The sequence below is a fragment of the Gymnogyps californianus genome, chromosome 4, assembly GCF_018139145.2.
Source record: "Gymnogyps californianus isolate 813 chromosome 4, ASM1813914v2, whole genome shotgun sequence".
In the NCBI taxonomy this organism is placed as follows: domain Eukaryota; kingdom Metazoa; phylum Chordata; class Aves; order Accipitriformes; family Cathartidae; genus Gymnogyps; species Gymnogyps californianus.
This window is the reverse complement of record NC_059474.1, coordinates 40,360,924-40,649,281: the sequence shown is the minus strand read 5'-3', so window position 1 is coordinate 40,649,281 and position 288,358 is coordinate 40,360,924. Positions and strand designations below refer to the sequence as shown.

The window sequence follows — 288,358 nt, the reverse complement described above, 5'->3', positions numbered from 1 at the left end:
CATTCAAGGTCAGGATGGACAGGGCTCTGAGCAACCTCATCTAGTTGAAGATGTCCCTGCTCATTGCAGGGGGTTTCGACTAAATGACCTTTAAAGGTCCCTTCCAACCCAAACTATTCTATGATTCTATGATTCCAAAGTTTGAAAACGTATCATTTTAAGTTAAGTCTGTACTTTAACATCCTCATGAGTGCCATGTTCAGTTTACAAACTCTCAGTAATTCATACTGGTCTTGACAACTTAATCATTTTATCACCATCTCATTTCCAGTTGGCTCACTTGTTTATATATGTACCATTTTGATTTCCTCCAATCCCACTTCTGAAAATTTATACCTTCTTTTACAAGACACCTTAAACTGCAAATTAGATTATTAGGTATATTTAGGTATCTACATACTATGAATTATGAACCATTCCAAAGAATTTTGCAGCAATTATCTATGAGAATTGACTCTCAAGAATGCAATTTGACATCACATTTTTTTTTCAACAGCAAAGCTAATCTAAGATATTAACAATCTCTCATCTCCAAAATAGTTGTTTCTACTTCTCAGTTATGGCACTGCTGTAAACAGATTACTAAGATAAAAAGTGTTTTTTTCTAAAGTTAATTATTTCAAGGTTTTTCCTAATAGTAATCTTTTTTCACCAGCTACTGTAGTTATTAGCTGCAAAGAAAACACCAGGATAATAAATGGAATCCAGATAGGCATGTCATTTTAAATAATCCCTTTGATATTTTATGGCTACTTCCATGTTTTGTAAAACACCAGTAACATTGGTAACAGGGCTTATCTTCACAGGTGATATTCAGGTAAGATACCACTTCTGTGAAGGAGTCACTTCTGGTGTGGCACTGATTCCCCAAATCCTCCACAACCAAGCCAATGTCTTCATACAGTAAAAAATTAGTATTTGAATAGGCAGTATAGGGAATGCTTCTTCATACTCTGTTGGTTTATCTCCTAAAACTTAAAGCATAGATTAAAACATGAATCTAGGGACAAATATGTACCCAAAACATCTCTTTTCTTATTCCAGATAATACATAAGCCTCTGTAATCTTGTTTAAAAATATACTGCATGGCAAATCTGTACTTAATACACCTCTGTTAAAGACTTGATAGGATACTGAGGATTAATTTAGCCTAGCATCACCACCTTATTTGTAAATTATCTGTAAGTAATTATGAATATAAATACAGACTTAAGAGAAACAGGCAGCAAAGATCAATGATTTTAGCAGATTCCTTCACAATGTTTCATTTACTGCAATAAAATAACCCTGAGAAAGACATGACTTTCCAAAACTGCAAATCAAAAGGTTGAGTACTAAGATAAGAAGTGGCACAGTAGCCAAGAGGTTAAATAATCTAATGAAAGTTCCTTATTGGATTAGCTTGGTTTGTTATTTAAATTCATTCATAAGCAAACTAAAACTTTTACATATTCTGTGCAACTAATGCTATATTCTATACAGAGGACATGACAATTTTAGAATTAAGGTTGCTTAAGTGCATTTTACCTCAAGATAATCACACATACACACAAAAATCAAGAAAACAGTCATTTACACCACTCCCATTCTTGGTCCTTCCCTGCCTCACCATTCAAAATATTCAGCCATGGCTGTTCCATAATTCTTTTTCAGTTCTTGGATGTAATTCTAGTACTCATTGCTTACAGTCATGATCAAACATAATATTTCATATCCGATCTAGATTAAGATTAATTTTCTGCTAATTCACTAATTCTACATAACACAGTATGAAGCCAAATTACTCATTTGAAGACAGTCCTTGGAGAACTTGGCGCACTACCAGTAAATACTTTGCCAATGGAGAATTTGCTAAGGAGCAGGGAAGTTAATGAGTGAATTTGTCATGGTATTTGATGTATTAAGACACATCCAAATGAGATTGGCATGATGTTAATATTCTCTTAACCAGAATTTTTCTATATTGCAATTTATTACACTGACAGATACTACACTTCAGCATTTTTCGTAACAAGTCAATTATGTGGGAATTGCATGGGAGAAGGTTTGGTTTGGTTTGTTTTTTCCTCCTCCAACAGGTTGTTCTCCTCTGTCTCTGTTTTCTTTCCTGTTTTTCTCTGTGTTTTCTGGGTATCCTTAAAATGAGCCCCTTGTTTTCCATCTTTTATTCCCTATTCCACTGCTGAAATTGGACTGCTTATTTTGAACCTAAATATTAACTTAGTGATCTTGGTCTTATCTTGGTCTACATTCCTTAGCCACCATCTAATCAAAAGCAGGGCCAGGGAGTTCTCAATTTTGCAGTTATCTGTTTGGATCAAGCAGTAGTATATACTCCATCCGAATCATCAGCACAGGAACAATTTCTCAACTGACTTAGCATCTCAGCTGACCTGTGCTCTTCTCCCTCAACCACACTCATTGACAGAAACTAGTTTACAAAAGTTAGATACTAGGAGGCTCTTTATGTATTATATTATCATAACATTTTTCTTTAAGTCCTTCATTCTGAATATGGTTTATTGCTAAATCGAATCAGTGAATCGGTTGCTTTTTAGTCCCGTTAGTTGTTAACACAGATTAAAGACCTTATGGAAATAGGCTATTACTGAACAGACATCCCTGTCCCCAAGGGCAGCAGAGCACATTTGATTAATTCCAGTGTGTTTTAGAGAGCATGAATAGCCCAATTATATGTGATGCTTCAACCACAGAGCATTTCTACAGTCATTGCTTAATTAAGGAGAGCACTTGCACATTCAGTGCAAGACAGCATGAAAGATTTATTTTTGAGGATCTAATCACACTTGGAATTAATGCTGACTCAGCTGAAGGATTTACAGTCTAGAAACTTGAATGAAATTTTTGGGTCTTTGTGCTTCCTACCACCGTAAAACACAATACTCATTCCCACACCCTGTTGGAGCTCACATGCAAAGTCAAAGTTAAGAAATGAAGTTGCAAAAGTAAAGTGGCAGAACAGAGCCATTTTCTTCACCATCTGTATTACTTAGCTCCCTGTCGCCAAGATTTGTGTCAGGGGATGATATAAGCAGCTGCCCAAATGCAAGATTTCCGCTGTGAACAGCACAGTCACATTTTCTAAAGTGCAGCCAGATACAGGGAGCTTGCTTACTACCCCACATGCTCATGATAACTTACTTTCTCTGTCATTCTCTTAATAAATATGTAATAGCCAAAAAGATGCAAGTGATTAGTGGCAACTTAGGAAAACAATATTGGTTAAGAATTGAGATTCCTTTTCAACACAGCGCCTAATGCTCTATTACAGCCCATTAAAGCACACAGATTACTCAGGTTGTGGAGTTTTTTGGTTTCTTTTTCGAGGCGTTTTGGGAGAGGTTTTTTTAGATGCCCATGTGAACAGTTTTCTTCAGCACTGGCTGTTTCTCATAGTGTGTAGGCTGTGACAGTGGCTTTTAAAATAGTCCAACAAATCACAGCAGTGCCAAGATAAACTGATACCAGTAGTAACAATTCCCTGTAAATAATGACATGTAAGAAATGAACCCCACTGTTTGAATATGCCCACTGCAATAGAAGACAAGATTATTCTGCATCTCAGAAATGAGAGTGATGAGCATTCATTCAGAATATTCAGTGATGCTGTGAATGCTTAGTGAATGCTTAGCCAGTGTTGATCCTTTTGACAAACATGAAAAATTAGGCTAAGCTTAATTTTTAAGGAATATAATGGCAAATAGCAGAGAAAATATATCTGGTAATACCATCAACTGGTATGGTTTTTGGGTTAGTAGTATGTGTACTGTACCATACCAGAGACTTTGAAGGTAAGTTAAATGAATGATGCAATAATATTTCAACTTCAACTGCATTTTCTGCAGCCAGAACATCATCACACAAGCAGTACGGTTGTTGAGGGCAATTAAGACATTTCCTGAAAAGCATTACAAAATTTAGATGCATCTTCAGTATTATGACACTACGTGTATTCTTCCATGATATTTGTACAAAAAGGGTAAAAAGAAAGAAATTAAGTCAAAACAATATCCTTTTCCTAAACTAAGTTTTATATTAAAATCCAAGTTTTGGTGTATTTAGAAGCAGCCACAATTAAATTGCCATAGTCCATGTCAGCCAGACACAAGCCAGCTCCGCTTCAAAAGCTGTACAGCTACAAGCAATACATGACAAACCATGATGAAAAGCAGGGTATATTAACCCAAGTAAAATCAGTATGCAAGTATACATATTCAAGTTTCCAAAGAGATCATATCTGTCCAAAGTAATTCCAATTTTTTTCTGTTCATCTGAGGAGAATGTCCATGATAAATGGGGCTCTCTTGAAACTTAAATATTTTTTGAAGCACAGCGAGAACAATATGTGCTACGTAGTGTAGAGTAGCATGTTACACATTTTTTTCCATTAACTTTTTTACAGACTCTAAGTTCTCAATGAATGGGAGCATATCGTGACATTACCTAGCATCTTGTCAAACATCTACATGTTTTTTCTTCCTGAGTGGTTTTGATCTTAACACTATTCACAAAAATTGAGTCACACAATCATAATTAATTTGTAATAAGATTGAGCTCTATAACATCTGCAAAAATGTAAAGCAGAACACAAAGAATTCTTTTTCAAAATTGTGGTTACTTATGCATAGTCATATCAACATATTCTGAAACTATAGTCCCTTTACACTGTCAAGCTTTATTCTAAAGTTCATTTATACAGAACAAGGTATGTGATTGTGCTTCTCCACAATGATGTGTCTTTTCCACACACAATGCTGCTGCTTATATTTTAGAATTAATGATATAACTAGGTAGAAAGTATGGTGGGGTTTTTTTTTGGGGGGAGGGTGTTTCTTTCTACATATTTATCTGTTTCTCTATGAAAAAGAAGAATTTCAGGAAATCAGAAGCCAGCCTTCCACATGCACGCACACACACACACATATTATGCTCACAAATACCAATTAGTAATATCAGTCAGTTCTGCTCCTGTTGGGCGGAACATAGTCTGTGCGAGGTGGGAGCCCTTATTCCCTCCCCACCTCTCACCCCTAAATGGAAGTTGAAGGTTGCTGCAGTTCACTACTTCAGACATAGAGACCCACTGCTTGTGCCTTACACATGCACTTGCAAGCAAGGAAGCTGTGCATAAAACACTGTAGGTGACTTTGTGCAGTTGTAAGTGATTGGGGGCACTTGAGCTTATCTAGAGGTAAAAATCTCTTTCTACATCATTTACCATTATACAGTTACTTCAGAATTTATGACAGATATTCAAGACAGAGATATTCACACCCTCTTAAATCCCAAGCCCAAACATTAATATCAGGCCCCTTCAAGAACACAAAACATAAAGGTCAAATCAGAAACTCAGTATAAAACATCTTTAATCTTGTGTCCATCTGTGTCTGCTACCAGATGTTTCAGAAGCACACACACAAAATCCAGAAGTGGATTAATCTGTCACCTCATATTAAAAGCCAAATATTAATTCCCAAATGTAACTTCTTTGAGCCCTGACACGTGCAGGTTTCTATCTCTTCTACAGTGCTATTAATAGATGACAGTCATCATTCTGGATACTTCCTGTTTTCTGGACAGAAGTTTAATATCTTAATAAATATTCTTGGATTCTTGTATTCTGAGGTTACGCAGATTTCAGGCATGTAAGGCAGAGATGAATAGAGACTACTATTCCCATGTACAGTTTGGGAGCATATAAAAATATATTTGAATTCTTTATATACTTAGAAACAGAAAAAGGCATTTTTGCACTGAGTATTCGGCTAGTTAAGGTGCTGCATCAAGAAGTACTAGTCTTAACTTCTAGATCCTCTCAGCCCAAGCAAGTTAAAACCTCTCTCTTCTACTTTCTATCACATCAGCTAACCCTAGCCTCACATTCTTGATAGCGCTAGTCACCAGTTTTTCTGCTGAGGCTGAAACATTATTCAAATAAAAAAATACTTATTCATGTGAACAGAAAAGCCTACAAAGAAGAAAATTGATTCAGGCATCAGAAAAGATAGGATTGTCTTGAGAAGAATGACTCTCAAATTCCGAACCAAGAAATACACTTGTTCAGTGTGTTTTGTGCAAAAGAATACCTGGGTAGAGTACAGAAAAAACAGGTAAGTACCCTCACACTGTCATGATGGGCAAAGTCATCAAACCTCCGTATTAGGTAGAGCCTATACTTTTGATAGATGGGTCTGAACAACACAGCTGAAATCAGAATTGAAGCCATTGGAAAGCTTAAACTGGAAGCCTGAGTACATGCTCCAAATATGACCTGCACAGTTCAGTATGGCAGATAAAAATACTGCTAGGTTATATGACAACTATACATTGTTTGGGTTGTCAATCCTTTGTGAATAACACTGACTTGCACATATTCTTAGAAAATATACAGTCTCTTACATTCAGAGGGAAGGGAGTGTTAAGTTTTTACAGCTTCATCTAAATATAGATGCATGCCTAGCTGCATCAAATTTAATATCCGTCAAAGAAGAATGAGTCAATTTTGGAAATGACATGAACCACCGTGCTAGTATACAGTGATGAAGCAAGAAGACACATTGCTTGTAAGGAAGAGATGTGCATCAGAATGCACATAAAACTAAGAAACATGCTAAGAAATTTGTGTTTTTCAGGTATGAGCCAGTCTTGGTTTGTATTTTTAACATACTGAAGTCCCTCTTGAAGACTGGCTTTTTTCTTCTATTTTACTCGCTACACTACAAGTGCTGTTTTCAAGAGCTGTTGTACTGGAGACAGTTCAAAATAGAAATTTATAACAATTAACTGTATCCTTTGGATGACAGAGAACATTCATGAATCCCTAATTGTATTGAATAACTATAAAACTTTTAAGAGAACTTCAAACAACTCATGGAGTCAGGGAAATGACAGCTTTCAGCAAAGTATCCGTAGAATTCATTTGTTTCTGGCCCACAGAGACATTCACCTTAAGGTACCGCCTCAGGCTTTTGGATTTCTTAAGCCTACCTCCTTGAGATTATTTACACTGCTTTTTACTTCCCACTAAATAAACGTATCTTAACAATATTTCAGCATCCTAGTGCAGTTCTGTGTTCTAAATTCAGTAAATGTCTTTCTAGAAACAAAATTTATAGAAAAAATAACTGTAGTAACCCACCTTTAAACCATATTGAGAGAGAATAAAAAATAAGGTAAGTGATCAGTTATGTTTCTACATATCTATTTACAAACAAAAATAAAGTATGTTCTGGGTAGAACAAAGGCATTGGTCTACTCTACAAATCTCTGCTCACAGGGATAACTTGGCACAGGCTTTTGCTGGTGTAACAATCATCAGTGATGTGGTTTTTACAAGTCCTGTAAGTAGAGTTGTTTTTTACTGACTTATTTTATGCAATTTAAGAGGTAAAATGTTATGGAAGCAGAATGAATTCCTTCAGCAAATACAGAGGTTTCACACAGGGGCCCTGCCAGTACAGAGAGAGTAGCAGAGGTAGGCAGTGTCATACACAGGGATCTGCAGATGAAGAACAATTTATTTGAAAGCTACAGGCTTCTAGAAACTGTTAACAACTCTGAATTCTATGGCAAATTATTTTACACATTAGCCGCTAGTGCTGCAGCACCTACTCACAGATGTAATTGGGAACAATCACAATATCAGGCATTTTCATTTTCAAGAAGTTAGAAGTTGAAATTCATGCAACATTCATATGCTGCTCTAAACTCTTCTGTAAAATGGCACTCATACTATTTTTTCCATATTTCAAATGCCCACTATGTATTTGATACTTCCTAGTTGATGCTTTTGAGGTGAAATCAGAGGTGAAATTTTTGTTTTCTTATATTTAGTTATAATAAATAATATTCTCACAAGCTATTGTGAGGTAGGACTAAGGTACAGAAAACTAGGCACATCCTGATAAATCCATTTCCTAGTGTTAGAGACATTAAGGCAGATTACCAGCACTAGCTATAATAAAAGGACATATTGAGTGCTTCTAGTTGTGAAAAAACCTAAGAAATCTGAGAATGAAGAAAGCAATCCAATGGTAATCTAAGAAGAGATAACTTCCTTAGTCTGCAGTCAAACTCAAATGGTAGCACTGAGAAAAGCCTATGACATTTAATGTGGAATTAATCTCAAGATTCCCTGGAATTGACATGACAGAACCAGAAAAACACACGTGATTTAGCTTACTTGGGACATGCAACCCAGCCAACATATGCTGTACTAGCAAGCTGCTTCTTGTGCTTGCTTTCCCAAAGCAGACTCCTACCATGCCCCTGAGAATGTAACAGGAACCAGAGATACTCCTCTTAACTTCTATGCAAAATCATTGTCATGATGTGATGGCTGCATTGAATCACCTTGCCCTAACCCAGTTTCTAGCTGTGTTTACATGAATGCAAATTAAGGCACCATGAAGCAAAAGAACAGGCTTCTCAAACTGACAGTGACAGAGGTTGAACAAGGCGGCATGAGGAACTCCAACTGCTCTTTGTTTTAGCCATGTTAGTCCTAGACAGGGACCAGGCAATGTGAATAAGTTAGAAAAAGTCCTCTATGCATGGTTTTGTTTTGTTTTCTTTTTCTGTTTTTAATTTGTATACAAACCCATTTATCAAATTCCAGATGTCTTTGACAAACCTTCTAACAGCACACAGAGTTAAGGAAAATAAAGACAAAAGGAGCACTGGAGTGTCCTCTTTTTGTGCCATGTAATATTGGGCAGACAGATTTTCAGGACCTTATAGATTTCTCTGGGTTTGTCGGTATCTACTCATGTGCTACAGTAATTTTTGAAACTCCTGGATATGTAGCCATCTGAACACTGAATGTAATACAGGCAGGCACAGAAAAAGTTCATCTTTTTTCAGCAAATATCATATTTACTACTCTTGAGCTGCCCAGTTGCTGTGCATTTAAATTGTATTCTGATCAGGCTGTCAAACATCTACAAGTCTCAGATAAAACAAAGTAAATACAAGGAGTACACATGCAGATACCAAAAAAAATTGAAAAAATTTGTTGGCTTAAGTAGGTGAGCATTAAGTCTAATGCTTCAAGAAGAGGCCACACACAAAATGGCTGTCCGGCACCCACGCTGTTATCAGATACAGTACATTTGTGCTATAACAGTAAAGGAACATCTGGGAAGCTGTAAGTATAACAAAATATGCAAATACCAACAGTTCTCTGAAGACAGTATTACAAGTTCAATCAAAAACTTAAAAGTCCAACTAACAAAGTTACCACAGGCATCTACCTCTCTAATTTTACCCATCAATTGTGCAACTTTAATGCCTCTGGAACCCTTTAAGAAGAAATATGTTGTTTGTAATTTTAAAATAGTTTCTCTCTTACATTTTCTGTACACTCACAACATTAAATGTCATGCATATCATTGCGAAGACATAGAATGGAAATAGTTTTTTTAGAAAACTCTACCACACACTAACCTCTTTTTCCTACGTCCAAAGCTAAAATAGAACACAAAAGCCATCTGAATATTCTGCACATCAGTCTTATTTTCTCTTTTGCTTCTCACGAGATAAAAGACAGATTGTCTTTTAAAGTACATAATTGGTCATTATGTACTACATCTTTGTCAAATAATGCTATGTGAGTGGAAGACTGAATTTAAACAGCAATTTTCTACTGCAGAAATTCTACAAAATAGTAGAAGAATGCCATTCATTTCACTAGGAAGCTGAAGTAGAAGAACAAGTGACACAACAGAGCAAAGAAGCATATATGTAATTTTCTAACAAAGCTATGTGTATCAACTGTGATATTGATTTTATCCTGAAGCTTTTATCTGAGTTTAAGAATAATATGCCTGTTAATCAGGATTTTTATTTACTTGCAATTACCTTCAGAATAAATTGCCTAGAAATGCATTCTCCTATTTTTATATAAAGGGAGAATTTTAGAACAGGATGGTTATATGTAAAGGCCATGTAATTTTCAAACCCTCTCAACTGGTAAACTGATTGATAGTTTTTCCAATCAGATTAAATAAAAAGTCAGTAAGTTTCATGATTTTCACTCAGTTTACAAGTGCCTGACCTGTTTTTTTAGTTTAGTGGTGCTTATCAAAATTTTATAATAAGGATTCAATACTTTGATATGGTATTACAGCTTGTATGTGAAAACAATACATACAAATTGAAAAATTCATGTAAAAATTCCCAATATAAAGTTGATTTATTGATATTTACAGAAAAAATATATAGAAACAAAATATGTTCACCACTGACATTCACAGTAGAATTACTGTATGAAAATAAAAGGAAATTCTAAAGTCTAAGGTTACTTCTCCAGTATTACACATTAAATTATGCATAAATGAATATCAATCCCTAAGTCAGATGACATAGTAGTTTCATGTCTGAGGAAAAGGAAAGAAAGAAGTCTTTTAAAACAAAGAAGGTTTTGAATATGGTGCAGCAAAATATTCAAAATAATTTGCATGATTACATTATTTGTTTTCCTGTAGTTTTGATATGAGCTTCACAGAAAATGTTTCCTACATAGTAATTAGCCTTCCTTGAACATCAGACACTTCTTCTCTTACACTAATTTAATTCTTGGCTTCATTCTACTACTTCGACATATGCTAGATCTACCTGCAAATATTCAGATTTAAAAACACTCTAAAATCTAAAAAAAATATCTAATTTTTGCTGACCAGTGATTAATCTGAACTAACATCAATGATGGATGGAGAAATGTAGGGAGAGACAAGTAGAGATGACAAAAGAACAGACAAATGAGGACCAAAAAATAGATGGAGTTGCAGTCAAAGTTCAAGAGAGTTACTCCTTATACACTGCTTCTCAACATAGTCCTCCTTTTTTTTGCTTTTATTAAATTTTATTTTAGATTAAAGCAGTCCCTGAATGTTACCTGTTTAGCCTGAGTTCTTAGATCTCTCTGCCACTGTAGAACCTTTCCAATGTAATGGTTTGAAATCCTTATTTTTTTTCCCCTGATTGGCACAGAATTTCCCATCATAAACAGTGAAATCCGTTGGGAAAAAAAATGCTTAAACACATTAGTAACATAATGCAAAGTTCCTTCACCTACAACAAGTTGAATCCCTTGTTACTCATACCACTTCAAACCTCTAGATGTGCTTCCAGTCCTGAAGCTAAATTCTCAACAATATTAAAAATTGGAGCACAGAATTTTGCTATAAGCAAGTAAGTGCCACCAAATATAAGGCTTACTGCTCTAATTTCAGAAAATATACTTGCCTTAAGAGCTTTAAAGATTAATTCAACCCATAGTTTTTTCATTTTTCTGGTAGCTTAACACCTTAATGCCATTGTAATTAACCAGGATATTAAACAGAATGAAAATACAATTGACACTTGGGAAACTAATGAGGAGCGTTAACTCACAGCTATTATGACACTACAGAAGGCAAAAGTTCTAGTTCACTACATGCATTTGCTGTACTGCTCACAAAGGATAGAAAAACTACTGCCTATACTGCACTGTAAGAAGACCTCCACAGGTGTCTAAGACATAGTATTTTTCTACTGAACTTCTTTTAATCCCAGAGCACATTGAGAGGCTGCCTGGATGTGGCCCAGGTAGACAAACTTGTGAAAAAACCTTAAATCCGTCTGAGTGTTTCACAGCCTTTCACTCCTGTCTGGTGCTGCCTCCCTCCACCAACGTGTATCCATGACCAGCATAATAAAGCCAACACTAAAATACCTTGAGGGCAAGCACCACCATCCTTAGAAATGCCAGGGCAAGCACAGGGCCAGTCCTCCATTACACACCTTTTTCATCCTGTCATAGGAGCTCTAGATTGTACTATCACTTAATAAAAGTCTAGTCTGTCTCCACAGCCAGAACCAGAACCTGTGTAACCCTTTCAATGACAAACAAAAGTAACAGATAAACTTGAAAACCTAGTGCAGCTGTTTTCGTTTCTCTCAGCTCACTGACACCGAAAGACAACATGCCTTCTCTCCTGGACTCTGCTCCAACATCAGCCTCAAGACATGTACATGTCTATGTTCTTTTCATTATCACCACTGTATGCCAGGAGTCAAGCAAGCCAAGCATTAGCGCCAGTTTTCTTGGCACCTGTTGGAATGGCATTGCAAATACTCCTGTCCAGGGTTTTCAAGAACAGTTGACAGGCAAAGTATCTACATACCAGCTTTTCTATCCTAGCCCTGATAATACACAGTAAGAGGTATGGCAGATGGGGGCAGCCTAGAAAATGCAGTTCTTCCTGGGTGAGAACCAGTGGCTAGAAAATACTCTCATCCAGAACGTTCACCACACACATGCTGAACCCACTACATATGCGGCAAGACAGGGATTATTTTTTCTTAGAGAATCAATACATCAAGATACCCTTTCAGTGGCTGCAGAGACTACAAATAAAAAGAGAAGTCCGTATCCAATAACTAGATTTATTTTCCACCCTAAAGCTTATGTTCACCATTCCTATCCTTGCTTCTGCTCTACTAAAAATCAGGGTGATGTCTCTCAGGATGGCTATTAATGATAATTTACTTGCAAACTCCCTCTTGACCGATACCTTATATTCTGTCTGACCTATGTTCACATTTACTTTACATTCAACTGTTTTGCTACCAGGCTGGAGAGAAAGAATGACTCCTAATCATGCATTGCTGATGTAAATCTTTAAAAAGACTCCCATTTATGAGGAATAGCAAAGTACTATTACTTTTGTGAGGTGTCTTCAACATTTAGAATAATACAAATACTCTACAGATATGCCCTGTAAAGGCATTCAGAAGTGTTGAGTCTATGTGGACGAGTATTTGCTTTACAGATAAGTATTCTGGCTAATATAGGCAGCACCTGGGAGACTGATGGGGAAGAATGCTAACCCTGAGGTCCAGCTCTGCTTCATTTTCCTGGTATGGTAGATGATGGTGAAAATCAGGCCTTTTCCATCATACTGTGTGGGGATGGAAGGGAGAATAGGGAGGAAGAGGAAGACACAGGGAGGAACTGGAATCGGTGGAACAACATGTGAGTACAGAAAGACTATGAGCTAGGTCACATGCCCACAGATGCTCTGCAATGTGCACATACCCAAGAAGGAACGGTTCCATAGTATCTACATAAATGATGAAATCTTCTCAGTGCAGTCCTCATAGGTATCATTGATTTCCGACTTCCTTCTATTTAAAAAATGTAATTTTACACAATGTTAATGTTGTTGGAATCAAAAGCAACTACTTTGCCTTATTGCTATAGGTATATTTCATCTATTCAGTTAGACTTCAAGCCAAAGAAAAAAAAAAAAAACAAAAAACAACACCAAAAGAAAACAAACAAAACTCTTCTACATTTAAAACTGTATAATAGACAGTATAAGATTACTGATTCACAGGGAGATGTATGCTGTTTGAACTATATCTAGGTTCAACAGGCAAATACCAATTTAGATTGTATAAATTATAGATTTTAAATTAATTGATGTGGTATTAATCTAGTAGTTTTCTCTACACAAAACCATTGTGTTACAGTTAAGTTGATCTTGCTCTCGTGGGAAATCTTTGTTTTCCCTGACAGATGCCTCCCACACAATCCCCTCTCACCCCACCTTCCCCCAGTAAACATCTGTACAGAGCTGCTATATTATTCTGGAAAATTTGTTTTTCTTCATGCAGCCTCCAGGCTCATTATTCATAAAAACTTCTAAACCTTATTAGAGATAACACTTAACTTATTTAGAAGATACAAGGGCTCCCTGAACAACATGTATGCCGATCTATAAAAGTTTTGGAATTTGTAACAATGATCACATAACTGTTCTCTGCAAAAACCACGTAAGTAAGCAGTTCAGTCTGAATTTGCTCACTTGTACATTTTGTGAACAAAAGTGAAATACATGCTTTTTTTTTTTTTAACAAATGTATTAGTAATAACACATCCATGCATTAGTATAAGCTCTTTCTGCCCTCTCTCGCTCTTTTGCACAGCACAGAGAAATCAGGCAAGCAGGTATAAGCAACTCTGGGAGATAAGGGAGAATAGAGGAATGGAAATATGAGTTTAACTATTGAGGACCTATGCCTCACTGGGCCCAAAAATTCATGGCAATTGGAAAGATGCAATGAATATTCCCTCCTTCTGTAATCTCCCACCCCATGTCCTTGCTTCCCTGAACAAGGCTACAGCAGGCACACTGCTCAATTCTGATGGACTCCCTCTCTTTCTGCATGTCATGTTCTCAGGCCACAGAGCAGATTTTACACAGTTATTTCCTCTTGTATCCTTGTTCCCGCTCACAACGTGAGTCTCAAAGGTTGAAGTGTGCAATGAATACCAAAGCCAGGCTCAGATGGATCAAGTTTGAACATTTAGAGTAACAGTCGTTAACAACATACTATATCCAAACAAATGACCAGATTCCCAAGTTATTAGTACTCTTGTCTCCAAAAATACAATCAATGTCAGCTTTTTGTTTGAAAATCCATTCCTTTGTGTTTTGTTAACTTGCAAATCCTAGTTATTTCCATACTAGTATTACATAACCTCACTTGCATAGTCTCCCAAGTTAATAGCTTCTGTCTCACCTTACAGTTTCCAAACTTTGGTTTACTACTGTCCAAAGACTTCTAAATAAGTTTGTAATTTATATAGAAAAATTTCATCATCAGTTACTGATAAAAATCTGGCTTAATATGATGCTGCAGTATTACCTCAACCAAGCTTCCAGTAAAAATAGAAAAAAAGAAAAAAAAAAGAAAACATTGTTTTCTTAAAAAATTCTTTTAAGGAAGAAGAGGAAAAGAAATTATAGAAGTAAATTAGAATGACATAATTTGACCTTGCAAAAAAGGCACTTGCTGTATTAAAAAGAAAAGAAAACGATGAGCTACTACTGACATTATAAGAAGTAGAAACAATGGTTCTCTAAGCTTCTGATAAGCTCATTTTTTTACTCACATGTCAGGGTAAATGATTGTTTAAGAACCAAATCTAGCATCAAAGTAATAAGTTGTCCAACTGATGAATTAGAATCTTCCTTCTTTACCATCTCCTGTAAAATTTTCAAAATATCCTTAAGCTACAGGCAGACCCATAGCCCTTTGGAACTATTCAAAGGTCAATTCAGCTGCATACTATATCATGCAGATTACTGCACTATCCAAGGGATAAGACTCATTTTAATCCAAAAGTGAAGTACATGTAATGAGACATGGCCATGGGCCTGCACACTGAACAAAGAGTTTACATTCATTCAGTCAGAAACGGATGTATTTGCCTGCTCAAGAAAAAAAAAGAGAAAAAAAAAAATCCACCACTGATTCCAAAGTAAAATGGATAGGGATTCATAATTTAATATTATTTTTTATTACACATACTGCAGTATTCTAAAAACTTTTTTTTAACCAGAATATTTATTTTTTGCTGAAGACCTAAATCTTTATCAAGCATGCCAGTCTGAGGAGCAAGGTTGACAAAAAGGCAAGTACGAAAATCTGTGTTACATACACGAAAATAAAGATGTGTAAAATATTTCACTGTATGGGAAACGAAAGACATTGAAATTTAAGCCAGTAAGGTGAGATTTTATTTGTTAAGTTTAAAAGAGTTACAAGATTAAAACTATGAAATAAAGCTTTTTTTGCTTTCAATATTTTAGGCTAATAATAATTATTTTAGTTAAAAATCAGAAAGAAATTGTTTAGCCAAAGTCTTCCTTGCTACATGATACTTGACACTTCAAACAGCAACTACAATAACAGTCACAACAAGGTATTCAGAGCAACGTTGTCAAACATGAAGACTCATGGTAGTCTTCGAATTCCGTAGTTGGTAAAATAGATACTTTAGTAAAAAGGATTACTTCATTTAGTCTTGAAAGAAAGCAAAATCTTCCAAAAAGGAGTAAAATAATAATAAATAATATATAGTCTTATAATAAAAAATGAACTCATAACTGTGAAATTCCTGTAAGATTAAAAAGCATACCAAGTTTTAGTTAAAATCCTATTTCTACTAGATACTTGGATTCCAAACAAAAAAGAAAGGGGTTGTTCAACTCTAGCTGCTTAATAATTTTTCTCTTTCCTCATTTTATTCTGAAGATTGAAGCTCAGGTTGCATTACAGGGAATAAAACAGTGCCTTGCAATGATACCCAAGCTACTTCTGGTCTCATAAGCAGCAAGCATTTTAGAACCACGCTCCCCACAGGCTAATTAGCAGCCCTGTTGTAGCAATTACATAGCATTTCAGTTAGGCTAGTTAACCTTGTTTCTAGGCATTAATGAGTATTACATTAATGCAACTATATAGAGATGCTGTACCAGCTAGTCTGTCCAGACATTGCAATGCTCAGAGCTGCAAGTTCAAGAGCAACTAGTTTGAAACAGGTTTAGTTTGATGTGAGAAAAGCATTCACTGGGACCAGGAGGGTTTGTCTTTGTTTTGTTACATGAAGAATGTGTTCAGCCACAATGACTGAGAGACATAAACCCCCATGAATCCAACAAGACAGCACAACAGTTTTGAGACTAGAGGAAAGGTAAACTGCATTTAAATAATCCCCTGACAGAGGGAAGAAACAAACCAGAATCTCTTGCACTCTGCTACACTAACCACTGAATAATCAAAGCAGATTTATATGGCTATCCCTTCTTCCTGGTCTCTTCAGCTCATATCTCTGTGATTCAGGGCTGAGGAACATGGTCAGATACTCAGATCTACAAAACGAGTGGTCCTTAAAGCCACTGTCTTTTCAGAAGTTCCTACACAGTTCTGTAGGTATGCTTGATTAAGAATTGCAGTTTCCAGAAGGTATGCAAATATTTAGCACTGTTATTAGTCTAGCTCACTTTCCTTTCTTTTCATGAGAATGCTCCCGCCAAAAAAATTAATCCTGCTAAAATGTGTGATTTTTGTTACTGACTCAAACAATAATGTTTTCCCTGGGTCCCCTAAGCCTTCCTTAAGTCTCAGAACAAAATAATCTTTGCCCAGCATTTGATTTGTCACAACTTAGATTAGTTAATGAAAGACACGTTTTTTCTTTCCCGTTCTCAACATAAAGTGTTTCCTGCAGGTAAAGTCAAGAAAGCATGGTCATTTTCAGGCATGCATTGTTTTAGGGCAAAAAATGCTATCGGCTTTACAACATCATTTAGCTTTTCATAACAAAGACTTTTTGTGGAGGATAAATCTATCATTTACAAATTAAGGTGACAAAACTCAAAAATAGCAAGGCAAATCAGAAATTATTGGCCTTTACATTTTCAGTAGAGCTCTACTTTAATTAAATACATGTTGAGGCATTTGTTATTATTACTGATATTAACTGGTAAGTTCTGCAGCTGGAAAGGTAACAATGTGAGCTATTCGTATAGCTGAAACAACCACCCTGCAGGGCAGACCTATTAAAAATACCCTTTTCTCCTATACTTCACATATTCTTGATGTCATAAGCTGAAATATGTGCTGGGAGTACACAAAAAATAAGGGTTTATTTTAGAAGTTTATATACTATTGTCAGCATTTACTTACGACCAACTTTAATTTCTTTTCCTGATATTGCTGTAGTTCAAGTTTGCATGGAAAGCAAACACTCGAGGCCAGGCCAAACTAAACACTGCTGATCATTCTTGCCAGGATAAACACTATAGATGCATCTTCTAGCTCCAAAAAAGTCTGATGCTCTTCTCCCTTCATTTGACATTCTGCACAAATAAAGTTCTGTTCATATTGCTTTCCATTCAAGACACACAAAGAATATAAAGAAAACTAACATTGATACAATTTCTTCCAAAAACAGCTGTAATCCACTCTTACTTATTATCTTCAGTGGGAAGGTTTGTTATGGCTTGTTACTGTGCTGAACCTGTATGATAACTTTGCCTGCATAGAGCCTTCTGGGATTTACTGATGACAGGATCACTTACTGGACATACTTATATCATTTATTGACAAGTTTACTGATATAAAAATACCTCATGAGTAAAATATACAGAATCAGACTATGTTACAAAAATCTACATTTACAAAATTCTACAGGGCAGAAAGCAGAGCTTATTCCATATCCAGCTCATCAGAAAAACAACAAAAAATACACACATTCCATTAAAAATAAGTTGAAAGTCCACCAATTAATAAACACCTTAACTCTAAAAAGATTAATAATGCACTTTATTAAAATCACATTACTCATATTTGTGCCTAAGCATAAACCTAATTTAAATATTTTTACTTGAAATACTTGTGCTACAACAGCTGCATAAATAGTGATGATTATTTAAAAACTCAGATTAGTCTGGTCTAATACATATAACTATTTCCACGAGCCATTTTTGAGTGATTTGGAACATACAATTGCATGCAAGGTATGGTTTCTAAAGGTTTACCATTTAAATGGTGATCTCCAAAGAAACTTTTAAAAATCTTTGAGAATTTGCTCCTAGCATATACCCAAGGCAAACAATTTGTGTTTTTAAACTGATTTTTCCCCACATAAATAATTTGCAAGATATATTCAGCTTCATTGTCATTATTGTAATAAAGCAGGGAACTGACACAAATCCAGCTGAAATTTTAAATAGGTACATAGAGACCTTAAGGAAGATGAATAAGATGAATGTCCCAAACAGCAATGGGATGTTTAGATTTGACTCAAGGATAATAAATGTGATTTACATTGTTTTCATTGAGCTTGCATCAGCCCTGTGATAATTTATATCAGCTACAATAACATTAATCACCTTGAGAGTTTGTTTACCTTCTCTATTTTATGAAAAAATGTCAGTTTATTGGTGCTTGTTAGTGAAACAGTGTATTTACCTATATATTATACTTTTTTTAATCAGTGGATAAATCAATATACTGTAGTTTTAGAGGGATACTGCTTTACAGATTGCTTTCTGTCAAGATCCTACAAGACAGTTAAAAAGCAACATACTGTGAAGTGAAGGCTTTGGCCATCATGAATATCAGTATGTCAACATTCTAATATTCTGTGAAATCTTCTCTGCACTAGAGACTAATTTTGCATTAATAAGCACTGGTCTATTTCTCTCATTTTACTAAAAACAACATGGGGAAAACAGGATAAATAAAAAGGAGAAACAAAGCAATTTCATTTAAAAAAGTAGTATTTATACACAGTTACATTATACACAAGAGAAATATTAATTGCATCAGCACTTATGAAAGAGAAGAGAAAATTTATCAATTAAAACAGGTAAAAAGGAAGGTCATTCACCATGAAATTTAAGGAAATTAAATAAACTTGTTCATTTGTCCCCAACAACATCATCTGCATAGCTAAAAATGGAAGGGAGTTAATGTTAACAGTATGCTTTACCATTTTCTCCAGTAGTATGGTAACTTTCCAGGGAGACTTGCAGTTAGGCTATAACTCCGTATTAAACATGAATAACTACCTCACTTAGGCACAAGTGAAAATCCTCACAAGAACATTCAAAGAATATTCACATCTAATAATGGCACAAGAATGAGGGTTAAGAGGTAGGTCATTGGCAGCAGCATTAGCTTTTAATGAAAAATAGTAAATCTGGACTCTTTCAGGTTCTTTCTCTCTCTCTCCTTATTCCAGGACCAACACAAGAGAGGAAATAGGCCATGAAAGCAAGATCCTTTAAAGCTTTCCCCGTAGTCTAAAAATGGCAGTGTTAAAGTCTTGAATGAGGCTGGTTCTACAAATTTAGCAACAGTTTTGGAAGGTCTAAATCTACTCTCTTACAGCCACCAGGTAGAAAAGGTGCAGAGTTTGACCCTCTCTGTACAGATTCCTATTTTAGACAAGAATAGAAACATCAAGTGATTTGCTTAATTAACCAGTGAAGTCAGACTTGCAAACAGTAATCCTAGTAAGTTTACACAATTGATCTACAGTGCAAGAATTATTTGCTGGAGAAATCAATGAATTTTTATTAATGAATAAATTTAAGGTTATTGTATTTCAGACAATTTCCAGATCGTGAAGGGGGAATACATTTATTGAACAAATTATTCATCACTCCCTAGCTACAGAGCATAACATCAGTCCTTGGATATGATATTTAGCAGCCAAATGTTAAGAAAAGCTGCTGAAATATTCTGTTAAGAGGTCAGTGTAGTTCTTTGTCCCTCAAAAAAACCACAATCTTGTTATTATTCAGTCTGTAGGCAGCTTTTTTTTTTTCCTGGAGGAGCATTAGGAAACAACTTGAGAGACATTCTGTTCTTTCATACTGCTTGGTTTCCAGGCAAAAGGCAATTTTTTTTTTCCTTTAAAGCATTATTCTGAATCATATTAGATACAAATGAAAAGAAACAATTTTTTTTCCTTATTGTGACATCCAGAGTTTGAAAACTGCTTACACACACACACATACATATGACAACTAATGCAGAAACAAGTGTGTGTTTATGCATATTTATATAGCCAAGTTGTTCAAAGGCTAAATTGCCTCTCACACTTCTACTCCACAACTCAGACATTTAATTCTTGTTTCTCTCCATTTTTTTCAAAAATATTACTCTCTTAAGTCTTTCCATAATCCTATTCCAAATGTCTGTATTGCTATGAAGTTAAGCTATTATTAGTAGTTAGGCTACTACTACAGTGTAGTATTAGAATCATCTCTGCTAAAGTTTTCCATCACAAAGGAATTAATTGAACACTGCATGAACAGTCTACATGGACTGGAAGTTATGCACGATTCTGTTAGCACTGGCGAAATCATGAGCATAGCAGCAGGTTTTTATCTGGTGTTTGTTTCCTGAACAAAATAATAAAAGCAATGATTTCAAATACTGCTCCTAAGTGACGTATATATGAACATATATTTGTAGTTTTCTTAGCAGTGCTATGCCAACCAGCAGGTAGCATTCATTGATGAGTTAATAACCAGAAAATGCATTTTCCTTTGACGTTGGAATGGAATTGGACATTATGTTAAGAGGAGACGAGGACTCTTTATCTATCATCTGGCAGCGAACCACTCTCTAAACCGAATTTCCAATTTGAATCTCAGTCTGGTGGAATACTACACCAATACTGGAAACTAGTACAAGGAAATATGTAAAACGCGAATATATTCCCTCCTGCGGACTAGAAGGGAAAAACATAAATGCATACCAGAAAGGAGGGAAAAGAAAAAGGACAGAGCAAGAAGGTGTAGGTGCCATTTCCCTGCCACCAGGAGCTGTAGGGTGAACGGCTTTGGAAGCAGACAGAACACTTCTGTTGTGGTGTGAGGGTGGAGTGTCAGGAGGAACTGAAAATATTTTCAAAGATGAAGGACTTGGGGCAAGCTAATCTTCCTATTTCCCAAGTGAGGATTTTATTTCATGACAATTTCATTTGGCCTCAGAAGTAAAAAAGTCAAACTGTTCTGTGCATCATTTGATGCACTAGAATGCTGTTGTCATTTCAGTGACAGAAATGGTTTCATTTCTTGGAAATTCATCATTCTGAAGACAGTCTTGCATACTGCTGGCATTACTGTTGAGGTCTAGAGATAAAACAGATGCAGGATTTGTAAGGATAGGCAATACATCTTAGATAGTGAGTACAGGTGAAAAAGCAGACAAGTTCTCAGATGCTATATCCCTTCCCCAGATCTGTTGAGGTATTACTTCTCCTTACAAACATGCCTTCATGAATGCTTAAGAACTAGATGCTTTTTATAAATGCCTGTTTTCTAGAGCATAAATGAAAGCAGACAGGGAGGTCACTATGCTGATTTTGTACCACTGAAATGTCCCCTCATCCCACAGAACTTTCCTGAAGCAGAAAAGGTTACTTTGTATATGAAAATAGAACAAGACACAGGATGGAAAAATAAGTTCTTTTTCAAATTAAAAGAATGTTATGAAGTTCAAAGCCTACTTTCTCCTGTTCATGTCTATCTTTCTCATATTTCCCTGCAGCTGAGTTCTGGTATATGCTTTTTACAGTTAAAATCTTGCTTTCTGCTTAAACTCTCTCTGCCACATTCCTCCCAACAAGTGTTTTGTTTTCAACTGTGTTTATGTAATAAAAGCCAAATTTTCAGCTACAAAAGTTATGAAGTATCTTCAAAGAATAGCAGCCATCACCAACATGGAAAGCGATTAGATTTGTGACTGCAGAACTTTGCATGACTGGACTCAGCAATCTTAAAACACTTAAAGATTGTATGCTTTCTAGGGTAACAAAGACAGATGTGGATATAATTCACCAGTTCTCAGTTGCAGTAAGTACTTTACAAGTCAGCATTAGTAAAATATTCAGTCATAGAACAAAAATGCCTAAGCTGGTTGTTAATAAAAGTGTATATGCAAATTGTGCAAGACGCCAAAAAGGTCTGCCATTCCTGAGGTAAAATTACCACTCCAATGGAGTGATTAAGAGACACTTTCAAGTGGAAAGAAGTTGCGGGTTTTGTGGTTGGCTTTTGTTGGACTTCTTCCAACCTCTGAAGAGATTAAAGGTACCATAGGGACGTTTTTATTCAATTTCATAACTAGCATATGATATCAAAGAAGCTGTGTGAGTTTCTTATTTTCCAGAACTCATTTTAAACCAACTTGGCTGTCATGTTTACTATTATAGACATTCAGCAGATATTGGGGCACTGATCTAACTCTGCACCTTTCAAAAGCATTTCATCATTACCTTCCTATTTCTCCAAATATCGTTCAAAACTCCAGAGGCTGGAAAGACAGTAAATATGATGAAATAATATTAAAGTTTGATTTGCATCTTTTTACATAAGTAAGAGTTTCAATTAACATCTGGTGAACTGTGAAACAAATAAATTTAAGCACTGTTTCAGAACTTCAGTATTTCACAGTACCACTTTGAATTCTACTGGCAAAACGCAGAATCTGGAAAGATTTGTCCAACAGAACTGTCCCCCACACTGCTGATAATCTTATTTAATATTTAATTTACAAAATGTGCTTTTATAACTGAATTCCAGAGTGTTTCTTTCACTTTTACCACAGATCTCTCATGGTAATTATCTCAAAAATTTGCAGAGCATTGCTTTAAATAGACTATCTATTCCAAAGTATGAGGTTGTAACTCTACTTTTTGACTACCAACAGGAAAGGAGAGCACAGGGCTGTATTTTTTTCTTCCTGAATTTGACAGATTTGGGTTGGAACAGAAAGTAAAGGATTATTTCATGCTGAAATGAGAATGATTGGGAAGAAAAAAAAAGAGTAAAATATGAGGAATCAGTAGGAGAAGTCTAAGAAGATGAATATACTAAAGCAGACTAGAAAACTCAAAATTATTTTTTAATTTCAATGGCAGTTCTTAGAAATTGAAAATTTTCTGGATTTTAGAGAATATATCCATTGAATTTTTACCCTCTAAAATAATTAAAAAAAAAAAATCTGAACTGGAAAGTCATTTCAAAACACAAAAGATATCAAAAGATTAATTTAGAAATTACCAACATGTTTTTACTCTTTTTATTTTGTTTCTTTTTAATTTTGGAAGTCTTTTCCCAAAGTTGGTACCTGACAATAATTCACAGACTAGTTTGTTGCTGCTGAAAATCCTTCTCCTCTAGGAAGGAATTTTCATAAAAAGGTTTTCACCAGTTCTAGTTATTTTGTGAGGCACCTAGCATCTTCAGAATATTTAAACACATCCCAGGGTAAAACCTTTTCATACTGAATTGATTTTACAGACTAAACACATCACAGACCATTTGTTCCCTGATTCTTGGGAAATAAGCAGAGGCAACTTCAATCATTAAGGAATTTCTCTGAAAAAAATAAAACAGAAAATGGACTTAGATTACTACCAGTTCTATTATAATTAAACTGCTGCACACAAGCACGCAAGACATTCTGCTGGCAACCTGAAACTTTTTTAATGGATAATGCACCTGAGAATATAAGAACACTATTAAGCTTTTTAAAGCTTACTTGGTGCCCACTTCTGTAGTTATCGTCATTCTGTACCAGACTTGGTGAAATCTTAAACACATCAACCTAAGTGAAGCCAGAGTCTGTATTCTCCTGCTGCCTCTAGCTTGACCCAATTAATTTGAAAAGCTTGGCCAAAACTCCTCCCTTGACATTTTGGAATCAAAAGCTGCTGCCACCATCACTGTATATGTACTCAAAAAGGCTGTTTGTTTTAAAAGACTCCAAAATGCCATGATAAGCAGTTGTCCTGCCATTTTTTCTCCTTCAGGGAAACCGAAGACAGAAGACAGTACAGTAGATGTACTGCCTACATGACAGAATACAATTAACTTGCTAGTTTATAGGCCTAGGGCTTGTCTAGACAGAATACAGCTGTATAAATCCTTAATCTTTTCATCTATAGCCTTTGAAAATTTTTGCATATCTGAAGGAAAAATGAAGCTGGCCATCCAGTCTCAAATAGCAGAGAAGTGAGAAGACAGTGGTAAGAAGACAAACAAAAGTAACAGCAGTCCAGAATAAGAATTTGTGCAGAACAAGATCTCATTTTCTGAAGTATTCATGAAACAGTGCAGTTAAAAATGTATCTTAAGTATGTGGAATATTTGCAAGACTATATGCAAACATACCATGTAAACACTATTTTCCTTTTACCACTACTTCATAATAAAGTTCATCTCCACTTACGTCCTGTATTTTCTTTCTATATCCCATCTTTCCCCTAAAGCTTCCCATGATTCACGTTATAGGAATTGTATTTTGCCAGAGGGCTGGGACAGAGACACCGACGTTAGAGGTGTTAGGATTGACTTCTTCAATGTCACAGAAAACTGACAGAAAATGTTAATAGTAGCCACATAAACAATTTGTCCCCAAATGTTCTGATGTAGTTATTTTCAGCTATAGGATTTACCATGTGGGAAAGGGTTTTGAGGGACATGAGAGACAGTCTGCTTAGACTTTGTCTTTAATGTTTGTTGGCTTTCCTTAGTGGGCTCTCCCTCCTCCCTCTCCCCCCACTTTTTGGAGCTATACTGACGTCTTGTCAATAAGCAACAGCAGTTAACTAATTGCTCAATGCATCCACCAATAAATATTACATTTTTCACATTTTGCAGAACTTTGCCTTATCAGCTGCTTCTAAATTTTCAGTAAGTGATTTTAGAATTGTGTCAGGTTATAAATAACATGGTAAATTGATCATTTTGCCTATCCAGTGCATGAAGAGAACAGAAATGTCCCTCAGTTCTGCTACTTCTCAATGCACTATTTCATTTTGGCGCAGGCAGAAGAGAGCCTGCTAAGTCAGTCTAAACAAAGTCTGTTTTAAAACAATGAAGAGGTATCCTACTTCAGTTAACTCCTGTATATAAACAAGCACAAAGATTGTTAAATGCTTTGGAAACCAAGAAGACAATTCCTCATAATTTGAAAGAGATGAGAATCAACCCTCCCCAAAAAACCTAAACACAGTAGGAAGGAATCTGCTGAGACACCAGACAAATAAATCACCTCTCTCTTCTCAGTAAATACAAGGAAAAATCCATAGCAACACAGATTGCAGAGGAACCTGTTTTATAAACTGCAAGAGCAAACAGTACTACTGCAAGTAACAGAATTAAACTCAGATTCTCTCCTGGGGTGCCCACTTAAGCCATGCTGATATTAACAAGAATGATATATGATTAGTCAGAAAAAGATCCCTGTGGCACACAGTAACTCCTGAAATGCACTAACTTGGGAAATAAAACACATACCACTGCTAAGAGAAAAGCCTTTTGCTAATTGGTTTACCCCCCAGAATGACTGATTTACAGCATTGCTTTTTTCAAAATCTACCTGGGTTACGGAAGAAGCAGCCCCTCCTCTCACCTGATACAGAATTATGCAGGATCATACCCAGAGCCTGTTGAAAACAGGCAACAAGAACTCCTCAACTCTGAATTAACCACCAGTCTTCAGTTCTGCCCAAAACAAAACACACACCCTTTCCCCACTCTCCTAGACTGACAGTTTATATGAGCTGGACTGGCATGATGCTTTGTTTTTGTACATCCCACAACATGGGAACACTGGTTTTAGCTGCATCTAAGTCCTAAAAACAAGCCTCTCTGCTAATACTGAGATAGGACTCTTTGGGATCCATATGGCTTTGAGGGTAAAATGCTACACAAAGAAAAGGGAGAATATAATCTAAGGAGACCACAGGTCACCCTGCAATGATCTCCCTCTCCATGTCTCTAAAGACTTGAGTATTTTCAGGAGTTTGATAGAAACATTTTAAATTGCCAAGCAACCAGAGCTGTGGAAGCAAAATATTGGATATCACTTATTATCATGTTATTGTAAGTAACATTTATTATTGTATATAAATCATTATTTCACCTTCCACCAAAACTGTGAATCTGCTTAAATCCAATATAAGGTTGAAATACCAGCAATTCTTAACCAGCTGAGCTCAGTGGATAGGAACAAAAACATCATTACATATTTCCTCCTCTCCAAGTCTCTCTCTCTCTAATATGAGCGCAGACTTGCTACAAGTTACAGGTTCAATCTGTATAGAGATTTTAAAATGAAGCTAATGTATTGATACAGATATTGTAAAAGTAACTGTCTAAATATAGATTCTGCCCTAGTTTAAGAGAGCTTAATACTTCAATTGACATAATGTTTTCTGGATAAGCTAAACTAAGAGTAGCGAAAAGATCTAGATGACTTCTGAAGAATGAGTTTGTGGTAGGAAAGAGTTGATCAATAAATGTATACACATGTATTTGTATATATAGGTAGGTAGATGATGTGTGTGTGCATGTAGTATATACATTGTACATGAACACACACCATCAAGATACTGGTTCTACTGAAAACAGTGGTAACACAGCTACAGGATGCAGATATGTAAATGTCAGACAAAAGGAAATATAGGAGAAATGTAGCTATTCTTTTTAAGATATAATTTGCTCTCAACAGACAGCAACTTTAGCAGGTGTAGCTGTTTTGACTTTGCTTAAATCAGCGCTTTTAGAAAGACAACTCTTTCTGTAGCTTTTGAAAGGCTTATCCTTTTCCTTTGTTCTTCAAAGAAATATGCTATGAAGGAATTACACAGGCACAACATAATCCAAATGATTATATGCATGTTGTATACAACATGTACACATTTCTGTTTCAGAAGTTTAAAACAACAACAGAAAACCCACACAGGATTGTTCCTTGCTTCAAAAAACAACTGGAAGAGGCTTAAAAGAATCCTATTCAATTCTCAGACGTCTGGTTAGTTTGGACTAAAACAGGTTAAATTAGTCAAACCAGGTTCATATTAACTCTAGAATTACTACATTCAGCAAGCTCAGATAAGAAGTAGATATTTCAATAACTATATTAGAATCTAATATTTTTCACTAAAATTAAGCAAAACGAACTGGATTTGTGCATTTGTGGCTGCAAGCTGCCATGGAAGACACCTTCCACGCTAAGAAGAGCAACACTCTCCTGAAATAATATAGGCACTGTCCTTTACTTAGTTTTAGCAAGTTAAGATTGGTTTAGTTAGAATTAAAAAAAAAAAAAAAAAAAGAAATCCTATTCTTAAACTTAAAATCCTTTATGACCAGGCATACAGGAACTACAGGGGAAAAAGGATTGCCAAGAGAAACATCAGAACCTAGTATATACATTTGAATATGACAAATTAGTTAATAACTCAATAATCCATGAACATGACACCCACCCCACCCCCACTCCCGGCTCAGCCCAAACATAAAAGCCCAGAGAACAATACAAAACATTAGCCCTGACACCACCCGCGCTAAGGCCCCACTCACCTGTGAAACGACTCTTGGCAGAAGCTGGCGGCCCAGGAGGCGAGGGAGGCAGGGGGTGAGGTAGGCAGCCTGCACCAGCCTTCAAGGCCTGCACGGTCACTTGTACCGCCGGCGTCCAGCTCCTCCAGGCTGAGATACCCAAATTCACTGTGCAGGGCCTTCCTGGCCTGTTCACAAGTCGTGGCCAGCAGTGGGGTCAGGTGTGCTCCTCAGCTGCTACCACCAGAGGGCCTTTAAGTTGAGGGAATTGTCTGGACCAAAATAGACAAAAAGAGCTCCTTTTCTGGGTGGGTGGGAGGAAGAAAGTCAAAGGCTTTTGCTTACACGAAGCTTCACCATCCACCCAAAGCCCATCGGTTCCTGCCAGGAGAGAATGTGGAGAGCAGCCATTTCTGTGTGAAGTACTTGGGGGGGGGGGGGGAGGGGGCAACAAACCCTTTACTCCCCCGCAGGCTTATACCGGTGCTTTTCCTCCTTGGACAAGAACAGCTACTGGAGTCGTACTCGATAACTTTAAGAGTTAATAAGCAACTTGGGTTCTCAGTTTTTTCCAATTCAGGTGTCAAATGGTACCCAGCTCCCCATCCACTCCCAGAGAAGCCCCTTCACTACCTGTGGCTCAAGGCCCAACCCAGGCCGGAGCACACCAGGAGAGACATGGGATGTGGCAAGACAGGGACGGAAATGGGGGAGAGGAGAAAGCTAGAAGCAGGGCAAGGAAACTCCTGACATGAAGAAGGACCGAAGACCTGGGAGCTCACTAGGGAGAAGGCAGATGAGCGAGGGAGCGGCCATGGGGCCCGTGGGGCCTTTCCCCACCTCCCGCTCCCCCATGGCTGCCCCCTGGGGAGCCATCTTCCCCGGCTCTCCCTCTGGCCTAAACCAGGACCCTGTGTAACCAACACTCCCCTTCACCAGGCAGCTGGGTCTTGCCTGAAAGGCAGGCCCAAACCTCACCCCCGGCAATCCTTGCTCCTGCCCCACTGCCTTCTGCCCGCCCCGTTCCTCTGGTGAGGGCCCACAACCACCACGGCTGCTGCCCGCCCATCCTCTTCCAGGGGGACTCGGGCTGAGGAGATGGAGCAGGCTGAAAGGGAAAAGGAAGATCCAGAGAGCCCCAAAATGCAGGTGAAAAGGAGCTGCTAGAAATACCTGGGGTACCCCAGGGGAAGGAGCAGGTGGCAGGGAGGTGGTATAAGAGGGGCTGCGAGAGCAAGCCCCATGGGAAGCAGGGAGGTCCCGCGGCTCTGCTGTGTGCTCACCCAAACACCCACCGCTGCTTCACACAACACACCCACACACAGACCCGACTGCTCTTAGATCATTTATTCATATATTCCCCTGAATGCCACCGAATCGTATTAACTTGTTGCTCTCCTCATATTGGAAAGAAGGGGAGAGAAGAGGTGAGACTTTTAAAATGCATTTCCTTCTGCTCCCATCTTCCCAGCTGCCTTTGAAGCCAGGCATGAAATGATTTAGTCGTTTGAAGGAAAACAAATAAAAATGGTTTCCTAGCAACAGGAGTTGTGGTATTGGTCTCTGAGGAATCTCTCCTTGGTGTTTTCAAGGCTTTGCCCGTTTACTAATATTGGAATAAAAGTACTCACATCATATTAGTGTGATTTGTTCAAACAAGGACAAGCCTATATTGCCTTTCGGCAATGTAGATGTGGCAAAGCATGGTGTTAAAAGAACTCATATTCCTGAAAAAAGGCAAGGAGTTTCAAAACTGAAAAGCAAACACCTAGCATACTTTCAGCAGGTGCAAACAGCTTTATTTCATTGACTCATACAGCGTATTATAGCCCACCTGCAAATCTACCAAGCCCTATTTCAAAACACAAACCTAGCAGTACCTTGAATTGCAGAACAGTTAATTTTTCTAATATATGAAACTGCATTCCAGAGGTATCAATCCGGACATACCATTCAAGTTATGTGGCAAAAAAATTTAGGTGCTGTCAGAATTGGACTGTCTAATGGCTGATAACATATTCAGTGGGAGAAGGAAAGTTAATTAAATACCAATATTTGACCTGTCTGAGATGCTTTAGGGCCTTCTGAATACAACAGATGTAAACACATCAGGGGGATACATAATTCTTATTTTTGGAAAATAGTACTGTCTTCAGGAATTAACTGCCAGGAGATGCCACAAAAATTAAGTGCTTAGTAGCATTAAAATAAGATGAAGAGAACATGTACAGTTATATTAATCAAAGTAATAGAAAGAGATATGGTCCTAGGACACTTGCTATCAGAAGTTGCAAAGAACATTTCAGAAATGGCCATTGCAGGATTTAGTTACACACCCTACTGAAAAACCTATCGATTATAGGAGCAAGTTAACAAACTATAGTGACCATTAATTTGCTCCAGCATGGAAATACCTGTGGTTTTATTATTGGAATTAACTCACAGACTGAGAATAGCTGTATTATTTTGGAAAAGTAATTTCTTTCATTCTGATATTACTCTGAGAATGACTTTTAATGTTTGCAAAGGGTCAGGAAGAATAATGAAACGTAACGTGCACAAAGAAATAACTATTTATACACCTGGCATTTTAAGGCTGTCTTTGTTTCTCCAGGTTTTGATTATTTAATATCACTATAAAGCAAACGAGTGCATAACTTTCATAGATGGGAAGCAACTCCTTTTATGCTAATGCCATTTCTATTGGCTCTATATGAAAAAATAAGTACAAACTGATGAAAAGTTATCTGTAAGAAAATGCATTACCAAAATAAAATAATTGTACAAGTAAGCAAATATGGAAGATAAGAAGAAAAAACAGATGCATGCTTCCTGCTGGTGCAAATCAGTCTTAAAATAGTTAAGAATTAAAATGTCCCACAAATAAAGTGGGAACAGGGCAGATGAGGAAACCATAACCTTCTATCTATCTGCCCTAGACCCCCTCCACAAGCTGCTGTTCTGGCTCATGTTAGAACAAAGGTTTGCCTGGCTGTGCTAGCAATCAGGCTGGGGAACTGATCTAACTTTGACTAGAGGAAAGGGTTTGCTTTTCCCTTTCCCCTTTTTTGGGGAGTGTGGAGGGAGGGGGATCCAGTGAAATAGATTTGGTCACCCAAACTCAAGAGCACACTTACAAAAGGAGTGAGAACAAGCAATAGATAGTGCTTGTTGCCAAATACATTTTTATTGTGAAATTATCATGTAAGACACTAACCTATGTAGGAGACATTCCCAAAAGTCCCTCTGTAAATTTCATGTGTCTTCAAACAAGCACATCTACCAGGCAGTTTATTTTATAAGGCTTCTCTTGATATCAGAGCACCTTTGCACATGGCAATAAAAGCATTCCAAGCAGATATGAATTCTTGTGTCTTGCCCAAACTAAAAATATAGAAATCTGCCCCTGTAAAAAAAAAAAAAAAAGCATTATAGGGTACAGCTATTCTGAGGAAAAGACAGTTTATAATTTCCTTTTAAAAATCTGCCTAGATTTATAAAAAGCCATTATTCCTTAGTAGTAAAAGTGAAATGATCTTATCAAAAAAGGATAGCAATACTGCTTAGAAGGGTGATTGAATTTGTGAATCACCTTAGAAGGGTGATTCTATGTTTTCAAAGAGAAAGAAAGAAAAAAAAAAGAGAAGATGGTGATGTTTCTCTTTGGAGGAAGTACTCTGTTTTATCCAGATATAGTGCTAGTTGAGACCCTGAGCACTCTAGTTCTCCTCCTTAGACCCATGGCTACAAGTGAAGCTGAATGATCTGCTACAGGTCATTCCTTCTGAGATTGCAGAAGTTGATGGATGCAGCTGGAAAATGCAGTGGACATGCTGGATATTGGTCTCCTGGGTTAAAGGCACAATACTAAACTAAAGGAAAAAAAAGACGAAGAATCAAAGGAAAAAAAATGTTTTGATACAGGAGGACAGTACTTACCTGTTTTTAAGCACTTTTTGTTGCCATGAGCTCTAAGTAATGTAAACTTTATTTAAAGAACACCAGGGAATATAACCTATCTTCTTGTTCATCAATAGAGTGTCTTAATACTGAAGAGCGTAGCAATGGCTCTACCTAAGAAGGCAGCCCTGGTACTTCTCATAGCTAATCTGCTTCAGAAAAAGATAATATATCATCAGTGTGATGAGACTAAAAACCATCATCTGTTTTGGGTCTGTAGTTGTGTAATTGTGACTTAGATCAAAGGAGTAATTCTGTTTGCTTGGATTTTCATGTGATGTGAAATTAAGCAGCTCGCTCATCAGTATTAATGTAGACAGATGCACTGTGTACTGACTGGATTCTGGGGAAGAAGGTACAAGCACCACTGATACATTAAAAAGAAGAGAGGGAAAAAGAAAGAAAAGATACTTGCACAGCTAGGAGACACTGGCAGAAAAGTGTGATCTTGTCTAGATTTCTAATAGGAAATATAAAATTTCATTTCATCATTTAACATATCTGTAACTTTCTGAGGGGATGCATCAGTCCCGAGCTCTTATAAAACTAATTATACCATATGCTGTTCTGAGACAAACAGTGCCTTCAGCTGCAGTTGTGACTAAAGGGGAAAGCCATTTGAAATCCAGGGCCGGGCAAACATACTGCATGAGGGCTGCATGTACTTCTGTTAGAGATGAGAGACATACATACAGTAGTACCATAGATTTTATTTTTTCCACAGAAGCTGGCATACTACATCTTTTTAGCAGCCTGCCTAATTTGTTATCTTGTGTTTAGTACTATCTGACTCTTAGCCCAATATCATGGCTTCAATTCTCCTGTGATACTCTGCACATGTATAAGTTTTTTGTGATGCAGCAGTGTGTCACATTACCCATATCACTATCTGCTTTTAGTAAAAAGTCCAAATGCTAAAAGTCTTTACGGTATTTTCTAATCCTTAAAAAAAGTCACAATATTTCGCTTGAAAACCTCCTGTAGCAACTAACTGTGTGGAAACACTACATATTGCATTTAAAATGTTGGCTTGTTAATAAATCCAGTAGTCCAAACCACTTGTATTCTACAGCAGCAGGAAAGCTGGTGGGAATAAAGTAATGTGACATAATAGCTTCTTCTTGTATAAACAAATACACCGAAATGGCATGCTTTCTGGTCTATGTGCATCCATTGAAAAGCTCCAATGTTATTTGGATTTTATAAATAATACAACTAACAAACAGTATATTACTACTATTATTTATATACCTTGTTAACAGTAGCAATGTCAGCAGCAGCAGCAACATACAATATAATAAAACAGAGATATCAAAGCACTGTCGTTCCAAAAATAAACTATTCCCACTTCATCCAGAACCAATTTACTGTAGTATGAACTGAAATACTACAATAGCCAATTCATTATATAACTCTTGAAAATCTGGTGCTGCTAAACCATTTTAGTGTGGGCATTGTGGTCAAAACTCAAATGGGTTATAAATTAGACATATCTTTTTATATTAGAAGAGGCTACACAAAAGTTTGTTTCACTTCTTCAGCATCAAAACAGCAAGAAAAAAAATCTTAGCAATCATAGGGAAAGAAACAGACAACAGAAATAAAAGCATGCAAACATATAAACCCATGGTGCAATTGCATGTTGAGTGTAAAGGTTTGGTCCCCTATTTCAAGAGAACATGTTACAGGAGTAGAATCATAGAATCATTTAGGTTGGAAAAGACCCTTAAGATCATTGAGTCCCACCATAAACCTAACACTGCCAAGTCCACCACTAAACCACGTCCCTAAGTGCCACATCCACACATCTTTTAAATACCTCCAGGGATGGTGACTCAACCACTTCCCTGGGCAGCCTGTTCCAGAGCTTGATAACCCTTTTGGTGAAGAAATTTTTCCTAATATCCAATCTAAACCTCCCCTGGCACAGCTTGAGGCTGTTTCCTTTCGTCCTATCACTTGTTACTTGGGAAAAGAGACTGACACCCACCTCACTACAACCTCCTTTCAGGGAGTTGTAGAGAGCGATAAGGTCTCCCCTGAGCCTCCTTTTCTCCAGACTAAACAACCCCAGTTCCCTCAGCCGCTCCTCATAAGACTTGTTCTTTAGATCCTTCACCAGCTTCATTGCCCTTCTTTGGACACGTTCCAGCACCTCAATGTCTTTCTTGTAGTGAGGGGCCCAAAACTGAACAGAATATTTGAGGTGTGGCCTCACCAGTGCTGAGTACAGGGGGATGATCACTTCCCTAGTCCTGCTGGCCACGCTATTTCTGATACAAGCCAGGATGCTATCGGCCTTCTTGGCCACCTGGGCACACTGCCGGCTCACATTCAGCCAGCTGTCAACCAACACCCCCAGGTCCTTTTCTGCCGGGCAGATTTCCAGCCACGCTTCCCCAAGCCTGTAGTGTTGCATGGGGTTAAAAATAGACAAGAAGAATAATCAAAGGTATAAAGCGATTTTCATACAAACAGCAAGTAAGAAGATTCATCTTCCAACATACACCACTTCAGGAAGTCTGTAAGGAAATGACAGGCTGTGTATTCTACATAACAAATTGGAAAGGCCAGCTTATCCTTCATGTTAAAACTGGGGGTTGCAAAAGTGTCTCTCACAGCTCTTATCATTCATGCCAGCTTGAAGGCTGGAAGGCTTTCCTGGGTACTCAGGTGAAATCCATCCACCAGGAGGATTGCTCTGCTCACCTTATAAAATATGAGCATCTGAGACCCTTCTTCCTTGCACCAATCTCTGAGCCATCTGTTAATCTTCCTTGACTTGCTCTACAATTGCCCTATAACAGCAGAGTGTTATAGACTTTTACAATCTAAGTTAAAGTAGTTAAGAGTGTGTTGGGGGATCCCAAGCTGTTTTCAATTAGCCATTGTCAGTTATGAAGTCATTTAACCCAAATAAGCGCTGCCAGAAGTAAGTATTTACCACCTGGCTGTGGCTGAACGTAATACCAAATCTGAAGCTTGAAAAGGAAAAAATCTTAGAGAGTATGATGCTTAGCCATTCCCACCATCAACTCATCTAGAGGAATTGCTCTCATGCTTATGTTTTTCTAAATTACTGCTATAGTTTTGTATATAACTTGATAGAGTTTTAATTGCCCTGATTCAGCACACAAAATGCTTTGCAGCTAGTACGTGGATCACATCTGCTTGGTTGCTCACCCTCTAATTAGTAAACTGTAAGTGGGAGGGAGGTCCCAGAGTTTCTGTCTTTATTTTATGACTAAGAAACATGTCTGGCAAAGTCCAATGTTTTGTAAGACTGGGCCTGATCCAACTACTAAAAGCTTATTAAATGAAGTAAAAAGGGTTTGCCACTGGCAGCTATACCAGTCTGGCTGCTTTTCTAAAAAATCACAGTACTGTAGGCTGCCTTTAATTATGTATTCACACGTCTTACCATTTGTTGTACAGGGAAGAACATTTTCTTGCTGACCACAGTTAAACTGGCCATAAATTTTTGTTCATGAGTCATTGAAATAACGGATTTTTATCTGAAATGCTGCACATTAAAAATTCATGATGCAAATATGGCACATTTCTGTAGTTAGCTAAGTCCCTGTTCAGAGTCACTCTGTTGCATTTTCCAGGGAACGGAAATTTCCCGTCATTACATCTCAGTGGCTTAGCTGCCGGCAATGAAACAAAACCAGCTTTGTTTAAACAGCATTAGTACCATACTGGCAAATTGACACCTGGCATAGAAGGGTGCTAGGCAAAAAGCTGACATTTCACTGATCAAGTGGAAAATTGACTCAAAATGAAGAGAATTGCTTCTATGATCTTCTCCAAAAAAAAACCCCAAACCAAAAAACAAACCAATTTGGGATAGACCAGAAGTTGCCTCTCATCCAAAACAATGTTTCATTTCCTTTTTGATTTTTTTTAAATGTCTTTACATGAAATGTAGATTTCTTTCTTCTTTTAAAAAATTCATAATGGAAAACTGATATCTTGCATTTTGTAAATGTGTAAATAGAATACTATTTCAATAAAATTGTTGCCTTAGGGAAGGAAGGGAGGGAGAGCTCGCCCAAAAAAGTTCGACAGTTTGGACTCAAATTTGCAAATACTCCCGGTCAACATGAAAACACAGGGTTTGGCTAATGTTTTGAACAAAAACATTTCACGTGGCGTTGGGTATCATCACAGTAGCAAATTCTTAGACTATGTCTGTTGATTATGTAACTGACTTATTTTCCTGCATGTGCAGCAAAGATTTGAGCATCATCATTCATAGTTACTCAACTCTAAAATAGTCTGATGTCATTTTAATGAAATAAGGAAATAGAGTAATTTCTTAGAAAGTTGATGCTGTTTTCCTTTCTTATTGTTGTAGCACATAGATACCTGTGAGAAAATGGAGCCTGGTTAAGTCAGGAGCAACACACATAAACAAGAAGAGTAAATGTCAATAAGAAACACAGAGAATGGTTAAATAAGGAAAGCCATACAATATCCTCATTTTACAGACAGCAAACTGTGCCCCATAGGTTGAGAGACTTGAGACTCAGTCTGTGTCTGAGCTGTTAGGTGAATAAAATGAATGCAATAAAGGCGCAAATAGGTAAAATATATTATGGCATTCTGAAAGCAAGACTAGTGATGTAGAATTATATGCCCGATGTTGTGCTGTTATGCATATTTTATGCTTGCAATTTGATTGTTTAAAGCACCGTAGTGCACTGTTTTTCAGTATCTTTTTGAGGAGCAGCAATCATTAATATTTTTTCAGAATACTATACATCAACAATATTGCTGCCTCTGAAGTCCCGCGCATTGGTTATGCTTGCTAAATGGAATTTTAAACTCAAAGGGACATGACGTGAATGCTGATAGCAGCTCAGCTAATCAAAAGAAAAGAGTTGCTTCCACTCATATAAACTCCTGCAAACCTTTGCTATATTTGAGTTGAAAAAATATTTGCTACAGTTCTGAAGACTTGCATCTGTAACTACTTCTATAACTACTGCTGTGAGAACAGCAATCTGACACTATGGTTAGAGCTGCAGAGGAAGCCCTACTCTATTCAAGACCAGGCTTAAACTGTTACACATTTTCAGATTTCTTATTATGCATTAATGAACATGTCATGGAAAGGCCACACAAAGCGAGAAAAAACCCACAGTAGTTCTAAAACAAGAAACAACATAAATTGTTGTAAATGTAAAATATTACATTAAAACAGCAAGAATTTCAAATTATCCACTACAAATTTTGAACTTACCATTTTGAGTGGTTTAGAAAGTAGGCAAAATGCATTCATTCCAATACACAAATTTCTGTAATATATGTTTACTCATAATATATTTGGTTTATATTCATAGGAATAGATGCAACCTGAAAGAAGTAAACATTAAAAAATGATGCTTTAGACACAAAAGCACATAGTATGGCACCTACTTCCCACCGTACCTTATTCTTTAGTGCTAAAAGATAAAATGACATTACAATGGACTTCAAAACCAAACAGTCTGAAAAAACCTCTGGACAAGTATTTGTACTGCTGGAAAAGGTGGTAAGTGTTAAAGATGTGGGGTTTTGTTATCATGTTTTTTATTAATTTTCTTTATAAATTCATAATTCTTTATATGTACATGTGCCTGGTAATATACTGATATATTTAACTAAGAATATTATCATTTGTTTACATCAGTTACAGCTTATTATCACTGACTGTATAAAATGATTCAATATTTATAAACAGGCTGCCTTGCAGTAAGTCCCAGCAGTAATATTCCCACGCATGATATTTGGAACAAAGTAATTGCATAACAACAACCTACGCATTGTATGAGCAAGTGTGCTTTCCCAGTGATTAATCTTGTTTCTGTACCTCATGACTTTCCAGGATGAGGAGTGGATAGTCCCTCTATAAAGGGGGAAAAAAGTAAGGGATCTTTCTATGACACTGATTACTGTATATATCCTCATAATAAATATTTGTTAAAATACTTATCAAAGCAGTTCCTGCAGAAGCTGTGATTTATAAATGAATGCTCAACAGAAGAAAGGACTAACAGAGTCAGAAGGATGGTACAGGATGCACAGTCCTGCAGAAGTAAGAAAGAGAAGTTCATCGACTATAAGGTGGCCCAGCCCCCTGTGACAGGAATGAAATGTGAACATCAAAGCTGGGATACAAATGTAATTTACTGTATCATTAATTTTGATCCCTATTTAAAAGCTGAGACAGAAACCATAAAAGTTTTATATTGTCCCGTGGGACATGATTTTGTGCTAGTGCCTTGTTAGAGGCACAGACTTAAACACCTTATCAAAGGAAGCCTGTTAGAGACATAACTTGAAGACCATAAACCTCGTCAGGTCTTTGCCATGAACCAAGACTGGGATTATGCTTCATACAGTGCAGTTACTGCTGGAGTGTGGCAAGCACCAAGCTGTCTGACATTACAGCACTGATAACACTGATGGTTTTACTCCTCTAATTTTAGAGGGAATTCATTTGGAGTTCATGAAATCTGCCATAAGTTTCAGTGGCTATTGAGATCAAGACTGAGCACTTCTGGGAAGCCCACCACTCTTGGGTGGCAAATGAATACTTTCAAAACACCACCTTTCCTGCCCTTTTGTTTAGCACGGCTTGACAATGAATATAACAGTAAATTCATAGTTGTCAGCCTGTATTACATATTGCATTGCCACGTTCAGTAATTCAGCTTGAAACTGCACCTCTGAGGTGTTCAACTCATATACCCATTTTGAGATGACTAAGCTATACTTACATGAAAAGGGTTATGTGCACTAATTAACACATAGAGAGAAGAGTATAACAGCAGGCCTGCTAAAATATCGCTACATAAAAGCATGTTACCATGACAGTGAACAATTTTGACATCTGTATAGTAGCCTGTCTTTTAAGAAAACATATAAAATCAAATGAAAAAGCACAAGTTGAGGGCAAGTATTAATACATATAGCTGGTAAAAATGAGCAACTCTTTATCAGCTACATTTTTCTAAATCATTCTTATTGCATAGCTTTAATCTTGTGAATAATCCACTGTCCAATATCCCATAAGATCACGGAAAAAGAAGGAAGATCATAGACTTCAGAGCTAATTATATTATCAGTTAATTTCAGAATTGCTGTATACAACATTTAATTATGCTTTTTAACTACATAAAGCTTTAGAATTAGCATCACTTTACATAAGGATTTTAAATGTATTCCTGTAGTGACCATTTGCAGTCTTTCAGAAAGCAAGACTTTAAAGAAAGAACAAGAATTTATCTCATACGTTGTAAATCTTTTCTTAATAAATTGATTTCAGTTATATTGTGCTGCTTCTCTTTATGCTGTTGAAAGTAATCACTTAAGGAAAAGTTAATACTAGTGCACATACATGTGTGCGTGTATATATACATATATGTCATTATTTCATACCTAGTCCAAATAAACTACTTATGTAATCATAATAGTTTTAATGTATAATAATTAAGTTATATAAAATTTATTATACTATATTATAGTAATATAATATAAAAATTTACATTAGTGTATATAATCAACCATCCAATACTAACTCTAAGCTACTGATGAAATTTTCTCATGTCTTCTGTTGATAATTGATCACTTACTAGGCAACCACTTAGCTTTTCATGGGGAACAGTAGCTCATGACATACTTTTAGGAACTGCGGTTTAAATGTTATTTATGAAAAGCATGCTCAATAAATTTCGTTATGCAAGGAGAAAGTATATAAAGCCAACATATTATATAGTGCTGTGATTTGGCCTCAGACATATTCCTTTTCATTTTAACTGCTCATAGAGCAGAACTTCTCTTTATAGAATTCTAAGTACCAAATAGGTTATTCAACTATCAAGAAGAATATATACGTCTTCCCAATGCTAGCTGAAATTTTCTTCCTCTGGCTATTTTTTAGTAAATGCAGAAAAAATACATTTCATTTTAATCCTCTCTTTTTCCCATATATACATAGCTGTAGTAAATATGATATCTCTGTATTGCACACACATATATGTAAATACCAACTTATTATTTTAGCATTTTCTAAATGGTAACTGCAGCCTGAAAAGCTCCTACTGAGGAGCAATGCATTTACCTTGTCTTGATAAAAGACGAGTTAAACTGAGTTAAGCTATCCATTTCTGAAAGTCATGTACAAAGCCCTGAATGGTTCTGGAGCAACCTGGACCACTTCCAGCATATATAGGAACTGATGCTTGAGTGCTTCATTTCAGTGTGTCTCCTGTCCCTTCCTCCGTAGAAGCCATATTTCTCCCCAGCATAGAAGTGTAGACCTGAAAACAAATGAATATAATTTCTAAGTCCTATTTTTCCTTTGATGATCATTTTCTGTATTCTAAATACCTTGTGCTACCCACAGAGTAGGAAAATACACTGTATACACTATGTGAAGAAAATTAGTCACAGAACAGTTATTTTTTTAATAAAGAGCAAAAGGGTAATTTTCAAATTAAAAAAAATTAAACTTATTTGAACAGCTCTACAATTGGAATAACTGATTCTGCCTGAAGCTATTACTGAAGACAAATGCTGGAACAGTCCTTTAATGTCATTGCCACAGAATCTTTCTTACAATCAATTACAATAACTCTGTATTTTTCTGTTAGCCATAAGCAGCTAATGTTTTTTTAATCTCGAAATGAATGGCTGTGTTGCATTAAAATTAGTGCTTTTTTTTTAATGATCATTTGGAAAATGGATTCTGACCATTTACTATTATTTTTCTATACTGAAGTAAATGCAATTAAGGAAGGATGGTAAGGTCGATTTTTGCACAGCTAGTTTAACTAAATTTCACATAGAAATGATGATCCAGGAAATGACTCCTTCTAAAGTAAGAAACTTAGCAACTTTCTGGACCCAAGGCTCTGCAATAATGTTTGTCATAACCCCAGATATTATATGACTGTAGAGCTGACAAAAGCAGTTGAAGTTGTATAAGAACTGGACTCCTTCCTAGGCACTTTAGCAAAGACATTACTGTGGGCAGAATATTCTGTGCGTTGACAAACCAAGCAATCACCAAATATCTTCAAATCAATTGCAGTACAAAGTAAACTTTTTAAAATGTGCAGAGACGGAGTGTAGAGACTGGGTTACAAAGCAGTGTTTACTTTTGAGCCCTTTGGAGTTGAAAGGGTGCTTCTAAATGAAATAATCTGGATTTTTTTTCTGTCTCTTTATTCAAATACTATAAGTCTGACCCTGAGCTCATCCCTAGCAATTTCAGCAGATTTATTTCTGCTGTACATTGATCTAATTGGTAGCAGAATCAGATCATGCAAAGCAGTACACTTACAAGAAGAAAAAGAGGACATAAAGTATGGCTTTTGAGCATTTAACAGTTCTGGTTTATCACTCATTTAGCGTAGATTTCTGATGTCATTTCAAGGCACTGCATGCTTGCTTCTTACTATGTTAGTTACAAAATCAAAACAAGTAATAATTTTTATATTAAAGTACCTGACATCCAGTTCTGCTAATTCACTCAGAGTCAGTATTTGTGCCAATCCCACACAAGCAGGTAGTCTTTCAGCCTTCTAGACCATTCAGTAATTATGCTAATATTTTCAGAAATCTTTACAGAATAATTGATATTATAGATTGCATTCCCTCCTCTACTGCTATATGACACACATATGCAATGAAGTCACTGAAGAGCCTTCAGCTCTTTAAAGATGAATAAGAGTCTTCACATTAAGCTCAACAGACATATTGATTCTTCTTAATTTTACTTTCCTGACACTTTGTTATTTTGCCAGGAATGCATGCCATCCATGCATTCCAGACAAAATTACAAGTGTCAAATGTAATATGCAACAATGGATACACTCAAGCAAAGTCTGCCCTGATTTGAAAGTTAATGAAGAAAAAAAGACAAAGGAAAAAAAATGCACAAAGTAAATATTCCATGTCCTTGTATTGCTGGTGGGTAGCATACTGAAATTAGCTTTTAGTGGCATATTATGACATCTTGTCATTCATCTTTTTACTGCAATATAGAAAGAAGAAAATATATTGATCTAGTGAGGTGCAAACTGCTTTTTTTTAACATAGGAAATGTATTTTTAATGCAGCATCTTCAGACAGAAAACAAGTGATAGAATAACTGGAAACTAAGAGAACAAATAAGCTGCTTTTTACTTTTGTTAGGGTTGATACTATTTTGTTTGATAATAAGGTATCTAGCATTTTTTTTCTTGTTGTTCTTTTCAGGCAGGTGAATTGTAACCCCCTTCAAAGTTTTCATTAGATAGCCTATTATTCCCTTGAAAGAAATCATACTCTATGCATTATTCATTAGGGACAGCAAATCTTCACAGCAGCCACACAGGCTGCAGTATCACAGAACTACTTAAAATTCTATGGCTTCTTTCTCCATTTCTGCTGAATTCAGTTCTGGTCTAATCTCCATGTATAATGCAGTATCTCTGGCTAATTCAGATATTGCAATGCTAAAGGAAATATGTATTCTTTATTAGGGCTGAATAAAATACCCTCACTTTTATTTATCAAATGCTTGTAGTTCACTCTGTGTATGATAGTTTCCTTTTTTTTTTTTTTTTTTGGATGGTGGTATATACATGTATACATCCATATGCAGTGGAAGTCTAAATACAATATTTTATTGACGCTCTCCCCTGCTTGCCTCCTAGAGTTCTTTTTTTCCAGGAGACGCTTTACGTGTACCTTGATAGCTTTCTGTACTTGTTAAGACTATTACTGTGTGCTTTCCTCACAGTTTCCTACCAGCTGATATATTAAACTTTATGAGGAAAAACAATCAATCCTTCTTTCACATGCATCAGATGATGCCCATTTGACAAGCTGTATTGAAAATGGTGTAGGCAGTGAACTAATAAAATAATTCAACTAGTTTTCTTGGGTCGTCTGTTTTCTCTCTCTATCCTCTACATATTTCTTCTAAGCAAGGTAATGTAAAACTAGGCAAACTGTGTAGTTCGGCAGAAAGGCCACTGCACAGAGGCACAGACCTTCATCCCGTTCATGACTGGGCCATTGGCCTTCCATGAGTCACTTCTATTTTCTGTTTTTCTCCCTCCACCCAGTGCTTTTGCATGTCATTTCTGCTTAGCACATAACTAAGAACACCAGGGCTGTCATTTGCTATGTACATACTCAAACACTGGCAAAATCCTCATCACACTGGGGAACTCCAGAGACTATAAAAAATTTTTTTTAAAAATCACAAGGGGTTTTTTTAGTTGCTGATTTTTACCTCATGTCAGTCACCTCACATCAGCTCAGTTACTGATTTTGTTTTTCGTTTCTCCTCTGACTTTTCCTGTCACTGTGTATTTTGTGACGACTCTCAGTTCAGCTCTTTTTAAGTGTAGAACTTTAGGAAAGAATTAGGAAGGAACTCATGCTATTACAGCCCAAATCTGCTGATTTGCACCCTTCCCGCCTTTCAAATGACTGTATCTTTGCTACATTAACTGCTGCTGGAGTGCGGTGCATTCTTCCTGCCACTTTTGAAACCAAATATGCTACCACGATGTCCCAAATGACGAAGTTCCTCTTTAGTCAGGACTAGTTTTTGCTTAAGTTATGAGATGTAGATTTTCACAATATGCCTTCTTTTAACACTATCCTTTTTATTTTTATCTCTATTTGTAGTATTTATTGCTTCTTTTTGATCTCTGAATGAATAAAAACTTCAAAAAAGAAGAGAAAATTATATCTAAGAGGCCATCTGAACTGTTTAAAGACAAAGTAAGTGATATCCTGCAAAGGATATTAAAACAAATTGTAGAGTTCCATAACCATATAAATACGAAGAAAATTAGAGAGGAAAAAGAAGTGCAAGAGAACAGTTATACAATAAGAACTAGAAGATAAGATAGGATTATCCCTCACCTCAAAAGAACAAGTGGTGATGGTTGTTTGGGGGGGGGTGTTCCCAATTTTGAACTCAAGCATGAGGTGATGGCAAAATACCTAAAGAAAATAAAACAATGAAAATACAGATTACTGTATCTAGTATGGAAGCAAATCTGAAAAAGCAGAGGAGGGACTTGGGGTCTAAATTACCTCCATGCTTAATTTCTGAATCTAGAGTAAATAAATTCCAAATCTTTTAGACCACACAATAGTTCTGAAGTTATTCAAACCACTTGCCACAAAAATATTTTCATACTTTATTACTTATCTAAGTAGGCCATACCCAAGATTTTTACAATACTTACGTAAAAACCATCCCATTAATATCAATACATACCTAAAAAAATCTATTATATCACAAACTTAAATTCATATTACAGAATTAAGAGGTTTAAATTTCACTGAATACTACCATACTTCTTACATATTATTATCTTTTTGTTTTTCATTTTTATTGGCTGATTAATCTGCTAGAACTATGAAGTGGACCACTCATATGAATTCTATACATTTCATTTAATTTTCTTCAATTATGTATTAAAATACTAACATTTTATTTTTCATCAGCCACATTCATTTTGGTGTAATACTGACCAATGACATTTCATCATTTGGCATGACAAAAAATGTCTTAAATGTATATACAAGTAAGATCATCTGGGAAAAGTTCAAAATGCTAGTACAGTAAACATTTTTTTTTAATTTAAATAATTCAGATTCTAACTAGTGTGAGGAAGTAAAACCAGAATATAAGATTTTCATTTTACCTATATTTTCTTCAGAGAGATGGAAGATTATCTACAGCTTTGAGTATGGGACTGGAAGGTGAGGTCTTGAACTGAGACAAATGATTAGTATTCATATTTTGCAGAAGATAAATTTTCACATTAAATGTACAGACACTTATGTATACTGCATGTCACTAGGGATTAGCATAATATTTCTATTAGTAATGCTCGCTTATCTAACTGAGCGACACAGTGTAGTCAAGAGCAAAGCACTGGAATGGTGAAAATTAGCTTTAAGTGTTTCTAGAATGGGTTAAGGAGGGAAAGTGACCACTTCCACGGGCAATTATTTAACCTTAACTAATGTATTTCCAACAAAAAGTCTCTGTCCTTACATAACTGATTGCCCTCCTTTCCTTCCATGTTCCACTAATTTCTTCCTTTCTCCATCATGCTGCTCACTCCAGACTCTTTACCAAATGAAATACAAGAAACTAAAATTCTACCATGGAATCAAGGAAAACTGAAATTGTTGCCTTGATATTTGATTGTAAAGATAGCTCTTGTATATGTCAGTTATACCTTTTTCAAAGCTATGTAAATCCCAAAAAATAAATACAGTATTTTATGTTATTATTATTACTATGTGCTATTGCTACTGCAACTGATCAGTTAAGGAAAAATTCCTTTCTTAAATGCTATATTATTCATTCCATATCCATCTTTTCCACGGTTGTTATAAATATGGTGTTTCCACTCCACATGGAGGGATTTAACACAGAGTATCCCTGCTCCTTACATAAACATATGGATGTTATACGAACAGTGCAGATTAAGTTTACACAATGGATCACAGAAGGAGACTATCCCTGATGTTCTCTCCCAGAAGAGAGTGTTCAGGAAGATGCTGTGACTTTGATAGAAAGTATAAAGAACAATGACAAGGTTTTATTTGTAAGCAATGGGGTTTCCTTTGGAAAGATCTTTCCACAGGGAAGACCTGGTATTGCTTGCATATTTTTAAATAAAGATACTAGGCTGAAAATTTGGGTTTGAGTCAATCATCATTCCTATTACAAAAGCACATTAACCTGAGAAAGGCTGAGACTGATCAGTTTAATACAGGAGGGAAACCAAAAGAAACAAAGCAAGGCAAGGAGCCAGGACACAAATTGATCGATCTTTAAAAACTGGCTCTGAGGTGAAAAATCCTGTTTGATATCTGACTCAATTTTTTTGAGTCAAATCTTATCTGATTCAATTTTATTTTTTCTAAATTATATAGAGAAAAACCTAGGGTCTTCATACTGCTCTGTACCCCTAGCTGAAAACAATTGAAGCAGAATGGAGAACAGTGCCACATATGTTAAAATACTGACAATAATTATTTCACTATTTGGATACATAATGCATATGCATATACATAGAACTATATCACTATAGATATATTTTTCAAATAAAGTTATTAACTCATGCTTTGAGGACAGAAAGTAAAAAAAACACTTTCTGCACAAAAGGAAAGAAGAAGAAACATACTGGGATGAAATTTGTTTCAGATAAATGTAATACTAATTAACTTAGTTAAATAATGACAGAGAAAACCAAAATATGATAATTTAGATGTCAGCAGTACCCATGACAAAACAATACTTAGTGACAAAACATAATGCATTGATTCAACATATAGGTCCCATCATGCTCCCTGCCCTATACATGCTTTTGTGTCAAATCAAATCAAATCAAATCAGAAAGAGGGTGAACTGAAACAATTTTTTAAATCATTCCCTCAAATTCTGTGAACAATTCAGGGATACAGATTTAAATTGTTGTGCCAGTCCACTGCAGCATGATATATCCAAAGTGGTCTTCCTTGCTCGAGCAGCAATTTGTGATTAGAGCTGACAGAATATCAGAATTTCCATTCTGCAGGAACTTGATGGGAAGGGCGGGGGGGGGGGGGGAAGTGTTCAATTTGGTGGCAGAAAAAAAGTTGGAAATGTCCTAACAATCAGGAATTTCATTTTACATAACTGAGCTTCATTTGCAAAGTATTCAAATAAAATTGAGCTTGGGTATACCTGGGCTCCTAGTTCCTTACATGCTTTTAGCAGACTGATGAGGAGCCAGAAGTCTAGCAGATAGAGCTTCCAAACGCCCAGCTCTGCAACGGGGAGTATAAGGAGGATGACTGATCCAGGCAGTGGATGCGAATGTGCATCATGGAAATCCTCACCAAGGAACAGAAAGCATCTTATTTCCATCAGAAGGTTAGTAAACATTTGCACTGAATCAATGTTTTATGTGTTATCATGAGCTTGGTCATGCGATGTCAGGCTAATGTTTTTCTACCCTCTAGCTTCCCCTTCCCTGTTTTTATTTATTATTTCATGAAGACCTTGCCCAACTAATGTATCTCATGTCTCACCATAATCCAGGCATTTCAGCCAAAAGCTTTCATCTTTTCCACAATGGGAATAACCCAAAACATGATTTATTGCATGGCCTACCAAATCTTACCCTATTCAGCATTCAAAAGAATATTCTCATTTTGGTAGCAGAAGGTCATTATCAAACCTCCTCAACAATTAATATTCCTATCCCTGTGTGATAGATGACCAGTCATAATCACCTGACATATTTTTCCCGGAGAAAATTCCATTTCTGTTTCTTCCAATATTGATCTTCACATTACCTGATGCATAGATTTTCACTTGGCATCACCTTATCAGACAGATAAAACCCATCTCCATTACTTGCTTTCCTTACTTTATCAGTGATTCAGGTTCTCATAAAGCCTTTTTCTGGTAATTCCCTTTCCCCATTCCTTCATATGAATTATTACTAAGCAATCACTAGCTTTATGTATATTATCTTCACATTGAAAGATAGTTCAAAGACACTATCTGCCTTTTTCATTCACTGCATGTTTTTCTAGTGGAGAGGATTATGTTGAGACAGTCTGTCATCACAACAAATTCTCTCAACACCGCTGCTTTAAACATCTCAACTGGAACAACATCAGTGTCTGCCACCATCCCATGTCTCGTCATCTTAGCAACAGGAGTTCCTACTGCAACAACAGACCCTTTGAGGCTGTTATTTGAACATTCCTCCCCTACAGTTTTCTCAGATATTTTTACTGAATAATTTTCCATAAAATCACTGCTGTCTGCCGATGACTTCATTATTCTTCTATCTATTACATTCTGAACGTGCACAGGTTTACAAATCCTATCATCTAGCCCAAAACTTAACAAGGATTTGGCTATAAGACCCTAGCTGTGCTCCCACTGAAGTACAAACTTTCTGTTGATACATTTAGACATAAGGATAGCAATAAAATAAAAGAATAAAAGAAGTAAGAATCGATTTTTCCTCTAGAGTCTAAAAGATGTCTAGGCAAAATTTAATAAAAATATCCAATGGCTACTTTCTGTTCCACACATCGCTGTAAAAATATACCTGTATTTTGCATTCTAACTGTAAATCTTTATTAAGTGCCCTATGGCTATAGCTTTGATCCACATTCTTTCTAATTTTTTTTTTTGTCTTATTGCCAGATTACTATAAATTAAACAAGAAAAGTGAAATCTGTCATACCTGAGAATCATTAGCTGTTGCAAAATATTTGTCCAAAAAGCATAAAACAACTCCTTATAGTGAAAACAGAGATATTCCTTATTATAATGCTAAAACCATTTGTTGCTCTCTGGATAGCATTTCTATGTTCAGGAAGGAACAACAATAACAACATCTTAATCCTATCAGTGCCAAGGGAATTGTGTTACTGCAAGTAACAAAAACATTACTTGCATTTTTCCTTTTACAATAATATTTCTTTTTCACATAGCCAAACTGATTCTGTTTGAAGTTCATAAAATGTCTAAGAGGTGCTGAACAAATGTGTAACTATTTAATCAGAAAAAAAGGCTTATATTTAATGATAAGGGTACTCGTTGAATTTTTTCCTAATTATTGTACTGGGAGTCAGATCACAGAATCTGAGGATCATTCAATTACTGCAAATACCTTTAAGATGTAACAGAAGGCCAGGTCATTAATTAACGGAACATGGGCTAACTTAGGAAAAACACCAAATCCATCCAGGTCATGTACAGTAATTAGATCAGAAATGTCTGTGATACCAGAACAAAAAGACAGCCTTACACTGCCTTCATTTTTGAATAGGAAAGGTTGTATTTTTCATTTTTGAGTAGGAAATTCTGAAATGTCATAAGTTTTCATAGAATCAAAATTCTCAGAAGAGCAATAATGCAACCTCTCCAAAGAATTGTCTGTTCCCCTATACATCCCAGTTGTGAATTTTGAGCAGAGATCACTATAGGTCAATGTGTTGTCCAGGTTCCTTTTCTAAACAAATATACTAAATGTAGACCCTGTAAGATGTTTTTGGTTTGGTTTGGTTTTGGGGTTTGCCTCCAGCATTAATTACATTGCATTTCTCAGTAGTGAACTTCATTATAATACTTCGGAGAATACTAACCCACACTAATAGCTAACTGTGAGTTTCAGAAGAGTGAAGATACCTTTCTGAGTCATGGAATGGGGCACTTTACTCTCTGCAAGGCGCAGGATTAATTCAAACTTCCTTATTGGCATTTTATATGTGTTTGAGTGATTCACCACTTAGTGTGAATCCCTGAATCCCTACATACCTCACATTCCCAATCACTGTATGGGGTTCTTGGAAATTTTCTAACTGGTAAGACACCTAAATGTTAAATTTAAATATCATAACATCTAAATTATTGTATGACCTGTTCAATATCCATCAAAGAGTCTAAGCTTCCCTGCAAATCTTTTGGCTCATAATTAAACTGATCTTGGGAGCTCAACTAAAAGCAATCAGGTCTGAAAATTCTATCTTGTTGTACCGAAAGTAATCTCCATTATATTTCTTAATCTTCATATTTTGGGAGAAAATCATACAGCAGTCATAAAAATTTGTCTTTATTCCATCCTCATATTCACGAGGAATTCCTGAGGAATGTAAACCTCTGCTTTCAAGAACTGTGTACAATATAAAACGTATCTTTATTTTCTATGTGTGGGAATCCTTCCAGAAGGAATAATTAAAATTCAAGACTGCATGAAAATAATGTTTTAAAACTCCTAAGAATTCATAGCATTTCTTTGATTTTCTTATGCTTTTCTTCCAGTGTTTTATTTATTTATTGGTTTTACCTCATATAAGCATATGTTTCATCTCATCTAGAATAGTTCTTGCCCCAGCAGCGAATGCCTTCCAGAAGGCTGGCAGTGTTGAAGTGCTGATATAAAGAACCTGCATATTTAAATTTTCTGTATTCCAAAGTGACCAGATAAAAACTATGGAAAATGTTCCAAAATATTTTTTTTAATATATGATAAAATAGTTCTTTGTATTTTTATTGTAGATTAATTTATGAAATAGAAAATTAGCTGTGATTTCTAATTTATGTTATTTATTTATATTTTTACAACCCTAACAGTGGTTATCTTAGTAGGCCCACAATGACATCTTGTGGCTACGCTGGGCTGATCTTTCAGTGATTAATATGATGAAAATTTCTACTGACTTTCCTAGAAATCTTTCGTGCATGAACAGAAAAGTTAACCTTGGTGAAGAGTCTGTGTAAGACGGGTGCCTGTGAAGTGGCACCTGGTCTTTCTAAGACACGAGCAACCATTCCAGCTGCTCCATTTTTCTGTTAGTGGAAGATTAACTAATTAACTTCTCATATAAGCCATCTTCTGTGAAAGTGGCTACACTACACTGACAGCTGAAAGACTTCAAGCTTTGAAAAGCTGATAGATGAGTTTACATCTGCAACATTGGGAGGATGGAAACTAAACCTGAGTGATTTAGAGACTCAGGTCCAAAATAAACCCTTTGGCACAATCTTCAGAGGGTTCTTGTTCTATTTTGTTCTTTCTATTGTTTGGGATGGATGGTTGTTATGTTGGTTGGCTAGTTGCACTTTTGTTTTCCATCAGTCCTCAAATATTTTGATCAGGTATCCATTCTCATTCACTTCCCTTTCTGCAAATATGAATTGCAATAAACTTCTTGGGATATGTATGTATACCTAGAGCTATGTAGCAAATGTTAATGTTACTATGACTGTTACGTTATCTGTCTACAAATTTCTCTGACTTCTTATACGCTTTTGACTCCTTGACTATTTCTTCAGTGGCTTCTTAATTTCAGGTGAACTCTTTTTGACAGTTTTGGTTTTTTTTCCTTAGATATTTGCTTTTTAATAATTTGGGAAAAGCACAGTGGCCATGTCCCCTCCCCTCCTTTGCTACTTCATAGCTTCTGAACTGAAAAAGCCTGATAAAAGTTGAGGATTCATTGCAAATGTTTATTTTAATATTTCGTCAGATCTTAGATAGGTATTTACATATTTGCAAGGCAGTTGTCTGCTTTTGGGTAGAACAGTAACTTTCTAATTTCACATTTTGCAGAGCTATATGCCTTCATAAAAATAATAATATCATTTTCTCCATGGTTCACTAAGGAATTGTCAGCAGCATAACTTGGTGTATTATTTGATTTCAAAGATTCTTTTTTTTTTACTTTTGGAAGACTATTGCATGAAAGTACCATGACAATTTCATAAAGGTAATGCAGTGCTCAAACCTTTTCCCTTTGAGCTAGGTCACAGTGAACTATAAATACACTTTTATATATATGCACATATATGTATGTATCTCCATATGTACATTTGAAGTCTGTATTCTGGGGGGATTGGCAGGGAATTTATTGAAGACAAGAGCATTGCCCATCCTTTATTAAATCTAAAATTTGTACGGCTGTGCTTGATTTTCCTGAACTTTATGTGTGGTAAATCTGATTAAATGCTTATTTATTGCTCTTCATTGAACACAGATAGTGTTATACAAGGTCTCGGCTGAAGTATGGGGTATATAAAACACAACATTTTGGCTCGGGGGGTACATTGGGGGAGCCATCGGTTGGCTGAGGGGTAGGAAATGGCATTATACCCCTTCCAGCAGTACAATGGGAGGTTCAGGGAAAGAGTTGGCAGGATGGATATGAGCTGGTGAGCTCAGATTTGCCAGTGGCTGAAAACTCTCGCTGAAGAAGGACTCAACATCAGACTGACTATACGATCATCAGTTGTATCAAGAATCAACAGCAGCATGAGGTGAAGGCTGAGGCAGCAAAAGGGTTTTGGCAAAAGGACGCTGCTGGAAGGCTGCAGGACAGCAGTGAACAGAAAAAAAGTGGAGGCACAATGAGAACACAATTCCTTCAATGATTTCCAGTCAAGGTGGCCAAATATACCTGTTACATACAAATGAGTGGGAATGAGAGGGAAGAATGGTGAACTCTCAATAGCTGAGCTTCCCCTCCAAATTATTGTAAGTGAGATTCAAGCTCTAGCTCTAACATGGAATTGAACCTCATTCTTGGTAGGAAGTTGCAGTTTTTCAACTATTACTAGTGTGCAGTTGATGGACTAAAAATTGCCAGTGTTAAGAATGACTTGCTACTGCCAACAGTATTACACTGCCTACTGGTATGCTTTAAACTGTAAAGTACAGGCTTGAAAACCTTTGGCAAAAAATAACTGCCTGTATTTTTTATGAATAATCTCATTTCTCTTAGCTGCTTACTTGAGCTGATCAGTAGCATATGCAACAATGCTAGCAAATAGCAGCAAATCATAGAAAGAGATTCAAATGTGTTGGAAGGGACCTCTGGAGCTCTTCTAGTCCAAACTCCTGATCAAAGAAGGTCAAGTTGAAGCAGGTTGCTCAGAAAATCTCCAAGGATGGAGATTCTACAGCCTCTCTGGGTAATCTGTTCCAGTGTTTGACAGTGTTTCTCCAGAGTAAAAAAATCTCCCTGCCCTTGCAGTTCACTTAAATTTCTCCATTTACTCTATTTCTGCCAAAATCTGGCAGCTCACAAGTTAATAAATAAACAGTCATACATGTTTTTCACCAAGCTACAACTACAGTATTGTTTGTTGATTTACTTAAACTGGCATCCGAATCAGAATGAAGATAGAGGAAAATTCATCTAACTCTACATCTGCTGGCACTCTTAACTAAGGCGTATGGCAGAAGGTGCCACTCTCCTGGCAGAGGTACGAATCCAGTTGCCTCAGGCACTTTGAAATTCAGGAAATGAACAGTGTTGCACCTTGGTTCCCTAAAGACACTGATCCAACATGCACTGACAGACAAAAAGGAATTCATTTGGAATTGCCTGATTAGGCAGAAAAAGGCCACCTTTTGCAGAACAGTCTTAGGCAGGGATTTCAAACCACCCGCATGCAGTCAGCCTCTTGACATACATGAACAGGCACAAGCACAGGGAGGTCTTGTTTGACAGTAATTGTGCATATGTTGTTTTGGTTTGCCAGACGATAGATTGTCACTGTCAGTTGACTGGCAGCTAACATCAATCGACTCATTAGAAGCTCTTGGCTTTCCCATCCAAGCTACTCACAAGGTCTGGTCAAAGAACGCTGGCAGTCCTGGGCTTGCATTCCCCCTCAGGGTACCAGAATAGGACCAAGGGAGTAATGTGTTGGTGAGGTGGCAAAAGTTAGAAGCAAGATTTAGATGAAGGCATGGTTTGGGGTCCCACTGCAGTCATGAATAACAGGAGTGAGGAGGCAGGAAAGAGTATGGAACTGGATTACTGCTACTGTGAAAGAGGGGGACTAGCAGCATGTATACAAACCCCAAGGTAAACTGCATTTGGGTACACCTCATCCAACCCTTTCCTCACTAATGAGTGAGCGAAAGGCTCAAGTTCACTTCCCATACTTAAAAAAAAAAGAATAAGGGGGAAAAAAAAGGGAAGAAAAAGAAAGAGGAAAAGAAAAAAAAAAGAAAAAAGGGGGAAAAGAAGGGTGAAAAAGGGGAGGAAAAGGGGGGGGAAGGCGGGGGGGAAGGGGGAGAAAAGGGGGGGAAAAGGGGGGAAAAAAAGGAAGCATGGGATTGTCCTAGCCACCAGGTCATTTGTGTAGCTTTCTACAGTGTAACGCATTCTTCCTGTGCTTCCTGTTGAATCTAGTCAAGAGTGTAGCCACGAATATGAGCACCATAGGCCTCGGCATGGTGCTATATACTGCTGCAGCACATACCTGAGAAGGTAGGGCCCATTTCTGACATTCGTCTGTTGTGGATGGATTTTTTGTTTTGTTTTTTATTTTAGTTAAATAAAAAAAAAGGTATAATCTCAAGATTACAAACAGAGCACAGCTTCAAGCCACCTCAGTCTCCTCCCGAACCCACGAGGAGGTTTCTTACAAAACACACAAATTGCTAAGAGATTTCCAAAATTACTGCACCCTCCACAGGAGGATTCCCCATATTCTAGAACTCAAAGCCTCTCTCCAAGCTTAAAATTGACAAGTCCTTGGGAAGCAGTCCTATATCTATTCACTGTAATGCAGGTCCTAACCAGGTCCCACCACTTTGTGTTACTCTAACCTTTTGCTGAAATCTTATTCAGCACACAAAGTTCCAAAAGGACTGTGATAAGCCATGGGTGGGTGCAAACCTGATTGGAACAGTGTGCTTTCATAGCCACAGCAACATTTCTTGTGACAAGGGAATCTGTGCCAGGCCTAATGCCAATGCATACAGAGGGAAAACGAAGCTGCCTGCCCATCTTGGATAAATCCACAATTTCTTTTTTGTGCTCCTCTTCATATAAACCTAAAAACCCAGCAGTGGGATCTCATACTGTAAAAACAGTCAAAGTAAAATCTAGCTGAGGTTAATCTTGCTGACTCACAATCATGCTGAAGAATAGGTTTCCTCTGAGACTCAAAATATTATCACAGAATCACACCTACATCACCCATGGGAATCTGCTTATTTTCTATACCTTAATTCTAATCTCTTGAGTGCAAACTGTAAATGCCATATTAGGACGGAATGCCCCCTTTCTTATCTGCTTCACTCCCCAGATGTTTGATATCATAATCTAAACTCAACCTTTAAAAAGAAAGAGTGAATAATAGAATTCATTAGAACCTATTGCTATTGTAAATTGTCCTGTGGTGCACAAACTACCCTTTTATTACTTTCTTGATTACAACAAAATTGCACTTGTCTGTTGTATCAAAGTTAATGACCCAATAGCGTTAACGGAATTGCTAACAGCTTCTAAAAGTGTTATTAAGTAATGTATGCAATTAAATATCTTCAATTAATATATTTATGTCTTACTGACAATAAAAGTATTCTGCCATCTACAATGAACTTCCATCATGAGTAAGAATTACAGAAATTGTATACTAATGCATCTTTTTAGTAATAGAATAGTCCAGTATAGACATGATTCAGAAGATCAAGAGCAATACTTTTAAAATCAAACATGTAAGATACAGCAATGATACACAGGCCTGAAAAATGTGAATACTACTTACTAGAGCCACGTTATGAATTCAGTCTTGAACAAGCAATTTGTAAGCAGCTTCAGAAATGACTACTAAAAAGGATGTTTATGGGCTTAAAAAACAATGAAAATTATTCAGTGGACACTTGCAGTGTTATAGGGAAAAGTATATAGAAACAAACGTACTATGTAAATCTATGTGCCCTGAATTAAACGTATGGTGTTGCTTATGACTGGAACTTGAGTGTGTCCCTAGCAACCAGATAAAAGAATAAAACCAATAGAAATGGCATGATGAAGACATAATACATAATTAATAGATGCAGGATGAATAGATGAAAAGTCACTGATTTAGGATCCACAGCTCAGATGCAGGCTGCTGTGTGGCTGTAACTCATTGTCACTTAATTGGTCACCTGCACACGTACCAGTCAGTACACTTCCCACCTACTCTGTTATCCTAGTGCAAAATAGTGGATGGTAACTCTGGTGTCAAGTTGAGTTTTGCTGATGAACCAGTCTGATCACACCAAAAGAGGTGTGAATGCCTTCCTGAGCTAGCCAGACCCTCAGGGGGAAGTGTATAGTGGCTCAGCCCAGCACAGAGTATAAAGTCTGTGCAACCAACAAAATGACCTTACAAGAACGTAGAGGACTTGAGCAAGCTTCAACTTATGTCTTCCTCCCAGCAGCTGGGGAGGCCCAACGTTGTGACAGTGAGCATATAGACACTGGTAATGGGAATCACATTTGTATTGTGATCCAACTGTATATTGCAACTGCTATATTGTGCTTATGTTGTGATTTCAATACATTGCTGTATCACGCTGCTAAATCAAAATCCTGTGTGGAGTCAAACATCTTCGAATAAGTAAATTTGGTATTAAAACATTAAAATTTTCCCGTGTGGAATATCTAAAAGAATCTGTTCAGCGAGTATTGGACCCTGACATAACCTGTCACAAATACGCAGAATTAATCTAAAATGGAAATTCGTGTGCTTAGTTTGCAAACAGGCAAATGTATGCAAGTCTCTTCTTGATTTGATTGCGGCACATGCCTCCTCTTCTTGATTTAAGTCATTATATGCAGTATTTCTTCCATGTCTAGATGGTGTGTAACACAACACACAGTTAAATTAACATGGTTGATTAGCACTCTGGTTCTAATACCATGAGTATTCTGTTTTCTGTAGCTCTTGATCAAGCCAATGCTTAACTTCCTCCTTAATAACCAAAAGCTTTTAAAATCTCTTTCAAACAAGCAAGTGGCCGAGCTCTGAAATCATTCGTGTCTCTTCTGAAATAAGAGTACTAGCCAAACTAGGCAAAACATTCTAGTAAAATAATTCATTAATACCATGAAGATGTAAACCCTTTTATTCCTATTATACTTAGTTCATAATTTCCTTAGATCTATGTGTATTATAATTTTTTGCATTTAGTTTTCTCTTATAGTATGCTGCAACAACCATTCTTATTTGGATTCAGCATTACAAGATGAACTTCTGCTTTTATAAACCAGCATATTTTTCCATAGTTCTAAAATTAGAATGTTGAAGTTTAAATCCAGGATAATAAAACATTAGGCAAATGAAGCATAAGGTCAATTTTAAATCAAACAAAGTGAAAAATATTGAATTGAACTCTCTCAGGACCAGTGCTTAATAACCCTTAGGATGATACTGTTCAAGTTATTAAAACAAGCCTATATTGTAACGTACATCGCTCTGTGAAAAGCTATTGTGTTTTCATGAATATTTTATTTGAATCCCTGACTTGTAAGACGAAATTTTACTTCCGTAAACTTTGTAAAGGAGTACAAACTATAAACTAAGTCCTGTACAAAGCAAACTTCTTGATATGAAACATCACTTCATCCCCACCTTGTGGAAATTTTCTGCATACACTATTACTTAGTTCAAAAATAAATTTGTTGGTATGATCTGAACCATTCCAGTAATGTAGCTGTAGTATGTAATGTATCCATAGAGATCCTCTTAAAGTCACCTTGTCATGGAGTTTATAGCCCCAAAATTAGGTTTTCATTTAGATGAGCCTGAGCTGAATCTGTTTATCAGAATCATCAGGAGAGGGGATGAGAGGGGAAGAGAGGAGAGGAGATCACAGTATCAGAGCAGGTAAAAAGTCAGATTCAGGTTTTGTTCCAAAGATTATTGATTCCAAACTTCAATCTGAAACATAGATACTAAGGGATGAACTGAGATGACCTGATATTGTAGGATACTGCTATATTTTTGAGCATTAATCCTATCTATCCTCAAAACAATTCACTGAAGCATTGAATAGTTCATTTATACAAAAAGAAACTGGGAACATGGAGAAATGATATAAAAAAAAAAAATTTTCTTACCTTGATCTGGAGGTAAGTCCCGCAGTGTAAGACTTGTTTAACTGACAGCTACCCTGTGAAGCTCTCTTCTCCCAGTTCTCCTCTGGCACTGAAAATACATTTTCCTCTGGCATTTAATGGTTTGGAAATGAGGGCAGAAATGCAGACCTGGAGTGATTCCTGGGATCATGGCATTTCGTTTTTTGCTATTGTAAAAAAATACCATAGAATTATTTCAAAATCACTATTAAGTTCTGTTTAAAAAGGTACTAATTTTTTCCTGCTATTTTCCCATTAGAAGGTTGTTACCGAACATCTTTACATTAAAGGTTTGGAATCTTTTTTTTCAGTTTCCAGCCTAAAACCATGATGGTTAACTTTTACCTGTTTATTCTTTTACCAGTGTTAGCTAATAGATTGAATAACTATTTCTTCTTCCCTGTTGTTCACTGTCATACAAGTCTTCTGTTATAGACAAGAACCATATCTCCTCAGTTTTTGCTTTGCTTGACTGAATATGTCAGTCTCTTCATGCCCTCTTTTCCATTTGCCTGGTCGTCTTTGAAACATTTCCATGCATTTTTGCTGGAGTCAACTCCTTTGAACTACACACAGTGTTTTAGCTAAGACCTTACACAAGGTACTTCTGATATCATATTAAAGCTTTTATTCTCAGTTAGCATGACACAGCATATCACAGTTCTGCAGAAACTCTGTCCACTCTGCCTGCGTTTGACATGTTCAGAAGAGATAATTTTTTTCTTGAATTCTTCTGTTTTCCCTTACTCTGTTGGCAAAACTCATTTGTTGATGTGGGACAGAAGAGAAACAACCAGCAGTAGAATGAGAGAAGGCGGTTTCACATTAATTTTCAGCTAATAAAATACCATATTTTAAATGTTTTTTTTCTAATCTTTGTTTAGCATGGTTTCAAATCCAATATATGTAGTCAATATGGTATTGTTTATTTCCAAGTCTACAAAAGAGGAGCAATTTTGCTAGTCAGGTAAAAAAAAAAACCAAACCCTAGACTGAAATAGTAGTCTTAATATTTTTATAACCAGTATATTTCTTTCTGCTATTCTTTACATGCTATTTTTCATTTCAACTTAGACACATAAGAAAAAAAATGGGTGGTTGTTTTCTGACTTTAGTGAGAGACAGTGTTTTACTTCCTGTATAAAGCCTTCCAGAAGATTTTAAATCTCCTGCTCCAAGCTATATCTTAATGGAAGAATGTCAAACCTTTCAAAAGCACTACTGAGAACAGAAATTACTGACACCATAAATGTTAACAAAAGGAAGATTATGTAAACAAATAAACAAATAGAACAAGGCAAGGGACCACTACCTCAATGTGAGCCTAAGTAGTACAGACTGGCCGCATCTGCACTGCATAGCTCTTGACTGTGTCTCTTCTCCAGCCTGTATATGGTATCTTTACAGCTCTATAACATAATTGTTATTTTCTTTAATTATTTAAAGTTCAGAGTGACAGATATAAAATGATGGACATATTGTAATCCATCAGAATGTTTTTACATGGGAAACTGAGGATGGGTGTTATAGACTTTATATGCAAGCATGGAAAAATAACGGCAACAAACTTGCTGGGTTACTGGTAAGGGACTTGGTAAGGTGACAGGCCAAACCTGGCACAATCTCATCCATTTTGCCTAGTGCACACCATCCCAAGAACTGTACCTTGGCATTGTCTGAAAATGTATCTGTTGACAAACCGAATTAGCAATTAAGCAAAATGAACAACCAGACATTCAGTGCTGAAGTTCACCTTTCACCTTAATCAGAATGTGATCTTAAGGGCAAAACATATAAACTGGCTTCCTGTGGGATATTGTAATTATATTTTCAGATATGGAAAGTAAGTACTTCATTAATGCACTGCTATGAGCTTGACAAAGCATCAGTGTTGGGTTCAGGGCTGGTGGCAGAGGACATTAGAAGCTTGGGCCTTAGGCTTGTAATAATTCTCTGATGCATCAGAATATCAGTGATCTTTCTTTTGGTTTTTGTTTGGTTTTTTAGTTATGTAACAGTGAACACCTAGGTTTTCTTTTCTCTTTTTCTGCAATAAACCTCTAAAAACATATCTTATCTGCCTAAATCTGCAAAAAATCCGAAAGGAGCTCCGAGAAGCCTTTCTCAAACCATATACAACCACCAGGACCAGTGATCTGGAGGGATCCACCTTCCAGGCACCAAGTCATTGTTGCTTGGGAGACAGGGAAATGCTGTTGCCACTCTTCTCTGTCTTACAGAGTTGAATAGAAGCCCCTTGTTTTTATTCCTCAGTTACTAATTTTTCATTCACCTCATGAGAGATTTGCAGCCTTTTGATATCCTGCTAGGGAGAGATCCCTGCTTCCATCTCTTTTTGGCTGCGGAAATATGCCATCTTCAGTCTGGTTAAAGCAGCATTTTGGCAGTTGTCTTTTTTTTTTTTAATACTGCAGCTGTGTGCATTCTTTTATGTGGGTACGTAAGCAAGAGATTTGGAGAGTGGCAGATATGTAAGCATATGTAGAGCAGAGACCTAAACAGACCTCCAGCTGACATTCTGGCACAGCATCTAACCCCATAAATTTTTTTCTCATATGAGTATTTGCACAAGTAAAAGGACAATACCATTAGCATATCGTTGCCATTTTCATATCACTATTAAATTAGTCAGAAGGTTAGGGTTTGGCATCCTCTTTCAATCTCACAAAAAAAAATCTCCTGTACTTGCTTAGAAACTGTATCAGATACTAAATACTTTCTCCTTGTTTAAAGGCTGTTTAGAAAGTAAAATATTGCAAAACTGACACAATCCTGTGGGTAACTATTCCAGCCACTCTGTGTGATAACAGCAGGTGGCAGCAAGAGATCTGGTTTTAGCCGTCAGAAAAAAAACAGTGATTACAAAGCATTAATACAGTAGGTGACCAGTTATTTTCTACTGGAGTGACTCCTCTCATGAAAATAGTTTCCTCCAATCCAAACTGTTATTTGGGAAAATGTTCCCCAAATGTTGTTGGTTGAAACTGAAATAAAATAGTTTGGTTCGGTTTAGTTCTACCTAACCCAAAGCTACCTGACATGTTTCATTTCAAACTGATCTTAAAAATCCTAAGACATTAAACTGTTTCCTTAGGGTAGCACTTTGGGGAAGAGGTAAGGTGAGCCTTCACAGTCTGCTCAGCTAAGCTCCCTCATGCTCTGAAAGCTGCGTGAACATCCGCTTTATGGGCCTACCAGCTCTGATGGCCAAGTCTGCATTGCACCATGCCAGTCCTGCAAGGAGATACTGGCAGCTTGAATTATCATTCATGTGAGGAAAAGCAAAATAATTTAATGACTGAATAAAATATTTCAATTTCAGAAATTCTGAATTAGAACGTAATAAAAATATGGAAAGACACATTCACACAATGCAGAAGTCCATGTATTTTTAGGGTTTTCTCTTTTTTGACAATTTTTGAAATTTAAATGATTCTATTTACACACGCTGAAACAGCAATGTTTCTGAATTTCACTAATTTCTGGCTACCACTTCCCTCTGCCTATTTTAGTATCCTCGAAGTAATCTGAACAGACCCTTACCAGAATAGACCAGAAGCACTTGTAAGGCACTAGGCAATCTTTCATAACTTTCGTTTGTTATGTATGTAATATTTGTATTGCATAGCATCCTCAGGCCAGTACATTCTTGCACTTATTGCTAGACAAACATAGGATAAAAAAGGCACTCCTGAGAGCTGGAAAACTGTATAGAAAAGAAGATGCAGCAGACAAAAGGAAACTAGGAGATAACACCAGCCAACATGAAATGCTGTGTGCACATCATCATCTATCAGGAGCCAGAGAACACCCCCCCTTTGAATGAAACGCTCCACAGACAAGTAACACAGCGGACAATTCTTATCACCCAAAACAAAAGGACAAAACAGAGAGGCTGATGATAAGGACAACTGGGATGATTACATAACAACACGAGCAGATACTAGAAGAAAAGTATTGGTGTTGCCTTGTCCTTCACCTCATATCAGAGGGACTCCTAAGATGGATCTGGGAGGCTTTGGCATGAGCATCTGCTCCCAGGAGCTGTGTGCTTCCCAGGAGACCGTTAGTTTCCTCCTGGCTGGGCAGCCGTGTAGACAAATTCATTTTCCTTAAAGGATATGTCACGCCACAAATATGAAAGTGTAACACCTTCTGAACCTAAAAGCAGACATTTGCACTATACTTAATTTCCTTGGTTTTGTTAGGTTTATCTTTTTCATTACTATTGCTATCTTCATAATTAAAAAAAAAAAACCAGTTACCAGCAAGTGGTACCAGCCTAATCACACAGGCTAGAAATCCCTTTGTGGTGTTCAGTGGTACATTAATAGGTTTTGGCAATGTGAAAACTCAGTCTCAATATAGTAAGACATTTTCCATTTCCAAAGTCATGGAGTAGAAAAGCAAACTACAGAAGACAGGGTAAACAGCAGTATAAAGTACATTTACATTTTTATGGAAAGAAATTACCTTTGGGAATGCTTGTTTTATTTCCTGTAATTACATGCTGTATAAATTCTTAATACTCTACACAACTTTTCTAAAACATGGCAGAGAAATCCCATCAGATGTTTAAAATCTTTTTGCTGCTTGCTATAATTCTGATGTTACAAATAAATTCAAAAGGAAATACTCTTATTTCATTCTGCTCTCTGTTCTTATGTGATCTTCTTCCTCAGTCTCAATGACTGAGTCACTTTGCAGTGACTCACAGACTTACAGAGGAAGATCTTTTATCTTTCTTTTTGCTTTGTATTTCAGCCTTATTACAGGTGTTCCCAGATGTCTTACTGTCAAGGGGCACTCACTATGAGTGTCTCTTGACAGCTCTTTTTTTTATTATTTCAAGGTCCCACTGAGTCTGTAAATTGTCCACAACCACTTTCTCTCTGGACTCATGTCCAGGATCTCCAAATACTGCTAAATAGTTTTACATATTTCATCTCAATATCTATTTGTGTGCTTTTTTTCCAATTCTTTCCTGATCATTCAAATCTGCCCTCTAGTCTCGTATCAGATTGGTGATTATCTCCCCGCTTCAATGAGTTTCCCACCCTGTCCCTTGTTCTGGGCATGACCCGTCCCTGCTCTGTTTCCACTTTCAGGGCTCCCTGCTACATTGCATCAAGTTCTGATTCGTTCCCACCCCCTTAAGGCCCTTAGCTGTTGTTACCCTCTCATCTCTCATTTTGTCTTGTCTCTTCTTTTTCTTATCACATCCGCTTTACCTTACTAGCAATACCCATTTACCCGTTTTTCCATCAATTGCTGTGTGTGTCCATCCGTTTCATTGCCTGCATCAGTTCATCGGAATAGTTTGCTCTCCTCTCTCAACACCAGCTCTGAGATAGGTGTACACAAATGAGCAAAATGTTTAACAGCGTATGTGTAGCACAGGTGGTTACGTGGCGGTTAAGGAGAGACACTGTCATCATAAGCATAATTACTAATATGTGGAAAATGTAGTGCACCAAATAAAATGATCAGATAAGTATATTTTAAAACTACGTGCTGACAGTCCCTTTACCTGCATTTAGTGCCAGAAGCCAAGTTCCAGGGCTCTTTCCAGACTGCAGAGGCTGCATAAGTAACGACAAGTGGAGTGCCAGAAGATACTGCACACGTGTAGGGGATTGGGAGGGGGGAAGGACAGCAAAGTCAGGCTTTGACAGATAACGTGCTTTTAAACTCTGCCAACATCTCCACTTGAACTAGAAATTTGACTACAGATATTCTGTCTTTGAATTTGTCTAGTCACTTATTTTGGTGCCTTGTTCTGGACTTAGAGCCTGACTTTCTGTGCAGCCAGTTTTGAATTACTTTTAAGAGCAAAGGTTTGTGAAGAAGCCTATGTCACAGTAACTTCAGAAAGGAAGTCTAGGGTTCAGGAACCCAGTGAGGATCCCTTCTCATCCCAGATTCACTGGTTACCTCTCTCTAGCCATTTTTTCTGCTTGAACTGTACAGACCCAAGTCCTGTATTGCAGGCCTCCTGCTCTGCTTCGTACGCTCACACCTCAGCAACCTCTTTCCTCTATTAGAGTACAGAGCTTCAGCTCCTTTGCCTCTCCCTTTTCACTTGTAGTCCTTGTTTCTTTGTCATTTACTACTCTTCCCTGTGCTCTGTGCTTGAAAAGCTTGTGGTGGTGTTTATCTTGAGTTCCGTGTATTTCATAGCGTACCTTTCATTTCACCTCTAGCCTTTAGGCTTCATTTGAAAACCTTAAAAATACAGCCCAGTCATATCTGCTAGATGAATGTCTGCCTGGGTCTGCAGGAAGGCAAAACAGGACTTCCAAGAGGGAAAACAGCTCCAGGCATTTCAGTAAGACATTACCTCTGGCAGTTAGGATTTGTGTGCAGAAGGAAGCAAACAGCATAGCAGACCCAGCTCTGATATCCAAGCAGATACAGCTCAGCCATGGGATAATGTCTTGCTGTATATCAAACCCCAACGGCAAGGAGAGAGGAGACCTGTGCCCCAAGTCTTCTTGGTTATTAGATTTGTATTCTAATTAGCTTGAGTTCATAAGGTTGTACTTCTTGGCTAGATTGGGCTTATCACAAAAAAATCCTGAAGTACTTATAGCGCCCTTTTATTAGTCCTGGACCTGTGAACATTTTGATCATGTGTTTATTTCTCAAGTAACACTCCTACTTCTGGAAATTTCTGAAGTATCAGCATGCTTGAACAGCTGAGTTGAGGTGTTTGTATGTGAGCAAAATGTGTAAGATCTCATTATAGCCAGTTTAGATCTGAGGTTCAACTCAGCCACCTGAATGCACGTAGTGCCTTCTGAGCTGATGCCCTAGCATACCTGCGATATGTGCGTGGAGCTGGCAGTTGTCTCAATGGATCTGTCATAAGAATTACAGGAGACTTACACCTTTCTGTACTGGCAACTGGAGGTCAAGTGGGACAGCCTACAACATCTCAGTAAATACCTGCGGTTAGGCAATCGAATCAAGCAATATCGATAGTCAACGGAGCTTGCAGTGATAGAGCTGGCAAGATCCTGGGCATCACCTTTTGCTGGTCTGAATTGCTTTCTAGACTCCATGTGCTAGAAGAGGAGCTTAGAGACTAAGACTAGATCACAGACATACCTCACGTATGTGCATGCTTCAGGTTCTCTTATTGTGGAGCTGAATCCCCCTCTATTGTTCCACTCAATGGCAACACTCATCTGTGACCCCACACAGATCAGAGAAGGATCTTGCATCTTTTTCAGGAACACAGCACTCAAATCATACATTCAGCCTGCTAATATATAAAAAAAGAGAACTGCAACTTGTTTTCAATCATTACTACTGAAAAACGATTCTACTGTTTTTGAATCTGTGATGGGAACTTTCCAAAGCCATTTCTCTGAAATAAAACTATATTCCAAAGTGGTCCAAATGGCTAATAGTCTAAATAGTATTTTTTTTGTGTTTGAAAAACCTTTAACAAATATGCTTTTATGATTTTTTAGTCATATTTACAGTTACTCTTATGTATATGATCCCTAAACAGTAATGATCCCCATGATTCCCAAAATAATCATTTTAATGTGAATAGTCTTTAAGGAAGACATTGCCTCTTCTTCCTAATAATCTTTAAGAGAATGTCCTTTTTGATTTTAGCAAGAAACATTTGTTGACAGGTAAGTAATTAATGCCTCAATTAAAATCAATATTTTATACTCAAATGACTTTTTACATTAGTATACCAGTTATAATAAGGTCGTTCTCTATCATATTGCTGCATTAACAATCTATATTTTCATATAGTAATGGCATCAAATAATTAATCTGTTAGACCTTTACTTTTGGTACAACAAGATTTTGTATTACCATATTAACTCTTGCTGGAAAATATAATGTTAAAAGTGATCAAAATGTCAAATTCTGCATTCTCTTTGATGTTAAATAAAAGAAGACTTTACAGTAAAAGAAAGTAATTTTCAATACCAGTCCGAGCATCTCTGGCAAGAGGTAGTTGACGTTTTTCTCATGTACACTAGACTGAGTAAAAATTGTGGTAGCAGTTACTGACCTTTCTTTCAGGATGTTGATAAATCATATGCAATACATCTCTTCTTTTTACGAATCTCAAAAAAACAAACAAACAAACAAAAAACCTACTAAAGCGAAGAACGTTGCTCTTTGAAACAACAGTTCCCCTAAAACTCAGAGAAGCAAGGGCTTACCTAAAAAGTTTTATAGAATACTTCATTAAAGACAAAAGTACAATATCCTAAATTCAAATAAAATTAGTCTGGATATCTGGAAAGTCTTAATGCAGTGGGCTCCAGAAGTGATAAATACATATTTATGACCAACAAGGAAGTTCTTTATGCTTGTTATTTTGGGGAGAAAATAAGTTTTTCTGAGGAGTGTCTCCAATTCAGCTTAACAATTGATTCAATTAAACAAGAAACCAACATGTAATTATGCCAGCTATTGTCATCTGGACAAGATCTATATGCAAGTAAACTTAAGTATCTCCTAAAATTAAGCAGTGGCAAAGGCACATTTGCCATACTTAAAAATATCACAATACGTTCTGACAATTTTGTTTAGATCACTATTTTTGTGCTAGCCTGGAAGTTTCTTCCTGGGAAGGGACTATTCATTGTTAAACTGAACTAAGGAAGAACTAAGAAAATTACATGTTTGGCAAAGCATTTAGCTCAATTGTTTTGGTTTTTTTTTCAAAGGTTTCACTCCTCTTGCTAAAATCTTGTTTTGATAATGACTTAATTCCTGACAAGGTTTCCATCATTTGAAAAAACACACAGCTGAATTGAAATTAATGCATTTTTAAAAATATTTTTCTTAACATTAAATATAATTATTATTTTCCATTTCAGTCACCAAGTAAGTCTGCTTTCTGAAGGCACCAAAACGTGAAGGGTTAAGGTTCTCATCTGCCCTAAGGCATAATCCTTCCTATTTTTCTTATTAAATCAGATCTGTATGTTAATTATCTGTTAAGGGGAAATGCTATATCAAGAGCAGGGCTACATGTGTGATGTATGTACATGTTGTTCCTCCAGCTGGGATCCTGTGAGAGCCAGAAGAGCCACAGATGGATTTGCCTGTGCTGTCTTCTTGCCAAGGAGCCCAGACTGGAGGGCTGAGCCAGAGACAGCAGCAGCAGGGTTGGCTCTACTGACTTCCCTGTGCTGAGAAGCCCCAGCCAAAACACTGGAGATCAAGAGATGTAAGACTCACTTACCTAAGTCTAGTAACTTAGCGTCATTTTGCATTTTTTAGGGTGTTTGATACCCTTTCACAGGGCTAACAGATGCGAGACGTTGTGTTTGACACCCCTTCTGGAGTAATAGCTGAAGACCAGGAGAGATACCCTAAGGCATCTAAAATGACCCTAAGTGTCATCCAGTCTATCCCCTTCTATGTTTTAGGCTCTAGCGATAACACAACTTGGTTTTGAACAGCTGTTTGGCGAGCTAGATATCAAGGCAGCTTAACATGCAACTTCCATGTCTACAGAGGTAACACCACTTACTGCAATCCTTACCAAGCTGAGTTGTCTCGTGGTTGTCTCATGATCCCATGGCTTCTGAACCAAGCACAGCTCTGCTCCAGGTGAATCTAGAACGGTGCTTGTTGTTTTAATGCCAAATAAGGTTTAGATATAGCTGGAAGCTGCTGCTATTACCACTCATTAGTTTAATTAAATGCATGTTTATTCTAGAAAGTGATAAAGTATTTCTAAAAGGCTAGCAGCCTTGTTTTCCCATCAGGTAAGGTAAGCAAGCATCACAAATAGTATTTTTATAAATTGTACCTGTAATATAAAAAAAAGCCCCATACTATACAAATAAGTAGTATTTGGGGGGGCTGATTCAGAGTATTATCTTGGAACAATGATTATATACAAATGCCATTTCTAAAGTAGGTGGCAAATACTGCTAAAAGTTAAAAAATCCTTTTAGAATAATAAGTAATGCCAAGAAGTCAGGTTCACCACTGAAATCCTTTAATTATTCACTTCCTGTCAATTTACCACTTATGACTGACATTTAAGGGATGTATCTACCTGTATATTTATATAAAGACAGAATATTTGGATGTTTTTAAGCTATGTTACGGAATAATTTCTAAATATACAGAACTAGAAAACAAACAGATTGGAATAATCTACTGAAAGCGATTATTTGAAATCATACTCTCTCAAAGCGACTAAGAAATTAGCCACATCTTTCTGTTTTAATTTGTTTTACCACCAGATGTCAGCATTCTACAAATTTCAGTATGAGATTTACCACAGTCTTCCCCTTCAACCATTTTCCTCATTGTCATTAAAAGCTACAAAATAATACCTTACATGGATAATCTTGTGCTGTGGTTTTGTTTTTTTTTTTAATATGTAAAGATAATTAAATGTAATGAGGAATAAGCATGAAGATCAACATGCTTTCAATTTACCCACAATAGTGTCTTATACAGTTATGATTAGAACACTGAGCTCTGTCATATGGGCAGAAAAAAAATATGAATTCTGTAATAGTTTCACTTCTGTTAGGGTTTTCACTGATGTTTATTTAACTTACATCAAACAGGTCTGATGTATCTGATCATCAAGAAACAAACTGCCTGAATTTCAAAGGAAGATTGTTTAACCAGCACAGCACTCCACAGGCTATTTGCGGCACATGCTGACATGTAGTTCAGGACAGAAAAATATGTCTAATCTCCAATTTCAGTGTCACCACAGAACTTTTACTTGATTACATGCAGTTTTTTGTGAATTAAATCATTTAGGTAGAAGAAAGATTCACTTTGAACTTCAGAGACCTTTTGAAAATTATAATGCTTTAAAAAGAAAGGATAAGTACATTTAGTTAGTTTAGTTAGATTTCTCAGTCAGAACAAATTCCTGGAAAGAAGTAGACCTGAGATTATTGCACTTTCAAAAATTCATACAGAAAAGATGTATTATAAAAATAATAAAAAATGTTTTTAAAATGACCAAAAACTTCAACATCAAACAAATGGAATGTTATTGACAAAGTCTTTCTACTTACAACACAGAAGAAATTAAATTAGGTCAGCTGTAAGTATGTGAAGTCAGGACTGCAGCTGCCAAAATAAAAATATAGAACAAGTAAGTGTACCTTTCTGCAGGAAAATGAGGATTTTGACACCAGATTTTCAAGGCAATACAGTCTGTTATACTGGTTGACCATGGTTTATGCTTCATAATGGAGAAGAAAAGAATAATCTCCGCAACATTTATCAAATTGAAGTGTAACACTAGATTATATATTTGTTGTCCTTGTCTAGCATCGAACCAAAAACTCACAACCAGTAGCTAAAACAATGCTGGATCAAACACAGAGTTTTTTTCACTCAGAAGGTTCTCTATAATTTTTTCTTTCATTTTTTTTTAGTCGGATAAAAGAAAACAAAACAATAGAATTATTAGAATGACTATGACCCTAAAAAGAGTCACAAATTATGCAGTGTTCTCAGCCTCCTGGGAAAACCTGTGACACAGACTTTAACTGTAGTCTTCTGGAACATAGTCAAATTGTCTGCACGTCTATTCATAGATACCTGTTCCACAGATCCGGCCTCTATACTAGTCCAGGAACTGAGTGGATTTTGTTCTCAAGAATTTAATCCAGTTAAAGAGATTAATGCAGATAACAAACTCTTGCTGCTCCTCATGGCACACAGGGAAACCCTTGGTAAGAGGAGACAACTTCCACAGTTTGATGGCTCTTTCAATGCACGTAGCTCTCTATTATATTTTGATGAAATTAAATACAAATTGATATATGAATCTGTGTGTTTATTGTCAAAATGCAAAAATATCACATCGTACACAAATTACCAAAACATTAAAATGCATGTCATTCCTGAATACTGTTAGCCAGTCTCGTATTTTAAATAAGGAGATTTTTTTATTCTCTTTTTTTAATAAATTTTTTTTCCTTAGGAAAAACAATTAACCCCTCCTATAGTTCACTTAAGTATATCATATAAATTATGGTATGAACTCACATTATTACTTTCAATGTTTTTTTATGAACTTAGTGGATTTGGGTTTTTTTATCGTCAGCTGCGTTGTCCCAGATGAACACCCCTCCCCAGATTTAGGAAAACATTCTTTTGTCTAATATTATTATTTATGATTTTGTTTTATTTTAAAGAACAACAACAATAAATCTTGAATATCAGTTGAAAAGTACTGCATAGCACAGATTTGCGTAGGATTTACGGTAACATGATACTGTATGTATAAAGATTCCCCCACTTCCTGGTTTTCCCTTATTTTTACACTAAGAATATTGAAGGATGATATAGAAATTTCTTTAAGGAGCTCAGATTTTTCTCCTTAGTTAATATCTTCTCCATAGTCTTCGCAGGGTACCCGCATTACCGCTTATTGCTCAGATTTGGATAAGCAGGCTGAGAACATGCCAGGAGAAGCAGGATGAATACCTGTGGCAGGGACTTAACTGGGCACAGCTTCACGTTTGCTCAGGGTCAGGTAAGATGAATCCCAATGCCATTCTCAGCCGCTTGCAGCTGGAGCAGACCTGACTTGCAGAGATGAAAGTGGAAGCCGGGCCCAGCAATGGTTTGCCCAGAGGCAGCGAGGTGTTGGTGAAGGGGGTACCAGGAAAAGGGTTAGGGGGAAGCAAGCATGAAGTTACAGCACCTGAGGTTATGCTCTGGAGACTGTACAGGGAGGGAAAGAACGGTATTTGGCTTGTTAAAGAAAGACGGGGCGGGGGGGAATCTGCTCACGCATATACTTGCATATGTTAAATTCTGAGAGAAATCCTAAGTACTATGATGCTTAACATTTCTGTCAGGATGTTTGGAAGATCTGAAGGGAAAAAAAATAACACCATGAAGGCCCAGAGGCCTGCTATTAGCAGAAATCAAAATAAGCTGAATGGGCTCATAAAGAAGAGTCAAAGCTGCTATTATTTTCATAGATTATCTTATCATTTGCACAAGTATCTGATGAATATGCTAGAGTAAAATAAATACCATTTTTGTATGAAAAAAAGTTCACCTGATCATTGAATTTCCTATTTTCCTTTAAGGGTGGCATTAATATTAGTGTAGCATGGAGGTTTATTCTCTGACTATACAGCTGTTAGAAACTTCTCAGGAGGAGGGGATGCATATGGATGTGTTCAGTATAGAGGAAGCCAACTAGCTAAAGAGAAGTATTGGGGCAATAGAAGTGGCAGCTCTTCACTGAGGAAACTGGTTGCTGCTCACTACCTGCAACAGAAACATTTTCCCCTGGGTCAAGAATGACTAAAGTAAGATGAATTCAAACTAGGAATGAGGAAAAGAGAGCTGTGTGCCCCAAAAGACAGAGAAGTCCAAAACAACCATCCTCGTAAAACACAGAAATGACCAGATACTCTGCCTGAGAGTGATGGAGGTGTCTGTACAGAATCAGGATCAACCATCATCAAAGATGAGCTAGTCTAGAACCCGGAGTCCAAAAATTACCTTCCTCCAGTGTAAGAATTGTCTTACTTATTATCTGTTAACCAATTATTTACCCATACAAGGACTTGCCTATGGCTGATTAGTCTTAAAATACTTTGACAAGAAACTATGTCAAAAGCCTTTTGGATGTCTAAATAAATTGGAAATGAAAGAGACTGCTGATAACCACATGGCTGCTGACACCCTCAAAAGATTCCAGTAGGTTTGTTAATAGACTTCGATTTATAAAAGTCATGCTGTGTCTTCTCAAGTATATTGGATTTATCCAGGTACCCATTAATTGTATTTTTAACTGTAGATTCTAAAAAAACCCTGTTGAATAAAGATAATGGGCTCACAGGCCCACAGGATATCAGAATACTATAAAAGTCTGCAGGATCTCAGCTGACTCTTCTATAACTGGAACAGTACAATTTCAGACAACAGAGCACTGATTAACCGTATATTAAAAAAACCAAACCTGGTTTATCAGACTATATATTGTATGAGTGTGTGTGTATACTTGAAAGATATGAAAAATGCAATCACTTAACTTTAACTATTACATTGCAAAAAATCCTAACATGTCTCACTTGGTTTTAAGCAAATGATACAAACACCAGATTTTCCAGACTGCTCAACCTCAAATCCTGACTTTGTTCCCTTCTGTTAGTGAAATACAACCATGCTTCCATGGGGCCAGGATTATGTCTGCAGCGGTGGTCGTCTTCTGCATCATCCCCTGAGCTGCTTTAAATGACACAACTCTACCTGAGTGTTCCATGGAGCTGCATATGTGACACATCTGCTCTGCCATCGTGTTACTCATGCTGGGAAGGGAAACCGAGAACACATGGCCAGACCACCAGCGACTTGGTCCTACTGTGACAATTAAAGGTGACTTGCAGCTACAGGTTTCTCTCAGCCATCTGCTCCTTTAAGGAGAAACATGGCTTCAGACTGCCCAAAATCAGCATCTTCCAGGCAGTACTTGCCCTTTGTACCTTGTCAGAAACTCTCACTACTCCTTGAGCCCATGAGTCCTATGAGGCATACCTGTATATAATTCTTTAATTGAGGCACAGGTCCTAAGCCCAGCTTATTAGCTTGCAGCTAGGGCTTACTAGGAAGGGAAAATCTTACATTTCCTTGTCTCTGTCTTGCTCTTTTCACTGTCCTCATCCCTGCTTCCAGCCATGTGGTACACCACTCAGTCGCATTGGTGAGATCTCCCCTTCTCAGTAGCAGCAAGTTTTATGTTGCTTAAAATTACGGCACAAGGAAGAGCATGTCAAGGAGAAAAAGCAAATTGTGAAAGGATAACACAGACGTGAATTAAATACCTTAATAAGGTATTCCTGCCTAACATGTTATTTCATGTTTCAAAAGATGGCATCGATATGAGGGGTTCAACATTGCCTTCTTGAGAAAGGTTTCAGTCTGCTTAATCAGCTCAAACCGGCCAGCTGATGAACCTGACAGTTTGCCTCTGTGTCTAACCATGTGATTTAGTTTATTTTTCCAAGAGACCGAACTTGTGAGGGTGTGATTGTACATGCAAACTAAACTAGCTGAATTATAAAATTCCAGGAATTGATTTGCATGTTTTAACTGGGACATGAACTTAAATAAATTTGTTCCCTGGTGAGATTCGTTCTTAAATTAATATTTATCCTTAAGAAGAAATACAGGTGACTAAACCTCCTTAAAAAAATGCAGGACTTATGGTCTCCAAGACGAAAATATTCTCTATTAACCGTAAGAAAGTGATTCATGCATAAGTATCATTTTTCCTGGACAGCTAAGAAGAAAAAATATTTAGACACTTTGGAAAACCTAGCTCTTATCATCATTTTTCTGGCCTATGCAGCACTTCTGGCTTGAGTCACTCTACATGCAGAACCATAGGATATTCATGCAAGCCTCATTATTTTTTCAAATCTTTTTTTTTTTTAGTGTGATTGGGATCTAGTGGGAAAATTTCAGTTGTTGCTGTGTTGTTGCTATAGCTGTGGCAGCTTGTGTTTGACATTACCTCACCACTTCTAGAGGAGATATACCTGCCCCCAAATCATCCCTTTCAGCCACAGGAAGTTCAGCAACGCCAATTCAAAGAGCAACTAAAATGATCGTCCCTAGGGCTCACATTTATCTGGCCAGACTCCACCTGACATGGGGAGAGAGTCCACAGCAGCTTGTACAGCGTGGGTAGAACCATTTTCTCAGGACAAATTTCTCCCTGCAGAATAGCTGCAAGTGTCCTGGCTGATCCTTAGACTACTGTAAGCCAAAGATGATCCACTTCTCTACTAGTAACCAGCTCTCTCACTGTACCAGCAGAATCACTTACCTGTCACCATCATTGCTAATAACTGTTAAATACAGAAGTAACCCTCTGAAGTGGTGGAATCCTCCACAGGTATCTGAAAGAACAAGAAACTATAGTTGAAAATCTCAAAATTCAGAAACTGCTGGAGTTCCTCCCTTGTAGAAAATACAAGTCACAAGAATTCATGCGGGACAGAAAAAGCTGTTAAATATATTAAGTTCTTTGAGTTTGTTCTCTTCAATTGATATCTACCCGAAATGGAGGCAGTGCCGAAATGTGATATCACCTGGAGACATAAATTGGTTTGCTGCCTAACAATATCTATTTGCAAGGTTTCTGTGCAACCCAATGGAAATAAAATGTTGCTTTTTTTAAGAGAGAGCTTGTATAAACACCACCTTTCCCCTCCTGGGATGAAATGCATTATAGTCTGCTCTTTTATGGTTTAGCTGAATTGAGCTGTGTTCCTCAGAAAACCAGCTATATTAATACTTGTGGTAACCCAGAACTGAATAATTTAAAAATGCATTGGATCTTAACGTTGGAAAGAACTCGATAAACTTTTGCCATTGGTTATTATAGGAAATACAGTATAGAAATATTCTGTCCTAAAATCTGCTATACCAGCTGAAGGTGAATTGCAACCATAGTCATGTTCAACAAATACTTATGATCAACGCCTACATATTACAATTTAAATAACTGCACTAAGTCAAGATTAATAATTGCATATATTATTAAAAACAATGAATTTATAGATATATTTCCAATTATAGCAGAAATCCTCTTGTTTTATTTTAGCTCCTGTGACAAAAAAAATAGTATCATTAACTATTTAGAAACATGAAATTAGCAAACCATTTCAGTGCTTCCTGCTTTTAACTATACCACCCAACTATATGATACATTGGCCTCGTTCCTGAGGCTGGCTTAAAAATTCCCTTTCTCTACACCCCTGCTGTAGACACTCATCCCCACGTCTGCGGTACATTGCACTATTGCCTAAATCACACTGATTGAATGGTTTGTGTGGTTGTGCTGACAACAGGAACGCTGATACAATCCTGCTGAGGGACAAAATAACCTTGTGCAAAAAAAATGAGGTGATGTGGGTAGGGGAAAACGGGTGGGAAGGATTTCTAACAACTCAAGCAATTTTTGGATCTGTTTTGTAACATGCTATTAGCACTATTGATGGGGAACTGTGAAGAAAATGCAAAACTGAGGATCTAGGGCTGGAAACTTCTTAAATTGGAATTTTCATTTAACTATACCCTTTTGCGCAGCAAAAAACTGCACCAAATGGATTGATCTACAATTGGTTTTCTTGTTTCTGAAAAGCATAACAGTCACAGTTTTAGACTAAGCACAGAAAAGTCTATAGAAATGAAGACCCATGCAACCTACCCCAGGAAAAATCAGCTTAGGCTGTCAACAAACAGAGGAGAGTCTGGAATAAACCAAATATGCGCAGACTTTGAAGTGAGTCAGTTATAACTGATGTGCCGTGCTATGGGAAGCTCCTCTACTCCCTTGGCTTGTGCTGCTGATGAAAAATTGTTTGCCATTATGGCACGTGTTCCCATCAAGAGCAGACAAAGAGCTATATAACAGCTAGCTAACTGAGAAACAAACACATTGTGGAATGGTATTTTAATTCATTTTCCTTACTGATATCATGTTAATTGGCACAGCTATAGATTTCTCTTAACCATTTAAATTACTTTACATGCACATAAGTAATGTAGTGTTGTTATCAAGGTTTTAAAGTATTAGCTACTGTAACATCCAGGTATCAGTATCCTCAGCAACATTCAAACTGATGTGAGATCAGCTTCTGTTGAGCTGTTCCAAATGACACTGCAGTAATGTGAATCTTGCCCAGTTGTTGTCTTGACTGCTATGTTAAAAATATAACAAGTATGGCTCATGCTACCTGGCTCTTCCTAGACTATGAAATTCTGCTCTTAGAAATTATTTTACTCTCTTGTTCTTAGGATATATCATTTCTGACACTAAATGCTGATTAAGAGACATATTTGAAGCAATCTGTGCATGGGCAATGACCAGGAGTTTTAATTCAGTGGAACAAACTACCCAAAACTGAGACACAACTTCTAACCATGGAAAGGCTGCACATCGTACTTTTACCTATGTCTGATTTGTAAAGGTACAGGCCAGAGGGAATTGCATCATGAAAGGGGATAACGATATCACTCTCTACAGTTTGGATTTTTTTTTTTTAATTATTCATTGCAATAAAAATTTTTTGTCACAGATTTGACAAAGACATATTTTCTAATTAATGTAACATTTCCAGAGTATTATTTTTTAAATTTTACTCTTTGCTCTCATAATTTCTGCTAAAGGAACTATCTCCTTGAACATCTAAAAGTAGGTTGTACAAAAAATGCATAATGCTGAGAACAATCCTCCAATAGCAAGGACAATAGAAGGAACAAGCTTCTTCCATTTCTGGTTACAATGATTTGTCCAGTATAGGCAAAGAAAAAACTATGCGACACAAACAATTAATAAGTACACAAAGTACACAAGTGTGTTTATTACATTTTTGCAAGCACTTTGTTCTACATTTCAAAAACGCCACCATCAAGCTGTTGGCACATTTATGTACAAAACAGATTAATTGTAATGCCTGCTACAAAGCATTCTTTGTGAAAATACAAACTCTAATACCAGAGAAGAGCCAAAAGCATTAACATCATTACATGAGTTTAAAAGACATAGTTTTAAAAATCAGCACAAACGTTTTAAGACACAAAACTGAAACACTACAATATAGAATCCAAAAGAGGTTCCTAATACTTTTTGCAGAACTGTAATACCGGTACTGCACATTATCAGAAAACTGTTGACCCCGTAGGACAGCCTAAGTGTAAAAAAAAAACGAAAACAAAACAAAATCAAAACCCCAAATCAAAAACACAACCAAAAAACCCCCAAAACAAGCAAAAGAAAAGAAAAAGAAAAAAAATTCAATCAATACTACTTAATGCATTATCATGCCACAAGTAACTATAGTATTACCCTCTACTTACTACAAGAATTGTTAAAAATTACTGATGATGCATGACTAGTAATAGTACAAATAAGAGTTTTACTCAAGAAGTTTTATTAGAAATGCACTTACACTGAGAGAGAATTCACAATGGTCCAATAAGTGCACAAAACTACCTAAGATTTTTAACACTGACAAAAATGTCTTGTCAGGCTACATCACTTTAAAAGACACTTTACAGCATTCTTGTAGCATTAGAAATAGGCAAAAAAAAAAAAAATCCACCAAATTTGGTCCAATAATACTGACTTTTCTTAAATAGGGTTTTTTGTTTTGTTTTTGATACAGGTAATTCTTTCAAATTAAGATGACCTATCTTTCTGATAACATTTTCCTATCAAAATAAAGGTTCAAATATATTACTACACTTTCAAATAATAAGCTCTGTAGTGGTCTTTCACCTTACTTTAACGTAATACAGGTAAACCAATATGTGTAGGAAAGCTAGAAGCCAAGCTATAACATTTATGGAAGTCTCCTTTAATATATCTTTTACAGTTCAGACAGGTGCAATCCATTTAAATTTTTAAAGCAGGTAAAAAGACATCTGACTCCTACGGTCACTGTATTTTTGATATATTACTTTCATAAATGTAGCTAAGCAGTAATTTCTTACATCATCACATGAACAGCTCCAATTTAGCATAACCATCATTGAATTAAAGAGAGATCATTCTGTAAAAAACTATGGATAACTATATCACTTAATTAACAATTGTCTATATACCATAACTCTTTAACAGGTAGCCGTGGTATTGAATTCCTTCAAAAGGCAAGTGGCCATGCATTGTTAGCACCACGGTCTGCATGCTCACAATACAAACAGGAATTATCACCCATGGAACTTGGAACAAGAGAATATTCTTTAAAAACATCAATAATAATACAATGTTAACAAAGATAAGAAGCACTTTTTTCTTTTTTTTTCTTTTTTTCTTTTTCTCTTTTTTTTTTCTTTTTATTTTTACCCACTATTACAAATTTAGAAATTGCACCTTTGATTGTTTAAAACGTTCTTAGGACCTTCATTCAAGTTGCTCAGGGTCCATCTGGCAAGTTTTCCAAATATAAAGGAAAGTAATCAGAATGTTTTCTTTATATATTGTACATCATGTACAATGGTCCCTTTGAAGTATACCTGTAGTTAAAGTAGTTATTGAACTCAAAACTAAAAAGTATAAAAAGCTACTTTTTTTCCAAAAACATATAAGAAACAATGCAAAAGGTGTTATGCATAACACATACAAAGTGATTAAAAAAATCAAACACATATTTGTATTTGACAATAGTTTAGTATCCTTGATCTAGCAGAACTAATTAGCTTTAAAGGATTCAGGAAAGGCTATTTAGGAGCTTTGTGGTAGAGAATGGTCACACAAAGTAAGAACTAATTAAGAAACCAAGTGCTAGACAACCAAGAATCGTACATGGGTGATATGTAAGTCACCCAAACTATCTTTTGTGAGAAGCACTTTCAATTGTTTTTAAAATGGTTGGATGGCCTTTAGTTAAACAACAAAGCATTCACATGTTAGAAAGTAAGACAAGGTTTCTTTTATGTGTAAGCGTTGAGCCGCTCTTTAGAGCGAGTAGAATGAATATCATGAAGCTCTTGTTCCTCCTTTGATTTAATATCCTCATATTTTTGCATTCTGCAAGCATCTTTCACATAGGCCCAGTTGGCAGACAAGACCATGAGATAATGGACCTGTAAGAGAGGTAACATGGAGTTAGGAACCAACAGAGCTAGTCAGAATAGAGCAAGTTCAAACTTGAAAGCTATAGGATAGAGATTAGGTTTTCATCAGAAGGAACTAAGCATTGTTAAGTCAAGAAGTAGTACAGCAACACGATGTGAAGTTCAAGCTTGAGCTTCATTAATCCTCAGAGTACTCAGCTGTTACTGTTACTGTGACTAGGAGTTGGTAGCAATGGTTATAAAAAAAATTAACTGAAAAATCAACAAATCATCCCTGCTTTACTATTTCAGCTACTCTGCAAATCTACATGGAAAAATGCCTTCTGGTTACTTCTTGCAGAGTTTTCCCAATTGAATCACTATTTATTAAAGTAGTTGCTTAAGCTAGAAATATGCTGTAGACAGATCTCGAGTCTTACGATTATGTATCTAATACAATTACAGAAAGATTTGCTTTTTCTTTCTTGCTAAAGTTAGCATTAGCTTTCCATTTAGCCATGACTTCTTTCTTTCATCTACAACTCTAGCTATTTCACCAAAGCCAGCTAATTTGGGAAAAATTTGTCAAAAATTGAAAAATATGTTCAGCTAGGCAAAATGTGACACAATACAGTTACAAATAAACTTGAGGTCTTAAAAGGGCACACACCAGTCACCATTTAATTTAGTAATTTTATTTCACTGTTATATTAGTTATACCACAATTTATTTATGTAATTCTTTAAAATGTATAGAAAACAAAAACAGTAATTTGTATGATTTTAAAAGACAACTTCTGTATACATCTTGAATGGAGCAGAAACAATGTTCACGTTCCATGTAAATTTTTGAATATGTAAAAATACTTTTTTTTTTTTTAAGAAAACAAAATTAAGAGCTTTCCAAGTGTTCCATCCAAAAACAAAATAAAAAATTATCTCAAAAGAAGGGGAAAAAAAACCCACAGCCTGTGATTATTGTACAACTTACTGGTGAGTATTGGAGATTGGACCTGACTCATCTGTAGCCAACACAAATCAGTGGATGAGCTATGATGATATACTCCCAAAGAGCTTGGTTTATTTATGTTAGCAAATGGGGAGGACAGAATGTCTATGAATACATCTGAGGATTAAACACCAGTTAAAGGATATTGGCAATATTGTCACATGAACAAATGTTTTTCACATGGCTTTGAATAAATTTAACCTGAAAGTCAGTGAAAGGTATCTTACCAGTAGAAAAATTACATTCTGCAAATGTTTTCCATTATAAATACAGGATGCAAAACACCCCAATTGCCTTTGAGATGGAGCTTAGTAGCTTTTAAAAATCACATGGTATGGCTGCCAGTGACTGAGCTTAACAACAGGTAGATGTCCAGTCTTCTGAATGGTGGCAATGAATGGTCAAACAAGTGATAAATTTTAACATAACGCCAATACAAGGAATGAAGCTGAGGCCTCCAAAGAACTGCTGCCAAAACCACTTTATCCAAAACTCCTCCTTCAGGGGCAGTCACATGCTATCTGCCTTCAGTCCCTTTTGGAGTTAGTTTGCTTAGTCTTCACGCTTGTGGCAATCTATGGTGTAAAGTCTACTTCGGCTGCCTGTTAGAGCAACAAACTGCTTTCCTGTCCACTTCAGCTTCCCAGGCCTGGGCCTTTCAGGACACTTGCAGCCTTTGAAAGCTTTCCTTTTGAAGGTGGACCTCAAATGTCCTACCTTCAGTCTCCTGGATCTGCTTGCAAGGAGCCTCTGACCGTCTCAAAACTTGTCTCCCTCTCACCTTAGGACATGCTCTGTTGGCTCTGTATTCAGCCAGAAAATAAAAATGTTCAGTAACAGTATTCAACTGCTTTATTCTAGGACTCTCTGGACATTTATTCGTCCCCTAGCAGGCTTTCAGATACTTTCTGATGAGAGCACCTCTTAAATTTATGTTAATCAACTGCCTCAGAGGCCACAGATAATTTCCTGAAATTAAAAAGATTCCACCCCTCCCTAAGAAATCAAGAAACTAAACTGGGATTCAGTTAGTGGAAAATGGAATAGAGTAACCATAAAAACACCTTGAGATTATGCAAATTCTCCTGTTCATATTGGACTGTTGTAGACATATGAGTATCTTAGATTCATACTAAATGAACAGAACCAATTCAGTATGTTCTTTCTTTTTTGGAAATGCCAGTGTTGGCTTTTTCCACAAATGTTTGGTGGCAACTGTTGCCGATTAGTGCAGGCTAATGTACATTTCTTAATATGGATAATTAAGATCAAGGAAAGCATTCTGAAACCCTTCAAAGGACCAAATATTTTTGGTGTCTTTTTTTGTCCTGGTGGTTTATGGCAAGCACACAGTACACATGTACTGTGTTACTCTGAGACACTTTCTGGTCATAATTTAGCACATAGGAAAAAGAAACGCCTTGTATCTAGCTCAGCTATTCCAAAAGCTTTCACCATGAGTAGTCTCTGGATCAGGCATTTCTAGATCAACTGAGAGACACTAACGCTGAATCCCCATTCTGCTGAATGAAATGTCTTAAATTTCCTCCACAGTAAAACTCTTGAGAAAAATCAAAAGAAACAGGCTGGTAATATTAATAATTCTGTCATCTCAGACAATTACAATTTGCATCCAATGAAAACACCAGTGCTGGTCCTTTGAGGGTAAGATTTCAATTAAAAAATACAATCTGAACCTTGAACAGATTGTAGACATGAGAATCCTAGAAGTGGGGGGTATCTGAGCAGTGTACTCACATCTTCCTGACCTTTTAAAACACATCTGCCAGAAAACCTTGCAACTGAAGAATATGTGATGAAAATGGGACCATGCAGGCACATTTCTTATCCTCACAAAACATTTGGTAACGACCCAGTAAGAGACAAATTTAAACCTAATGTCTTGCAGTTTCACTTGGCATTTTTCTTCTACTAAAAGAATAGACAAAGTATTCTGAAGGTACAGTAGCCACAGCCTGACCTTCATTAAACTCCCATTCTTTGCCCATCCCTTCCTTAAAAAGTTACAGAACCAAACTTCTGGAATAACTGTTGAAAACTCTTGGAGTTCACATGCACTATAAGTAGGATGACTTTCCTGGAAACAACTACTTTTGCTTATATAATGAATATAATCTCAAATACATAGCCATATTATATAATGGCATATACGCTTAACAGTCCCATCGCCTTTGTTTTTTTGTTTAACACCAAGTTCCTAGATAACATTGTCACACTAAGGAGGTCATCTCTAAGTGGCTGTCTAATTGCATTTCACAATTCCGTGACCTGAATAGCCTGAAGCCAGTGGGGCCCTATCAAGGCTTGTTCAAATTGAAGCAGGGCAGCTTCCACAGTCTGCCTCAGGATGTTTCAATTACAGACATATGCAAGACAGCGCAGGGTCTTTCCATACCTATGAAACATTCCTGCTTAGATTTCTTCATAAGGTGAAAGTATGCTTCCACCTTTCAAAACTGTGGAATTGCATCTAGGCTAGGAAGGGTTTTGATTTGGTTTTGTTTTTCCTTTCCTTTCGGGACACGTCATTATCTCAGCAGGGTAGAAGTCTAAATAACTTTTTTCCTCCCCTTACATGCATCTAATATCCTGCAGAAGAGCACAATCATGCTGGAGGAGAGGGACTAGACCACTTATACATTTCCCTTGTTCTTGTTTCAGGAGAATTGATTGCATCTGCATCTTACAGGACATAACTTCTGTGGAAGTTCAGGCAGAAAAGTACTGCTTACATGGTAACTTTTGAGAAGGGAAACTGTGTATCTCATAATTCAGTTTTGCTGTAGTGGTTTTGGGAAAACATGACAGGCAGGATGCTTACTAGCTTTACAATCAACCCTTTGGGGTGGTAGAGTTTACATTTAAACAACTTCATGTCTTCTGTTTCTATCTGACAGAACATTGACAACAGTAAAACTAATATGTATTACTTCAGTGATCATTGCTGTATCCGTTTATTATCCATTCAGACATAAGAAAGAACAGTAATGTTCAGAATCATACATAGTCCAAATTAAGTATGATTCAAAATCCTGGCTATTTTTTCTGTGCTCAAGACTCACAGAAAGCATTTACCACATAAATAATTCTATCAGGTTTTTTTCATCTTGGGCTGAAATCTAAAAATTATAAATTTTCAAAACAAACTATTTGACATTTTCCTTCTCTGCAAAATAAAGCTTTCCCTGACATATACCGTAAAAAATATGAGTTTTTCTGTACATCAATCCTGACTCATAGGCCAATTCTCTTTTTGAACCCCAAAACAGCATTCTCCTTTGGAGACTAAAGAGGCAGCTAGTGAATTGTGAAAAAATGCTAACATTCATATGCAAATCTGAGACCAAGAGAGAGATTAAAGTAGTAGATATGGGGAAATTGTGACTTGTGACCAAATGGTTTTGCAAGTGTTAACAAATTTTTTTTGTGGTTTTTGCAATAAAAGACTACATTTTTTTAAAATACAGTTTCATGAAAAGTATCTTGGTGAGAGATGGTCTTAATATTTATGAACAAGCTGATTTCTTTGGTGAATTTCATGACAAATATTGACATTAAAAGAGTTAAAGAATTCTGCACATATTAAATAATCTGGCATTTGCAAATGTCCACAAATCCAGAAGTGAGGATGTAGTGGAGTATATCAATGTCATGACTTAAAAAGTTATTTAAAAGAGCAGATTTTAGCAATTCAGTTATTCAGCAGTCTCATTGTTGATACACTACTATTACTGGCTGGTAACAAATACAAAATACTTACTACTTTAGTCAGATGGACTATTCTAGTTTAAAGTAACTGTTTGCAAGAAATGTTTTAAAAGTGCAATAAATTCATAAGCTTTCTCTTTTGTAAAGGACTGGTATTTTAATCTCTTTTTTCTGTTAAGAAGTCCTGTTAAATTTCACATACATGGAGATCTGCTACTGTTGTGGATATATACAAAGACTAACTTCATTAAATCATATTTATGATTATTCTTGCAACAGCAAGTATAGGGAAGGGCAGTGGTTCTCCAGTGTCTTAAATGGCTTCTGCACACTTTGTTCCTCACCCTAGCCCAATGCTGATACCTTACCACCTTCTACTAATTTGAGCGTAGGATCTGGGGAAAAAAGATGTTTTCTTCTTCCAATATGAGACGTTTAGGACCCAAAATTCATTTTACCTCCCCTAAATTACTTCTTCCTTGGGAAAGCAAACTTCCCTTAAAGGAAGAGAACCTGTTAATATCTGCGTGTCCAATGACAAAATTCTGAACTTTCACTGATGTCCTGTCCCCAGTCTTTGGGCTACTGTGTCAAGTGTGAAGCACACTGCTCAACCTATAAATGTGTTCTAGTATGCCGGTTTTAGAAATTACCACCATCAAAGAGTGGAATGTGCTAGTCTTCACCAGGTACCTAACAGATCACAATGGTAGGTTAAAAAATTTGATTACAAAATTGAAATATATACAACACAGTTGCAAACATTTCATAAAACACATTTACCAGCATTTGGATGCTACACAATTTACTAGCACTTAGATTCTTAACTTATATTTCTGTTCAAACAGTCAGTGTTATCATGCCTGCTCTGTGCAGTCACAGAATCCAGTAAAAAGCATACTTGGGTATGGGTAACCCTTCAAAAATATGTAAATAAATGTGAGCCATCAAAGTGAATTCCCAGTGGATTAGTGCTTGGTGTAACGTATCTATGGCATCTTTGATATGGTACTGTGAGCTTTGAAGGTTTTTTTTTAAACTTCATTGAAAATATCATGTATTTAAACTACGTGACTGAATGTACCTACTTAATTTCCTTCCACTGAAGATATGTTTGTTTTCACTGAAAATCTTTTGGTGGCTATTCTGATTCAAAACTTGTTTGAAATGCAGAATTGTTATCTGAACAAATTAGCATTTGATAATTACTACTGAATATACTTCAAAACAGTAATGCACTGGAGAACTAATGGTCTCTTGGATATACTTTCCTAACACTAACATATGTATTATAACAATTACTATATGGTCACCATTTTTTCAGCTGGAAGCAGAAAAGTCTCAGTTTGGAAAATCAATTAAATTATTAACATAAATTATATTCTACTATTATACTTATTATTTGTGGTCCTGAAACAAAAATTACATTGAAAATATGTATTTTTCATTTAGCTATCTCTGCTGTGTTGGCAGGGTGTCATGTAATACGGAAAAAATGGCAGAGAAGAACAAAAAAAAAATCACTAATGCAACAGGAATACTAGCTTCATTGACTATTCTCTGATTTTCCTTTTTTATAAATGTAATTCTAAGGAGAATGAAAAATTTATGGCCCTAGGATTCAGTGAAAAATTACGAGTAGCAGTAGTAATATTAATCACCATCACCAACATTTTTCTCATGGAATGCATCAGTACCAAGTAACAGTCATTTTTCATTTCCCATTCCAGTGTGTATTATACAAACCTACACTGGTACAGAATCCCCATTCTAAAAATATCTTTATGTTTAAGCAGACATGGCAGACAAAAGATAGAAGAGCAGGGCACTAGCTCATACACTTTTTTCTCCGTGGAACATTCTCATTGGCAAAATGTCATCAAATTCAAAGTCATCTTCATTATAAAAAAAAGCAAAAATCAGTCCTGACAGAAAAACGAACACGTTCACTTATATGCACAGAACTGACAAAGAGACTCTGCTCCTAAAATAGCAGCATGACAAGCCGGTGAATACCCAGAAAGGCATAGATCATAAAAGTATATTACTATGGTCATGAGACAGACACGTGAGTTCAGACACTTGTCTGAACACAGCAAGAGAATAGTAAAAATTCTTAGCATATACTTAAAGGTGTTTTTTAATTAAAAAAAGTAATCATGATATTCTACTTCAAAGGGAATTCATCAATATATTTTAAAAAAAGATAAGAGAGAGTATTGAATTACAGAATTATATTTTGGTAATAGCATTAAGTGATAGGGTGGAAATTGAATAACTGATACTAAATAACAACCAGAATGTATTAGCAATTCAGATGTCGATGGAACTACAGAGTGTTGGGTAGCTTACCATAGCAATGACTGCTGCTCCAGCTCCAGCAAGCGCCACAATGAACAAGTGGAATGTCATGTTTAGCTGCAAAGGGGGACAAAGAAAGGGACTTTCATGGTGGTACACTAAACAGAAACTGAACAAAAAGTCAGAATAACGTAGAGCAAATAATTACCTTCCTGGTGCCACCCTTCTACAAAAGGCATGATTACTAATACTTTTTCCAAAAGATTGACATCACTATATGACATTGTGCTTGTGCTTGTTTGGTTACAATACTCATATCAGGGATAAAACATACTTCTATTTAAAAATATTGTATTTAAATCATAAAATATTAAGAAAACTAATTATTTAAAAATAAACAGTTCAGCACTTTTTTTCTTTTTTTTCTTTTTTTTTTTTTTTAGTTACAATACTACCTTACCAGATCTACAAATGTTTGTGGTGGTTTCTCTAGTGGCAGAGACAGCCTAAGAAAACCCCATTTCCCTTCATTACCTGTAGGTTTCCATCCTCATATATTGATTTACTTCCCTCCCAAATTTGCCAATAAAATTTGTTCATATTGATATAATATAAACCAGGTTACTTAAATAATCCAAGTTAACCTGCTTCCTCACCACAGCCCAAACCAAATGATTACATTCGTTTTTAATTTCAGTGATCTGGTTTACACAGCAGCCACTGAGAGTTGACTGCACAGCAAGGATTGCATTTTCTTAGATGGTTTTGGTATAAAGGCAGATTGTGTACCTTCACTCTAAGAAGATTTATTCAAACATATTAAGACCCAGTGAAATATTTAGCAAAGCACCCTCTGACTTCAGAGGGATCAAGATTTTAGCCTCTCTTTTTGTTTTAGATAGATATAATTTTGTTTGTCCTATCTTCATCCCTGATCATTTAAAAACAAAACCAGAAACCTCAGCTGCACTGAAATAAGTGGCCTTTGCCTAAGGGAAAAACTACAAAGAAAAATGTACTAGGAGTTATTATCCTAACACACTGCAAGATTTGGTCAAATCCATTTGAAATCTTTACTCTCCTGTCACAACAGTAATCATAAGGTCTTCAAACAGTGATTCATTATATAGACCCATTCATTGTGCAGCAGGTGCATTAGCTTTCAAAAACATCTCAGTAAAAATATACATGACAATGGAATTCTTAAAAAAAATTACAAGTGTATTTAGAAAATAAATGGCTGGAGAAATTGCACTGACTAAATTTGGTACATGGTAAAAGACTAGGAAAAGTACTTGCTGACTGTATTTTCCACTAGGATTTTATTTCATCACCATAGCTAGGATTAGAACATTAAGAGTAAGAAGAAAACACACATCAGTTACTTTGTAATATAACATATATTATGGATTTGCCAAAAATACTATCACATTTATTCACCTCATTAGAGTCACACATCTTGATGAAACTTTCTGATGTGGTGCAAACCTTCTTTTCCTCTCCAATAGTTACAATACCTGGAGCAGAATAAAGATTCACAGTATTCAGTATTCCTAGTACATAGCAGCTTACTTCATATGAGCCAAAAAAGCTAAGAAATACAAATTCTTGGCTGCTTTGAAGAATTTTTTTAACAACAAAATCAGTTTTTTCTTGATGATCAGGGGGCTGGAGCACCTCCTGTATGAGGACAGGATGAGAGAGCTGGGGCTGTTCAGCCTGGAGAAGAGAATGCTCCAGGAAGACCTTATAGCAGCCTTCCAGTACTTAAATGGGGCCTGCAGGAAAGATGGGGAGGGACACTTTATCAGGGAGTGTAGTGACAGGGTGAGGGGTAACAGTTTTAAACAGAAAGAGGGCAGATTTAGATTGGATGTTAGGAAGAAATTCTTTACTGTGATGGTGGTGAGGCACTGGAACAGGTTGCCCAGAGAAGTTGTGGATGCCCCATCCCTGGAAGCGTTCAAGGCCAGGCTGGATGAGGCTTTGAGCAACCTGATCTAGTGGAAGGTGTCCCTGCCGATGGCAGGGGGGGTGGAACTAGATGATTAACATCCGTTCCAACCCAAACAATTCTATGATTCTATGATAATTTCAGCCATCACAAAACTAACACATCATCTATTTAGTAAAAAGCCCTAGTAGGAAACATGCAGGTAATAATTTTTCAGCCATTTTTGAAAATATCTTCATTCCAGATTTTGATCAGCACAATAATCAAAACACCAGAAAATTATCTGCAACCAGTATATACACTTACCATGTTGTTCACAAACATTCTCTACCCTCATGTGGAGAAATGTGCTGTGTATTGTTTTCAGACATGTTGATCTGGTACAAAGCTTCTTTCGCAAGTTATAAAAAAGCATTACCCAAACATATACTTTATTGTAATAATAGTTTCTCTATCTGCAAGAATAACTAGAATCTGCTACATTGTTTCCTTTAGCTAATGTCCGGATACTAAATCAAAGACTAGCTTGAAGAAAACTGCTATAACTCGGTTATCACGAAAAATGGTACTGTTCTTCCCTATTAATAATCAGTGGTTTTTACACTGAATTTACAGGAAACAGGTACATTCGCAGAATACACATTTTATATGTTAGTGTTCTATCCACATTTTAAATAGAATCAATAATAAAAAATAGGCATGAATATTAGCAAAATAAAAGGTCATAGAAAGAAGAATTAATACTCCTGATGAGATCTGTACAGATAATTGCTTTCTCAACTCACCTGTCATGCTGGAGGGGAAAAAAAAAAAAAAATCAGTAAATTAAAAAAAAGATTTTTTTTTTCCCCCCTTGTGAAAAGAATAACGTGAAATATTTTATTTCGGGTTAAGTGAAATGTTTAATATGAACCAAACTGTTTCATTCCCATGCAATACAGCATTTTTCTATATCTCAAAATAACAATTAAAAATATACTGCGATTTTATCTTAGGCCAAGGCAACAAAAGGAAAGACTCAAGGAACTGCCTGATGAGAGTATGATTACCCAAAGCTCTGTTGGCTGAGAAACCATCAAGGCCAGAACATCTAGATTCAAGTCAGTCTTGTGGCAGAAAGGAATTAAATTATCATCACCAACACAAGAATTCTCAGACTTTTTAAGATTCCAACCCCCTTTTGTCCAAATTTCCCATCTCCTCAAAACACACATGTGTATATCCCCACTTTATTCTAACCTCCACAGTTCAGGCTTTAGCCCCGCTCTCTCTCTCCACCAGCCTCTTACAGTGTCACTATTTGTATTGTCTCTCTTCATCCAAATTTTTGCAAGCAATGAATCTTGTCCTGTCCCAATTCACGTCTGCAGAGACAGATGATAACCTAGGATCTCACATCTCCAAATCAGTGTCCTACCACAAGATTAAAGAGTCATTCTCCAGATAAATGACTAATTAAGCATTTTAGACAAGTTCCAGCAATTCCAAAAGAAGAGACTAAACAGAAGCCCCAAGACAAATTTTCAGTACTCTGGGAAGATGGACAATGTTGATTCAATTTTGTCAGGCCTGGAAATGCAGTGCATCTTCAATATACTGCCTTGACTAGTGGGTAAAAGGATAGAAAGAGATGCTTAACAACTGTTTCAGAAACACTGAAACAGTTCATTTCAGATACATGGAGGCAAAGCAACGTGATGCCTTCTTTTGTGAAATCTTGCTTTATATTTAGTGCTCTTCATTCACATACCATACTGGCGAAGATCCAAGCAGAGATTAGCTCCGTCCACTACGGTGGCATTTCGGCAAATGGTCCACAGATTGAAGTACATGTAAACAGGCAGAGAAGTGAAAGCTGTAACGCCAAGCCAGGCCAACATAAAGATGTATGTCAGCATAATAAACTGCAGTAAAAAAGGGAAAAACAAAACCAGTGGTAAGTCAGAACTTAACTGATACTCCATTGCAAAAAAAGGAACCACAGAGAAGTAACAAATGCATTTCTGACTGTTTTTGTCTGTTTCTGTCCTTATTTAAATTACGGTTTTGGTCTGATAATCAATTCATGATCTGGTCAAAGTGAGAGACGGAGCACTAACAATGATGTTTCTGAAGAACAAGTAGTTATGCTTCCAGAAGTGCAAGCTTACTCTACATTCCTGTCACTCTTGGGCCTATGATTGATGCAAAGCACCTCATCTGAAGTACAGACAGCTGCATGCTTTGTGAAGCATGTCTCTCCCTCTCTCCCATCACCACTACTCCATAGTTAAGACAAGAGGTCACGTGGTTGTTTTTTCCACTATCAATCATGATGCAAAAAATTAGAATGAAATACTATAGGCTTTGCTTGCTTTTGCTTTTAAAATCTGGGTCTTAATAAAAATGAGTCATTATCCATGGCTGCCACAGAATCTCACTGGCAAATCCATTTTGCATTGAACAAATGAGACAACATATTTGTCATTTTGTTACTGTATTTAGACATATTTGGGGTCTACATATAAGGGAATTCGTCATTCTGAACAAACTGGGGTGCTTACCTCTGTTAATAAGAAACGCATTAAATTACATGCTTTGCAACATGTGTTCTCCAAAGGCTACATATTTTCTTTTTTTAGCAATGAGCCTCAAGAGTATTGCAATCTGCTTGTAGGAGGCATTGAACTCTACTTGCCTTCAGGGCCGGTAGTTATGCTGGCACATCCAGCTTCTGTAAATATGTAAGCATGCCACATTACTACTCTGCTGCTAACCTGAGACAACTAGCAGACACGTTCATCAGTAACAAATTACCTTTGCATTTTATGCTGTGGAAAGGATATGAAGATGCTACATGGTTAAATGTGGAAGGTAAGTCAGCCTCTAAATGTTGAATTCAAATAGCCCCAAGATTTGATGGCTTCAGAAATGCTGATGAATCTAAACACATTACTGAAAGAAAAACATTTCAGCACACTAACATTTCCCTAGCTGCTTACCACAGAAAAACATTGACTCTGAGAATAAGAAATAAGAGCTATTTTTGAAAGCTGAATAAGCTGGTCCACAATCTGCTTAAAATTAAACCTTAAAGAGTAAATAAGGGGAAAATGGAAGACATTTTCTAGTTCTTTTTTAACGTAAGATCTCTCACATCAGATGATAAAGGAAAAAGCCTAATATAAATACAGATTTTAGTTATGGAAATCAAATAAGTCAGACTCAAAAGGGTTGTAAATAGTAGTAAAAGTTGTTAGAGGAGTGGCTTGTCCATGTGGACCTGATCAGGAAAAGCAATCCAAACCAACAAAAGGTTTGAATTTTAAGTGAGGCAGTTTTATTACTTTGAAGTTATGGGATGGACATTCTCAAGCAATATTAAAGAGACCTTAATTTAATTTACTTTAACTCACTTCCAAAGAATATTAAAAAAAAAAAAAAAGCCATTTTAATTCCGAGGAAGTGTATTTACATAAGGATTTAATGTAGTTTAATTAATCCAGTTTAAAATTCAATTCAGATTAATTTTCCTGATTGTCCCTAGGTAGATGAGTCTTTCAGCAGTAGCTTGAAAAGCTGGAGAATTTATAGCACTAAAAATAATTATCAGAAGGATGCAGGAAAATAAAAGATAAAGTAGAACAAAGAATAGAAGTATTCTGTTTAGTACTTTAAGTATCTGCTTTCTATCCTTTTCTTTATTTAGTACTCAACACTTCAGCTTTACATGCCAGTTTGTAAGTTATGAACCATTTTAACTTTTCCCATAACCTCAAACTAGTTTAAAAGGGAAACTGATGTGCCTAATTTATGTTTAAAGATTTTTGAAAATGTATTAATACAGATAATGGCTGTCTTCCTTTCCAACTTTTCCCAAAAACACACTTACTGGAAAACCAACTGATAAAATAGAGGAAGTGATAGCAAAGTCTATAATAAATATACACCCTTGACTGTTACAGTAGACTTTTCTGTGTGTCAGTTGCTTTATATAATGGAAATTCTATTCCATCTATTGCAGAGAAAATAGTCAATACAAGTAAATACTGTTCTGTACACACTCCATTTATTTTTTCGTTATTGCTCCTTTATTGTCTTTTTTTTTCTCTCCATATTACAGTGTTAAATCTAATGAGACAACATCTGGTTCAACCTTAGGCACTCATTTACGAATAATTACTTGGAAACGTAGATTCACTTCAGGGCTATGAATTCCCAACTAAAATGCTATGTCTGAACTTAATTTATTATCAAGCTAAAGAGTTGTGCTCAATTTTTCTAAAGTAGGAGCAAGAAATAAGAAAGAAGGCTCTCTGTGTGTTCTCAGAACGGCCTTTAAATTCTCGGTTTGCTATATTCTAGAAGTATTTTAAAAGTAAAATCATCCTCCTAGCTTATATTCTATGAGTTTGCCAAAAACAGGTAAGTCTGAGGCCTTACTTTTGAGCCGCCTTCTAGAACTTCTGAACTAAATAATATTTAAAAAGTTTAGTACATCTCTCAGTGTAGTACATGCATAATAATTTAATGGAGAACTAAATATTTGATATTAGTTATATTACTGAACTGTAGTAACTGTTTTTAAGACTGGGCTCCACACAGATTCGGGAATCTTCCTATTCTGTGATTATCACCAAATGGAAGAAGATGATCAGCCTTACTATGAGTATTACAATTCCTATTTAATATCTTTTTATTTTCTGATCTGTAGTAGGGATGAAACACACTGTAGCCTTGCTTGCTTAAGAAGCTTGCTTAAAAATCTGTACTGAGATAATACAAAGCATTGGTACAGCAAAGAGGGGAAAAACTAGAGTCTATTAGCCTCTAAAAAAATCTGCCTTGGGCATAGAATAAGAGCAGGAGAAATCTGTCAGATGATAGCTGCTGGGAGTCACAAGAGCTGCCTTCTTAGAGAGCATTGCCTCTTGTTTATGGAAGGGATTTTCTTTTAAAAACATGAATCTGTTTGGTTGAGTATCTCAGAAAAAGTGAATCAAATGCTGATTTCATTTAAAAAACATATTTCAGAAAAGGAAGAACTTTATTTTTCCTCTTTCAGTCACTTTCAACTGAAGAGCCAGTGGCCAATGATATGCCAAAATTCATGTCATAACACCAAGAAGACAGGGTGAAAAAATAGAGAAATTTCATTTGTTTCATGTAAGAAAAATGCAAAACTTCACGTTAAATCACTTGGTCGCTATGAATTATCCCTGGAAGCTGCTATCACTGATAACAGTGAAACAAACCACAAAAATGTGATCTGGGCAATAATACACTTTCTGCTGTAAAGGCAGTAAAAAGCAAAAGGTTAACCTTGCACAACAAGTTACTAGTTTCTAGCAACAGGAAGTGTTAGCTTATAAATTCTTGTTATAATGGAATGAAATTGTGAAATTATTTTTTTTTAAACCACAGGTGAAGCACTAAAGTATTTTTTTAGATAATTTTCTCTGCTATTACAATCTTCCCTCTTTGCTCTAGAGACCTTACAAGAAATGCTTAAGGAGCCTATTCACTCCAGGAATTAAATTCAGAACTCAATCTCCTGAGATTCAAAGGGATCTTTCTCCTTTGAAGTAGCATTCTGCTACGTGACAAGCCAAAGATTTATGAAATAGCAGTACAGCATCTTAAAGAGGTATCACAGTTTGTTCTTTAGTATGCTGTGTATTGCATTGGTAGTGAAAATTACTTTCTCTGATCAGTTCAATTTTCACTGTAAGAAGCCAAACACATAAACCCAAAACAAACTGGAATTGATAGTGAAATTTGTCTACCAAATCATGAAGATAAAATTTCACTAATCGATACTCAGTTCACATTGGGAAAGAATAGCTAAAGTAAACAATGATTTGAACAAAACAAATCTTTAACCTTTGTAGGGGTTAATTTCTTGTACCAACACCCTGGCTAGTAAAACCCTCTTGCCAGATTTTATAAGCTTTTCATTGCCAGTAATGGCTTTCCTGAATCATAAACTATCAAAGTAAGCAAATCTGATGCACAGATCAATGTTAGGAAGTAGAGATTTCAGAGCATGTTCTGCAATGGTATGTATACAGCACAACAGCTTTCATGTTGTTTCACAACAACCAAGTCATAGCTGGTTGAAATCCTGTTTCCACTGAAAAGATTACCCAAATCCTATCTATTTTAAGAAGATCAAGATTTCAGTTACTGCTTTCTTTTTAAAATTTATGGGTACTTGTCCCATGAAAAGCACATTCATTGAATTTCAAACACTGTTCTTGTTTTAGTTTTGTTATAAATATTTTAATACCCCTGAAGAAACATTGTATGATTGCTTCGGTGACCCTAGGGACAGAGACAGTGAAATCATATCTAAAAGGCACTGTTACTACAGAGAGATGGATTGAAATGGAAACAAAGTAAACTCCAGTCGTTTTATTGTATAAGGACACTGCTGCTTACTACAAAAAAATAACATAGAAACATAGCAACAAATTCAGAAGTGCCTGAATAAAACTTAACTCCAGAAACCTCATGTTGCCATGTAATTTTATCTTTGTTCCAAACCACTCAGTACTTACACTTATACTTCCTCTCAATCTAATCATATACTTATTTTATATGAACTCCCTGACATGAGCTCTCAACCCAGAGAGTTGTAAGAAGACGTACACCTTGCTGTGTTTATATCTCATTGAGATTTATTACCCTGTGACACACACAAAACTTCATTGTTTACTTTCAGCTTGATGATCTTAGAGGTTCCTTCCAAACCTCTTCACAGGCTCAAAAATTCTCTGTGACATTTTTTGCCAGAGATCAAAACTGCATCTACAGAGATCACGTACCTCCATCCTGCCAAAAGCCTATTATGCTTCACTATGAAACCCTGTCAGTGCAGGACATCACCTGAAGATGAGCCCAGGGTTAGCCTGGCTGTCTCTAACTGGAATACTGGGAGGCATCTGACCTCCACAGTGCGTTGTTGTTGATGGCAGCTCAGAAGCATGAACAGGAAGATCTTTCCAATTTCTTCCTGAATTGCCCTGTCTCTCTAATGTCACATTCACTTTTAATCATCTATAGATTTGATTTCAATACTAATAACAACTTATTTAGTTTTAGCACTTTGCCCAGCTTTAAATTAATAAATGACCTTTGGCTTTCAGGCCTTCTGCTGCAGTCTCATGCATTTTTCCTAGGAGAAATTCCTCTGAGTTAATGCTACCATCTCCTTACCCTGTGCACATTCTGCATAAACACATTTACATACTCTTTTTAAATTATTCATTGCAGTTGCCACATATTTTCTCAAATGCTGAACTTCATCTTGATGACATTGTACTGATAGAGTGCATAGTTCTTTCTGCAGTTTACAAAAGTCAGACTTAAAAGTACTACATGTGTTCCTACCTCAGACATGTTGTTTATTTGCATTCATTTTTCTATAATGGAGGGTTCTGCCTACTACCTACAGTCCAGACTCAGTAATCTCCTTTGATCAATAAACTTTTATCATAGATTAGTGTAAATATTAGATATTTTGTTCCTGTTCACAATCTGTATTCTTATACTACAGGTGTTTAGTTCTTTTTACTTTGGGGTGGTTCAGAATTCATCCAACAGAATTTTGCAACTTTTGCACTTTTAAAGCAGAATCTCTATATACATACTTCAACCTCTTCCCAATGTTTTTTGCAACAGCATCTTAAATGTTTAGTTCCCCATATGCAAATACAAGAGAGAGCAAGTAGAAAACTTGCTGAGTTCCTCTGGAAAGGATTTTAACATTGCAGAAGCTAAAACAGCCTTTGCTGCTTAATTAAAAATGTTAGGTTGTCTAGAATCAGCGATACTATTCTTATTTATTTAAATCTAAATAAATCAGAAATTGAAAAAATTATACAGATGTCTTTAAACTCATCGATATATCAATGCTTAATATGTTACAGATCATCCTTTGCCACCCTAGCCAACCTCTCTTGGTATTCATACACCCTCTTCTTACACACAGTATGAAATCTAAATATGTTCTAAGAAGGACTGTTAAGTAGCTCACAACCAAATGGCCTCCTCTAACATTCTTGTTTTTGCGCTAACCAGCATCTCCTACATTCATGCCTCATTCCTGAACAGAAGTAAAAGATGAAGCCAAAAGTATTTCAACTCATCTCATTTTACATATAATGCTGCTGGAAGAAAGAGACTGACGTTCTGATATTATCACTAAATGCACTATAAATCACAGAAAATACACACTTACAAAGTCTTTTCTGCTTGGTCTAAAATATCACTCTCATTGCTAACAGTCACTTGTTGGACATTTATTATTGCCTCTACAAAACACATTCATCCTATCTCTCTCTCTGACATATTATATTCCCAGGCACAGGTCCAAGAGTCTTGTTGAAACATGGATACATTTCATGCTATGATATTACTGTCATGTGGTTGATTCTTCTTGGCTTGCATTCAAGTCAACTGCTTCAAGAGAGGGGGAAAAAAAAAGACAATATTGGTCCAAATTTCTCTTCGTAGCGGGACAGACTCCTCAGGTTTGCCTAATTGCAATTCATCCATATACTAAATACTAGCTAATGTGACATTCCTTAGATTGTTAAAATCTATTACCAGAAAATGATTAAATCCCTGAAATTTTAAGTTTTGAAGCATCCATTTTATGGAACTGTTTTGTTTGGGTTTTTTTAAACATTTTTCTTCTACAGACATTTTAGATGGATGAAAAACTGATTTTGACAAAATTAAAACCAATTCTCACTGTTACTTTCTACTTTTCATCTGCACATACATTTTTCTAGAATTTCCTTTAAATGTGTATTTCTATGCATGATGTCTATTGCTTTGTAACTATGTAGATGCCTATAAAATCTGGTTTACTTTCTGATTTACTCTGAATTGATTTACTGGTAGCAGTGGAGGAGGAGGTTTCCATAGCTGCATCAGAAATACAAAAAGAAGATTCTCTAACAAATTGATTCTTTTTTTGAAACTTTGCTTTGTAAACAAATCCACTAACTATCAGAACATACTCAGTTCGAAGAAGATGGCTTCGCATTGATGCAAGACTAGGTGTTCCCTGAAGATTTTACAATTTATCTTTTCGGTACTTCCTTATAAACCAATTATATTAGATTTTTTTATTTCTGAATCTTCTTTAGAATGTTCATGGTTTTGTAGCATCGTGCTGCTTAAAGTTGTTAGCATTAGTTATTTTATATGTCCCTCAGGCAAGACTATAATTTTTGTAGTCCAACAGGCTTCTGAAGTCCTACAGAGAGTATTGGATCTTATCTGCCATTTAACAGCAGCAGAATTTCCTATTTAATTTTACAATCTTCCAGATAAGAATTACTTTTTCTCAAAATGTATATGCTTATATTTTCACATTCTCAAAGTTTTCCTTCTCCTTTTGTTTTTCTTTTTGGTGGTGTTTCTAACACTTTGAGGTACTCTCTGGGAATATAGCTAAGCTATTGGTTTTGTATTTAAACATGATTACAGATAAATAATCTGGGTTTAAAACTGCTTTTTTAAAACATGGAGTAGATATCTTCATTAAATACTGCTGCTTCATGGGTTCTTCAGACTGTGTTCATGCCACATAACTATTCAATTCAAAGACATAAAATATGAAAAACAATCAGTTCCACCATGACCCACTCCCTGCCAGTGTAGGCAGGTCCTAGTAGTAAATTTTCCAGGTATTTTGCTTCCAAATTGCTGATAACCTAGTTATAAAATCTTGATCCATACTCCAATGGTTTTCAGTGATGACAAGTTTTCTATACACAGAAAAAGATAACATCCAGCTGGGAAAAGACTGCATTATACAGATTGTTTACATTTTTTGCATTGCCAAGACGGCAATTTTTCAGGAAGTTTGCATGGTCTATACTTGGGAACAAGACAGTGAAGCTTAAACTAGAAAGCAGAAATAATACTCTTATAACTTCTCTAAACAGATGTGTCACTCAAAGTGAATGCTTGGCTGTCAAAAATAAGAATATGTGTTCTTTCCTGATTTGTTCTTGATGGGGCGTGAGAAGCCTATGAGAGAATCGAGGGGTAGGGACCTTCCTTTCTTGTTTGCTGTCTTGCCAAGCAGTGAAAGTCAACAACATGGCTTTTAATCAGCCAGGGGATTCTAAAAATGTGACGTTAAATGTTAAAGCCCTTCAGCTGAAAGAAGTATTGATAAAAATACTCTAGTTTGCTAAGCCTAACCAGCTTAACTTCAATGCTAATCATCATATGTGAATAAAAGGACACAAGCAGTGAGGGGATAAATTTACAAGTTTCCCTCCTTCTTCCTGGGCAAGCGATACCAAAAAACATTTACAATGGTAACTATGAATTTACAAGACATCAGTAGGAAGATGCAGTTGATATGAAGAACAAAAAGCTGTATATGGTTTCTGTGGATTTTGGGGATAGTAACTTTAAATGGGAGGACTGAAAAACAAGCAGGCTAGAAACCATTGGGAGTGGATAAAGGACACATCTTTGACCATAAAATTGTGAATTTAGGATAATGCCACTGACATTCATAGGTTTAAATAACTATAAAAAGAGTAAGACGTCTAGAGGCAGTGAAAAAGAATAACGCAGCCAGGTGAGAACAAGGTTCAGGGAAAACTGTGATCATCTGATGACGCATTCAAGTCAAAACTGAGGATTATGTGAACCCAGGGGAAATAGAGCTATCATCTTGAACAATTTATGATGGTTCATAATAGAAAGGTAAAGCCCATGGAGGAAGTGTAATGGCTTTCACAGTCAAGCACACTTTGGAAATGTATGACAGCACATTTTCAGAAAAAAGTGTCATTAAAAAAACTACTTATTGACTGACCTTACGTGCCAAGGAAAAATTCTGTCCTCGATGTGAAAGACACACAGCACAAGCTGAAGCAAAAACATTTTGTCCAGTTTATCACCAACAATAAAAATTCTGTCAGTGAGCAGCAAGACCAAGAGAAGCTGAGAAGCTACTGGCAAGGCATATTACAATGTCTGGCACACTCCTCTATTAAAGGCAGCAATGAACACTGCAGTCAACAAAAGGGCTGTGTATAAAACATATGGTAAGTTATGTGAGAAGAGGAATGACCAAATGAAAGAATGATTTTATAAGTGTGATATCCCTGAGTGAGAAAATCTGGAAGTATAAAATAAAGAAAAACAAAACCACCTGGCCAGATTACAGAAATAAGACAGACCAAAAGTACAGTCAGCATCTAGAAATATATAACAAAATAACTTCTGAGCTCACCGCAAAAGATTTCTAAAAGTATAACAAATAGGAAAAAAAAGTGATAACTTGCATTCTTCTTTCTTTTTAAGAAACCATATGTATATTAACAATGTAGTTGGGAGAGTAATGGCATAAAGATAGAGATTCTCTTCACCACTTAGCTGCGTTCTGAAGTACTGCTAGGGCTTGTCCTTCCTATTTCAAGAACAAGCACAGAAGATTACAAGGAACTCAGTCCTCTCAAAAAATTCCAACACTGGTCTAGTATCCAGAGATAAGATGACTTCCAGAAACCTATAAAATCATTAATATGTTTTATTTTATTTACTAACTCCAGCAGTATTTAGATAGCAAATGTTATTCACCTAAACTCCAATTAAAGTGGCCAAGCAGGATCATTCAACTATCTAAATTTAGTAGGATGTAAGTGCTTAATATAAAAGACCTAACTTAGAAGACTTGAGGATTATTCTTTTTGCAGAAAATAGGACAGTCACTTGCAGAAAAATTCAGCTCATCTGAGAAAGTCTCTCTAACCATCTCTCTCCTTTAACTACTGAAGGAGTGTAGGCCCTTCTCTTGGCAACCTTAGCAACATTCCTCGTTAGGTGGGATACATCTGTGTCACAGTATATTCCCTCTGAAATTAACTTCTGCATCAGCTTCTGGGTCATTTGTGCCAATAATTCATGATTCTGGTTTTTAACTATGCAGCCTGAAAGGTCAGACCACCATATGAAGCTCACCTTCCCCATTTCCCATGTCAGTGTCTGAAACTACTTACAGCATTTGCTACTTAACATGTATGGGGACAAGAGTTTTGTTAGATGCTTTCCTTATTTAAGATTGGATTAAGGGATTCTAAACCCATAAATACATCTGCTGTCTTGGAGAAAAGGTCCTTTACTTCTCATAAATGAAGAAGCAGTGGTATGAAGCATTCTGCATTCCTCAGATACAGCAGTATTCAACCAGAAGGAAGGCCTCTCTGTCTGTCAGCTCAGCATTTTGCCACCAGAATATCCAGATATGGTATCTGATTTTCAGAAATGAGAGCTTCATTTCTAGCATTCAGAAATGATGCATCTGTTCTGGGTGGGAAAGCCAGCTGAGCCTGCACTGAACTCTGTTCCTCCTGTTACACAAAGAATCAAATGTCAATATGATGCAGTTTCACTGCCTCTAGAATAACTGGTCTGGTAAGGGCAAAATGGAGTGACAAGTTCACAACCCTTACAGATGGTTTTTCAAAATATTTGCGAAGCTACCATGTTTTTTCTTGCAAAATAAAATCTGGAAATATTTTGGAAAGTTCAAGTTTTAGTTTAAGCACTCAAGAAGCATGACTCACATAGCACATAGGTATTCAGGTAGCCAAAATAATTTTCAAAGGTAGAAAAATCCCTTTTGCTCATTAAAATAAAAGGTTCCTAAATACTAAAGATACAGAAGATATATTAGTCAGTGCAACTTAGAATATAAAACGTCTTTCTCTAGACCCTTAACAAGTTTCTTGTAAAAGGTAAGATACAAAGCAATAGAAATACAACTGCCAGGATGAAATCTTTATCCAATGTTTTCTGATTAAATAAAAAGAACTGCTTTCCCATTTCATAGCATATATTGAGGAAAAAAGCCTCGTTTGTGTTTCTTTCTTCATTTTTTTAACTGTCTCTGTAAGCAGACATTCTAAAACAAGGTGTAAATAAGGCTTTCCATGATCAAGCCAGCTGAATATAAATAGGAAGGGTATTAAATCGCAAATATACAAACAATGTCACAGTTGGCTTCAGGCCTGTCTCCCATTCTTTACTAATCATGCTGCAGCACAATTATATATAACTGTTCATTTAATTCTCTAAACGCATGTTCAGGCCTTGAAAAATGAAGACTAAAACCACAGCCATCCCTCCTCGAATGTGACTGGCATTGTTATACTGCTTTTGTTTTACTTTTCACAGTAAATTAATTCTGAAAACGCTGCCAATGAGACTCTTCACTGTCACTTTCACAGGCCCTCTCAGATCTGAGAGAGTACACTCCACAGCAGCACTGGCATGACTTGGATGCTAAGCCTCTGAATGCTCATATAGGCTGATTAATCAACTATACAATCACTGGAAAGGTTAGGTTGAGCTATTTCTTTTTCCATTACTTCAGGCAAAAAACAATTCCTTTTGCCCATGTAGAGCTAGGAAGTGAGTTAGTCACAGGGAAGGAGGGAAGCCAGGAAGGGCACATGAAAAGTTTCTGTAGGTGTCGGCTTTCGGTGTTCTTAAAAGCCTGTTTTTCAAAGAATATTTTGATAAGAAAGAAAAAAAGATGTTACTTTTCAGATTTCCAGTGAGAAATATAGATTGTCCACACAAAGTTAAAACAAGCTTTTCCTCCTTGAAATTTTTTGTTGATTTTTTTTTTATTCCATTTTCCTAATAGGTTTAGTCACAGACATAATAAATATGCTCATGCAAAATACTAATGAGAAGTAATTGGTGACAATGGTAAAGCGGAAGGACTTCATTTTCAGACTTTCACATGCTAAACTGGTATTTAGAAAGACATCAGCAAATTTGATGTGAAATCATAGTCACAATTGCATTTTTACAAAGGTGTTTTTGATGTGGAGCCATTTTTGTCATTTTAATTCTTCAAAACAACAAATATCCTGTGTGTACATTTCTGTTAGTATTAAGGTATTGCTAAAAGAAACCAACTGTTTAGTCTTTGACAGCTTAGATTTTAACATTTACAAAATCACTATCTCAAAATTTTATACAAGGAAGCTTTCTTGCAACACGTAGTATCTGCCAATCCTCTTCAATAGCATTATCTCATTTTGGCAACTGTACATAACAAAATTTATTACAGCAAATTTGCATAGCAATAGAAGAATCTGGGCTTGACACACAAGGGTACTGATTAGGTTCAACTTACCTCTCCAGTCATCTTTTTGTTGTTCTTAGAACTTATTTCTTCATATCATTGCATGATTTAAGGAGCTGAATAAATTCTAAACATATCACTGCTGGACTGAAATATTTTCTAATTCCAAATGTTTTTTTAAATGTAAACTGTTATTTGCCACTTAAGAATTTTAAATGAGATAATCAAAATAAACCTAGTCAAAGAGTGTATCAAGTTTTAATTGACAAAAATGTTGTATATACTGTCTTACTCTCAAACCTCTAGAGCACAGAAGCAAAAGCCAGAATAATAACCTGAAATAGCTCCAGACATTTGTACAGCAATCTTACCGATACATCATAAGAATAAGACAAGCAACCAAACTGCAGATTCTTTTTCTTTTCCAGGGAAAAGAAAAAGCTTCCACTAACTTCAAGAATAACAACAACAATGTATTTAACTCAAAATAATTGATGGCTTATTTTAATTGTGATCATAAACAGTATACAGCCTTAACCTTAGCTGCACAAAGTATATCAACGCAAGGTTTCTTAAAGTAAAACACAGACATTACAAACTACTGATGAGGAAAGTAAAATGCTGAAGGAATTAATTTAATGAATCATTAATAATAACAGTGATATTAACCATAGAATAGATGCCTAACTGTTCATTTCCTCTAGACACGTACTACAGAATTACAGTTTATACTGCAAGGGCATCAAAACTGTGAGAGGACGCAGCATCGCTCTGCTGCAATACTGAGGAGAGGCATTTATGGGAGATGTGAAGAAAAAAGAACGTTCTGAAAAATTTGCTACTCTGTACAGAATTTGAACTAGCTTAGTACGTTCTCAGTGAATATAGATTAGAGATTTCTTTCCAGGAGATGAAAGCAGTGTTGGTATAAGCAATGATTGCTCTTTATTTAAAATGTTTCCAGTCTTTATTTACATATTTATTTAAAGGCTTTAAAACAATTCTTAGTCAAAATGCCAAAAATCATACAATGACACTTGACAGGAACAAAAGAAAAAAAATGAAAAAGCAGCACTACTGTGGAGCATGTTACATCTATGTAGGGATGGCATACATGCCATATTCCCCAATTTCCAATGTGTAGATTATCTGTGTTCAGTTTAAGCTTAAATGTCAGGATATCCAAAATACTAGTTTTGATAGTCTTCAGTGTGACTGGAAGATATTCTCTATTGCCTATATTTGTTCTTAGTCTGTATTCCAGTTTAATAAATGTTGAAATTTGTAGCAGGGTACAATGGGAAACCCTCCTCTAGCTATTATTTATATATCAATTATTGTAAATATAGTATAACATTAAGTGTACCTTAACACCCAGATCTACTTGGCTGTATTTAATCATTTATTTTCCATCAGAAAATATGATTTGTTGATACTGATGGTGTTTGCAGAAATATCCAACTCCAACAGCTACCAAGTGTCCAGGCCTCTTACCTTAGATGCAGAAGAGTCAAATGCCTAAGAAGTTAGTTACTTACTTGATATTGAACAGAGATCTTAAAATAACCCCAGTTCAAACAGTCAGCAATTTTAGTATGACAAACCTCCATTTAAGTCCCAGTACAAATCAGAATTTTTTGAATCTAGGTTTTCCAGGGTCATAAATGAATGGTCTCTCCAAACCAGAGATAACGTAGGAGTAAATAATGGGCTGTTTGCCATTTAGAAATAAACCAAAACCTGATGACAGGTCTCAGCTTGTCCCAAAGAGGAACAGGCAAGGTTTCTAAAATAACAGTGAAAATATCAGTAGGAAAAATATTTCTTGCCCAGTAGAGCTGAAGGCATTATACACTTCTAGTTCTCTCCCAAACAGCTTATGTTGCTGAGAGAATAAGCTTTCCCTTTCAACTGGTGGAATTAATTGCTCCTAAGTGGCAAGAGTTACTTAGTGCTTAACCAATATAGAGAACATTTCAAACACTCTATTCTCCTTTGCTATGATTTTTAACCACTAAACTGAAGTATCAGAAAATATTACAGAAACAAAAAAAATGAAAAATAAACATCACAAGGCACTACAAATATACAAACCATGTTGAAATTGTCATAAGTACAAAAGCTTTTTTAACCACTTACCCAGGCACTGACACATCTGCCGCAAGTGGTGATTTTGAAATCTCCATAGAGATCCTTGATGGCACCAGTTGTAAAGAATCCCTCCACCATCAGCAAAATGCCGTATACAAAGAATGCAGCTGCTACACCATATATCACATACTTGAAGATGTCAATCCTGTATAGGAACAGCAAAAATTATTTATCTGCATAAATATTTAAAGCTGACTCTGAAATTTCAGGGTGAGATAATCAGACCCGCTAAGCCTCAAAGTTTCTACACTGGAGTCAGCTTAAATGCTGATGTGCTATAATGACAGCTGAAGCTGAGGACAGGAGTGAACTTTGGAATAAAATAGCATTGATATAAGAAACGCTGGGCCATTTAATTTAATAAAATGTTAAAATGGATCTGTGTAGGTAAGACAGCACAATTTGTCAGAATAATTTAAGTCAGTTAATTTTCATTTTATTTTTCCTCTAAATAAAGTGGCAAAGAAAAAAAGAAAAGAAAAAGGAAACAAGAATCTGACACATCTCCTCAGTAACAAATTGTAGCCAGCACTTAGGTTATAGAAAAGATATTTTGTCACAATCTTCAATAAACCTTTCTACATGTACTAGTAGTTCTCAAGCTGCAATGCCAATCTGTGCTATATTCTCCTCATTATTATTTTTCCAGTTATTCTCCAATGGACAAAGTGTCTGACACAGAATAATAAAGTCATCAAGAGAGATCCCTAACTTCAAACCAGAAATAAGTTATTACGAAAGTAATAAAGTCAGATCATCTGGCGTTCTTCTATAATGGGGCTTTAAAAACATCATTTCACAGACCCAAAGCTCAAGATATGGAAGGATGGCTTACAGTGTAACATGCAGAGCCCTAGAAGGCTCAATTTATTACAAAGAAGATTACCTGGGTTGTGTGGTTGTCCTGCCCAGCACTGTCTAGAAGCTCAACAGTGGCTCACGGAGACTCTGCCTCCTAAATGTTCTCTCATTACCAGGGTTTGTGAAAAGATGTTTGAAAGCACCTCTCTGCTCTAAGTGTTTTGTCTAAACTTGGAAACACTCCTTGTGACCATTGCTTTGGATCAGCAGGTTTCAATGTTTCCTGCTTGGACTTCTTTAAAAAACTAGCCACAGTAAGCTTCCAGTTTATTGATATGACACATCAGGGGTGGTGCAACTCTTTAGAAAATGGTTTAAATGCAGGTTTAAGATGTTAGTAAGTTCTAGTCATATTGTCCAGGTCAAGACAGTAACAGCTCATAACAAAATAGGACAAAAAATAAGCCAGAGACCGATTAGGATCTGCAAGATGAATTTTGACATGCACCAAACAACTACCCAAACTGGCCATTTCTCAAGACATAAAGATCAATACTTTTATTGTTATGAAAAGAAATATTTAACGATAACATCACTTTAGGAACACACTTTTCATCATCACCCAAAAGACAACTGTCAATACATGTTTTACACGTACAATACAATAACAAAGCTCAAAACTCCATTAAAATATCTTCGAGTTTGGATGGTTTTCAAGAGATTCAAAGTCAGATTCAAGTTTACAGTTGATATTTCAGATGTATGACTGTGTCTACAACCTCACTGAATGTATCTTAAGCTTCCATTAGTCTTGTAAAAACACAATTAAACTTATGACCAGACTGGGGGGGTGGCGTGGGGGAAGTATTATAGATGAATGCTTTTGGCACCTATTGTAGCATTTTTTCAGAAGGCGATAACTGCAGGGTTCTGGGAATGAGACAGGATATGTTTTTCCCTGGCATTCCAATAATAAAGCCCTCTCAGCTTTTTTCTACATTGCTTTTTCTTTCATACTCAAGTGAAAACTAGGGTAAGTTGACATCTGTATGAAATAGAAACATGAACTATTCAAAATGGTGAAACAAATTTAACACTATAGACAGTATTAGATGATGCAAAGAAGAATTTTTTTTTAATACATATAATTGCTGATTACATTGTAAAAATCCCATTTCCCTAATTTTATAGCAATTCAGCCAGTGTAACACTGCTTTAACAGGAAAATGATGTTTTGAGCCTATCTTGTCATTATTGATGAAAATAAACTTACAAGAAACAGACAGCAACTTTGTGACTATTCCATAAGATCTCTTCCAATTCCTACATTATATACATTATAAAATTGTGACCTCCACCAGTGGCTGAAGTGTGGGAGTTCTGCCAGCAACAGCTCCTCACAGACCTCTGTGTGCTCAGTGCTGTAGAAATTACAAGCCATCATTGCCCTAAAGAGATTAAGGCTTTTGGGACATTCAGAGACTATTTCAGCCCGTGCAACAGCCCTTTACACCATCTGTGCTGAGCCTCCCACTGAGCTGCTTGTATCAAAAGGCGTACTAAAAGATCTCTGCTTTTTCCTCAGTCTTATGTGTAACTAAAGGAGTAATTTTCACTTAAGCCTTCCTTTCACAAGGAAAAATATATATAGCTATACCCTAGCCAAATATAGAAATCAATTTCTTCCTCATACACTCCTTATAGAGAGAAGTAGTAAAATCTCTACTGATCAGACTACATAAGATGAAATAGCCAGACTTACTCCAAGGAAAAAGGATCTTGTATAATGCAAAGAGTGAAAATACAAACAAAAATTGTGAAACAGTCATTCAACTACCTCTTTAAATGTCAGATAGAATTGTATTGCAATATAACTACATTTACTGTGTGCTGTACTTAAGGAAAACATATTACAACAGTAACATTTTATATATATACAGTTTTGAAGATAGTGTTGGTATTAAATTATTCTGCAGCATCTAATAAATTTCACATAAACTTTGATGTTCCAATGACATTATAATAGATAATAAAATATAGGCCTTGTAAAATGGAGATTGCCTTTCTTTAAAATAAAATTTGATTCTTTGTGGATGAACTCGGGGAGATTAATTGCCATCTGTGTTTCAGCAAAGTCTCAAATGCTGCAGAATATGAGAGCAACCAGAGAGGTAGAAGGGAATGGCAGAAGGGGTGATGCACATGAGCCAATGGGTGAGATGGGTAAGGACAAATTAAAAGGACAAGCAGGGCTTACACTTGCGTAGGCTGGAATGGAAGGAAAGAGGTGGGTAAGGAGCCAAGGAAGAAGAGACAAAATTATAAAGATAAATTTTATACTCCTGAGAGGATTGGAAAGATATACATTAGGTAAAGACTAAAGCTACACTAAATGAGAAGAACAAAAAAAAATCTGGAATACCTATTCGCTAAATGCAACAGTCCTATGAATATTATATAATGATATCATTAAAGTCATGAAACATTTCTATTAAAAGGCAGTTAATGAAGATTGCGAATAAACCTGATTTTAACAAATTCATGTTGATCGTGCAATCTTCACATATTAACCTATAGTGCTGGGTAGAATAAGCTGAATGATTATCTAAATATAAATTAATTGTGAAAAACATCTTGAAATTAGTAAAAGCCTTTTTTTAATAAATAATCCAAAACATATTTTGCACACTGTCTTAATCTTGTAGACGCTCCACGGGTTCCAGATCTGTTTTTACTTACAACACTGTGTTCAGAAATGTTAGAAACACAAACATCACTGTTTTCATTTTGTGATTTAAATCAAGCTGATCTTTCAATTTTTAGTTCTTTTTCTGCTGCTGGGTCATTAATTATTCCATATTAAGCAGACTTCCTAATTCATTAATCTGAATCTGGATTCTGTCCAACAAGATGAATATTAAAATAGCTCTAGAGAAAACACTTTCTTCCTGTGACAGAAGTTATTGATGGAAGCCACCAATGCTAACATCTCAATGAACAAGCTGTAGCTGAGTACAGAGTAGACTATCCCAGCAGAGACAAGTCAGAGGTGAGTGAAAACATTCTCAGTGAGTCAGATCAATGTTGCAGATTTCCCACTGTGTATTTTCATGGTGCTTTGGCAAATTCAAGGATTAAAAAATAAAATAAATCAGCAAGCAATAAGATTAATTGTTGAATGATCATGTCTATCTGTAGCAGGTTTTTGCGAAAAGTGTGTTATAACAAATTAGTTATTTTTTTGTTGTTGAGACTCCTTAAATCAATTGAGCTTATAATTATTACATCCTGTTTCGAAAGTATTTCAATATTCATAATTAGCTTCTGTTAACTGTGTCTAGAAGTAATAATGCTTTGGACTTGTGGAACAAGTTGCTTCACTGCAGTAAATCAGTACTGCTCCACCATAATAAATGGATTTACTACCCCAACAAATAAGCTAAGAAGAACTGTTAACATTGACCCTTTATATTTTACTGTGTCATAAAAGAAATTGCAAATTGTAGGAACCCTGAAGCATTTACACTATTCAGTCTAATCATGGTACACTTTCTGCCCTCAATGTTGAAGGTTGGTACCCAGCTAATGCACACCAATATATATTTTTCTATCAAAATTACTTAATATTTCTTTGGAACAATCTACATACTAGCTAGGGTTATTTTTCTTTAATTTGGTTAATATAGGAATGCATTGCAGACATTTATTTGCAATTAATAGCAACCAAAAAAACATATTAGTTTGCCCTGTGACACGTGATTCTCGTGCTGTCCAGAAAACCTTTTTATTCAAATAAAGTATGTGTACACTTCAGCCTGAACAAGTGATAAAAGCCTAATATTACAGAGGTTTTGGTTGGCCTAGCCCAACAGAGTACTAGGTATTACTGTGGAACTAGTTTTCCAGCATTTATAATTCTGCCTCACATTTCTCTTCCTGAATTTATAACGTAACTTCTCCAATATAGATAATGACGTTCAGATACTACAGGTGCTAAATAGCACATAATTGCCAGCAAACTGTACCTATACTCTCTGAATGCAAGTAGATTCAGGCAATTATACCTATCTCCAAGTTAATAAAACACAATAAGGAAAATAAGAAACCAAAGCTATCAAAGTACTAAAAAGTTAGTTAGATTATCACAGTACAATTCCTAATTAAAAATTGCCTTTTTTTATAGCTGGCATAGACAATTTAGAAAGATGAGAAATGCATGTAATCACTAACATTGGGGTTTTGCCAGGTTTGGGGTTTTTTTCATTTACTCATTTTTTTCAATCACGAGGAACTTTGAATAGTTGATGTTCACATCTAGAATGCACAATAATCTCTGTTACTCTGTAAAACAGCAATGCTGGCCTTCGTGCTGATCCTCTTGCCCCCTGAGGTACTGATCCTAAGAGGCTGTTAAGAGACTGAGATAGCAGCCTGCCCCCTCAAGCTATCTCAAGCTTGTAGAAACAGTTTTGCAAATGTGTTTTTTAAGAGAGACAAGATATAAGGAGATGTTTGCAAGCAAAAAGGTTTGTTTAGGGTATGCAGAAGCCATGCCCCATGGAAGTTTTTAAAAGAGGTGCTCACATTCTCCAGCAAACCAGCTGGGAACAATTTCTTGGCGTAAGTTCATGGCATTATTCACTTAAACAGTTTGAGCAAAGAAGATAGTTGGTACCATGAAGCACAGAGGAATTGTTAGCAAAGGGAGGAGACAAGCAAAGGCAAACTTCAGAAGGAAAACATACAGCCAGCAGGGAGAAAGAAGGATTTATTAATAATCATGTACTACCTGCAAAGTAAGACCAAAAAACTCCAGGTAACAACATAAATGAGGTAAAAGAAACAGTAATCCTCACTGTGGAGATGGGAAAAATGAAACTAGTAAGAAAATGTCAGCATAGGTCCATGAGGGATTTTTCCAAGATTAGGTTAATACAGAATCTAAACTTCTAAATTTCATGTGGAAAAAAACCAAAATTGGAGTACAGAATGCTCAATTAAAGTTTGTCAGGAAATGATAAAAGGAGAAAGGGTTAACAGTAGACAAAGTGGTGGTGCAGACCCCCTGGGCCATGTTGCGATGTCAGGACCAGCCAACATTGTGTTCTCGTTCTGGTTACGGTACAGTCAGTTAGGACGACTAGGCACTCCCTAACCATACCTGAAACTCCTGCTGCCTGGATCGTGGCCCACCCTGGAAGGTGCCAGAATTACCCGACAAAAATTGTGGCCAGAATGGAAATACACTGACCACAGTCAATCATCTCGTGATCCTGTAAATAGCGATCCTAAGTGGGACCCTTTGAACTCTCCAGGATCGCAGCAGGCTGTGACCCAGTATCTCCCCCTGAGTTGGGATGCCTCTCGGGTAGATTTCGCAAGGACTTCGAAGAGTAGATTTCGCAAGGATTTCCAAGATCGTCCGCTGATAGATGCTGACGAAGAAGAAGGGGCAAAAGATCGTCTGCCGACAAATGCTGACGAAGGATAATAGTGAGTAATTCACTACAATCAGATTTCACAAATTTTCAAAGATCATTCAGTACCAATAATTTAGTACAATTGGCAAAGAGAGAAAAATCTTGATTATAGGTTAACCTCTATAGCTGTGTGTGTGTGTTTGTGTGATTCAATTTAGGAAACTTTGTAGTGTTGATTATAGCAAATTTTATTAGATCTCTCTGATAATTGGCTGATGATTAAGTATTGTTAAAAATCAGATAACCTAATCTTGTGATTTACCATAATAGTGTTAATAAATCTTAAATTGCTGCTACCTCAAAGTTGTGTAGGACCCATAATCACTCATTCCCCAACAAATTGGCTCCTGTAACTCAACAGGAGTTTTTTCTTAACCTTTATATTAATTCCATTAGACATAAACTGTTGGCCAAGTCTGGGACTAAGTCTGGATCCAGCCGCACCTAGAGTCCTCTCTGAGGAGTTGTTTAGAAAGCAAGGGGGTCCACTCTGAACCTCGTGACTCAACGGGAGGGTCTTCCTTACCCTTTTGCGTCTCCGGTCTCTGTGTAAATCATTCTAAATCGATTCTAACTCAATTTTCCTTTGTATGTTTCTTCCATGTAGTAAGAGTGAACCTTGCCATCGAACTTTGTTAAGTCACACTTTTACAAATTCACATTAAAAAATCACTTTTGCTAATATCTTTGATGGTGATTCTTTAAGTGATCTAAATCACTCATTCGCAACAATAAGAGCAACAAATACCTAAAAGTATTTTTCATTAAAGTAGAAATAAAACATAATAAAAAGAAAAAAGAAAATTCTGATTCTGTATTTCTGGAAGAAATTTTGTATGTAATCATACAAATCATTTGCTCAAAACTAAAGCCAGACTGTTAGGATGATACGAAGAAGAGATCATCATACTATAACATGCAAGTTACATTCTGCAAGGGCCAGATTTTGTTATTCTACTCTGAACAGAATCTGATGTGACATAACATCCCATTGATTTTAACAGATTAATTTGTGGCATACAACTCTCTACAGGTATGCAGAATACAACCCTAAATCATCATCCTCTAAAAGTTTGATGATTGCTTCCTTCCCATGAATAGGACAGTTGAGCTGAGATTTCACGGAGCACCTCTAAAAGGAGTAGAGAATTCACAAGCTAATGGAAGAGGAGCAATAGCAAATGGAAGAGGAGCGATAGCAGCGCAAACCACATCTCTGCCCTATCCAGCATAAGAATTTAAATAATCATGAAATGTTTGAGCCCAAAACACAAAATTCTGACTATGAAATAGGGACAAGGCTACTTCTCAAAGTTGTTTCTGATACTCTAGGCTTGTTCTGTCTGCTCATCTCCAGCAATACTTTCTTAGAAACATTTTTAAAGATCCTAATTACAGAAGAAATCTGGAGCCCTCTCTGCCTGAAGAAGGCCAAAAAAAAGATTGGAATTAGTGCACAGTAACGTGCAGACTTATGGCAGAATTACATGATAGTGTTGTGCACTATGGATACTGAATTCCCAGGCAACTTTTTATAGCAATAAAGTGTAAAAAGATGTGGCAAAAGCATATGACAGGATTTGTATTTCATTATTACAAATGTAAACCTGGAGTCACATACAGTGCGTACTGATAGCATAAGACTGACAACTTGATACTACAACTCCAGATCAGGATGGTGATAGTTAATTTTACCCTGTTCAGATCTTCTGTGGAAAGGCCAGTTATCTTAGTTTTGCATGGCACATGAAGCAAGATTTAACAATGTGTGTATTACATAGGAATATATGCTTTCCATTTTACATGTTTATAAAGTAAACCAAGACTAAAGCGAAATAAAGGCATTTAAAAGAGAAAAAGATATTTCCTATGAAGATGAACCACCTGCTGAGAAAGGTCTATTGCAAGTGCTTCAAGTCACAGGCACACAGCGATTATAGCCAATCTAAATTTCCAGACAACCAAGAAAGAGAGCTGCTTAACACAGTATTAAATGATACAGCTGTCTGCCTATAAGTAATGGACTGTATTTGCAGAGATGAAGACCAAAAAATTCATAGAATCATAGAATGGTTTGGGTTGGAAGGGACCTTAAAGATCATCTAGTTCCAAACCCCCTGCCATGGGCAGGGACACCTTCCACTAGACCAGGTTGCTCAAAGCCCCATCCAACCTGGCCTTGAACGCTTCCAGGGATGGGGCATCCACAGCTTCTCTGGGCAACCTGTTCCAGTGCCTCACCACCCTCACAGTGAAGAATTTCTCCTTTATATCTAATCTAAATCTACCCTGTTTCAGTTTAGAGCCATTACCCCTTATCCTATCACTACGTGCCCTTGTAAAAAGTCCCTCTCCAGCTTTCTTGTAGGCTCCCTTTAGGTACGTGAAAGCTGCTATAAGGTCTCCCCAGAGCCTTCTCTTCTCCAGGCTGAACAACCCCAACTCTCTCAGCCTGTCTTCAGGTAGAATTTTATTGTAACAAAATATTTTTGCTGATATTTATAACTTTTTTCAGATACACAACTTTTTTCAGATATTTTAGAGGTATCGAATTGACATAATGCAACAATAAAATCTATTATCTAAAAACAAACATACTTCTAAGAAGGCATATGTTAAAAATAACTATTTTTATATAAAACTATAATTTTATAAGAACCTTTTAATGCTAATTTTACAGATATGAAGCTAAAAACTTTAGATCATACTCCCTAGATAATATATTAATTTGTTATATAAAGGAAAAAACTATTGTTTAAATAACTACTTGGATACTATTACATAATCAGGACTGTGAAAACAATCCTTACCAAAAGGCAGTATACACCTCCAAAAAGGCACTATATATCTCAAAGAAATGACTGTACAAGCCTGGACTTCAACCACAGGCAGTCATCCTACTAGTTTGGTACATGCAAACCATGTACATCTCCACTTCTTTCCCATCTCTTCTTCCTGTTCATAGGCTCAAACAGCTGAATTGGTGCCCAGATGAATCTTCTCCTTACACAACCAGTGGGGTCATCTGCCAGGGCTCTTTAGGATGGTTGCTGTTTCCAGACATACTGTGACACAGCCCTGCATAAGTTAGCAATTGCTTGTCCTGATACAGCGCCTTACGTGTTTTGCTTCCCATAATGCAAATAGTGTTTAAAACACAATTTAAGTTCAAATTTAAAGAATGCCAAACTTTTGTAACGGAACAAACATGCATAGGGAAAACCAGTTTAGTACTATTGCGTACTAAGTAGACGACTAAAACAGAACCATCACATGGTCTAATGCAAATATTTATAAATATCATATTTCATACCAGCTAGCCTTTACTACAGGTCTGATTGTAATACCTTTCACAGTATTCCATTAATATTAGTGTAATAATACTAATGATAACAATAATATTCTTAGTGGTGCCAATATTTAACTTGTGACAGCCGCAAAGCCAACAAAAACAAAGAACAGCAGAAGATCAGAATAACATCCATTTATCTACCTCTCAAAACACTGGTTTTATACACTAAGAGGGGGGGATATAAAAGCTTCTATGCATGCTCTTTTGTTTTCCTCAAAAGAAAACAGCTGCACATACATATGTATATTACTAAATAATATCCTTTTAATAAACAATGACTATACACTGACTAACAGAAAGGTTATCAGCAAGCATCAAACTTGGACACAACAGCACCTGAAAAACAGGCTTTCACATTTTGAAAGGAAGGAAATTTTTAGCTGTAAGAAGGTGGCTCCAGTAGAGTGTCTGTGGCACTTCCAACAGAGAAGATAGTGACAACAAATTTACAGGTTGTAACTTCATTTAGTTTACTATTTGGTTTCACACCTCTAAAAGGAAGTGAATTTACAACGACCTGAATTAGCTCTGACTGTAGTAGGAAAATGTTGTTAATGTTTCTATCAGGAAGATTTCTTCATTTTCCACTCTAAGAGTGTGATTCCCTTGTTTCGTGGCCTATATATCACAAACATGTGACAGATGGCACTAACTGGCCTTGCATACTAAAGAGAAAGAACTGTGAAAAGATGCTGTTGGGAAATACACCAAATGCACCCTGTGCTGCTGATTTCCCAAAAAACATCTTCTGGAATTTGTTCCAAACACCAGAAAAATATAAAAATCCAGCTCATACAATACGCGTTTGATAATCGTACATCTATTTCTGCTGACTTCGGAATCTTGTCAAAATCAGTAATTAAGTAATCGAATCTAGTCATACCCAGTACTTTGCAGATATAGTGTTCACTGCAGTTTATTAAGTTATTAGAAGAATGACTGAATACCACATCTGCCTCAAGCAGATTACTCAGTTTCAGTGAAGCCTACAGAGCTGTTAAACTGACAAAGTCGGCAACATAAACCATTCACCTCTTATAGTTAAAATATCATAAAGGCAGTTTTCAGGACAATTTAAACCACCATATTTATTTTCTTAAGATCCCTTTGAATCACAAGGAACTAAAATAACTACTCTACATCCACTGAAGGAATCCATATCCCAAACAACAGCTTATGATTTCTGTACATTAAATCCCCAAACAGGCATTTCTTCACTTGGCGGGGGAGGAAGCAGCTACCATTAGAGCAGTGATAATGTTGATAGTGAAGAAGTCTGGGACTATAGGGAATGAAGTTTCACAAAAGTGACTCAGAAAGCAATGTAATTAGTAGTTAGTCCAAATGAAAAGGTCACTCATTGATAATTCCAAATGTTTTTTATAACCACCCAATTTATTAAAGGTTCATGGATTTAGAAATGACTGTGTAAAGAGGGAAGAGGCTACCTCATTCAGCTTTGTGATTTTTTAAGATATGCTCTCTCCATAAGGAACACCTGTCTGTACAGTATGTGTTCTCATGAATTTGAATACATTTGTTTTATTTTAGTGTCCAAGAGTTTAGAGTATCCGTTTTACCTTCATCACCCTGAAGAAATTCAAGTCAGGCTGTAATCTAGTACTTTGAGACAAAATCCTTTTAAAAAATATCATTGTTACTTTTTAGAAACCATTGGTTTTTAGCACCCTATTACAGCCCAAATTTGGTTTGGTTTTTTTCCCCCCTCAAAACAAGCAAGCAAAAGAGCATTCTTTACTGTAAATCTTTGTTATAAAAGTACTATCTCTACCCCACCCAGCATCTCTCCAGGATGTCTCCAATACCTCAGAATTATTGACCATAATCATTCCATATTTTAACTTGGAAAGAAAACCATAAATTTGAGAAAATTGATTTAACTGCCTGGCATTTAAGGAATTTTAAAACCAGCTACAAAACTTGCTCTTCATTTTTAATATTTACTACTTATTAGTATTTCCAAAGCAGATATGAACTGCAGCTGGTACATATTATTTGAACTCAGGTAAGAGTTCAGGGAGCTGGAATCAGGGACCATGTCCATTCTGCACGGCCAGTACTCAGACTGCCTCTTCTATTCCATGGGGCTGCTGCTCTTGGCTGAATCCCCAAGGGCAGAGCCCTCTTAGGGGACTTCAAGGCCTATTGCAGGTTCTTAATTAACTCATCTCTCCTCAAGCATCAGAACACTATATGGGATGAGGGCTCCCCATGGGGCAGCCAGGGCCCATCCCAGCACCCCAGCCAAGGAGCAGGGCAGCCAGGGGACAGCCAGGGCAGCCCCAGCCCCATGGCTGGGTGAGTCCATGGTGAGGGACTGAGAGCCCCAGGCTGGGCTGAAATGGGGTCCTGGAACATGGGCAAGTTGAGGGGAGGCCAAGCAGGGACAGTTAGGGCTCTTGATGCCCTCAGGGACATTTCTGAATGGCTTTGTTGGATTTAGGTACCTTGGCTTTTATTTTAGGCACTTAAAGAGTGTTTCAGTTCTTGTTTATGCCCTACTTTCTCTACAGGGGTCTGCTCCTTCTTTCAAATTGCAATGAGTAGCTGCACTGACAAAGATAAAAGATACAGGGTGGCTTGTGAGTTGTGTTATTTGAGTTCAGAACAAACACAGTTGTGGGCACAGTTAAAAAAGCCCTTATCTCTTACCACCCACATAAGCAGCTCTCAGATAGGGACTGATTTTTATTCTGAATGACATTTGAAATCCACTGTGCTAATAAAAATATAGACAGAAACCGTAAGCATGATTAAACAGAATCTAACACACTTCACTCCACTGCAGCATCTGCCTAGCACATTTATCACAGAAGGACGGACTCCAGGTCAGCCTGAGACAATTTATAGCACTAGAAGCATTAAGAGCCAAAATGTCTTAACCTTAAAAAAGTATAATTTAGTAGGGCACACTCCTAGATTTATTTTTTTTTAATTCTTATTATTTCTAATCAGAACAACAAACAACTAGCTTTTATTTCCATTTCAGTGTGTAGAGTTTTAAGAATGTAGGCACTGCACTGTTTGTTTCTACTTACATATTCTTTCTTTTCTGCTTTTTGGCCTTTCAAAGCAATATAATTACCACAGGGCTTTTGTACCGCCAACTGTGAATCAATAGTTGTGACAAAATATCAAGCATTTCTTCTCCCTACAAAATTAATTTAAAAAGCAGAGTAATATCTACTTAGGCAGGTAGAAAATTAATGTGTGCAAATTTCTTTGAGAATCACGCAGTTTATCCAGTTAAAAGAAATGGCTCATCTGTTTTTAGTCAAAATATTTGCTCCTCCTCCCTTTAAGACATAGACTTATCTTTCACAATTGAATAAACTGAAATTTCAATTCCAGTAGGTCTGCCAAGGAAGGAACCGGGTTTAGTATATCTTTTCGTAAACAAAAAACCCAAACAAATCAAAAAGCTTCTAGCTAAGCCAAACAATTAAATGCCAAGGGGAAAAAAAAAAAATCACCTTTACAGTTCCTTAATCATTTCCAGTGAATTATATGCATTTGAGCTATGTCTCCTGACTGATGTTTTCACTTAAGTATTTGACAAACGGAAGCTGGAAAACTTGCTATGAAGAGAAAGCATCGATTTGTGGCTGTTCTGCACTAATGGCTTCCTAGGGACTAATAAAATAAGTTAGAGCCTAATAAAATGACTGATCTTTCATTTAGGATAACAATGAACCTTAGCCGCCAAGTCAAGTCAGACCCATTATTCTAAATGACAAGCCAAAAAGGCAAAGCAGAAGTCACATACTTCCCATCAACCCAATATATTATTACACAAGAACATCTAAATTCCTCGGTCCCAAGCAGAAACTTGGCTATGACATAGCAGTGACATACTTATTTGGTACATTCTCCCTTCTGGCTACTAATTCCACAAACACTACAGCTAACATTCACAGAGAAGCTTTGGAAAGGATGTTGATAATATAGCACTGCACAAGTTAAGACTTTTAAGATTCTGTTTCTAGCTATCATGAAAACAGTGGTACGAAATCAGATCAAATATATATCTTGTCCATTTTCCTATCTCAAACAATGAATATAAAAAAGTAAGAGCAGGCAAGTCAACAGGATAACCCCCAACACTATTCTAGCCTCTGGGACTTCCTGAGCTGGATAAGTCTGTATGTCATTAGAAACCATCAATGGATTTGTTTTCCAAGATTATCCAGTCTTCCCTTGAACCCGTATAAGCTTTTGGCATCCATAATATGCAACTAGCTTCACAGCCCTGTTATACAACAATTGAAGAACAATCACTTGTTCCTTCTGAACCTGGTGCCTACTAGTTTCCTCTGATACCTCAAACTTCTTGTACTGGAAGAGAAAGACAGTCTAACCTTGTGCACCTTATTCATAACATTGTGAATTTACAGACCTCTAGCCCAACAGCTCTTAATCACCCTCTTTCTACATTGAAGAGTCCTACTATACTCAATTTTTAGCCATATAGCCTCTGTTCTCTATCATCCTTTTTTGCCTTCTTTGGGGCACCAATATCATACACAGTATGAATGATGTGGATGAAAGATGGATTTATATAATGGCATAAGTATGTTCTCTGTTTTTCTATGATTTTCAGAGTAGTTCCTGGTACTTGGTCTGCTTTTTGACCACTGCTAAGCACTGAGCTGCCATTATCATGGAACTATCCATCATAAGAGGTCAATGTTTTGAAGGATGATCAAATCATTTCACTTCTCCAAAAAGCATTCATGAAAGAAAAGGTTTACCAGTTTGAGGATAGGATTCTTCAGCTTTAGTTACGACCATTAGCAGCCAGATAAGAATTTGGATTTCAAATATCTAAGAAAACCATGTTTTAAAGAGACAATTTTAAAGAGATTAGAAAATAAGTCACTTAATTTCAGGTTACAGTAAACTACTTTGTTAAATATAATTAAATTACCAAATAGAAGGAGATGCTCAACAAAACAAAGGCCTTCCAGAAATAAGTTTTCAGGAGTAGCAAAGCATGAAACCTTCAAAACAGATGAATTCTAGGAAAACCAGAGGCAATAGAGTTTTGACATGTCAAGTCTCAGGGTTCTGCACAACTCTTCAATTACTTCTTTAATGCATTTACTCCCAGAATTAATCTGTTACTTGTTACACACTCCTGCTTTATCTATTTAGAGTATAGAGTTTGGTTTTGTCGGGTTTTTTGGTTTGTTTTTTAAACTTTTCAGCAAAGAAATTATCACAGGATAAAAAGGACAAAAGCAAGCATGTATGAAACAGATTCATCAATATTATATGAAGTAATGTTTAGTAATAAATTAAATGATAACTATGGGATATTAAATAGTATTACAAATTACTTGTAAATAGTAAAAATATCAGCTCTGTCAAAACTTCATCTGCTGAGCTTATCCAAATCATTCTTTCTATGATTTTCATTACAACACATTTTCTTGAGTCAAATTTATATCCCCTGTGGAATTTTTCAGCAGTTTTAAAAGGAAACAATTAAAAGAAACTAGTAACTTACATGGTAAAGACATCAATAACATCTCCTGCAGCTCTTGTCATCTCAAAATAGGTTTGCAGAATGTTGACAGTTCCTGAAAGTGCTTCATGTCCACAACCACAGAACAGTGCAACTCCAGCATACAGCAGGATGGTAGCAATCAAAGATGCGTAGGGAATACCTCCCAGGCATTTGATGCAACACTCAAAGCACCCTACAAGAAAACAAAGTTGTGTGTTAATATATTATATCAAGAAAGCAAAAAGAAAGCTTTTACTCTCGAGAAACCCTTTCGAAAATTGAAGACTGCAGGCCAAAGACAGATTAGGTCAAGTATAACAACCCATAATGTCAGAAGATCTGTGAAAGGACACAGGTTGATTCAACTTCTGAGTTTTCTCAGTTGCTACTTGACCTATTAAATGTAGACATGCCATCTGATTAACATGAAACATTAAACAGTGAATTCCTTGTACAGCTTCATGTTTTTATTCAGAGCAGGTTACAATGACAATCCTAGGTTATACCTAGGATTCACAATTCCTGTTGCTCATCTATCAGATTACTGAGGAGGATCCTCAGTAACAGGAAAACCACAGAAAGACAACATCCACTTCAATTCCTTCCATTACCATAGGTTTATTCCATTTTTTCATCTGTACAGTGCTGACAACAGAATTGCTCCTGCCCACAGCACCAATTCTTTGTGCATCACTCAAATACCTCACAAGAATAAATGAAGACATCCACTAAAAAGGCACAGAATTAGAAACAAGTATAGAAGTTGAATTTTCTCTCAATATATTTTACCCTGTGCAATGTTTCTTAAGTGAGGGCAATTGCTCCTGAGTTATACAACACCAACCTTCTGTCCAGCCATCAGAGTATCTAAACCAATGCCCAGTTCCACAAAAAACCCTTTTCCCAGCAAGGGTGCTCAAGTTTCTGGCACTACCTCGCCTAGTTTGTCAAGTAGTTTCATGAATGCAGCATCTCTGGCTCTCCCAAATCCCACCACTCCCGTAAGGACTTTTACACCCTGTAGAGCCCTTCCTATTGCCTTCTGGAAGGACAGAGAAGGCAGGAACCACTGGCTGAGGGAAGGCAAACATGCATTGACTCAGTAGCCAGAAGTTTTACTTTCTCCTAAGCATTACCAGTTTATGCCAGGAAGGATTTGGATAGAAAACAAGGTGAGGCCTATACATTTTGAATGCCTATACAGACAATAGCCAATTAAAAATTACTTATAAGATTGACACCAACAGGTGTGAGTCAATATATTTTAACGTGCTCCAAAAGCTTTAGGCTATGCTAAATCATAGGAATACCAGAGATATTAAGGATATATAAAGATTAAAAGGAAAAAAAAAAGGGCAAAAAAAGCCATTCTTTAAAGAAAGCTTGTCTACTTTTCTCAAAGTACATATAGTCTTTACACATAGTTTCATATTTTGTCCTTTAAGTTAGTAAGTTCTTATCTCCTTTAGCCTGGATAACCAAAGTAGTAATTTCCTCTGTCTGTTCAAACATTCATTTTCTGCTTTCAATGAACAAATATCAGTCTGTCATATATATATGCTTAGCAGCTGTTTATACACAAGATTCTCTGAAGAGAACAGTTTAAGCCATTTTCAAATATAGACACATTTTAGTTAAATCGAAACCTCTACTGATATTTTGTAAATATAGGTACTACAAAAGGCAGTATTTAAACTGCTGGGTAATTCCTGTAAGAAAAGTACATTCATTTATATATGAATGTACTAAACATGTACAAGACAAATAGACTTCAAAAATTGGGGTAATTCCCAACTATGTATGCTAGTTGTATAAAAATAGAAAGAAAGATATAGCTTGAGACTACTTTGGTTTAAGGACAAATTACTATATCACAGACAATTGTAAAATACCAAATGTAAAATGTACAAATTAATATACTTAAACTGTTGCCAAAGTCTTACTAAGTAACCTGTTGTACAAGTCACACACCTCCAGCAGCCATCACACACCTGCATGGGTGTAACACCTTCCACCCTTCCAATACTTTGGTAACAGCTTTTTATTATTTTCCCCTCTCTGAGCCCATATGACACTGGTTGAAGGATATATCTTTCTTGCAATTTATGTCATCCTACTGTACTGACAGTAGGTAGCTTTCCTATTCAGCAGCACAGGGCTTTGAATGTCCAGTTATCACTTTGTGTCTTTCTTCAGTGATTGTTAGACTACGGAGGTTTATACGCAGGAAGCCTGTGGGCTTTCCGTCAGTGGGAGGTCTTAGGAACAGACTAGGAAAATGTGTAAATGCTTTTGGAGTAACTAATTCTGCATGCAGATAAATATAGGAAATCTCTTAAAATTCCTTCAGTCCTGTTTTCTAAGATTACCCTTAACAATAACTGTAGTTAATTCCTCAGTGTTTAAAAGCCTACACAAATACTAGAAGAGGATCCTTCACATGATAATCTACTGTCTAAAAGGCATAAAAATAAGAAACACGTATTGAAAATATACATTGAACAAGGACTGCAGGGAAATACATAGTTGCATGATATCAGAGTTTATCACAAAATACCCATTGCCATTTTCAGCATGGAATAAGAGCAGGAATTAACTACCTCCTGAAGCTGCTGCCCCTCACCCACTAGGTCCACTGAGAGTTCAGCACGCACTCAGACACCATAAACTACATCAAAATCCAGGGTCAGTCATATTACTTTAGCTTTATTATAGTGAAACAGTGTAATACTGTAAAATAGCATAACAGAGTAAAAACAGTGTAATACAATAAAGTGATAACAGATATAATAAGGTGCAATCCAATGAAAAATTTCATCAGAAACAAATCCCTTTTTTTTTCAATTGTTTCAAAATTTGAAAAATAACTGAAACAGATTTACAGTTTGTGAAGAAAAAGTGCTTCTGTTCCTCTCACATTAAAACTGTTCATGCTTATAAGCCTTTGAGGGAAGCTTTTAATAGTAGTATATTTTACCAATTCAAGGCTTTTTCACTCATAGAAAAATTACTGGAAAAAAATTCCTCCAACCACACGAAATTTTCAAATAATCAGGTATTTTCAAGGCCTTGCTCATTTATGCAGGTCTTCCTTAGGCCTGCTACCTGTCTCACTACTTACTTCATGAGTAACTCTAGAGTTTTCAGTGCTGTCAAATCAACTCAAAACTAAAGAAAACCAGTGAATCAGAACTAAGATTTTAAAAAGGGTATCACATCATTCATACACCACAGAAGGTAATGTGCTGTAGGTAAAACTTGCTCCAATTCTTTTCTTTCAGCTGCTCAGAATGTGAAAATAGCTGTTTAATAACAGAACAATAGAAATGCTATTTTAACTTGCACAATGATATTGAACCACCAGTACAGAATGTGACTCAGCTGTGCAATGTGTGTATACGTCTGTGTGAGATAGGCAGTCATTCGCGACTCTGAACACCATCTTCACAAGACAGTTAAAACATACAGACACAGAAATAATTACTAGGAAAGATAAAAAAGATTGTATGCTCTTTTGATGTTTGTTTTCATCTGCAAATGTAGGTTTCAGTACTTTTCAAACAGTTCACTCTGCACAATAAGCCTGCACAATAACCTTGTGCAATACAATTCAGCATTTACTGTTCTTATTTTGCTTATGTTTACAAATATTTTCCCTCAGGTAAAAACCTAGATCTGCTGGGACCATGTATTTTTACATAAACCATACGAAGTAATCCAAAACACTATTCTTCTTTGTAGCTTTCAACATGAAGAACTGTACTGTTCTTTTTTAAAATTTTATTATAAATCATTCCACAGAGAAAATGTAATAATGAAATATATAGAAGATGACAAGACAAGGAATTTTATTTTACATGGATAAAATAAAACTCCAAATACTGGCTATATTCAGCTATCAAAATAGTGCACATTAATGTTGCATTACATACGTCCACTTTCCAGTCAGCAAAGATCTCATAGACAGCTACTTAATTGCCTGCTCCTCTTAGTACAATTATTACTGTCTATATCAGAAATACTCTTGATATAGGTATATAAACTTCTGCTTTAAAAGGCTTGTAAAGTGTTCCTCATACCGGCAAATCTGTGCACACCTCTTGTAGTTCATGCTGCTTTTTGGGTGCAGGTTTTCTAACATATCTCCAAATACACCAGCCAAACAGGAGTTGACCTCGTCTGTTTATACAATCTCTTCTCCACATTAAGAAGGCAAGATAGTCAGATCTTGAGCAGAAGCAGAAATTGTCCTTGTGATTTACATGTTAATTACGCACACAAATTGCACTGCCACAATCATTTCTTTGTTTGTGTGTTACTGATATGTGAACTCTTTCTCCTCAGTGCAGATCAGGACATATAACTGACAAATAAAACACACAATCCATTTCTGGCAAGTGCATTTAAAAAAAAAAAAGAAAGAAAGAAAAAAGAGAGAGATTCAGGACCTACATCTCTTGCCACATAAGTCTGTGAAAGCGAAGTTTAAACCAATGATATCAGAACCAGTTTCAGAATGTAATTATGCTACTGTCTTTTACATAAACTGTTCAGAAAACCCATCCACCACAGATTTCTATGGAAAAATTAACATGGAGAAAATAAGTATTAAAAAGAAAAGAAAGAATAAATAAAAAATAGAGAGTACAGAATGCTTTTCTCCTTTACAATGCATTTGCAGCTAGAACATCTAGGATGATTAATCACAGATAACTATATCTCCAATGCATTACTGATTAATCACAGATAATTACATCTCCAATGGGAACTAGCACCTCTGAAGATCATATAACATTTTAATGACACTTTTTCTTAACTTATTTTTCTTTAAGATTTTTCTAATATTAGGAGACAGGACAGCAGAGCCCAAGTAAAATGCAAGAGAACTACATAAACTTGAAATGGAAAACAAAATAAGAAAATCTTCTGTGCCTTCCATGCCTGGCTAGGCATGCATTTTTTCATATCTAAATTTGTGCCACTTGTCACACAGCTTTCATAGCCAATCAACTCAAATACAGTTTCACAGACCATCATGAAACATGCAGATTTAGTTCTGAATTTTATTAAGCTAGCCTTAATCTCATGAAGTCAAGCTACTGTTATGTAATATTTTAATTGATAAATACATCCATCAAAACACATAGTACTGAACAAAAAGCAACACGTTTTACTTAGATCTAGTACCAAAAAACCCCAAATTATTCAACATGTGGCATAACTTCCTGATCTGCAACTGTTCTCCAAGGCATCACAGCAGAGCAACAGGCAGAAGCAATCCAGGTCCCTTGATACTGTCCCAAGTACAGAAGACAGACAAGACATTTGAGATGTAGTTTAACAAAGCTTCCAATAAGCGGAAGTAACATTTGGGAATTAATCAGCAAAGATCATCCTTGTACTGTGATCTGGAAAACCTGTTCAAGAAGTGCAGCATACACATCCCACATGATTGCGCTCTAACTGTGTCCCAGGGTCATTCATGGGATATATCCCCACTCTGCTCCCACCCTTTACCATTATACAAGATCTACTGGAATTTAGAAGAAAAGTTTATTACCCTGCTATATCAAATACTAACAACTAAAGTACCTTTCTTAGTCTTGTTCAGGAGATGACTTCTCCTTTAAATTAGCTTTCTATGAGAATGTTTACTATTACAGAACTACCTATCAAGCAACAAAAATTAATTTTACCACAAAATTAATTCTGAGATCCTGGCTGCTAAGACTACAGTGGAAAAATAAATAAATAACATGTATTTTGATTAAACTGTTATAAGCAACATGATATGTAGAAGAGCAAGAATAATGCCCACAGAAAATCTCAAAAGGATTTTCAGGAAAAAGGCCAACTAATTGCAAGAAAATACAAAACAAATAGGCAGGTATCCTCTTACGCATTATTATCTGTATCATTACTGGATCTACTTTGACTTGTTATCTTCCTAGTGTGACTGGATGTTAGCTAATCAGAAATGAGCTAATACCGAAAATAAAAATGTTATTCTTTAGGCCTTTACAGTCATTCTGCAGTTAATAATTGCATCAGTTGCTGCACTCAACATGGGACCAAGGCTAAGAGGAATTGTAAAAAGATTTTTGCTTATTTAGATGCAGAATTTCTTGAACTAAATTGAAATACCTAAGATTGTGCATTCTCACAATTACTGTAATACATGTTTGCTAGTAAGAATCCCACTGGCCAAAATGACAACTTTAAGCAGTGGGGATACAGTCTGGTTATGCTGGACCTTGAAAGGCAGCTCCCACAAACTCAGCCCTTCATCAGACAGCTGCCTTTATATTGTCTTGCATGAAAAAATTCCCAGAAACCACCTTTGTGCACTGGTTAGGATAACTTTGTTACCCAGGGGAATTATATGAAGGATCAACATCTCAGCAACCTGCAACCAGAAGCCGCTCTGTAAGGTCTCAGGCCTCCAAAATGCTCCCTCTGTAGAAATATAACTTCACACAACTCATCCAATAACAAAAAAGGAACAAAAGATTTACCTTTGCAAGACTCATCCCAACTGACTGTGCTCTGATTCTCTAACTTATAGAAAGCTTCAGTCATCAAAAGAATATGACTTATTTGAGTGATATTGGGATTATCTCACCATGGACATGGGAAGTCCCTATGTAGATAGGCCCCCCACACAGGCCAACAATAATAGCAACAATATTGCAGCATAAAACCCCACATTTTTCCATCATATTTACTACTACATTTTGCCTTCAGGTTAAACACAGAACTTTCAGCAACATAAAAAAATTATAAAATCCTTAAAAGACGTTTCAAAACAAAAATGAAAAGAAAAATTACATAAGTATAATAAAGTGGTCTGAAAATGTAGCCTTAAGAGACTGCACAAACTGAATGTGTATGTGAGGAATCCTTTAGTGACAAAAAAGATGCACAATTTTATTGCCATCTTTAAGAGCTGATGTTTTCTTATGTGGCTAAATGCTGAAATAGTTGAAATTGAAGCAGTAAAGGTGAAATATTTGGTCCTTCAGCATAATTTGAATTCCAGAAAATATTTGGAAACTTGTCTGCAGTCATTAAAGCAAAAGGAATAGAGTGGTCAAAAGGAAAGCAACCTAGCTTAGTTCAGCTCAGCTCTATCTAGCATTTTTTTCTTTGTAGGCTCACAGAAATAAAACTGAAATAATCAACTGCTTATTTACACTATATCAATACAAGATTGTTCTGCACTTGTACTAGGAAAGTACAGACTTACAGATACATTGTTGTAAACAGCCTTTTTCTAAACTAATTTAAGTCGATTCTTTGAGAAATTTATTTAGAAATTTTAGAATTATAATACCAGCTTAGGTCAGTAGTCCAATGTGAATTCAAATGTCTCATGGAATGCAAGTTTTTTTTAAGTTTGCAAAACCTCCTTGTAGCAGCACCAATATTTGTTAAAATAGAAAATTGCACAGTAAAGCATTTTTTCAATGGGAAAACTACTATGACCTTTAAAGACCTGCTTTACAAATTCATTTATGAATACCTTTTTTATTCTTAGTGCATATACAAATTGTGAAGTTCTTTCTGTTCATGATTATTTTCATTTGAAGTATGGGGATCTGTAGATTACATGGCATTGTAATAAATATAGTACATGACACAAAATCCCTCCCTCCCTTACTCATATTGATACTCTCTTGTTCTGAGTAACGGATAACAATAAGAATTAAACCTGAACAAGGACAACAGAATTTGTAATTTTTGTACACTGCTCAAAAATTAGTTATAAATTCATCCAGAATTGTCCCTTATTTTTATTAAGCACTCAAAACTCCAGTTCAAATTGTAATTTAAAAAAAACTGCATTCACTAGAGAAAAAATTTAATTCAGCAAGTTCACTAATAATCCATCATGGTACCTTCTGTATCAGAAATATAATTTAGATTTGCATTTTCATCATATGCATTGAACATATTTCTTCAGTTATATTCAAGGTAATTAAATCTCAAATTGATTGCTTAAATGGGTTCCAAATAATTCACATTTTTAATGCACAGTGGTAGTAATATCAAATATGCTACTTAGTCAAAGAGAAGAAATACTATTTCAAGAAGCCTACAATAGAATAACACTGAGCTAGTCAAACAATTATATTTTGCAAATCCACCTGGCAGAGAGATCTATAATTTCTGTGTTACCATCACCTGGTATAATAGATTTTCAAAGCCAAATTAAAGATGTATTTTATATCTGAGCTAAATTATACTAAAAATCAGTTTTCAACTAAGTTTAAAGACACATCCAACATAAATAAACACAGGTTTAATTCTCGTCAAAGCACATAGCAAGTGAGAGGTCCTCTCTTTCTCCTAGATTAGGAGTCACATGTATGTACTTACTTATCCCACAGATAACATGCTTCTGTTTTGTTCCATCCTTCTTAACTGCACTGAAATGTGGAGGGAAAAAAAAAGGGCCACCTGCAGCCTCTTTTCCTGGGTAACTGAAACACAGCTGGATATGGATAAATATACACACATATATACATATACACACACACTTCTATTATAATGTCCAGCATGGAACAGAATGAAATGAAAAAATTATCTGTTGAATATATCTAAAAAAGGAAATCTGAATTAACCAGCACCTACAATAATTTCATCCCATCTTTCATTGGTCATACTTCAGCAATGCTCAATGTTGGGAGTACAAAAATTCATATTCTGTCATACTGGACTGTACTCTTTTATCAACAAATAGCTTGTTGACTTCCTCTGTTGCACCAAAGTACATTCTGCCAAAGTATTTGTTGAACTTGGATAACTTTCTAACAAATGACGAGAATTGCTAGATATCATACATCGACAAAAGAGCACTGTGAAGCAATCCACCTGATTAGTACCTTTCGGCAGAACGCAGATCTAAGCTATTGTGACAGCAGAGGATCAGTGGCTTGGCAGTAAATTCTCATCATGAGTCATGATCAAAGGTCTAGATTTCACGCAGTGAAGGTACATTCCAAGCTTTGGCAGAGGCTGCACAACATCCCAAAGAGCTACTATGCATCTCTTTCCTACTCCATAACTCTCAACAACACAGGGAAGCTATCTTGAATTGACTGGAACTACTTTTTTAAAGCAAAATGCCTCATTCACTTTGCCAATCAGAGAGAAAACTAGCCTTTCTTTTCATCACTTTATTTTTTTCTTCTTCTTCTTTGATGGACAGGTAAACGATCATCCTGCATGCTGTATGCTTCCTTCAAGGTATCAGTGTCACCTTTCCCAGCCCTGTCAATTGTAATTCTAACGAAGAACTAATTTAAGCAAAAACTCCTGGCTGCATATCTCACAGCTTGTCAAAGAAATTGGCTCAGTTACTATTTAGGTACCTACACAAGGCTGCATTTAGTAGGGCACTGAGCATGTGCTTGACTGCAAAGCATGTGGCTTGTTTCATCAACTTAAAATCAAATTAACACTGTAACTTCAATAAAATATACAGAATATGAGGCAGATAATCAGAACTAGGTGATATCACACCACAATTATTTCCAAATAGTACAGTTTCACCCTATACCTAAATTCATCATTTTCTTGGGTAAACATCTATGAAAACATTTAACTTCCACTAATATAACTGAGAGGAAGCAGTAGTAGTTTAGGGATGGTTTTAGGCCAATATCTTTCTTTTTTTTACTTTTTTTCACTACTTGGTGTGTCAAGCCCCCTATAAAACACTTCCCATCTCCTTGCCCTTTTGTCCTTGACAGCCACCATCTTTGCTGTTGTTCCTTAAGCCTGCTTATATTGTTTGACAGTTGTATTGTAGAAGTAGCTGCACAACCTAATAAGAATCAGACCCTAGCTGACTGTGCTATATAAGGAATAATTATAAAAGTGGACACAATCTGGCTTGGACTTTTCTTACCAAATTTTAAACACTAGTACATGACACCTTCATTGTTTCACATTCGTATAAAAAACTTTACATATGTGATATTTATAAATGCCCATGCTATTTTTGTTTATCTGTGTCCAAGTGGGTAATACTTCTGGTGAAAGTTATTGATTATTAAGTGAAAACATTGGAAGGGGGATCTGTACATGCTTGAGAAGATTCTCTCTTTTTACAGGTACTGTTATGGCTTGCAATGTAAACTAATGCAACTTTTCCAGGCAAAGTATTAATTAAAATATTTTGTGTATATATATGCAAAAACTTACACATTCACACCTTTGAAAGAAACTATGAACACAAACGAATACTCATATTTTTGGGACATTGATGATTATGACAATGTACAGAAAACTGTTGTGATTAGCTCTTACAGACTCTTCAGTACATTAGGTTTATTGCTGTTTAATGAGACAAATCTTAATCTAGCAGTTAATAAGTATTAAAGTTACTGACACAGAGCAGTCGCTGCCTGAAATACAAATCAGTCAGGCATAACACAGTCAATCTTTGTAATCTTAAAAAAACCTGCTGGCTGATTTAACATAGACAACATTTGTCAGCTTCAAAATCACTCTAAAGCTAAAGGGACAGGAATGAAATAAACTAGCTGCACAAATGTGATACAAATAAAGAAGAATTTGGTCAATTAATTCAAACGGTTTGCCCATTACATGTACTTTACATATCATGTATCTAGGATTTTTACATTAAATAAATTAACAATTCATTATTGTTAATAAATAGGTTATAAACATGTTATATGTATCAATAATGTATAGATGATGATTGAAACTATTATAGATGTTTATGTTTTTGATCTACTGGAAACAATAACAGTTTGTATGAACACTAATTCTATGCAACATTTATTACTTTCATTATAAAGCAAATGACAATGCCATGGATCATAAAACTAGAAAATAAGTATCCTTTTCATCCATCTCACCTAGAGTTCATAGAATCAATCCCTCAATCCTTCTCCTCAGCCTTGAACAGAGCTATTTCTCCCAAATGGAAAACTACTATGAAGCATGTACTGAAACGTAATTCTGCAGTAATTTTTTCTCATTCACAAATAGACTGAGTTACACTGGGCTTTAAGCCACATTTTTTTTCTTTTTTTAGTGCATTATCCAGATCTTGCAAACTCAGAGAACGTTCCTCCATGAATTTTCTGTGCATTTATCTGTTTAATTGGAATGTTCTACAAACCTCTTACATATTTAAAGGGTATTTATGGTTATAAACAGCCTCATTTTAGAGAAGGTAGCTTCCTCCTTTTTTCAGGTGGTGGAACAGAGGAACAAACAGGTTATTTGCCAAATGACTTTTCAGTTTGGTACTCAGAATAACATTAATATGATTTTTTAGAATACTTATAGTTCTTTATATAATCAAAACACACTTTACTGTTGTCATTTCCAGTTGTGTGTACTTAACACTCAGAAATAACAAAAATACAATTAGAGGTAGTTGTGAATACTTTGATCTCAGGCAATTTTCCAGCAGCTGTGCAGGACACAGTGGCAAGAAGTATATGAATAAAATACCAAATATTCAGCTGCCTTAAATTATCTCTTTTGCCTTACACGTCTTTCCACTACTGAAGTGGATAGGGTGTGTAGGTTGTACAGCTGTTAGCTGATAGCAGTGGAATTCTAGAACTCAAAAATCCTGGGGTCTTGGATACGGTAGCGATTAAAACTTTCTTTTACTTGGCATTACATAGCCCTTGCTGTTTCTTGTACATCATATGCAACTCTTATCCTATGTCCCCCTGTTTTATATCGCTTTTATCTCAAAAGCCTCTCTGACTTCATCTGCTCCCTTTACCCTCAGGCTGTCTTCATCCTGGCTACCCATATTCCCTGGAACACCTATTTGCCTGAGAAACAATCAAAGCAGATAATCTTGCTCATTCTCTTCAAAGCTGGGAGAGAGCAAGCTCATCTGCTCTGGGGGATGAGCAGTGGGAACACAGCGTCGCCTCCCTCTTCTCTCCCCTTCCTTGTTCTAGCTATCTAATTCCACCACCCGTCTCCAAGGCACTGAGACACTCCTCAATGAAACAGACACACAGAGGTTGTCATATGTATTTATTACCCAAAAGGGTAGAATAACTTCAACCAAAGTAGCAGAAAAAAGAATTATAGAAAGCTTCAGTCTGAAATTTTGAATATTCTGAATATTTCCATCTAGAAATAAAACCATAATCTTTTAATGGAAGCATTAGATAACTTTATATATGACTGTCACTTCAACACCTCAGAAAGAAAAATAGATGAAGAAATAGATGATAATGGGGCAAATAGTCATCATCCTTCAGGATGATCTGAATAATCCAGTCATGACTTGACCAGTTATGAGGAAGACTGTTCCATGAAACTAATGAATGCCACCTTGTATATTTTTCAAAATATATATATGTGAATATGTATAACACTTTAAAATGTACTATTTAGACTTCTCTTTATAGTAATTAACCCCTTAATTCCACTTAAAAACACAAACCTATGAATCTATCAACAAGCAGTTTCGCAGACATAAATAAAACAGAAACAGAAGTGTTTGTTAGTGAACTTAGAACAAACAATTTAAAGGTATCATTTACTCAGTTAGTGCAAATTTACACATTCACTTTTTTCATTGATAACAACTTTAAAGATACGGGTCATAAGCAAAGCCTCTGTGGACCAGTATGTTACATACTTTCTCAAGCCTACAACTAATAATCTTAATGATACTAAACTGAAATTTTTTTACTGGAACTGAGTCATTAACTTTCATTCTACCAAGATCTCAAGTTAAGTTATGTATTTCTTTTGAACAGAAACATCTGTAGTAGCCAACTTCTATCAGCTTCAAAAAGACCATATATTTAAAACCTAAGCCATCTCCCACTAGAGTTAAACAGTGTTTATTACTGACTCCAGCAGGAACAGAAATCTCAGCAAGTATTCAGTGAAGTGACAATTTTTAGAGTAAAGGAATGAATAACTGTATCAAGGAAAATGACTCTCAACCAGACAGATTAGAATCTAGTGAAAGATCAATCTGCATTAAGCATGCATTTCATTTTCACTCTTTATATAAAGTGGAAAAAGCATTTATTCTTGTACATTAAAATACTAAAAGACATTTACAACTAATATATGCGGCAGACAAGAAAATTTCATTTCAAGAACACAGACTCTGAAATCGTGTTTCCTATTACTCTTCCTCGAGTGCTGCTTTGCCATGAAAGACTATTTTCTTCCTAGTTTCACAAAGGTTCATCTGTAAGATACTTAGATACAATTATTTTCATTAAAGTTTATAGTTTAGTCAAAACTCAATCTAGATAGCATGCTGAAAGTCACTAATAAATCTTAATATCTTTTCTATTTAGATATCCTGCCCCCTTCCCCTTTTGTAGTTTTTTTTTCCCACTAAGTCTTTCATCAATGAAAAAATTTTTAATTTTTTAGAAGGATGATTGCTGCATAAAATTAGAATGTTCTACTAATTCTGTGCTTTCTTGAACCTTTTGAGCTAGAAGCAAGGCTTATTTTCTTAGCTAAGATAAATTGAAGGATGAGAAAGTAATAGGTAAAACTGCAAGGAGTTCTTCAAGAGCACAAAACGTGAAATACAATTATTATGCATCACAGGCTTTTTTTTCCTCCCAGAAATCTAAGGTTAGGGAACTATTTTTAAGACAGGCACATGAAAAAGCAAGAAAAGATCTGTGAAAGAGCAGAGGCAATAAAAAGTGGGAAACATGCTAAAAAATAAAAGTAAAGCTGCCATTTAACTTTTTTATCCTAATAGTGACAGACACCTATAAATTTTTTTTTTTTAATCTTCGATTATGAGGCCAAGCAAGACCAACTACAAGAAGCCAATATACCTCCTATACAACCTAACCCTTACCTAAAATTGCATTAAGACTGTAACTTACAGATAAATAGCTTTTTAGAAAGAAATCGAGTATTAATTTATGGATTTCACATGATGCAGAATTAAACATATCTACAGGTGATTTGCTTGAAATATGAAATTACAAGACTGCATGAAATTCAAAAGTATACTGATAGCCTGAATAGATCTAGTTTCATCCTCCATCAGTTGAATCTTCCAATGTCCTTGTCTACCTTTAAAGTGGGAAATGCCTGCAGTAGTTGAGTACAGTTTACGTTGGCTTTAGAATGTTTTATTATTACAACTTTTATTCTTTTTCCCAAATTCCAAATACCAAGGAAAGGAAACATTATACATGAAATAGAAAAAGACAGGCCAATCCTGAAATAAGAACGCATTGCCCAGAAGCCACGATCCATGATGACTCTCTCTCATTTATCACATATCTCCTGTTCTGCTGGTTTGCTCTACAGCAGGAGAGCTCTGTAGTTCTTCACAGTTACACCACTGTGATGGGATGCTCTCTAATCTCACATTTCACAGCCAGAAGTACCCACCTTCCTGTAAATTATTTCACTGAAGCAGTTCCAGAAAAAGAAATCAAACGAAACAAAGCAAAAATCAAGAAGCCAATATATCATATTTAGAAAGAAACCATAGATATAATAAAACAAGTTCAAAAGAAAATTTCACAAAAATATTAGGATTTTGGCAGTGACAATAAAGTCTTTTAAATTCTATTTATAATATGTAAGATTTATATTGGATTTTCCTTATTTAAAAGATTTGTAGTTATTTTATTAGGGTTAACCAAAGAAAATTTCCAGGTAGTGTGCTAGTCTGTCTTTGAGATACGGATGATTTTTCTCATACTCTCAAAAGGTTTGAGCTTATAAGCTTTCTAATGTAATATATTATCTTATCAAATATGCTGGTGATTTAAAGCAAGGTCACTACAGAAAGTGAACAACAGCTGCTTTAGGAACACATAGTTGTTATTACCATACAAATAGCAGATATTTGTCTTTTTTACAGCAGTGATTTTTACCTAATATTGCTGTTCTAAGTCCCGTGGTGACTATGGTCAAATACTACTTGGTGAATATCAGATTTGTTTTCATTTTATTATCTTCAATTTATAAGTCTCCTTACTCATTCAGTAAACATGAACTGAATAGCATTAACTCCTATTTGATAAAGCAGTTTACCATTATGTCTAACTTTATTTAAAAAAATCTTTTTTTTCTTTTTTTTTAGAGAAAAGGAAAACGTGTAAATTTTTACACTAAAATTAAAGTCACAATAGTTGTAAACCACTTTTTTTTTAAAACTTGAAGCTGTCAAAATTAATCCATTGCAGCGTTCACGCACTAATTTAATTAGGTTAGCACAGTTATCTCCAGAAGTAAGCCTTTTAGTATTTAAAAAAGGTCACAGTCTCAGGAAGTCTTATTGAGCTCCTGTACAGCCTCTTCATTGTAACACTGTGCTAAGAGCAATATATTTTACTCCTGGGAAATAAAAAAAATACAAAAGTGAAAAGGTCAACAGATAGAAAGGTTTGAGGCAAAAAAACCCAAAACAAAGACAAGCACATTTGAAGAAAAAAAAATTTGTTAACATAAAAGATATGTATCTGTAAGTATCTATACCATACTTATCCATAAGTATTTATATAACTTAATTTAGGTTAAACTCTGGGTTTTTTAAAAAAAAGCAAGTGGAGAATTTGTCTTTTCTACTGTATAAATTTTTATGTCTATGGCAATTATGTCTAAGTTTGGGAACACAAAGATGAGTCCTTCCGTCTGGGATCTCATGTATGCCTTTGCAACATCATTACTCCAGGCACACACCTTCACCCACATTTACATAGGAAACTCCTCACTTACATATAAGAACAAAGCTGTGTTGCACTCAACAGCTGCTGCAGTGTGATAAGAGGCCACAGGCAGGATACCCACACTTGCAATATAGATAAAATTTTGAAAATGGAAGAATCAGCCACTCTTGTGACCTAATATCATCCATACAAACTGAAAGTAGAGAATCCATTTATTTTGACTGCCACTAGACTTCTTTTTGAGGTAGTGGAGGAGCTGCACAGAGCTATACAGTCTGGCAAGAAGGAATTTTGACTACCTTAAGAGGTATTTTGAGCAATGCTTTCACCCCCCCGCCCCAACCATTCCAGAAAATGTTGTTCATTAAAACCAATCTGTTGGAAGGCAAAGTACGATTTTCACAGATTTTTCAGTGATTTGTTTTTGTTTTTTAAAATGTTTTAGCATTTACAAATGGATGTCTGAATTTAAGCTATTTTTCTTTTAAAATTATTTTTATATTAAAGGAGATTTAAATAAAGCCAAAATTAAAATAAAATACACACAGAGAAGTTTTTGATAAAGCCAAGTGATTTCTCTGAATTAACAATTTATAAAAAAGACTGAGATTTCAAAACTTCAGCTGTTTCAGGATCGAAAAGTTGTATACAGAGTGCCCAACTCATTCTCCTTGTATTTTAAGACATTGGGAAAACAAGACAGGGACAGACTTTGGTTCATTATGTAATTATCCATTGCTGGTTTTCTCTGATGACTTCTAAAAAAAGTATCAAGATTAAGATAACCCTGCTGCTTTGTCTCTTGCATTACCTGTTCTGCCTGGAGGTACTTGAAGAGTACTGAACTTTTCATTTGTAATTACATATGTTAGCTGGATCCCAGACAAACTTATTCTGATTCACTTGCCAACTATGTGGACTATCTCTGCTCTTAATGTGTAACACAGGAAAAAAAACCTGAGTGCCCTAAACATCATATAGGGAGGTACTCAAGGATTTGGAAGAGAACAGTTTTGCAGACCAAATCCTTAATGTATGTGAAATGAAATAGACTAAAATATTGAATTTTAAGTGAACTCTAGCTATTCTGATTAGATGTCAACAACACTGAAAGCATACCAACAAGCTGATGATTAACTCATTAACTGTGCGCAAGGTAAAAATTCAAGTTAATGGCATTCACATTTTGATGGGAGTTTGCAACCAGATGTCATAGAAGAAACAGAAACCAGGACACAAATTTTCTACTTAATTTTTTGAAACAATGTTGATTTGAGAATTTCCATGTTATGAACAGCATATTATCCAACATGGAAAGTTACAAATTTCTCTGTTTGCTAAGATATACGAAACTTGAGTAGACTGCAAACAACTCATGCATAAAATGTTATGATAAAAATATTTGAATTATATATACTTTGCTGATAACATTGCAACACTGTTGGTAGGGATTTATAATGCTGTTTCCCTAGTTTACTGAAGACAAATCCTTTAGTCTTTTTCGTTACACACAGCCAAACCTAACAGTGCCTGAGTGCAGAAGAATGCATGAAAGTTCTCCAAAGCCAATGATCTCTTCCCTACGTGAAGATTTCAGAGCTGTGTATGCTGCAGTCAAACATCATCAGGGAGCACTATGAAAAATGCTCTAACTGCTATTGTAACAACTATAATTGACTCTAATTCCACATGCTGCAGATAAATATCATGGGAAATTTCCAGAATTATGCTCAGATCACTGTTAGTCACTCCACTGCATTCGTATAAAAAATAGAATCTGATATTCAATTCCATTTTAATTCAGGGAGCATATCAGTACATTACATGCAATCTCAGAAAGGTTTTTGCCAATTGCTTTTCAACCACAGATTAATTGTAATCAGGCTAGGTTACAGTCACTAGCACAGGGAACAAGAACTCAGCTGCCTCCAGGGATTTCATCTGCTTCCTGGCCTAGCACAATTCATCCAAACAGATGATGGGGGGGGGGGCAGGGGGGAAATCAATTTGCAGTAAATGATTCCCTTGTGCAGCTCACAAAACTCGCTGAACACTGTGAGTAGAGTTGCTTTGTGAATAGCTAGACAATTCCTGGTGGGCGAATCTCAGTGTGGCTGCAGGACGCATGGTCAGGGAGGCAGCTGTGCACTTACTGAGTATACTAAAGGGTAAATATTTAGAGCACCAGCAATGCTACAAGATTACCTTAAATATAACACCCAAAAGACTCCAAACAGACATTACTGACTAGCTTCCATATTCAGCACACCGACACATATAGAAGCTAGAGGCAACATCTTTTTTTTACAGTTACATAATTTCTCATATGCCTTTGCTTATCCTTATTTTAACATTACACACCAAGAGAAGGTTTACATAGCGAAAGATATACATTTTAAAAAAGAAAAAAAAGAATTCTTTTTATTTGCTTTTCTGCATGGGAAACACTACCAAAATTCATCAGACTAGGAAATCTGAAAATTCAGGCCACTACCAGTGGACTCAGCTTTACAGACTGTTGAAGAGTCTAAGTGAAGTCAAAATCTCACACTATTTACATAGACCTTTGAATAGGATTTCAGTACCCAAAGCAGAAACTGAAGGAGTCCTTAAGTAAACCAAGAAACCAGGTAATACAAGATCCAAGGCAATGCAGATGAAATGGACACTACTTTTTTCTTCTTTTTTAAGGCATCATCTGCTAGTAATTTTTGAGAGTACAAATGCTTCTCCTGCAACACAACAAACTTTATAAACACTTTAAAGGCTGTGAACTCAGAATATAAAAATAACTTTGTTGATTGCTGCTTGTAAAAAGAGACTCAGAGGAAGGATGATGTGTGCCAAAGGAGAAAAAAAACATTCCTGAAATCAGAGAACTACATTCCTGCAGTTCAAGGAGATACTGAAGGAAAGTAGCCCAATGGCCTTCTGAATAATCTAAAGTAAACATTACCTACAATCACACAAAGTGGCCTCCAGAAACCTGTTATTAGAATAGTAGACTCACAACTGGATTTTTTGGAAGTTGGCCTGTGTTTGGACTCTGAGCCATGAAAGAATGACACATATATAGTAAAAAGCAATTTGCATGATGTGAGTAATTATACAGCTTTATGAGAATGAATTTCCCATTAAAGGGAAGTTCTTCTTTGGGAGATAAGAAAAGAAAAAGATTTCCAGTTTCCATAAATTGCCAAACATAACATACAGAAACTTGTATTTGCTGTCAGTATAGAAGACTTCCACTTTTTTCTAAACATTTAGTTCTAAGTTAATGGATGTGTTACTCCGCTTACCTTCGCAAAAAATTTAAATTTCATATGCCTAAAATGCTGAAAAGAGAGGGCCAGCAAAACAGGGCCAAACCAGCATGATTTTCATCAGACCCTCAAACCAAATAAACTTTTCTGCAGGTTAGGAAATCACAAAAACATGGAGGTTGGCAATACATTTTGCCAACAAGTTCCAGTAAGTTAGGTAAAAAAAAATCCTAATGAATCTGCAAGTATACCTCCTCTAATGACAGAAAACTGCTCGCTTCCACAAAACACAAATGGCAATAATGTTTATATGAGCTCATCTGAATGACCTTTAAAGACTTTCTTCTGTTTTCTCGAATAGTATCTTCTGAGGAAAATCACTCTAGAAAGACATGAAAAGGTCAATATAACACTTTAGATGATGATGATAAGGAATCTAGGAATCCTTCTAAAACTTAGGCGTACCTTCAGAGAGCAAGTATACGTTTCAGATCCACTCGACTAACATTTAATAAATAAGTTAAAGACTTCAGAAAGTACCTAATGTGGTAGAGCAAGCACAACAAAGGAAAACTGCAAAACACACAGCAGGGTACATCTTCAGCCAAACGTACTGCATTCTAGTAAAAATCCATTCTTTTGGAGAGCAGATGGTATTTCAGCATGGACCAATTTGCAGCTTTGCTGAAGGAAGGTTTTTTGTGGGTTTTTTTGTTGTTTTTCTTTTATTTTATTTTAAACCTTACTACAGCTTCAAAGACTCCTACCAACAGGCTTCTGAAGAACTGTGCTGGCTCAATGGGCTTCAAAATCACACTAAAAAAAGAAGACAGCTCATTTTCTAGATGATGCCCACTCCCACACACCTAAAGTTAGGATAGTTAAGTATCACCAAAACGTTTGTTCATGTTCTGCTCCATATGCAATTTTTGTCAGAGTAAACAGCCAGTGCATTGCCTGGGAGTCTGGTACAATATTTATTTGTGGTGCAGTGTTAAGGTATGCTGTCACATATATGGATTCCCAGCCTGAAAGGCTTCTCATGGCCACTACACTGGTGTCCAATGTCAGATGGGCCTCAAAAACCACTGAATATGTTCCAGTTAACTTCTGAGACAAAACACTCACATACTTTTTTGCGAAGAAAAGGAGAAGGATTATAATTCCTCATTAGAAAAATATACGTAAGTTTTATTCTCCTGGTCACACAAAAAAAGGGTAATAGATATTATTTCTGGTTTGTGTCTAGGAATGTCTTTTGTGAGGGATAAAGAAAATCTTCAGCTGACTACTATCCAGCAGAGACTGGATATTTTAAAGGTCATCAACAACACATTACAGGTCCTCATGAGAAGACTACTATTTCTGCAGTCATTAGTGCACTAGTGCTACAAAGACAGGACAAATACGAATGCAGAATTTATGTAAAAATAAGATCAGTAAAACAATGACACCAACTGGAACAAACACAAAGCTAACTTGTCTTAAGTCACAATTTGGAGTAGAACAGTGTTGAAATTGCAGAACCATTATTATTATTGATATTTAAAATAATGTTTCAAAATGAATTCTATCTTTAAGAGGTTCCAAGTATTAAGCAAAGCAACTAGGAAAAGCTAATGTGCTGTGAGCTCTCTCATGTAGGAAAAAAAAAAAAAGAGAAGTTTTAAGAATCTTCTAGCAAAAACCACGTAACATCATTGTCTCAGTAAATGAAAAACAAATTTACAGCGACATTGGCCACAAAATATGAACTTACTGCTTGTCAAAATCAGTTAAAATTTTAGAACCTATTTCTATTCTGCAGTTTGCATTTCCAAATCTATACTCTTGTCTTTCACTGTGCTGTGTTTTAGCCGTAGGCATTTGTGTGACAACTGTAGGTAAGAAAGTGATGTACAGTACTGAAAGTCTCTAGGAGCTGCATAATCTAGAAGATTAGTTTTTAAATCTCCAGTAATACTCAGTTTTATTCTGAAACTCTAGTATTTTATACAACTATAGTAACACACTTGCAGATAAGATTACCTTAAAAAAGATCCTAAAAGAGAAACACAGTCTAGATAGGTCACCATTATTTTCTCTATTAAAATGCAAATACACACATGTGTCTTCATGATTTATGCTGTGAAAAAAATTTTATCACCAAAAGCAGGATTACTTGTCAATGCTTCTCCTACCTGCAGCAGAATAAAGACAGTAACACTGCTCTTTGATCATAGGCAGCTGCCAGAGCATAGGTACTCTGCTCTTTACCTCCTCCTAATCCCAGAAGTTTTTCAGCTAGGATCCCTTCTTTCCTCTCTAGATTTGCAGTGCCCAGCTTCTCCAATATCCCTGGTTATCTTCCCTAGCTACACAAGCGTTTTCCTTGGATTACGCATATCCTGAACCAATGTACTACGGAAAGAAAGTAAAAGGGCTGTGAAGAAAGTAAGAGGCAGCCAGGGATGCAGGAAAAAACAACTGCACTTACATGAAAAGGATACGTAGTGGACAAAATTGAGACAACATAAGTTAAATTTTATGAAACTCCTTAGGCCACTTTTTTTTTAATTAAACCCTGTGTTTAAGACCTCATGAGCTTGTATATCTTGCTTAGACTCAGGAAGCAAAAAAGTCTTAACAAGAAGACAGAACACAGGAAAAATCATGGAAAGGAAGACTCAGAAAAGATATTCCCAATACTAAGGAATGCATATACTTTTAATATGCATTGTACAAAACTCTGTTAGAATATTTCAAACACAATTCCATGTTCTTCCCTGAAAAATTTTTGTGCCAAGGCCACTAACTAAATTCAATCAGGTTAAAGACCCAATAGAGATCCTTTAGTCCTCTTTTATTTCCAAATATAATTTTCATATTTTGAGTACTTAATATGGATGATTTTTTCCCACAATATTCCATCCCCTGCATTGTCCACATACATGCCTTTACACTGCAATAAAGTGCTTTAGCAATTTTTTTTCAATTGTGCAACATTAACCTGCAGCATCTAAGACAAATTAAGTGACTCCAAAATATGTAATAACTTAGCATCTTTTTCTACTGCTTTGCAGCTCAAGAAAAAAGATTCCAGAATGTAAGAGAAAAAGTATGTCACTGATGTCAGTGTTAGCGTGATGCTGATAACTACGCAAGGTCTTGAACCTTTAAAGAAAAGCTTACAGGCTTGCTGATAATCTAAAAATAACTGATTTTTTCTTCAATAAGAGTTAGGCTGCTCAGTATTTTTTTTGCTTAAAAAATTCATTCCAAAGAGGCTAGTTCAATGGGAATAAAATATTTTGCAGGAACATATCTGTTTTGATTAAATTTTCTTTACAAAATCTTCTTCTGTCATTTCTAAACTGGAATGTCTGCTCAAAAGTACAGCAGAAATGCAGAGAACTGCCTTGTGGTTACAGTCAAAGTAAAGATGTGAATCTATTTCAGAAGGTAGATATTTACTTCTCACAAAATGCAGCTAATTTTTCATGGTTTTGTGAACTTGACTTTTACTTTGATAAAAAAATTTCTGAAGTCCCAAATCCTGGAGAGTAGAAAGCCTGTTCCCTGCTCAGTTCTTCTAAAAAAGTGACCATTCAACATGTTCCCAAATAGTTAGACTAATAAAGCATTTGCAGCTTGAGTTCACAGTTGGAAATTAGTGTACCACAGTAATTCCTGGAATTCTAAATCATACAGGTATACACTGCAGTAAGTTCAGGTATGGTCAGCAAAGCAGTTGTGTCGCCACATAGCAACACAAGCTCCATAATCCACCTGAAGAACCCACTTGGTTGTTGGCCTACATTATTTCCAGTGTACACTAATGAGAATACCTAAGGACTTTTTAATGCATGAAGCAAGATCAGAGATGTCTCCAAGAGCCGCAGTCATACTTTAACTTCTTATTTCTTCCTCCCTTTAAAAGCACCATCAATTTACAATAGGTCCTCTGGACACATCTAGCTGGTTGTTGTAACATGGTGACAAGAAGATTCTGAAACATCACAGAAAGTCTTCAGTGCACAGAGCAGGTGGGTCAGCTAGGTGGCTTAAATTGAATTTGATTTTATACACGTACACTGTAGCTTTTATAGTAAGCTTATTTTCTCTCTCAGCAGGCTTAATAAGCTACAATTGTTTATTTTTCTGACGTAAGCCTGATAAACAGTTTTTAAACATTTACACTGGCCAAGGGATAAAGAAAGAAATGCATAAGACAAAAATGTTTGCTGCAGTTGGTTTAATTTGAGATGGCCTATGCAAAGGTGAAGGAATACTTTAAAGATAAAGTACATCTACTATTTTGTAAGCAAGGGAACAGAGATAGTGGCAATCAAAGTAAATGGAAAATAGAGTTTACTACAGTATGAAACTCATCAAATATTTACCTCCCTCAAGTGTACAATATCCATGGAACGGCACAGGCTGAGAATATTTTCCCTATTGGTATGGGGTTTTTTAGTACACGTTCAGTTCTCAAGCGCAGTTTTGCTATCAGATCTCATGCATGTAAACTATGTTTCACACTAATGACAAATTTTGATGGTTTACATTACATGTAATTTAAACAATGTTGATAAAGACAAGATATTAAAAGTAAAATAAATCTTGTCTCTCTTCTTTTCTTTTAACAAAGAATAAAACGATTGCAATCAAATGGCAACTATTTATTCAGTGCTGCTAAGGATGGAAGAATGGCTGCAAATTGACTTTCGTTAATACTTTAAGATTCCTGTCCAGACAAACCCCATCAGTACATAAATTACTTAAACAATAAATAATTGTGTAGGCAAAGTATTATCATATTCCTTTGAAAAGTGCAGGATCCAGACAAGTTAATGAGGTAGTATGTTCAGGTATAACTCACCATCCTTCCCCTATTCCCTGCCACCTACACTGCGACCTCACACCCTTCTTCCTCTTTCTGGATTTTCTACTTCAAGCTCCAAGCATTAGGATTTTTTTTTTTCTATGGAGCTGGATCAACGAGCTCTTTTTTTCACTAGTGCTGAATTTTATCTCATCTGCCAAGGTTGCAGAATGATGTGGAATAAATGAACACCTGCTCTTGAAAAGGAAACTATCTGAAATGCCAGGCTTTGGCAAGATCAGTATAGAATATGCATGTCGCCCAGAAAATCTGTTACAATGGCCAGTTGCCAAGGCATTTGTTCCCAGTGAAGCACAGGTTAAAACTGCTGTCAATAACTTGTCTTCAGAAGACAAAGAATCAAGTAGAACCCAGCCAAAGTGGAAAAAAACCCCAACATTCATAAACCACACATTTGAAAAAAAAATTGCAAAGAAAAAGATTTGAGGTCCTTCTTTCCTACTACTTCTACACAGCTAGAAATAGCTCATTTTCATTGATACATTGAGTAATGATTCAGTCAGAACTGAGTCATGAGTTCATTATTCTCCTTGGGGAGGAAAAAATGGTCAATGTACTTTGTAACAAATCTACTTTGATGGCAAAAATCTGGTACAAAACCTCCTTTAAAAACCTGTATTTTGTAGTGAAGTTAAAAATATAAAAATATATATGCAAAGAAGTTTTGACTATTTAAATTATTTGTTGTGTTCTGGTAATGAGACATACAGGCTTCCTTGTCTATTCTGATAGATTTACCCCATGTGAGTAGCACATTACTGGAGATTAGTATGAGATAAGTTGTAATGAAGCTTTGAAAATCTTAATTCAGAAAAGTTCACTAAACAATCATATATTTTAAGTTGTGAAATTCTCAAAAATTCCAAAATCAGTCTTTAGGCATGAAAGTATTAGGAGAATCAACAGCAGAAAAGTGATAATACCTGTTTTGATGTGTGTTAACCTTTCAGAAGTTCTAGATGACCCATAAATAACAAGTACTTGAAAACTGAAGAAAAATGTTCAGAGAACTTAGGAGAATTTACTAGTCATTCTCATATATACTCCCATTTACTTATGTCCCTACATAAGTTCGCTGTTCCCCCTTTTAATAAGGGGTTCATGATCTGACCCAATAGGACAAAAAAGCCTGGAGAGGAAGAAGAAAAAAACAAAAGTGAAATTCAATATCAGAAAGAAACAGAGATGAAATTCAGAAACAGTAACCTACAATTGTATTTCCATTCTCCAAATGTTTTAAAAAAAACTTGTTTGGGAGTAATTTACTTACAACAAAATATAACACACATATAGCCCACCACAAAATCGTTGTAAATAAATTCATGTAGCCGAATTTCATCCTCTCAAGGAGCTGTAAGTTACAAATAATATAAGGGAATTTAAACATTTTTGTTTCATCTGAATGTCAGCACACAAAGAACTGACTAATCCTAAATTATCAGCTTTAAATAAAGCATTCAGACAAAGTGAGTTCTTATGCATGGTCATTTCCTGATAGAGCACTGACAAACATCTTCAGAAGTCTTAAGAATTATACGTGCTAAAAGTCAAAAACTATTTCTGCAAAGAAAAATAGTGGCCTAACAACTTTCATGAGAATGATATTTCCAAATTACCGTTTTGGCTGTTAGCAACAACTTAAGCATTTAATAGGGAAATATATTTTGAGTCAATAAGGTAACTAATTCATAGTTCGCAAAAGCTGTTTATGAGCGTACACTGACTTCAAAGCCATGTGCAGCGTGTGTTTAGGAGTCTTATTTTTAAAGGTTTGGATACTTCATTCAAGCAGATTCTATTAGTCAAAGAAACTAAAAATTATACGTAAGAACATCATTCCCTTTATTCAGAAAATAAATGTATCTCAGCACAAAACAATGAGTAAAATATTTTTTCCGTATATTACCAAAAAAAAAAAAGATAACATACCTAAAAGAAAATCTAAGAAGGGCTATAGCAAAAATAGTTATCTTTAAGGAACAATTTACTGAGCAACTTTCAAGGAGTGAAAAGACGAATTCATAAGGCAAGTATAACAGAGCCATGCTAACAGGATCCTCTACTTCTGGGGAAATTGTGTCCTCATATCATTTATGAAATTTCTTCTGGCTTGGTACTTGTTTAAAGACAGAGTCTTCTCTGTCAGCATCTTTCAGAAATGCAGCTGTCTTGGATGTCTGCAAAGAATGTAATCTTCTGGGACCTATTTGGCATCCATAAATGTGGTAGAGTCTTAAATTTTGTTTTGAAGATATCAAAAGGATAAGCATTATTCTTTCCTGTTTATGAAGGACAGTACTAAATAAAACAGTAGCTTTCTTCTAAAGATAGTCACAATTTTTGCTTTTCCTTAGATGAACATGGAAGACTGTTAAGGGTTGGGTTGTTTGGTTTTTTTTGATGACAGCATTTGGCATATTCAAGACTAAATGATGAGCTTGCTTAGCTGAGCATTATTTTGTCTTCAGCCAATGGTCTGATACTAAAGCTTTAGCAAAATTCCACCAGATTTTCTCTTTTCTCTTAGTATTACCTCTGTGTATTGGTTTGAGTCTGACAGCTCCTTATAAGATTTCTACTGATTTCTTCCAGAAAATATCTGTGTGCTTGATGACTGCAAAGTCAGATCATTGCACAGTTCAGTTGAGTGTAAGATGCATCATTGGCATGTAAATCTGGAATAGCCTGTACAAGATTTTAAAGAGAGCACAAAGTCTTGTACAAGTTAGTAAGAAGGGAACCTGAATGAGAGTCTATCTCCATAATTTTAGGATTTTTTTTTCTCCCACAAATAAAGGGGTTTATTAGAAATGTTATTCTTCATAAGATTCGTTTGCCTTATTGACAATTGACTTCTTTTATTTGCCTTATTTGCATGTCAAAGGTCAAAGCCCTAAGGTGAAGCTAAAAGCGGGACTGTGTGACTGACTCCCCAGCCAAGGAGAAAGTTTTCAGGGACAACTGGGATGCTTTACAGAATATCCTTCTCTGACCTCAAAAGATATGGTGCTCTTAAATAACAGCGTGGGGGTTGAGAGAGATTTAATGATATTCTTGATAACTTCGGCAAGGAAATGCCAGAGGGTTTATTGATCTTAAGTAAAGGCATCCCCTAGTCTGGTTAACATACTATTTGCTTTTGGGCAATTAATTACACATGTCCTCCACTACAGTAGAACACTAAATTTCTCAGTAACCATGAGAGATCAGTAGGGCAGATGTCGATTTTAAAGATAATGGCCTAAAGATATTTCAGGGTTTACAATTGAGCAATTAGCTCAAATTTAAACTTGTATGGATTTCTAGTTGTAGCAACCTTGACCCTGCCTCATAAAGCTGATTTCATTTTAGTTTTTACAGCACCATTTTATCAAATTTTAGATTTGAAGATTTTTTTCTTTAATTTTCTGCTTTTCCAAAGGATTTAACAGCTTACTGCTCAAAACAGTTCTAGTGGTCATAACACGGCCTACACAGCTGTAGGGTTTTTTGGTTGGGTTTTTTGTTGTTGTTGTTGCTGTTTTTCTTCCCTTCCCAGCCAGAGCAACTATAAAAGCCAAGAGGCTCCTAGCACTTCACAAACTGTGAAGATCAGATTTTGTGCTAACTTTTTCCTTCTTTTCATGCAATTAAAAGAAACATAGTGATCTACCAAGCTAGCATAAAGGTTATTTCCTGTGCTAGCTTACTGATGACACGGAGTTGTAATGTTCTACTAGATGTCATGAGGCAAGTATAGAAGGAGTAATGTGTGCTGAATTTCCCCCCCTTTATTCTTTTGTTTGTTTGTTTTAACCCAGAATGGAACAGCAGAGTTGTATGGAACATCTATACTGAGTATAGCATACTTGAGATGTGGAGATTTTAATTTCTATCATCTGATATAAAATGAGAAAGAAAAGGCCTCCAAGAGCCATCTAGGCCATTTCCTACCATCACAGAGAAACCAATTATACCCAACGCACTTATATCAACTTTCTGGTAGGTCGATCATGAAACCCCTTGCCAATGGATATTTCATTACTTCCCTTTAAAAGGAATTGATTTGGATTAGCTTTTCAGTACATTCTCATCAAACAGCTATCATTCTCATCTACTTATCTAACAGCCAACAAAGGTATATCCTCCTTTCTTATTTTCAATTCAAGATGATAAGAGAAGAGAGGAAAAGTCTCCAAAGGTGGAGAAGCTTCCAGGAATAAACCAGGAATACTTGTGGGGGGAAAAAAAAGTCAAGAGAAACAAAGATCCAAGAATTACATTTGTCCCCAAGTACAATGAAGTACATATTTGGTTGAGAGTCTGGATCTGGTTATAGGTCTATCACCCTAGTACAAATAAGGTGTTACATTATTTATTATAATTCCTCATTTCTTGTTAAATATGAAAATTACTTAAAGCGCCCCGGTTACAATCTCTGTCCTACCTCTTATTGCTGAAAAAACTCAGAAGTGATATAATTTCGTGAGTTATATGAAATTTAAGACATATCTGACATACTATGTAGTAACAAACTGAAATATGAAACTCTTGTGTAGCATGAAAAGCACATCAGGAAGATAAAAGTAAAGCTAGGAAGACAACATATAGCTTGTTCTCCTACTTCATATGACATCATTTCATCACTAGCCATTTACTAAGAGTAAATGAGTCACTAAACAAGTTTTCAGGCTTAAAACATTTCTGTAAGCAGGTAAGTACTTTCAGTTGCCAGTATTTCTACATCCACTAATTAAGGACATCACTGGTGTGAAAAATTGGGTGTCCAAGATCTTACAAATCATCAATAAAACTCAATATTTGGGGTAACTACCCTAATCAAAAACATACTCCTTGAAATTCAGGAAAATATTTTTATATTAAAAATTTTATATTTTCAGGGATGCTTATAGACACACAGTCAGAGCAGTTAAATAACTGATTCTACAGCAGTTGAACATAACAGCAATACACTTTCCCTGATTTTAAAATGCTAAAGAATGTTCCGTAGGAATATAATTTCTTCTCAGTTAAGCAAGAATTAAGCTAATGCTTGAAAGGTCATTGCTCTTCTGTTATTCTTTACTTGTAAGTCATTGCTACAATAAAACAAAACAAAACAAATTCTTTTCCTCAAAGTTTTCCCTACAATTACTACAGAATGGTATTTGAGGTGCCAAAATGTCCCTCCACATGGTTGGAGGAAAATATCTGAAAGCCTTGAAAGTACTTTGAAGAGGACCAGAGAGTGGAAAGCTCTTGTTTTCCATAGCTGAAGTGTCATAAATAAACAGCTTCCTGACATCTGATTCTTGATGTGTCAAAGCTCTCTTTCTGCATCAGCTGCCCATAAGACAAGATCAGAGGTATAAAGTAAAAAGGACAAGAAAGCATCCATCTTCACTTCCAAACAGTATGCCGCTAATTTCTGTAGTCGTTAATACCAGTATTAATCTATTGTATTCAATGAGGTAACACAGATAAAAGCCATGTTGTTTTCTGATCTTATTGGTAAATTTAGTTTATTCAAACCTCCAAATCTTATCAATATCTTGCCTATCAGAACTGAGAGGGACCCTCACAACAGCCTTCTAAGTGTGCAGAGCTCGTGTAAAAAATAAAAAAAATCATCACTACTTTATTGTCCCAAGGTAGGCATATTCTAATAGAGGATATCAAAGGTGGTATAGCCTCTAATGTCTCCTGAAAGACCCAGGATGCGACAACTGAAACTTTAGCAGTAGCTTTGTTTGCAAAAAATACACATTAAATGCAAGGCAAGATCTGGAACCTAGAATAATTTCCAGGGGAATTTTCAGAAGGTCACAGAGCACAGAAAATATCACTTGCACAGTCCAAGGAAATGGTCCAATGGAAGAGCTGCTTTATTAAGCTCTCTCTACAGCTGCAACCTAGAAAAAGGCTTCAATACAAAGGAGAGTTCTTTTCCAGCTCTACTCTCGTTTTTACTGGGAAATCTGCTGGCAGAATAATGCAAAAATGTGTTGAAAAATGCTGTATAAGGAGAAAACGTAAGCATCTATTGTTTTAATAGAAGAGGAAGAAACAGAATCCTTCAAGAGGAAGGAAAAGCATGGGCTGGGTTTTTGCAAGTTGGTAATACACACAACTCAGGAATCTACTGATCTTTCTAGGAGGTTTAGAACTCTGTCAAAACCACAATGGTACGTAAACAGTATGGATTTGTACAGGCTAATTTGTACTTCAGGGTATTAAAAAAAGTTCTTTAACAGGAAGAATACATGCTAGAAGAAAGTTATCTTATGTACATTTCTTGAGGCTGAAGACTTCAGGCTTCACTCTGTAAAATATAATAAACCACAGCACTACCTTTTCTATAGCAAACACACAGCAGGACTTAAGAAAACAGCTCCTGAACAGCCAGAAGAACCTCTGCGTATTTCCTCAACTGTAGGAACACTGTAATATTTCGGATGATTTTAGTCTGAGGATTTTGAAACATTTTTTGCTCCAAAAGCCATCAGTAGCATCAAACTCCTTCATTTACTGCCCCATTCATTTCTACCTAAACTCACATGATACAGATCGGAGTTACAACAGCCAATTTTGCTTGAATCTTTTTATACTGATAGAATGCCTACTGAATGCCAAAATGCCCCTTCCATTAACTGAAAATTGTAGCTATGGGAAAGAACCCCATATTGCACACTCATGAATCAAGGCCGTTTTCTTCTAGAAATTTCTCAGGTCGAAAAGAAACCTCAGAGCAACAATGGGAAAGCGCTCTCTAAATACTGAGAAACAGAGAATAGAGTCCAATGAAACCAGAATATTTTGCTACTTGATGCCAGCTGCTTCAGCTTCATTCACAGCATCAACTCTTCATATATTTGGCATCATTATACTTCCGCAACAAGTTTTTTTATGGAAATAGAGCTTTAAAGAAGCTTCAGAGAATATCAGGTAATAATCCCAGATACTGCCAACACTACAAGTTTCCCTGAATATGCTTGTTCCCTGCTTGTGCCTGTCTGACATGTGGCATATCATGCAATGAAATCTGTAGGATAGCAAAACAAAACAAAATCCCTCACACCAAAATAAGCCTTCCAAAGAGTTTATAAATATTTGTGTTCTCTAGGGACCACCACAAATAGTGGCAATGAGGAAGAACAAAATTGTAATCAGCAAACTTGGGGATTATTTTGGGTTTTATTTTGTATTCAGGAATTTGCCTAGTAACAGTAGTTGTTTTATTGTCCCACATAAACAGATATGAACAGTCATGATGCTTATAGAAATTACTCATGATCATATTCATTTAACTTCAACTGCCTTTGCAAATGGCAAGCTATGATGGAAACTCCGAAAATATAGGATCTGTTTTATATCTAGCATTAGTGAAGAGAAATATTTCTCTTCATTAATGCTAGAAACATATTTCTGTACTATACTGATTTAGTAATTAATTTATGAAAAAGAAATTCCATGGAAAAATATTTAAGTTCTTTTACTCATATCAAAAAAGGTAGAAGACAATGCAAGTTAGGCATCAGTCTTTCAGTCAGTGAACACCAACCTAAGCATAATTTGGACAAATTCTGGATCATTGTTAAAATAAATAAATTTTTACTCATTCTTCATGCTCATTTATTCAAATACATCATCCTCCAATGCTTGATATATAAAAATTCAGAAGCAGTAGTTACTACCCTTTATATACAATTTCTTAATGACTAAAATCATAGACAAGCTGCAACTAGCACAGCTTTATGCCTGAAATCATTTGACTGGGTTCACTTCAGCTGTCACTGAGGATATGACCAGAATACTAATTCTCTTCAACACAACCTACTTGTACAAGCTCTTCCTGTAAGAGTATCTTTTCTTGAAATTTAGAATTCAGGAGTGTGTGATAGTCCAGTGGTTAAAAAAAAAAAAGCATATGAATAAATAGGAGATTCCTAATGAAGTACTGAATGCCAAAATTATTGGCAAAGATCTTACACACTCTCTTGATGTCAGTGGGCTCTTCTGTATCATTCTTTGGACATCAGCTATCTTTCTAATGCACCAAAGCATCTATAAATGCACATTATAAATGCACATTGTCAAACACACAAGCATGTGCAGTTATAAAAGTCACAAAGGATGTCTGTACCATATAAAGACTGCATCTGAGAGAAATGAAGATTGCTTACTCCAATGAAAAACATTAACATACAACTAGTGTTTTATTAAATATTAATATTTCTCACATAATATGAAAAGAGAGACCCCAACATTTTACTTACAAGCACATTTTTGTATTTTTAGGAAAGTAGGAAAAAATGAGCTTTGGTTGTTCTGATTATTCTTACAAAATATGTAAAAGTTTCCTTGCTTCATCAACTATGGCTTAACATGGTAAAAGAAGAAAAAAAAAATTGAAATTATAGTTTGATAATACTGTGAACTATTTTAGTTGTACTTCCCAGACTGGAGGCGTGTGAATGTTTGTATTTCTTCACTAAAGTGCTTCAGAGCTTCAAGATCAGACAGTTACACAACATGTTATCAATGAGATTACTGATGGGAATTAAATTCTGCATAGTCCATTCATGAGGGCAAAAATTTTCTTAATCTTTCATATGCAGTTATTAAAAGTCTAATAACATCACCTACTTTTAAAACACCATTACACTTTTAGGCTGAAGCTCAAAGGATCTTTAGGGGGTCTCTTCCCTGCTACTGACCCCACACACCATCCAGCTCTAGGGAAGGGCAGAGATGCAGCAAACAGCATGGGACTGGGTCAGTCTGCAGGAGGTACAACTGCACATATCTTAGGAGTATCAGCACCTGTCATTGGCAAAAAAACCCCTTCCAGTTTAAACTGAAAACACTAACAGGTGGCAGATAATTGGGTGTATGTGTGGAGGAGGGTTGAATGTCAGAAATTGATTTTTTGAACTGTCAGGCAGAAGGTTGCTATTTGCCAGCGGCAACAAGTACAGTCTGATTGTAAATTTTTATAACAGCGGGTATAAGAGTGGCATGTCCCAAATCTTCCAATTTTTAGAGACATAAGACAGAACCACAAATTAGGATGCCGATCATACATTGTGCTTCTGCACACTGGCTGCTTAGATTGGGAAGTCTGGGGCCTCGGGGTTGTGGAAAGAAAAGGAGGACAAAAAGAAGGGACCCTGGAGAGAAGGTGGTGAAGATCCTGGCTGGATGAAAGATCCTGGAATTGGGAGAAGATCCAGGAGATCAGCCAGCTGGATGGAGACGAATGTTATGGTCACCCAGAGTCCTTGGCTAACAATGCCCAAGATGGGTAAGTACAAGCAGCATAGGAACCAGTACAACTTTCTGCCCAACCATCCTGGGCAAGCAGCAATCTCTGTGCAGGGAACCTGTGATCTACTGAACACTGTGTTGGGGAGACAGAGACAAATGGGACAATGTGAGTGAGAGTATGAGATAATCAAGTAGGGGAAAAGCTCTAGTCTAGTTGCGTCTTAAATCCTGGTATACAAATCAACTTTGGGTTGTTTACAGTGTTTTACTTGTGAGAGCACCTAAAAACTCAGGCATCATATGTATTTTATAATTATGGTATCAGTAGTATATCTGTATATCACTTTCAAGTAAAATGAATGTGGTTTTTTTAAATGCAAGTAATTTCAACCACACAAAGCATGTACTCTGATGTGAATTACAAATGGACATAACCAGAATTTTTAAATGATGGAAAAAAAGACCTAAGGTTTTTCTGCCTTACAAACCAGAGCATTCTACTAAAGCAAATACTGAGCTGTATTTTAGTCCCATATCACAGTAATCATTTTCTCCTTACCAGTTTTCCCTTTATGTACACATTTCAACATGAAACAAGACAGCAACAACAGAACTTCAGGGAAAAATTCAAATCTGAGTCTTATCAGGATTCTGCTCAAGTACAACGATTGTTTGCTCTGCCCTCCTGCTCCTGATTTGCAGATTTTCACAGCTGCAGGAGCTTAGAAGAGCATAGGAATCTGCAATGTACTGCCAGAATATATTGAGAGCCTTCTGGAAAGAACTCGCACAGGCTTCCTGAGATCATGGTTAGGAAAGACATTTTTATTTCCAGTGATTCTGGCTACTGGGAGGGTAGGACTGTCCACTTTCTGCTACAACAATCAATAGTCATCACTTCCAAGGCTGTTGATTATGGGCATTCAAAAAATCTCTGCCTAAATGACTTCTGTTTCTGCACAATCTTCAGTGACATCTACATCTCAGTTAGATGGCCACTTTCTCTTGCTACTCCATCCCTGCAGGCACTCCAAAAACTCTCCAAACAGAAGTAACAGAGAAATTCATACTAATTTATTTCCTTTTGGGAATATTTTTACTGGACGAGCCTGGGGACAAAATGTGTGCCAGCTAAGAGACCTGGTAGATACCAGTCTGTTAATTTCACCTTTTATTCTGATCAGTCACCACCCCCTCACTCAGCTCAAACAGCAGCAAATTTAATAGGGAGATGTGACCACAGATTACAGGTGTCTGACATGATGGGTTTTACTCAGACTCATGTGCAAAAGACTATCTGCCCGCCTGCAGATGCTTGCATAACTGACCCTCTAAAGTGTTCCTTGAAAAACATAACAAGTATCACATCCAAAACCATAGAGAGTGCCAGGTATTGCTCAAATACAGAACTTAAAGAGCAAAGACACAAGATTTAAATAAAGTTCCAAAGTTGCATCATGGATAATACTATATAAACTTGCAGTCACAAGAATCTCATTTCAGTCCCTAAAAAGGCTTTCACTTTCAATACATATCACAATTTGTGAAATCCAGGATATACTGGATTTGTAATATAATTTGAGTGACACTCGCACTGCAATTAAAAGAACTTTCTCATAGCTTTTAGAGATTAGATTAATTATCTTTTAAATTTAGATTTACATGGGGCAAACATCCCATTTACAATTATGAAGGACTGTGAACTTCATCTAAACATACAGATAGGGGTTTGGTAAAAATCCAGTTTATAAACTCTGACCTTAAATCCTGGACCACCATTAACTTTGCTTAGGTTTGCCTGCATACAGAAAAACCAAAGTCTTTGGTAAACTCTTCCATGCTGTGAACCTCCACCAAAATGCACAAACTAGTTCCTTTGCTCACTGGGAATGAATTTGCTTCAGGGAATAGAGGCGCAAATTTTCAGAGGCAAAGGTTTCATTTCTGGGACTCATGTTGAGGTTCAGTCCAATCAATAAGGTAATGTGGGGAATCATATCTGCCAGACTTTTTCGAGAAACCAGTTGTGTTCTGTGTGTACCTCTAGGGCTGGCACTTGGTTTCCATCTCATTCTGAGTAAGCTCAGACTGCCTACAAATCTGCTGGTTGATATCCCAAACCTTTTGGGAAGGATCCAGGGCACCCCTTTGCCAATGTCAGCCCTGTGAGGCTGGTGGCATAGATTTCCCAGAAGTATCCGCATGGTGGAGAATGCACCCAAACCAGTAAAACCAGACCTTTTTAGAGAGGAATTTCAATCAAGTTACCAGAGAGCCAATTCTGCATGTATTTTCAAGGACAGATATTACAGAAAGGCAACTATTTTGTCCTTGAGGCTTCCCTGATGGCCTCCCTGCACGAGAGGCATATGCCAGCTAAGGGAGAGTGGTGATGCATCCAGAAGAAATCACACTGTGCTGTGACTCCATGTTCTTGACAGATGACAGCCATGTAATTAAGAGAGCCAACAGTGATGTATCATGTAGTTGGAATAAACTGGAAATTCATTCTGCCTTACATGAAGCTTATATAAATGTAATTTACAAGGCATTTTTTTTTCTAGACCACCTGAAACCACTAGCAGTCTGCAGTAGCTTTTCAGCCTATCGGAATTTTAAGCTATTAGGTATACACATGACAAAATCCACCTAAGGTTTCCTGCATCACCCGTATACAGCTAACTTAAACCTGGGTTTGTTCCTACCAAGTTACTTCATGATGAGTCATTGGAATCAGATGGAAATTCAGCTCATCTTTAAGGTCTGCAGTATGTAACATGCAAAACATTAGTGGAGTGTCAGGAATATATAGGCACCTTTGACTCTCCCATTCAGCGATTAATCTCTCTCAGAGACAAATGGTTTTCTATAAACTGCCAAGTGAATTTACAACAGAGGGGGAAAATAGGACAAATATTCATACAGTATCTCATGATCTTTGTAGAGTTACAAGGCAAGCAAGAAAGTAAGGTAAAGAGAAATACCCATTCTTGAGATGTCTTGTAATACTTCTAAAACAAACAAAAAATAAACCCATTGCTGAGCATCAATTATAAATATTTTTTTAGGCCAAATTTCTCTGACTACTGAGCAACCCAGAAAGTAACAGCAGGGGTTTGTGACATTTTTATTTCTACTACCTAAAATTCTTCTGCTGACACTTTTAATCAGTACACCTAGAAATCTATCATGCACACAAAATGAATACTTCTTTATATATCTGGGGGGCAATAACTGGTCTTGTGAAAGCGATGTAATTATTATCATCACTTTTTTTTAACTGAGCAGCACGATCTACAGATGTGTATGCTTACAAAGACCCATGCCAAAAACACTTCTAGAATCTAAAATACATATCAGAGAGGAAGTTACCAAAACTACAGGTCTATTTTATATTGCTAGTCAACCAGGAAGACAAGGTTGTTCTGTGCTACTGGAAAATCTAGTCCATTAAGTGGAGGAAAGAGATAATATATACATGAGGTAGTGGTGTAAAGACTGTCAGCAGGATGTCTTACCGAGTACTAATGATCTTTCCAAATGAATATTAATATGTTTAACCCACTGCATGTCATCTTGTATTTCATGTCCCACATTTTAAAAATTGTTTTCTTAATATTAAAATACAAAATTTATGTGTTCATAATATCCATCTGTGTGTAAAGTCAAGATCTTACCTACCACATAATGCAATGTACAGCCATGTGCCCAGGCACCAGGAATTTCTCCTATTCAGCAAGTCCACAGACCAATGACTTTGGGCACCCAGCCAGCTATGCACAGCATTCACACATGAGTTGTATGCCCACAGCAATCTAAAGACTGCTGGTGCTTTGTGGGGACATACCAAAACAGGGAGGGTACACAGCACAGAGAAATGAGTATGAAGGACTTTGAAAACTCCCTACCACAACAATGCTACTGGCAGTAAGGTTTTCACTAAAGGTGGGTAGTTTTCAACAAAGAAAGAATTTGGGGAAAGCCATTACAAACTTGTTGTCATGCCAAATGACAACTGTCTCCTACCGAAGGAAACAAATGAAGGAATTTCAGGAAAAAAAGATTAAATCGGTCAAGATCCCTGAAAAGACTTGAAAGAGCGGACTGACAATAAAATCTAAACACAAAATAAAAAGGCATGAAAAAATCTTGAAATGATTACTACCATTTGGTCAAGAAGGAAACAAAGTAAGACGAAGAAAGAAGAGGAAGACCCTTATCATACTACAGCTACATTAATATACTAAGAGCAGTTTGTTAGGATTCTCTACCTAAGCATCTTATAATAATTTGTAACCATACGGCCTGATTTAAGTGCTATAAATAAATGCTTATACTTGCATTTTTCATTACTTTGGTTCAAGTTAAATATTATTTCAGGGAATAGATAATAGCAAGGAATTCCTCATAAAAGAGCATGGAGAACTTACAACTTTTAAGGCTTTAGGAAACCTTAACAATATCCCTAGCACATCCTCCACTGTATCAAGCAGGTAACAAGTGGGTCCTCACTGGAGCTGCACAGGCCAGGTAAAAGCTGATACAGCAGGCGTCAAGAGAAGCAAAAGCAACTTGAGTAAGGCTTGAGACATGCTGGCATTCAGCAAAATATTGGGATACCTCCTTCATTCCAAGTGCCATAGGGACAGAATGCAGGTAATGGAACAGTAAGGGGTCCACAAACCACTGCAGTGAGTTGAACCACACAAGGTGACTACGACAGGTTCTTCAGCAATGAATTAGAGAACGTATGCTTTGTCTTCTGGAAGTCGACATGCCATATTCAGAATAAAAGAAAGCATATTATAAATTAATTATAAAACCAACAACAACAAATAGACTAACTTTGTGAGAGTTGTTTTTCTGCAACACCTTCCCCTTTTCTGTTTGTGCTGGTTTCCAGTGATTTGGAACTGGAAGGTGAATACTAGCATAACAAATCATGGCAATTTCTCACATTCGTCCCTAAAAAAAAAAAAATCCACCATAGAAAGCTGAGGTAAGGTTCACACATAACTGTTAAGAAAAGCTGATCCTGAACTCATGCATGGCAACAAACTTTTAGAGCCATTTGCCCAAACAACATCTCAGGAAACAAGGTGTGGAAAATGAAAACCCATCTCTTCCACAATAAAAGCTAGAAAGCAAATCTTTTCCCCCCACATGTAATTTTTTTTTTTTAACTTTCTTTTTTTAAAATTTTATGAGCTATCATCCCTGTGGGAGTTAGTGGAGAAGAGAAAAGAGAGAAAGGGGAAAATGAAAAATCAAGACTCATTTTTGTTTCAATTTTCAAAAAGAAAAAGACAATAAAAAATCAAGTGATTAAAACCTTAGGATTTGGCACTCAGCCTTTTTTCTTTAAAAAAAAAAAATCATTAGTTTTACCTACCTTTCTTAATATTGGTTCTACTTTCTCTTTATGCCTTCATACTTTTGCAAAAGCTTTTCATATGTCCTCTTACCTTTTTAACTAAAATGAATTAGTTTTCCTTTTATGCTCTCCTTTTTTTTCCCCCTTTCCAGTTTAACTAACGCTGACATTATTATTATTGTTACTTGGTTGCTTCCCTTTTCTTTTGGGAGCTATTTTTTCCTCAGCCTTACATCTTTAACTGTATCATGAAGGCACTTGGCTTTTTTCCTGTTTCTTTCATTCTGTTCACTTGGAGATGTGATCAGTCATGCCTTAACCAGTGTGCTTTTTAAGACTGCTCAACTGTGTTCCATTTTGGCAGAATTTTCTTTCTCATTTTTGACTTTACTAACTAAATTTCTCAATGCCTTTTGAATTTGCTTTTCCAGATTCTAAAATTCCTGTCTTCTAGGTTGAATCCAAGAAGACTGCTAACACAGGTATTAGATGTCCTAATTTCATACATTTTCAGGTAACTCATAATAGTTTATTTTCTGATAGTTTTCAATAACCTTCCTGTTATTTACATTTTTTTTGTAATCAAATTTTCCTATGGCATTTAAACCCCCAAAGTATTGTACCTTAGGAAAAACAAATGCTCAGTCATACTACAGATACTCAATCGTACTACGTATGTTGAAAACATGATATAAACTAATAATTCAATGCAAATGCATTTTGACAAAAATATCAATTAAGAAAGTATGCATATAAAGGAAAGCATAACATAGATACATATATAATTTTTTATAAACAAAGAAGGAATTCAATTTTTATTTCACAAACTATTTTTTACAGAGTTTTTCTGTTATTATTCAGATAGTACCATTATTATGCTCGGCACTTTACAGATGTCTTTGAAAATGAGGTCACTGCCTTGAAGAGCTTATAATTAAAACCCCTGTGAATTATATACTGAGTAAGTGAGGATAGTACATCTATCTGCCTGTGAGCTATACAGACAACATTATTCAGTGTTACATATTACATATTTATATTACTTTGGATTCCAGTTTGTATGTTATCTGACATGAAAATAAAAACAAGTAAATGGTGGAAGATTTAAGAAACAATTCTAGCCAGATTACTGTTTTCTCATTTGCTTTTTCATAGATGTAAGCAAAATGAATGTGTTACCAAGACAACCATTTCATAAAATCAGATTGTCAAAACCTGTTAGGAAACAAGTAGTCCATAAAATGAGCCTTTGGCTGAATGAAGTCAGCTGATATGATGTAACTCTAAAATTACCTCATAATTTCAATTAAAGCAAGTTGCACACATTTGGTCTGTGAATGTTGACCATTATCACAGTCCACAATTGTCATTCTCCAAATTACTAGCACTGAAAATAAATAGTCCAAAGCCTAGGGAACTTATGAGACCACAGTAGTTCCACTATCCCTTTCCCCCTCCCCGTTCTTCAATACTCATTTTTATTGTGCTGACCACCACAACTGATAGCATACTTTTGCAGAGCTAGCAGAAAAAAGGTTAAAATTTTCCCAGCCAGAAAGCTGAACTGAAGAGATTGTTTAGTATTCATAATATCACTTCTTCTCCTTCCTTGCCCTGTCTAGGCAACTAGGGAGTTAGATCCTGTGTATATAAACCAAAGAGAATAGTGTGACAAGAATAAAGGCTTTTCAATTTCCATTCCATTTTGTCACTCCATCTATGCTTCTCTTTTTCAAGTTCTCACATCTAAAATCAGCACAAAGTTTTCACTTGCCGATACTATGAACTTGCAATCAGTATTACTATCAAATGAGTGATGTGCTGAGAACATCACAAACAATCTCCCAGGGAGCGTATACCATTTTTGTGACATTAGTCCTGTATACTGACCTCTTTACAACTGGGAAAAAAAAAAAGGCAAAAAAAAGCAGCTACAGTTTATTTCTGTTTGTTTGTATATGTAATATATGCCTTTTACATGCATTTAAAGAGCATTTTGTATATTAAAACACAGAAATACACACATAGATCTTTAAAATGATGTGCTGCTTATTTCACAATGCTCAAAGGAACTTTTTCTTTAAAAAATATTTAAGCTTAACTATAGCTTCTGAAACGTTCTGAAATTTCCTTTAGTAGAATTTCTGGAATCTCTGGAAAACACTAAGAGCTCCAGATGGAAGAATTTTTTTAAAAGCTTGATTCAAAAGACTTCTGAATTTTTGGCAGATAAATGCTGCATATGTTGTGTGGAGGTGATCTCCTGTGGGGGACAGGAAGATGATCTCTTAATGCACATTCACCAACTGTCATAAGGCTGAAAAGAATATGCATGTATTGTGCAAAGATACTTATCAAAATTTCAACCCCCTGTTTTTTCAGTGCAAAAGCTGAAAGAAATCCTAAAAGTGAACTGTCATGTTTTTCAGGGGATGAATTAAACATGCTGTTAAGTGTATACACCATTGGGAAAAAATGTGGTCCTTTTTAACCCATATTTGTATAGCTCTCTAAAAAATACACTTCCAACAGCATGTTTTATTGGGGAAAAAAACCCCATAAGCATGCCAGCATCACATGCAACAATCCAGTTGATATTTTCAGCCTAAGTGAAGGTACAATTCTAAACTAAAAGTAAAACAACCAGACCAAACTGAATAATTAACTAGGACAAAAAGTTAATTCTGTTTAAATAGTGACAGTATGCTAACCTCTCCACTTAAAAGGTTTACTGATTTAGACACCTGTAATGCTTTAAAAGGATTTACAGATCTGTAGCCTAAATATGTAAAAAATTCATAGAAAATGAATTCATCATTTCCCATGGGACTTTTCTACTGCAAAGAAACACAGAGCTCCCACTGGGACAAAAACAGGTTTCAAACTCATTCAGTTGTGCCACTTGTTGTTGATAATATACATAAAGTTCCCTCTTTACCCAACAGGTCAAATCTCTATAGCAGGATGCAGTGGCATAGCACATAAGACTGTTTTGGAGAATATTAATAAACTTGGTTTTTCTTAGAAGCCAATGAATGCTCTTACAGGATGGGGGAGAAGTAGGATCCCTATGGCAAATAGGGATCTCGGTGCTCACAAGGAGATATTATTAGTGCCCAGATGGCCACCTAACTCTCACTACTGTTCTGTAAACTCTTTCAGTACAGTCATCAAGTCCTTCCCTGTTCTGCACAGCTACACACAAGATTGGCAAATAGCTTTTGAAACACTAAAATCATTAACATTTAACAGAGACAACTCCACCATACAAATAGCCTTGAAGAAATGGCTGATATCCCACAGAGAGACTAAACACTGACACTGCCCTCAGGCCATTAAGTGAAGCTTATACCATACCATTCTTTCTTAACAAGATGAATTATACTCACAGCACAGAACCAAAACATACAAAAGTTGGAGAGTTCTTATACAGCAAGGAAGGTCCCATGAACTAATTTCCAGAGAAATACAGAAACTCATTAAGGCAAACAGCCTCAATGCTTTCTTTGCATCTCACTATTTTATGGAATGGAAAGCAGGCAGCAAAAGCAGCTTTCATCATCAATCGCTTGTCTAAAAGAATGTATTCAAAACTTCTAGATTACAAATAATAAAATTCTTATTGATAAACAGACATGATTCGTGCATATACTATATCTCCTATGAATGTGAAGAGCACAGAAAATGGAAAAAATAGGTACCTGTCAGAAAAAGTGCCCCTAAGTTTCTGTGAAGTTAATGTAAGGAAAGAAGTCTCATGAGGGAGGATCCTTACTGTACATATTGAAATTAATTATTCAAGCTTTAGGTGATGTCTTAGATTATTTTTCACAGACCACAAAGAAAAGATTATTGTTGCAATAGTAAATGGAATTATTTAACAAAATAGTCCCCAAATTCAGAATAAGCATTTTTTTCAGAAATGAATTTTATGTTGAGATGCAATACATAGCACCTTGATGAAAGTGGTTGAGTTAGTAGCTTTAGCACCTTTGGTCTATTATTAAAACTCATTATGAAACAGCCTGGTCAGCATGTCTCGATGAGGAAACATGAAACAAATCACTTTTTGAAAAGAGAAAGTGCTCATAACTGGCAATTGTACTAGTAATGTGAGGTTATGGGGAAGATCCAATGGAAGATATGAGCCATTTACTCCAGAACAGATCTAAAAGCTACACATTTAAAAACTTCCAGGCAGCTTTAAAAATTATGTCATCTAAAACAGGCGCAGCTGTTGTCTTGGTTCCCAAGAGGGCCAGGACAGCTCAGGGAGATCCATCATGGGACACAACTTGTGACCAAGGAAAAAACATGTCCCAAAAGAGAAAGTCTGGAAAATACTTCTCTAATGGCTACAACACAGTACAGAACCATACAATAAGGAGCTGTGCTGCACTTAAAGGTTTTACTACAAATCTCAACATCCTATCTTCTTGTTGCCCAGTATGGAATAAGCGCCTACTATGAGGGACATTGTTTATATAGAAAGGATGAAATAACCTGAAAAACGTAGTTCAAAAAATTATGTCTTTCCATAACCTCATTTTAATATTTACAAGGAAAAAGAACTATCAGCAAATAAAAAAAAACCAAACAACATTTACATAAAATCAAGATCATTTGATAACTAGGTATATGACACCTTAGTAAATATATCAGAATCGGCATTTTTCATTGAATCTTAACTCTCTTACCTACACAAATACTACGGAATACCTTATTTAACTACAGCTCAAACAATATTTTCTGAGGGGGAATCATGTACATTTAAAAAGATTCAAACGAAATAAATGTAATTTCCTTAAACGACACATGCCAAATTTTTCAAAGGGCAAAAGCCTTTTGTTAAAACATTTAGCAATAAAATTTTGTTGCTATGCAGTTAATTTCTAAAGCATTTTGGGCCTTTTATACAATTTTTTTTAATAAACATGAATTATAGATTATTTTAAAATTATGAAAACAGAAACTGAAATAAATCCTCTTACCCTGAAGCCATTTGATTGGCACATCCACATATTTTTAAACACAAAATTCTGGATTATTTGCACAAAAATCAAAGCAAGCAAACAGTCTATTTATTCAAGATGATTTTTACGAACGTCCTTGTTTAATTCAGGCCAGAGACCCTATGGCATGGGCTATACAACTTACTGTTGGCACCTCAAAACGTACAAACATCTTAGAAACAAGGTGAGGAAACTTTCCCTTATTTTGCATGCTGTATACAAGGGTAATGAAAAAAAAAAATCTCTAAAGGCACCATACCCTTTTCCTCCTCTATCCTCTCCTTCTACTCTCCCCAGCCAAAGTGCCTTTGCAAAAGCATTTCAGAAGATTTTGTCTGTAATGAACTATAAAATGGTTGAAGAATGAGTAGACAATTAATAGCATTCATAAAAAAGCATTAGATTGATCTGATTGGTTAATCCTGCCTACATAATTTAGGATACTGTTAGATATAGGAGAAAAAGGCAACAGTTACTATAGCAACACAACTATGCATGGAGTATATCTTGCAAATACCATTGCTCCATTTGCTGACAAAGCAGAGCAGTGTTGTGGGCTTAAGTACACAATAAGAAACAGTAACAAAAAGATTTTGAATTTGTATTGTTTCTAAAGTATTAATATTATAAATAGTGGATTTGAAGTCTTACCTTTTGAGCCAATGACTGTAATTTACACTTATCACAAATGAAATCAAAGTATTTGAAAACTATTAATCCCTGAACGTTGGCTGTATTTTGGCATTGGCCAAAGTCTGTAATGGCTGTTCTTCTAAACTTCAAATTATGACCAAATTAATGGCCATGGACTTTTAAAAATGCTTCTAAGGAAGGATACGATTTTTTTTTGGTACTAAATTTAGCAGCAGTACCATACCATTTATTCTTCAAACAATATCCAAAAAGAAAAGAAAAACAACAAAAAACCCCAGTTGTCACTGAACTATTTCATTTCAGTAGTTGACAGTTACTCATCCAATAATACTTATCTGACCATTGTTATCTGAAATCTATCTTTTTAGCAGACTTTTAGCAGTTTTAGTTCCATAGATCTGCTTTGTCAAGTCCTGAACAAAGAGACTATTTAAACAATCAATATCACAAACACAGAGCTTTAAGAGCTGTAACCAGTGAATACATACCTCCAAGACAGTATATTAATATTTTTTACTTAAAGGAACAGAATATTCTAACAAATACATAGAAATGTGCAGCTTCTCATTTCTGAAAAAGACATTTTTAAAAATTGGACCCTCTTATGTATACTGGCTGTAGCCATAAGATCACAGAAAGTAGGACTAGATAAGATTTCAGGAGGTCACTTGGACCATCCTTTTGTCTTAAGGCAAGATAAAGCCAGCCTTTACCTCTTTGTAGCAAATAGATTTATCTCGCTAAAACAACAGTTTTTAAATATGTACTGAGAAGCTTCCTACAGCTCTGCTGGTGGATTTTTTAAATAATTATATAAAGTTCTTTTCCTCAAACCCTTTAAAGATTTCCTGGTCAGTTCAGGAAAGTACCTCAATTAGGAAGAGTGAACATTATCCTGGCAACCAAAGATGCAAGCATAGAATGATTTTTTCTATTTTTTTTTTCCCCTCCAGAAACTAACCTGATAGGGACATGCACTGTGTTTAGAAGTAGCTAGAGAAAGCTAAGTACAAAATAAGTCAAACTTTAAGAGCACCTGTGTAAAGACTTCCAATTTATTTTTAAAACAGTTTATTACTTTAACATGGGGATTGCAGGTTATTGAAATGGACATTTACAGATGTGTTGGTCATACATTTATTTGTCCCTTGCATTATCATCTATTCCTTTTATTTACAAGCCAATGCCCTGTTAAGGCCATTTATCTCTGGAAGGGCAGACCCTTTACTTCTATATTAGTATCTGGGGACTAGGAAGGAGAGAGTTGCAGTTAACATCACTGCCCCTAAATATCTTCAATAGACACCAAAATAAGCTTGGTAATAGCAAATATATTTAAATAAGTATAGTCTTGTACAGCATTCTTCAAATGAAGATCAACCATGGGTTTTTTGCTGCAGTCAGCCAGTCAATATCAACTATATCCCGAGTAAAGTATAATGTAGTGCCTTATTTTACAAGAAAGAGCAATACCAGTGAAAAAGTAGTAAAAATTATGTGCCTCAGGGAAGTTTTAGAATTACAGGTTACTGACTATAGATTATTTACAATTTAATGCCAAAAAATAAATTTTAGGAACAATAAATATAAATAAAAATAAATTTACTAAAATATTACATTGCATAGCAATTTATAGATGCTTCTCTTGTACAATTAAATTTTATCAAATTGATATCTAATAACATTCATATCTAATTCAATATTTTAGAGACAATTTTCAACAGAGGTTGAGTAAAAAACGTTTTGTACCCAATTTATGACTTTTTTGATGGTTCAAAATTTTTGGAAATTGCACTTCGGAAAGCATTGGACAATAAGACTCACAAACATATGCACTAGTACTTTTGTTCCTGGTTATACTGGAATCTTATGTTGACTTCAGTGTCTTTAGAAGATTTCAGTTTACTATATAGAATGTTGAAACCTCCAATACAGGGAGACTCTTTTACTCAGAAGAAAAAAATAAATTATTCGGAAACCCACCTTCAAAATAAGGTATAAAACTACCACATCTTAGATACTATTCATCTGCCAAGTGCTGGCAAAAGTTCCTTTTTCAATAATGATCACATTTTAGTTCAGAAAGAAACTGTTCCACATGAATTGAAAATGCAACCTTCATTAGACAATTCTCACAGCCTTAGGCTCCTGGCATATTATCTAGCAATGATAATTTTTTTTTAACTTAGAAGATGATGGTTTTCCAATAGATATAGACATCCATTTACAATAAGAAACTGCAGCAGTAACAAAACCATAAAATAGGCAAGGTGAAATTAAATGATATTGTTACCCAAGTCACAAGGAAAGAAAAAAACCAGAGAGGATTACAAGTCTTAGACTGAAAAGGTAAGACAGTGAGGGAAGAGGTGGGGATTTTTCTACACTGTAATGTCTTTATCAGAGAACATGTATATCACATGGTCTCTGTTAATAGCATTGTCGAAATAACTGTTATTACAGGAATGTTGTGCGCAGGAAGTCAGTCTATCAAGAACACTTGCCTGACACTTCTAAAGACATTTTAACTTCATTGCTTTAAAAGCTGAGAAAGCTTTTTAAAATTTATACCCATTGGCCAGTATTTACTTGTGGGAGGGAGGGAAAACCAAAGAAAATACTCCATGTAAAATAATCTTCAAAACAAATTAACAAGAAAACTTCAAAGTTAAAAAAATATACTGAGTAACTGGCACTGGCAAACTTGTTAACAATCATTTTTGCACCATAACCACAGAGTAGAAAACATCTGACCAAAGGAAAAAATAAGTATGGACAACACCATAACACATGCAAAATTCAAAGGCAAATAAATGAGGATGCTCAGCTAAAAAAAAAAAAAAAAACAAAAACACCCCCCAAAAAACATATAAACCATGAATAAAAATGCACTAAAACGTACTAGAGTCAGTCCAAAAATAAATCACAATCAAAGTATATATTAATAACTATCAGATGGTTCTGAAGCATTTTCTAAAATTGGAGTTATTTGCCAGGGTTGAAATTTTCATCAGAAATTTGCATTTATGGTAATGAACTGGGGTTGCCCACATGAAGTAGTCTGACAAGCACAGAGCATTGCATCTTTGTACATGAATGCTTGGATACACATAGCTTAGATTTGTTTGTCCAGGTTAGTTAATCATTCAGAAGTAATTTCATTTCAAATTCAATTAAGCAGAAATACAGAAGAAATCATAGTTTTCAGTCAAAACAAGTTTTGACTTGTTGGTTTCATGAAGCTGGTTGTCTCTGGCCTCTCTGAAGATGGGCAAAATATGAGTAAGTTTTGCAATTTGTACTCCCTAAACAGAATCCAGAAAGAGGCACAGACAGTGTTGCCTCCTGGTACCCTGCCAAGCACTAAAATTCCGTATCACCTACTATTGTGTATTTTAGGAACAACTTACATACTTATAAGACATAAAAATGAATAAAGTTTCTCATTCAAGAGGGGATACTTAAGCTTCAGCAAAGCACTGAGTAGATTCACTTGCAAAATTCAAACTCAAAATTATATAAAGCTAACCTTGAAAGCAACAAGAAGTGTATTTAAGGCTTTGTTTTAAAAGACTAAAGATTCAAAAAAATTTAAGGTTATATGTCAGTGTTGGAACAGAAACGTAAATCTGGGTATCCTTGTGCGTACCTTGGTGCATTTGTGTATCTTTAGCTAAGGTACAAACATACTCCTTTTATTCTCTAAAGGTTTTTTACTTTCTGTGGCCAAATATTTAGTTAAGAAATACAATGCAAGATTTTTTTTTTTTTAATTAGCTACACCATACTGTGCAAGTTAATATGCAAAAGAAGTGAGAAAATCATGCCACGTGTTTTTCATGTAGCTCATACAAACTAGGTATTTATCATGACACTTGGCATACAAACAGTGACTCAGCTACTTAGGAACACAAAGGAGGTGAATCCAGACGGGGCTGAAAAAAATAGCGTGATTTGGACTAAATAGCATAGTTCAGAAAACTAAAATTGGGATTGGTTCCAAAAAAGTCAGATGTGAAAAATATTTCTGCAATGCCTTAATTTAGTTTGTGTATAACTTATTCAGATACTTACGCTGGAAACATTACAAGAATAGGCTTTAAAAAAATAAAACAAAACCAAAAACAACTGTCCTTGAATAAATTATCTGCTCTATTATACTACAGACAGACTTTCCTTCAGGGGTGAAGTATGATTAGGTTAACTATTCTTCCTATTGCTTTTCACTCTGGAAACCTCTGAAATGGACATCAGAGTAGTACTACTATAAGAATACTACTAGAAGAGTAGTACTACTATTCAATTGCAATTTGGTGTTTTCACATTTAGATAAGAGCTATATACGCTGTAACATCTAGAGTCCTAGTATGACATCGAAATCACAGCTGAGTTAGTTACTTAAACGTACAGCTCTCATCTGGGAAGTTAAATGTAGACTTTTATTCCCCTCACAATATATTTAGACCTATGTTTTCCATATACAGATAATTAATGCTGGCGGTGGGGACTTTACCATACACTTTATTCTGATCACTCAGTTACCATTGCCACACCATCCAATCAGGACACAACTGTGCTTTGCAAATATAATATTTATAAAACCATAGAATCATATAAAAGCTTATTCTAGCAAATAACTGCCAGTGAGTACTGTATTTTTAAGTAGCAGCTCCCAGCTGACCGAAAATGTTACCTAAAACTGTTTTTTTTTTAATGTGTCTAGAAGAGCTGCCCAAGCATACAACAAACTTAAATAACCAAGACTGGAGCTGTATAGCACCAAATGGTAGTATTCGCAGAGACAAGTAATCTTTATGGGTCTCAGAAGTATCACTGTAAGGATTATTGACATAAAGAGAACGTGAAGAGGTAGCTCTTAAAGAATAAGCCATAAATGCAAATTGGTTTTGTCTTGAATGACCTGCTGCCCATATGAAGCTGAAATATATGCAAAATAGTAGCTTTACCATATGCTAATGCAGATAGAATACCAGACATGCTAATGCAGGAAGGAGAAGACCAGACTAGTACTTGACTTTACAGTTCAAATTAAACAGACAGGATTTAAGTGGATTATATCGCAAGTATGTTGTGCATACAGAATGCCTTCAAAACCTTCCTAGCATGAAGCCACTTTCATGTAAAAAGTATTCCATTTTACTGGTAAGCCCTGAAAAGTCAATCCAGATAAATATATTCAATAATTTATCATGCCAGGCATTTCAAATATCAACAAAGCTAGCATGCACGCACTGAGCAGCTTTGTGTTACTTCTGAAGTTTTTAATAACGGCAAAGCCACATACCTAAAAATTCAATATGAAGCATTTTGAAAGTGATAAGTACATCACTATCTACCGTAAATAATTACTACATATATACTAAACCACTACTCATCTAAAATCAAGATTTGACTATGAGATCAACCCATGTCCACAAAACACCAGTACTTGATCAATAGATTGAATGACTGGCTGTCTCCCAATCAGAAGGTGAAATACATATCTAACAGTAGTATGCGTACATTGAATGTCTGTTTAATCGTGATTAAAAGGGCATGCAGATAGGCTCATCACCAAATGTTTCACAACACTGTGTTACCTAGAAGATTTCTAGGAGGAAGACAGTGGACAAACAGAAGTTAATTGTGAAAGAGAAGTGTTAGGTACCTATAACATTAACATTTTCATAAACATTATTCTGCACCTATGAATCTCTTCTGCCTCACATCCAGCATATGTGTATTCTTTGCCTTCATCATCAAATTATTTCCTCCAACTGATCTGTAGGACAAACATTTATCTTTTTCTGTGATCGTAACACTTGATACTCCTGCTAAGCAGAGGAGTGCCACCTGTGTCAGGAAACAGATGACAGGCTACACGCAGCAGAGCATGGTACAGCCAAGGCTACCACAGTCTGACATATGACTCTGTGTCTGGTTAGACAGCTTGCTGACACCTCAAGGTTCAGAGATCTATATTCTTCTTCAGTATATGCAAATTACTAAACAAAAATAAGGCCGAGAGATTTTTCGTATCTTACTTGCCTAAACTGATTACTTTAGCTTTCACATTTAAAACTATGGCAGAAGGTAACTGTGCGGGTTGGAGGAATGCCTAGAAGGGTGTGTAGGAGTCTCAGACAACTGCACTCACTGCCTGAGTGCGCTGGAGACTTCAGAGGTTCTCCCTAGCCGTCGTGAGAGAAGAGAGAAGAGTCACTAACCACATCATGCCATTACAGCAGATATGTACCTCAAGAAACGCTAGACAAACATTTTTTTACATATTACTGATGCATTTAAAACTATTTTTTTCAGAGTTAAAAGTATTTGTGAATTTATGTTGAATTCAGCAAATGATACTGATATTGGTCAAAAAGAAAGAGCTTTTTTTAGGGCTCAAAATTGAAATGCATTTTCTGGGGTTAAATTCACTTAGAAATTTAAGCATGTCTCATAAGGAATGAATGCCCTAACTGTTAATCTATGAAGTCATTTTTCTCTCTTCCTGAAGAAAACCAAGGCGCCTCCTTTTGTTGGCCAATTTGATTCAGAACAACTTTGTTACCAAGATAAACAAATTCAACTGTTATATTCATAGAATTAAACACACAAGTAAAACTGCAGAAATTGCTCAAAAACTGAACTGTGTTGAAATGCAACGTGTTCCATATTCTATGCCATGATTATTCATATAGTTCCATGGTTTTCTTATATTATCAATATTTTTAAGTGTCCTGAATAAGTTAGATACAGCAAATTTTGAGATATTTCAATACAGAACTATCTCAGGTACAAAAATAACACAATAAAAGTGAGACTAAATCCTCCACAAATATATGTTTATATTACAGAACAAAGGAGTATGCTCACACTAAATGTGGCTTAAGAAACTTCAGTAAAATTTAACTAGTCAGTTTTTTACTGGAAATGAATTGATGGCCATGATCCCAAAACAAGCAGTTTTGAACCTAGAAGGAATCACTAGCAGTTTAAATAATTGTAATATATGTTATAGAATACTCTTAATGGAGAAGACTGTATCAACAGAAAAAGCAACTTAAAGAACTGTATTTGATTCTTCCTCTGTAAGCACAAATCAGCAGTGTCACCATCACATGCAGCAGTTTTGTACTGGTAAGGACAAGAAAGGTATCAGTTGTCAAAAACACAATCCAAACTTCTTAGAAGAAAAATTCAAACCTGGAAGTCAGTATGACATCTCTCTATCAATCACCATGCAACCATGTCAATTTAGATGTCAATATGTCTATCACAGCTCTGTACTGCAAGCACATTTACAGAAAAGTAAATTGGATCATACACAACGATGAGAAGAACTGAATACCAAATACTAAAAAAATAAAAACTTAAAAAAAATATCAATACAGATAAAGAATAAATCAGTCTGAGAAAGAACTCCAGGTCCAGGTTTCAGAGGGACGGCCAGTTTGAGCTAAAGTATTTTGAGTAGAAAACCAGTTTTTACTATTTCCAACTGTACAGGCCAAATTAAAAGTTAATGGACTTTGTCCTTGCATAGCTATTGCATAGCCAGAAACAAATGGAAACAAAATGCTCTTTTACCACATTTTTGTTGCACAATTTTGAAAAAATAAAAAGCAAAAGACTTTATTAAGCCGAAGATTTTTATCTAAACTGTTCAAACAAATCAGTTACCAATATCTCTATTAGCCTGCTTCAGAGTGATTTAAGTCTATGTGCACAGCTTCATAATGTGGCAAAGATTAAGGTTATTTGCCTGGTGGCTTTTTTAAGTCAATAAAGACAGACTGAAATCAAGGCTCCCTCATGGCATGCTTCTCACCAGACTAATAGACTGGGTTAAGGAACAGGTTTGAGGCTTCGATGCTCTGATGCAGCAGAGATCAATTCAATTAAGAGAGTGCAAGGATGGGCTCTACAAGAAGTGAAGGGCAATATGTTTTTCTGCATTAGCTTCTCCTGTCAGTTAACACAGGTAAGCACTCTGAACTGAGTGCCAAAGCAGTGCTATGCTTCAATAACTGAGGGAAAGAAATCAAAACTCAGAAATTAATTTCAAATGAACAAAAAAACCTAGCCACTGTCATAATAACTGAATATGTTCCTGAGAAACTTCTTTGCTTTTGCAGTTCTGCTCAATAAAGAAAATAGGACAGTAAGCAAAACACCATTGCAATACTAAAGCTACAATACTAAAGCTGCAATACCAATCTACCAGTAAAGGTGTTAAAATTACAAATTGCTTAGCAGTTTCTGAAAAGTAGTCATATATTAGCATAACTTCGGCCCAAGCAATTGAAACCTAAGTATGCCTAACTAGTCAAATACTATTTTGAATGATCTAATCAGTATTTATCTCATATTCTTGTAAATTTTGGTGTAATAAGATATAAATATATATAACAACATCACTTCAGCCACTTTTGATGGTTGCTAGTAGTTTTTTGTTTGCTTAAAAGGCCAACTTTCCAGCAGACTTTATTGAGCCCTATTCTATTTACATAGAGAACCTTCTAATAACAGCATCATACAATACAAACAAGAAGCAAAGCAAACCAAGGAGATACATATATATATGTTTATATTCATACCATTTTTTTGAAGGGGTAAAAGGTGATTTAAATTCTTCTTTTTATTACCACAAAATTTCTATAATGTAATTTTCTATGTTAAAGCTGTACTATAAACGCTATAAAAATGATTAATGATGCAAAACCAAAACAGTTTGAAAATTTGTGAAGATTACAAAGATGCAAATAAGAAATAACAGAGGACACCCAGCCTTTATTTCCAACTACCAGACAAAGTCCACTGCAGCCAACTGCTTCTTGTATCATGCTCACATCAGCAAAATCAGATAATGCTAGAACAAAGAGAAGCATAGATCAATGAAGAATTGCATAAAAGAGAGATGCAATTACTAATAACAATAAAAGTTAAATAACAAATCCGGAAATACAGGTCAGTTACAACTATTGTCAATTATGCAGCTTCATATGAGACACTGCTTTTGCACAGCTTGTTTGGAAATTCAGTTTCTGGCCATACAGCCCAGCAGCCACACAAGGGACACAATCCCATTCAAGCATATACTATGTATTTACAATTCACATTAGACAATTAAATGTTAGGCAGACTGAGAACTCATCACTAGTATGATTTAATATTGTTCCTCCTGGGTTAGGCTAAGATATTTGCCTTCAACACGTTAAATAAGTCATTCTACACTTGGAAAAATTTGCTTTGTGCCATCTTAATCACATCTTTTTTTAATGGCAAAATAAGACTCTTCAGTTTAATTAACTTAAAGTACTTCTTCATATTTTCTGGACACTGTCAGTAAAATGTGGGTATATTTTAAAAATTAGTGGGTCGAATAATGATTTATTTGGATCAGTGTAGCTGAAGTACTCCAGTCAGGCAGAAGATGAATTCTGACCACAGGAAAGTCATAAACAGTAGTATGAACCCAGGTGATGAGGACTATACTAGAAGGAAACAGGCAAATATCTATTCTATCAGAAAACTAATAAGTATAGTTTTAATAATACAAAAAAGACATTTAAGATATTCCCCCTCTTCCATGATGGTTTCCTTCTTTTGTAAGCTCAGCATGAGTTATTATGGGTGTTAACTAAGCCATTTTCTCCTAGTGTCCCCATCCTATTTAATACCAGTCACTGGAAAACTATCACAAAGTGATTTGGAATGCACTTACATCAAAAACTAGCTAGACAGTGACAGAATAGACAAGAACAATTTAAACTTTACAGAACTTTGTTACTTTATCACATTTCATGGAATTATTCAAGCCTTTTTATGAATACTCCATTTACTAATGAGATATAAATAAAACAACTTCAACATGGAAGAAATCAGAACAAAGCTTTTCACTGTTTCATTTGCTATGTCTCACTCATTTTATGAGCTTTGTTTTCCTCCCAGCACATTCATCCTAAAATATCTTCCATTAACTACTATGAAGTACTACTTTTATTTTTCTTTCAAATATCTCAAAAGAAAAAAATATATAAAATTTTAAAATGCCCAATATTTGCATGGGAAAGTGTCAGCTACATACTTTATCTTCACCTTTCATATTTCATTTACAATAACATTTAAGATTTAAGCTGTTCAGGCAAGAGGCTTTTTTTTTTTTTTCATATGTTTGGCTAGAACCTAATAGATTGTAAGTGCTTTAATAATATATGCAAAATGTACCCATTAAGATCTTGAATTCAGTGTCCCATGTATCCTAATGCTACAGAAAAGACTGAAAACAAGTGTGTGCGCTAAACTGAAACACTCTTTGAAGATTTTAAAGGACCAACAACCACAGAAGCATCTGAGAGTATCAGCTGTACTTTTAGAGCACTTTGCATTCATTATATTGCATTTGCAAAAAAAAAAATTCAGGACACCTTTATTATGATACATAGTGGTTACTATTCCTATGTTAAGATTGAAAGGTTTTTTCGTTTGGGTATCTAGACTTACATACACTAAGGTACAAGTCCAAAATGATCTTCGTAGCGTATCACTTTTGCAGCATACAAAATTCTTTGTAAGATGCACAGTTTCCCTACCCAGGGCAAGGACAAGAATTACATGTGTCAGAAAGGAAACTGTGATAGCCCAGCATAATAAGCAAACTTTCAAATTCTTACTTCAATAATTTATTTAGTGACAGCTTATTTAAAATACGCATGCAAACACTAGGCTTCATCATCATGCTCTCTGTACTGTTCCTTTTTTTTTTCTTCCTCTCGCTATTCTGCTGAATCCATAATTATCTTCAGAAAAATCCAACAGTTTCAGCAGAGATGGAATGGCCCCCATTTCAACCTGACCTACAGCTTGATTGTTAGAATATGCTCAGAGGCATGGGAAACTTGGGTGAGAAGGGAATTGATCCCAAGCATATGCTGTAACCATTAACTTAGCACTCTCCATCTCTGATGCATTTTCAGATCACACTTCACAAGATGAAACCTGTAAGTGAACACAGGCGAAGCAACACTCTGCACATAGATGAACTGCACAAAGATGTGAAACCCACTAAGCCAGTTACTGGCAGCTCTACTTCCAGGATGTCTCTAATGCAACCTAGATATTTTGGTACATACACATTTTAGAAGCCACCAGGATTAGGCAAAACCTCATGAGGTTTAGTGAGGATCAGATTAAAATGCACATACCTAAACTCTAATTTCCTTTTGGATGGGTCCTAAGTCTTCCATTCCTTTTATATGCACAACTGCAAGAGATTCAGGCTGGGAACCTGAAAATATAGTGCTATTGTCCATCGCAGCCTACATGGAACTACTGCCACAGACTTCAGGAAGCCTCCCTGCCAGTTCAAATCCAAAGCTGAGTTGTGGGAGGCTCTCTGGGGACAAGCACCTAGGAATCTTTGGGGGAGGGGGGAAGGGAAAGAAAAAGAAAAAAAACAAAACCCCAAACCACAACACCCCCCCCAAAACCAAACAGCATGATGAGAAGCTTTTAGATCTTCTTGTTGGTCATAGATAGTTTGTATTCCCACACTTGCTTTTGCGAGGAGTAGAGCTAGCTTGTATTTATTTTAAAACATAGATATGCTTTAAAATAAGCCTCTTTGGAAGCTCATGATGTAAACACTTGATGCAAACTGCTGAGGAGGATTGTTGAATATCTTGTGGCAGAAAATGTCAAAATGTACAGCTAACATACCTGTGGCTTAAGGTTGCATACATGTTGAAATAGAGTAAAGGCATTCATATTTTCTTCTGCTTATGAACTCTGACAAAATTATGGTCAGATCCCAACATTTCTACTGCAGAAAGATATCACAATAAGAAGAACTGCTTTTTCTCCTGTTCCCTTCATATTTTTCGGCTTCAGCTTTTATTCTGTCCCACTTCAGAAGATAAATGGGGGAGGAGGGGAGATATCTTTGAGTTTCCAAAGAAACTTTAAAATAAAAGACAACAGCAGGATATGTTACAATAACACTGTCTACTATGCAAATAGAAAATGTGGAGAGAGATGCTTTAGTGACATTCCATTAACTCTGCAAGATCTTAAAATACAGAAAAATGTAAATAGTCTCTGTGATGTTTCAATCCATTAGGCTATGTGCTATTTCCCCAAGAATGCAGTGGAAGTCATATCTGGCACTTCCAAAACCACTAATCAAACAAAATATAATTGGAAAAGACTCTGTAAGAAGTCCCGCCTTGCCAGATCTCAGGCAAAAGAAATATCTTCCCCACATCTCCACACATACTTTAAATATCTCTGTTTTACCTTTCACTTCTAGTGGGCTATTCAAAAGACATGACAGCCGGGCCAAGAAAAAGGCGCACATTTCATCTTGATTTATAGGTAAAACATTTAATCAAAATAATTTCAATATGAAAACGCATTTCTGCTCTTTCTGAAAAACTAATATGTTGTTTTATTTAATCATGCAGGAAATCACTTGTCAAAAATCAGTGGTAGGATTTTTAGGCTTATTTGGTTTGGGGGACCTGGGCATTTTTGGTGCAGGAGAAAGTTATTTTTCCTTAACCTGTTAAAGATATCCTTATCCCTGACACACTTTGCTGATTGGGAGCTGGTGCCAGCTTCATGTATACTCACTGCAGTCCATCTGTTAAAACAGATATCCAGTGAGTATTCAAGATACGCCTTGCTACAGGTACTAGCTATCTCCAAATACGCTGTCTAAAGGTGGAAAGGACATCCCTGTAGGTGAACAAAATCAAATTCCCAAGTCTTCTGACAATCAAAAGTTCATTTTGGAAAATATGCAACACGTATTGAAAATTACAGTGCTACAAACAGGAAATAAAACAAGCAGGGGAAGCTGTGAGATTTAAGACTGTGCCATATGTCCTCCACTGTCTTGTGCATCCCCTTGAAAATAAACCCCTTAAGCACAGCCTCTAGAAATCTGAGTCCCTCCTGCGAATGACTGGAGTTGTGGCAGATTTTATTTACTGTCCCTGGTTTTTTTGCAGCTCTGTCCCCTCACATTCTTTAACATGTTCCAATGAAATATGATGTATTTCTTCCTGGACCTGAAGAAATTTAAAGCACTGCAGATGCGGATAATTTAAGATCTGACTATACAGCAGCGAAGTCTGTGCAGTTTTATCATTAATTTCTGTAAAAGCAGCACTGAGTCCTTAGCCACAAGGACAAAAGAGTTACAATCACAGGGCTACTTGGGTCAAACTGAACAGCAGTATGTCTAGCTCTTTTGCTCAGAAGACAAACAAACAGCAAGAAAGTATTAAAGAAAAAGACTACAAGAAACTGAAAAGAAAACTTCCTTATAAAGAGACAATCCTTTTATAAAAATAGCAGTGAAAAGCTGAAAAAGTTTTTACACAAGATTACTTCCCATTTATTCAAGGAACAAGTAATGCTTTCAAAAGCCATGGAGTTTCTCCAAACTCAAACCCAAAATGAATGAAAAGGAAAATTTTCTCTGCTTTTTTGACCGAGAACAACAAATAGACTAGCTAATATATGTATGCTGGCCTTTAAAAATGCTTATGTATGGTTGGTTCTACTTTTCTTTCTTATTAAAAACATACTTTAATTGCCTAGGTAATAATTAAGCAACAAAGGTGAAAGGTTAAAACAGCTAATTTAACTACTTCAGAAACTGTAATGACTTTTTTTAAAAAAAAAAATCAAAACCTCCTGTCCTTCTCCCTAAGTCTTTTTTATTATTAGTAGTACAATAATCTACTGATTTTTTAATTCTTCTATTCAAAGGTTGGTTTAGTTAAACTATGCAAGGCAAGAATCAAGTCAGACAAGGATGGTTTGTAAGAAAAGGAGAGAAGAGAAAGATAACACACAAAGAATATCGGGAGGACCAAGACTTGTTAGCTCCACATTTTTTCCCCTTTTGCCTAAAATATATACAGAGCATAATGTGGCATTGCACCAGATCGTGACTCAGTGTTCACCTAGCCTCCGTTTTAAAATTTAATCATTTTTATAATTAACTTGCCCACCTTCCATTTTCAGCTATTTTGAATTGGAGCTTACCTACTTCTTATTCGTCCAGTGTATCATTGTTTGTAAGTGCATATACTTAGGAATATCTTTAAAACCCTTCTGAGATCCCCAAGTACTTTGAGTTTTTGTTTATATATAACAGGGTTTCCAAACTGTATTTTTTCTGCTACCTCTGAAACATCTGCAGGCCCAAAACATGAAGTGTGAAGTGTTTACCATGCAATGTGAGTTTACTCTTCAGCAGAAGTAATTGCTATTGATCAGCTGATGAGGATGGGAAGCATACGAGTTGTGAAGGTGACAAGAGTTACATGCTATATCAGGCACAGATGTGCAGCATTATGACATTGGTGTTCTAGTTTTTTGGAATAGCTGAAACCTATGTGAAAGATACAGGTAGCCTGGCTCCCTATGCTTGCATGAATGGCAGAACAGAGCTGGCTGCTGCTACTGTAACCAGCTCTATGGCTGCTGCCATGAGAAAACTGTGGGAATAAATTTCTTTTTTAAAAAACTTCATAGCTACAGAACATGATATGCCCCTCAGCTCTGTAAAATGCTTTTATTTTACAAAAATAGATGGTTTTACCAACGTCCATCAAGATAACATTCTAATCATTGCTCTTCCAGTCATCAGCTACTTGACTGAAGCAAACAAACACATAGTCCATGGAGCAGTGTCACTAACAAAGCTTAGTCTCCTCCAGATGCAAGACTTTCATTGATGCCTTGACTTGGTTAGGGGAAAGATTTTAATCTCTATGCAATTATAAAATTTCTTCCTTTTCCCTTCACAGCCCTTCTCTTGCAAAATATTTTAGCGGTAACATTCATGCTTCAGCGTCAGCTGTAGAAATCAGTTAATTAGATCAACAGTTAATATTATGAACTTGTGGATGTTCAAATTCAAGTTTCCTCTGTGCATGGACTACTTTTCAGAAACTGGTATGAATTTAATTATCGCTGACGTCTTTTGAATGTTGGATGCCTGGTTTAAAGTATCCTATAGTAAAGATCAAGATAAAACGGCAGTTCCTTCTAGTCCGGATTTTTCTGGCTAAATCAAAACATTTAACTTACAGTAACAATATAAATGCTAATAATTATTGAATTCAAGCAAATAAATAGAAAGTGCTAGCAATTTATACTACCTTTGTGGAAGTTTGGAAACTTCTACCCATTTGAGAAAAGCTACTAAACCAGCCATGAACAGCTCTGTTAATTGCCATCTTCTTTACTTGCAAATGAAGTTTCCTAACTTATCTCTCCACAAGCATCTGCAGTACGCAGTATAAAAGCATTTCCCTTAAATTTCTACCTGTTTAAATCAAGAACAAAATTGGATCAAGAGATTCTGACAATAATGACAAATCTGTAGTTTCATGGAATGGAAACAGAAGCATTTTATCAATTATATGTTTGAAGTCACGACTTTTTTCCCCACACATATATGTTGAGGGGACAGAGGAGAATTCCTCTTCAGTAAGACACAAAGGATTTTCTCTTTCCTTGTTTGAAATTTTTGTGTAGACACGAACTCCAAGTTTATTTCACTTGAGTAAAAATCATACATAGCTCCACTTGCTTTTAAGTTTCATTGTTATTAATTATGCAGACATGTAGAGTCCATTTTGTGGGGACTGTAAATAAAGCTGGCTTTGCACAGGTGGTTTTTACTTAACTGGAGTTTTAGCTGCTGTCTGTAAGGATAGCAAGACTATGCCACTATAAACACTGAAGATAAGACTTTAATCCCAGTTGTATGACTAACTTCAGCTTTATTTTGAAATACCATTCCAACATCTGCATATATTGAAGTAAATGACATTTTCAAGATATCTACAGAGGATGCATCTACATCATGCCTTCTTGAGAATATACTGTAGTATTACTATATCATACTATAATTACTATTTCTTATTATTAGTGATATTACTAATATTGCTATTACTATATTACTAGCACTAATTACTATTACCATGCTATAGTACAGAATAGTATCCTATGCTATTCTAACACCTTCATCCACACTAAAAAAGTTTAAAATATGAAGACTAATTTAGTTTCAGTTACTTATTTTCTCATCACTTAGAAACTCCAGGTTTGCAAAAGATTTTTAAGCCAATGAGGAGGTGATTTAATCTATGAAAAAAAAAAAAGTCCATTAAAATGAGACCTCTGGAAATGAAATAAAAGAATCTTGAGAAACTCAGTCATTGCACAAGAGATATTAACTTTTTTCTTCCATCATTGTGTGATTTGTCACAATCTAAATCAGACTGAACAAAAAGCAGAAGTATTTGTAGAGTTTGTTTAGCTTGGAAAAAAACAAAGTTCTCTTTCTTCCTCATCAGCATTTGATATGCTTCTAGATGAAACTATCTCCAAACTGCTCATTTTAAATGACCCAAGGCAACAGAAAAATTAAGAATATATGATGAACAATGAAACTGACAGTCTATGGATTTTATCCCCCTTTTTGTGCGACCAAAAAATACCCCAAACAAAAAACCAGTCAATGAAGAGTGTCAACTAGTATCCTACATAAGAATTCCACACATGTGGAATTCTGCTTATTTATAGAATCATGGAATACAGCACTTTATCAGTTGCTTCTCTATAAGGAGTTGTGGAAGAGGGGGGGAAGAGAATGGCAAATCAGAGCAAGATTTAAAGCAGTTATGAAATATTTATCTTTCTTCTGTCATACATTAGAACAACTAGATCCAACTGATGTATAATGTATTCAATCCCACCAAGCTAAAATAGTATCCAAAGACTTAAGAACAAAGCCATAACATATAGCGTCAATTGCTGTGCATTGCTTCATTTTATTTGTAAGTTTGCATTTCTACCCCTCCCACCACCGAAAGACAATGCACACATGAAAAAAACGGGGAGGGACCCGCTGCCTGTTTCAGCACCCAGGCGGTTTTTCCTGCCTGCCCTCCCGTGACACCATTTGGGAGCGGCAGGCCGGCAGCCCGCTCTGCGCATGTTTCCTGGACCACTGTGGTTGCCTTGCCAACGAGCAGGGAGAACTCGGGGCTTACATCGGGCATTTCAATGCAGTGACCCAATTACTGTCTGTCAACAAATTCACTGGGACAATAGCGAGTGTAACACATTACAGAGATTAAATCCCAGAGACTGAACTACAAAGATGTCTGGAACAAAATCTTAGTCCGTTTGAAAGGCCAGAACACTATAAACAGAGTTAGCTGTGATATGTTTTAATCCTCCAATGTATTTGTTGCTTTAAAGGAGAAATTTCTACCATAATAATCTGCATTCAATATTTGTGTATTTATTTTTCTAACTACGTTCACAAACCTAAGGCAATATTGCTCTATGAGTAATGGGAATTAAGTATCTTTTTGCATATTGCATTCTTGGCTAGAACTGGACAGAATCAAAACATAAAAACGTTCTTCCAAGTTATAAGAATGTAATGGTTAATTTAGAATATATTTGTACAGATGGCCATCATAGGAGCAAATCATTAAAAAAACCCAGTGATCTCTACAAGACAGTTAGATCATGGATTTATATTTAAAAATTCACTACATGCAGGTTAGTTACAGGTTTCCCATGCTGTTCTGCCCCTTCACAAATATATTATCACAGGCATGCTCAAAAAGCTTCCCCCCCCTTCGTTTCCCAGTTTCCTTCTCTTCTTTTCATTCTCTGCAAATAGATTATTCCAACATAAATAATTTGCTTGAAGAGACTGGCAACTATCAAGAGAACTAAATATACATAATGGCATATTACCAAATGCAAAAATACGTATTTAATATATATTTACCTACATTCTTTAGTTTCTTAGCAATATTACCCTGTCACTTTAAATGAAAGTCAACAATTTTTTTTTAAAGGCATGTGTCACCAGTTACCAAATGGAATTATCTGAGGAGCCATGCAGAGAGCAAAAAATAGCTGCAGCCTTCTGCAGTATCTGTAGAACATGCTATTTTTTAAACCACTGAGGGTTTATTTATATGTTTACTCCTAATATTTTATATATGTGTATTAGTTGCCTGGCTATAAGAATCCATACTGCAGCAATTTGATATTACCAAAATTCTGGGACTATTTCTCCACTATCTGCCTCCAGCAGAAATACCTTTCTGATTAACACCTAAGAGTGGGTATCACTTCACGTCTTGAAACTGATGTTTCCAAACCTGATGTGGCTTGCCGACATCCATAGGTTTTTTTTTTTAAAACTCATTGTCAGGGGGTGGGGGGGAATGCAAATGTTTCTTATGCTTGCCTGAGATCACTGATACCACACAAACTTAAAGGTGAAAACTTTATCCTAGAAAATTCAGCATCAGTAAGTGGTAAAAATTGCTATTCTAGATTATACATAATATCCCTGCAGTATTGTCTAATAGTTCAGCTAGCTTATAGAGATGGTGAACCACACACAACCCTTTCACTTCCAGCCACCTTTCTCATGCACATTATATCCCACACTACTGAGCACTTGGTCCTTCCTCTGGGCTCTTCTAGCTTTGTTTTTTTTTCCCAAAATTAAATCCCAAATTTGTCATATCTTCAAAGTGCTCCCTAGGCCCATGCTACTATGCCATGCAGAAGTAACATAGGGGCTCTCCTTTCTATCTCCCAGGAGGATTATCTTTGTTTATAATCTTGCCTTGTTCCCTACACAGCAAATTCATCTCTATATTTGCTGTTCAAAATATCAGAATATTATAAAACCATATACATTACTAATACTTCACACAATACGTATTTTATCAAACCCATAATCTCTCATTCTTCACAGATATTACACACCAGTAATACAGATACACACCTGTGTTGATTTGCTATTTCCACTCTTTTCCCCTCTTCCTTACACTCAACTTCTCTCAGACGCAGGGATTTCCATCATTATGCCAATATTTTCCAATGTAAAACACTGTTTTTATTTACTAATTTTTCAAAATCAATTATTAAGGATGAAACTGGCTATGCATGGTGTCCCTCTAGGCTGCAATTTTTAAAGTTACAGCCAAAAAACCTCCCACTATTCCAAAGACTGAAGTTAAAGGAAAATACATTAATTTGCCCTCAGGGGTGGGAAATCTAGCAAGCTTTTCTTTGAGCAACTTTAGGATCTCTTTTAGGCTTTGCAGGAGGGACTTGAAAATGGCAATGGGATAGGCATAATCTCAGATACGTGCTCTTTGAAGCATTCCTAAAAATTCCCTCAGACTTGGTCCATGAAATTTGTGGTACACACACATGCTCCGTGGAGATTTGCTGTGTCTGTGGAACAAATGCTGTCAGGAGTCCAGTCCATGTCAGCTGGGGCACAGCACAGCTTCTCCTGTATCTCTGCAAAATAGGACATTGGAAGGATTATCCTGAACTGACTGCATCAGGTGCAAAGCCTATGGTGCCCTGGTGAAGAAGGACTATCTGCTGGTTTACAAAACGCTCACCATGATTTCCAATTCTTCGCAATTCCGTAAGAATTTGCACAGCCCGGTCTGCTGTTCTTGATTGCAGGACATACAAAACTTCCAGTTTCCCCCCCCACCAAGATCATCTGCTTTGCATCTGCCAGTGACTAAAAGGTGCCTAGGTTTCTCCTCAACACATCCTTAAATGAGAATCATTGTGAGAGAATGATTTCAGAATTTTTGCCTCCATGGAAGTGGAGCTTTCCAAATATCATTTGGCATCAATGTCTACAGGAGCACTTTAGAAGGGAAGAAAGTACTACTTCAGCTTTCTCTCCACTTCTCAAACGACATCTGGAAGGGAAAAAATCAGACTCTACTGTCTGCTTTCACTGTTCGGTAGCCCTCCCCTCCCCTACACAAGTCTGGCCTCTCTTCCTAGTTACCAGCTTAGGGAAAACTCCCAGCAGATCCCAGTCCAATGCCTCCTATCTCCATGAGAAACCGCGGCAAAATACTTTCAACAGTAACAAATGCTTCCTGACACTGTGCTGCATTTCCCAAAGCCAAAGACTGAGGGCAGTAAAAATGAGATAATTCACTCTTTCGTACTAAAGAAACATTTTATGATTGATTGCACAAGCTGCACTCAGCTTTTGGCAAGTATCACCAAAGAATAACTTTAGCAGTGGACTACACTTAAGAGTTACTGCTCAAAGCAAAGCAGTGTTTTTATAAAAACTAATGTGCACATCCGATGCAGCACTGCAAGGTAGCTAGTGATACAGGGCTAAGAGTTCATGGGAACTCTTCAGCTAGAAGCAGACACAGCATTTTCTGTCTCTCTTCTGTTGTTGCCTGGGGAAAATGCTGAAGTCCTCAAGGCTTCCTCTCTGGCTAAAATCTCAGTGCCAACGCCGCCCCCGACACAGCTTTGCACAGATCCAGCGTAACTGCTACAGAAACGCCTTCTAGCCGAAAAGTGATTCTGGCTTTCTTCTCCCAGCTTCTTGCTTCAATAGCCAAGAGCAAAAGTAAAATATCATGTAGATATCACATCACATCCCCTAGACACAGAATAAATGATGGAGACCCTCCTGTCCTAACAACTCCCTTTCTACACTAAACACTCCCAATCCACCTAGTTACCTCATTTGCCAGCCGCTGGCAATTCCAGCAGCTACCCACCCTCCCACTCCGTGTAACGCCATACAGCCCTGGCAGTCTCTGACCCATCAGACGTACTTCACTATCCAGCTGCTGCAAGCGCAGGTCTTCATTGAACTGATACAATGACCTAACATTATACACTCAGTCTCTACCCACCCACTGCATTTTACAACACCCCTAGACACAGAGCCTCCAACTACATATTCTGAATAGCCCTGTTATTACCTGCTTTAGGAGCCAGAAAATCCGTGATTCAAGTGAAAGGAACAGCCAAAGGACAGCTCTCACCCAAGCAGCAGCTGCAGTGGGGTCACAAGCCTTGCTATCGTAAAATAATTAACAGTGTAAGACTACATTAATTGCCATAAACTGTAAAGACAGGAAAATCAGGTCCCCATATGCCACTTAAAACAAGTTTGGGGTTTTTTTTTTGTTTTGGGAGGTTTTTTTTGGTTTTTTGGGGGGTTTGTTTGTTTGGGGTTTTTTTTAAAGGTTCTTCTATTCTTTCACTTGTTTTCTGGTTTCTGAGCCTTCATTTTCAAGATGTTTCATTCATTTATGACATTAAGACTGATATTTTCATTTAATTCCTATTACTTAGTCCTTGGAAATTTTGAAAATATAAGCAGATGTGCCATACAACTCCAGGCAGCAGCCACCTTATGTGCTGCATAGCTGCTCAAAATTCCTTTATGATGAAAGTCCTCTTCGCTCTTTTGTTGTTTTTTTATTCTCCAGTGGTAATGAATAACGGTAATCATTTATTTCTTCCAGACTAGTTCAGCCCCAGATCTACTTGGCTTTGTTGAACAGTGGAGCATGAGAAAGCTGCAATCACTTTCCATTTTCCTCTCTCCTAATTTTACTTGGCGAGGAATACCAACATACAACTGTGCTCTACCCATGCTGCTAGCACCGGAAGCCTTATTGGTCTGTTTTAGATCATGACTCTGAAATATGATGGCCTAATGCTTGCTTCACAACAAAGGCAGATATTCTACAAAATGCATTTTGTTTTCCTCAAAATATTTTCTTGAAGCTCTGTTCATCATCATTTATAGGATTTAGTTTGTTCCACAGAACTGAGAAAACCAAACTGTTCTGTAAAACGTTATACACACTGCTTTTCTGGCAACTGCAGTATAGTTATATTCAGAAAGTACAATAATTATTGCACAGCTAGTACAACCTACAATGCCCAAGATTGCAAGCTCACATGTTATGTTCATCTTCTGAGCACCTTTTACTACTACTTCACCTACCTCTACTGAGGACTCAGAAAAGCGCTTTTCATGACTAAACCAATCTGCCGTATATTTACTGCCTCTTCCAGCAATATATCTGTCTCCCAGGAATAGAAGTGTTTACTTATGGACAAATAGTTTTCTATGCATGTCACAATATAAAGAAAGCACTACACTTATGTATGGAAAAAAATCAAGCAAAAAAGAATAAACCTTTCAGACTTCCCAAGAAACTGCTGTAAGATTAGATAGAACTTTGAAAAGAATAATCTTTTTCCAAAATTTTTTAATTAATAAATGTAATTTCATAGGTTCATATCAAATTTGTACAAAAACAATGCAAAGCTTTCCTTTGAATACTACTCGCTTGAAAAAAAAATGGAAATAATTGCAAATATGCATTCCTTTCCCACTCCATTCACCACCTCCACCCCCACCCCACTTCTAGCAGAATCAAGTATTCAGTTGTACAAAATTTCAGGATACTGACATTTAAAAACCATTGTAATCTATAGGTATAAAAAGTCTTTTGGCCACTTTAAGGAAATGTTTGCATTATCTCTATACTCTAAGATGCTGAATATATGGCAAAAAAAATGTACTGTTAAAAAAAAAAAGCTGACTTCGTAGAGCTAAAGCTTGTTTTGCAGGAAAACAGTCCCAATAAAGAGAAAAATCCCCAAAAATGTCAGTAAAATATTCCTCTTTGTATAGTGTATGTGACATATGTAATATGACTCGTTGATGAATATCAGTCACTTCATTACTGAAAGTCATCTAGCATGACCTGATAACTTACATGTGGTTCCACTGTTTGTGAGCAATGAACCATTCCAAGGCCACAGCGATGGCACCTTTTCGCTTGCTTTTGGTAATCTACCTTTGAGTCACAGCAACTTCTTAGCACTTTCTGGCTATGTACAGGATTTAAACGGGCCTGATCCTTCTACAGTCACCAAGGTACTAAGAGCTCATCCAAAAGTGACTGCACTGAATTTCAGGTAATTATTACAAGCAGTGACAAACACACTGATATATTATGACTACTCTACGTTCAGATATTAGATTACAATAAAAACTGAGCCATTCAGGGGGTTTGGGGCGAGGTTTGGTTTTTTTTTTCTGCCCATCATGCAAGGAAACAAATGCTTATGGTCTAAATAAAAAAAAAAAATCACTAAACAAAGAAAATTTGCAGTCCTCATAACAGAGTGGTAGGAGAGAAGTTCCAATTCCTTTGCTGAAGGGCTGGGGAAGTCACTTCCCATGGACACTCTTTAAGACAAACAACTTAGCCTCAGAAACAAAGTCATACAGCTTTGCTTCCCCACCTCGCCCCCCCAAGATGCACCTTTAAAAAGCATTTTTTTGTTCTCCAAAGCATAAGGAAATAATAGTAGTTGTGACAGGACTCCCGTATACAATGTGAAAACCATGTTTCCTCAGGGATGCGGTACATGGGTCGGTGCTTCAGTGGATTGACTTCTTAGCATTATCATTAATCTTCTCTAGCGAGCTTACCCTGCTATTACAATTCTTGACCGAATGTTGAAGATAAAGTTCCATCCACTTTTCCTCAACCCACGTACGAGACAGCCTAACTTCAGAGGCCTTTATGTCTTATATTTCATCTGTTTCATTTGTAACAAATACTTCCTTCTTACTTTTATATCTAGGGAAGTTTATAATAGTTTGACATTGCTTTCAGTCATTCTGATCTTGACATTTGTTGTCTGCAGTCAGATCCCAAGGAGGGCAGAACTGCTCTTCATTGTTATTCAGCACATTAGCGGCAAACACTAGGTCCATCATGTGCTTTGACCATAAAACTAAAATACCAAAGCCTGAGGGCTACTCTTATTTACCACAGAAAAAGAAAAAAAAAACAAACAGCATTTCAAGTTATTTGGAAGCATGCAAATGAAAATGAGGATAGGGCATAAGCATGCTGAAAGTGTCACTAGCAGTGTCAGAGCCTCCATATAACACATATCCCATTGATAGAATACGTTATATATGTAATTTTAAGAATAACTTTTTCTTTGAAGTCATGAAGGCCAGAAATTTGCTCTTGTAATGCAACTGCCGAGATTTTGTTCGTAACACGTGATTTCAGGAGCTGCTATTTAAAAGGACTTCAACAAAGTGAGGGGCATGCAGAAGGCTGCCTATTTCAACAATTCATCTAAGTGTACATCTTGTTAGCAGACAGCAGTGTTAAAGAAAGATCTATAAACAACATTTAAACAAGATAGCTTAAGTAGCAGAAATAAATCTTGCTGTAACAGTGCAGAGCTCACCACAGTGTACTCTTTCCACTAAAATAAATTAGATGGTGGTGGTGCTTATAGTTCCAGGTAGAGACTGAATGCACTGTGACATGATGGGACCACATCCCATGCACCACTGGGGAAGATACTCAGAGTCTCTTTGCCTGGGCAGTACACCAAATGAATTCAAAGAAAGCAGATACATTAAGAAACAGTCTTTTGAGTATATTTCTATTAAGAGTTAGGACTGCTAATCTCCTTCCATACTTCAGCCTGAAATTTTCTTTGTATTTGGCATTATGTTCCATTGTGTGCTGTTAATACAAAGTCCACGTTTTCTGCTGCCAAAGACAGAAATAACTTTTTCATCATTTCTTTAGCTGAAAATGTTGCAGTCACCTTCCTAAAGAAAAACAGCCATTCATCTGAAGAAAATGCATTTTTTTTAAACAAACAAGAAAGCAAACACAGGCCAATTTGTCACTGTTGGGTATCAGTTCTGTAAAATTATTAAGAGGAGACACTGATCCCTAGTAGAATCATATCTGTCCTGAACTTTTCATACCACCCATCTACTACCTCTAAGAAATCCAGTTCTTTTGAAGGGGCTGACGTTAACAACTTTCTGAACTGTTCCTGCCTTTGGCATACTGCACAGACATCCACCATATGTATATCACAGCATTCTGCCTTAGATTATGTCACTGCTAAAAATCAAAGGTCTATCACTCTTCATTTTAAGAACACATATGCCATATGCATAATGATTGCAACTCCTTTAGTTTTGCTCATTTAAATAAAATATTTGGTTAGAAACTAAAGTAGGACAGACAAGATACTTCAATTACCCTGTGTTCCACCTTTAATAGCAAAGAACACTTAATGGCTGCAATTTATTTATTTATTTATTTGCAAATCAGTAAGTATTCCCTGGCATACTTCATCTTACTTTAGTATCTAGAGGTCTCAGCTAAGATGAGACTCCCATTGTAGAAATGTAAAGACTATGACCTATTAAAGCAATAAACAAGTCATAGAATGGGTGGAAGAAATGAGAGCTTATATATGTCCTATATGGCTTTTCACAGATAGGAAATCAAGACATAGTGAGTTAGAGTAAGATTTTTCAAGGGCACAATTTTGTAGTAATTTCTGTAGGTCAAATTGAAAAATGTAAAATACAGATTATCAGTTTCAGATCTTTCATATCTCAGTCCAAAATCTCAAATGATATCCTAATAATTTTCCCAAAACATTATCTCTAAAACAGTAATTTATAAATTACTGGCTTAAAGAAGAGCTTACTTTTTAATCCAACAATAAAACTTTTGATACCTTCACTATTTCATAACAATTTCATTCCTCAGATTTACCAAGCATGATGGAAATTATTGTTGTGACACATTTCCTTTTTTTAACCATGTTCTCTTACTGAGAATTCATATATTGGACGAAGGTCCAACGTTTGTACCTACTGAAGCTGCGCACTACTGGAACTACCTTGATAAGGTCTTTGATGGGATATTTGTTTTGTTGTTTTTACTCTATTTGTTGAAAGGCAATTGTTGGTATTTGGTAAAGTTATTACAATAAAGCAGTTGTTTTTACAACCAGTTTATCCAAGTAAGTGTTCTGCCTCACAGAGCCAGAGGTATGGTGTATGTTCATTAAGAAATTTATTTCATATCCCCTACAGGTTTGCTTTCACCCACATTAACATTTTTATGCTTCTGTTGCAGGAGTTTCATAACTCAGTTTCACAAACTGAAAACTATCCTCTCAATACTGCTTTCTTTAAGTGGTAAAACAGATCAAGATGAGCTGGGAAAGCTCACTAATATGAATATAATCTTATGAAATTTGGCTGCATATTCCACTTCTCATTTACAAAAAGTGAGGTGGTCTCCCAAGTATATGTTGAATACAAATGATCCAACTTCTTGCTTTCATTGTACATTATCATTACAGTTGCAAACATTCTGGCTATCTACCCACCTTATTAGCTCATATATAAGAAACAACTGAATAAAAGCACGTTGTTCTGTGAGGAATACAGCTGAATGATCTATTTTTTTTCCTATATCCTTTTGAAAAAGACTTGAAAATACTTATAATTGTGTGATTTTTGAAGTTCCTTTTCTCTCAAATCCAATTAGAAAGCTCCGAAATAGCACAGTATTGTTGCTTACCTAACACCAACATCAGCTGTAATTAAAGTTGTAAGACAGCAATTGGAAGATTTTGCCAGAGGCTAGTTGTATTAATAGATACTGCAAAGATTGTGTACTCAATACAAAAATCATTAAAATATATAGCATTCCCAGTCTCCTCTGTCTTGATAACATATTATGTCTTTGAACTGGACAAAATTAGACTCATCATTTAGCTTTTTGATGGCAACAAATTATTCAGATAAACCAAATCAACTGTGGTCCTCCATGCGCTAACTGTACCAAAAAGGTGGCCACTATCAGGAAGACAAGTTTACTATACACTAGGGAGAAGGAAAATAAAGCGCAATTATGCATGCAGAATGATGCTCTGGGCTAAAGAAACTGAGCTGATAAACCTTGAACCAATGTCAGGAGCACAGAGCCTACTAGGGTACGTCATTCGCACTCTGGCCCACAGGATGCTTTTTCTCCTTCTACAGAGAAGCAGGGTGGATTTCATTCATTTCCAAGCTGTGCAGTTCACCAGCATGGAAACGTAAGAGTGGAATGGAGATAACAAGCCAAAAGACAGTATTTCACTAGCTGATAGCTCAGAAGAAATGAAAGCATAGCTGATAGCAACAAAATAAACAAGGCCTACACTTCTGCACTACCCTGATACTGAGGAACCTATAAAGTTTCATTTAAAGTTCTTTTTCCTTTATATTTGTCCTTAAATAAGAATGGTATTGAAATAGCAGAAAACAATATTTTAAAGTTTAAAGAAACTGTCCTGAGGCATTATATTTTTCCAGTATGAAAAACAGCTCTGGAACTAAAGGCTGTTAAGAGGTTTTCTTTATTAATATGGTTATTACTACTTTGAATATTCATACCTATTTTTGAACTTCCCTGCACTGCTAATAAGCAAGACCTGCTGAATACATCTGCAAGCTGAGTAACTAAGATATGTAGCACTTATTACACCATTGCCATTGAGGATGTAAAAAGACTTAACCAATACCAACTTCAAATACATACTACATAACCAGCTCCATAAGCTGCCTTTAAAAATTTCTAAAATGTCAGACATTAATGCAGATATTTATCCTCTACATATACCTAAAAGCCCATTTCTGCCTCAATTGAATACCTTAGATTTACAATGGCTTTGTCAGAATGTACAAGAAATATAGGACTGGATAACAGAAATCTGGATATTTTATTAGCTACAGTCATAAAATTGTACACCGACATGAGTATTTGCCAAGCATTATGTCATAGAGAAATCTAGTTTCAGTTTTAAAGCAAACGATTGCATATTCTGAAATGAGAGCACCGTGAATTAGTCATTTCCATTAAAAATATGAAGTAGAATTGCCTAGCAACCAAGAAAATTAATTCAGAGATTAAAATAAACACTGTGACACTGACAGAGCAACTGCTATTCTATCCAAACAACCATAAAGACACTTAGAAAAGAGGTTAGTGTTTCCTTAATTTTTCTTAAAGGAAAAACAAACAATTTCATAAAATGAGTCATAATGGACAAAGAATAAACACAAAGCAATTGCATAAAGCAAATGTGAATAATTGCCCTCTTTTTACATAACATCATTAAAATGAAAAATATAGAAAGTTTTTTCATATTCTGACAATAGTGAACAAATTGCTATGGAGGTTTCTAACATGCTTTCCCACTTACAAAGAGCAAATTTGTTTCATTACATTCATTCCACGCAAGTGTTCTATATTTTAGTACTCACTAGCTTAATTTATTACAGAATTTATGACCATGCCTACCTGAAAAAACTCTGCAGCATTATTACCCACTACTACCCCTAGTCAAATTATTCCTCATCACACTTCTGTAGGGAAGCTTTTAAATTATACAGTTTATCACACTGAGGTTGTTATGGAAAAAAAACATAACAGATTAAGGACAGTAAGGATGACTGCAATAATTTAGTTTAATGACTGCTACTCTTATATTGCTTGTTACATCTGGGCCATTGTGTAATTCATTGTCCCTGAAGGACTACAAAAAGCCTAGTAAAATTATCCCTTTAGAAATAAAACAACCATATTCTGTAGCAACACTGAAGTCTATCGCCTTGTCAGGATATTAGATTAGAGGAATGATTACAGATCAGCAGTTCCTGAGTGGCAGTACTTTCAGACCTCTGGTAGTAGACAGTCCATCTTTCCAGCTTGAGGTACAGAGTTTGTACGCACTCAAAAAAAGATCAGGAATTATGAGGGCAAGAACAACCAAAGGAGAAAAATGAGATCCCAGAGGATATCACAAGATTTAGCAACTGCAGCAGCCACATCAAATCTAGTTGAGTCTACATTAAAAGATAATACTAAAAATAAAACAATATGAGAAATAAATCAAGACAGACAAGTAGGAATAACTGTGCGCTAGAAGGTAACTCCCCAGGCGTGGACATAACTGTACTCTTCTATGAGGAAAGAAAAGGATATTTCAGCTCTTTGGTTGTGTATAATATTCACAAAACACACCCACAGCTAGCTACAGGTACTTTAGAGTCTTGAAATCTGCATATTCCAATCACATTCAAGAAAGGCAGAGGTGCCTGAACTGGATTTTAGAAGTTAAGGCTGTCAATACATATGTAATAAAGTACATGTTTTCATCTTCTAGAAGGGGATATGATGGGTAATAATGGAAGGATATCTACTGGAAGCACAGGCAATACAGATGGTATGGGCATGTGTAACAGATCAAAATGACGAAAATATTAACAGCAAAAGTCCCCCATATGCAAACACATCCATAAAGCCAATAAAAGACCCCAAATGTCCATAACAGGTTCCCCTGTGTCTTAAATATTTGATGGCTGTACCAGATGGGGAGGGGGGAGAAAAATATCTTGTCTGAACCATTAGCATAAACACAGCTGACCTAAAAGACCTACTCACTGCTAGGTTATAATTACTCCAGTGTTTTCACTAGTGAACAACATTCATAAATCTAGAATAATTTTGAAAGATGACATCTTTGAGAAATGGTAGCCTCCATATGCTGTTGAATAGCTGAAATAAATCTACTTTTATTTTCTGGCCTTTGTGCCACATGCCATGGGTGTGGTTGTAGTATACATGTTTTACTAAACTCTTAGGATAGTCACAGTGATAAGCACCTTTTTTTGATTAATTTTATCTGTATAGTAGCATGGTATTATAAAACTAGAAGATACTCCTGCAAACTCTACCCATAGCTGACAATAGTATCTTTTTTCCCTTTAAGATTTTAAACAGCACAGTTTATACGGCAAAAATCTCAGAAACAAACACCCATTTTCTGTGTTCACACTAGACATTGTCAGAGTCCAGAACCTTGTAATAACAGAAAGCTTTGTAATAGACCCTCAATTCAGACGGATTTATCAAATGTCTGCTCCACTCTGTCCCACAAAACACAGGCGACTAAGCAACATGCTGCTTCAGACCTGCATTAAAAGACCAAAAGTCTCACCTATAGTTTGTTACAAGAGGACAGCGAGAAGGATAACACCAGTGTTATAACACCACTAGCAGCACGAATATAATTACATTAAACTCCCAGATAATCTTAGAAAGCAGACCACGACCATGTTGCAGAGAAAAGGTAAAAAGAAGGTCACTAGTAGCCTGCCTTGGGGAAAATTCCATCTGCACAGCAAATTTGGTGATCAGCTTGGCTTAAGCATGTGAACAAGACACACTAGCAAAATATTTCAATACCACTAGAAGGTCCAGTATACGGGGCCCAAGTGTGAATCCAAATTCTAGTAATTCAAAGGAAAAACACAAACAAAAACCCTTGAAAATTAAAACAGCCAAGAAGAAAAGAATAATAATTTCTTGGAACCTCCAGACAGCCACAGGAGACATCAAAGCATATTAATCTACTGTAATACCATGCAAAATAAACAAAAAAACCCCAGCTGATAAACAAACTCCATTCAACCTTCCTTCCAGTCTCCTCTCAGACCCTATTAAATTGCATCATCATATCCTCTCACAGATTTCCTGCCAAAAACTTGACAGCTATATGCAAATTACTCCTTGGCATTGTTAGGTCTTAATCTTAAAGATTGTGCATGTGCTTCCTTTTTGCTTATGTGAATAATTGGTATAAAACCAATGGGATTACTCTCAGTGCATGACATCCAATATGTACATATAAGTCTTTGCAGGATCAGAGCCTTGATCATTGATTTTCCAGATTTTGAAGTTACTTACATCTATAATTTTAGAAGCATTATATTATCCTAAAATCAAGGGCAATAGATGCATTTACAAGCAAATCCTACTCATTTCTACAACATCGGTGTGTAGTGTGAATGAAAGTGGTCCTTAATACTCTACTAGGACTATGAATTTTCCAGCAAAAGGGTAGTATTATGTAGCAAATATAGTCAAGACTAAATAGAAGACAAGTTTTATGGCTCCAAGGAGTAGATATCAAGCTAATTATGAACACTTGGAAAACAAGATACTGTTTTGTTTCGATCTAGTTCAGCTATCTAGTTAAGTAACATGGCAATCAGATGCTTTTGAATAGCATGAAAACCACAAAGAGAATCTGCAGGTGTTTATAAGGAACTGCAAACTACCACTAAGAGGAAAGGCAGGGGGGAAAGCATGGTTATGCTTATTTATAATGTTAAAAGTGTATGTTGATCGTAAGTAGTGGTCAACCTCTCAGTAAGAGATTAGAAGGCTGAGAAAGTCTCTGAAGACAATTGTACTGCTATACTGAAGCATCACAACAAATAGGAAAAGCATTTTTTATATCTAACATACTCAGACTACTTCATGAGAAAGTAAATCACTGTATTTGTGTCATTCAGCTAGAAATGTAAGTTCCTCTTCTAGATAGAAATGGTTTATCAACAAGTCATGAACAAAGGCAAACCATGTTAAGTGGGAAGCATTTCACGCTAAAGCTACTCAGTTTAAAAATCAATAATGTAACATTCAATAATATAATTGAATACCTTTATGAACAACACAGTGGCCAAGTAGTCAATGGTCCCTTTCTCAAGGCAATTTCAGACATTTATTTGCATCCTCAGTTATGCATATTGAGTTACTATTTACAATGACTTAGCAACCTACTACCCCCATAAGTTCAAGTACATACTCTTTATTGGTATACAACCTTTATGAAAAACACTATCCTTTAAAAGTTTATAAGTTCTTTTGTGCCATATGCAGAATTCAAAATGTTATTGATTTTACTTTTATCAGTAAAAATAAAAATCTGTTCATAGACACCTGCTCAATTAAGGTTTTTCACAATGGACTAATCCAACAGCCAGAGAGGTTGAATTTGGGCTCACTGCGCCCAGTAGCAGCTACTGCATCCCCTTTCTTCTACTGCAGCTACCTGATCTGTTTCACATCATACCCAGGTAAGGCACAGAAGCATTTGTCTGCTCCGAGTGACAGCAGCCCCTTCTGCTCAGTTGTTCCCTGCCTCCTCCATTGAAAAGGGAGCATATCAAATGTAAGCATCCCAGAGACCAGATCCAGCCTCCAAGTTGTGCCGTGAACATGGTAAACAAATTATGTAGAAAAACATAGCTGGAAATATAATCTTCACCATAGAGGTCACAGAACAAGCAGGCCAGTAAAGAGCAAGAAGTTGCTGAATATAAACCACTTTGTACATATGACATGAGGATGCAATATGGTATTTAACTGCTAAAAGGCAAGGATTAATTTACTGGAAAGGTTAAGGTAACTTTAGCTTGTCTATTGCCATTCACTAACAGGGAAGGCAATCCTCCATTGAATGACTTCACACTTAGCTAGGTAACCCACAAACGCTCCCTCAAGTAAGATCAAGAGTATGCACCCCTCTGGAACAAACGTCTTTCTACCTCTCTAATAAGTAAATGTTAATTCTCCTGTACTTTGTAAGGAAGGATAGATGCTCTGTTTTATATTACTTGAACTGTGTATTTAATTCTCCGTATCCAATAGGAACACCTCAGAATTTGCAGTGACTGGCAGTATTACCAAAAGCTTATCACAAACCACAACAACATATAAAAATTATTCAGAGAGGGCTCTACCAGTAGGCTATGTACAGATGTCTTTGGCAGCATGCCTAGAATGCCATGAAATTCAAGGTGTTCCATAAATTCCCACATCATATTTTCAGGCCATTTGGGCTTTATGGGTCAAAATGTAGGACTTGAATTTTCTCAAAAGACCAAGGACATGACCAGGTAAAACCTGAAATATGAGAGGCTTACTAATTTCTGCAGTGTACTTCTATAAGCTAATAAAGAGACTGTCTGCAAGTTTCTTTGGGGCTTTATATGCTACCATAATATCTAGAGTCTGGGCATTTTTTTTTTTTCCCCAAAAGATATCAGAAAGAAAACCACCCAAACCTGCAAACGTTTACTAATGTGAAATGTTAAAGAACTGTCTTAAGACCTAGGACTTATTTACTGATAGAACAGGAAAAATAGAACTAGCAACAGTGCTAACTTTTCCATGGCCTTCCACCTCTAGTGCAGACTTGGAGGATTCACCCTCAGCAGCCTGCACAATGTCTTGCCCGCCACAGTCCAGATTCTCCTTGTCATACTAGAGAAACTTACCACAGCATCAACTTCTGCATGCAGATTCTAGCCTGTATTAAGAAGTCCCAAAGTATTCAAGGTACTGTTAGTAACTTCCACTATATCAGAGCAGAAGATCTTTTGAAGGTTGAGGGTTGTTTGAAGCGAGATGTGTAATAGAAGGGTAAAAGAGATGGGGAGCAAACAATTTGGCAGATGGAAGTAGATCACGACAGGATGTATGTACTGGCTTTCTTCTGGAGAGACGAGGATCAGAGCTCTGTGCCATCCAAGCATAGGGATGAGTACCTGGCTTGGATAGGTTTCCTCATCTACCCCCTGAGATACCAATCAAAACCATGACACCAGAAGCTCAGTACCTACTCCTGTATAAAAATATGCAAGCCTAAGTTCTTAGCTATGGCCAAATGTGTCCTCGCTTGAGAGCTGCAAAGAGACACCCCAAGCTCTTCCCATTGTTGTTTTCTAAAGGCTTTTAAATTGATTCAAAATTATGCCAGCTGCTTACTATTGCATATAGCTTAATAGAGTAAGAGAAGATTTGGTGGGAACTCAGGGGGTGGCAGGCTTTGATGAATTACATAAAGAAAGCTAAGCTGATTCACCAGTAGTAGAGGGTGCCACTACACTGTGGAGCCTCCCACACTGGCTACATCACCTTGCTAGGCAAGGGTACACAGTACCAGCTTCCTTCACCAAAGAAACTAGGCCAATGGGTCAACTGTGATAACTCTTTTCCATGAATGTGGTGATATACTTTCCTTTCCCAACTAAGAGAATCTTTCCTATCTCTCATCGCTTTAAGATAAAGCCAAACTTGCTCTCCCTCTTTCCCTCATCTATGCATAACTTCAAAATAGTTAGAAACTGTCCACAGTTACAATATTGCCATAGCAATATTACCATAGTAATATTACAATATTACTATAGTAGCCATGAACATAGCATGGCTGCTGTTTTACTTGGGGGAAAAATGTGTTTAAGTTACATGTTCACTATTTTAAAAAGATAATCTGAATTTATGCTTCTAATAACTTATGTAAAACTTCTCATATGTTTTATTTACCTATATGAATCTGCAAATATCAATCTAGTACTACTCTGCTCAGTTACTTGTGTTTTGGTTGGGGTTTTTAAAGTTTAAAATTATTGAACTTTATATCATTATATCAATACCATAAGAGATTTTATTTTTTTTCCTTGAGAGACTAAAATGTAAAGATTTGGAAGCCATTTAAAAAACACTCTACCTTAAAGAACACATTTTGTTTCTAAAGAAACTCCTAAAATTTCCATCAAGGCCCTCTATAGATCTTGTCTAAAAGACCAAATGTTAGTATCTTTCATTCTTTTAACTCTAATATTGTCTTCCTCTATTTCCATACCAATTTCAAACTTGTGAACCCCTCCGAAGGTCTTTCAAGTTATATTGCTTATTCCTTTCTTCTTTTCATCATATTGCATCTCTTCAACCTTTATCAGCACAATCATCTCTACTTTTTGCCATTGTGCCTTAATGCAAAGCAATCCCTGCTTAATCACTTCACTATGCTACTATACTCCCTTCAAATTCCTCCTTAATGTCCAATTTTATCTATATAAAATCATCCTGCTGCAGACTGAGAAGATGTGACCAGCTACGACTTAATTAATAAACATACAGCACTTGTCATCTTATATTACATGTTCCCAGAAGAAATTTAGAAATGTTGTAGGATTTCATTTCCATGCCTTCCAGATGCTAAAAAGAAAGTGCTTCCACAGAAAATTGAAAAGCGAGGCAGCAGTCACAAAGAGCTACTTCCCCACCCCCCCAGGAAGAGGAAGAAAAACAGAACACACTCTTGGGGTACAAATGGGAAGATACTGACAAGTGAGGAATGCTTACTGGAACTGCAAATACTGTATTTTACTTGAGTTTTATTTACACTCTGGCAGTAGCACCTTCCTGCAAAGCTTATATACCAAAAGTGCAGCAAATGCACCTTTTGCTGAAGTCTAGTTTTATACCAGAACTGCAGCAAATACACTGCTTCCCTCACACCACTATTAAAAAGACAGATTTTTGTTAAAATTGATACTAAATTTATTGTGATATTCATTTGCTGTACAGTTGTATTGTTATCACTACTGGGAAAAAAAAAATGAAACTTTCACTATGTGAACCAAATAAAAATACTTCAGAAACTGTCCAATTGAAATATCAGGGGTATTATAAATGTAAAGAGGAGAGTCATCCTTGCACTTAGTAGTAGCTGGTGATATTTTAGCAACTGTTATTTGGGACAATGTTGTCGTAGATAGCTGCAGTATAAATTTTGGAAGGACTACTGAAGTCCTACATGATGACTAGTAAGGAGATTAAAATACTGGGGGGGGGAGGGGCGCAGGGAAAGAAAAAATTTAGCCTTCTTGAGACTAGTGTATTGTATGAGAGCTGGCATGGACAAGCTAACAGAATACTTAAGCCATTTTTTGTCAGTGGCCTTCCTTCATAAGGCCCTAGAGCGTATGTGTACAAAAATTCACCGTTCTGATAGTTAATCCGTATTTGGTGTTTATCTTTGACCCTCACAATTTTGATGCTCTGAGTCTGATCTCTCTGCAGCTGAGAAAATGACAAGACTTATTTCTCATTCCTTACACACTGGAACTGAAGTCTCTGTAATTCTCCACCCCCCCAAGCAAAAGATTTGTGACAACACATCAATGTGGGACTTGCTGGCTTGTCTTAGAAATCAGTCACGTGATAAGATATCAGCAGGAATTATGCATTTTAGTTGCATGAATTGGCTCAAAATTCTTCTGAAATAGAGTTGTCAAATGGAATATTAACTGACAAAATATTTGATATAAGATCAATATTCACCTTTGCCTTTTTTACATTCTGATTTTCAATGGCCATCAGGTGCTTATGTGCTTTATGGTTTTTATAAAATCATATACAATGTCTACAATCTGAAGCAGAACAGCTCAAAAATGTGTATTTTTTTTCTTATTTTCTACTTAATTCTCCATATAAAACTATCAGGAGGAAAGAGCATATTTTCTCACCTGTTTATATAGGGAGAATTAACAGTTCAAAACTATTGTATCAAGAAAGCAAACATTGTCTTTATATGAGGCCAGCAGCATTCCATCCATTCTTCCATCTTGAATTTTAGTGCAGTGGTAGGCAATTCAAACAGGTTAAAAATTGCATTACCAAAATTGTTTACAGTGCTTATCAGAAATGAATGCATAGTCACAATATAAAATGAATAATTTTTAGATATTAGATATACCAATCCCTCAATCCTTCTCCGTAAGGAGCCTAAGCACTAAGCTGAATCAAATTTATTTTTGCTATATCTGCAGTATTGTTTTGTCATTACTAAACGCTTTTTTTTCAGAGTAATTAGAAATCCAAAATACCCCTTTTCCCCCAAAGTGAGCCTTTACTTTCACAAACTGTAGAAAAAGCTTTTTATAAATTTATATTTCTGTTTTGATACAGTGTTTTTTCAAGAATGAGTATCAATTAATCATTTTAAATATATTCAACACTTTTTTCTAAGCATTTACATCTCTTACTTATGAAATATCTTATTTCTAAAATAGCTTATTTATGAAATTGACATACAACTGTCAAAATTACCATGAAGACTTAAATTCTCACACACTGAATTGAGGATTCCATCTGCCTTAGGGCAGTTGGAATACTTTTTGCCCTGTAAGAATATATATAAAAGTATAATTAGGTCCTATTAATACTGGATTTTCATGCCTATGACTAGTATGATGTTAAGCCTGTAAGAAATACAAAGTTTTCTACTATTAACGGAGACATTTCAATGTTAAAGATTAAATAAGCAAGCAAGACTAAGTTTATTTACATCATTATCTGTGAATAAAAGCCTAATATATTGAATAATAACTTATATTCAAATTACAACTCTGGAACTCACTGCTCCTAATGTAAGAATATTAAGGAAGGTAGCCTGTAGTTACTGTATAAAGGACAATAACTCTTACAATATTATAACAATTAACTTCAAATTCATATTGAATATTATTGCATTTTTCTTTAATAAATCTTACTGATTAACTACTAAGGAGTATTAAGCAGGAAATATTGTGAGATACTTTGCCAGATGCTAAAATTTACCTCCATATTTAACATTGATTAAGAAGGAAAATTATTTACTCTGTTAGTGATTTTATGATTGTCGAGTGAGTATTTTATCTGATACTGTTACTATACTCACACATACACTTTTACAAACAAGCAATAAACGTGATGAAAGTTAAGACCATTCTGCTCTGAAGGAACTTGTAAAACTCCAATATGAACACAGGCTTGAGAACTAAGAGTAGAATTGAAAATATATTCCCAAAGGAAATAGAGATTGACCTCTGCCCACCATGTTTTCTTTAAGAATCAAGCATTGCAAATCCAGGTTTTGTATGAAGAATACCAGTCAGCAAATATCTGCTACTTCCTACTTATAAGGCCAAATTTAAAAACTTTTTCCAAATTACTCACAAAACTGATTGTACTTCAGGGGTCCTATAAGACTAGACAGAGTACTAACAACATAGAAAGGATCTAACTGAAGATACAAGCATGGCTTACACTTAGTGTGGCATTTGCATTAAAGAACAGAAAATAACTCCTCGGCTTTATTTGCAAGTATAGTCACCCAACAAAATCAAAGTGCAAAATATTGAGATTTGCTCATTTTTATTTTAACCAACTTTCTAACAATAGTCAAATGAGAAACTGCACAACTGTTCTCTTCTAGAGGTAAATAAAAAGATTTAGAAGACTAACTTGCAAAGGATGCCAGCAGCATTTTGACTATTTGGCTGTTGGTATATTTCTTAGTAGGAAATAAAAATCATCACTTTCATCTAGTCTCTAGTATCCTACTAACTCAGAGTCTGCCATTTTCCAAAAAAATACTGAAGTAAGAGGAAGCAATTCAGCCTCTCATGGCTGAAGCAGAGGCTGTGTACATATTACTGATAGCATCCTAGACTCCTTATGATTTTCTTATAAAATTCTGCTTAAAGCTCTCCTTTACTAACATGCTGAGGAACAAATGAAAAAGCTTTGATAAGAGGCTGCAGATCCACTTAAATCACTAATGCAGACCAAATATTAACCCATTATTTATTTTCTAGTATTCAACCATCTCTTGTCACAATAATATTACATATTTTTTTGCTATCCTACCAGTGGAACATTATCTATGTTTGTTAGGTATACTACAGCCAAGAGAGCTTAAGTAAAATTAGCTCTTCCTCATGTTTGCTGCTGTACAAACACAGATGCTCCATCCATTCCCAAGAGTTTATTTTATAAAGGAATTCAAACTACAAAATGAAGTTATGGATGAACCATAAAAAAGGCACATTTATCTTCAATTTACTGCAAGTGGTATAAGTATGTCTTGCTGTGCTACAGAATGTTTCTTTTTTCTGAAATAGATATGTGGTGAGAATAATCCTAAACTCCACTGTACCAAGTCCCACACAATGCAAAAAATTACAGTGCCTGCCCTCTGACAAGTTTTCTATTGGGACAAATGACTGTGGTTGGGGACTTCGTTGCAATCTTAGTGCTTTCACGGAGGGAAGACCTGTTCTGCAGGAACTGGACCTATATCTTTTTCCACATAGCAAAGCTAACAGTTTGTCATTGTCTTTCAAACACTAGCAGTTGAGACCTACCACCGACAGATGCAAATTTATGGCATGAGGTTTTCAAAATTAGCATTCATTCGTAAAGATATCCGTGAAACTTCTGCTTCTAAGTGGAGCTGATCATTTTTGAAAAATAAACCAGTCAAATAAATTACGGGCTTTAGTTATCCTGGGCTTTCCAGACAGCAAATTTGCAATCAAAGCTCTTAGTATGTTACAGTTCCAGGCATGTATCATAATGCCAGTATTATGGAAATCGTGAACAAGTTGGTATTTCTGAGATGTTATGACTTTTTACTTTGTTAGAACGTATTTTAGTGTTCACATGTAGCTTACATTTCAGCCAGACTTTCTACACACTTTCAGTTCTTGGACAGCTACAGACAGCTGTGTAGCAAATACCTTTGAAATGTCCTCCCCAACCTGTACTGGCTTGCAAGTGAAGGAAATGTGGTATCAAGGAGAAAAGGAGGGGGAAAAACCAAGTCTTCTAATACTTTAAAACAGAAAATCAATGAATACGAATTATTCTTGGTTTCAATTTTTACAGCTTTACATATGAAAACTGCTGGACAACAGCGTTATCTCAATTTACCATATTAAGGGTCCTGATGCCAAGAAGAAACCATACTTTCCAAGACCAATAGAAAGAAAATATTGGGGGGGGATGGGACGGGGGGGGGCAGGGTACAAGTCCATTTCTATTTTCCAATCATTACTTTGAACTATACAGTTTCTAGTAATTCATTATTTTCAGAAAACAGATGTAATATATTTCCCTGCTGACAATTTTCCAAGATACAGCCATAAACAAATCATAAGTGTTAAACACTAGAATGTACAGAGATTGTGTAAGGCAGAAGGTCATTATTTGGAACCACTATGATAAGAATTATGTTTGCACTTACCAATATCTTATCGCATAAAATTCTCTAAAATGACAAGACTTCCAAATCTGCAAGCCTCTTATTAGAGCTATCTTTATCACATTTATGAAATGCATCAATATGAAACTATTCACTTCCATCATGGCTGCTAGCAAGACGTAATGCTGTTCAGTGGGAGGTTCAAAGCATCTGCTGTGAAGAGCACAGGAGTTGATAAGCAGTGACAGTTTATACTCCCATTGATTTTGTAGAAAGCAGAGGAGAAAGAAAGAAAGAAACAGTTCCACTCAAGATGGCAGGAGGACAAAAATTAGAATATATGAATTACAATTAAAGTTGCTGGGACACTACAGTTAGAAAAGCCAGTCCAGATGACCTGGAACTATACTATGGATATCAGTTAAACACATAATAGATAGAGCATGCTAAATGAAAGCAAAAAACCCAGGAACTATGAAAGAGAAGTATCAAGTCATACTAATAACAGTCAATATTTTTCAAGTGCAAAGTGCAAATCTTAAAGAGATCCATGATTTCATAATCATCCCTATACTTCACTGTAATTCCAACATCTGCATTCAAGCATCCCCCAAAAATTCAAAAATGAAAATATTTTTTCACTTTCCTCCTGAATTGCGGATTTTCTTCAAATTCTAAATACACTTTAAAAGTTGTCATAATCCAAAGTGGGAACACGACAGGTTGACATGACAGGTTCGCAGGTATGGTCACAGCAACTAAGCAGCATCCCCTTCCACCTCAATAAGGAAAAACACATATAATTTGTGAGCTCTTTACATTCTCCTGTCACTGTCTGTGAAGACAGCTGGGTACCATGAAAGGGAAAAAAGGCTGAACACATGGCATTGTAAATGGGGGGGGGGGTAAGTAGTGTTAGCTGTTGTAATCACACTATTAATTACACCATTTTGAGTGGCTATTGGTCATTCAACTGCTTATCATATGAACAATGAGGACACAGTTTATCAACAACAACATGTTCTTTTAATATACAGAATGATTCACTTTTTTCTGATTTTTTTTCTCTCTAATAAGAATTTAGGGATTTTGAATTTCACACTGTTTCTTCAGGCAATATCATTCAGTGACAATGAAGTATTTTGATTCAGTGGCCAAATAGTTCAATTCACTTGTTTTAAGAAGGAAAAAATGCATTTTAGACTTTAAAAAAAGCATGTCTTCAATTTCTAAATGTAAAGCACACTAAATAATTTGAACCATACAATAAACGTATTGATTTTACCTTCAGAAAAAACATAACAAAAATGAACTGTCTTGTACTTTCCCATTATTTCTGCCATTTGCAAAAAATAAAATTCAACTGAAGAAACTGCTGAAATCATCAACCAGATACTAATCTATTTATCGATAAACATATGTACACACAGAGGGGGCACATATATCCTCCTTTAGTCTTCTCATGACTGTCTACTGTGCATCTAGATCAAGTCAATACCATAAACAATTCAAAGCTGCATTCTGTCTAAATGGGTCACTTATAATGAGAAAGCATGACATTTACATGTAGAAAGCAGATTGATCAGGGACTGGAAAAACAGAATATGACATCAGCGCAGAAAAATATGCCTTTACAGGCAATTTATATTAAATCACTTGGTGAGTTCCTAAATCCTCCTCAAAAATGGAAGTGAATTCAAAATAAATGCAAAATGAAAAGTGTACATGATTTAACATGGCAAACATTCACTAGGATTACCTTTTGTGCTTGCAGTAAAGTAAAATCAAAAAACCTTGGTTCTTTTCACTACTGTAGTGTCGCTTGTACAGAATAACACTTAAGTGAAAAGACTGAAACCACTGTATTTCTCAGAGATTCACAAATTAATAAAGTCTGCAATAATTTTAAATTGCACCTTTAAGTGCTAACACATCCCATAACGTTCAGTTATTTTCAACTTGACCAGAAACAGTGGAACAGAAATGCTCTGAACACGCTGTGTACATCTTGCTAAAGCAATTTCAGCTGCAATGTGCAAAATGAATTTCAGAAAAATGCAAATCTGTACAATGCAATATTAGAACTATAGCAAGGCTGCTTCAACACATCACAAAACAAAAGTGGAAAAAAAGGCAGCGGGAAATTTCAATACTGCCTAAATATATACAAAATATACCCCATGTCTTTGTTCAGTCTGGACTCTCATTCAAGGTGTAAATACTGGTTACATTGTCAGATATCCAACTGCAACCGGCTCCAAATATTGTGTGAGTAGCTCTCTCATAGTTCACACTAGACTCCCTTGACCCAGCTAGACAAGCGTGAAAACATGAAATAAATGAAGGTTAACAAAGACTGGTCTGGGAAGCAGGCTGCATTAAATGCTTGCAATATTATTAGTATAGATGTAAAATTTGCTATTTAGATTCTTTTAATACTAGATATCAGATGACAGTCACTATATTAATGCTAGGTGCTACTGCAGAGAGACAAATGAAGTAAATGGTATGAAAAAAAAAATCCTGCCACATAAGGATATTCACTAACCTTACAGCATGCTGCTAAAGCAAATAAGGAACTGCAAAATAATTATGTCCTTGCAAAGAGAAAGCAATTTTATCACAATACCTTTCTGTGTTTGTCCCTCTTCCATATTCTCTTCCATGGCTACCTTTCTTCACTAGAAACAGCTACAGAGAATTAATCAAAAGCTTCAGTCAGATGTAGGAAAAGTGTGGATTTTTTTTTCCCTGGGAAGCTCCAACGGCAGAGGCTTAGGCAAGTCCTCAGAGCTTAGCTAAGGCTCCCTCACTCTCCTTGTTTGCTTGGAGACAGGCTGTCAAGTGTAATTTCATTCAAATTACTCTTCCGTGAAGATTATCAATTTTTCTTCTCAAAGCTGTCCATTGTGTACCACTGTAAGCAGGTATTCAAACGAACAGCCTGTGAATTTTGGGGGGAAATTTGGTCTGAGCCCTTATGGCAATGACACCGATTCATAAGCCTCACTTTGCATATAAAATGGAGAAAAGAAATTGAGGTTTGTATTGAAATCTGTGTTTTAAATTGGAAACAGGCTGTACTGAAAACAGATGGAGGGGTGTCCTCTTAACGGGAAGCAGACCACCAACCCATAATTCCCCCTATTTGCTACTGAAGTGGGAAAGCCCAGATGCCTGTGGGTTCTTTATGCTGTATTACTTGTCTTTCTCTCTCTCTCTTTCTCTCTCTCCCCAACCCCCCTCTCCCCCTCCTCCTGTATCAGCACATTTAAGAATAATATGACTCTTCATTTCCTTCCTGCTCATATATCTGTATCATCTGGAACTAACAACAAATATAGGCTATTACCCTTATAATATTCTAGAAAACATCTTTATAACAGTACCATTTTGTATGCAACTGTGTGTTTATGCACACATACAAGCACAATTTAATACACAATATTCATCGCTGAAAATTATATGCACCCTACACATTATTTGTCAGTGCCACAGTAAACAGGAATTTAGAGGCAGTTCAGAGATTTAAAACAATACTTGCATCAATTCTTTTTCTGATTGCTAATGTCCAAAATTAGCTGTACACTTCAAATCCCTATTAAAAAAGCTAGACCTTCTTAAAATGGTGAAGCACCACATGTGGGTATGTATGTGAGGAAGCATGTACAAACACACATACTGTTATGAATTTACTCAGGAAAAGCATAGGTTAGATACACTGTGAGGGCACCTACTCATTTGGGGAGCTCCGCAGTCTGATTTAGAATGCAAATTGGACGCTGCAGTCTAGCAATAAATTAGCATTTTTGTACCTTAGTCTACAGAGTAATGTAACATCATTTTAAGACTTTCATTATTTCACTAAAAGTGCACTAATAACACAAGTCCAATTTTTCTTTACAGTTTTCATTTCTCATCCTTCTGGGAAAAAAGTGACTAAAACTTACCCAAAAATAAAAACTACTATGGCTGAAAAATCATATTTACATATAAAAGATAAATAGCTTGTCCATTTACTTTATGCTATCTAAATAGATTGACCCAGTGCTGGTTCTAAGTCATTAAAAAAAAAAAAAAAAAAAAAAAGCAATGTTGGGTTTTTTGTGTTTGGTTGATTTTTTGGTTGTGGCTTTTTTGGGGGGGTTGGGGTTTTGTTTTTTGTTTTGTTGGTTTTTTTTTTTTTTTTTTTTTTTTTTTTTTTACACTGTTTGTATATAAATCTGGTCAAATTTGGTTCATACCAGAATAATTTTTATATATGAAATTAAATATATATATATATATAATTAAATAACTGAATGCATATTTATTTAGTTACCCAATGCATTTCCTACCTCTTTTTTGCTTTTTAATTCACCTTTCTAGGGCTCTGTTTTCTGGAATAATTGAAGAACAATGATCAGTTGGTTTTAGTTCTCAGTTCTCATTGATCATTTCAAAATCAACCCATTGAGACTACCTATACACATGGAAGTGCTGCAACATCACAGCATCTAAGTGTCTTCCATCTTTCTAGGAATCATTCCTTCAGACAGATTTAAAAAAAAAAGGCATATTTCCTTTCGTATTGGGTTTGCGTGGCAAGGTTTTGGTAGCAGGGGGGCTACAGGGGTGGCTTCTGTGAGAAGATGCTAGAAGCTTCCCCTGTGTCCGATAGAGCCAATGCCAGCCGGCTCCAAGATGGACCCACTCCTGGCCAAGGCCAAGCCCATCAGGGACAGTTGTAGCACCTCTGGGATAACATATTTAAGAAAGGGAAAAAAGTTACCACGCAGCAGCAATTGCAGCCGGAGAGCGGAGTGAGAAGATGTGAGAGGAACAACTCTGCAGACACCAAGGTCAGTGAAGAAGGAGGGCGAGGAGGTGCTCCAGGCACCGGAGCAGAGATTCCCCTGCAGCCTGTGGTGAAGACCATGGTGAGGCAGGCTGTCCCCCTGCAGCTCATGGAGGTCCACGGTGGAGCAGATATCCACCTGCAGCCCATGGAGGACCCCACGCCAGAGCAGGTGGATGCCTGAAGGAAGCTGTGACCCCGTGAGAAGCCCACGCTGGAGCAGGCTCCTGGCAGGACCTGTGGAGAGAGAAGCCCACGCTGGAGCAGGTTTGCTGGCAGGACTTGTGACCCCACGGGGGGACCCACGCTGGAGCAGTCTGTTCCTGAAGGACTGCACCCTGTGGATGGGACCCATGCTGGAGCAGTTCGTGAAGAACTGCAGCCTGTGGGAAGGACTCACGTTGGAGAAGTTCATGGAGGACTGTCTCCTGTGGGAGGGACCCCACGCTGGAGCAGGGGAAGAGTGTGAGGAGTCCTCCCCCTGAGGAGGAAAGAGCGGCAGAAACAACGTGTGATGAACTGACCGCAACCCCCATTCCCCGTCCCCCTGCGCCACTGTGGGGGAGGAGGTAGAGAAATTGGGAGTAAAGTTAAGCCCGGGAAGAAGGGAGGGGTGGGGGGAAGGTATGTTTAAGATTTGGTTTTATTTCTCATTATCCTGCTCTGATTTGACTGGTAATAAATGAAACTAATTTTTCCCAAAGTCGAGTCTGTTTTGCCTGTGACGGTAATTGCTGAGTGATCTCCCTGTCCTTATCTCGACCCACGAGCCTTTCGTTTTATTTTCTCTCCCCTGTCCAGTTGAGGCGGGGTGTGATAGAGCAGCTTTGGTGGGCACCTGCCATCCAGCCAGGGTCAACCCACCACACCTTTAAAACAGAAGATCTCCTGTGTAAGTCTCCCCTGCTATACTTTCTTTTCGAAGTATTTTCTTACATAAGCATTAATAAATCTTCATATTTAAAAAAGTGTGGTGCATATTTTACTTAGGGTGGCAATTGCTTCTAAGCTTTGTTTCTTGATAGCACCAAATATTTGAGATAACCAACCTCTTTAACAGTGTTGTTTGCAACAAAAGAATCTATAGGTTGCTTATGAAACCAAATGACCTTGTTCCTTGAAACAATCACGCAAACTTTCTTTCAAATATAAAAAGCATCCAAAACAAAAAGGCTAAAAAGAGATAAGTGGCAGAGGATACAATAAAGATTGTACAATCATGAGTGACATAGAAAAGGTGAATAAGAAACAACTTGTTCAATAAAGGGAGAAGGCTGCGAAGAAAGTAGGCTCAGAAGAAAACAAAGGCATAGTATACAACACGTGGTTAAGCCGTGGAACTTGTTGCAGAAAGGTCTTGGGCGGGGGGGGAAGAGCAAGGAGAATCTGAATCACTAAGATTCATGGATATGAAGATGCACCTCTGGATCAGGAGATCCCTGAGCTGCCAATTACTGGAGAGTAGAGGAATATTTTGTGGAAAAGTTTTATCTTTTTCTTATACTACTTCCGAGACAGTCTGCTTTCGGACACAAACATACGAGATGTTGGGCTGAATGAATCCCTGATCTAGTCCCCACTATGGTCATTTTCACATCAGGTTCACACACACCTTAATTTTAACGATAGGATTTTTAACTTCCTAAAAAGCCTACACTCGTATGTCAGAGGTTAAGATGAAATCACAGTAACTGGTGAAGCAAAGCATAGCATTGCCAAACAATGGCTTTGAGCTTTCCCCCCACCCCTTGCAATAATCTATTTTTCTGTGTAGGTATTATTGTCATAAAGGTACTAACAGCTCCTCCTGTTAAACATCAACTCCTCCAAACTACACAAGTGTCAAAGCTCCTTCTTAAGAGGACACTGATTAGTTTCAGGTGTTATTAACTGGCCATCCATTCACAGCTTGTGTGTGAGTGTGGGCGAGAGAATGTGAAAGATTTTACATCAGCTTCCTTCATATTTAGCTGCATTTTATTAACATATTAATGTTAATAATCCTAGATGTTTCTTTAAAAACTGCTCCAAGGACCTTTCAAGATGAAATTATGAATGGGTGTTAATCCTAAAATCAAACAACAGAAAAGCTCTGCAAGTGTTAAGAAGAGTAATAAACAAAAACAGAAAATGCCAACTTTATATTATTTTCTAAGCAGCAACCATAGAGGCTTCCTTTCTCCAGCATACTGTGAAACATGTTTACACCAGTGATATACAAGCTACTTTAAAGCCATACCCAGAAACTACCCAAGCTGCTAACCTTCTCTTTCTGGGCATGCTTCTGGCACAGAAGGAAACTATTTCAGTAGGAACTACATATGACTGTCTAAAATTCCCTCTTAATGTGAGATGAGATTATTGGTGCAAGTGATCATTGGACAACCATGCCAATTGTAAACGGCAAGGCAAAACAGAACATCCAACTGTATAATGAGACTAAATAAACAGTTAATCAAGAGACTAATTGGAAGCTGATGACATTAACAGATCCCCTGGTATCCATTATGATATTATGAAATGTAGTTGAGCACTTACTGCTTTAAACAGCATGACAAGACACCCGACTTTTACTCCCAGTTTTGTATGGCCTTCAAATCAGTTTACCACTCCATCTTTCAATCCTATTGATTTTCAGCTACATAATAATGACAACGTTGTGGTGCAATGATGTCTTGATCAACACATGAAAACATAATTTAAAAGCACAATGTTATTTATGTTGCTAATACTCCTACCTCAATAACTGAGCAAGAAAAATCAAAAGCCAGCTCGAATTACCTCAGCTATGTTGCAGCACTTTGCCTATGACTGCACGAACAAGTTGTGATGGATCTGTGGAGTGAAGCAATACCCGTTCTTTGTGTTTCAGGGGAATTCACTTTGGACTTACACCAGTCAGGTCCCATGGACTAACTGCCCTTTAGGGGCTGGGGTGGCGTAAGGTGCACTCCTGGAAAGCATGTTCTGGTTTCATTATATGAAAAACAATTTATGTTCTCAGAGAATATTCTGTAATGCAAACCAAAATACAGCAGGTGGGGAAAACTGAGATGTTCACTTTAAAAGCTCACTCCTAAACTCACCAAAACACTAATGTAGATGCACATGTAGTAATTATTTTATGAAAATTAGGCAGCAGATTATGGAAATCTGTGAAAGGCTCACAGAAAAATTAAAATTGAATGATCACATTTGATATTTAGAGTGCTCCACAATATTTATATTTTCTATTCAAAATAGAAATATAACTATAAAATGATGGCACAAGATATTTCATCTTTGGAATATCCCAACAGAGTAAGGTTAGAGGAAGCATTAAGAAGCTTTAAGAGTTCCAAAATGTGCCTAATTGCCTGTTCTGGGATGTGTATTTCTTATTTGCAGCTTCACAAGATACTTATCAAAATAAACAAACAGCACGTGGTCCCTCCCAGAGTTTAACTCATGCCAGACAATCACACAAGTGTCCAGGGAAAGGAGAAATGCTTAATGACGTGAAAAATTATCAGAATTAGTGGGGAAATGGAATGTTAAGAGAGGAAAGAAGGAAGCAGAAGGTAAAATGTAACATTGGTAGAATATTGTTGCTCATCTCAGTGATGGGATTGTGTATAGTTCTACTAATTCCCAAAAATTACTTTTCTGAGGAAATTACATTGTTCTAGATGAACAAAGTACCAGTTTAAAACAGGCAGTTATCAAAGAAATAGCAGGATGGTCATACAACTTAAAGACATTTCAGAACAGGCCTTCACCCAAGTGAGTCTATTACTACTTAAAAGAAATATTTGCATTCTGACTAATAATATCAATAATTGTTTGCTAAACAGAGAAAAAAAGAAGTGTTACACAAATACAGAATACTAAAAGAGAGGTTTGAGAGGTCATTACAATCCTATTTGTGCTCAAGTCTGGATGTTACATTTGACAGAAGTGTAATGGACATCTTTAACAACCTTAATTTATTCTCATTTCTTTCTACATCCTTCTATAATCTAACACTTCTAGCAACAGGGATTTTATCGAAGAGGAGAGTGTGAAGGGGACCTCCTTGCATATAGCCTCATTATGTTCTATACTAATAACCACTAACATCATTAATGTGTTCAGAAAATTAACCCCTTTGCAAAATTCTCATCTGGTTAAAAAAATTTCTTCACTGAGAAAATCTTTCATCACTGTGTATGATATCCAGCCTTAAAATACAACAGATAAGAACTTGTTCCTCTCAGTACTCAAATATATATTTCATATATGCTGTATCAATCAAGAGGAGAAAGATAATAAAAAACAGATTAATAGAACTTCTGTTTCAGAATACCAATCTTAATATACTTCCAGACTATTATCTGTAGCTATTGTAAGTATTATCTATTACTTAAAACCTTGAGTCTGACTGGATGTGTTTCATGATTATTATCAGTAAAGTTTTACTTTTGAAAATAAGTAAAATTTTCCAGATTAAAAACAATTAACACTGCCAATACTACCCCCTTAAAATTCTGAAGAACTGGAATAATTTTGATAACTAAAAATAAGAAAATTATGCCTTTTTTAACAGGCCAAGTGTGAATTAATACTTTTGGAAACAAAAGTAGTTGGCCACATTCCCAAAGGATACTGTTACTCATCCAGTAAGCTTTAAATCTGAAAAGATGCTGACGGTGGAGGGAATAATGGAGGACAGTCAGCTGAATATGAATGCCAGACAGTAAAATCCAGGGAGATCCCCAAAACCACATTTATACATAAGGGATTCTAAATTGTATGGCTAGATTCTCCACAAGGACACTCTAAGTCTCAACTCTAAGCCTACAAGTATATCTAAAGCCCAATGGCAGCTGGCTGTTCACATCCCCTTTCAAAATTGAAGGCTATGCCATAAGCACAGCATTGTGATTATCCAACAGAGCTCTTTTCCCCCCAGATAGTCGTGTGGGTAGTGGATGTACTGATAAATACCCGTACTGATGTGTATTGGATGTACCGATAAAAAAGAACATTTCACTGGGTAGCATATAGACACACACAGTTCTAGCTGACCCTGCTTTTATCAGGGGACTTGGACTACACTATCTCCAGGGGTCTTCTCCAACCCCAACCACACTGTGATTGTATTCTAAGATTTCCTACTGGTGTAACTATTATTGAAATATTCCATATAGTTTTTGGTGCCTTCAATGCAAAGATGCTGCTGAAAACTGAAGGTACTTCAAAAAATGGCCACAGACATGGCTAAGGAAAACATCCTTTCAACTTAAAAACTCAAAGTGATTAGTCTGGTAAATTTAACAAAAAAGTTAAGGAGCAGCTACATTACATCAAAGTATCTACAAGAAAACATCTAATTGCAAGCTGTTCAAGTTAAGTCAATATTGCTGGAATTTGAAACTAGACAAATTCAGAACAGAAATTATATTCAAATTTTTCTTCAAAACACTAGAGAAATTTGGCAAGATTGGATTCTTGAACACACAAAAAAATTAAATCAAGATCTGATATTTGCCTAGTTATACTTTAGTTTAATTAGGTCATAGGAATTCTCTGATTAATTCCTGCATTATGCAGGAGTTTGGACTAGATGACCACAGTAGTCCCTTCTGATTTTTTAATCACATAATTAATTAAAGCTGTAATTATGTTTGCCAAGAGATTTCATATCTTAATGTGCTCTGAGATTCCCTTGACTTCTATGGTCTTTGTACACCAAAGTGTTCATTCATATAGCTTCAAAATTTAGAGGTCTGATATATGTAAGAATTAGTTACAGCCAACACCTTTACTTTTTCCTCCCTTCCCACCAGTCTTTTGGATTAAGTTGCTGACACACCGTGATTAAAGATGTTATTTGCCCCACATGCAACAACAGTATGTATACCTCCCTGTGTGCCTCTGTTCCATTAGTGGTATCAGTCTACTAAAGCATTCAAGTTTCTCTTTGGCTCTGTAAAGTCTCTCTCTTGTGTTCAAAGTTTGAGAAATTTCTGAAAGCACCTTTTGATGATTTCAAAAGGTTGTACTTCGTCTAACCCTTTGTCTTGACAAGGACTACATTTACCTCTAAGTTTGGAGCTGAGAAGGCAGCTGGGCACAGAAGAATATGCAACTGTCCTGGTTTTGGCTGGGACAGAGTTAACTCTCTTAGTATCTGATACAGTGCTGGGTTTTGGATTTAGTGTGAGAATGATGTTGATAACACTCTGATGTTTTAGTTGTTGCTGAGTAGCCCTTAAGTTAAGGATTTTTTCAGTTTCCCATGCTCTGCCAGCAAGCAGGTGTGCAAGAAGCTGGGAGGGAGCATAGCCGGGGCAGCTGACCTGAACTAGCCAAAGGGATATTCCATACCATAGAATGTCATGCCCAGTATATAAACGGGGGGAGTTGGCTGGGAGAGGCGGATCACTGCTTGGGCATCAGTCAGCGGGTGGTGAGCAATTGCATTGTGCATCACTGGTGGGTTTTGGGTTTGGTTCCCTCCCCCCCCCGTTCTTTTTTTTGTTATATTCCTTTTCATTACAATTATTATTATTATTATTATTACATTTCATTATTATTATTGTTAGTATTTTATTTTAGTTATTAAACTGTTCTTATCTCAATCCACGAGTTTTACCTTCTTTCCTGATTCTCCTCCCCATCCCACTGGGAGCGGGGGGGAGTGAGGGAGCAGCTGTGTGGTGCTTAGCTGCTGGCTGGGGTTAAACCACGACAGCAACACACACACACAACATACAATTAAAGTAACAAGAACAAATAAACATAACAGTATGGAAAGAAGGGGGGGAGATAAAAATGCACAGACAAGAAGGCACTTTTTTTCAAAATGGGTCTCACTATCAGGCATATCTTGCTTCTACTTATCAGAGAGAAGGAAGAGTTTGACCATTCCCATTGGGAAACAGCAGCTTCCCATAGGAGATGCTGCTTCACAGGGAAAAAAAGCATCACGTTTTTAGAACTGAACTCATGCTCCCTCACTTCCATCACAGTTCAGTGTGTGCAAGTGTAAGCGACAAAATTCAGGGCAGCATTAAAACAAAATTATCCTTTAAATCTTACCTCAAGGTTCACTATTTGTTACCCACACCCTGCCTACAAGATTCAGATGGAGGAGTTGATTCACACTTAGTGATGGGGCATCTCTGTAAACTCATCCATTTCTTCTGCTTTCCACTTCAGGTTCTACAGTTTCTCCACATGAATCACAACACAGAAGAAATAGCCAAGATACTGCACATGTACAGCACACAGACCGCAGAACAGTAAGCTACCCAATAGACTACCTGCAATACCCAAGTTGGTTAATCTAAAGTTCTCTCCATTATTCTACAAGTTGTAGCTTAGACATTGTCTTTGTTCACACATTATTTGACACAGAATAGTCTTTTCAGTTAAGACTTTCAGACATCACAAGACATAAGAATAATAATCAGGAATTACTAATGCTTGGCTTTCCACACTATGGAGTGAAAAGTCATGTGAAATAAAATGAATGCAAAAATATAACTGTATGAATGATACACGCCAGATTTTAAAACAAGTCCATGGGAAAAAGTCTAATGATATTGCATAGAGCTGAAGGTGTTATTTACTCTCAACAGAAACTGAGAAAACAGACATGAAAAGTGTTCTGACTTTTTAAACTGTTAATTTTTAGAACAGTAAAATTAATATATTACTATATACATATTTCAAAAGAAAGAATACAATCTATTTTGAGACTGTCTAATTTATAGTAATGATTTTCTCACGAGAAGAGCAGCACATTATGGCTTCTTGTTGACCACATGGAAACATTAATGAAAATTATGCATCTAAGACCATCCACGCATCACGAAGTGCATGGGAGGCACAGGCAGGGTGCTGAGGAGGTCATTTTGCTTCAGAGAATTTTCTTGTCAGCTAAGGTACAATATTATGGAAGATTCAGCTGAGCTTTATGGAATATAAGAAGTTAGAGAAGAAAAAAAAGAATAGAACAAACAAGATGTCCTTGCAATGGCAGTAAATATTGGGTTGCTAACAAGTTCAGATGCCCCACTGCAAACTCTTTTCTTCAAGGTCTGGTCAGGGAGCAGCTACAGTAGATTCTTTGTGTAGATGCCAGCTACATTTTTGTTACCACTGGCCTCTTCCCCAAGTGCATCCATTTCATCCAAGCTCTGAAGGGAATATAAGGAAGGAAAAACAAGCCAAAAAAGGGAGATTAGCAGCAGAGTAAAAAAAGAGAAATAAACAAAAGGCTGCTGGGTGGGTCCTCCCACTGGCACAGAAAGCTCAAGGCTTATAGAGAATTGTGAAGCTAACAAAATCATAGATGTTTAACACTTATTTTAAGGTCAAGTTCAGTTGCCTGTGTTTATTTGTTGAAACTGGAGAGATCACAAATATTCAGTTTGTAAAATAATGAAAGTTAAATTGTGCTCATAACAATTTACCAGCAAGCTTTTTACTCCTTAGTATATCCCCTAATGAGCAATGCATCACTGTCTCTGATGGCCTACATGTGACAAATGTAAGGAATCTAAAAGAGGCATCATTGGCATTCTCTTAGGGTAACTGTCATGACAAAAAAAACAAAAACAAAACTTAACTTTTTGGGGAAAAAAAACCTAGGAAAAAATAGATTGCATATTTCTAATTCTGTTAGGAGAGAGAAGTTCTAGAGATGAAGTGCACCTATATATATGCACGTGTGCTTTATATGTGTGTGTATGTACATACATATGTAGATGTATACATATAACACACATATACATACACATATATACTCCTATGTAGTTCTATTCACTTGCAAAATATTCAACAAATGCGACTTTTCTGCAATATGCATGCCCAGCAACAAAAGGCATGTAAATCATGTCCTAACAGAACATACACTAAGTGCTGCACTGCATCCCTCACCCCACCCCCTTATCATTCCTAGAAAATCAGAGAAAAAGATTTAAAAACCATAACTGAAATTGACTGTTCAATTACAGGCTACAAAAGAACAGTTTATAAATATCTTCCATGAGCACTGGTTTAATGATGCTGGTTCCGCAAACTCCCTGAATCCTGTAATCCCTTTTTTAATCTCTGTTACATACTTAGTGCCTTTGAAGGGATCAAAGTAGCATACAATATCCTTATTACACAGCAACATTATAACAGGACAGGTTGGGGGATTAGATTAACAATTTTTTTTTTTTTTTTTTTTTTTTTTTTTTGAGGTGGCACATTTTTGGGTGGTATTCAAGCTAAGATTCCTTTACAAACTCTAATTGCAATCTCTTAATACAACATGATTAGATGATCTTCCTAATCTGGAAAACTAAATCACATAAATGGATTGCAGATCAGTTTTCAGATGACCAAAAAAAAAAAAAAAAAAAAAAAGGTTCCCACAAAGAGAGTAAAAGCTGTTGACTAAAACACAGCAAACCAAACCACATTTCCTGAATTATCACCTTTACTCTAGCACAGGTAAAATGATTTGTGTTTTAGATATCAGACACCTCTAAGCCTTCTTTGCACCTATTAAAATCTAGTGTTTTAACAAGGGAGGAACTGCACTCTACACTGTAGAAATTTCACCAAATAAAAGTATCAAGAAATATTTTTTCCACTAATGCTTGGATAAATATAATGATTTTAAAGCCAACACTTACTCTGATGAGAGATTCTAAAGAAGTTTACTGGTCTGTCTCTCAAACTATGGTCCAAAGCATAATTATAACAGAAAATTCTGGCTGAACAAAATCAGGATTTTTTTTAATGTTATTATGCTCATGACACTTATCCTACTAGCACAAAAAAATCAGGATTTTTTGTTTTACCATGAAGAATTCAGGTGTGTGTCACAATAACTTGAGCACTCTTTCCTTAATTGTGCAATGCTTTATCAACATGAAGATTCCTTATGTCTTTCTGAATCTATCTGCTAACATTGTAGATCATAAGAATGCATATCTATTTCAAAAACTATTTTCTAACCATTTAAAAAATATTTTGTATACTTATCATACAGTACCTAAAAGAAGTAATCTGAGATGTTCAGGTGTGAAATAATCACCTGCATAAATTTTTTAAATGACAAGTTTAATAAAATACTAACTTACTAGTGTGCCTTTTTTAATTACCCTGCACTAACAAGATACTTTATTCATGTCTTAAACAATTATTTATGATACCTGTAATAATAAGAGGGATCAAAATATTGTACCTTTGAGTGCTTTGTTTAAAGAGAAAGAGCGATTTACACATATCCAAATGCAAATAGTTTTGCCCTGAGTGAAGACATCATTGATAAACTAAGCAGGTTGGTATGGAAGCAAAACAATCAGTGAGACACCGTAATGCTAGATTTGAACATATACAGCAACTCACAGAAAAAGCTATGGCAAGACAGAGAAAAACAACAAAGAATATCAACCATTGTTTTACTAAAGTTCAAATGGGGAACTGTGTAAAAATAAAGGAAACTTGTTAAAAAGAAATGAACAGGACAGCTAAAAAAAATTAAATCCTCACAGAAGGCATAAAGACTCCTGAAATTCGCTATGCACCTAATAAAAAGGTTTGGGAAAGGGTGGAAGCTGGCATGGATAAACATGGGATTTGCTATGACTAGCAGATTTTTCCCCATGTTTTTCATCCTCTAAACAGGCTATAGTAACTTATGATTTCAAGTTTGCGTGATCTACCTCTTAGGAACTCAGCTGCAGTTGTCATTCACTACATACATATTTCATTATAATATGAACTTTGGAAGGAAGGATGAAGTATCATATCAGAGCAAAAACAATGGTAGATGCAATAGGAAGAGTCTCCTATGAAAGAAGAGACATTCTATAGTTTGCTTCTAAAGTATGATCTCTTTTAAGCTTTCTCTCCTTTCCTCAGAAGCAAGTAACACCTACCTTCAGAGCAGAGGCTCAAATTATGCACAGTCTGAATCATGCTTTCTCTCTCTCTGAATCAGCACAAAAATGTTTATTTGCTTATTTTTACAGATATCACATGCTTACAATGCTTCAGCTCATTTTAACATATACGTACAGAAAAACTGTTACAGTGGGAACCATGTCTGAAGACATAATGAGGAATTAGTGATCCTGAGGTCTATGCTGACCCAACTAAGCCTCCCTAGGTAGTACCCATATGTTAGCCTAAGTGTCCGCTGAATGACCCCACGCTATGTCCAGTCATGCTAGCTTGCAGGTGTTACAGGAGGATGTACAGATGTTACAGGAGGATGTACAGATGGTCCTGTCTGATGTTCTAATATGTATGACCTGTCCTTCACAGGCATTTCACACTCTTTAGATGAAAAATTAATGGTTTTATTGTGAGGAAAAAGACCGTCTTTAACTGATAAATTTAATGGTGAGGAAGACTATAAAAGCATGGCAGGTGGTGAGGTATGTTGAACCTCTCCATGGATGGGAATTCTGTGCAGCGTGTCATGGACACCTTGAAGAGGTCTGGCTGATGCTGACATGCCTCAGGGGTTCCTGGCATCCGAAGTGACATAGGATTAGCTCATTACTCTCACTTTCTAATTATTCAGTAAGTAGCATTTAACCACATATATGTTTGAGTCATTTTTCTCACCAAGATCCAGAAAACCCAAGAATGAAAGAACTGTAAATGACCTGAAACTGTCTGTAAGCACAAAACCTTTTTTAGCAGCAAATCTCCTGTTCAGTCAATGACAGAGGACAGACACAATAAGAATTGGACTGTTTTCATGGCCTCCATCAGTAACTTAACTCTGCAATTTACATGTGTATGAAAAGGAAAGTGCTAACAATATCTATTATTTGGTCCAATGCAATTTTTAACTTTATTAATACATGCTTCATTACAACAATGCCTTCTTTTTCTGCCAGACTGAGACTGTTTCTATACGGTGAAGTACATGCCTGGTATCTTCATATCTGCCAATATGTGTTTCTTCCTCAGCCTTTTAGCCATCAAATTCTAATGGACATAAAGGAGAAGTAAAAGGATGATAAAGGAAGTATGGCTGTTCTTTCATGAAGCACAACACTGCCAGTACAAAACTAAACTTATGAAGGGAGGACTATAAAAAGCAAGAGTAGAACAAATAAACCTACTTCAAAAAAAAAAATCCCCATTTCCATGACAACAGAAACACATCATTAAGGGCCAGTACACTTCAGAAAAACTTGTTTTCTCTAACAGACAGTACACGAACTGCATTTTTATTGTATTATTTTTTTAAAACAGAAAAAGCTCTTCCTCTGGAGTCTTCCCATAAACAAACTGATAAGGAACACAAGACAAATGGTTTCTTTTGATATGTAAGCAAGAAAACCTCACTGCACAGTACTTAAAGGAAAGAAACACAGTTACTGTGAGCAATGCTGAACACATTTCTCTCTCAGAAGTAAGCCCACGGATTAGATATAAAACTATAGAAATGTTACAAAATTCTCACACAACCATTCTAGGCGGTTTTATGAAGTTCCTTTAAAAAACAAGTCCATACAGTTTTGCTATTAAAGGACTGTTCTATAATGTTATTTACAGATGCACAAAGTTCCTTGCTCTTTGTTCATTATACATAAGCAGCCACCATCTTTTTCATGGCACCCTAATGTTTTACACATTTATTTAAGTACACATTTAAGCTGTAAAGACAGAGAAACAGAATCAGTCTTTCCTAACGAGGGAAGTATACCAGCCTTCTTATATCATTATAACTGTATCTATACCATCCCTTTATGGACATCCCTGTTCTGAACAAAAATTATCATTTTAGCTTTAGTTATTGAAACACATAATGCCTTTCTTTACACTGTTTAAAAAAATAATAATAATCACCTTCTTCCTAATGCTATTTCCATCTTGTTGTTCTCCCCAGTTTCCTCCAGCCTAACAAAATTCCAAAATTTCAGCTATATATCAGGTTCATTAGCTGGACAACATCATTTACTGGACCCAAGCTTTCTGCTGTATCTTGCTAGTACCACAATTTCAGGACTCAGTCCAACTTCACCATTGCCAGTACCCCTTTTCATCTTATCAATGTCATCCACAAAAGAATCTCATCTCACATCATAGCTTTTTCGTTTCTTGCTCTTCGACTTTCTAGGATATCAACTAGTATTTCTGGCATTCATTTCTATCTTGGCTGTGCAAGGTGACCACCTTAAATCTTCTCCCCCTTCTTTGATATTGTCCTATTTTCAAAAATAAAATTTACTACTTCAACTACTCTAAAATACTGATAGATGATCATAAAATGCAAGCATTTTAAAAAAAATGCTGGGAAAGTGCACTGCTAAACTTGAAAAACGAGGTACTCTGGGTCACAGTTGTTATGCTCCACTTGAATAGATGATCAACAACTACTTGATACATGACAACTTTCAGAAACAAATCATCTTATTGCTACATCCTTACAATATATCGTTATGTTATTATATTAAAAATGCTGCATTCTGAGATACCTGTGACCATCAGCAGCTAGATTGCCTAACACTACTGTTTGTCACTACTTACACTACAAACTTCATGAAGTAGTAATAGCACCTCTGCTATGTTCAGTGCAGTGGCAAATGTCAAAGATTAAACAAATAAAGATAAACTGACCAACACATATACACATAACTTAAAAAGAAACTATCCACTGTGAAACAGCAGAAATTTCTAAACCTTGAATGGTATCCTGCAATGTAGCAATATATATTATTACACATATTTCATTGATTGTGGTAACTATAATGATGGAGAATAACTACCATCTACTATGAAGTCTATTTAAGCTTTTCTGGGATATGGGAAGGGCATGAAATACACCTCTGGAGCACAGAAACTGTTTCAGCATTAAGAAGAAATGCTGAGGTCAGACATAGCTGGAAAAATACCAGGATTGAAGAGTTATTCAAACCTTATTTAAATGAAACACTTAGAGGTGTGTAATTTTGGATGACTACCAGTTGGTACATTCTGTCCATTCAATGGTGGGATTTTCACCCTTTTGAGGGCGTACACATCCTTCTGAGACTGCACAAAGTAGATTATATGAACTTGTTTAAAAAGTGTGCTGGTTTTAACAATTCCATATAGGAAATTGGTCACTCAAATTCACCTAAGTACTGCCTGACATGGATGGACTTCCTTCAAAATTCCTTGCCAGACTGTACAAAACATCACACCCTTGACTGGAATCTAATGAGCTACCTGCTATTAAGTCAAAGAGAACTTCTGATATATTTTGATTATACTCTCCATGGGATGTTATGAATATTTAGGACTAGTACATTTAATAAAATAATAATTCCATGAAATCTGACTTTAAGTAAGCTACAAACCTACTAGCTTAAATGCTAAAGATGGAGTTGAAACTCACTGTACTACCACTCACTTTGCAGTCCTATAGCATACAGAATAATCTCTGCTTCAGAGATGAGAGTGAGAACATGCAAGTGAAGCACTCAGCAAATGTAGTCAAAGTCCAAGGTACGCCTTGCTGTCATTTTGTATTATATCAAGTATTTTTGGACTACTAGTATACATAAGTTACACAGAAAGAATAAGGTTTTTCTTCAGATTGAAAAAGGAGAATGAACCACTAAACAGAACCAGCAATGACAGCAACCTAACATGCAGTAGAACAGGATCCAAGCTTTCTTTGTCTACTACAGTTGAGCATAAAAAGTAATGTACTTCATTGTATTAACAAACACTACAAGTGCAATGTTCAAGGTTTTACCTCTTCATCTTCTCTCACTTAAAGCTTCGCTTTGATATTTGTACAAGAATAACTTAAAATAATAGATTTTTTTTTTTTTTTTTCAATGAATGGAGGCACTTGAACCGTAAATTGAGGCACCCTTCTCACAGGGCAATAACCTTAGCAAAATACCTCCTTAAACATCCTTTGTTCTCATGGAACAGCTTGTATGTGTCTTGAATTTTGTCATACATCCTTAGAATGTGTAAAAAACATAGGAAAGGCAAGACACTAAATATAAATCCCACTTCTATCTTTTCTATTATGTTATTATGTCTACTCAATAGCATGGATACAGCCCAGTAACAACAAACAGAGTTCTGAGGTACAAAATACGTCTTGAGTGACCTGTAATTCTGACCTCTGCTACATAACTTCAGAACACTCTTCTTTTTGAAAGAGTGAGCATGTATCTTTAGGTAAAGTTTAATATGTGAAATCATCTTAGAACCTGAAGTCACAAGAGAACAGCCTTACACAGAGACCTGAAAAAAATGCACACTCTTATATTTGGGTATAAATTTATAGAGGAAAGAAACTGTTGACATGCAAAGTATTGGGACCCTACTACTGCTGAGTTCCTTCTGTACTATCCTTGTTTACATGTTAATGATTTTCAATCTTATCTCTGAGTACCATACAAAACTATTATTCTTATACATAGATAATTAAGCAGCAAAAAGACTATCCAAGATTTAAAAACAAAAGTAACATACCAAGCTACCCATTGTAGGGTGTTAAATTTGCATATTGTGTTATTTATCATTAACAAGTTACAGGTCCGCATTAAAAATTGAATAAATAATGTAGAAAATTATTTCATTCAGAGATTTGAACACTGTTGTGTGTGGGGAAGGTCATTTTTCTCTGAAAAAGGACAAACTCTGCTCAGGCCCTATCAAAGCATCAGAGTCATTAGCTGAATACTTTTTAGTTGACTACTTTTTTGTATCTAATTAGACAAAAGTCATACCTCATCTTTCCAAATGGACTCTGAGCAGGGGAGGATAAGAAATGCTATAGTAAAAGAAAGACTGAAATAGCCTCCTAACTAAATTATAACTTAAGAGCTTCAGACAGAGAGAGTTGAAGAAAAGGGAGGGGAATGGAAAGAAGAGAATGTTTGAAACTGATTATTAAGCTAAAATGGTTTTGGGACATAATAAAAGGACAACATGTTCAAATTCACATACCATTCCATAAAGATAACCTGAAGATGTAGGGTTGCTGAGGAACTGGATCCTCAACCAGAAAAACTGAGCATCTCATAGCACGTCAGCTAGAATTTACGGTGTGAAAATGACTTCTGGAGCTAATCCAACATACAGATATATGCAAGGCTTTTATAACTGTTTAAATGTTTTGATAAACTTTGCAAAGCTCTGTTTAGATTTCTTTTTTTTTAATTGGTTATTTCACTAATTGTACTTTTTACCATGTTCTTTTATTTTATGTTTATGCATTTTATTTTTCACACATATGTAACCAGACTAGTTATAAACCAAGCCTAAAGAAACTACAAACCTCCTTCTTTATTCTCCCTTATTTAAAGCGTTTGTGTGAGTGAGTTATGAGAGTATCTTCAGGGTATTTTTTCTGCTTCACATTTGTATGGAAAGTCCAATATCTGCTTCCCCCTTTTTTTTTTTCCTCCAAAACACAGTCCCAATTTCCTTGACTGACTAGCACAGTGCCTGCAGCTATCTTTACTGAACAATTGTCAAAACAAGCTATAATCTGGTGACTCTGAAAAGCCTCTTTCTAATGCAGTATTTTGTGAAATGTTCATAGCAGTATAATTTTAGTGGCAAACTTCTTGGCTAGCTGTCCAGCCTGGCTTGGATCTTGAGCATTGGTATCCAGCAAGGCAGGCCTCTCACTATATGCTCAACATCCAGAGTTCTGCTGTTTCTAAGCACCTCTTCACTCCCAATAACCTCCTATTGGGCCAAATGACATCCTCGTCCTGAGGCTTCTGTCCTGTTTAAGACACCATCATGAACTGCGATGGATAGCACCTGCTTCATTTATTTGTTCACCGCTTACTATCTGTAAGCTGTATTTTGCGAGTCTGGCTGAGCTGCAGAGGAAGGGCTGTTTATTTGCCTTGCGTTTGCTGCTGCTAACGGGGACAAATGCAGGCTTTTGGAGGGCAAAAAGATTGTTTTGGAGAGCAACTCCTCACCTGCATTTGGCAAAAGCTTACAGAAGGCAGGCAGGGAAGCTGCAGGGGTGTACAATGGGAGACCCTGAAAAGGAGAAAGGAGCATACTCCCAGACAGACTTTAGAGGTGACTAGGGAGAAAAAAAGAAAAAGGAAAAAAAAAAAAAAAGAAAAAATGGAACACACCAAAACCACACAAACTTTACCCAGGGAACCCAGCAAGGACAAAGTTGGTTGCTTACTGCAACTAAGAATGCCAGTGAAAGATGTTGGACTAGAAAGTGAAGACGAGAAAAGGATCCATGACTTTAACCTTTAACACCCAAGAGTTCTGAATTTCTATTTCAAAAGCAACCATATTTTAGCTTTTGTCCCAATAAACTATATCTTTAAATTTATAAAGCAGTTTGGCGTACACACTTTAAGGAAGTGATGTTCTGTCAGAGTCCTGACAAACAAACAAGACTGGAACAAGCAATCCAAAGATTTCCCAATCTCCCATACTCAAGTAATGCCTGAATTCACACACATGGCCACCCGCAAGAAGTGGGGAAGGGAATGGGGCAGTTGGGGGAAAAAAAAAAAACAACAAAAACAAATACACACAACTGTAGAAGAAATATTTTCAAGACAAATATTTGTTTGGTTTTCTGACTAAGTATCAAACAAAAAAATAAACATTTCAAATATGTTGTATAAGAATTATTTCAATTCTTAAGTTATAATGATTTACCATATTTGGGAGAAATTCTACTACTAATAGCTTAATACTACATCTTTTTTTCTACCTGTTACAGAAAAAAAGCAACAGCAAATCCAGCAGTTCTATGAATTACAACAGGGTCAAAACGAAGACATTTGGCTAACTAAGACAGGATGGAAACTTGATGTCCTCCCACAATTGTTTTTCTTAAAGCTGACATTAAAAAGAATAGCAGATAATACATGAAAACCCACAGGCTTAACCTGTGACAAAGAAAAATTACAAATGAAGTTTTGGTTCCATCAACACTTTTTCCCCTATTTGGTCATCTTCTGAAAGGACTGCCAGGGTGGATGACCATCTCCCACAGTCCTGTCATTGCCTTGCTAACTTTTTCTTGTCAGTAATATGTTACAGTATGATAGTCACATTTTCTGTTATACTTCTACCATGAAGGGAAAAATGTCACTAAATGCAGTGTAACAGCTTGAAAATACACTGAGAGATAACTGCTGAAGCTTTGTCAATTGTTACTTTAAAAAGAAATGTGACCCTGAAGACCTGTGTTTGGGAGCATTGCTGTGAGAAATGAATAAACATCCTTTCACTCCTTCCCACTGACATCAAGCAGAAATGAGAAAGGGAAGTCGACAGAGGTCACACACTAACATGAAGAGCTCTGTAGAAACATCTCTGGATTCTAATCCAGACTGACAGCTATCCTATTCTTCACCAGTGTTATGTATAATGGGCACATAACTCATGCTTCAAAGTCAGAATAACCCTCTGTCTAACTCTTTTAAAGACAAAATTACTAGGCCTCATTCCAGCCTCCTGAACCAAACTACACATGAATCAACTATTTACTTGGGCATGTAGTAGTCCAAGACAACATGCTAAGAAAAAATATAGCAAAAAGTCTCCAAAGTACATTGCATTATTTATGCCGTTCTAAGAGAATTAGCACATCTATTATCTGTATGACCTTAAGGAAATTATGAATATTAACTTTCATGTATAAATTCAGGTTGTTGAGACATTGTAATATGTGGATCACGAAGAAAAGGAAGGCAACCTTTCACCAAGAGGAAAAATTGCTTTCTATAGATGTTTCACTGGCTTGGATACTTAATTTAACTGTAGTTGATATAATCACCGATTTACTTCCACAGTATCAATTAGATGTGTGTTTATCTGTTTCTAAATCTGATTTTTTCACTGCCTTTTCAGTTGTAAAATTGCACAGATATTAATTCTATTTATCTATACCCTTCCTCAGTTTAGCATACATGTGAGATCAAGGTTAATTCCTCCAACCATTTTTATCTGGTATATTTTTTCTGTATTAGCTCTTGGAGAAGAACATTGTCACCAATCCAGACAGTAAGAGGTAAGGTTTTTAAAACACCATCTAGGTAACTCTCACACAATGTTGCAGAGCCCTTACGATGAACAGCAAAACATTGTGTCCTCTCGGGTCTCAGAACAAGATAGGTCTCAAGACCGTTCCTCACTACAGCTCGGGAAATTGGTGACAAAAATGGTCCTTCTGGAGGAACAAGAGAGGCATCATTACAAGAGCAACATTTCTAGGGACCTCCAAACTTTCTTTTGGTGGTATTCTATGGTGGTATAATTCTTATGCAATGGGGAGAGAGATAATGGGTAACAGATGAAACAGTGGACAATTCACATTTGAGGAATATCTTTGAAACATTTTCAATTCCCATGGAGTCTCTTTTCAATTGCTATTGAACATTTGCAGAACAATGCATCCAAAGACAGTACTGTTCTTGCTGACACTATGCTGTTATTGCAGACAAAGCTATTAAAAGACAAAACACAGATGGCTGGGATTGCCCAGACACAACGGCGCTGCAGAGGCTTGCACACTGGACAGCTTATGCCTTAAAGCCCCACAGGTTTTACCTCAAGTTTTCAGATTTTCAGCCATATATGCAGAGCACTCTCCATCTCCTGCAACTCACCTACATAACTTACAGCTTGCATTCCTAGTCTAGATATCTTCCTAGCCATGATAACATCCCCAAAACTCTCAGAGAAGATCAGATCTCAGATTCAAATTTCTTCAAAATAAGCTGCTCAATGCCCAACACAATATATATTCTTTAACTGTATCTCACTCAGTGTTTGCTTTCCAGGTAACTAATATCAGGCAAACTGTGAAGGGGGGGACGACAGACAACAAAACAAAACCCCAAACAAACAAACAAACAACCCAAACAGCAGCAACAAACAACCTTGAATAGTTTGGGCTGAAGACATCCCATTTGTTCTCTACAGTTTCTGTGTTATGCATTTCTCCCAGCTGCAGGTTTATCTGCCATATGCCTTTCCTGTCAATTTTTTCTCCTACTAATTCCTAGTCTCCCTAGTGGAGACTGAAACTGATTTAAAGCAAGTGTAGAGAATAGATTGATCCTATCCAAAGACTGAAAAGAATAAGAATCACTTCCTTGAGTAGCAGGACTCATAATACCCTTGCTATCACTAATTAAATGTTGATAGCTGCTTCTACAGTGATACCACAATAGTGACGGAGTAATAACCCCATCTTGCAGGATTCTGATTTTCCCAAGTCTGAGTTCCACCAAGCATGGACAATCTGACTAGCTACATGATATAGCTGTAATCTATTTAACAGTATTTTACAGAATGAGAATGTAGCTTTTTCATTATATGGTGCTCAAAAAGACAAAACTGTTTAGGTAAGTGCATTCATGCACCTATTGGAAATGTGGTTAGAGAAGTAGAAGACTTAGTCTCTCTCTTCCCTACTTCTATCTATTTATAAATCAGAAGTAACTTGGAGTTTAATGGACTGAATTGCTATGAGAACTGTTAGGAGTCCAGACTCAAAAATGCTGCTGCAAATTAGCATTAAGTAAAGACAAGGGGATTGTCTAGGAGCAAAATTAGTGTCAAATCAGAACCAATCAGTAAGCTTCAAAGTGAGTCTAAAACACCTTTGTTCACCTCACTCTTATAACCCATCTATTTATCATAACGGTTTATCATAAAACAGTCTTTGATTCCTTGCATTGAGGTGTTTCTGTCATCCATATCATATAACTGAAACCATAAAGCATATGTGCAGTAGAATAACAATGAATTTTCTGTCTTTTCTCTCTTCCCCATAAGCAGTAGAGGGTCTTAAGTCAATAATGTCAATTGGGCATTAGACATCCATTAGTTCTGATGTATCAAGATGATGCTGCATGGGAAATTAGCAAAGTAAACTGAAAATTTGTTCCATAGTCTGAAAATGCTAATCCTTATTGTGGTAAATATTCAGTTCTTTCTCTGAAAGGAATTCTTTTCATAAGCCCAAAATCTCAAACAAAACACTGGAAAAATACCCATAAAGGCATTTCTGAAAACATATGCATTTTTCCCTCAGCAGTTACAATAAACTCTGGAATTCCTGCTCAATGCAGTACAGAAGGAAAGGAAAAAAAAAAAAGAAAAAAAAAGTGGACTAACCAAACTAACTAACAAATTGTGCCAGGAACTTAACCTAGATAGCCTATAAAATAGACTAGATTAACCACATGGTCCTTGGTATATCAAAGTTGTTAAACTATTTGGGCACAATGTATTCAGAATTCAGCAAGAATTATAACTGCTGCTACAAGTTACTTGAAAATTTACATTCATATGCACTTTGATTCTTTGGTCTTAGAAAGTTATCAGCTGCAATGAATAGCTTGAAAAGTGAATAAAATGGGAATAATACTCCAAATGCCAAAGACTCCTAGAACTTTCCTTTTCATTCCTCAGAGTTTTCAGTTTCAGGATACAGGTGTAAGAGTGTTACATTTCGAAAATAAAGGAGCCTTATAAGGGGGGAGGGGGGAAGAGAGTGTAAGAAAAGTAGTTCTTTCTTTACAAGTATTTTGTGCCAGAATAGACATGGTAACAGAAAGTAAAGTCATGGCTCTGACAAAATCCTGAAAGATAGGATTCCAATATACTAGTCATGTCAACCAGATTTTCAACTCATACCAGTTCTACAGCTTATATGCACAGCAAGCTAATAAAATGTTGACAAGCCTCAACTTTAAGATTTGAAAAGCATTCAGATTTTGCTGTTGTGTAATCCCATTTATGCATACCCATCCATTCAGGTTGCATCACTGCAAGGTCAGAGAACCAGCACAATAGCCACTAGGAAGTTGTTCCAACACAAGACTATCTGCACCATTAAAGTTCTACCTAGTCAAATACTGGTCTGAAAAACATTTTCAACTTTCAACACTTGGGTCTACTATGTTTTATTGACTAGATGGAATAAGTTTCTAGTGTCAAATTTTTGTTTATCATATCATACTTCAGAATGTGACCATCTCAGAACCTCTCCTTTTTAGCTAAATGATGCACTGCATTCTCTGAGTGTTCCATTACAACCATTGATTTTATATTTTCCTCCAGATCCCTGACAAAAAATGTTAAACAAACAGTTTATAATCAATCCCTTCAGAGTCCCACTTAAAATATAGCACATAGGTGCCTATTCCCCCTTAAAAATTAATTTGGGAGCCATCAGCCAACTTCTACTCTAAAGTGTACCATTTTAAACTTGTATCACATCTATTTTTAAGGACATTGATTTCCAGCATCCCCTGTCTGCTTTTAAATACATCATTACATTAATTTTGTCAAGCAAGATCTACTTTCCATTAACCCCACCTGACTGCATTAATTATATTATATTCCTTCAGTTTCTGATTAACGAAGTCTCATAAGAAACGTTGAATCTCTTGCCTGGGATCAGCATCATACTGATAAGAATAGAAATACTTATTTCTTTCATCTCATCCTTTTCCAATATTGGAACTGTCATGCCAATTTTCAGGAGCTACTACTTCTGTTTTACAAGTGTTTTTTTAGGAAACCTAACAAAGCTGGTTCTTAAAACTAAAAGGCTTTTGCGGGCTGCTCTTTTCTCTCTTCAGGATAAGAGAGAAATGATAAAAGGTACATAAATAGGATGTGTGTTTTGACAGTTAGGAGGGCCTCTAAGCATTGCCTCTTCCAAGCATGGAGAATAAGACTAGAATCATAGAATGAATCCATAAAAGCTGAAATTTATGAATAGGGCTTGAAAAAAGCCCATCTTTTGCTGAGACTACTCAATCAACTAAAAAGATATGTTTTTACTAGTATATGAAATCGTTTGAAGGCAAAATGTTGGGCTTTCAGAGATATCTGACTACATAAAATATAGCATAATCTGTGACACCAATCCTGCTGCCAAGCAAAATTTACACACTCTTAGGATCTACTCTAGCATTCAGAAGTTGCATTATGTTTCATGACCAGTTCACTCAGTGCAATTACTCAGCTTTCCTGACAAGTTAAGTTCAATATGTATAAATTAGTCTTGAAATATCAAGGTATTTAAAGCATATCTGTATGTTCAAGTGTATGGTCAGGCCAACTGTTTCTGGCGGAACCATTCAATTCACACAACCACATTATCTTACTGAGCTGGAGACACAATGGAGAGAAAAACAGACTTTCTGGGACCATTCTGCTGTATTAATAATGCAATAAATGTTGCTTTTGATAATGCTAAAAAAAAATTTTTAAAAATCACGTACTTCCAGTATTATCTGCAATAGTAAACTCCATACAATACTGACATCAGAAATGAATTCATTTTATAGATGATTGCTCTTATAAACCTGAGAGGCTTTTGGGGTTTGGAATTAAATTTCAAAGGCACATATACACTATCTCATATTTCCGCAAGTAAAATGACATAATAAACCACAGAGTAACAGAAAGTCCTCTTTTTGAAGGAGGTCTGACTTAATATTATGTAGCTGACACTGTCTCAAAGAAAAGAAACTGAAAGTAATATTACCACGAAAAAGATTAAATTTCTGTCACTGGGCACTGATGCCAGATATTTAACTCAGTAAGAATGCTGGGTGATGACATCTGCTGATAATTCTGAAAATTCAGATTTTATGAATAGAAACACTACAGAATTTCCATTTCTTGAAGTGCTACAGTGTTATTTTATCCTATTATTAGCATGTTATTAAAAGAGGCCATATGATTAATACGCAGTGTTCTGCTAACTGAGCTCTTAATTAGACTAACAATTTAGAAGACGCAGGAAATAAAGGAGTTAATTTAGGCAGTTTGTACATGAAAAGAATTAAAAGTTAATGCTAATCATGCACCAAATAAAAGTGAAGCCAGATGGCATAACCTGTGAAAAAAAAGACGCAAAATTTTCATTTTCATGAAACTGTAATGTGAGCAGCATCTTGTCTACTAATTAGCAGAACTTGATGAACCCACTTTCAGTATATGTAACATATGTACATATGTAACATATGTACTTGAGCATATGTACAACTTTCTATAATAAATATTGATAGAGATACCACACTATTTATTTGATCTTTTTCCTGAAAGTCCTTATACAGCATTTGACGAAGTAGACAATATTGTTAAATTCCTGTTCAACCAGGAATGTTAATTACATGGAAAGTGGAAGGGAACCACAATGTTTTTGTAGTAATACTGTGGTACTGCCTAGAAATTCAGTGAAGTAACACAGACCTGCAGTGCGATGCACTGTGAACAGAGAAAATCAGCGACATGGGCCATGCCCCAAAGAACTTTTATTTCAACTATTAAACCAAATCCTCTATCACAAAAAGGAGCAAAACACCAAGCCATTTACATATCCCCTGAAATAGCCCTAAAAATAAAAGGCTAAGCAGGGAGCAGGGGGGGCGCAGAAGGATTAGAAAAATGTCTGAGGATCAGGAGCAGAGGTTTGATATTCATGATTTTAATATGATACTTAGCCACTTGGTGAGCTCTTAGACTTCAGAACATGTTGGCACTATAACACAAAACTCAGTGCAAGACCAAACCTCAGTCATTTTTGTTACTTTATTTGCATCTCTGTTTTCAAGATAAATTACTGCACCTAATCACTTCAGAATTACTGCCTGTCCAAATCCTCACTTCTCATCTTCCACACCTTCTGTGAGCATGAAGTAAATTATCTGGACTTAAACACCTGCTGTGGTGTTAATTGGAGTTGTTACACCTCAAGCTACACTCATTTGTGACTTGGTGAGTCGCTAGGCTGGCTAGTGCAAAAACAACACTGAAATTACACGTTCACAATCCATATCTCCTTATATCTCTATACTAAGCAGAACTATCTGAGGAATATTCTCCTCATAAATTATGGCAAGAATTATATGTCACCTGAATAGGTATTTGTCATTCTATTGCCTTTCATAAGTGATATGTCCATAATACTGAATGGTTACATTGATGTGCGATAATTTGCACTAACAAGTTGCAGCCAAAAAATTTCAACTGGAATCAAAATCACACTCCAGTAGTGGAGACGGTTGGACCACATCTGCAGAAAGGAGAAATATTAGTTATAACTTTTTTGTGTTAATGCTGTGATGAACACAAGCCCTTAGTGCTATGACGGAAAATCTACAGAGATTCAAGCATTTGGACATTTCTCTCACTGTTCTACCCCTAAAATTTCTGTAAGCTGTACCAAAAGCCAAGTTTCCAAAAATATGTAATTTTCTACAAAATCTATATTATTAGGTTTCAACATCACCATTTCTAAAAATCACAACCATTATGCAACAAGAATTCTCATGTGTTGAACACTCTCCTTCAGCAACTGCAAGTCTTCCCATATTTCTCAAAAAACTGAAAAGACCATCTACTTGACCTACGACATTACAAAAGCCAAAGAATCAAACAAATCAAGATCTAGAGATTTAATTAGTGAAACCAAACTTCAGACTGAAAATAAATCCTCATGTTCAAAGTAGATGTCAGTGAGCCACCGTGTAGGAGGCAGATTCATCCACATCATCTTTCTAATGAGGATTTCTATCTGACTTATTCTTTCTATAGGCTCCTGCAAATTCTGACCTGAAGAGACTATAAAGCAATGAATCAAGACAAATTATTTCCGCAATGTGAATTGTAGTTTTTTGCAGCTTACTAATTCCTTTTTCACTTCATGCCTTTGGTAAGCTTAAGTATAAAAAAAAAAACCAAAACCTTTTGCAAGAGTCAAAGAAAGGTGTAATACCAAAAAAGATGTTGTTATGGTTTCAACAACCAATCTGAACCCTGAGTAGCCACATCTTTGTTTAGTTGTTATTGCAGCAAACAATTATCCCTGCTAATTCAGTGTGGGCTACTGTGTTAGCTCCATCAAAGATGATGAAGTTATCACTGAATGAGTATATTTTAGTTGGCGCAGCAAAAGATGTTATGAACTGTTTTCATCAGTTTTGCAACATTAGTTATGTTAATTGTTATTTTAATTCACCTATTATTTGGACAGTTTAATAAACTATTAGTCTAGTAAAGCTTGTTTTGGTGAATATCTGAAAATAGCATTTTACCATCAATCTTCAATTTAAGTTAGATGCTTTAACTTAAGTGTCTATCTACTGATCCATTTCCATTGCTGTTTATCAGTACTGGGAAAAGCAATCAGCTCACATTCCAGTCTCAATTATATCCATTATATCCCCACATTCTGGAAGCCAAAGGAAGGAGTTGCCTTTAATCCACAGTAACAGTCTCGCTGTGTTTTAAGACTACGTCATTAATGCCTGCCACCTGCCAATCCAGAAGTTACCAGATGCAACTTTCTGGCAAAGTTATGGCAGCTTCTGGGATCTTAAGGCATACTCATTTTCACAATATTCAGTGATCTCAACATGTGTAAGATAATTAGTTATATAGGACAGAGAGCTTAAATGAGGTCAGTCTGAACCACTACCTGGAATTATGACACCGTTTATATATGCATCTTGATGCATCTTCAAGTCTTCAGTTTCCAACTGGGTAGTCATTCCAGTTTCTAGACTTCTCCTGAAAGTGATCGGCAGTCAACAAAACCCCTGATTCACTAGTACCGAGATCTTATTTATTAGTTTTGCTAAATACAAAACAAAATCAGACCTAGCCACCTACCATGCCATTGGATCAAGGATAATAGTGAAAAGCTATAATGGCTATGTCTTTATCCATGCTATTATACTAAGGTTATCAGCAGACATCAGTACATGAAGGACATCAACCTCTAGGGCCCAAAACAATCAATTGTGTTACTGTCATTACCTGGAAGCTAAGACACAGTAACTGGGAAAGAAGTGAGGAATAGAGGTAACACATTAAAAATGGGAAGCAGAATTGTAAAGATTAGATGTAGCAAGCAAAATAACGTTTTAAAATAAAATCTTGAAAAATAGATCATTATTTTATTCAAATGCATGTAATTGATTTTATACATATCTTTGTTATACACATACATACACACGTGCATATATCATCCAGACAGGTGTGCACACAGCTAATGTCAGTTCTTCTAATGGAAATATCACTTATAAGTAAGCCCAGTAATATAACAAAGAGCAAACAGTAAAGCAGTTCTTGGAACCACAAACACAGCTTTCAGAAAGCACTAAAGGAACTGAGTAAGAACAGAAGCATACCCTTTATGATTTTAATTTTCATTAAGACTTTCTCTGCCAAAGAAAATAGCTGAATGGTTCCAGAAGCTAGAAATATTTTCAAGGTCTATTAATAACTAGATGAATGTTATTCATCTAACTAATGTTATTCAACTAATCTTCATTCAACCTGTCACCTGACTAAGTGTAAAAAAAAAAAGTACAAGCCAAACTGCATGCAGTAATTATTCAGATGCATGAATCTATGGCAAAGTATCCTATCTTACACAATAGGGTGTGCCTTAAGTATTGATAATGCAGCTAGTATCTATCCATTTTCTGAAAGCAAAATGAATTGTAGTGCATTTCAGGATGCTCTATGTAATAACACAAGGGATTATATTTGCGTAAGAGATCTGTGATTTTTTATTTGTGTTAGTGTTGAACTAAGCCACAGTAACATAAAACTACCAGACCACACATCCAGTGACACTTAAGTTTTTAGGTATTGCAGATCACTTCTGCTAGGGACAGTATTAGAAAGACAGGGGTATTTTATTTCTTCAGACATACAACTTTTGCTTTTATATCTGGCACATACTGCACAATCAGTCTCTTTTGCTCTGGATTCAACTTCTGTGACATTCCCAGAGGCTGTATCTAGGTTTTAGGTCACAGCGTAGGTACATATTCTTAGCTTGCCAGATTTGAACTTGTAATAGAAGTGAAGCTATTCTCAGGTCTTTAGAGAGCACTTAGTTTGCCCTTGTGCAATATGGCTAGGCGAACATACCTAGATGTTTCTCATAGCACCTTATCTCCTCAGCAATACAGATCTACCAGGGAGCAGCAACGCATGTTTTCTCCAGCTACAGTACTTACCAATGGCAGTCCAGACTAGCACTACTCTCTTCCACCACCAGTCTTCTGCCCAAACTGGATATGTAGCAAAAGAAAGCAGCTCTACAGTGGAATTTCACATTTGCAGAAGTTAGATTTAGAAAAGATCCACAGAAGACCACTGGAACACAGAAGAGGACTACTTATTGTCTTCTGTGTTACCATGAGAAAAAGGCCATGAAAAGCACTGTCTTTTGGGGATCATCCCCTATATGTAGAAAGTTACCACCAACACTTACACTAAGGAAATTTAATGAAGTCCATGGGGGGGGGGGGGGCGCGCATTAAATATTAACCAGGTCAGCACAGAATGCCTTTGAAACTCCTAGTTTAATTAAATCTTTAAAATGCATATCTCAGTCTCTGTCATCAAAAGACTGGACTGGCTTCAGCCCTGACTGCCATGCAAGGATTAAGGTCTAATCCTTATTTCACAGTTTGGCTAAGTAACAGCTGCTTTAACTGCCTCTCTAGCCGAAGTAGACAGAATCAACTGCAGACTAAGTGGGCAGGTATGTGATAAAAAGCCACCAGGAAAGAAAGAAACAGTGGCTGCACAACTCAGACTAGCTGAGAAAGTGAATAAAATGAGGAGTGAGAAACCCCCCAAAATACGTCAAACATCCCCTTATGAAACCGCTTCAGGTACTCTCTTCTGTAATGCCCTCTTCTGTAAAAGAAGAGCTCAAAGGAAAGGGTGAAAAGAATAATGAATCAGAGAAGCAAATGAGAGGAGAAATAGCAGAACAACAGACTTGAAAGGAAACTTAGGAAAGACAGCTTTTATAAACAAAAATTCCCCACTCATATTACCCTTCTAATACCAGGGAAATATGTCTGGTGTGATGCTTTTATTGCATAACCAGATGTAGCTAGAATACCCATTCAGATTATTTCAGTTTGAGATCAGCTCACTTCATAAAACTTTAAACGATTATCTGGGTTTCATTATAGCTAAAAGGGTTTTCATGTCACTTGTTTTATTATGCTACAATAAAGTCCCTAAGGAACTGAAGCAGAAGGTTGTTATTCTGTTTACTGACATGATTCATATAATGGTCTTAGAAAATACTGAAATTAAAAGAATATGCATATATGTAACAGATAGTGGTTTATTGGTTTGTTCGTCATTTATGCTATGTGCCTTTAACAGACTATCTAGCTCAGGTAAGACCCCTTGGGAAAAAAAAATGGGAACGGATGGCATGGGGAGACTGCTCTTTCCCCAAGGAGCAGCTGAGCATGCTTATGGTGGAGATACTTTGAAGGAGGTAGCAGGCAAAGGAGGAAGTAAGAGTGGCACCAAAGAACTTCAAGATGCAGTTTAAGCGAAGAGAATAAGTCTCAGAGAAAAAACATCCCACACACCAGAGAGGAGTTCACAGAATTTCCTGTAGGTCAGAAAGTCACAGAACTAACTTAAGTAAGACCCCACATGCCAGGGCACTGTGGGCAGATGTTTACAACTGCCTTTCTTATTTCCGCTCTCCCTGACATAATCACTTTGAGTTTTCTATATTTAAGAAGGTAATTATTCTAGTTTTATTCTTATAAATCCTGGCTTTTGTGGGTTAGGGAAAAAAAAACAACCAACTTTACTTCTCTGGAGACCCACTATAGAAGAATATTTAGACAAATGCACGTGATTGTTCTGGAAAACTCAGGTTCCTGTCACAATAGCATATCCAATATAAGGTATCATGGCACCACATCTACATAGTATTAAACAAGTATTATAGGTAAGATCTGAAATAAATTCTTAAACAAGCCACTGATGGCCATTTGAAAACTTATAAGTGCTCCATCAATAGCAGATATGCAAACATTCCTGAATAGACACTGCCATGCAGAAGTAAGCCTGACTCTCTGTTAATAATTCATATTGAAAACAAGCCAGGTAATAAAATACTCTATTCTTACACTTCATGCTGCACTTCTTATGCAAATTTTCTTCCACAGAATACAAAATAAATTTATTCAAATAACTGCAAACAGGCTTGTATAAAAGAAGTTGCATCCTTTCTGTCCACAATAAAGCGTCTAAAAAATATTTTCAAATCATGAATAAGAATATGGATTTTCATTATAATGTAGATGTAAAATGTTTGATTAAATACTATTCCATTAATAAGTAGAATAAATTCCTATATTTCACTAGTTTCTCTTTTGTTACTAGCAGCCTAAGGTAATGTCACATCTACTTTCCTGAAAAGAAAAATTCTTCACACTGAAAACATTCTTATATTAACCTGAATTATACTTTGTGCAGAACAGACATCTTCAATTAAAGAAGTGAATGGATATATATAATTCTTTGTAAGATACTTGTCTATATTCTGAAATCACGCATCTTTCCACGTAATTTCATCTAACTTTGAACTGAGCATCCTCATGCAATATACAAATATAGTTTCAAGTTAAATCCATTTTATAGTGGAAACAACATTTTAAGTAATCAGATTAAATAATAAATTTTCAGAGGACAAATGGATATAGAAATTTGAACAAAAATATAGCAAGCCTTTCTGATGCAAACTAACAGTACAGATGTAAAATACATACAACTTTACTTTGAACAGACTTGACTGTTTAATGTAGACATTTTTCTAATTCTATAATTCATGAAATTTTCTGCATATTGTTCTTGCCTCCTGGGACTTAATGTCTTATCACATTGCGGGGGAGGGGGAGAGGGGTGGGGGGGTGAATTTGGAGAAAACTATTACAATCATTGTTCTAATAAACTATATTTTATTTCTCCATTACTCTCCTTTTTCTCTTATGAAAGGACTGAAGGAACAAGCTTTTCAAGTCTTTCTATCCAAACCTCTTATTACTACTTTTCCTTTCCTTTCAAGCCTCACCATTTTGTGTAAATCACTCCATCGCAGTAATGGCCAAAACTTGACAGATGCCATCTAATACAATACCTGGAACATTAAAGAGAAATAAGCACATTCAGAATCTTCATACACTGCTTTCTTCAGTATCTCCCAGTGTTAGATTTGCCTTTTCTGCGATAGCTCTGTCTATTCTGCTATTCTCATTTGCATTTGACTTCTCTTAAGTGCAACACCTCGTACATATTGATATTGTATTTCATCTTGTTGATTTCAGATATCTTCTCCAATTTATCAGATCATTTTGTATACTAATTCTACCTATTTTGAATAAAACTTTTCAAATATTTGTGCACTGATCTTATGGCTAGATGAAACTACTTTTTTTTTTTTCCCCTCTCTATTTTGCTGGTATGAGACAGTATCAAAGTGTTAATAAAGATTTTAGATGCACTGCTTCCTCTGTGTGCACTAGCCAAGTTACCCTGACAAATAAAATAAAATCTATTCCACGCAGAAAGAATTAGACTTGCAGACCTGACATTTCAAAAATGCATACTGTGTTTTTCCTCTTGTGAGACTTCAACCATCCTTCTTAAACCATCCATTTGCTTGGAAAGTGCATCCATTTGCACAGTAATTATTCTATTGTCCTGCAGACTTGAATGTCTTCAATCTCTAGCTCCCCTGTACTAGTCTTTTTTGCCAGTTGCCTTTTAAAAATAAGCAACCAAGAAATAACCTTGTTTGAGAAGGCTGAAGCTTTAAATGCCTTCTCCACATCAGTCAGATATTTCTCTTTACTTTTTTTTTTTTAATAGACCTTTTCTGTTCCTCAACTGTTGTAATTCATTTGGTACCTTGACTTGTTCAGCCCTATCTTTTTCCTGTTTTTCCTGTAGCTTTATACTCTTTGAATACTCTTTGTCTTTGTTCCACAAGATCTTTTGGGGTTTCTGGTGCAGTCTTACTGATCTATCATCATTTTCCCATCATTTCTCCACATCAGGATAGTTGCAGTTCACAATTTCTTTTATTAGCAGCAAGAACTTGTGCATTATTGTTTTCCTGCAGATGGCCTTCCCGTAAGTTCCTCAAGTTTGCTTAACTCTACTTTTTGATATGCATTCATCCCTTTTTTTAAGAATCATGAATTTGTCTTGTGTTCGTTTTAATCTAAATTCTCACTCAGTTTTTCAATTCAAGGAAGTCCTCCTTTCTACTAGTCAGAGTCAAATCTAAGCTATTCCCATTACTAATTTTTCACTTAGGAACAACAGATTTCCTACAGATATGCTAGATACATCCCCTATAAACCTCAAGTCAATCCTCTGCATCCTTCCATTATTTGAGTAAAATTTCACCAAGAGATATTTATTGTCTTTTACCATCTCCATAGCATTTGAGAATCACTTTGCCATTAGGTCTGAGATTTTGGTTCCAGTCAAGCAGTCCATCTTCCAGGATGGCAAGACTCTTAAAATCAATTTTTTTTTATTGGAGGTGGAGCGGGATGGGTGGAGATGCTTGCCAATTTTTATTATATGTGGCTCTTTCTTCTCCAAACTCCTATTTTCTCACACATTTTTGTAATATGCCATATGTTTGCCATGCTTGCCAGATATAACATGGCTGGGAGAAGGAGGTAGCATGCTCTCTGCTGTGCCAGACGCCATCCTTCTTGTGAACCAGTTCTCCTTGCTTCCCTTCCAGTACTAAAGTCTTTCCAGACTATCTAGAAACCTCCCAATGACAACTTTCTTGTGTTTCCTTGTCTTTTACACCCAAACTTCTCCCTAACGCAACTAAACAGTTTCCACTGAAACATCCCTTTCACACAAGTTGGCACTCTGGAGTGCCTTCAGTGGGGCCACGTGGGTCCACACACTCAGCAAATCAAGAACACAATCTAATAAGGATCGACATGCTTGTTCAGTCAGAACTTCCATAGATTATGCAGAAAGACTTTTCCCCATCTGTCATGTCTGTAATACATACAACCTCACATATATCAAAAATCCTTGCTCCTAATTAATGAAAACTAATTCACTTTAATTTCTTGGTTCCACTTCATCATGTCATTATTTACAATGAGAAGGGGATCTGATGCTACAAGAGACTTTTTAAAAATCAAAGAAACAAAGCTAAAACAAAAAACCCACATAATATCATAAAATGAGAAATTATACAGTATAAATAAAGCTTCCTTTAACTGAAAAGCCTTATGTTTCTATTATATCTCAAAATAATGAGACTCAAGGTGGAAGTCTGAGTTGTGTGGAAGAAGAGGAAAGATTGAGTCTCTGGAAATTTTATGCAGAATGAATCTGCAACACATACACATACTCAAAATCTAAAGGCCTTGATGTCAGCCAGTTTGTCTGACATGTAAAATTGCTTGTCTCTAATTAAAAAAAAAAAAAAAAAAGAGAGACTGCAATGAGGCAGTGGGGATCCAGCAGGGAGCACAGAATCTCTCTTGGAACTACGACATTTCAGGTCACAGTTGGACATCCATAAGACTGAGAATAGGGAAAATCGTTTTTAGAGGAAACTAATATGAAGCTTTGGTAGCAGTCTGTATCACCTAGAGAATGCTTCTTTGTAACAAAAGAAATATTTTGCTGCATTTCACTTTTAAGTTTTCACTGTGCTTTTCTAAAGCCTGTTAAATTCTCAGTTCATTAAATCTATCATTACCCTCACCATACATCTTTCACTGATATAGACTTCTATTTTGTCTATTTTTTCCTCTGTTTTAAACATCTAAATATGTCATCCCAAATCATCCTCTTGATGACTAAGCAGTTCAGCATTTCTTAGTATCAGCCCTTATATTTGAACTAGAGTCAGTGCTGTCATTTATTTCTCAGTCAATATAACCAAAGGAAAGGTTCATTAACTTTGAAAACACACTGCGGTCAGGCACCATCTTCCACCAGAAGTCTAAATTAAAGACTATTATGCTTAAAATAGAATTTGGTAGAGTCAATTCCCAGAACTGTTATTTGAAGTTTTATGCAAATTGCATGTATGCGTAGGGATTTTTACAGGCATATTTTTAACATATGTAAAAGGAAATTGAGAGATCCGTTATTAAGCCTGCTACTTATTGTTGTGAATGACCCATTCCCTGCAGAGTAGCACTTCCTTCAGCACTCAAATAGTTTATTGTACTCAGCATTTATTGCTGAAGCATAATTAAAAGTATATTTTAGAAGAAACCTATATGGCATAGTGAAATAATAATGAACTATAGTCCAGATGGCATCAAGATGTGAGGCATTAAAGGACATCTCATTCATCAGAAAGTACTGTACATGAAGTTCTCAGTCTATTCTCTACTTAACTCTGTCTAAAATCATGTTCCTATAGCAACTCTATGAATACACAGATATGCCTGGAAGAGTTATATACCAGTAAGGATTCTCATCTCCAAAGCATACATTGCAATTTAACACATCTTTGGGCAGGAGCTTCCATTTAGGGATTGCCAGAAAACCCCCTTGTCCTTTCATTCAGGGGAATTACAGTCCCTGTCTTCTCCTAACATCCCAGGAGCTTTACTGATATGCACAACCATCTCTATCTCTGCCTCACTAGAGGCAACTTCATTACTTAAAACCCAATCTTACCAATTTCAGTTGGAAACAATAGCAGCTACTTGATCACAATATTAAAAATGAAAGACTAGATTACATTTCTCAAGGTCCTTCGAGCCATTTTCTTCTCATGGAACATCTAAAACATATTTTCATCATGAAAACGTTGTGATGGAAAATGTGATGTTTGACAAGTCAGAAATTTAATGTTTTTCTTGTATTTCAGAATAACCTTCTCAAAACAAACTGAAGTAACTAGTCTCCCTTCCTTCATTATACTTCCTCAAATTGGTATTAGGAAGGATTTAGACATAATATGTAAAGGAACTAGGGATTTATGGAAGTGAAAAGCAATGGCACACATACCAACCCTGGAGATTACAAGAGACTCTGGAGCTATCACGTGTTCCTTGAGTTAATCTTGAGTTCTTTCAGAATAGGTACACATGCTAACCCACAATATCAATATTATACATAAACTGAGTCAGGATGGGTTGACATTTAGAGTTTTCTCTAAAGGCCACAGATGTCTTGACAGATTTTCAAGAATTCAATCCCAAGAAAGAAACAGTTCTTTTAACATTCAAAATCTTCAAACTACCTTTTCCAGAGCTTCTAGCAGATCTTCAAGTGGAATAAATATTTTGCAACTGGGAAATTGGCCACAGGCTCTGAGAAAGTGACGTCTTTTGCTCTACTAAACAGGGTAGTTATATTCTAGAGCAGTATTAGATCAATGAAGCTATAAACTCAAACAGCAGTCTCAGAAGTGCAAAAGACATTCTTTGATCCATTCCTTGAGACTCCTTGGAAAGCATTGCCTGGGTTGCATTCAGTCTACCAATCCAGGCCCTCAAAGAGCTCGCTGTAAACTCCGCTTTCTAATTTCTAGGATCACAAGGAAATAAATAAATAAAATATTAAAACATGATGTTGAACAAGTCTCAAGTACGTTTTAGTGGCTTTTGAGGTGATCTTGCCAGCAAGATATCTGTTAGATGACAGTTGTTCTCCTAGAAATATTTATTTCTAAGCAAATCAAATTATTTTGAAGCAGCACCACCACTTATCTGCTGTTTAAGAGAAATTTTATCAAATTTACACCATTATGGAAATCCGAAGCAGTTAAAATGTTAACTAACAACAATTATTTTAAATAAAACTTAATAGCCTTGTCTTCATTATCCACACTACGTACAAGAAATTATGCTAGTTAAGAAAAAGAACAGGAAAATCTGCTTCTGCAAATATTCCAGTAGGCAGGCAGGGAGAAGGCGGGTTATTTATAGCTTTGGTTATAGCACACTGGGATAGGGGTTATGAGGGGTCTGTCAACTACTTCTCAAAGTGATTTAGTTAGTATTTAGCCAGGCATAGAGCTCCTACGGAGGGCAGTGCAGCTCCTTCGGAAACTGCAGTGATGCTCCAGGTGACAGTAAAAGATAAAATACTAGGCTATAGAAATAACACCAATAACATTCAGTTCTAAATAGTGTTGAACTTTGACACACACTCAGCACTGATTTTATACTACTCTAACCTCATCGATTTCAGTAGGGCTAGTCATGATTGACCTGGAGCAAGTCAGATAAGACCGAATCATTTCACTTTATTCCCTGGACCACAGAGCAAAATATCAATATTCACTACCTTCAATTTCAAACATGAAATTCAAATTTGAGAGCCAGCTGACCCTCAAAACCAAGTGAAATCAGCCACAATGAAAGTTCCTCATTTTCCATTTCCCATGGAATAGTAGAAGTCTGTCTAATACAAACTGCTGATGCATGTACCACAGTCTTCAAAACAAAATACCAATATTGCGGAATGCCACAGACTGCAAAGTATTCTCAGGTGAATATATCAGGAGATGCACAGATCTTAGAACATGAGATGCTAAGCACACTACCTGATAATCAGGAATAAGTGTTACTATGTAGAAAGCATCTTCTACTATATTCAGTGCAGCACTGGGTTCATCAGTCCTCCACTGACCTTTTGAACTGATAATCTAGCATGCAAATAATCCATCAGACTAATATTTTAAAATAAAAACAGATCAGAAGGCCCAGGGATAAAACAGGAGAATATAATCAGAGAAGAAGTGAAAAAAGAAAACACTATGAGACTACAAAGTTCTGCATCCTTCATGGTTATACTGGAAAACACCCCAGACCACAGGCAGAAATAACTTTTCAAGCTAAGCAATTCATGCGCTACTACTTTAAAAATCTAACTCATCAATTAAGCATAAAGATCTTCAAGCTCATTAAAAGTAAGGACTCTATCCCTTAAGGATCAACAAAGCTGGGTCACCCCAAACTAGTAAACAGCTTCCTGGGACGATAAACCTCTATGCTGAATATCAACTTGCATCAGACACACGCCACATGAACTGCGTAGCAGAGATTTTATTTGAAATCCACCAATTTTAACTCATCCACTAAGTCAAGACAGAATTAAAATAACATGTCGTTTAATCAGAAGTTGTTGATCTTTCTTTTTTAGGCCTTCCTGGTTTCCTTCCGCCTTTGTGGACTTCATGTTAATGTTCTAACTTGCATGAGGATTATTCAGTCTTTCATCAGGCCATTAAGGGTGGGGAATTAAGAGTTTTACAACCCACAGCACATTTTCATCTTCAGTAAGGATTTGGATAAGAAAAATCACAGAATGACCTTGTGTTAAACAAGATGAGAAGCAGTAAAGCATTTAGAATATTTCTATGAATTTTTGTATTCTCTTTTGCAACCAGCCATCTGTTTCATCCTAATCCAGCTACATAAAGCAGGTATAGTCTGAAGACTGTTCCTGGAAAGGATAAGGCCTTCAGGCCAATGATACAGATGCTAGAACTCCAGTCAAGCAACGAAGACAAAGTTAGCCTGCCATATGTTAAAAAGGAGCTTTTCTTAGCAGAAGGGGTTTGGAAATGGTCAGGGTTTTGCTTACAATTTTTAATCAATATTTATATGTAGAAGATATCTAAAGTAGAACATAATTTTGCTCTCTTGTTCTAGTAGCTATTTGTATCTCAGATTTATGAGAAAGTTAACGAGATTGATATGCAATAGCCTTAGGGATGTTATGATACTATAGCATACAGCTAGGAATTAAGAGATTTAATAGAAGAGAGTGTGGTACCCTGCCTCATGGAAAGAAATAAAAAAAAGGGGGGGGGGAACTATTAAAGCAAGGGGGGGGGAAACAGAATCGGGACAAAGAAACCAAACTCAGTGACACAGCTGCCACTCTGCTGAAATCATCATTAGACACCCAGTTCGAAGGAAGGACACATTTTGTTTTACAGTACTGTCAAAACTCATGAGAACATCTGTATTGAGAAGCCCCAGCAGATCGTGGTGCTTTACCTGCTCCCCTTTGTTTATCACTACCACCACTACCGAATGCCCATCAGCACCTAGTAGCTTCTCCATACCACTCTTGCAACAAAGTTTAATATGATTCAATTAGCCTAGTGCCTATTTTAAGCTGTCCTTATCATGTATAGCCAGTAATGACAGTGAACAGAGCATAGCCTGAAAGTTGCACGTTCTGACAACAGGCTGTCAGGCCTGTATATTCCATCAAATTGTGAAATCTGGGCATTTGACACTCAGGCCATGTGTCCAGTTGGACTCCTGACAAAGATTTCCAGTTCTCAGACCATCCATATGAAAATTCAAAGCATAGATAGTAGTAAGATTAAATAAACAGGAATTGAGTTTATAGTTCTAAATAGGTGCTATAACCAAAAAAGATCTCCATCATCAAGGGCAAAAACAACTTACCAGAACACACAAATAACTGAAACTTAAGACTACAGCTTTATAAAGCTATAGAACAGACCTTCATGTGTTATTACTCAATAGGAAGGTCACAGAAAATTCCAGATGTCCACATACCTGACAAACTAATTCTGCTCTCATTTAGGTAGATAAGAAACTACAATTTTAATGGAAACAGTATATCTAGTTTTTAATGTTTAAAAGAAAAAAAAATAACTGGGAGGAGCACTGAAACATGCAATTAAGATGTTTCCAAGAAAGATATGTGCTATTGAAAGGAGAATGAAGAAGTATGCTTTTGTTAAACTTCAGAGTAGTAAAACTTTAAGATTAATCACTTATATTTTTATGTTAGAATCACCACATCAGCATCTGTGATATGACTGATGTTGGAATACTTTTTTCTTTCAGATATCCATTAGAGAGTGAATCAAAAATATCAGAATATACTGCATTCTACTGCTAACAGCTCTACAGTGTAGTGGGTTGACCCTGGCTGGATGCCAGGTGCCCATCAAAACCACTCTATCACACCCCTCCTCAACTGGACAGGGGAGAGAAAATAAAACAAAAGGCTCGTGGGTCAAGATAAGGACAGGGAGATCACTCACCAATTACAGTCACGGGCAAAACAGACTCGACTTTGGGAAAAATTAGTTTTGTTTATTACCAGTCAAATCAGAGCAGGATAATGAGAAATAAAAACTACATCTTAAAAACACACCTTCCCCTCACCCCTCCCTTCTTCCCGGGCTTAACTTTACTCCCAATTTTCTCTACCTCCTCCCTGCCCTGAGTGGCGCAGGGGGACGGTGAATGTGGGTTGCAGTCAGTTCATCACATGTTGTTTCTGCCGCTCCTTCCTCCTCAGGGGGAGGACTCCTCACACTCTTCCCCTGCTCCAGCGTGGGGTCCCTCCCATGGGAGACAGTCCTCCATGAACTTCTCCAACATGAGTCCTTCCCATGGGCTACAGTTCTTCACGAACTGCTCCAGCATGGGTCCCTTCCACAGGGTGCAGTCCTTCAGGAACAGACTGCTCCAGCGTGGGTCCCCCGCGGGGTCACAAGTCCTGCCAGCAAACCTGCTCCAGCGTGGGCTCCTCGCTCCACGGGGCCACAGGTCCTGCCAGGAGCCTGCTCCAGCGTGGGCTTCCCACAGGGTCACAGTGTCCTTCAGGCATCCACCTGCTCCAGCGTGGGGTCCTCCACGGGCTGCAGGTGGATATCTGCTCCACCGTGGACCTCCATGGGCTGCAGGGGGACAGCCTGCCTCACCATGGTCTTCACCACAGGCTGCAGGGGAATCTCTGCTCTGGTGCCTGGAGCACCTCCTCCCCCTCCTTCTTCACTGACCTTGGTGTCTGCAGAGTTGTTCCTCTCACATCTTCTCACTCCGCTCTCTCTGGCTGCAACTGCTCCTCCCCTGTAACGTCTTTTCCCTTTCTTAAATATGTTATCCCAGAGGCGCTACCACTGTTGCTGATGGGCTCAGCCTTGGCCAGCGGCGGGTCCATCTTGGAACCCGCTGGCATTAACTTTATTGGACATAGGGGAAGCTTCTAGCATCTTCTCACAGAAGCCACCCCTGTAGCCCCCCCGCTACCAAAACCTTGCCACGCAAACCCAATACATATAGGCAATGCAGAGATGGAAAGAAATACTTTAACAAATTTAACATTTAAACAAAATAGCTTTGCCAGTGTGGATCAGATATAAACACCAAACATAACGATCTTGCTATTCACACACGCAAAAAAAGAATAAACATTTGCTAGTAACCACATCAGCCTACCTGCTCCAAAGAATTTGTCCAGCTACATATTTAAAAAGCAAATCATAACTGTTGCATATTTCCAAATACATCTATTAATCTTTTAATTCAATACAAATGAAGCTATAACATACATACACATACCATAGTATGAACCACTGCATGCTAAAGCCATTTCATCTTCCTTCCTTAAAATAGCATAAATATATATCAGTATTTTCAAATGGTGGATGAATTGGTCTTAGAGTAAATCTCTTTGTAGACTTTCTTAGGATTCAGAATGCAGTGATAGTGGCAATTCCAAAATAGATGTACTAGGAAGGAACAAAATTATTTTAGTTTGCCTGGAAGGCAGCAGATAGTACATTAATAAACAAAAATTTCTATTTTACTTTTGGAATAAACTTAGCTGACTGTGACTAGTTAAACTTAACATGCTTATTCTTTTGAGGCAAGTAGTTTCTGAAATAGATTTTCTACTACAAATACAATTCCAATTCAACACTTACTGAATTTCACTAGGGAAAAAAAATAATCTTTGCACTCCGGGGCATACAAAGTAAAATCTGCAAGTAAACACACTACTTATTTTAAAGCTGTATATTTTGACATACTCTTATTTCCATTTTTATAGTGTGGAAAAGTACGTAACATTTAAAAACATTTCACAGTATAAACTACACCAGAAGAACTCCATTCAGTTCCAGAAGCAACTCTTGCATTCACTGTCACTTGGCAGTATGACTACTTTCTGTTTACAGTGCTGTTCTAGTGACAGGAATATTAATTTTCAAAAACCTCTATTTAAAGAATGAAGCACTTTGGGTTCTAAAAAATTTGTTAGTCTTTAAATAAAAAGAAAAAACAGAGAGCATCTCTACAAAAAGATTTTTAAAGTCACCTGAAAGCTGTTGTTACGGACTTTGTTTTAACTGTTATATCTTTATAGCAACAGCTACAGACTGTTCTCCCCTTCAAAGTACCTTAGCTCCTTTCCTAAGGCATGGCAGAACGAGACACTCTGGACAGTATCCCTGTTAACCCAGGGAACACCCCAGAACTTGCCTACAAAGACAGTGAAGATGAGGATCTACTCTTCCCCAGAGCTCAGGAAAAAAAGTCTGCCTCTGTAACTCAAGGCAGGCTTTGTACCATAAGACTAATGATTTTGCATCTTTTGTGGCTCAGACTCACAGATTACCTAATACATAAGCAATATATGGATTATGCAGTCAAAAGCACAGATATATCCAGCAAAGAAAATGTGTGTGAAACAAGCAAGGAGGCTAAGTTGTCCCTGCATATAAAGCAGAAAGACAGAAAATAGGAGTGGGAATACAGTCTAAATCTCCTGGCAGAAGCTAGGATAAGCTTTAACTTTTCTACTCTTTTAAAGAGCTTACAGCAATGTCTGTCTCAAAAATATTTAGAAAACCAGTGAGGTTTGCTATGCTCCTAGCTGTTGCAAATATATCTTGTTTGTTCCAGAAAAAAAGCAAGGTATGATTCAAGATAAATCATATATCAGACTTCTTAGTCACATGGCTGGTGTGTGTTCAGCATGATAGTCTCTGTATGCTCTGTGCAGAAATGACTCGGAAGCAAGTTCCACATTTGTCAGTCCAAGCAAGGGATACAACAGCAATTAAAGTCTCTAACAATTGGTTGAGGATCAAATAGATCTCTTGCATCTAGATCTAATAGATGAAGATTGATTTTCTAAGATACTATGATATGATGTTGAATAAATCCAAATATATCTGATGGAAACATTAATGTTAAAAAAAAAGAAAGGAAAAAATTGGCCTAGTTAGTAAGTTAATTCATGGAAGTGCAAGTGCTCACTGGCAGTTGCAACCAAAGGATTCTTATTAAATAGTTCTTTCTTTGAGGCTTGAATAGAGTCCCAGAGAACAGCACTAGAATAAGAAACAACTATTTACACAAGTAACATTCATGTCTCCTACTTCTCTCTATGAACAGGACTCCAGGGACAAAGCTAGACATTTTAAAGGGTATAAAATATATCTTGCAGACCGATCAGGAAGTTGCCTGGGCATAACCAACAGGAAGACTAAGAAAAGCAAAATATATAAAAATCCATCCCTTTCCTGGCATACCTTCAGTAAAGTAGGTGTCAGAATGAGGACAACTGCCAACTTCTTTTTCTTTCAGTAATTAGGAGATAATGATTCTATTGTAAAATACAGATGGAGAAGAAACAAAACATATTTTACACCAAAGTACAATCCAAGAACACTCACCTGTGAAATGGAAGATGCAAATTCACTTGCCTTTTTTGCCTGAGGTGATTCAAATACAGCTTTAATGATGCAACCTCATCATCAAATTGTAGCATTCTCTGGATAGGACATTCCTCATTCCTCCCACCTAATGTTAAGAAAATAACAAAACATCCCACCCCACCCACTCTCCAAAACCTACCAAATACTCAAAGCTAATTCTGGTCTCTGTCCTCTGACTTTTCCCCAAGCAGATCAGTGACTCAATTGCTATGCTTTTGACACCCTGTACTCAATGATCCCCTCTCGTGCTCTCCTTGGCCAAGTCAGAGTTATTTTCTGTTCCTTTTCTCTTACATCCATCCAATGGATTGTAAAATTACAGTTTTGAACATTAATCTCTTTTTGCTACTTCATATATTTAAGAACCAAAACTAGCAATTAGTTTTCTTCCTCACAGATTTTAATATTCTTTCACAACTGCTACTAAGCTCATTATACAGACCATAAGGGATCTCCTGAAGTACTATAAAGATACACATGCTGGGAACAATGATACAATATGAATTCACTAGCAGTTAGTGGGCACATTTTATGGAAAATTAGACATATCCCTTGCTAGCCTAACTTTTGATAGCTCTTTCAATCTTTAAAATACCTTTTCACCCATGAACAGAAAAGCTTAGTTAAAATTCCACCAGCATAGTAAAACACAAAACCACTTGAAATAGCCCTAGTGGATCAGACCAAAACATCTCACTATCCCAATACTCAGCTTTCAAAAAAAGGTTCATTAATAGACACTTTTAGAAGGAAAATGAGGAGTATACATTTTATAAAATACAACCTCATTATTCAAACAAATTTAGTCTGTAGCACCCTAAGAAATTCCTGGGAGACCTCTTGCCTCCTTTTAAAGGGGGGGGGGGGGGGGGGGGGGGGAAGTACATTCCTTTGCCGTCTGCGACTTACCTAGCACCAAGGCTGGTTTAAGTTGTAGATTAAACACCACAGTTACCAATTAAGCAATTTCAGGTTTCTTTCAGTAGTCTCAGATGAGTTCTATTTGATTCTGGCAATCAATTACTATCTTCCTGATTAAATACCTCTTCTACTGCACATCATTTGAGGCTATGCTTTAGGTTTGCTCCTCATTAGGTAGAAACTAGCTCCTGTATATTAAGAAACAATGCAGTACTAGTCACAATGATTTAGCTTTGTGTGTTATGGCTATATGTTTCTTGAGTTCAAGTTTTATACCTCAGTGGTCTATCAGTTCCCCTCTGGTGGCATCTCTATGACTTAAAGAAGTTTTGGGGGGTGGGGGGATTGTGCCCATAGTAAGTTGCTGCTCAAACCTCTTTTCATTTGATTTAAACACAGTACCACAATATTATGCCTGAGCTTTCGCTCTTTTCTGTGTTTAGATACAATTTTCATTTTCACTGTCTTTTTACTTCCAACAGGAACCTGCTTAGGCATGCTGGACTTTTTTTTTTCTCATGCTCTAAAAATATTCCCTGCTATCTGTGAGCATTTTAACTATTTATTTGCCCCTTCTAATCCCCTCTTAGAAAATTTTAATGTGTACATAGCCACTACTAAACTGAATGGGTGGATTATTCCTACAAAGATTTTGAATTTAACTGTATTACCATTACCATACATATAAAACTGCTCATAGAACTACTCTTTTCATAACTGCATCTCAAACTAGGTCTTGTGTACTGCTCAAGGGTAAAAATCAAGAGATACTGCTATTTTTTCAGTTCCATTACCGGCAACTCTGAAAAGCAACCATTTATGAAATCTAAAGGTCTGCATCATTGCCCATCAGAACACTCATCCAGTCAAAATAAGCATTTCACATAATGCTAAACATCCGCATTTCATGCTTTTTAAACAGTACAAATTTCTTTGCTTATAAAGTATACACTCTATTTCAAAGCGAACAGATATTACAAAAGTCACACCACTGTAGTTTACATTGAGAACAAAAGCACAAACCATAAATGAGTCACACAAAATATTTTTAAGCCTTTTAGAATGAAGTAAGACTTTTAACCAATGTTTCACATTAAAGCTCTGATATGACATGAACTAAAATATTATGAACAATCCTGTTATCAAAATCTGTTTTCATTGTTGAGGTGAATGCCTGTTTCCTCCAACTAGCAACAATAACAAGCCCCCCCCCCCCCCCATTTTAGACAAAACAATATGAATAGTGGGCTAGGTTAGATGAACCAAATGGCCTTATTTTACCAAAGAGCGAGAGTAAAGTGTTATTATAATACAGCTCATAGCATAGATGGAAACTATGCTACTTGTACAGCCATTTTCAAATAAAGGGTATTTCCAAATCAAATCCACATGTATATATTTTCAACAGTGACTGCAATCTCTACGCACATAACTAGCCTGGCATGTCCTAACACTGAAGTCACCTACATCCTGAGGAAATACAAAGCTCCTTATAATGTACTACAAAGTCTCATAAATTTTAAAAATTATCTTTGACTTGACTGAAAGTAAGACAGCAGGTATTCTGTGACAGAAGAAGTTACTTTAATCATAATAAACAGTATGTTAACTCTTTTCCAGAAATATAAACATTTCTACAAGCCTCAATAATGCCTCCTAGAAAAGAACTATAGATAACTATATAGTCAGGAAGTCTTCATAAGAGTTTTGATATGTTTTAAGGAACCATTTTTATACAACTTGAAATACAAGCAGTCTCCTAAATTATTCCAGCATTACAGCTCAGTTTGCTTTCCATTGCTGCTGTTGATGATAGTTCTAATCTAAACCACAAGAATTTTAACATGAGCATTCTAAATTAAAAAAACAAAACAAAACAAAAAAAACCAACAAAACAAAACAAAAATCCCCCAAACTTTAAAACTCAAAGCATTTAGAGTTTATTTGAAAATCATACCAATTTAATGGTGGGTCACATATCAAGGAAAGTCACAGTCAAACTGATTCTATCTTCTGTTCAAGATCTTGTTTTGCCCCAGTAGAATCATGTTTTCAGAGACAGAGAGGAGCAAGGCTGTAACATTTATGTCACTTCACCAGGCCATACTTTTCTTACGAATTTCTTTTCTTCTTTCAAAAGTGGTCTTGAACAGCCTGCATAAAGGCTAGATAATAACCCTTAGCTGCTCAGCACCTACAATTTCCTACAAATCTAACAAGCACACGGCCACCTAAGTACAGCTCTAGTAAACAGAATCTCCCTTCATGCAGGCACTATTTTCATACACCTGCTCCTTGGTACATGCAGGTTTTTATATACGTACAAAACACCCGTGCAAAGAAATAGCACAGGTGAACCTGAAAATTATTTTGAAGAATCTGGATTCTATCACATGTGTACAGAAGTGTTGGGAAGTTAAAAAAAAACAAAACAAAACAAAACACCAGACAAACCAACCCACTGCCTCAGGAGAAAAAAAGCCTGGAATTTGCACTCATTAAATAGGACACCATATTGAATTGCCTGTGAAAAATATGTTGCAATATTTCATCAACAGATGATGTTTGTTTGAGTGTTTGTTCTGTGTTTGAGTTGTTAAGGTATGCGGGCAGATGACCGAGCTCTGGCATTGGGTTTAGCTGTCTCAACACAACATAACTATTGAATGTGATATGAGAAATTGCCAGACATACTGAATAACAGAGTGAGAATCTGACAAAAGTTGCAAATGACACTGAGAGGAATGGCTGGTTTTCACAGGTGGTTAAGGGAGAGTCAGGATAGAAACGGTCGAACCTCATGGATAATTAAAGGGGGGCAATGGGGACCTTTCGGGGAGCGGACTCTTGCAAAGCCAGTGGTACCTAGGTACAACTGGGACCCATGGAGTAGAAGTAATTACATGCAAGTTGTTAATTTTGGGAAGACAAGGGTGGAGATAAAGAGGGATCAAGATGGATCAACAAGGAACAAGGCCAGCAAAATGGAGAGGATTCAGGGAATAAAAGAGACTTGACACATGTAAGCAAGCTACTGGTCACTATGTTGTCTGGCTGTTGTGGTTTAACCCCAGCTGGCAACTAAGTACCACACAGCCACTGACTCACTCCCCGCCCCAGTGGGATGGGGGAGAGAATCAGAAGAATAAAAGTGAGAAAACTCGTGGGTTGACATAAAGACAGTTTAATCAGTGAAACAAAAGCCACTCACAAGCAAAGCAAAACAAGGAATTCATTCACCACTTCCCATCAGCAGGAAGGTGTTCAGCCATCTCCAGGAAAGCAGGGCTCCATCACACATAACGGTTACTTGGGAAGACAAATGCCATTGCTCTGAACGTCCCCTGCTTCCTTCTTCTTCCCCCAGCTTTATATGCTGAGCATGACATCATATGGTATGGAATATCCCTTTGGTCAGTTGGGGTCAGCTGTCCCAGCTGTGTCCCCTCCCAGCTTCTTGTGCACCCCCAGCCTGCTCGCTGGTGGGGTGGGGTGAGAGGCAGCAAAGGCCCTGACTCTGCATTAGCACTGCTCAGCCATAACTAAAACATCCCTGCATTATCAACACTGTTTTCAGCACAAATCCAAAACATAGCCTCATACTAGTTACTATGAAGAAAATTAACTCTGCCCCAGCCAAAACCAGCACACTGGCTCATGTTTTTCATGCTTATGAGCTCTGTGTGTGTTTATGTAGGTGCTCGCAAAGGCTGGCTGTGCCTGTAATATGTGTGTTTGTGTGTGTATATGTGTGTGCCCACTGGGAAGTAGCCTGGCTAAAAACTGTCTGGAAACAGACAAGCTGCCACCTCACATCTAGCAAAGTTCATTGGATTCAGCTACCTTTAAAACAAGTCATGTTATTTTAACTCTGAACTGGCTGACATTAACTTCTTTAAGTTTGTAGGCTCAATTCACACTTCCTCTGTCACTATATATGAGGAAAAATCAAAATACATTCTCATATGATACATTGGTTCTTGTGCCTCTTCTATATTTTTTTTTCCTCCCTCTATCTAGCAATTATTTGGTTATTCAAACATACTAGGATAGCTACAAGATCATTTAGACAGTGAAATAAAAGAGTAAATTGTCAATATATTTAAAACAAATGGATGTAAGCAGTCCTCTATGCTATATCCATTAGGCTTGAAGAATCAGGACAGAACAAGGTTTGAGTTGACTATAAACCATAACACAGAGATATCACTTCCATCTGCCAATAATAAATGATGACCAACCACTCTGTTCAAATAAGATGCCAATTTACTTGAAAATGTCAATACCTTTTGAAGCAAGAATCCACAACTCATTTGGAAATTCCACAACGAATTTCACAGTTAATTCTAATGAGAGAAGCAAGTGATTATGTACTATTAGTACAGCCCCATAGTTTTTGAAACCAATATTTGCCTATTTACTTGAACTTTTAGAACAGTGTTCATGGGAATATATGAGAATATCAAGAACTGTGGGAGGTTTTAGATTGGATTTTGTTTCAGTGTGCTGTGCTATATGCCAACTTCTACTGATTACTCTCTCTAATGTATTACAACAGCACTTCTTGATAGTAACATGATGGGAGAACTTTGGTTCTTTTACTGCCAGGTCAATTTAGATTAGTAGCTCTACCAGTACTGGTGAAACAGAATTTTTTACACAGTGCTCACAGATCTATGTTTTTAGCCACATTAATATTTCACGTTCTTAAAGAATACTTTACAGATGAGAAAGTGAAACAGTTTTACATTTTTCAGTTGAAAGCGTATTCTAATTTGTTGTAATGCAGGACCAGAAATAAGGTCCCTGACAAAAGCATGTATTTCAAAATGTAAAAAAATACCTTAAAGGTCTAGTAGACCAGTCATCTCATGCAGATAGATTTGAATATGAAGGCTAAAGATGAAGCAAGACAGATTTAATATAAAAAAACTCATGAAAAATTCCAGTCTGCAAATAATTTTCCAAGTGACAAATGAGAGAATAATGATTATCTTACAATGAGCGTAGCATCTTTTGATGTACATGTGAAAACTAATCCAAAGTGATTGAATCAATAAAGGTTGGCAAAGTTTTTTTAAGAACTGCAAGCGTATAATATACATTATATAAGAAGACAGAGTTCACTATACAATATAGCAAGGATGTTTATGGAAGAAGCAAATGGGAGAGACACTGGTTCTTCTGTCTATTCCACGGTCCAAATACTGTTGAAGGGAAATATGAGCATCAGCTTTCCATACTCATTAAACATAGTTAATACCTGTAAATCAAGCAAAGTCAGTGTATCATTTTTAAAAGTTTAAAATTCTTACTTACAAACATATTCAGATCCCAATTCATATCCTTTGCTCACAGAAAGACTTTTACTGAAGTCAAAGGGAAGATTAATATCAAAAGCATTTATTGTGTAGCAGTTCAGGTTTTAAACAAATTCTACTGATGTTTTTCCACATAGGAGCAGAATTTCACCCCTAACAGAGACCTTTTCTTTTCTACTAATTAGAAGAAACTCAGAAGATCTACATTAGTCTCAAGTCAGAAACAAGAGTAAAAAAAGTGCATCAATTAAGTTCATTCAATAAGCCACCCGTACACCAGTTTGAATGATAATTATCTCAATAATTTTAGAATTATTTAAATTAGCTCTTTGTATGTGCCATATTTCTTAATGCATACTACTTCACTGTTTAGGTGAGTCAATGAAACAATATAAAAAGTAGTAAACTGCCAGAACACTCATCACATAGCAAACAGGAAGTCTGTATTTCACACTTCACTCCAGGTTTGATAAATGGATGACCTGTATAGCAACAGTCATAAAATAGTTTTGCTTATATATATTTCAAAATTCTGTATTTCAAAAAAACTTAAATTTTAACTCCAGTTCAAATCTCTACCTTTATCCTAAACATTTAAGGAAAGACTATTTTGGATTCCTGACAACACATATTATTAACAGTCAAAAAGATGGACAGGACATTTTAATTAAGCACGCCATTATTGTCAGACAATCATCACAATGCAAAAAGTTCTGATTCTATTCTTTCTACTTCGCACTGCAGAAACATATTTGGGAAGGTAATGTGTTAGTATAGCCAGGGCTTCAGAGGTGGAAGACAGTTGAATAAGGAAATAAAATACAAATATTATTTGGCATAAGAGAAGATTGTACACTAATAAGGTAAAATAATAAGACAAATGTCTGTTTCATTTAGAAAACAAATATCAACAAGTCTTGGCATGGTTTTTGACAGCACTGATCAGCAGCTGCCACTGACTACTGTTCATGTTTAGCACTTCTTGGACAATCCAGCCTTTTTTCATTTGTGACCTATCTTGCAATCACTGCACTTGACTAACTTCTCACTGAACTATATGTCTGCTTCATCTGCACTCAGTTGTAGAACCTGAGTCCTGCATATTGCAAGTTCTTCAGGACAGAAGATATATCTAATTCATTCCCTTTATTTTGTAAGGAAAAACATATATTTGCCTAAGGAGAATTTAAAGACGTAGCAGAGACTTCACATTGATAAAAACTAGAGAACAAAACTGGATTGTATTGGATGTTCAGTATGACAAGTCTTTTCTATAATAGTCACTGATCATTTACAAGTGCTATATAATTTGAAATGAATGCATCAACCTTGGGTACAATACATTCCTTCTTTAATGTGTCTCCCTTGACACAGATCTAAGCAGGTATGTATTTAAAGACTTATTTTCTTTTTAATAAAATTGAACAGATTAAATATGATGTGCTAATGTGCTACTTCAGGATTTGTGGTAATAAAGTGCCAAAGAACAAGCTGCAAGCTGTTTGTTACTTAAGATACTCAAAGAATTAATTTTATGCTGGCATATACTGTAATTAGAAGTAGCTCTGTGCATCATGATTAAACTAGTAGCTATGGAAACCAAAGCAGACTAGAATAACTGTAAAAGGAGAATAATGAATAAGCCAATCATAAAACTCCTTTAATCTGTTTATTTTTAATCTTTTTCGTAATGCAAATTGGAATACTAAGGGTAGATATTACCTTATTTTTCTTAACCTTTGTACGTTTGGAAAGAACAGTATTCTTTCCAAACTGCTTCCTAGCAAAGGTATTAGATTTTGTTTTCACATCAGAACTTCTCAGCCCACACAATCTTAGGTGTTAAAAGCACACCATTTTTAATGACCCATTTTGTATTAAATAATTGTATATATTTATCCCTTTATAAAATGAGAACTCTGTGGTTTCAAGAGTGTAAAATCTCCACTGTGCTTCATCCCCTTAACCATTCTGATAGTCACCTGCTGAACATATTCCAGTTCAGCAATCTCCTTATGGGTGGGGGGGAAGGATGGACATATCTCCACGCAGTACTCACCTGATGCAATCTCAAGTGCTGAATGAAGGGGAAGAATCACTTCCCTTGCTATGCCGGCTACACATACTGTGGCCACTAAGCATGCAGATAGCTTTCATCACACAGTGCTGACTCATATTTAAATTCTCATTTACCCTCGGGTCCTTTACTAAAGACCCGTTCTGTGGCCAGTCACTCACCAGCTTATGCCATTGCATGGGGTTATGCCAGCCCAGCTGCAGGACTTTATGTCTGTTCTTACTGAATTTTACCAGGTACCTTTTGGTGCACTCCTACAGCTAGCTGAGCTCCCTTTGAATGCTAGCCCAGTGTATAGCCCAGCATATAGCCCAGAGTATAGACTGCCTTCCTCCCCCACCCATTTCACTGTCATTCACAAACATAAGGGCACCTCCCATCCCATCATCCAGGTCAATGATGAAAATGTTAAGCAATATTTGCACCAGTATCAGCCTCTAAAGTGCATCACTTGTAAGCAGCCACTAATCAGGCTTCAAGCTGTTTACCTTTGCTCTTTGAGACATAGAGCGGCAGCTGCTTTCCCATGCACGTTGTGGCCACCAGTCTATAATGCTGTGAGAAACCATGTCAAAATACTTGATTAAGTCAAGGTAAACACCATTGTTTACCTGTTCTACCCTTGTCCGCAGAGCCAGCTGTCTCATCACAGAATGTAATCAGGTTAGTCAGACCTGATTTGTCCTTCGTAAAGCCATGCTGGCTGTTCTCAACCACCATTCCTGTGCCTGGCAGTGGCTTCCAGGAAAATTTATTCCATAGTCTTCCCAGGAATTGAGAGGAGACTGTCCTGTGTACAGTTCCCTGGATATCCTTCTTTTCCCTCTTGAAAGTGGGCATGTTATTTACCTTTCTCCAGTCACTGGAGACCTCTCATAATCAGCACAAGCTTTCAAAACAGGTGGGGAATAGCCCTCTCACAGTTAACAGCAACATTGGATGCACATCCAGCAGTCTCAGTTTGCTTACATGGACTCTAACTCAATCTTCCTCTAACGTAGGTAGCATTTCTCTCCCCAAAACTCTCCCAGTAGGCACAGAGGTCTGGGAGGCGAGTGACCAGAGGCCCAAAGAGAGCACTTCAAGATTTTCAAATCTTAAAATGGAAAAACATTAGGTATATTAGCTATATTACAGATTCACAAACTGTACCTGCCTTCACAAAGGGACAATTTATGCCACTTTGTGCCAATCTTTGGTGCATTATTGGGCCATTAATGTAAGAGAACTGTTCAGAAAACACACTTTTCTCAGAAGAAGACTGTGGCAGGGGACCTGGTCCAAATATATGTCATTCTCTGGGCTGTGGCAAATGATGAATAAACATTTCACATATGATGTTTAATATCAGTACCTTCAGACAGACCTAAACAGTTTTCCGGTATGAAAGATCTGACATTGACATGGTCAGAAAAGATTTCATTGTTGATTGGGGTCATGTTTTGAAATGGAAAAATCATATAGAACAAACTAAAATGTTTTTTCCTGACTGCCAAAATAATCAATACAAAAGCAGATAAATCTTACACTTCCAAGTCTCTTTTCAAGAAAGCACTCAGTCCAAAAAGTTCAATTTCTCAGTTTCATTCTCCATTAAGCGCCTTCCTGGGCTACTCCTTCTGCTACCTCCTATCACCAGTGCAAATATTCATAAAACAAAATATGCAGAGCTACACTTTGAAGGACACAGACGTCTTTTTTTCCCCCTGCTACTTCTGCCTGGGTTTTTTGCTTTAAAAAGCGTTTCCTACTATTGTATCTATCTCCTCTACTTCATAGGAGCTAATAGCTCTGTATCTCTGCTGAAGGAAGGAAATCTAGTAGAACCAGCGATTTCAACAGGACCTCATCAACATTCATCATACCAGCATCACTTGAGTAAGGAAAACTGTCATTATATTCATCTTTAAATTCAAAATCTGTGACCTGCACAGTAACTACATTCAACATTTTTTTCTGCATTTGAAGTCACACCTTCATCAGTAGAGGTAGGTAATAATTTCTTCCCAACTTTGGGAAAAAAAGGTTACAAACATAAAACTGGGTTTGGTTTTGGTTTTGCAACTGTATTTTTACAACTGAAAGAGAAGAGAATGGAAAAGTCCATATCTATAAAAACATGCTGATTAGCCATGCCCATTTCTCACAATCTATACAACTTTTGCACTGAAAGATGAGGAAAAATCTCCAATTAATATCTTTACTATGCTATTGGAATGATTATAGTTTTAGAAGTCAGTTGGAAAATTTTACCTCTCAGAATACAGGGATGTTGCCAATGAATTCAAGTGGTTTTGGGGAGAAAAGGAAACAAAAAAGCTTCAGTAAAATGAATTAGTATCCAGGATAAAGAAATCATGTCTAACTAGGATACTTGTGAAATTTTACCTGTTCTGTTAATAAAAGTGCGAAGTCCTAAACACACAAGTCAATAGCAAAATAGTCACTATTTTTTCCTACACCAGTATCAGTCCCTTCATTCATATATGCTACTATCCTCTCTCTCCCCATGCTAATAACTTCAATGATTGCACTAGCTTTCTCATACAGTATCAAAGCATATCTGACAATACCCTGACTGGTTTCACTATTAGCAACAGGATTCTCACCAACATTCAAAATTACTCAAGAAGATATCACAAAAAGGTTTTTTTTGGCACACTCGAGAACATTTCTCTTTTCAAAGATCACCAAAATGTTGCATATTTCACAAGCAACATTTTGGAACCAGCCTTCTCCAACACGGTCCCTCCCACTCACTACTAGCAGTATATTTTATTTTCTTTAACAGAAAATTGATTACTGCAACTTTGTTGAGCCACTGCCTACCCACCTCAATATCATCTGAAGCAACTGCTGGACTGCTTCATATGCTTAGAAAGACAGAAACAATCACCTATCAGGACTAAATAAATATTTCTCTTGGCAATAATCCAGGTGAGCTGGTGTGATGCCACCGGCATCTACTATCAGTCATTACTATTTACCTGCAGCCAGTCCTGGGCCACAATAGCAAGTATCACCAGTAAGATTTGTATCACCCTTATCATGGCTCTGTTTTTACTAAGAACAGCTCTAGGAGCAAATAAATTACTAAATATACGAAAAGTAATATTATATAGGTGGCAATTTAAAAACCAGTGCTCCTATACAGGATTATCATCCTATATGCAGAGCATGATGATCAATAATAGAAACAAGCACAAAATAATGGAACTATGTTCAAGTTAAAAGCACTGCATAAATCACTTTGACATTTTTAGATCTGTTTCTGTGAAATAAATACAGAGTCCATACTGGTATTTTGCAACTTTCAGTGCACGCTGTCTGGCAGTGGCACAAACAAATCTAGATGAAAGAAATCAGTTCATAAGGTTTTAGTTTGAGAAGCAGAGAACACAATACAAGGAGATTGCACTTGAAACTAGAAAAAGCCCAGATATGACATCAGTAACACATTTGCTTTTCCTTCATTACAAGGAAAGGATTTCAGAACAGGAAGAACCATTATGCTATATACTGTTATACATTATTTTCTTTAGAAGAGTGGAGTTTGAGGGCTCTGACTGACAGGGACAGAAATTTTTCACTCTGTTTCCTTGTGCAGGTATATGAGCTATTCCTCAATAAGATCCCAGATTACAGTTTACAAGCTCCAGCTTACAACACAGCATTTCCAAAACAAACTGAAATCAGCAATACCATCATTGGAAATGAGGTTGTAACATTATAAGCAATCCTCACTCATTTATCAAAACTTTGTATTTTTACCCAGGTTGATTACCAGATCACAATCTGCATCACAACCTCATGCTGTACCACAGTTGAAGTCCCTAGAATAAAAATTCCCTACATTTCCCTCATACATTTCCCTACCTTTTTATGCCAAGCATGATACCATAAAGGTTTCCTAAGCCTGTATCTGTGTATAAGTGTGCTGACTTGAAGATCAAGGGTAAAAAGCAGTCCCTCCTTGAGGTTTGCAGAGGGACTGAGACTGAGAACGTGAGGTGCTTCAAAAGACTTGCTGGGAAATAAAGGAAGCTGAACAGAAGGACATAGTAAGGACCTTGATAAGGTCTACCAAGAGATAACATCCCATTTCACAGGATCTGGAGTATTTGGATAACCAAGCTGTACTGCAGGTCAGCAGACACCTTAGCACAATGCTTCCGTTTGCAGACCTGGTAAAACAAGTTCTGGATAAAGACCAGCAAAATCTTTTGAAGACGGCAGAAAACTATACAGTGAGACTCCCTTCCATGGCACAGATTTTACATCGATCCCTCTAGACCTTTTTTGCCTCTTGAAAAGCAGAAGTTAATACTGAACAACTTGTAAAAACAACCAATGGACAGAACACATCCTTCAGGATCATTCCCAAATCCTTTGAAGATCCCTACCTGTAAGTCTAAACTGTGTTAAGTGGTAGAGCCTTAGAAACTTGTATTGGAGCCAAACTGGAAGAAGGGTGAAAGTGATAAGCAGTGAAAGTGATGTGATATGCTCTTTTTGCTCTCCTCTCCCCAGCCTTCTCCCTTCTCCTCCCTCTCTCCACCCCTGAGAAGTATTATTTGGTTCTCTACCTCTAAGCAGAGATAGATTATGCATATAGTGCCCAGATGATTGGATTTAGTTTCCCCAGTTTTTGAGAAAGGCTATGAGCCAATTCTGTTAGTGTTTTAATAAAAGCCCCTTCAATTTTAACTCAGACTGTTGCAATTAATGAAGACCTGTCAGAAAGGCTATTCAAAAAGGCTTGGGCACATTGTTTTTTCTTTTCAGAGATGCTGAGAGAGAGATTGTTTTTTCCAGGGTGCAGTTCCGTAACACAAGGTCAGCCAACACGGTGCTCCTACCTCTCACATGCCTTCCTGGTCCTTGCTTTACATTGTCCTTACTTACTCAGCACTGGCTTGATACACATTGGCTTCAATACAAACTGCACTCCTCTGTGAACCAACTCAACTCTAATCAAGCTGAAAAAAGTGGATAGTTTTATGATGGGACAGTGACTTGAATCAAGATCGACAATTTTGACTTCAGGAAATTCCCGTCTAAGATTAGGAACTGCGTTGTGTTCTTTGTCCTCCCCCATGACGTGCTCTCTATCAAATTTTAACTTATCCTCCAGTTCTCCACCTGCAGGCAGGCAGATGCACCCACATTCAGCACGTCCTGCTGGGAGAAAAACATGATCAACCTGGCTTCACTCTCCTCCTCAAAGGAAAGGGATTTCCACGCACTTTAAAAACAGATGACGTAGTCATTGCTTTTTTTTTTTAACAGAACAGAGGTAACTACCACAGGCTACTGGAAAGGGAAAGACAGAATTAAATATAGCAAAGAAAAAGCAGGATGCCAAGAGACAAAATTATTCCAGATCACGTTCTCACTTGCATTCTGTTCGACTGCTTTTAAATGCTCTCTAGTTAAAAATTGCGCTCTGCTCGTCGTGAATTCTCAGCGAAGGGAAGTTACAACTAAAAGGAGACAGAAAGCGACGAGAAACAGTTCAGAAAAGCGTTTACAAACCTAAGCCAAGAGCACCCTCCCCACCGCTGCCGGCGGCGGGCGGAAGCGCAGCGCCCCCTGCTGGGTGGCGCCGGCCTCGGTGCTGGGGAGCCGGGACGCCTCCCCGGGAAACAGGCGGCCTGAACACCGGGACTAGCAGGACGTGGGTCTTTATTTATGAGTGCTTTAAATATGACGTCAGCTGTTGCAGAGAAAATATAGGGGTTTTGTATGAGTAACGAGTGCTCCGAAGAGCCACTCATTTTTGGCCAGCTCTTGTAAAAGGAGAGCTTGCCACGAACCTGTTACTCATGCTTCCTTGCTGCTCTGCAGGATACCAAAATAAGCGGTGCCTCAGCGCAGGGCTCCCCACGCAGCACTCTGACTTCACTTAATGCATGGAGGAGTCTCAAAACCTTAGAGGGAGAGACAGCAGATAAGAATATTTGCCACGTTCCCGTGTTTGCGGGGACGGCTTTTGACTTCAGCTTTGCACAGTGGTCATGGCATAGAAGCAGCTCCTATCTACTGACTTTCATAAAGAACAAATACTTCAACAGGTTTTCACCCTGCTTTTTTTTTGTGTATGGCTTTGAAATACCTGCTCTGATAAATTTCGTTATTATTCATTTTTATGCTACAGAACGTTACTAGATTGTAAAGAAGGCCTTAAAGAAACACTTCCCATTGGACAATCATCAACTCATGTTATTCAGCAGTGCCAAATGGGAGATGTCACTAGCATACACTGCAATCCAAATGTAAATTACCTCTATGTTGTGCAATAAATAAACAAGCCTGAATGAGGTACAGAGTTGATCATGAAGTCAGCAATACTACCACTCTCCTGTGTTTTACCAGACCAACTACCATTGCTCAGAAAACCACAGCATCCTGCCATGCAGGTAACACGAGCAGCTTATAAAAAAAAACAAACCCAAAACCAAACCCAAAAACCAAAAACCAAAAAGCAGAAAACAAATAAATAAAAACTCCAAAACCAGCCCACAATTCTCATCAGTGCGCTGATTCCTCTGCAAACACCAAGGTAAAGTCGGTATCTTTTACGCTAATCTTCAAGATTCCCCAGTCAAATGCTCCTGAAAAAGCACATCTCCATCCACAAAGCCAGCCCTGCTATTTGCTACATTTCTCAGCGGTGTTGAATGAAACCATCAGCCTCAACAAGCAGAGCTTGTAAGGTCAGAAGATGGGGTCTCTCAGCAATGACGCAAAAGCTTTGAGCCTGTTACTGGAGACAAGCGTTCTGAAAGCTGCAAGGTTTGCAGTCAGAGATGAAAACTCACTTGGCTTATCTTTTTCCAGAGCTACAGGTAAAAATAGCACAGAATAAGAAAGGAAAGAAAAAGGGGGAAAAGGAAAAAAAAGAGTAAAAGAGAGAAAGACATTAAAAAAAAAAAAAGAGCAAGGAATTGAAAAATATCCTTAACAACTTCGAGAGAAATAGGAAAATTAGAATATTGCCCTAACTTGCCTCTTAAGCTTCAGTTATGCTGCAAAGGGGACATTGTAATGATCTCAGAGTTGATAAATCATCTGGTACAGAATAAGTACTACATTTGGCTTCTGTTGAAAGTAATGGAATATCCACTGACACTGGATTATAAAAAGTTCAACATTATGGAAGGTAAAATTAGTTATTTTGTTGAAGAGTACATTACTCATTTAGGCAAGTCAAGCACATAAATGTCATTATTTAATAAGTGTAGCAGACCAAAAAACTGTTTTTGACCCTTTTTCTGTGTTGCATTATATTTTATGAGTCATCAGCAATTGATGTAAAAAAAAATAATCCTATGGTTGCCTTTCAGACTCTTTTCTTGTATTTACACAAATATATTTTCTTGCTTATAAATTCCAGAATGTAGGCAGATCACCATGATTTTTTAAACATTTCAATAATCTGAGCAAGACCCAGCCACAGAATATAAAACACATCTTCAGAGCTATTAGACTGCCAACTGTAAGGATTAGCAATCTGTTTACAGCATACCAGGCAAATTCAATTCTATATACTATAGGCTACAGAAAACTACTGTCATCCTTCATCTGAAACACATACATTTCCTAATTGCTCATAAAAGCGGATTTCCATTGTTGCACTAACATATTTAAGATGGTAAATAACATGAAGAATTAGCATTCACCAGCAGATTAAATTATTAACTAGAATCACTAGTCCAAAAACTGATCAGCTCCCCCAAAATGTATGACACTAGCTAGTGCAAAATTAATATTACTTTTTTTACTAAATGGCAGCAATAGGTAGGTGTTATTCTTTAAACGTGCCAAGTAAGCTATCAAGATTCTACAATACAAATTCCACTAGTGAAAAAACAAGACAGTGTTTCCATAGGAAACTGGTTTATTTTAAGGGCCTATTTTCCTGTCAGAGATGTTCAATTTCATGCATTTCAGCAAAAACAGACGCTTGCTTTTGTCAGTGCAGAAGATGATTAAAAATTTCTATTTTATACAATGGGGTATCTAGTTGGAAGGCATCTGATGAGAATTCACTGCCCAAGATCACTTCTTCTATTAACACCCTTGACAGAAGACAGCATGAAAGCCCAAGAACAAAACAAATTGAACACCTTTCTGGCGCCCAGACAAATTCTTAATGCTACCAAAGAGTTTTTAACTACAACAGTTATACATTATCAACCGCTGGCTCTGAAACATTGATACATACCAGCATCTGATGCCAGCAGAATTTCTAGTGTAGTTATTATTAGAAATTAGCATACTGATAATTTAATAAATTATGAAATAACGTACTTTTCAAAGATAATAAATGTGTATTAACTCTAAAACTCACTGTTAAGTGACTAAGTGTCACTTAATAATTGCACACATGTTCTGTTTTGCTTCCTTTTATTTCCGGAATGGGTTAGACCAGGATGAATATCCGCAGGCCTATAGTTAGGACTATCACATCTGCAGCTTTCCCAGGGGCAAGAGGGACAAAGATTATTTCTCCTTCTTCCAGTTAAGAGAGGAAGTTAATAGCAAACCAGTGCAATTCTTTCCCTTCCACCTCCCATTTTATGTTGAAACTAGCCGTATATTTTGAAACATTCACATCCATCTGAGGTTTGGTTTTCCAAGTCATTAAGATAAATTCAGTTTATGTTTATTTTCTAATTTGGTCATTCTTCCTGGCAACATAATTTTACTTGAAGCTATAAGTATTAGAAATGATTACTCAAAACTGAAATACATATAGATGCTGAAGTTACAAAGTGCAATAGACATAAGCAGCTCAAAAGGAATAAAATGAAAACTCATGCTTCATGAATGAAGAATCATGTGCAGACTGAAAGAAATTCACTTTCTTGGCTTAATATTAAATCCATGAACTAATCAAGATCTAATGCCAATTAATTTTAATTAGTATCTCAAACAAAATATTTTTAAAACTCAGTCTATCCCCACTAATACATGAACTGTCATTTTCACTTGTACCAATGAATAAGACTGAGTTTGTAGATATGATTAGGGAGAGACAGGACACATAAGTTCTATGATCAATTGATTTTTGTTGCCTCATTTAAATAAAATATTTCAGATGAAAGCAACATTTCACTGTAAAACCATAGGTCTAGAAACAGACATGTTCCTTCTTCTCTTGCACAAGTTTTACATAAAAGAAGGAAGCTAGGCTTCCTATGGTTTTGAAGGTTTCAGATTTTTTATAAGAGCTAGTGGGAAGTTAAAAGATTAACATTGATGATTAACGTGGCAGTCTGAACTGTCATCACGTATTTCTCTCTTGCCTTTTACTTAAGTAATCACAGAATCACTAATCTTCAGTAGTTTAGCACTGCACCTAAAAACCCAAGAACTTATGATGACTATATAAAGGAAATTAATATAGCTATATAATGCTAAAAATATTAGCAATTCCTCTAGGTTTGCCATACACCAACCTAGGATATGCTTATACACAACTGAAACCGTTCAAAAGATAAGAAATTAAACACATGTATACAGTAACTAGCTTGTGTCATACAAGTTCTGAAAAAATTTTGCCTTTTCCTTCCTCCGCTTTGGTTAAGATATGAAAAATTACATGACAGATCAAAACAGTGATACCACTAGATGTATTTGTCTACATTATTATAAATCTGAGCCACTGCAGCAGCTGTCAAAAGTAGAGTTCATTAATTAGAGCTCAAAAATGGACAGTTGTTTCCAACATTTTTTAAGTCAAAACAGTACAATGCATTTATCTACCACAGTAGTTCTGCTGTACTTTCCTAACAGTATGTTTGATGTTTCAGTAAATTCTGAATAGTGACAGTGCCTTCAAAACTGACCTTATCTCTCTGTTTCAAGGATGTCCAAGCAAAATCTTGCCCCCACTGAAATCAGTGAAAAAACTTTTGCTTGATATAATGAAAGGCAAGATTCATTACCCCTGGATCTTACTACTATAAAGTTCTCTACAAAGCAGGTTTTTAAAATGCATTGCTTCTATAAAAAGAGTTACAGTACTCTTTATTTTATGTAGATGCCATAATTTTCCAAATTTGAAAACAAGAAGGTCTCAGTTCTGGAACTTGGTCCTGTTCCAGTTACATCCACTATGTTGCTTTCCTGAAACGGACTGATTTAGCCTCCAGAGATGAGTAAGCAAGCATGAAGAAATTATACCTGCATGAAAGCACCTGACAAGAAATATGATATCCTATTTTATTCAATGAAAACTGAAGGGTTTGAGTGGCACCAAGGGGGGGCTGGGGGCAGGGAAGAAGATGGAAAGAAATGTGAATTAAGTGGAACTGTTCTTTAATCTTCCATTCTCTGCATATGAAGGATTAATACTTGTAACATCTTACTATAGACAAGAAGAGTGTGTGAACTCTGACTTTTTTAAATTCTTCAACACAAGTGTCACAGCTTGACATCATGTTACTAAGTATTGACTAAGTTACGATCCCTTACTTAAAAGCTGTCAGCTTTTAACTTGTAATCAAGAGATAACAATAGAAGAAGGTGAAAGAAAAGCAGAGAGAACTCAAGCCAAAGAGAGGCTACAATAAGGTAGATTTAAACACTGGGAAAAGCACAGTAAAGGAAGAGGGCCAGAAGCAAATAATTAGCTATGCACCTGGTCCCTGAAAGGCTACTCAAGGATAAAAGATGCAGACAAGTGACTGAAAGAAGTAAGAAGCAGGCAGAACGGAAGGGGCGGACAGAAGTTCATGGAGGACACCGTAAGAGCAGTAAAGAGATGATTTCACAGATCCACAAGTGAAGGGATCAGACTGTAGCTCTACAATCTAATGTACCGACGGTGAACAGGGCTACCTCAAAAATGAAGTTCCAGCACAAATGGAAAACCCTGACTCCAGGCAATTTCCAGTCTCCGTCTCCCAAAGTGGTGAGGTCTGCCCCCACACGTGCGACGCACTCTGTAGCAGCAATGTACAGCACCATTGCATGGCCCCTGCCCACAGCACGTAGCCCCACTGCACATCCCCGTCCCACTGCACGCCCCGGGGAGTTCCATGGCCCACACACCCATTGGCACTGGACACGGCACTGTGTTTGAACTCACCCAATCCCACTGCATCTGGACCCAGCCACGGCTGTTTGAGCATGACAGAAAGACTTTCCTAGCCAAAGGGGTGATTTCAATCTTTGTATCTTGAAGCTGGCAGACCTGGGCCTTAGCAGTGCTGCGACATCTGACTGCTGGAGACAGGGACCGATGGGCACCCCGTGCAAGCGTGTTTCTCACTTCCTGATATTAAAACACGTGCAGGTTCAGCCTTTACAAACACACATAAAGAAGCACTCAGAAACCGCCTTGCGTGAGTGCACGTTAAAAGTAAAATTTCAAACACACATAGGTGCCTCTGTAGCATTTTTGGTAATGGCCAGACCTTTTCTCCTGAGCCTGACACTAGTTTGGAGCAAACACCATCGCACTCCTATGCCAGCCATGGCCTTGCACAGCACCCTAAGGGGAGCCATAGTGACGGTCTGTAAGGGCACAGCCGGCCCTGCTCCCACCCACCACAGAAGAGGCTTTGGCCTTGGAGGCACACAGAGGAGTTTGTCCCCAGAGGTTCACCCACCATGATTTCTCTCTCCCCTCCAGCAGTTTACACCACTGCTGGGACTCGCTTCACCTCACCGAGCATCACTACACCTCATCCTGGCCTGTGGCATCTCACCCTCTTCCATGGCATCTTGAGCCTTGTTTTCTTGCGATCCCAGGTTGGTGTTACCAAAATTCATTGTAAGTGTTAAGAGCGTGCAGCATGAGTAAGGATAAATTTAAACCAACACAAAATAGTTGTAGTAAAGCTGGCAATATAATCTTCTTCCTTTCTACCAGCAAAGAGTTACTGAAAATGAGTAGAGAAGTTGTCTATCATTAAAGACCTGAAATTACTCCTGGTTTCTGCAGTTATCTAAAACTAAAAAAATTGAGCACCTAGTCGTTATAAAACATAAGCAACGCATAACACATAGCTTCTGGCTCAACACAAATGTTTTGATGATATCTTTATCTATTAGCTCAAATTAGTGCCAAGATATTCAGAAAAAAAGAAAGAAACCTATTTCACAGGATTTAATTTAATGCTAAATGTAAGATGAGAATAATTGCTTCAAGTTTAATTAGAAGTGTATGAAATAAACCATTTGAGAGAAAATATGATTGCTACCTGTGAAATAAGAGGTGTTGTTAGTGGGACTGAATGATAGGACAGTTATACCCATCTCTCTCTCTCCTTATCTCTCTGAAGAAGGCTATGGAGGACAGGAAGGAAGCAAGCAAGAGGGAGAATACAATGTACTTTTAAATCAATAGGTCCATTGAGTACATGTTTTGTAACATCCAGGAGAGTTAGAGATGTTAGTTCTCGGGTTTATCATCTTAGGTTTTTGCATTTGATATTTAATTATGCAAGATGCTGTAGTGGGCCACTGCAGAAGACATTGTAACAAGGAGATAATGATTTCAAGCAGAATCTTGATAGTTTAATCGTAGGCCTTGATTGTAGAGACCCATACATGGACATGAGTTACTGCTATATGACCTGAGCACGTATCATGACATTAGTATGTACTGCCTTTAACAAAAAGACTTGTATGTACTGTTTGTCAGAGCTCGTTCCTATACAGATGTGTAAGAGCATAATGCTCTCAGCGAAACTCTATTCTGGTCTATAAAATTTATCTATTCTGATCTATAATGAAAGGAGTAACACATAATTATATTTGCCAGCTTTTTGCTTTTTTGGCCTTGAAGGAATTCTGCCAAGCCAACTGGAGCTGTACGATACCTGAAGAAGGGAACAAAATCAGCCTCAACACTTTTTTGATTCTAAAATATTTGTTTTAACTAGCATCAATATGCCCCTAAAGTTACTTTTTTGCAGTAGGCTACAAATCCCACAAGTATTTCTGAAAAAAGAAAAAAAATCAGAAAAGGAGGTGTTTTGCATCAGGAGATGCTGGTCCATTATGATCCCAGTTAGAAAGGCACTCAGACTCTGTAAAGTATCATTTAAAATGCTCTTTATTATAGCTAACAATATAAAGAAAGAGAGAATAGTACAGATAATCTTACCTCACTTTAGATACTGGGAACCCAAAGTTGCATAGCATCGAATGGGCCTCTGATCAGCATGCAGCACACTGTGCAGACCCTGCCTGTAGAAAGGATTACCCCATGTTGGTCATTTGAGCTACTATAGGATTTTCTTACAGGAAAACAACTCTATTCATCATTTCTACTGTTAAACAGGAAAGATACTCACAGGAGAACTTCCTGCTGCACTTTTAGATAAAGACAAGGCCACGCAGGTGGCACAATTGCTGGTACCAAGTGGGAGCAGGCTTGAAGCCTCCTCTGTTACCACGACCTGGCAGAGTTTGTCCCGCGGCCAGGGGACAAGTGCAGCACACCACAGGACTGACAGCCAGGCGGGATGTGCAGCGCAGCACAGCACAGCACAGCACAGCACAGCACAGGTCTGCATCTTCTCAGGTTCAATGTTATCTGGGCCAGTAGCTCTGCGATATGCAATGGTCTTATGGTCAGGATCACTGTAGGAGGGTGGCATTACCTAGGCTAAAAGTCTGTTGCCAGTAAATATCTGGGGAGGGATTCAGATGGCTTAAATTTAGGTGTTTAAAATTCCTGTTATAGTCAATAATGATTTAATCAATACAGTCAATAGATTCCAGCAAACAATTCATTTTACCCTGAACACCTACTCTCTAGTAAACTGAGCTACTCTGTGAGAGACTGTGAAAGATCTTGTGGGACTCCTGTGAGAAATTAACGGTAATGGCAGTATATATACCTACTGGTCCAGTGCTTCAATCTAAGTGCCCCAGTCTCAAAGTGAATCTCACCTCAGTGCTAGATTTTGTAACTAGAGCCTGTCTGCCAGCCAGTTCAGAGTAGTGAGCATCCCATGTTGCTAAAAAAGCTGCTTTTTGAAAACTACCTGTAATCATCAGCCAGGAAGAGTCTGTCACCTTGTACTTCCTCAGGTTCCACAGAACCTCTGTGTTCAAAATCTGCTCCACCCAAGTCACTAAGGGAAAGTGGGACTTTCTGATTTGGTCTGATCTCATTTGCAAATGTCGGACTCTGTGATGGATATTCCATTTCCGGAAATGAATTCTAGGCAATCCTAATGCTGTAACTACCAATGGACAACATCAACAGCACTGCCAAGGTGGCAGTTCCTCCACCTAAAATAGCTTATTAAAAGCTATTGATTTTAGCCACAGCAGAGACTATATGCATCTAATAAAACAACTGCATGAACTAGGTGTAATGAATGAAACTTCTTTCAAGTCTTTTCTTCTTTTGACACCTTTCAGTAAGCACTTCTCAGCAAGAATGGAGAAAAATAATCATCAGCCTGGGTCCTACATGAAATCCTTTGCTAGATGTAATTTGACAGTTAAGACGAGGTAGAAAAGCATATGATCCTTGCCAGGCAGCAGGCTAATAGTATTATAGGATCACTAGTGGAAAAAAACATTCTTAGTGAGAAATTAAAATAAAATAATATTTGCTGACTCCCACCAGAGGTCAGTCACATCATAGGAATAAAATGAAAGTTACCAAAATTCTAAGTACCCATTGATTCTACATACGATGGAAATTGAAACTCCATTTTTTACCCAATTTAAAGTTCTATTTCTACTTGTTTTATTGTATTATTCATAGTTGGGATAAATGTATCCTGTTTTCACAACACCAAAGTGTGTGGTGCGGTCAACGCACTGGAGGGAAGGGATGCCATCCAGAGGGACCTCGACAGGCTTGAGAGGTGGGCCTGTGCGAACCTCTTGAAGTTCAACAAGGCCAAGTGCAAGGTCCTGCACATGGGTCAGGGCAATCCCAAGCACAAATACAGGCTGGGTGGAGAATGGATTGAGAGCAGCCCTGAGGAGAAGGACTTGGGGGTGTTGGTTGACAAGAAGCTCAACATGACCCGGCAATGTGCATTTGCAGCCCAGAAAGCCAACCGTATCCTGGGCTGCATCAAAAGAAGCATGACCAGCAGGTCGAGGGAGGTGATTTTGCCCCTCTACTCTGCTCTTGTGAGAGCCCACCTGGAGTACTGCGTCCAGCTCTGGAGTCCTCAGTACAGGAAAGGACATGGACCTGTTGGAGCAAGTCCAGAGGAGGGCCACGAAGATGATCAGAGGGCTGGAGAACCTCTCCTATGAAGAAAGGCTGAGAGAGTTGGGGTTGTTCAGCCTGGAGAAGAGAAGGCTCCAGGGAGACCTTATAGCAGCCTTCCAGTACCTAAAGGGGGCCTACAGGAAAGATGGGGAGGGACTTTTTAGAAGGGCATGTAGCGATAGGATAAGGGGTAATGGCTTTAAACTGAAAGAGGGTAGATTTAGATTAGATATAAGGGAGAAATTCTTCATTGTGAGGGTGGTGAGGCACTGGAACAGGTTGCCCAGAGAGGTTGTGGATGCCCCATCCCTGAAAGTGTTCAAGGCCAGGTTGGATGGGGCTTTGAGCAGCCTGATCTAGTGGAAGGTGTCCCTGCCCATGGCAGGGGGTTTGGAACTAGATGATCTTTAAGGTCCCTTCCAACCCAAACAATTCTATGATTCTATGATTCTAATAACATGAGTGCAGGAGAAAATACAGAGCTGTGGTAAGAAAAAGAAACAACTAGCTGAATAAACGTCAGTTTAGCTTTCAGCGACTGAGAAAGAACAAGAAACAATTCTGTAAAAACCTAAGGCACTGGTAACTATAACTAATGCTCTAGATAAGACGGTGTATGATGGACATGGATGGCAATAAGCTAGCACATTTCACCATGATACTCGCATTTCTTGAGCTGAAAGTCACAGAGAAGTTAGAGGAAGCAGGATTTGTTCTTAGTAGTGTGGTAGATCTAGACACCTTGCATAAAGGAGTTATTATGTATGCCTAGATTAATGAAGACTCCTAGTAGTTAGTAAAAATTGTATTACTTCTCTGACTAACTAAAATAAAACACAACATAACAGAGATTGCAGTGCTAAATATAATCTCAGAATCCAGAGAAAATTACAACTTTATGCACTCAAATGTGAGTAGTCCTATTTAAATAAAAGGTTTCTATCCTTAACATGTGAAAGAGTAAGTATTAAAACATTTTTCTGTTATACATATTTAACTTTTTTTTCCTCTACTCAGCACTTCTTAGATCACATCTGTAATACTGCATCCAGTTTTGGGCCCCCAACACAAGAAAGACATCACCAAAATGGAGTAAGTTCAGCAGAGGACCACCAAGATAAAGCCATGAGCAACCTGATCTGACCTCATAGCTCATCCTACTTTGAACGGGAGGTTTGACTAGATTGTCTCAGAAGGCCCCTTCTAATCTGAATCATCCTCTTGTACTATCTTGTGATCCTATGAACCTGTCCTATGACCCACAGACCATCTCTTTTCCAGGAATAATCTTTAGGCAGTTCCAGTCACCCTATCTCAAAAGAATGAAGTAGAACTAGAAAGATAAAGAGAAAGGCAACAAGGATGGTCATTTGAATTTATAGATTAGGTCTTATCTAAGAGACAAAATAGGCTAGATCTCTTCAGCCTGTGAAAGGGATGGCTGAAAAGAGCTATGAAAGCATAAATGACACACAGAAATTGCATAGAAAATTATTATTTGCTACCTCTCATTAAAAAAGGAGCACATGGATTACCAGATGGATGTTTTAAAAGTAACAAATGCAGATGCTTTTCTGCAGGACTTTAAAAATAGAATTCAGTGTGGTGGGATGTTTTGGAGATCAAAAGTTTAGGGGGATTTAGATAATTGCTGGGGGTACATATCCATGATCTGAATGTAACATTTAGTACAAGAATCTCATAGTTTATAATTGCCAAAAGATATAATATCAAGAGGGAAAGAATACGTTTTTTTCCTTATATTCTTTCACTTACCTCCGCTAGAAGCTTTTGTTGGAGATGGAATATAATGCTTGTGAGACCTTTTGTATGACCAAGTCCCTAATTCATGATTGTCAAAAGGCATAATGTAAAGAGGGAAAGGCTGTATGGCTTTGTTCCTTACTCTGCACCTACTTCTTGTACTGACTATCGTTGGATATGGAATATAGTGCTTGGGACTTCTGGTATGACCAAGTATCATTGTTATGGTCTTCAAGAAGATCATATATGTTAAAACTTAGCATAGGCTTCTGTCCTGGTTTCAGCTGGGATAAAGTTAATTTTCTTCCTAGTAGCTGGTATAGTGTTATGTTTTGGATTTAGTATGAGAATAATGTTGATAACACACTGATGTTTTTAGTTCTTGCTAAGTAGTGTTTATCCTAAGTCAAGGATTTTTCAGCTTCTCATGCCCAGCCAGCAAGAAGGCTGGAGGGGCACAAGAAGTTGGGAGGGGACACAGCCAGGACAGCTGACCCAAACTGGCCAAAGGAATATTCCATACCATATGACGTCATGCCCAGTATATAAACTGGAGGGAGTTGGCCGGGAGGGGCAGATCGCTGCTCGGGAACTAACTGGGCATCAGTCAGTGAGTGGTGAGCAATTGCATTGTGCATCACTTGTTTTGTATATTCTAATTCTTTTAGTATTATGTCATTTTTTAATTATTATTATCATTATTATTATTTTCTTCCTTTCTGTCCTGTTAAACTGTCTTTATCTCAACCCATGAGGTGTTTGGTTGGTTGGTTGGTTTTTTCGATTCTCTCCTCCATTCCACTGGGTGGGGGGAGAAAGCGGCTGCGTGGTGCTTAGTTGCCGGCTGGGGTTAAAACATGGCAGCTTCTAAGGAAGGAACCAAATTTAGCAAAAATTTTCGCTGGCAGGTGATGTGTGTTGGAGCTGTACACTTTCCGCCAGTAAACCATATACAAAGCCATACCCTAGCCACCTCTTCTCAGTTCCTTCTGCTAAAGAAGAATCTATTGGCAAGGTCAGGTATTACATTGTAGGACAGATCTCCTCAAGCAATAGATTCTTTTTATCCAGAGAACAGAGTAAGAAAACATTTTTTCTTATTTGAGCATGCTCAAATACCAGCTACAGAGGGTTGAGTTAGCTTTAATGAAAGAAATCAAGACCTATCTTTGGAGTTGTAGTTCCACAATTCATGGGCTACCTCCCCACTATTTGCATTACATTGACACAAACACAGTAGTGGTGATGTAGTGAGTTAAATCAGGAAATTGTTCTGTCTGAAAAGTAATTCAAGGAAAAATAGTTGTTTAGTAAACAAGTAAGTTCCATGCTGCAAGTCACCATCCAGCTGCACAAACAACTGGAGGAGAGAAAAACAAGGAGATATTGTCCAGTAAACGTCTGTGGATTAAAAGCCCACATATGTACCTCATGACTCCAGGCTGGTGGAGTTGGATCCAGTGGAATGCGTTTTGTGACTCGTATTTGACGGGATTAGTCAGTGTGTAACACGATAGTCTGCAGTTCTTTTCACTCCCTCAGCATGGAGCAATGGTCTTTACAAACGAGGCGCAGCTATAGCCGAATGGCTCAAAATTCCTGTCATCTTAAAATACTTAGCTTAACAACAGCGTCGTCCGGAGGTATGAGGCCAGCACTCCCCGCAGACCCTCGGAGCGCGTTAAATCTGCCCTTCCCTCCTGACACTGCTTTCTGATCCCCTCACGGTAACGGGGAAGGCGGCTTGCTAGCTCTGGAAAACCTCCCCTTTCCTAACTACCGTCCCGGTCGAAACCCGCAGGAAAGAGCGGAGCTGGGGTCGGGATTCGCCCCCTCAGTGTCTCCCGGGTCACGCTGACGCTGCCGTTAACGGCTGCGGCGCGAGCCGCCGCTGGGGTCTCCCCGGGGCGCAGCTCCTCAGGGGCCGCGGAGCAACCCTCGCCCACCCGCCCGCGGGCTCCCAGGTAGGGCCCGCGCCGGCCGCCCCGTTGCTAAGTAACGTCGTCCCCGCTTCCGCCCGCCGGCGTCTCCCTCCAATGAGCGGGCGGCGGGGGCGGGCCCGCCGGGTTGCCCGGGAAACGGGGTTAGTTTCCCCCCTGCGCGGCGGCGGTGGCGGCGGACGCGCTGTCGGCGGACAGGTGAGGGCAGGCGGCCGCTACCGGGGAGCGGGCCCCGAGCCCCGAGCTTGGCAGCCGGGCCGGGCAGGAGGTGTGCGGTACGGCGTTTCTCGTCCCGCCGTGTGGCGGGGGGGGCGGCCCGGCTCGGGTGGTTGATCCCGGTGCGGGCCCGGTTGCCCCGCGGGCGGCGGTTCTGTGGGGCTCGGCCGGGCCGGGCCGCGCCGCCCTGCGCCCGCCTGCGGCCTGGGGATGGGGCGGCCCTGGGGAGCTTTCGGGGCTTTGGGCGGTTGTCTGAAGTATCCGGGAGCGGGCTGACGGTATTGTTGGGTTTTTGCACTGGTTTGGGGACTTTTCTAGTATATGCGTATCTCTGTACAAATGTGCTTGTGTGGAAACATAAAATCGAGTAAACGTGGAGGCAGCAATCTTGAAGAAGCAAACTGCGTGGAAAACGCTTGCCTTCCGTAGGGAGGGAGAGCTTTGGGCTTATTTACACTTCAAGTGCTTTTCCCAGCTGGGACAAGTGCGGGAGGGGGGAGCAAAAACAAGCTTAGAGAATTAAAAAAAATATTCAAGTACAAAGCGAACTACAGGCTAAGCAAACAAAGCTTATGAAAACAAATTTAAGACAGCAGACTCTGCAAATGAAGAAATAAGTATTTAAAGCTTTTTTCTGTTAAATAAATTCCTCTGATATCTTAGGAGATGTTGCTTTACATAGAAATGGTCGCGACAATTTGAGAAACTGTTTTGGAAGGCTTGAAAATGGCAGGCATGAAATCAAAGTCTGAGTGAGATCTTTAATTACTTGGAATGCTGTAGTAAAGATCATAATCCTGGATTTTAAAAATCAATAAAGACCATAGTGTTCCTAATAACTGGCTTAACCACTGCATGATATAGAACATAAATACTTGGAAATCTCCTTTTCAAGCCCCAAAACTGGTTGTTTCAAGAATATCCTTCAGATGGCCATGCACTCAGTCTTTCAAAAACATCGTGGGCTAGGAAGTCCATTGTGTCTCTTTCTAACTAATTCTAGAGTTTAAATCTCTTCTGTGTTAGGAGTGTAGAGCTTTCTGCTTTTATGCCTCATTTAAAAATTTTGTCATGACATTATGCAGTTTCCTGCTATTCATAAGACCATTTAGGGCAAAGAATTCTGATAATAAACACATACAGTAAACAACCAGATGTTCTTCAAACTTCAGTAAAGTGTTATTTTGCTTAAGTTATTCATGGTAAGGCATATTTCCCATTGTTTTAAGTTAAGTTCAAGTTGCTAACCTTTGCACTTCCTGATTTTTTTTGTAGTCCTAAAAAAGAGGAAATTCACTTAGGTTGTACCATTTCTTTCCTGATTAAAGGCACGACTGTATAGGTTACTGATATATTTTAAGGTTTCTATTAGAGAACAAGTGCCTTGCACAAATCAGTCAAGCTAACTTTGTGTTATGGTTATTTATGTTTTGCATATCAGAACTGTTCAAAAGCTTCAGTTAAGACTGTAGTCATCTTTGGCTAATTGTTGTAACCCATATGGAGACATGGTGATCTAAAGAACTTGCAAAGGTAATATGGAGTATGTATGGAGTAATACAGATAATGTAAAAATTTTAAAATATCTTGGGAGCATTGTTTTACTTACTGATTTTTTGGTAACTTATTAATTATTCTCTGTGACAAGGTATCTACTGTCTTCTTCCATCTCTCTGTTTCAACAGAAGTGTCATTCTGTGTGTTCTATTACACAAAATCTTGGACTCATTGAGTAGCTCTGGCTATTTAAAGGACCCATAACACAATGATAAACTTGTAATTTGGTCATCTGCTATGAGGAAAATTTCCACATAGCAAGAACAACGTAAGAAAGTCCTCGCTGAGTTTGACTAATGGTCCATTTAACTCAGTGGGCCAGTATTTTGTTTCCAACAGTGGTAACAGAAGATGATAACTTAGGGAAAGCAATGTTTCCTCTTCCTGCAGTCTGTGAGTCAGAGTTGATGTGGACAATAAGAGTTACTTCAGCAAATTCTGGTGAAGATATTGTGTAACTCATGTATTTTGTTATATAAGGCAAAAGATATGCAGCACAAGAAGAGAAGTAAGTATCAATATAACATTTGAATTATAGCAACTGGCTACGAGAACTGAGAATTCACCTGTAAAGAATAGGCAATTCAGTGACATAGTGTCATTCAGGCTAGCAGTTATTTATGGTAGCAGCTGAGCTGTACTGTGGGCACTGGAGAAGGACGGAAGCTTTGTACGGTATTCTTTTCCCCATTTAAGTCCTATAATAAGTACACCTTGGCTGAATGCACTGGGGCCATTTATTCCTTATCCTGTTCTAGCACAGGTTGGAGAATTTGGTTTTGTTGCAATGTGTGGGATTTACTAGATTAGCAGTAAAGGCTTGTACAGTTTTACTGACTTTTTTTATGTTGTTAACAGTATCATATACTAGTTCTCAAGGCAGTCTCAAGCGTGGGAACTCATCTCCTCCAGTTCTTTTGTCATTTGGTGGTGTTTTCATTTATGGTGATGACCTTGACTGTACCATCGTCTCTGCTAAGGCTCCTCAGATTTTTCGCTTGGGCTACTTTGTTCCGTTTTATGTGGGAAGCTGTGTGTAAGCAGACAAGTTGATAATTAGTAATTTCTAAAATCTTCATCAGTGATAAATCTTTCTATTCAGTGTCCAGTGTCTAATTTCCTATTTAATGATGGGGGATGCTCTCGGAAGCAGTTGTTGGAGTGGAAAAGTATTAATGTCATCTTTTTTTCTTGGCAGTATATTATAGGTCTTATATTGGTGAAGTTAATACTGCCTTTTCCCTACTTAATGAAGTTTTTTTCTTAATGCTTCTACTGACTAGAAGTTTGATTCAGGTACAGGAACCTTTATCTACTTTCCAGCTTAAGTGGCCAATTTGAACCCAGGTGCTTAGCCTGTATGGTATCTTGATTTAAATAACACTTCTGTATCTCTGATAATTACCGCCTCCTTCCCTCATTTTTTAAAACACTGTATTAAAAATGTTTAAATCCATGTCTTTTGAATATGCTAACCAAACGTAGTGCATGAGTGCCTGGTATAATGGTGTTAAACTTCCTTCTGTGTTGAAAATAGCTTTCCTTACACATTGTATATCTCTTCTTCTTGTGGCCACATCCCGTTGATGGCTCATACTTTTCCCACGGTTTATCACATCCAGTGTTTGACTGATTTTGTAAGCGTTTTTTTCCTCTCTCTCCTTTTGACTGATTCCATTCTGCTTGTTGTACTATAGTTGTGTAGTTTGTACTCAATTTCATGGTCTCTTGAAACTAATCATCTCTACTTGCAGTTTTTTTGGGGTGGTAGAGTTTATCCCATCCCTTTGATTTGTATGTTTTAAGATCTCCTATTTTGTTTCTGTCTTAGATATAATTGTTGGCATTTACTTGCACCATTAGACAACCTGCTTTTGCCTCTTACTCAGTAGCCTCTTTCTTAATGAGATATAAATTGCCTCGTTTATTGATAGTCTGAACCCTAATCTCTTTGGTTTTGACCTTCTGTATTCCCTTTCTCAATCTCAAAGAGTCATTTGGGTTTTTTATGCTAGAGTTGATTTCCTCCCCCCAGCCCCCAGGCAAATCAAGGTCTAAGAGCACTAATTAATGCTACTATTTTCATTCTCTTAACTTCCTTTTCTAGTTGTTATCTATTGTCTGAAAATACCTGTAGTGGGAGACTGCTAATGATGGAATGAAAGAGGATATGTCAGATCCTGGAGATCAATTTCATACACAAGTTTAGATGCCAGGAAAGAAAAATTAAGACTTCCACTTTCAAGTGTGAGGTTAGTGTAGAGAAGAGCTCTGTAATAATTTGTTACTAACTTACAGCACATTCTTTTTTATACTTAACCTGCTGGCTATGAACATGCATGTAGTTGTATCCCATTCAGATTTCCAGAGAATGGAGTGCAATCTTGTTGCAGTTAGAGGTTTCTTTTTTGGAGGTGGCTGTGGTGTTTGTTTTCTTGGGGTTCTTTTTGCTTTTGTAGTTATTAGAGCACAAGTGGTCCCTGAAGTGTCTGAACAGAACTGTTAAATTGACTGCTCTGTAAAAATTCTTAGGGCAGAAAATCTCCGTGTTTTAGAACATTATCTTGGAGACAAACTTTTCAAGTGTCAATCTGTTTTTCTAATAAAATCAACTCTATCTTGCCTGTGTCCAGCTTTAGCTAGTTTTCCAAATTTGGAAAATTAGTATTAGTAGATGTGTGAGAGGATACAGTTTGTACAAGATGATACATAGCTGGGTGTCATCCACACTTTGACTATTCAGACTCTCTTAGCTCACCAAATCCATTAACAAATACATACAGATGATGAATAGCACAGGAACATGACTGAGATCTGAGGGATTTTAAATATTACCTTGAGCTTCACAGCTAGAGAGAATTATTTCTTCTTTTTTCATTAATTTTTTTTTCCTACTTTGAAGTTATGTTCTCTGTGGGCTTGTTTGTGCTTCAGATGCTGAAATTTTTTTCTGCTAAGGGAAATTCTTGGTATGTTGAGTTAAATTCACTAAGGAAGTGTTGTTGCTATTTCTTATATCTGCCATAGAAATGTACTTAAATATAAATTAAATAACAAGTACTATTATCTTAACTTCCAAACCAGCAAAATATAGTTTAAAAAGTGATTTTTATTAAAATATTTACTTTAAAATGTATTCATTATCGTTCCAGACAGGGATTTGCAGTATTATAATCTAAACTTATTATAATCTAACATTTTTCTGAAGAACATGTTAGAATAGAATAACTTAGCTAGACATAGATAAATCCTATGAGCATGATACAAAAAATACATGCAACATCTTTCTTGCCATATTAACTGTTTGCTGACAGACTGAATGATCTTTTTTCTTTTTTCTTTTTTTTTTTTTTACAGAAACTGGGGCACTTCAGCTTTGAGTACATTCAAATTTTGTACATGTAGTAATTATGAAACTGAGACAAGCATTTCAGTATAGACATAGCTTTATGAATAAGGTTATAATTTTTCTCCATACATATGCTGTGTGCCCTTTTTGCCTTTTTTTCACCAAGGAATTTGAAAATCAGAGATACTTAACTTTCGCTTTTCTTAAATGTTATATGTATTCTTCACAGAATTTGAATGGAAGCATCTGCTAAGCCATAGTAACAGTAGTACGGAATATATAAACATACTCTTTTTTTTCTTAAGAGATGTTAATTTATTTTCTTAAAAAGAAAACAAGACTATAAAGTTGAATTTATTTTTCAGGATCCAATTATAGAACATCCTTAGGAAGATACATGATCAAGTTCAATCCACTGCTATTGTTGGCAGCTAGAGCCTAATCTCCTCCATAAACTGATAAAGCTCAATCTTAAAAGTAGCTATGTTTTTGTCCTTGTACTCTTGTGGGAAGGTTGTTCTAAAGTCTCATCCCAGTGCAGATCTGGCGATGATGATGTTGCACATCTGTTACTAACAGCTTATTCTAATCACTGTGAGGTGGCCTGGCTATCCTGTATGTCATCTTGTCCTGAAAAATCCATACAGCTTGTTGGGAAAGAGCAAATAAGGGGAAAAATAAAAAGGCCAACCATTTAGAGCCCTGCTTATGTTTGTGCCATTAGAAGCTTGGGAGGAGCAGGGGAAGTCTAATTCTTAACTGACCTCGTATGACATAGGATCACTGAGACATAGGTTTGGTGTATCATTATCATGTGATTGCTTATTGCACAGCCTTACTGTAAACATTGTATTTTAGGATTTATTTTAGGATATTTAGGATCATTACATGCTTCATATTCTCAATGTAAAGGTTGCAAAGGCACTAATTAATAAATAAAACCTGACGCTTTTTAACTGACTTTTTTACTATAGATATTGATGTAATGAATTTACATAATGCCATACAAATTATGAAAGTAATGAATTTTTATAGTCTTGTAATTTAAGGAATTTTTAAAGTATTTTGTTCTTGAGTTTTTTGTTGTGTGTGTTTTGTTATGAAGACATTAATTCCTATAATGAATTCTGTGGCTTCAAAATGTGTCAAAAGAGAAAATGCAAAGTTGTAGCATGTTAATCTTTAGTATATAGTAATTTAGTAGATAATTTTTAGAGCTATGATGGGACATACTATGAAATAATATCTACATGGATTGACAGAGAATGAATTTTCTCATAGACGTGGGTACAGTGTGTCTGGAGACAAGCTTACTAAAATACCAGTTTCTGTGAGGTGCAAATATAGTAAATTAATTGAAAATAATTCTTAATTTTGAAACATACTTAATACTACTGATTTATGGCAAGAATACATCAAACCTGACTTTTTAAAGAAATGATACAGACAAATGTCTAAATATTTATCTATATAAGATTTAAGCATAAACATAAACAGTGGTTAGAAATGTATTTGGAAAAAAATAAGTGCGTGGTTGATTTGGCACAGTAGATCAACCACAGATGATTAAATAATAGCAAATTTGGTAGCAAAAGTGGAAGATCAAGATAAAGAGGTCTTTTACCTCTCCTCCGTTCTTGAAGATCTTTCTTCGTAACAGAAACGCATTGCTGACTTCAGATATTGCCAGATAACATGGGAGAATAGTATCAGTTTGTTCATTCCAGTGGCATATGGATCATTACGTTCAGATGTAATCTTTTATCCTTTGTTTTCTAGGTATACCTAAATATAACATACGTATATAGTTTATGTTTTAGTGTATAGAGATTGAGGCCACTATACTATTCAGCATATCGTTTCAGACTCTTTCAAGGTCATGTCTTTGTAGAGAGCAAGGTAATAGCTTACTCTCATGAAAAAAGATATCTGCACTGGAGTGTCCAGAAGTAAGATCAGCTTTCCTATCAAATACAAATAGAAGATAAACATTGATATTTTTTGTTTGTTTGTTTTTGTTTGGGTTTTTATTTTGTTATTTTGTAATTCTTGACCTTTGTAGCGCTGAACTTTAACCACACATTGTAATGTTCATATCCTAAAGCATTGCAATTTACAACATCACTGTCATTTTATCCTTCTGACTGTTTTAGGTTTTTTGTATTTATGCTTAGTCAATCAAACTTTGGGGCCAAGTACTCAGCTGTTTTATCTGCGGCACTGAAGGTAGTAACCTCCGCTAACTGTCACTATTCTCAGATTGCACATCCCTACTTATTATCATATAAAGCATAATCATTAAAAGCAGTTAGCAAAACCCAATTACTGTCTTACTCCTGCTGGATGGTATCTTGGAGGAAATTTCATAATGTTTGGGCTTTCTGTCCTGCCTAATGTCCACGCTTAAGGTAATTGAAGGTTGTCATCGTCAATAAAGTAAGTCTTTACTTGGAATGAAATTCTCTCCTATTTGCAGCTAGAAGAAGTTTCTGATTCTGCAATCACAGTCAAACTGTTCAATATTCAACTTTTTTGAGAATAATTTGATTTAGGAATCCAAATAAGGATTAAAGAACCTTGTATTGGTGGCTGGATTGATCCATTGTTGCTTCAGATCGTGTTCATCAGACAGTAGTTCTGTGAATATGTACAGTTTCTGTTATCCTTGACAGATGATATTCATAAACTTGAGAAGAAATTTCCTCTGCAATCTCAGTATCTCTGAGACTATACATGTTACCAACCGGTAAAGCTGGAAAAAAAAAATTTTTTTTAAATGTTTAGCATAGAGTATAAACCTTTTTTCCCCAGTATCAACACCATATGTGAAGGATTCCCAAACTTATTTGTCCAGTCACTATATTCTACAGTGGCACATAGCTGCTTGTGATAGCAGATCCTAGAATTGTGCTGGCTACATGCATTACAACCCTCATAAGAGTTGCTTGTATGTATAAGTGGAAATGCCTTATATGAACAACATTACCTCCTGTACGACCCGTCAAGCTTATAAACTATGTACTCCGTCCATCTCCTTCATCAGCCTAGTTTGTAGTCTTCCTCCTGAGTCAGCAAGCCTCTTTGAATCCCTATAACTCATGGTTTCAGAGCTCACAGCTGTGGGATCCAGCGTCTCCGCCATTTATACAGCCCTCTGCAGGCAGGCTTGGCTCACTGAGCATCCAGGCAGCTGTTGGTATACTCTCGAGCTCCCCAGTCCCAGTCACTCCCCATCTCCGCAGCGTGGCTTTCACCTTATGAACCATCTTTTGTTTCACTTCTGTCTGTCCTCCCCACTTGAACTCACTTGGGGTTGTGAAGTTTATCAAACGGAGCAATACAGGAAAAACCTGAGAAACAGTCTTCTAGAAGAATGTTTTCTGTCTTCTGCTGTCATGGTAACAAGATACAGGTTTTCATTACACTGTTGGGATGGAGGACACCAGAGACTTGGTGAGCAGAGGAAGTTTTCAGAACCCATGGCTAGTTGAGTGTTGTTAGATTCTCAAAGATAATACTGCCAGTGACAGCTGCTTCCCACTTCTGAGTGTTATACTGTGAGAAGATAAAATTGGCCATAGGCATTCAAGCTGTGGCTCTTTTAGATCAGAATGCCAGTGTAGTGACCTCTTGTGGGCTTACAAGACTCTCTGACATGGTGATGATATGGCATCAAGAGTGCTGCTCCTCTGCGTCTTCCGTTCCACCAATGCACAGGCTCTAATTGGCCTGACTAGTCCATAACTCTTGCTCTGCAATCTCCACCTTTACCCTCTTTTCTCCTCATGCCAGGGGTTTAACTGTCTGTGTTCAAGGCAAGCTCTGCTACCGTGCAGCTGTGTAACCTTGGGTCAGACTGTGTGAAAACAGTGAAGTCAGGAGAAAGAGCTATGAGATATCTTGTCTGGGGCCTTCATCCATGCACCTTCCGCCCTCTGGCTCTAGAGCTGCATTGGAGCTCAGACCCTTGCCTTGGTCTTTGCCTGAACTATGCCATAGCCACACTGTGCCTGGCCTTAACGCCTTGCTGTTCCTGACCTTGCCTTGCTGAATTCCTGTCGTGATCTCAGATTTGCTTTGGCACTGTGAACTTGTCTGGTGATCACTGGACTATCAGCTGAACCTGGTTACCATCACTGGACCTGTTCTGCTGCTCTTGAGTATTGAGGTACTGTGCCCCTCATCAGCAAGGTCACCTCCCCACTTGTTTTGCGGTCACCTTTGGTTCCTGGCTTCCATACTTTGCAAAGTAGCCTACTTGTGCTGTTCCCTGTTAGTCTTACCACAGGCAGATAAGAGCCCTACTCCTAATGGAAAGTCTCCCTCAGAGTCCAGACTGAGAGGTAAAGAATAAAGACTGCACAGTTATGTGATAAGGGGAGAGAACAGAGTCTGTGGTCCTGTATTGTCCAGCTGCCTCTATGGAGTTGTAGAAGTTGCCCTTCTCCTGAGCACACTGGCTCATTCATAGCCCTGAGACACAACCTCAGTGTGACAGTGGGACTTGGTGAGGGCTGTGGACAGTCTGGACAACGCACTTGAATATGTGCTAATATGACTGTGGGTGCAGGAGGTGCTAAGCATTGTGAAATGACCCAGAACAGCATTAAATCTAGAATGCTATTTTTGTATACTTTTAGTTGGCTTATTTTATGTATCTCACTTGCCTTTTAAAATGCACGTGGCAGTGTAAAAAAGCTGAAGTGTTGAGCTCAGCAAGATATCTTGGGTTTCTCTAAAGTATGTTCTTATAATTATATGTATTTCTCTAGAAGTCTTATATTACAGCATTGGTAGCTATTGCAATTTCCACCTCAAATGATGAGAAGTTAATGTTTGTGAGTGCTAAATAGTAACAGACCTTTTTGACTTGTAACATACATTGATAATATTATTCTTGTTATATCATATATTTACATATTAGTTACTACATATGCATAACAACTTTAGTTTCTAAAATGTAGTAACTTTACCAGAATTGTTCCCTCTAGGAGTTAAGTCCTGACCCTGAAAAGTGTAAAATGATTCTATCACATGCTGAAATGAGAGTACCTAGTTCCAAAGGGAGGATTGTGAAATGTCTGCAGCATAAGCTTGATCATAGAATCATAGAATATCTCAAGTTGGAAGGGAGCCATAAGGATCATCGAGTCTAACTCCCTGCTCCTCGGAGGACTACCTAAAACTAAACCATATGACTAAGAGCGTCGTCCAGATGCTCCTTGAATTCTGACAGGCTTGGTATCGTGACCACTTCCCTGGGGAGCCTGTGCCAGTGACCGACCAGCCTCTCAGTGAAGAACCTTTTCCTAATGTCCAACCTGAACTTCCCCTGACGCAGCTTCATTCCATTTCCTTGTGTCACCTCAAGAATTAAACAATTGTTTCTGCATGAAATGAATAAGATCTGTTTTATCTTTTTATTTCCTCTGGAATATTGCCAAAACATTTATTGGGCAGTCTATTCTAAGGCTGTATATACCTTAAAGATGTCTCTCTTGGTCTGATCTATTAAAATTCCTTATTAGTATTCAATGCTTGAACAAAAATTCAGTTTTTTGACTTTGACATTGTAGTACGTTTTGTTGTCCTTAAAAGTGAGAATAAAGAACACTTAACTAGATGTACCAACTGGACTTTAGGTTAAGTGCATACTAAGTTATTTATAAAACATTTGATAAGATTAACCTTAATTACAAAAATGCAAGGGATGGAATACTTTGAGATTTTTCATGTTTTTATTGTAATATTTAGTACATGGAGTTTCATTCATCCTCCACTGGAGCATTATTATACCTATAGTGTAATAGTTTTTGCAGCAGTTGGAGATGAATGATGGAACAGGCAAACAAATATAATGGACCCATGATGCATTTGCTACTAGTCTTTCTTGACTTTATTTTTCAAGTATAATTTAGCACGAAGCTTTTACTTTATTTACAGGTAATTGTAACAGATCGTTTTTAGCAGTTTAAGTTCCCATCTGCTATCTTGTGAAGATTTTAATTGCGTCTGTACCTTTGAGCTGAAGATGTCACCGGTTTATTGAAAGAATAATACAGCATCCATATGCATTTAGCCCGTGCTTCCCTGGTGATCCTGAAACTAAATGTGAACCACGGTGTTAGTCTTTCTTGAGAGACTTATCATTCTAACAGGTTGGTATTGAGACTAGAAAATTCAGTTCACATACATTGTGGAACAGCTATAGGTGTAAAGCAGAAACAAATTTGTTACTGTTGAACTATATGTAATACTTTGCTCAAGATTCTGAAAGGTTATGTGCCCCTATACAGAGACAGAGCAGCCTTAAAGCAAAAGCTTTCCTAAATGTGCTAGTATTAATTTATTTGAAACCATGATTTTGGGGTGTAACAAGCAGTAATAATGTGGATATGATTTATTTAGCAAATTGTAAAAGTTTTGTTCATAGGAGAGGTACATCAGTAACATTTTTATCATTTAGTCATAGACCATGGATATGGTCAGGCATTTCTTCAGCCATATGAATAGAGGTCTGAATTAATCTTATGTTTCCCATATAGTTTATGAGACCATGCAATTCTGTGCACTTTGCATTGTTTATGTTTGAGCCGATGCCTCAAAGGGCAAGTAATCTGAAAAATTTCAACATCATGGTGGGAGGTTCCTCTATATGTTATCCATTTATCTGGAGGACTGCATAACCACAAAAAAAATCTGCTAATCTGGGAATGCTACTTCCCATAAATATAGTGGGTGTCTTGATTTAAATTTTTATTATTTTGTGTGTGTCGTTTGGGTTTTTTTCCCTTGGGTCTCATAATTTCTGAGTAAGAGGTTGGAAAGCAAAAGTATTGCTGCTTTTCTTTATTTCCCTGCTGTGTATCTGAGAACATACCTTGCTTATACAATAGCCTTAATGGAAACTATGTGTGCTAGAGTAGGACTGGTAATGACACTGAATTGCTCTTTGGAAATGGTAAGTAATGTTGACCACTAACTCCAGGTTAATATCTGGTACTTCTAGCTGTTCTTTTCCTACTTTGCTTTGTTTATTTCTTGATTGAACAATTGACTCCACAGTCTAGCTTTTGCATTTATTATATTACGAATTTTGGGAAACAGTTTGTTAATCCAGTACAGAAAGGCAG

At 36.6% G+C, this 288,358-nt stretch overlaps 1 protein-coding gene across 1 annotated transcript; it reads right to left on the bottom strand.

Annotated features, from left to right (window-relative positions):
- Window positions 1–77,601: 77,601 nt before the first annotated feature.
- Window positions 77,602–203,273, bottom strand: GPM6A (glycoprotein M6A). Its single transcript, XM_050895908.1, is given in 9 exon segments — window positions 77,602–77,754; window positions 84,814–84,879; window positions 86,203–86,279; window positions 88,467–88,620; window positions 102,972–103,128; window positions 118,147–118,339; window positions 140,556–140,598; window positions 192,364–192,376; window positions 203,212–203,273. Coding segments are annotated over 9 exon segments (918 nt in total).
- Between the last annotated feature and the right edge of the window lie 85,085 nt (window positions 203,274–288,358).